At 39.2% G+C, this 288,358-nt stretch overlaps 3 protein-coding genes and 1 long non-coding RNA gene across 11 annotated transcripts; 2 read left to right on the top strand and 2 right to left on the bottom strand.

Moving 5' to 3' along the window:
* Nucleotides 1-6,293: 6,293 nt before the first annotated feature.
* Nucleotides 6,294-18,971, bottom strand: pomgnt2 (protein O-linked mannose N-acetylglucosaminyltransferase 2 (beta 1,4-)). Of its 6 annotated transcripts, XM_012964596.3 has the most exons (5): nucleotides 18,862-18,971; nucleotides 14,168-14,273; nucleotides 13,091-13,152; nucleotides 12,955-13,010; nucleotides 6,294-8,705 (listed from the first exon to the last, which is right to left on the bottom strand). In XM_012964596.3, the coding sequence occupies exon 5, from the start codon at nucleotides 8,617-8,619 to the stop codon at nucleotides 6,889-6,891; it is 1,731 nt and encodes a 576-aa protein (XP_012820050.1). In that variant the 5' UTR covers nucleotides 8,620-8,705; nucleotides 12,955-13,010; nucleotides 13,091-13,152; nucleotides 14,168-14,273; nucleotides 18,862-18,971; the 3' UTR covers nucleotides 6,294-6,888.
* Nucleotides 18,737-22,319, top strand: LOC108647908. Its single transcript, XR_001924775.2, has 2 exons — nucleotides 18,737-18,816; nucleotides 21,297-22,319. It is a non-coding gene; the product is annotated as an uncharacterized LOC108647908 (long non-coding RNA).
* Nucleotides 22,320-99,731: 77,412 nt separating this feature from the next.
* snrk (SNF related kinase) lies at nucleotides 99,732-145,584 on the top strand. Its single transcript, NM_001130352.1, is given in 6 exon segments — nucleotides 99,732-100,025; nucleotides 123,188-123,882; nucleotides 137,496-137,637; nucleotides 138,548-138,760; nucleotides 140,052-140,186; nucleotides 141,644-145,584. Coding segments are annotated over 5 exon segments (2,295 nt in total). The 5' UTR covers nucleotides 99,732-100,025; nucleotides 123,188-123,293; the 3' UTR covers nucleotides 142,860-145,584.
* Nucleotides 145,585-152,501: 6,917 nt separating this feature from the next.
* ano10 (anoctamin 10) lies at nucleotides 152,502-269,408 on the bottom strand. 3 transcript variants are annotated; one of them, XR_001924777.2, is made up of 15 exons: nucleotides 269,262-269,406; nucleotides 268,566-268,761; nucleotides 265,704-265,855; nucleotides 262,672-262,854; nucleotides 262,148-262,282; nucleotides 256,135-256,254; nucleotides 253,632-254,201; nucleotides 251,754-251,809; nucleotides 251,159-251,233; nucleotides 243,316-243,498; nucleotides 241,014-241,205; nucleotides 240,450-240,578; nucleotides 185,987-186,106; nucleotides 164,359-164,486; nucleotides 152,502-153,957 (listed from the first exon to the last, which is right to left on the bottom strand). XR_001924777.2 is itself a non-coding variant. In XM_002937850.5 (14 exons), exons 3-14 carry the CDS (start codon nucleotides 265,840-265,842, stop codon nucleotides 153,904-153,906), a joined length of 1,956 nt encoding a protein of 651 aa, XP_002937896.1. In that variant the 5' UTR covers nucleotides 265,843-265,855; nucleotides 268,566-268,761; nucleotides 269,262-269,405; the 3' UTR covers nucleotides 152,502-153,903. The 3 variants fall into 3 exon arrangements, 2 of the variants coding, with proteins under 2 accessions (XP_002937896.1, XP_012820995.1); XM_002937850.5 differs by lacking the exon at nucleotides 164,359-164,486 and having other exon boundaries at nucleotides 269,262-269,405; XM_012965541.3 differs by lacking the exons at nucleotides 152,502-153,957; nucleotides 164,359-164,486; nucleotides 185,987-186,106 and adding an exon at nucleotides 232,707-233,531 and having other exon boundaries at nucleotides 269,262-269,408.
* Between the last annotated feature and the right edge of the window lie 18,950 nt (nucleotides 269,409-288,358).

Genomic DNA, 288,358 nt, shown 5'->3' with positions numbered 1-288,358 from the left:
ATTGCGCATGCTATATGAGTAGTAATACATGAGATATTACTTTGATGAATCGGTACTTAATTAACGAACACTTTTTAACACAAACGACCTTTAGTGAATCGGCCCCAATATGTATAAAATATACACAGAATGAATGTTCTGGGCACACAATAAGCCTCATTTTGTACTGTCTAAGGCAGGGGTCCCCAACCTTTCTTACTTGTGAGCCACAGTCAAATGTAAAAAGACTGGGAGAGCAACAATAACATCATAAAAGTTCATGGAGGAGCCAAATAAGGGCTAAGATTGGCTATTAGGAAGCCTCTATGCACACTATTAGCTTACTGGAGGCTTTATTTGGTAGTAAGTCTTATTTTTATTCAACCAATAACTATCTGGTTTGGGGGCACTGACAGCAACATCCAAGGAGTTGGTGAGCAACTGGTCTAAGGGGAACAAAATGGCACTTATGTCCCATCTTGCACTCTTTTACTAGTCCCGATTACATGTATTTTTTAAACAATGTAGCAGTATGCAGTATCCACGTGCCAAGACTCCAATTACCACAATGCCACAATACCAGTAAGTTGAAGGAGAAAAAGAGATGCATGTAAGGCATTGTGGAAACTGGAGTCTTGGCATATGACATTTACATGGTTTGTATTTCTCTGGCAGCCCATGAAGCAGTATGACACCAGGGACAAAGAGAGAAGTAAGTGACATAATTCAAGAATGTGCCCAGTAAATCTGGGGGGCAGTTTGCGGCCTTATTTCTTCATTTCTTATTATACCCAATTTCCATACAGTTTCAGGATAGCCTAGATGTAAAACATTTAGGTTATTATGTATTCCATATACATGAACATGAAGTCTCAACAGCTGACAACAGCACAACACAACCCTCTGTCATCAGACTGTTAAAATCTTTAAATACACCAATTGTTTCTTCTTGTGTTTTAATAGTGCTGTGTTTTAGTGTCACATTAAGTTTTGTTATTTTCTAGCAGTTGATTTTTCTTGGCAGTAATATGGGCAAGGGCACACATTACCTTTACCTTTTCACAAAGGTGAAAGAAAAAGAAACCAGTTTCATGCATTCACCCCTGTAGCCCTACTGATCCAGCAGTACAAAGGAAAGCACAACTGAATCATGGGCTGGGAATAATGAGGATCTTTTTCTAAAGCTATAGAAATAAATTAGTACCCTGCAGCATTAGTACGGGTTTTTTTTTCTCCAATCTTTCCCCATTTGCCCATGCAATCAGAACACTATTTCTGAATTCCACCGGGTAGCCAGGTTAGAATCAATATGGCTGCTAAAAGCTTGTTTCAGCTGGTAAATCTCTTTGAGGTTGAATGAAATGCTAGAGAACATCAGAGGGACGGATCCCGAGGGCATATTCTCCGACATCTGCTTCCCGACACAGTCTGGGTGAGTGCTGGAAGAGCTCCTGCTGTCAGGTGCCACTATAATGAACAAAAAGTCTTTATGGTGCTAATTAGACAATTGCCTGCTAGGAAAATATTAAAATTTCATATTTAGGTTGAATGTTAATGATTCATCTGTTTTTCTGAGAACATATTGCTCCATTAGTTTCATATTTTTGTTTCTCTATACATAATTATTGATGATAATTTCCTTTTTCATCATATATAAAAAAAACCCAAACCATCTGGCTTTTGCCTTCCATAATTCCTATTAATATATCCTGCTCCCTTTATTGAACCCCCCAAGTGCTCATCTGCACTTGGGGGGTTTTCTCTGATCTGTCACGCACCCGTCCTGTATGTGTAGGGGCAGAAATGAGATCCGCCTGTCACTGTGCACACAAGGTGGATCGCACCCCTCAGAAGCCATGTTCCAATATCTTGCACCAAAGAGATCTATCAAGATCAAAACAAGCTGTCTGCAAGTTTGGATCTATGGTTCTGAATTATTAGGCTGTATCTGTGCTATTAAACTAAACGTTCTGAATGTATAGTTGACCACAGGGACATTAAGGAGTCATTTGCATGTCTCTTTAATTCCTTAAGTAAGCATTAAGAAGAGTCAGGCATCTAGAAACCTGTTTTGAGAAGACTTTCAATGCTTTATGCAAACCTGAAACACTGTTAAAAAACACACATATTACAATGCTTTACACATATTGTCTTCAGAGAGAAAGTTTTGCTCAGAACTGTGATCGTTAGCAAGTTATGGTGTCAGCTGCCTACACATCATTATTTCTACACCTTCTCACAAATACTGAATAAAACATTTCCACTTGTGTAAATTAACTGCTGTTAAAATAACTTAGAACTATATCTGTTTTTTTTTGTTTCTTTTTAACTGAAGTTAGAAATTCAGTATTAATTTGCAGGTTTAAAACCAGCTAATGGCCAGTAGGCAACAAGGGAAGGGAAGCTATAATAGTCATTTACTTTTGGGAAAAATGCCAAAAAAGTTGCAAATTTTTTATTTTTTTTTTGCACTTAGGACACTGCCTTCCTTTGTCACTGAATGTCACATACATAGACCTGTGGCATCCCCCCAAAAGCCCTCTAATCTGTGTGTCATTCAGAGGTGCAAGTTATGGAGCTGCAGAGAACGCTGGCAGCAATGGGGCCTCATAATTATTGCCTATGTGTTTTGCACAAATGATCAGGACTGATATTATCATGAGACAGATATTGATCATTTCTGTGTTCAGACAGGTTTAAATTTTGTTTGTGTCCCCTCACAAACAATATGTGTACTGACAATCTGTTGATAACAGTGCAGGTATGGGATGGCTATTAGATCAAAATACTTGGTGCCTGGAGGGCCATACCATAAGGCTACTAAAGAACAAACACTAAAAACCCCTACAGGATTGTTTGCTACCAACAAGGATTTATGCTAGCATTGCTATCATCAAGTACCAAATAGTAGCCAGGGGAGTAGTTTTTGCATATCTGCTATAATTTTAATTTATTAGGGTCTAAAAGTTTCAGCGGAATAACATATTCATGTGCATGTTGTTTGGTGTACTGTTCAGTCTTGCCTCTGTGCACTTAAAATTTCCTCTGGACCTTGAATGGATTATTACCCTGTGGATCAGCTATGTGTCTCTGTTTTCTATATTTCCCTAGAAGTCAGCCCAATCTAACCCCCTGTATGCCTATCAATGCATGGGTCTCTGCCAGAGTTTCCTATTTGGTGCCATCCCAACAGGGCAAAAGTCCAGGGCCTGAACACCATCATTTCTTGCTTCAGTTCCTGTCTGCCCATTATAATCCAAAATGTAATATGAGCAAAGCAATATGTTCTGTTTATAAACTTCGGTATTACCTGCATGCTCAGTATTTACTAGAAGGGGTGTCCCCAGCATCAAAATAGCAGCTGTGATCTTAAAACACAAGAGACTTAATTTTTTTTTTACCTAATTTGACAACTACCTTCTTTCAGGCATAAAACAACTTGCAAATACACAATGAATAAGGACCTTTCCAAACACATTCACATGCCCAATCCATCACTTAGGGGGCCATTTACAAACAGTCAGATATTTTTTTTTCGCTGATGTAGATTTTTAGCTCTGTTGCAGAAAAAAAAAGTTGTGACTTTTCAAAATTTACTATGCGTCAAAACGGCTAAAAATCTGAATCTGACAATTCTTCAGCTAAAACTTGCTGAGATCATGTAGAAGTCAAAGGCAGATGTCCATTCCGTTTCCTGACAGATCCTTCTGTTGCTTCTAAACTTTAGAGGTTTTGGATTCTTGACACTGTTTTTTGTGCAACAATTTGAAAAAGTCACAGTTTTATTCTGAATTTTCATGACTTTTACTTCCACGAATGTCGGTCATTTATCAAAAAGCCAAAAGCACATGCGGGGAAAGTCTCAGAAAAGCGAGACTTTTTCTTCTTCTTGCACAATAACCGCAACTTTTCTGACTTGTCACACATAAATTGCATTACCGGTGATGTTACTCATAGAAGCCAATCAGATGCTTTGCTTTGATTTTCTAACTGTTGAAATCTAATTGCTGATTGGTTGCTCTGGGCAACATCACTGGTAATGCTTCAATCCACTTTTTACACAGCATGATAAATATACCCCATAGAAAGGTAATGTTTTTACCAAATCCTGTAAATAAAAATCCAAATACTCTGCCAGTGGGTGAGTGTAGGGCAGTGCCACACAAAGAGACTAGTTGTTCATGATTAACCTCTTTTACAATGGGCAAGTAATCGTCAAATGCTTTACCACTGGCCAGAATGTAAATCACTGGTGAGAAAACATTTCATTACTCTGCGAAGCAGTCTGAAGTCCCCTGGCGAGGCCTAATCCGATAAGTAGCTAAACCATTTGCATTTAAGCAAGGAAGGAAACAAGAGTCTGTCACCCGTGGAAGCAACTATCTCCTCATGTGTCAGTGCCCTTAGGTAACCTGTATGTAATGGGATACAATTAAAGACTCCTCCTCTGTGACTTACCTCTACTGAAGCCCAAACCGCACCAGAGATGTCAGTTCTGAAAAAAACTTTGGAAGCAGGATCAATACAAGTGGTTTATAAACTGCGCAATCTGCTTAGCCCTAGCTGCTTAGCCCTAGCTGCTTAGCCCTAGCTAAGTCTGTCTGGTTGACAAAACCTCTTTCCTTCTGGTTGTGTTTATGAGTTTTCCAGACATCGACATGCTGTATTCCTGAGAGAATTGAGACATTTTATCACTTCGAGAAAAATGTACTAGTCTTGCCCTTTACGGTCACAGTCTTCATTGTCATAGTACGATGCCAGGGCCTGTAAAGGCCAAACAACACTGGGTGTACTGAAGATGTTTCATATTACTTACACACTCTTCTATTTATCTCCCTTAAACTGAACGTGAACTTACACTCAATCAGCTGTTTCCATCCATTCCTTCTGTATTAACCAGTAGCTGGTTAATTCAGATTATTTCACTTTCCACATTATTCATTAGTTTAGGATTACCAGATTACTTGAAAATTCAGGGACACTTAAAAATGCATGTTAAAAGGCCACACTGATTTCATTTAATTTATACTACAATAAGTGCAGCCCTTCCAGCTGGATTTTCAAGTAAACCTACAGTTATTTTCTTCTTTGTGTTGTAAATTAAGGGGCAGGGGCACAGCTGGGTTTGTTTATAAACACTGTGCAAATTTGTACCTGGGCAGTAACCCATGGCAACCAATCCGATTTTCAATTTCTTTGCTATGCCTGCAGCTGGCTGAAAAAAGCTACTCACTGAATGGTTGCTATGGGTTACTGCAATGGTGCAAATTTGCCCAGTGTTTATAAATAAGCCAAGTTGTCCCCCAAATGTGAAAAGCATTATGTCAGGGAAGGGATAATGCAAGAGCTGACACAACAAATGCCCATGGAATGGACTGCTGCTGAGGGTAAGCAGACAAAACCAGCACAGTAACCCCAAAGGAAAGAATAAACAATAGATGCCAACAGAAGCTATACATACAAGTTAATGCGAAAAATTGTGTCTGCTGAATTTTGTATTTTTAAGGATTTAGACTGGGTTCTTCAGAGACCATTTTGTGGGAGAATCTACTAAGCAATCCTAATTAAGTGGCTGTTCCTGATATTTTTAGAGTGTTATACATTGAGGATATTTAGGTAGCTAAAGCTTACTATGGCAAGTGCTGCTTTTAGTAGTCATGTGGTGCTCATATACTAAGAATATGGCTTCAGTGCAAAGGTAGCAGTAACGTCTGCTTGTGGTCTAGACTGCACTAGCCGTTTAAGATTTCCAGAAGTTACTGCTTAGTGAGCTACCAGTACTAACAAACAGGTGTGGAACCTGAAGTTACCCACAATGCTCGGGACCTGGTGATTTCTGAATAAGGGATCTTTTTCCCAATTTGGATCTCCAAACCTTATGTATACTAAAAAATCATTTAAACATAACCAATAGGATTGTTTTGCCAAAGGGTTAATCATATCTTATGGATCAATTACAAGATACTGTTTTATTTTGTACACAGAAAAAAATGAATAATTTTAAAAAATTTGAATTATTTAATTAAAGTTGAGTCTAAAGGAGATGTCCACCATTGTGCGCACATTTTGCTAAGCGAACACTTCACCCCCCCCCCTTTTACTTCATTCTGCACATGTGCAATTTTTATTTGTCCCGCTGACCCCTGAATCCTAAAAACACATGCACACAGCTAGGTATTTACCAAGCATGTGGCTGGCAGGAATAAAAAACGGAAGTCTGTTTACGTAGACCGAGTCTAAGCTATATATAAAGGGAATGCTGGGATTCAAAAGACAAAGCAGATAATAAAGCACCACATAATAAAGCACCACGGTAAGTTTTACAAAGTCAAATCTTTATGATAAAGTTGGTTCATACATTTCTTTGCCCTTAAAAAAATAAAATAAAGCTTTGAGAAATGTAGTAGCACAAACTGTTACTGAACCGGAAAAAAAATAAGCACAAATTATTCAAGAAAAAAAAAAAAAAAAAGATCTGTAATAAAACTTGGCACACAGTAAATCAAAGCTACTGAGAGACAATCATTACAAGTACATCTTCGTGACTTTTACAACAAGTAAAAGAGCTAAAGCTATGATCAGTAGTTCACATTAGCCACATTGTAATATAAATAACCTGGAAACCTTTCTACATATAAAAGCTTTAAATTACAATATATACACATTATGTACATCCAGCAATTCATCAACATGACACCCAATTTTAGATAAATACAGCAACATCTACAATAAGTTACTAAAATTAAACTAATACACATTTGAAGCAGTTGAGTGAACTGCATTATTAATTTGACATGGCTGAAATGACCTGGAAAAACCTGCACTCCCTGGGTACCTCCTGTTTTCAGTGAGCCCACCCAGAGCCAGTTCTCAGAGGGAAATGTAATAAACAAGGCTTGGCTTTGGAGCTTATGTATTGCACACTAAAACCTCTGCAAAGGGTCCAAGAAGGGTTTTATTGAAAATGCATCTGATCCACACTAAATAAGTTGTTAAAGGTTTAATATTCTCAGAAAAAGTGTAGTTCTGCTGAGATAAGATATAAGGCATGTAAGAGTTTTCACCTTGTTCTTGTATCCATACTTCATATTTTACATCTCTTACTTTCAGGAACTTGAGGTTCCAGGGGATCTGCCAAGACACAAACAGCTTGGCCTCACCTGTACCCTGGGCAGAAGCTTGGCATTTTGATTCCCTCACTTTCCCAGGATACAGTCCTTGTGTCCACTTTTGTCTCCTAGATCCAAGTTTTGTTTTACTTTTGATAACTTGAATCAGAGAAGAAATGTTGACTTTTGTGTCCTGATAAATACGAAAAAGCCACTCAGGGTTGCGGCAACAGAGGTGACGTGGTACTTCCTTGCTCTTCTTTATACGTTCCTGCTCTGTTTTGTCTAGGTGCACAATCCCCCCCTGTTCCCATGGTCGGTTAGGATAAGCGATTGTATTTTCCTCTTCAGTATTCTGCCAGGCAACATATTGGAGTTCCATACCAGGTAGTGTTGACAGTGTTTTGTATGGAGTGTAGTGTTCAGGGTTTACACCATATGGGAAAAGCTCTACCACAATGGCACCTTTTGGTAGGAAGAGAGACGTGATTAATTGTGCACCATGCATGCTGACAAGCATGGTTGCATTGCTAATAAGCCGTACAATATCTGCAAATGAATGGTCTTCAAGGGAAACCGTTATCGTTTTCATCTGAAACTCCTGAGCAAGAGCCAAGAGCAGCTCTGCCTCATTTACAATTAGTCGGTTCATTGATCGGCTAAATAAGACAATATATGCTTCTGCAGCATTTTGATCTTTAGTTATGTTTAATTTTCCCATCATGAATTTTGCAAAGTGTCTAATTTCATTTCCTGAAACCAGTATGTTTGCTTTTGGACCTTGTGGCTGAACAAAACCATACTGATACCATGTTGTGATCTTTGATAGCCCCACATAAGATTTAGTGAAACAAAGAAGTCTGCCTAGTGTTTTCAGTTGTTCTTTTAACAGGGGCTGCTTATTGCTCATGAACTTATAAAGTTCAAAATGCAAGCCCTCATTCCATCCTTCCATAAAGAAGAGTCTAGATTCAAAGTCTAGGTCTGCAAACTGTTGTATAGTATAGAAAATAGGGATAAGGTCATCGTGGAAAACGTGCATTAAATTATCAGGATTAAATCTGTTCATGATCAGTGCAACGTCTGGTACAAAGACAGGCTTAGGCATGAATTTTAAAGCAGCAGCTGGAAGCTCTATAAAGTTAAAATACTGTGTGTTGTGGTCATCAACTGAAGACAAATCTAGCAATGCAGGCTGAAAACGTCTTGGGCCCAAATTAGGCAACATAATTGAGGAGTTACTATGGAAGAAGACAAACTCTTCAGCCTCTGTAGAGTAGCAAAGTGACTCAAAGCGACAAACACGGTCTGTATGCATCCTACCAGAACATACCATTCTGGTGCCATCTTCCACTAGCGCTTGCAATGCTGCCTGATAATCAATGCGCACTTGCGACAACTCTTGAGACTGCCGAGTCAGTTCCAGCTCCTCCTCAATCACATAAAACTGCTCTAATAACTTCACATGTTTCCACAACACTGCAGCCATGATGGATACGAGCAGCGCATTGAACACTGCTGATATATTCATTTTGCAGCTGGACTCGATTAAAACAGTTGCAAAGGGACCACAAGAACAGGTCTGTCATTATCTGCCCAGCTCAGGGAAATACGTATCTGGAATAAAAAAAACAAGCATTATATAGTGGGTTAAAAACCCGTGGAAAACAGTTTGCAATATAAGCATGCAGGTATCCACTGGAAATCAAACAGATCATATTTTGTGATGGGATTGTATAATGAACATCTTAGAGATAGACTAATTACATGTGAATTAAACTGGCACCTAGAATGATAAGCAGGATGTTTAAGCCAGCTATATGCTGCTTGTCTGTTGGAGAAAAACACTGGCAAAGAGTTTAGGTGTATGAAGTAACTTAACATGAGGTAAGGAAGGGGAAGAGGCCATGTGCTGAAAAGTATACACACAACTGGGGTTTTCATTGCATTTCAGCATCCATCAAGTTCAACCCTTCCAAATAAACCCAGCACACACTGTTTAATTTTCTGACCAAAAAAACAACATTAAAAACTTATATATGCTTCTAAAAATCCCATTGGAATGAATAGAACATAGGTGAGTTTTTATATATTAAACTCTAAACTCACATTTTGATAAATCTGCCCCTAAAAGTGTGCAAAAGAAGGCATGTTCTAAGTACAAATATATTTATTGCAGAAAATAAATTGTATCTTTAGCCTGACACATTTTGTGGTAACCTCAGGACAGTCACAGGCTTGATGCCTTTACCACTCCCATAGCTGAAGGCTAGAAATAAATAAAACGTAGATGAGTTTTAATGTATTAAGCTCTAAAATCACATTTTGATAAATCTGCCCCTTACTGTTCGATGGCCGTACAGCCAGTGTAAGGAATAGTACTACATAACCTGAAGGACACAAGGCTGATTTGCTGGCTTTCCGTGGTAGACAGTTTATAAACACTGCTGTACTGTAGTCTCACAGAAACTCTGAAAGGGAACCTTGATCTGAGAGACAGCTTAATCCCAGCAGCACTTCCCTTTCATTTAAACTCAATGAAAACTAGCAGCTCAAAATGAAACAGAGAATGAGTGGCAATGTATTATGGCCTGTAAAAGTATTTACTCTGCTGCTTTGTACAAATGATACACACTTCTTTGTCCACAAAAGGATTTTAATTGTTATTACTATTTAAACAGTTATTATTCTGAGACTCAGGAAAAAGTGATTGCTGGCAGTGACTGTTCATTATGCAGAGAGGCTTACTCCCAATGGAAGATTAATCCTCTGCCTTTTCAACCTGCCTTCAGGCTCCCAACCCTACACCCCAATCAGATACCCTGACAGGAACACATGGAACAGGCGGATTTGTCAGAATTACCATTAGTGAGCTGCCTGTGCTTCTAAGGGGGTGTTATAAATACAACACCTACTGACAAGTTTATTAACCTTTTGCAAGCAATGTAACAGATAGTACATTCTGCGACACTGACACTAAAGTACAAGCATTTTCTAGTTTTCCTTCTGGTCTATGCAATGCCATGTGTTTACTGAGCAAAAAAAAAAAAAATAGAATATGTTTTTATAAAAAGAACTGCAGTACATAAGATTATAATGAAAACCAAATGGTTTCATTTTTAACCTAATTACACAACATTCAGAGGATAATGTTGCAAACGTATGCACTGTAACACATCTTATAGAGCACTGAGCCTTTATTAAATGTCACCTATCATACAAATTGATTTTTCCCTACTGGAGATTTGAGCTAATAGAAGCCATACTCTGGGAAACAATAGTATTTTGTCAAGAAAACCATCCACGCAAGCTCTATGCCAACAATACTGGGAGTCAATGTGTCCCCAGATCCTACATCACATGAACGTGCATTGTGAGTGACCAATGGGCAATCGACCGCTATTGGCACGTGTGCCCCAACATGGGGCATTTTTGATTCTGAGCTTTAACACCACATAAATGAGAAAGCTGGACACATTCTGACAAACTAACACTAGTATCTTCTTTGATAAATTGATAAATTGTTTGAAAAAAAAAAAAAATTCTGGCAGTTACAAAAGTGTTGATAAACAGGGAAAATGATTGGCAACTGGCCTTAAGTTTTAAGCAGCTAAAAATATGAAAGACAATGAAGAAGAGACGTCACACAAACATTTTTTGGTTGCTGCCTTCAGTGACTGTGGCAACATTTTATATTACAAAGTAAGGCAAATTATTGAAAGCAAAAAATAATCAATGGAAAAGGTGCACTATACTAAAAGTTCATTATTTAAGAGTTGAAATAGAATAAATCAATTAAAAGCCACCAAAATAAAATATCAGCTTAAACAATACTGTCTAAAGGTGCCCATACACCTTCAGATCCGCTCGCTTGGCAATGTCGCCAAGCGAGCAGATCTTCTCCTGATATCCCCCACCTACGGGTGGGTGTTATCAGGAGAATCCAGGCTAATTCGATTGTTTGGCCCTGGGGCCAAACGATCGAATTATAACAACAGGTATAGGCAAAGTCGGTCCGGGGACCACATCAACGAGCAGATGCAGTCCCTGAACCGACTAGATTTTTTAATCAATAGATATCTGCCCGATTTAAGGCCAGATATCGGTCGGACAGGCCCGTCGGTAGTGCCCGTACACGGCCGATTAGCTGCCGAATTGGTATAAGGGACCGATATCGGCAGCTAGAGTCGGCCCATGTATGGGACCTTTAGTCATGTATAAAAAAGCTCTCTGAGCAGATGTCACCTTTAATTAATAATGATACCCTATAAGATCTGGCCTATAGCTTTAGGAATGAACTGTAGCTCTGCAACACAAGATTGCTCTGTGTGGGTCATAACCCACAGGCTGACTTTTTAGTCTAATGCAAAAGGTGCTGTAGGCCAGCTATTAACCATTGAAACTCTGAATCTCAGCCAAATAATGTTCTAGTTTGGTGTAAATCTAGGATATTATTGACACAATGTGTTGTCATAGTCAAATGCTTGAATTTGATAAAATATTTTTGTCAAGTCTAGAACTAAAGAGGTGTGGGGCTAGTGGAATGGAGTATGGGGCTATTTTTGTTTCCCCCATGCAGATTTCAGCCCGTTTTCCCTGCCTGAGGTGCGTGCTAACAAAATGTTGTGTTGGTGTCTGTTAAGCCCCAGTCTATGCTTACATTAGTTACTTAGAAGACAGTGCTGCCCACACTAGATAAATATTAAATAAATCACCACCTTACAGCCAAAACAATTGATTCAAAGCTTCTTTCGCTAAAGGTGGCCATACATGGGCAGATTTCAGCTTGCGATTCGAGTTCTTCAGACTGATTTGGCAGTTAAAATTGGCCAGATCATGATCGGGCAGGTTTGATTTTCCGTCAGATTGGGGGCCACAGTGGCTCATTGATGTGGTCCTCTGTGTTGTAATTCAATCGCTTGGCCCTAGAGGCCTCCCTTCCTAATTTAACTGAAGGCCATAAAAGTGAATTTTAGCACATTTACTTAAACTGCAGGAGCTCTTTAAGGGTTCCCAGTTCAAATGTTGGTAATTCTGTCACTCTATAGGTGGATCTATCCTGCAACACAATAATTCATGCAAAAAATAAATTCTGCATTACTGCTGATACACATTAACTGAATATGGAATGCATAATTTATGACACATAGTAACGTACAGCTATACCCTTCATTTCTAAATAAGATCTGTGCACACCCAATATTAAAAGCTTCTCTCTTACTTATGCCTTCTATATCTCAGTAAAACATATGCAAATACACAGAGAAATCAAACTGCAGCCCACCCTTCCTTAATAAAGCAAGGAATGCGCATAAGAGTCTGCACTAACTGATTTATGAACACCTCCACATGGATATTTATAGCCATACCTGAATGTCACCTGAAAGACCCAGCCAACCTAATTAGGTTTGTAAAGCTATGTATGGGCTCACAAGCTAGCTACATTGTCACAATGAGAGATTAGTTTGCTCACAAAGCAATCAATAGCTATAGGGGACATTAACCCACCTATCATATGTGCTGAATCTACAGCAAAAACAGTTGTATTCCCCCAGGACTTCCAATGACTTTGCAAGGTTAGTTATGCTTTGTCTGGAATAGGCAGTGTATTACCGCACCACTGTAACAGGCCTTAGATTTCAGTAGCACACTAGGAATGTTCCAACTTGTCAACAATACAAAAATACACCAGTGGCATAACATACAAATCAAGATACAGACACAAATCAGGTGTTTATAATATAATTTCGCTACAGTCTACCTCCTGCTTTGTATTACAGGAGACTTTAAAGAATAAGAAAAGGTTCATTTACTGGGGAGTGCCAAATGTTAGGAACCCCCAGTGATTGTTAACAAAAAACAGTACCGGCCCGGGGTACGTGCCAGCAAGCGATCTGCTTCCCTTCTTCTTTCTTTAAAATCCTGGGGACAAAACATAGACAGCAGAGTGAAAATCCAGCTTTTTTGTTAAAGTTTGGCTTTTCACTTTACTGTGCACACACCTGCATGAAGAAAGAAGGAGCAGGACAAGGAGCACCATCTCGGGATATCAGGTAAGTGTTTACTATAGGAATACATTAAGTATCAGACAAATGCAGTGTTAAACACCAGGCATAGTACTTCAGACTTAAGATTCCTTGCAATGGTAGCACAAAAACTCCTCCTCACTTTATAAAAAAAGTTATATTATTATATTATATTTATATTATTATATATACACTTATATGTCTTACTGAATGCTATTAGAAATCTGGCTATAACACATTATTAGATGTCAGCCAGCCTGGTCTGAAATTCATCTGCTTTTTCATAGTCTAGCACAGTAAATGAAAACAGACATCTGGGTGGTTGCTATGAGTTACTAGATCTGAGCAAACTTTCTCCCACATTTGTGCAAAATTCTGGTCTAGCTGAAGAGTTTTCTGCAAAATTAAATGGTGATAATAATAATTTCCATCTTATAGGAATGAAAGACTATGAGAAAGTAATAATTTGAGAATATACAATACAACACTCTACTGAGGATCCCTTGTGGACCAATAAACTTCATTATTCCTTCTATATTGCCCTTATTATCAGAGGAAACTGGGATACAGAAGAGGTACAAATAGAGGAAACTGCCATACAGCTTTTGAGAAATGTTACTGCTATCACTACATCTTACATTCAACCCTATCAACTCATGCATCCAGATTAAGAAAAACTCTAACATTCAAAATGTTTCATTACATAGAACATAAATGGTATTTAAGCTTCTGGGGCTCTCAGTGCCTGCAGTACATCCAATGGGCTAAACAATGACCCAGACATTTATAAAATACTTTTTTGAAAAAAAAATAAGCAAAATAAAGCCCTGTTACACATGACCCGATTATACCAGTGGACAGACAATGACCTTTGCTGAAGCTCAGCAGACTATTGCATTATAGTATGCTATCTTATTGTGCAAGAACACAATGGACACAATGAAAGCAGAAATAATCTGATATAACACTTGCCAGCAGAGAAATAATTAGGAGAAATGATTTGGAAACTGAGATGTGAGCATAGCAACTTAAAGCAGTCAGATTATTACTCACCAGAAAAGCAGGCTGCACATGACTCCTGCACATCTGTAGAGCAGTGATTCCGAGGCTGAGGGCTGGAAGGCTACCGCTTCAGTACCAATGTATATGGCTCATATTGCTAAAAAAAAAAAGACACGGTGTTATTAGTGCTTTCTTCTCTGTCCCTCGGTTGAGCAGAAATGGGGAAAGGCGTCTCCTATTGTCTCGTGCCTTACTGAGGCATTATAAACACAGCTTGGGCAGCCTGTTTCATTCAAATGATAATAGCTGCTGCCACAGCACCATCTGTACACTGAGCTGTCATTCGCTGCTCCCCATTTCAGCTCTCTGAGCATGCTCTGTCTGACACGAATGCCCTATCATTCTAGCTGGCTCACCTCAATTTGTTATCTGCCCAGAGGTCAATGTTCCATGCAAGATGATTTGCTGCAGTGCCTCTGAATATCCCCTCAGGGCATGAAAACGCCAAAAATAAACAGGAGAGGATGGGATTTCACACAAGGTGTTTGAATGAGAAATGCTAGGGTGGATTTTCTTTTCCACTGACAAAGCCAAGGAAGGTCACAGCCTGCAGTACAGGCATATCTGTATGGATGAAGCTGCATAACAAAGACATGAACGCTCACACTCCCACACTCAGATCCTCTGGATTCACATGGCAAAGCTACCAGGCTGCACAGTGGTCCAAAAAAGGCAAATGACTCCTTACAGCTACATCCACAGGGAATGAGTTCAGATATTCTATATGTAGTGTATTTGCTATTGGAAATACACCGAAATCAAATCAGAATACAAAACTACCCTAGCATATACAGAAAGTCATACTGATTTAAAAGAGACAAACAACAGAGAAGATCATATCTATAAATAACACAAAGGTTTGAGTTAGATTTAGGGGCACATTTACTAATCCACGAATCCGAATCACGAATGGGAAAAAAACGTATTGGAAACGAAAATTTCGTAAGATTGCAAATATCACGAAAATGCTTACGAAAAAATCGTATTAGTCACAATAATATTGTATTGGCGATCCGAAAGTCACGAAATTTTCGTACCGAACAATTGTAAACAGCGGTAAAACCTTTCCGAATTTTTCGTGCAAACGTCCGAAAAAGTTGTGTGCCGTACGAAAATGTCGTGCGGACGCCCGAAAAAATCAGCGAAAATACACTCGGAGCGTTCGCATGAACGCTCGAGCGTTCGTGCTTTTGTAAATGTGCCCCTTAGTCTTATAAAGGGATATTCATCTCAATTAAGTTTTAGTATGACACAGACATTGATATTTTGATACAATTTGCAACAGCTTTTTATTCTTTAAGGATAATAAGTCTTGGCTGTGTGTGGAAATACTTATTGATCTGCGAGTATTAGACAAGTTCACAATTATATATTAATCGCTTTTATATCACATGGCTGCTGAAGGATGAAAGCATCTTATGTCCCAAATATCATGAGGTACCAAGATAAAACATCCTACATATGAATGCCAGGGGCCCACTGAACAGTTTGATGCCCAATGTACATAGTTTTATCAAAATATATGGTATGCAGAGACTTGTGCATACTAATTTCATGGCTGTTTGTTTTCTGTGTGGTAAAAGCTGCATAAAAGTACACTGGCCTGAGAAACCATATATTTTTTTGAAAGTACAGGTATGGGACACCTTATCCGGAAACCCATTATCCAGAAAGTTCCAAATTACGGAAAGGCCATCTCCCATAGACTCCATTTTAATCAAATAATTCACATTTTTTCTCTGTAATAACAAAACCGTACCTTGTACTTGATCCCAACTAAGATATAATGAATCCTTATTGGAGGTAAAACAAGCCTATTGAGTTTAATTATTGTTTAAATAATTTTATTAGCAGACTTATGGTAGGAGATCCAAATTACGGAAAGACCCCTTATCTGGAAAACCCCAGGTCACGAGCATTTTGAATAATGGGTCCCATACCTGTACATATTCTCAAAAATGTGCAAATGTCCTTTCACTCCAACTACCAATTTGCAAAGCTTTGCTTTGATGACATTTCTAAAAATCACCTTAAAGCTTTTATTTTACAGCACCTTATCTCCCCCAAATCCGTATGTACAAAGGTCAAACAATCTATATAGGAATGCCAGGGTTCTACTCAGCCAACATACACAGATTTACCCAAGTATATGGCATGTAGAGGTCCCAAAATGAATATATAATGCACACAAACCATTTTATGTGCATACTCAATGGTCCCCAAGAGTATGCAGGGCCCTTAAAACCATACATTTTTGGAAAGTACATATTTTGCCAAATCCAAAATTGGTAAATATATTCAACCCTTTCATAAATTTAGCATTTTGCATTTATATTGCACAATTTCTTACACACACAGTAACACAGGCTTAAAAAAGACACACGTCTATCAAGTTAGGGTGATTTTATTTTTTACACAGATATAACTTGATGGATGTGTGTCTTTTTTCAGCCTAACTTATTATGTTACTATGTGTGTAAGAAATTAAGTAAAAAAAAACAAAACAGTAAGTAAAAGGTCAGTAAAATGTGTGTTATGTATATATAAAAGCGTGTAAGCATGTAAATATGGGCCATTTACCTTTGCCTTGGCCACTGCCACCGGCAGGCAAAAGCCACCAGGGCAGAGGGCATTTCTTTGAGAACAGATGTTGTTGCAAGATGGCAATTCTTGGGGAGGGACTCACAAAAAGTGACGTAAAACATAATTTGAAGACAGACATATTTTTGAAGCTTAAAGAAGTTGATGTTTTTTGCTAAAGTTAATAACATCAGATTCAGAAATATGTGAATTAAAATAGCCGGACTGCTTCAACTTTTTCCACATTAAAAAACCATCATCTTGAGGAGTGGAATTTAAAAAAAAAAAAGCATTAAGATGATTGCAAATTTGTCATGGATTTATTGGTGTAAATGAACATTTGATTTCAGTTGAACTCCAAGATGTTTTAATGGCACTTTGGTGAATTCCCCCTTTGGAAAAAACAAGGTAACACAACGGCGATAGGGTTAAACCACTGATAAAAGCCAAAGTCAAGTAAGACTACAGTGAGGCCCAATGACAGACAGGATATTTTGTTGACAGCAACTGATCTCAGCTACAGCAGGCAACAAAACATCCCTTGTTTGCTCTCCACCTGCTCATCCACTACTGGATGGTTCATAGTTTTTACATTGTTTTAAATGTCTTTTTATGGTTTGTTTTATTATCACTAACCATACTAACTAACTGATTTTTTAAGCAGATTGTTTTAAGTAGGTTATTCATGACGCACTTTCCTGGGAGGAATTGAGGAAGCATTTAGGTTTAAATTCTCTTGAGAAAGCGCAGTGCTCCATTCAGGGCTGGAACCAGCTGTAGGCAGCTGCCTATGGCACAGTGAGCTGGGGTGCAGCCTGGAGAGGGGCACTGAGTTCAGAGACGTCAAACAATCCCACATCATGGGGTCATAACGATCCATGGGTTTTTTTTAGACTTTATCTTGACACTTTAGGCAGAGAGGATAGAAGGGATGGTTGAACACCGGACCTTGGGCTCCAATAGAATTTGACCCAAGACTGCCTCTACTACCAGCCCCGAATGCTGCAGATTTGCACCTCACCTACATTCAGCATTGCCCTGTGAGAGCACACAACACAGAAAAGAACACATGCATTCTAGTGCAGTGGGAAGCATGAATAAAGCCACCACGCAAATAATATTAAAGGAGAAAGAAAGGTAAAAACTAAGTAAGCTTTATCAGAAAGGTCTATGTAAATACAGCCATAAGCACTCACAGAAACACTGCACTGACTTCTCTGTCAAAAGATTTCTCTATGTCTGTAATTAATGTGCCAGAGACACGCAGCTTTATCCCCTCTCCTTCTCCCCCCTCCCTCAAGAATGCTCAGAACTCACTCCCCCCCCTTAGGAATGTGGATCTGAGCCAATCAGCAGGAAGCTAACTCATAGTCTTACTAACTGGGCATGTTCACTTGGTCTGGGTGTCTGTGCAGGAGTGAGGCATTATGGGAACTTTCTTTACACAGCTCAGTGTTTTTTCTTCCTGTTTGGCTTCTGATCATCTGAATGGGAGAAATATGGGGAGACTTAAGGGCACTATTGAGAGAACTGAAGGTATGCCTGCAGCTTGAGATTAACTCTTTATTAGCCTTTCCTTCACCTTTAATATGCCCATGTGTTAGAGCCCATGTAGAAACCCCTCTAAATATTGCTAATTCAGGGTGTCAGTAAGATCACAGCAAAAAAGGCATGACCCCAGACATGAAAGTACAGATCACTGGGGAAAAATGGACAATTGGCACATTAATCCCTGGCATGCCACAGCAATCAAAGACTAGTGAGAACATTAACTCATTAATAACTCTGCAAAAAGAGGAAAATTAGCAGTACATTTACCCATATAATCTGATCGCTGCACACAATGTACAGGTTTAATGCAACAGCTCATTTACACAAGCAGATTGGCACAGACTTTTATTTCCTCACATGCTGCTTGCCCTTGTCTTACTCCCTCTGCTCACTTGAAACTCCCACAAAAATACTGTCACGCGTTCCACTCTGGAACGCATCTCCATCTTTATTCCTGTGCGCAGATGTCCCACAGCACAAACACATATTTGGGCAGCTGGCCGTGGCAGGTAGGACGACTACAACATCGGGCTTAAAGAAACAGTATGGCTCACCCTGCTCTCCAGCTCGCCCTGTGCTTTACCGTGTAGCTTCTGTCCCAATCGGCTTTCCCCGGCCTTGAGTCTGTAATATTTAGAACGCCACCCCCTTCCCAGAAGGCCTAGCGTGTATTTAAGGTAGCGCGGTTAGAATTTAAGGTAGACTTCCGCTTTCGGTTCTTTCATTAGTTCTAGTTTAGTTTATAAAATGCAATTGTGTCCCTGTTTATGAGCAGATAATTACCCAAGGATAGCGAACAAAGTATAGGATTGCCACTAGAATGGACACCAGTGTTACACTTTCCAGAGATACAACTTTCTTGTATTCAAAAAAGCAACTTCAAGGTTACAGCTCTCTTGTATTCACTCCTCTGTGTAGAACAGGTTGTATGGATTCACTTTACAGAGGTTGTTCACCTTTCAATTAACTTTTTAGTTTGATGTGGACAGTGATATTCTGGGACAGATTCTAAGACAGGAACTATAAAGAATAAACAGTGAAGACCAGTTACAAAATTGCTAGGAATAGGCCATTCTGTAACACACTAAAAAAATAACTTAATAGTGAACCTCCCCTTTAGATACATGATAAACAAACATGGCTTTGTAGTTTGTCAGATAATGCAGAGATACGCCTTGTGCCAGGAAGATACCAATAGGCATCTGTGCATTCAGCAAACTACATCAAGGGTACATAAAGATTTATGTATATATATATATATTTACGACTGCACAAAACTAATAACAAAAATTAATAATAATAAAAATTATTTAAAGGACATGTCAACCTGAATTATAATTTATTCCCTAATAAATTTGTAAATGTAATTTCTGAAAGCTGCTCACAACTTTTAATAGATTGAAAGCAGCATTTACTTAACTCCTGGTTGTTACTTTTTAATCAATATTGGAAATGTCAGTCTCCTCCCTTCTTTTACAGTAATTATATATATATATATATATATATAATAATTTAAATACCATCACAAATGTGTAATGAATGTAATAAATGTATACAGTATATATAGTTGCTTAGAATTATGTTTTCTTTTAATAGGCAAAAAAATGATTATATGCAGATTGTCCATTTCCTGTACTAACTACACTGGCATGTCTGGGATTAAAGGGATCCCACTGTCACATAATTCCCCCTTTAATAATAATACTGTTAAATAATAATAATAATAATAAATCCTTTTACATAAGATGCATTCTCAGCAATCAAGTGCCTAACACCACCTCATCCACTTTCTATACACTTGAATTGTAAACACATGACAGTGCCCAAAACAATGTTGTTTAAGAGCTCTTCCGCACAGGTGGTTTTATATGTGCTTCAGCTTTATGTGTTCCATGCTATGGGCATACATGAGTTAGGGCTCATACACACAAGCGTTCCTTCCTGCGTTTCCCTGCAGTGAATTCCTCCTGCGTTTGGTGCTACATTCTCTTGTGTTAGTACAGGCACATGCGAAGCAGGGCATGAGTTCCTTCCTGCGTTTCCCTGTGGTTGAAAGCACCGCAGGGAAATGCAGAAAGGAACTTTCATGTGTTAAGAGAGCCAATTTCCTGCCACTAGATCCTACCTGTGTGTAAGTTGTTTTCTCACTTCAAACCCTTTAAAGGCCCTGTGGAATCTGGGTTCCCTGACAGTTCAAAAGGCCCAAATGGAAGTTGGGTTCCATGGTAATTGCACTTGCAATTTTTTTCACTAACTCTGTTAATTGCCTTATTGCTTTGAAAATTCACACATCAAAGTGCTGATTGTGAGATGCCTTTTATAGTAAGCACTGCTAATTGGCATCCTGCATCTTACTGGCATATCTGTGTTATCATGACTGCAAGGGATTGCCAAAGGAACATACCCTTCCTGCAGTGTCATTTTTGGGGTATTTAAATGACATGTACTTTAGCCCCATATATTGTTGAGAAGGTCCTGCAGGGCTGTTAATTGATTTTTTTTTTATGACATAAGTGTAAAAAATGCTAGACTCACACAAACCATAACATCATTAATATGGGTTAGATAATGATCATGTCTTGTTCTGTCCCGCAGTCGCGTAACTAGACATCCCTGGGCCCAGGTTCAGGGCATGCAGCTGCCCCCCCCAACAAATGTTTGTGGCAAATTCACACTGGTGGGAGCGTCCAGCGGGCCCCGAAGGGGTGCAGGCCCCTGGTAGTTCTGTCACTGCTGTCCCATCATGTAATGTCACAAAACAGCACGGTATGCAAGTATGGGGAATACAAAAAGTACCAAGCACAATGCAATTTGCATGATATGATATTCTTGAGATTTCTCGGTGTATGACACCCAAAGAGGGGTTACTGTGGCAACTGGCAATATTGTAAAACAAAAGTCCTTGGTATAGCTTAGACAAAGTTTGACAAATATTTAGGTACAAAGCAGCTGTTGTTAAAAAAAATGACCCACTTATCTTTTTCTCCAGGACACAACTGTCATCTTCATCCAGCCAATCAGGCATACTAAAGAAACAGAGAAGAATAGAGACTACTTTGTGGAAGTGATCTGCCCACAGAGACTAAAACCACAAACTGTTGATGAACTCTTCTTATATAAAATACTTTTTGCAAACCAAGCTTATTTCTAGATAATTTTAAAAAATTGTGTGACAAAACACCTTTCAGGAAATCAACTGGCATCAAACTGTGTGGGTGTAGATGTTGATCAACCCACTACATTTTTTAGTCTATTTTCATATCTACCACTAGAGGGCAGTAGAGTATAACACAATTGTTCTATTGCTGCATATAATACTGAATATCATTTAAATATGGCTGTGTTAGAAATCCATTACTTTATATTGAACACCAAAATGCTCTGGATATGTATAAATATTGTCGTAGATACAGGCCTGGACTGGCAATCTGTGGATTTTCCCCAATCAAAGAGAGGCTGCTGCAAGATGTCATAGACAGTGACATTTTATTGGGCCCGTGGAAGCTGTTTGGGCCTCTGTGTACTTAAAAATGCTAGTCCAGGCCTGCATGCATATAATTGTATGGGTCTTCTGGCTCTTGCAGAAATATAAGTGAAACAGTTTATGCCTAAAGCACCCAGTTTAGGGCTGAAACCTTGATCAACAATTCAATACTGACATTGCATTATCTGGATTGTTGCAGTTTTTAGTATTTAAGTCTGTGGGAGGACCAAGCAAGTGTGTTGTGTTTGCTTGTCAGTTCTTCCACGGCAGAGTAAGTGCTTGAGACTCCAGTTCTGAGCACAATTATGCACAAGATTTTCCCACATATTCTGCATTCTGTTAAGAACAATATGAAAAACCTCAAATCCTAAAATCCTTTATAAATATCATAAATGAGGAGTGTAGCAACATACATATGGACTTATGATGATACTTATCCCCACTGACGTTCCAGAATGCCAGTGCAAGAGATTCTACAGTTCTAGGTTCTTGTTTGTTCAGCGTTGGTAAATATGTTACTGGCGCATATGGGGTTTGCTGCAGATACTTCAATTAAGCCTTGTTCACCTGTATATAAAATATTCCTAAGGGAAGGGCATTTAATCCAGCATTTCTCTGAGGTGAATCCAGAGAACCTGCAAAAGGTAACACTTACAAAAAAGATTCTCTTGTGACTTCATCATTCATTTATGTGAAATAAGCTGATATGGCCACAAGAAACATGCTAATCAGGGTGATTCCAATAAATACTTACTAGTTCTGCTCTGTACATTCTGTAGGGAGCAGTTTGCTGCCCCTGTAGGGGTGTCACCTTATCACATGGCATAAAGACTGCTGCATATGGCCTGGGAAAATAATTGGTGCTATTTTACTGCTAATTAGCTGGGCAGATTGTTGACTCTTTTACACTGAAATTTCTTACTACCATGATGTTCTATAGTTATGAACTGGGATACAGCCTGGATAATTAGTCATATTTAGGAATGCAATGTAATTTTTTTTAATACCGGCCACGTATTGAATCCACATCCTCGATTCAGTCTGCAGCATGCATCTACATTAATTGTAAATTAGCCATGTAGCATGTGGATTCTATATGTGGCCAATATTAAATGATTGAGGTGGCAATCCTAGTCATAGTAAAATTGCATCTAACCCTATCAGAGTAGCTGTATTTATATACAGCCGTCTCTATTGGCTCTATTGGGCTTGTGTCTATGGTGGCAGATTTAGGGGGGTTGGTCCATAGGTGCCTATATAAAAAAAGAAATGCGGGGGGTATGATTGTTGCATGCGCAGTACACAAACTGTACTGCACGTGTGCTAATATCCAAAACTTATGTCTGAGTTCCAATGGCATAACGATCCCTGCACTGGGCCCCCCCTGCAAAAAAGTGTCTTTGGAAGGGCCTGGTGCATCCCTTGCCGGGATGCAGGGCAAACAGTGCCTTATAGGTGTAAGAATTTATAGGTTCATCGTTGGTAAAATTATTTTTGCTGCTTGGCTTAAAAAATTAAAGGCTGAGTAAGCATAAGAAAGAGTAAAAGACAAGGACGATAACATTGTGGGAGACAGAGGAAGGAGTGAGGAAAAGCATCTTAACATCACACTACTTGATTTCTTCTACCCTTTCCTTCCAAACTAGTTATTGTTAGTATCATATAGGTACCTCATATATACTCACAAACAAAAAAAAACATTTTACCTTACCTTTACATTTGGTTTATATAATTTAATATAGGCTACATTTGAGAAGATCTCTTAAAATAATGTAGACGGAGGGCCTAATCTAGGGCTGTAGGTAGCATGGGACTGTAGCTGGGGGGAGCAGCAGTGGCAGGGTTAATGATAACACACCTGGTGGGTAATGGGGTTCCTGATGAAAATTAAGCAGCAGCTGGGCAAGGGGTCATGGCAAGTTTAGGGGCTGACAGAACATTGGCTACAAGGAGTCACATGTACAGGGTACGGGGGGTATAAAAGGGCAAGCTCTTGGGCACAGGCTCACCTTCCATCAGGAGCGGTCTTAAGACGTTCCCACCATGATGTCCCAGCTGGTCTCCGCCGCTTCTGCTAGGGAGCTGTCGTCTGAAGAGCTACTCCGCTGGATAAGCAGCGATACCGGCCGAGACGCTATTTGGAAAGCCTTTCAGCAGCAAAAGCACCTGGAAGTCGGGGAGATGGAAGCCTGCCCATCCGAAGAAGCGGAGGAATCGGCGGATTCGGGAGCTCCAGAACCACCGCCGCCGGTTGCAGCAGCATCTGTGCCTTCTCGCAGCACTGGAGCAGGGAGGAAGCGGAAGCCGGCTACGAGAGCACGCACAGCAGGGGCGCGCACAGCAGGGGCGCGCACGACAGGAGCACGCCCAGCCAGGAGTGACGCGAAGAGGCGGGCTTTAGCGACGACGCCGGGTCCCAACAAGCAGCCAGCCAGCACAGCAGCAGCTAGCCCCGCCCATTGCCCGCCCTGGCCTTCCATGTCACCGCCGATGGCTCCGCCCACCAGCAGCTCAGCAGAACAGCAGCAGCACGGGCTTCACAGCGCGGACTCCCAGGCTGTTAACCCCTTCAGCGCTGGGGTTGCGCAAGTCAGCTTCACACCTGCCGGCAGCACTGGGGTCTTCCAACATCTGGCGTCCGGCAGACCAGCAGCAGGTTCAAATAGCTGGGAAGCAGCATCTCCACTGCCAGGAAGCAGCAGCACTGCTCAACCAACACCCAGTACAAGCAGCTGCCTTCACTCCGGTCCTACCCAACTGCCTCAAGACGGAGTACCTCAAGCATCGCCCTCAAGCCACCCATCTGATTCAGCTATCCTGCAGGATATTGGTAAGTTAGACAGTTTTTTGCCTGGTTTCAAATCCTGCTTACTATCTTTCCTATCCAACAGCTCTCCTGGCGCAGCGGCAAGTAATTCAAGCGCAGGGGTATCAGAGCTGAGCTTTAAAGATGCTTTTATATGTGAAGTTACTCCGTTAGGTCTGCATCTGTCTAGCACGGTTAGGGATAAGATAGTAAAAGGTGATTATATCGATCTTTTGTCATTACTTCCATCTTCTAAGGAGTTTTTAAAAAATGAGAAGAAGGGAGATAATGAGGAAGATCGCAGAAGGCCTGTGGCTAGAACTTTCTCTAACTGGCTACAGGCTTTCTGTATTTATGCTAACATTTTGACAGAGAAGCAGCCTGGTTTAGCACCTGGGTTATTTAAGCATGTTGACACAATATTGGAGGCTTACAAAAGCTACGGCGGGGTGGCGTGGTTTATTTACGACGATAAATTTCGTCAGAAAATGTCTATCCATAGAACATTGAAATGGGGTGTAAAAGATATTGATTTATGGATGGGCATGTTAGTTCCCAGGCCTCAAACCCCTTCAGTAGGTCATAAGACTCCAACTGGTCAGCAAAAATACAATTGCTGCTGGGCATATAATGAAAGTGTTTGTAAGTTCCAAAATAATTGCAGATTCAAACATGAGTGTGCAGTTTGCACGGGACAGCATCCTGCTTTTCGTTGTATTAAAAGATTTCTTTCCAATACAGGAAAAGCAAGAGAGCAGCCCACAAAAAGTGACAACTCCAGTGAAGGTGGCAAAAATGCTGCCTTTCCTAAGATTATACCCAAACCAGCAGAGAGCGCAGCTGCTATTTGAAGGTTTTTCTAATGGGTTTTGGATTCCTTCAGATGATAATAAGTTTTCGCCAGTTATATTTAATAATTTAAAATCTGCAAATGAGAGGCCAGACATAGTGCAAGCTAAAATTCAAAAAGAAATCAACCTAAATAGAGTGGAGGGACCTTTCATGGAACCACCATTTTTAAATTTTAGGGTCTCCCCGCTGGGTTTAGTCCCCAAAAAAGTGCCGGGATCGTTTCGCTTAATACAGCATTTGTCATACCCACAGGGTTTCTCTATAAATGATGGCATAGACCCCGAATTGTGTACGGTGTCATATGCTTCATTTGACAAAGCGATCCAGATTATAAGGGAATGTGGCTGTGGAGCATGGCTGGCCAAGACTGACATTGAGGCAGCTTTCAGGCTATTACCTATAAATCCAGAGTGTTATCACTTGTTAGGTTTTCATTTTTTGGAGCGGTTTTATTTTGATAAATGTTTACCCATGGGCTGTTCGTTATCATGCTTCTATTTTGAGGCATTTGCCACTTTTCTACAATGGTCGGTATCATTTATAACGAAATCTGATTACATTACTCATTACTTAGACGATTTCTTGTTTGTTGGCCCGTCTCGTACTACAACATGTCAAGTACTGTTAAATACTTTCATTAATTTAGCCAACGAATTTGGTATCCCTTTAGCTCAAGATAAGACTATTTATCCAACCCAGGTTATTCAATTTTTAGGTATAGAAATAGACACAAATCTTATGCAGTTTCGCCTGCCAGAAGATAAATTGATTAAATTACGTAGTTTAGTGGCATCAACGTTAAAAGTTAAAAAGTTAAAACTTAAACACCTTCAGTCATTAATTGGTCACTTAAATTTTGCTACAAAGATTATCCCAATGGGCAGAATTTTTAATAAGAGGTTGACAGCCTTAACGGCAGGCATAAAAAACCCGAACTGGCATATACGGGTACCAACTCCAGTAAAAGAGGATTTATTAATATGGCAGGCATTTCTAGAAACTTTTAATGGTAGGTCCTGTTGGCAAGAGGAATTTAGGGATAATTCTGCTATTAACCTCTTTACCGATGCTGCTGCATCCACAGGGTTTGGTATTTTCTTTAATGGTCAGTGGTGTGGTGAGCCTTGGCCATCATCCTGGTTACAAGTTGGGTTTACTAAAAACATGGTTCTTTTGGAGATTTTCCCAGTGCTTGTAACTTTATATATTTGGGGCCAACAATTGGCCAATAAGAGAATCCTGCTACATTGTGATAATATGGGTGTGGTGGAAGTGATCAATAAATTATCAGCAAAATCTCCACCAGTAATTGCCATACTCAGGCAAATAGTACTTAAAACTTTAGAATTAAACGTTTGGCTCAAAGCTAAACATATTCCGGGTTGTAAAAACAAAGTGGCTGATTCTCTTTCACGTTTTCAGCTAGATATCTTCAAACGTTTGGTACCTCATGCAGAGGAGACCGGGATTGGCTGCCCAACTCATCTCTGGGGCTTGATCTGAACAGATTAGGAGTTATAATTGCTAATTCCATATCAGTTAATTCATGGTCAGCATATGTAAGCAGTTGGAGCTTGTGGAATCAGCAGTTAAAGCAAAACACTAAAAACTCTGATTTGGACAATTTGATTAAGTTCATATTGCAGTTACAACAGCAGGAAAAATCTCCTAATACCATTAAAAAATACATGGCTGGAATTTCTTTCTTTTTCAAGCTTTTTGATAGGCCAGATCTTACGAAAAAGACGATTGTAAAACAACTTCTTAAAGGCTATCAAAAAGGAAAACCACTATGTGACAAACGAAAACCTATTACTTTGAATTTGTTACTATTGATACTGAAAGAATTGAAACAAATATGTCTTTCAGTTTACGAGTATGTCCTGTTTAAATTGTTATACATTGTTGCATTCTTTGGTGCTTTGAGAGTTGGTGAAATAGTATCTCCTAGTAAAAATAGGCCAGGGGGTTTGAATTTAGCTGACACTGCTGTTATCGCAAATAAATTGCAAATTAAGATAAAACAGTCAAAAACTGATATAGAAGGAAAAGGGGAACTGATATGGTTAGGTTGTTTTTCCCACCAAGCTTGCCCAGTGAAGGCATATGTGGAGTTTGCCAATATTAGAGGCCCAAAGCCTGGTCCACTCTTCATACACCAAAATGGGGAATTTGTATCTAAATTTCAATTTTCTAAAGTGCTGAGGAATACTATTGCCAAAATTGGCTTGGATCAGGAGTGCTATGGCACTCACTCCTTTAGAATTGGTGCTGCTACACAATTGTCTTTATATGGTTCCAATGAAGAGGTGATTAAGAAGTTAGGTAGATGGAAATCTGATAGGTTCAAACTCTACATACGTCCAGAGTTAGTGGATAATTGTTAATTTCTTTTTCAGAATCGAATATGGTGTCAGTCTTCATAATAGGACATTCCTACATACACAGGGCACAGAGAAGAGCAGTACATCGTTCTTATGGAGCTAATCTTAACTTCAAGGAGAAGGAGGTTAGAATAAATTGGTTAGGTAAAGGGGGGGCCAGTTGGCATGACTGGTTCCCTTTGTTATCTCAAATGATTTCTAAATGGGGTACACCAGACGTTGTAATTCTCCACCTAGGGGGTAATGATATTGGTAAGGAGAAGTCTATTGAACTTATTCGTTATATAAGGCGGGATTTAGCACAAATGCATTTCTTTTTTCCTGGGGTTGTTTTTCTATGGTCTGAGATTGTGGCACGGATTGTTTGGCTACAGTCTCCCACCACAAAACCTTTAGAAAAGTGTCGTAAGAAAATTAATAATGCTGTTTCTAAATTTACTGCAAAGTTAAAACTACTCACATATAGACACACAGACCTGGAGCTGGGTGGTAATGGCCTTTACCTAAATGACGGTGTTCATTTATCTGACATAGGTTTAGATATCTTCAATTTGGGGCTACAGAATGCAATTGAGTTAGCCATATTAAAATGGAAGGGTGCCAAAGCAAATCGCTAGGGCGATGCTTTGGCGTGGAGGTGTTTATGTTGGTCTAAAATTAATGGGAGAGTTAAAACAAATTTGATATGCTCCTGGCCTGGCATTAAGGCGGAGTCAAAAGATTTAAAATAAGGCAGCTGGAAGAGTTATTATTCTGGCGTGCTTGGTTCATTTTGTGTTTATTTTGGTGAGATTTAATAAATAAGCTGCGGCCATTATATTCCACCCAGCTCTGGTCTCCGAGTGGTTCTTTATTATTTTAAGTAAACAATATTACATCCAGCGTACAAGTCCCATGTAGACGGAGGGCCTAATCTAGGGCTGTAGGTAGCATGGGACTGTAGCTGGGGGGAGCAGCAGTGGCAGGGTTAATGATAACACACCTGGTGGGTAATGGGGTTCCTGATGAAAATTAAGCAGCAGCTGGGCAAGGGGTCATGGCAAGTTTAGGGGCTGACAGAACATTGGCTACAAGGAGTCACATGTACAGGGTACGGGGGGTATAAAAGGGCAAGCTCTTGGGCACAGGCTCACCTTCCATCAGGAGCGGTCTTAAGACGTTCCCACCCACCCACCCCATGTTAGTGTTTACTTTGTAATGATTGTAATTCAGTAGTTGTATTATAAAAAAAAAAAAAAAAAAAATATATATATATATTGTCGCAGCTTGGAGGTGTTTATGTTGGTCTAAAATTAATGGGAGAGTTAAAACAAATTTGATATGCTCCTGGCCTGGCATTAAGGCGGAGTCAAAAGATTTAAAATAAGGCAGCTGGAAGAGTTATTATTCTGGCGTGCTTGGTTCATTTTGTGTTTATTTTGGTGAGATTTAATAAATAAGCTGCGGCCATTATATTCCACCCAGCTCTGGTCTCCGAGTGGTTCTTTATTATTTTAAGTAAACAATATTACATCCAGCGTACAAGTCCCATGCTTCTGTAACAGGAATTATAATGATCTATCTTACCTATATCCCTTCAAGGCTTTCAATAGAAAAGGAAATGAGAGCAGTTAACTCTATACATAACTTGCTAGTGCTATATAAATAAATGATTATACATCCGCATGGATCATTATACAGAGATAATTATAGAATTTGAAAAGCATCTCCCCCTACTGCAGTACTTCATTTGGACAGCTTTTCCATACAATATGGCTAGCGATGAGCGAAATTTTGTGCCAGGCATGGATTCGCAGCAAAAAGTCACGGTCACGTCAAACTGGGCGCGGTCATGCCAAAATGGGTGCAGTCGCTCAAAATAGGCATGGTTGTGTCACGTGTTTCGTGACACATTTGCACGGGACACATTCGCTCACCACTAAATATAGCTTATAATATAGACAATTTTAGTGATAGTCTGAGATACTTTGCAATTGGTTGTTGTTTTTGAACTATGTAGTTTCTTGTTCAAAAGCTAAATATACATATATATATACCGGTATATATACGTATATATATATATGAACTATTACTTTTCTATTACATGAAATACAGCTAGTGTGTGGATCTTTTTTTAATTGATTTAGAAAGGAATTATCTTGTTCAATCTGGCCCTGAACAGGAAATTAAAAGTAATGCTTCTGCCAGATGCAGGCTTTGGAGATAATCACTGAAATAAGAGTCTCTTTTCTATGGGCATATCCCCAGCTGATCTGCTATTTTATCATTTAATATGTAGAATTGCTTGGAAAATGAATGATATCTCTAGGAAAATCATTGTCATTTCTGCATGCGATTAAGCATTCTGTACATTACACTACTGTATGTCATGTTGCATTAGTCAGGCAGTGTGGCTAAGAACAGCCATGAAACGTAACAAAAGGGAAGGCTTTTTCTAAAAACAGCTAGGCAACTATTGTCATTACTGAATACACATAATAAACTATTATTTATTTTTATGACCCAGTGTACAGAACAGTTACATTATCTCTGGGTAAGAATAAACTTTGGCACAAAGTACATGGCAAATAAAAACATGCATTAAATGTAAAATAATTTGCTGTTGAGTAATATATATCAGCTTGAAATGTTTGATAGCCCTGTTGTCCTATGGGACTAGAAAACATATTTGGTTGACCTTTTGCTGGTTCCAAATCATCTCAGTTAAAGTCCTAAAACAGAAATAAAGGAACACTAGCAGCCTACACAAATTATTTGTAACTGTTGCATAATAATATATTTACACAGTTTATCGACAGTGGGGATTTAGTATTTAACCTGCATGGGATATGATCTAGGGAGCTGTAGCAGCACTGCCACAGTAATGTTTATTTCACCTGAGTACAATAAAGACCATTTATAGGTAGTACAACATTATATTGTAGTTACAGTTCCTTCCAGTGAACCTTTCAGCATGTCATGAATGCTAAACTTAAAAGAATAAACCAACCTATCAACTAATTCAACCCAATTTATAATGTGTGCTGTTTCCTGGCCTGTGTGGTGGGGGTGGTTAAGGGATAGGAGGGCTAGAGGCTTGTGTAGATACAGCAGAAGTAATCATTGCAGGATCCAGTATCCATGGGGACTATACCTTATCAAGCCTCTTTAAAAATATCCAAGCTGGCATCAAAAATAGTATTATGAACAATATGTATTTTTGGGGGAATATACTGACTTGCACTTCAATATAAGGAGGGTTTGTTGCAATGATGGGGGTTGTCCTACCATCTGATTCTGTAGTAGTGTTGCAGGGTCTACAGAGATGATAAGGGCCAGAATTAAGCTAGCCATACACGCACTGATAATGTCGTACGAAACCCCGTTTGTGTATGGCAAGTCGGCGAGTCGACCGATATCGCAGGAGGCTGCTGATATCGGTTGACTCGCCGATCGACCAGGTTAAAAGATTTTGATCGGGCGCCATAGAAGGCACCTGATCAAAATCTGCCTTTAGGGCTGAATCGGCAGAAGGAGGTAGAAATCCTATTGTTTCTACCTCCTTATCTGCTGTTTCAGCCCTGAAGGTTAGTGGCGGATTTGACGATCTTTCGCAAATCGCCACCTGAAGTCCAATTTCTTCCACAACTTGTGTCCAGAACTTGTGGATTACAGGGCAGTGCCAGACTAGATGTATACATTCAGATGGTAAATGGGAACACACTGGGAACATTTGGGGCAAACCTTGGGCATATAGGAGTTTATTACATGAAGTCTATTAAAGGTTAAGTGTGTTCTATGATGGTATCAAAATTGAATCATTTTGTCCTAGGAACTAATAAGCAATGCACTATGTGCTTCCAGTATATCATTCCACAATTCTGAAGTAAGATCTGTCTTGTAACCATCTACTGTATCTTATAGTTTTTTCCAGCACTGACAGCACTTTACAGAGAATACCCAAGGAAACCCACAAAACACAGGGAGATTATGCAAACTCCTTAAACATACTGTGAATACTAGACACACATACAGTACATGCAAACTCCCAGCTACAAGGCAGAAGTGCTAAATACTGCACCACCTGTCTTAAAGTCAACCCCCCAAAAAAGTTTTTCCTGATAAAACATAATTCTAAGCAACTTTTTAATATTAATTTATTACAAATTTTCAGTGCTTTAAAAGTTGTATGTAAATGTAATTGCTATTGAAAGCAGCATTTGCTGAACTCCTGGTTGTTACTTTTTAAATAATAAACAAGACAAGTCTGTCAGTCTGCTGCCTTGTGTTACATTGTTTCAAATGCCAGAGCCATCAGGGAATAAAAAAGGACAGAAAAATAACTCAAATAACTAAAAAAAAATTACAAATTTGTATTGAATGTATATGTTGCTTAGAATTGTGTTTTCTTTTATTAGGCAAACTATTATATTCTGGGTTGACTTATCCTTTAAAATAAGTTAATCTAAGTAAAAGTAATATTATCCACTAGAATTGCCCCAAGTATGTTAAAAGACCACATTCTCTAAATGGGGAGGCTGTTCAGGGAAAGCTTCCAGACCTTTCTCAGGATTTAGCATTTGTTTCCTTGAATTAAATTATTGTTTTCTTAAATCAAATCTGAAATGCTTAACAATGAACTGATTTTATATAGGGAAGGTACAGAAAGCATTAAGCATGTAGAGATTTATTCCATCTTACTTTCAATCCTATGCATTTTTACATGGTATTACCTGGGGTGACATCACCCAAATGTTTTGTAACTCTGAGGAAATTAATTGAAATTACCTGCAAACACATGGTCATGTCAAATGATAGGCACACATTACTAAAACAAAATACTACTCTGTGAGTCCCATTAACTTTGAAAGGAGTGTTTTTAACCATTTTGTTCCCTTCCATAAAGATCCAAAAAATCAGATGAAAAATCTCTTGAAATCACCCTGTCTGCCATTACCTTTAGTGTGTGCCCTGGAACCGAGAATGAGACCTATTATGTGTTTTTTATTGAATGGGCAGAAAAGGGGCCTACAATGTCAGACTGGGACAACAAGAGCCCACCAAAGAACCTGATATAAAGGTCCCACCTGCCAGAGCCCTGAAAATCCCTTGTGTTCTTATGTTTTAGAGGTTTATTGTGCTAATGTTACTTATTAATATAGCCTAGAAGGCAGTTTTTTCCAGTTCATTGAAGTCTATGGGAAACATTTTATACATAGAGCTATCACAACATCGAGAGTAGCAGCTTCCAATAAGACACATTCAGGACTAACTCTGTGTGAGCAGTTTGTTCTCTCCTGTGTGTTTGTTGCATTATTATTGTGTGAGAGCACAGAGAAATAGAATACAGAGAGACTGCAGAGCATAGCACAGGCAGAAAGACAGTGTGCAGCGGAACATCTGTGTCCCCATGTTATTTACAGCCCAGATTACATGGTGGTTTAATGGGATACTGTTGTGATTTTTATGGTGTACTTTTTATTTCTAAATGACACTGTTTACATAGCAAATAATTCACTTTACCATTAAAATGGTTTTCTTAAACCAACAAATTTGGTTTTTGTAGCCAGCACTACACATTAGAACTGCTTTCCGGTGAACTATTGTTTCTCCTACTCCTGTGTAACTGGAGGAGTCCCAAGCCAGACTTTAATTTCTTACTATCGACTGCTATTCTAATATCTACTGGGAGCTGCTATCTTGCTATCTTCCAATTGTTCTGCTGATCGGCTGCTGGGAGGGAAGAGGGTGATGTCACTCCAAGTTGCAGCGCAGCAGTAAAGTGTGACTGAAGTTTATCAGAGTACAGGTTACATGGCTGTGGCACCCTGGGAGATTAAGAATATGGCTAGCCACAAGTGAAATTGAAAAATTTAATATAAAAAAAATTATTTGTTTTTTTTGAAAAATGGATTTCAATGCAGGATTGTCCTGGAGAAGCTCTATTTCCAATTACATTGTTCCTTTACTAAATATATTAGCTCTTGCATTTACACTGTGCAATTTTTTCCTGAGAAGCTCCCCCTGCCAGTTCTATGTAATTAACAACCTCCCTGGATTCTCCTGCTTATCTGTGGGAATAAATTTGACTTCAGTCATTTGTTTGACCCTATCACAGACTCCTAAACGGAATCTTTGTTAATGAAACACAAGCATAACCTGGAAAAAGTAAAAATGAGTTCATACTCTGTGCTTCAGAAAGGGCAAAGGCCCACCAGTAAAAGTCCTAGGTTCCCAGCAGGCCAGTCCAACACTGAGGTCTTACAGTAGGCCTGTCTCTACATACCAGGTCTGATGCATAATTCTGCAAATGCGTTGTCCTGCACATTTGCTCTGTGCTTCAATCTATAAGGTACAAGGGCAATGTGCTAGCCATGCCATGTGGAATTACCGCCAAATTGCTTCAGAAAAGGGGCATAGGGCAGTCTCTTATGCAGTGGTAAAGTGTAAAGTGAACAAGTTACTAAACTGTATTTGTCTGAGCCTGAAGTTTAGCAACTTCGTCATGAAACCAGATAATGGTTAATGATAACCGTCATGCCCATCTCAACTATGCTTCAATCCTTTGGTTAATTAAAAAATGTAAAAAAAGTGTACAATTAGATGTGATGTTTCAGCTTCTAAATCTATGAAGAACAAACGCACATATTATAAAATTAACATTTTTTTGTATTGTACAAATGATAAAATATGAATAACTAAACACACCTGGAGAGAATCTGCAAACAGAAGATGTGTCCTGAAATCTGTCATCGGCTTTTGATCTTACATGTCATAAAAAATGACACAGAACAGAAGTAAGTCAGCACAGCGAAGCATGAAAAGAGAATTAATATGTTTAAAAGGATTAGGAAGATTCTTATTTCATGCTCAAGAATTAAATTACTGTGAACAGTTTTGCCACTGCTTTTAAATCTGTGTGTGAATGGAACAACAAGTATGACAATACGTCCAATTAGCTTCAACTAGGCCCTAGGCAAATGGTGGCACACAAAGGGGATAAACTCTTACCCACTGCAGTGCAACAAAACCAACTTATGAATGATTTTTGATCAATATGACGAACATCAGCCTAATTCTAATGAAATCCTGCTTCATTGTACACAGCACTCTCTGAGTTAAAGGAACAGTAACATCAAAAAATTAAAGTGTTTTAAAGTAATTAAAATATAATGTGCTGTTGCTCTGCAAAAAAACTGGTGTTTTTGCTACAGAAAAGCTACTATATAAATAAGCTGCTGTGTAGCCATGGGGGCAGCCATTCAAGCTGGAAAAAAGGAGAAAAGGCACAGGTTACATAGCAGATAACCAGTAGATAAGCCCCATATAATGGGGGTTTATCTGTTATCTGCTAAGTAACCTGTGCCTTTTCTCCTTTGAATGGCTGCCCCCATGGCTACACAGCAGCTTACTTATATAAACTATAGTAGTCTTTCTGAGGCAAACACACCAGTTGTAGCAATGCAGGGCAACAGTACATTATATTGTAATTACTTTTATACACTTTCATTGTCTGGTGTTACTGTTCCTTTAAGGTCAATGTCATTACTCCTTGCATGTATGATAAGGACCCCTGGCCAACTTTCAGATTCTCCATTCATGATCAGACTTGCAGGCCCGGATTTGCGGCAAGGCCACAAAGGCCCAGGCCTTTAGGGGCAGCATGCTGCCCAGCTGCAACTGCACTGGGTACAAAGCACTGGAGAAGTTCTGCCCTACCTAATGCTCCATACCCAAAAACAGAAGTTTATGGATGCACATGGAGGAAGGGGAGGGGTTGACGCACAGAGATAAGGGCTCTACTGTGGACAAAATATGAACGACTGAATAGCCATACTGGGTATCGTTATATTAAGCAGTCGTAAACGAACTAACTTTTGTCTGTAAACAGCGTTGAACAATAATGCTGTGATCTGTCACCTTGACAACATTGATGTCACAGGTAAAACCTCCTATAATGCTCATGGCTAAGGGGACATATTATGGATAGCCCCTGGCAAAGTCATGTGACGAAATGCCTAGGGCAAAGTTCACGCAGATGGACAGGGAAGCCGTACAAATCGCAGCTTAGCCGCAGTTCTTTATTCCGAATCACACCGTTTGTGATTTCTACAGCATTCCCTCAGTGGAATAGATGTTACCTCATATAGCTTACTACTGAAGGTTTGCTATGACACACTGTGATTATTAAAGCGATATTTACTTCACTAATTTGTTGGTTACTTCATTGGTACAGAATTGTGAACAACGGCCCCAGTTGGGAAATTATGAATAGGTCTATACAGCACGTACGTCTATGACACCAGGTAACAGGTTGGCAACTCTCAAGAATATTAATAAAGATACATAAATTAATTTACCCCGATATGTTGCATTGGCTTACTATAACCTGCAAATATCCTCAAACTTTTTGTATTTACCTATTTCCATTGGTTTTTTTTCTTAGGTTTACTAATCTGTTTTTTTAATTACACAATAAATAAAAGTTAAGTTTTAGGTAAATGCACAAAACCCTGTGTGACTAAATATTTTCAATCAGACAATAGCTTTCATTATTACAACTTTACTAGTGGCTTTTTGTGTATTCTTGTTTAGGGCCATGGTTGCGGGTAACTAATCTCCCCAATATGCCATCCCACTGGCTTGAATGTAAATCACCGGTGGGATGGCATATGTGGCGCCACGATTTCCCGTGATTTGCCACGCCCCTTAAGCATTATTTGGGGACTAACAACGCAGTGCGGGAAACATTATATTAGATGGTTTAGTATTTAGCTTATAGTTTGCTATAGAATACTGATCTAGTACAAATCTGGACTGAAATTCTATTTTAGCAAATAAAAAACGGATACAGGGAGAGCAGTGGACCAGAGTAGAACACTCCGATGGCAAAGATGAATTGTAGGAAGCATTAACAATAATTAGTTGTAGCATAACTGCCCAAGCATTGCTAGGTCTGCTAAGCAAACATTAGTACTTTTACCATATTACTTCCCAATATAGATAATGGAATTTCCTAAATTGATCACACCCATTAGCCTCTATTGTCCAAAAACTAATGACCTCTACATTTAAGTTTTTTTAATAGTTCATGGGTGCCATAAGCTCAATGATCTAATTTAAGAAAAAGTATGGATACAAAATACCATGTGTGCCATTAGCCATGTGCCAAGAGTGTCACTGTAAATTATGAAAAAGGTAAGGTTCATTAACAGATTACTGTGCATCTAATCTAAATGAATGAATTGCAGTAGTTAGTTCTCCTGTAATGGATGCATATATCCCTAACTGCCATTAACTATATGGATGGTTAGTTGTAGCTATTTATCGCAAGCTCGGTGCATCTCCCTATTTATCTTTATTGAACAACTGTCACTTAAATATTTAAGAAATAATAAATAGATGGAGTCTTCCAATTAACTAATCTTTAGGACAAATGTTTTTTGTTTGTGCACACTAATTTGAAAATAAACGGAAAATGTTTTGAATAGACTATATAAGAAACAGAAACTTTTTTTTTTGCTCGTGAATGCATGCACATCTTATTTTGGTTTGCAAGGGACACTTGAAAAAGTCATTCTTGAAAAGAAAGATCTCAGATAGCTGGAAAGTAGCAAATGAATCACTATTTAACACAAAATTGCAGTCGAGAAACTTATAGGAATTATAAAAAAAAGTCATTGTTGAAAGGTAAGCATCCTAATGTTAAAGGGATACTGTACTTTTTACTATACGCAAGTTAAACTCCATCCCATAGTGACCCATAGGTATAAATGTATTTATGTACATATGCGCATAGCTAAAGAATAGGAGACAGTGGGGGTAACTTACAGAGAATGGTGGAAAAAGATGCATTATTAACAAAAGGAGCTTATGCTGCCACTTTATAGGATCATTTATTAAACCTCAAGTTGAATATTGTACTCATTTCTAAAGAAACTGTTTTTAGAAAACCCACTGATATCCCACTTATTACAAATGTTCACATGGGGAGGCTAGGATACACTGTATATTTAGAGTCACCACAGCTGCATGGACTTTAAATAAAGTTAATATTTCAGATTTCCTTTATTAAAATAAATAATAATAATCTTTATTAACAAGCATGCATTAATTTACACACCATTTTATACAAATGCTTTCTGCCAGAGGGCAGTATTGTGCTATTTATACAGCATCATGGTGCAAAATCCATGTCAACAAGTATGGGCTTATTTATCAATTTTCGAGTTAGAATTCTAGATTGTTTTTCTAAACCAATTAAAGTCAGATATTGAATACTCGCTTAAAAATGTGTTAAACTCGTTCGATTACCTCAAATACAACTTGAAAACTCAAATATCCCAAAGTGAAAATATGGCCTAACTTTGCCTAGGACAACTCCCACTGACTTCTGTACAAACTTTTAAATGCCGAATAAAGACATTTGAGTCTTTAGGTTTTTTGCACGTAATAAATACCAGACATGTGAGTTTGAATTCAAGGTTTTTTTTTGTGCTAAAAAAACTTGAATGCAAACTCAACCTTTGAAAATCTCCACATAGTGTATCAACTATTTAGACTGTTTAAAGGGGAAGCAGGAATACAACACAGGACAAATCTTGGATAGGAAAGAGCCACTCATTTTATCATGGCACCCAGTATATTGCTTTATGCCAGAAAAAGTTGTCCAAATAGCTTTGACAACCAAGGGAAGAGGGTCTGTGTACATATACTTTCCCCCTTTTAGTCCCATCATATTTTTACCTTGTGCATAGAAGAGTTAATAGCCCATTTTGCTATTGGGTGCAGGCAAATGTAGGACTATATGTCCTTTTTTTGAAGTCACTAGTATGCATTTTTTGAATCCTATGGCCTGTATGAAAGCCTAAGGTCAAGTGCCAAATGGTAATTTAACTTCACACAGACTCTGTTAATTGTTTTATCCTCATTACATTAGTCAGTGCATAGCCCAATATGTATAAAAAAGATCTCCCTGCAAACACTTTGGCCAGGCACAAGTCTGGTGAGCTGGAATTATGCTCTCACTGTGGAGACTGCACAATGTTTCAGCAGTATTAGCTGTAGATTTATTATATAATAGATTTATTCTTGTTCTATAGATAAAAAAGGACTAAGGACAAATATAAATCAGCTAGCAGGATCTAGACATATTTAATCATATCCCACAACTTTCTGCAATTCACCAACTGGAGGAAGCAAGTGTCAGTGAGTGCATTAACTGGATGAAAGTGAAATAGCATGAAACATTGTGCCAAGACTACCTCCATTAACAGTTGTACTGCCAAAAATACACGTCATTATTCAATAAATATAATTCAAGAATATGAATGGCTTTTAAGAAAAGTGTTATTTTTGAGAAGTTGTGCTCCTATTTACATTTATTTAACTTAGTTTGAATGTCTTTTTGTAAGGCATAATCTACCACTACTGTGAATAATATAGTGAATATCCCCTATTGTAAAATATAAGTATATTATAAGTCACTAAGGAGCTCCATGACTATATAAAAGCACAAGGCCTTTGGCCTTCTCCTCATGAAACTCTGAGGTGACTTCTAATATCCATATTTTCACAACGGGGGTACATTATCTATTATAATACACATGTTTCAGTGAGTTGTGACAGAAATGACATCACTAAGCATCGATTATAACTGATGACAACACAAAACACTGTTTATAAGGATATAATATACAGCAACATTTTACAGCATGTTCTTCAGTGCCCTGACAAGGACTCCCTTTGGCTTTCCATGCCATTCTTGATGTGTGTCTGGATTTAGAGGAGGACAGAGAGGGCATAGATCCCAAAGAGGGGAAGAGATGTGAAACATATAAAAGACATATTTGTTTTTCATTGTTTTCAGTACATATACCTGTCATGTCAAATCTCTGGCTCACAGTTTAGGAAGCTCTTGTTTAGAAGGTATAACAAATAGTACTGATATATAACTATCCCAGTGCCTTTTTTTGCAAAATACATTTGTGGTTTATTTTACATTTTAAGATTAAAACAATTCCAGGCCTAAATTTGCTAATACAAGAAATCATTAACAGGGTACATGATAAGAACATATGAGAATTGTATTTCAGTGCGCTGCATCCTGTAGGGAAAGAATTAGTATGACATCAGAAAGTCACACACTAAGAGGACTATAGGAAGGCTGATGGAGTACATAAAGAAGACTGTGGCCTGTGAGCCTGAGAAAATGGTAGCTCAGCAGGGTACAATTTAGGACACAAATCGCCATGTTTTTTACCCATAAGGCAGTGATTTCCGCCAAAATGTTAGGCACCCCCAAGTGACTTAAATCGCCTAGCTTTTACCCCGGTGCCCCTGTACGACGAAAACAGCACCAGCCAGGGGTAGCTGCGATCGCTTCCTCCTTCCTGGTTCCCTGCGCGCACATGCGCAGTAGAGTGAAAAAGCCGAACTTTAACAGAGAAGTCGGCTTTTCACTCTACTGCACATGCGCCGACCGCTGGCGTTTTAGGAAAAGGAAGGAGGAAGCGGTTAAAGTCACTTGGGGGTGCCTAACATTTTGGCACCCCCAAGTGACTTTGCCTTTCCTTCTCCTTTAGTGCAACTGTGTCAAAGGCATTAAAATGCATGCATTGCACTTCTACCTTTGCACACAGCGACAGACCAGTGTCTTCACCTGATTTTTTAGGCACAAAAGTCCTGTGTCTGTTAATACAGGCTGCTGTGGGAACCCTGGGACTACTGCCTACAAGGTGTGGTAGCTCCAGGTTTCGCCTATGTTATAGGTGCAGTGTGTGCGACTCACCTAATCAGACTGGTGGGTTTCATTGGCAGTTCACGCCAAAAAATGCAAATGCAAAGAGCAGCAAATTGTATTGCATATTTTTTGTGCCTACGTTATGTATCACACCTCTGCAAACTGACCGGGGGCAAATAAGACATATAGGGGCTGATTTACTAAGACACGATTTCGAATCCGAATTGGAAAAATTCCGATTGGAAACGAACATTTTGCGACTTTTTCGTATTTTTTGCGATTTTTTCGGCGTCTTTACGATTTTTGTGTAAAAACGCGAGTTTTTCGGCGTCTTTACGATTTTTGCGTAAAAACGCGAGTTTTTCGTAGCCATTACGAAAGTTGCGCAAAGACGCGATTTTTTCGTAGCGTTAAAACTTGCGCGAAACGTCACGCCTTTTAAGTTTTAACACTACGAAAAAGGCGCGACTTTGCGCGCAAGTGTTAACGCTACGGAAAAATCGCGTCTTTGCGCAACTTTCGTAATGGCTACGAAAAACTCGCGTTTTTACGCAAAAATCGTAAAGACGCCGGAAAACTCGCGTTTTTATGCAAAAATCGTAAAGACGCCGAAAAACTCGCGTTTTTACGCAAAAATCGTAAAGACGCCGAAAAAATCGCAAAATTACCGATCATTACGAAAAAAACGCAATCGGACGCATTCGGCCCGTTCGTGGGTTAGTAAATGTGCCCCTTAGTCTACCCGTATTGTAACAACTGGTCAAACAAGTGTACTTTGTGCTTGCACACACACCAAGATAAGTGAGTTATGCAAACCATAACAACCAATGAGGCATTTGCTTTTAAACAGGGATGACCAGTACATGCTCCTGCTGATTGGTTGCTGTAAGTGACTAGATCTGCTGCAAATTTTGCACCTTTGAGGTCCCTTTAAAAAATGACAAAGTATAATTAAAATAATACTTTCTGTTTAATAACTAATAGTTATAAAGTCAGTGAGGTTTTTAAAAAACTTGTTAAGAAAAAATGCATTACAGAGCACAGACACAATCCCACCATGAGGAGCTGCCCTTCTGCATGAGGGTCACGAGGAATAAAGAAAAAAAAGCCGGGTGGTGTTTGTATTTCATCATAAATGTTTCAGGTCTGTGTGTTAATAAGAGGCTCTTGTGATCCCTGGAATGATTAACTGTACTCTTTTCCTGGTAAAAGAACACTCAATTATCTGTCAGCATACCAGAAGGCTTAAAACTACCAAAGGCGCTTGAATTATTGTGACTCATAACATTCCAGGCTGAATGTGTGCAATCTCATTGTTACCTGTGTTTTCACAATTTCTAAAATACATATTTTCTGATCCCTTTACAAAAGAGGCTTTGGGCTTACCAAGCGCAACAGATTTCTAGTATATTATTAATCCCACAAATGAGTCTGATGGAAAAGCAAACCCTGCAGTCAGAGGTATTAGGGAAAATTGGATTCCCTGTACATAGATACAATTCTGTAGAACATTATATGAATTTTAAGGGGCAAGGAATATATTTTCTATTAAAGAAAACAAGATTACCTGTTATATTGTGTATGTTTGTTATGTCTCCAAAGTAACCCCTGGGGTATGGTATAGCAACAATGAAAGCTGCAACGAGAGAGAGATGAGAGATGAGATTAAGATAAAGGCTGTGAGACAGTCAGAAAAGTCTATCATATATTTTTACTCTTACTGTTACATAAATAATCAGCTTGGATTTCCACTAAAACCTACAGTTGCCACTATACCCCTTTAAAACCTGACACCCATACTACAGGTATGGGATCCATTATCTGGAAACCCGTCATCTAGAAAGCTCTGAATTACAGGAATGTCATCTCCCATAGGCTCAATTTTAATCAAATAATTCACATTTTTACAAATGATTTCCTTTTTACTGTGTAATAATAAAACAGCACCAGATATAGTATAAGCTTGGTTAACTGAGTATAAGCTTGGTTTACTAACTCAGAAGCTGTACAGGTATCCTTTAAACCAGTGTTTTTCAACCTTTTTTGGGCAAAGGCACACTTGTTTCATGAAAAAAATCACGAGGCACACCACCATTAGAAAATGTTAAAAAATTTAACTCTGTGCCCAGCAGAAGTGCCCCCCTAGTACACTGGTGCCCAGCAGCAGTGCCCCCCTAGTACATTGGTGCCAAGAGCAGTGCCCCCCTAGTACATTGGTGCCCAGCAGCAGTGCCCCCCTAGTACACTGGTGCCCAGCAGCAGTGCCCCCCTAGTACATTGGTGCCAAGAGCAGTGCCCCCCTAGTACATTGGTGCCCAGCAGCAGTGCCCCCCTAGTACATTGGTGCCAAGAGCAGTGCCCCCCAGTACATTGGTGCCAAGAGCCAGCCCCCCTAGTACATTGGTGCCAAGAGCCAGCCCCCCTAGTACATTGGTGCCCAGCAGCAGTGCCTCCATAAGTCAGTGTGCCCCGTGGCCCCCCCCTAATACATTGGTGCCCAGCAGCATTTTACTTCTGCTCTTCGGCGGCTTCAGCAGCATCTTCCCCTCACGCGCGCGGCCTCTGCACTTCTGCCTACACGCGACCGCACACAGGCCCTTTTATAACGTTGCGCCCCGTGCGTACTGACGTCACCCGTACACACGGGGCGCAACCAATGACAGGGCCCGGATTTTATTAAAGGGGGCCCGAGCTACTAAGAAAAACTGTAGCATCGCCGGGCCCCCTTTGAAAGTAAAAATTGCGGCCCTGCCTACGGCACACCAGGCAACATCTCGCGGCACACTAGTGTGCCGCGGAACAGCGGTTGAAAAACGCTGCTTTAAACAATAAACAGCTGCTGCATTTCATAATAAGTTTGCAAACACTTGCATAACCTTTTGGGTGACCAGAGGCAAAACTATGATACTACTTTGTACAGTCCTAAAGGCATGTGTTAGCAGTTGTGGCCTCCTGAAAAATGATAAAAAGTTTACTAGGGATATTGTTTTAGTAGACATAGATTTTCTCATTAGGAAATAAGAAACAACAGGGGAATTGCAGTATTGCTCTGCATTTGTACATATATATATCATCGAGGACCTTGAGAAAGTTCCAAATATGTGACCAAAACGTTGATATTGCACAATAAAGATTTGTTTTTATTTTTCTATCTAGTCCTGTGCAGTGCTGAGTCCTTTTGGTTTTCTATACTGTACAACTCCGCACCCGGCACCCAGGCACCCAGGCACCCAGGCATTTTTTTGTTTTTCAGTGTGTACCCTCCTGCTATTATATGTATAAACTGTATATATATATATATATATATATATATATATATATATATATATATATATATAAATATATATATATATATATACACACACACATAATCTATAGTTCGCCATTTCCCCATGGGCCACTGGGCCATACTGTAAATCATATCCTTGCAACTGTACCCATTCCGCCACCTGCCTGCCTATCGTCCCCACCATGCCTGTGTGGAAGTGACCACTGGAGTTATGTGAACTGTATATGGTCTTATAATGACTTTTAATATCCTTATAAATTACAATAGGGAGTACATTATTCACTATACAAATTAAAAATATATTGCTATTGTAATTATTAATGTTTTGTCCATTGAACAATTAATGGATAAAACTAAGTTAACATTCAAAAACCAGATCAAAATTTGTCAGCTATTTGGAACTATAAAACTTAAGGGAGCTTTAACTTACAGTGGCCAGTGTGCACAGTGCCAAAAGTGTTCGCAATCATCCATTTTTTTGGACTTTGCACCTTGCGTTGATACAGGTCTCTGTGCTCTATTTCAGAATGCAGAGACTTGCACTTGTCTCAATTAATACAGTTCTGGCTGCATTGGGCTGGGCTGTATTCATGAATAGCAGGAGGGGGAAAAATGTAGGCAGCCCCCCTGTCACCTGTCTTCTAACTTGCACGTCATTCAGAAGCACAAGTTATAGAAGATGTTGTAGATTTTTTATGAGGTGTGAGGTGTAAAGCGCAGCCAGAAAGAAAACTAATGAGTGCTAATGAACACACATTTGGTCTTGGTTACTGACACTCACAATGTAATTTACATATTGTTTGTGCAAGGGATGGGGATGAAGAAATTTTCACTACATGAAGTATCAATATCCCTATATTTTGTAATAGTTGTGGCAAACTGCAACGCTATAAAGAGACAATGTCATCACAACTGAGGAGCCTGCTAATCAAAGCTTCAACTTTCTCTGGCATGGTGCCGAGAGACTGGAGAATTGCTAATGTGGTGCCGTTATTCAAAAAAGGATCCCGTTCTAAGCCTGAAAATTATAGGCCTGTTAGTCTGACATTAGTGGTAGGAAAGCTTTTAAAAGGGGTATTAAGGGATAAAATACTTGAATACACTGAAAATCGCAATACTATAAGTTAATGCCAGCGTGGTTTTATGCGTAACAGATCTTGCCAGACTACCGGTAATTTAATTGCCTTTTATGTGGAGGTGAGCAGGAACCTCAGCACTGGAATGGCAGTGGATGTCATCTACTTGGGCTTTGTGAAAGAATTTGATACAGTAATGCACGAAAGTTAATGATAAAATTGAGGAATATTGGCCTAAAACAAAATATTTGTACTTGGGCAGAAAACTGGCTGAAGGATATATTACAAAGAGTGGTGGTAAATGGAACATTTTCTAATTGGGTCAGTGTTTGTAGTGGAGTAATGCAGGGGTCTGTCCTTGGTCCTTTGCTTTTGCACTTGTTTATCAATGACCTGGAGGTGGGCATAGAAAGTATTGTTTCTATTTTTGCTGATGATACTAAATTGTGCAAGTTCCATGCAGGATACTGCCACTATGCAGAGCAATTTGACAAAATTGCAAACTGGGCAGCAAAATTAAAAATGAGGTTCAATATTGAAAAGCAAAGTTATGCACTTTGTTAGAAATAATACAGGGTAACCCTTTTGAAATAAAAAATTACAAAAGTGGTATAAAGATGATACCTTTATTGGCTAACTAAGATAACCATAGCAAGCTTTCAGAACATTTTAGTTCCTTTTTCAAGCTGATTCCTTGATCAAGTATCACATTTATACCACTTTTGTTATTTTTTATTACAAAAGGGTTACCCTGTACCCATATTAATGAGGTGGAGAGAGTGCAGAGACGTGCAACTAAACTGGTAAAGGGGATGGAAGATTTAAGCTATGAGGTTAGACTGTCAAGGTTGGGGTTGTTTTCGCTGGAAAAAAGGCACTTGTGAGGGGACATGATAACTCTGTACAAGTACAATAGAGGGGATTATAGGCAGATAGAGGTTTTCTTTTTTCACATAAAAACCATCAGCGTGCCAGAGGCCACCCCTTTAGATTAGAGGAAAGGAACATTCATTTGAAGCAGCGTAAGGAGCTTGGATTAGTTCTTGAACAAGTATAATATCTAAGGCTATTGTGTTACTAATATCTGCAGTTAGTATTGATGTTACTATATAGGGTTTATGTATGTGAGTGTATATCTAGGTCAGTATAGGTTTGTGTGTGCTGGGTTCACTTCGAAGGACTGAACTTGATGAAATTTTTTCAACCCTATGTAGTTATGTAACTATGTAACTATTCATAACAGCCTGTTGATAACCACTGAATATAATATTTGAATGCATTTGAGGACTATTTTGACAGCTACAAACCCAGTGTTTAAGTACCCTTTGATGTAGACGTGTTTACCAGGAGTACTGCTGCCACGAGACAAGTGGATAAACTTGCCTCAGGCAGCAGTGCCCCTCATGTTACCAAGGTCAGCAACAAGCCACTGCTGCAAAAGTCAACACAAAATTCCAATTTTAAAATCACAATTTTATCTCTTCTAGTGCAAATTAGGATAAGGAATTGCTTAAGACAACCCCGCCTGTGGTGAAAATTTTCCATGTTTATATGACAAAAAATCACGTGATTTTAAGGATACGAATTTGGTTCAGCCAGAGGCATGGATTCGGCCAAATCCGAATCCTGATGAAAAAGGCGACGCGGCTGAATCTTGAACCGAATACTGGATTTTGTGCATCCATAATATTTGTTCCAATGTCCCTGCTATCTTGTACATATAGGAAAAATAAAAATGTCTTTAAATATATTCTCTACGCAAGTCCCATTTCAGAATTTAATATATAATATTAATCCTGTAGATAGTGATCCTGTAGAATGGATGTAGACCAAGCGTATATGTCCACAGAATGCAATCACATGGAGACTTACTAGTTTCAGACACTGGACAGTGTGCAGTCTCGGGCTTGAACACTTCTCCCCCTTTTTATTTTTTGTAAACTAGATATGTGTTTATGGAATTCAGAATGTACAAATAAACGTGTGCAGTAGCTACAATATGTATATATCAATGCCTTGGCATTAATGGTGTTTCTTTGTCCTAAGGAAAATACCACTCAGCTGTATAGAAAGCATATTTTTTTGCATTAAGACCAATATGCTTGGTACATCTGTATGTATGATAATGTTTTAAAACTTCATAGCTCATTTGGTTAATGTTCCATTTAATATAACATGTAAGAGCTGAAGGCCAAGTTTAAAAGCAGATGTATTATGGGCTGCAAAAAATTGCCTCTTAAAGTCATACTGCCCCTTGGTGTTGCTTCTGATAGGGATCCCTGTACTTAATGTACTTGCATCCTATGATGCCCCCTTCATTGTTTGTTCTGCGGGATGTGCCTGTACATCTCATCACCACATATGTAAATTCAAGGTTTTTTATCATTGTAAATCCAACGTTGTTTCTTTAATCAGATAAAGAGTTGAATAATAAAAATCCCTCACATTTTTGTCAGCATACTGTACAGGCAATATCTTTAATTACTAAGATAGCAAACTTGGCTTGGAGAATTACATATGATGCACTTATTAATCACCTCTAAGTATCATAATTAGCTCCTATGATTCTTGCCAGGAAAAACCGAGCGGGCCATGCGTACTGAAATTGATAGTAAAATCAAGTCTTGCAGCAGAGCAATTAAAATAATTGTATTGCATACAGAGTACTTGCTGATGCTGCTAAATCTCTCGCAGCATTAAAAAGCATGCATAAATTTTATCATAGGGAATAGGGAAGGCAGCGCATTTATTCCATCAGCATATTGGATTTTTCTCCTTTGCTTGCCATAGCAGAGCATGGAAACTTTTGTGCCTAAATGATGTGACATTCGCAGTGTTCTGGATATAGCATACAGAAAGTCTCTGACAAGGAATATTTCATCTGTTTCTGTTATTTAAGAAAAAGTCCTGCTTGCACAGAGCACTGTAATTGTTAAACTGAGCTCAGGAGAGGGGGTTAGGAGAAAAAACATGTTTCTCCAGCAGAATGCACAGCAAGAGCAGAGTTTCTATGGAAACCAGCAGTGCCATGTCTTCATTGGCTGCTAGAGTGGAGGGCGTGTAACCTGAGCTCAATAGAACTGAGCATGCTCAATAAGCCAAGAGCCAAATTCAGGGAGGCGGCTGAGTAGGTTACAGGAGGAGAAGGAATACTAAGTGATTTAAGGGGATTCTGCAGCCTTCCTATTAACCTTTGAACAACTGGTAAATATGCTCTTAGTGCTTTTCTGAGCACTTTTGCAAATGGTAAATTAGACTAGCAGATAAGAGGGGCCCTTTGACCAATATATGTTTTTTTTGTCAGGAGAGTTTATTTTCCTGTATGGGAAAAGGAATTTCTCTATAAACTGTAGAGACTATTTAGAGAGTGATCTGACTATTGTACAATGTACTGCATTTTCCTTTTATATATAAAAAAGTTGAAATGGTTAGATGTATATGAGGTAAAAAACAAAGTAAATAAAACCATCAGAGCAAACAAAACAAAAAAATAAAGACTTCATATCTGAAGGAAGGCTTCATCACAGTAATTACACCTCTGTGCCCCTCAAATGCAGAAAAATAGGCCTCTCAATTATATAACCAAGATGACACCATAAAACAATATCACAATAATTATTTAGTCACGCCATAAAAAATCTCAGCTCTGCACAATATAATGAGGAAGGAATCTTTGTTAATAGGATTGGTGTGTTGTGGGAAATGACAGGGCAGAGGCTCAGCTGCAGCAATCCAACCTGTGGATTTAGAGCTTAATGAAAACTGAACGGTATTTAGCCCAGTCTAGAAATAGCAACGGCAGTACTAGGCCATTTCAATGCATCAGTTACAAATCACAGAGTGAGGGCGATTATTCCATGCTGAGCTTGTGCCGCTGTGCTATGTCATCAGTGACAGATTTAATGACAGAATACTTCCTGACATGCTGTTCCACTAGCTACCAGTAATATTAATTGTTGTCTTTGGCTGTAGAGTCTCAGCATGTGCACTAAGAAGGGTGTGATAAACCATTTCCAATTCTAAATGTATAAGCGATGTGCAAAAGGGAATTTCTTTGTTCAAGGACAAAAACGCCTCTTGAACAGAATGTTTAATTAACACTTGCTGGGACAAGAAAGCTTTGCTGGCTGCCATGGCCCATGAGGGGGTGGATCATTTCTCTTATGCATGAAAATGAAGTAGCAGCACAAGGCAGTACTAATGTCCTGTAACCATGATCATGGCTTAATATACACTGATTAGATATAAACTGATGTACTATAAAATATTTACAGTATATATATATATATATATATATGTAGCCCACTTTATCTTTAACTATGGCACTACCTGCTGATCTCTCACTATACTTGGCGCTTTCAGGAGTCCTGAGCCCCGCTTACTTTGGGGAACAGCTATTACTTTGTACTTTGGCGTGCCTCCACCCAGGATAGGGATAGACTGAACTATAACTCCCCTCCTGAGACTTAATATACTGCTCCTTTGTGGGGACTCCCAGCACTCCTGGCACCTTGCCCCCTCCCTGGGGTAGTTGCTTACCAGGCAGGTGGATCCTCCAGGAGAGATACACACACACTGATGTAATGCTGAACAAAGTGTTGTGTTTATTTGCAGAGTGGTAGACAGCTTTGGCATACAGGATACACAGGATATGTCAGGATACTTTCTCTTTCCCTCAGGAGTCCCTCTCTCCTGGGATACCGGTAACACTCCAGCCAAATGACCCTCCCTTTGGGGTTCCCTCCGGTACTTCTCGCCAGAAGCCCCTCTCTAGGGCACTTCCCGGTACTCCCGCCAAGCGGACACCCCTTGGAGACCTCACTCCGGAAATATCACCCGGCTATCCCCCGGATTAGGCAAACTCCTATTCCTAACTCTTGTATCCCTGACTCCAGCTATCAGTGCTGGGAGATCTTAATCTCATCTGTCTCCTGGTGGGGCCAAGCTGCCCAGCTAAATAATTCTGTCTACCACTCCTAGAATGGTCTATAACACACATCTAACTCACTAGACCCAGCCTGTCACTATCCTCTAGCCAGAGGGGTCCCAGGCATAAGACCTGCAGGCACATGGCTGCACAACCTTATATACTGTGTGCACCCTGTGGCCTAACTATTGAACTGCAGGGAAGCTAAATCCCTGTTAACCCTTATAGTGCCAAACCACCCAAGGTGTCCCACTACTAAAGTGTTACCCTCCCTTGGGGTCTTTCCTGGGGGCAACCAACCTAGGGGACCCAGATTTTGGGGAACCCTACATTCTCCCCTTTGACGGAAAATGTCACCTCCTGGCTGACATACCTTTAACCAAAACATATACATTTTACCCATTGCATTTCTTATACCAAATCACTTCTTCCACAGTCCCTCACGATGTCTGCGCAGAAACCTGCATACCTAGGGAAGGAAACAGTAAATACAATTTTACCTTTCCCACCACCCCAAAGTCTTGGTATAAGTCCCAAAAGTCCTTGTCCCTGTAAGGAATTGCACACATAACTCAGAAATGCTCAGGACAATTATCTCTCAACAACAAAAGAAATTTTTATTAACTGCTCCTGTACTCCCCCCTCCTCCTTGAGGGAGTCCTTACCCCCGGGTGATCAGCACCTCCTGGGGTCTTCCACCAACGGGTGGGGATGTGCAACTCAAGTGGCAACTCCTGCCGGCAGCTGCTGCGCCCGTCCTGGGCAATAACCTGGAAGGGGATTTCCCTTTTTCAACTGAAGAACTGCTCCCCTTTTTGGGAGAAGTGGCAGGCAGTCCAGGCCCCCACTAAGTAACAGCAAGATGAACTTGACCCCTCTGGAGCATCCACCTCACACGAGGTAAGTGAACCTGCTCTTCACATCTGCATATGAGGTGTAGTAGCGGGGGTGAGGTTTCTCCACCTTCCCACCATCAGGCATAGTGTATTCCACACTAAAGAAACGTGGCTTGGGGTTTCGCTTCCCACAACTCTGGACAGCATGCTTGAGCACGGTGCGGCCCCACCACCACTCCTTCTCCCTGGAGCGCACATGCTTCCAGGCCTGTAATCTTTTGGCCCGGTCAGGGGACTGCAAGATGTTAAGGGGCATCTTTTCCTTCCTCTGTATCTCCTCCACCACCCATTCCTCCATCATATGCTCAATTTTATCGTACACCCAGAGGGGTGCATAGGGAAGAAAATATCCCCACATCATGTGGACTTTAAAGTTCAGCACCCTCTGTATCCTGGATACAGAACGAAAAACTGCAGGGTCTGCCTGGCCAGGCAGTACCCAGAAGTACTTCTCCTCTTCTGGGCTCACTTTGGGGGGGGCCGCAAAACTTTGGGGAGATCTTAGTACCGCCACCATGCCCCCTTCAGCCTCCTCCGCTGAATCCTCTGCCCCAGTGGTGTACTCACCCTGAGAGCAGGCCCTCTCAGGACCGTAGGGTGGGGGTGCTCGGGCAGTTGGACCCTCTCTTAATGATTGTAAATAGGAAGGGGGAGCCAGAACCTCATCCAGCCCAGACTCAGACGGTACTGGTGATGGGGGTCCCATCGCTGCAGCCCAGGCCTGATCCCTTTCTCCCTGGTAAGTGCCCCTCCTGGGTCCTCCCCTTTGCCTACGGGCTCTGGGTAGATTGTCTCGGGTAACATTCCCTTCTAGGGGTGGGTCAGGATTAGGCCGGGTATTACTTTGGGCACTCTGTTCACTCACCCCTTCAGCCGCAGCTTCCACCGCCAGTGGAGTACAAGAGGCGGTATAGGCGGGAGCGCAGGCCCCATCCGGTTCGACCTCCCTTTCTATAGGATCCCCCTCCTGGGTTGGAATGGCAGGCACTTCCTCTGTCTCCTCCAGCTCTTCCTCCTCACTGATGGTAAGGCCCTCGCAGGCATCGGTTATGTCCCCCACCTCGAGTACTTGCGCCCCACGGGGGCCCACTCCAAGTGGTCCGCACCAATAGGGTCGATCACAGGTGGGGCAGTTGGACTCCGGGTGTTTTAGGGACCCGAACGACTCGGTCTCACACCCGCCACATAGCGGTACCATCCAGTGTAGCGAGTCATTCACTCGCATCTCCGCGAAGCTGCCAGACCAGATAAATCTGCGGCCGGTGTCCTCCATCCGCACGGCTCCCCGTCCGGGCATCCTGGCAGGAGGTGGAAGTCCCTGCCCAGGTGGTAGGGGTTTACTCATATGAGGCATTCCGAAACTTTTTCAGTGATGCTCCGCAGCTCCACTCCCTAGCTCAGTCAGGCACACTCTGGCGACGGTCCAAAATGGCCGCGGTGACGTCACCGACCAAGTTGCGCCCACTTCACTTTGGCGCACTTTTTCTGCCACACGGTTGGCTAAACACTCTAAGGGGCGGCCCCCCGCAATCAAGAAGGTTCTGCCTCCTCCCCCTCCTGGGAATTTCCAGGTCTGTTTGGCGCCACAGTCCTGCAATCTGATTGGCCCAAAGCAACTCCTCAGCTCTTTTGGCGCCAATTTTCCCTCACTGGATACCGATTCAGGGTGCCCAAAAATTTAATCCAATCGGAGGTCAGGCTTCCAGATTCACACTAGGCCCAAACTTTGTTATGGCCTTTCTGCACTGCACTTGCTGTTCTTTTTCTGCTGTTTCGAAAACTCTCAGCAGTGCCTCCAAATGTAGCCCACTTTATCTTTAACTATGGCACTACCTGCTGATCTCTCACTATACTTGGCGCTTTCAGGAGTCCTGAGCCCCGCTTACTTTGGGGAACAGCTATTACTTTGTACTTTGGCGTGCCTCCACCCAGGATAGGGATAGACTGAACTATAACTCCCCTCCTGAGACTTAATATACTGCTCCTTTGTGGGGACTCCCAGCACTCCTGGCACCTTGCCCCCTCCCTGGGGTAGTTGCTTACCAGGCAGGTGGATCCTCCAGGAGAGATACACACACACTGATGTAATGCTGAACAAAGTGTTGTGTTTATTTGCAGAGTGGTAGACAGCTTTGGCATACAGGATACACAGGATATGTCAGGATACTTTCTCTTTCCCTCAGGAGTCCCTCTCTCCTGGGATACCGGTAACACTCCAGCCAAATGACCCTCCCTTTGGGGTTCCCTCCGGTACTTCTCGCCAGAAGCCCCTCTCTAGGGCACTTCCCGGTACTCCCGCCAAGCGGACACCCCTTGGAGACCTCACTCCGGAAATATCACCCGGCTATCCCCCGGATTAGGCAAACTCCTATTCCTAACTCTTGTATCCCTGACTCCAGCTATCAGTGCTGGGAGATCTTAATCTCATCTGTCTCCTGGTGGGGCCAAGCTGCCCAGCTAAATAATTCTGTCTACCACTCCTAGAATGGTCTATAACACACATCTAACTCACTAGACCCAGCCTGTCACTATCCTCTAGCCAGAGGGGTCCCAGGCATAAGACCTGCAGGCACATGGCTGCACAACCTTATATACTGTGTGCACCCTGTGGCCTAACTATTGAACTGCAGGGAAGCTAAATCCCTGTTAACCCTTATAGTGCCAAACCACCCAAGGTGTCCCACTACTAAAGTGTTACCCTCCCTTGGGGTCTTTCCTGGGGGCAACCAACCTAGGGGACCCAGATTTTGGGGAACCCTACATATATATATACAGTGGTGTGAAAAACTATTTGCCCCCTTCCTGATTTCTTATTCTTTTGCATGTTTGTCACACAAAATGTTTCTGATCATCAAACACATTTAACTATTAGTCAAAGATAACACAAGTAAACACAAAATGCAGTTTTTAAATGAGGGTTTTTATTATTTAGGGAGAAAAAAAATCCAAACCTACATGGCCCTGTGTGAAAAAGTAATTGCCCCCTGAACCTAATAACTGGTTGGGCCACCCTTAGCAGCAATAACTGCAATCAAGCATTTGCGATAACTTGCAACGAGTCTTTTACAGCGCTCTGGAGGAATTTTGGCCCACTCATCTTTGCAGAATTGTTGTAATTCAGCTTTATTTGAGGGTTTTCTAGCATGAACCGCCTTTTTAAGGTCATGCCACAACATCTCAATAGGATTCAGGTCAGGACTTTGACTAGGCCACTCCAAAGTCTTCATTTTGTTTTTCTTCAGCCATTCAGAGGTGGATTTGCTGGTGTGTTTTGGGTCATTGTCCTGCTGCAGCACCCAATATCGCTTCAGCTTGAGTTGACGAACAGATGGCCGGACATTCTCCTTCAGGATTTTTTGGTAGACAGTAGAATTCATGGTTCCATCTATCACAGCAAGCCTTCCAGGTCCTGAAGCAGCAAAACAACCCCAGACCATCACACTACCACCACCATATTTTACTGTTGGTATGATGTTCTTTTTCTGAAATGCTGTGTTACTTTTACACCAGATGTAACGGGACACGCACCTTCCAAAAAGTTCAACTTTTGTCTCGTCGGTCCACAAGGTATTTTCCCAAAAGTCTTGGCAATCATTGAGATGTTTTTTAGCAAAATTGAGACGAGCCTTAATGTTCTTTTTGCTTAAAAGTGGTTTGCGCCTTGGAAATCTGCCATGCAGGCCGTTTTTGCCCAGTCTCTTTCTTATGGTGGAGTCGTGAACACTGACCTTAATTGAGGCAAGTGAGGCCTGCAGTTCTTTAGATGTTGCCCTGGGGTCTTTTGTGGCCTCTCAGATGAGTTGTTTCTACGCTCTTGGGGTAATTTTGGTCGGCCGGCCACTCCTGGGAAGGTTCACCACTGTTCCATGTTTTTGCCATTTGTGGATAATGGCTCTCACTGTGGTTCGCTGGAGTCCAAAAGCTTTAGAAATGGCTTTATAACCTTTACCAGACTGATAGATCTCAATTACTTTTGTTCTCATTTGTTCCTCAATTTCTTTGGATCTTGGCATGATGTCTAGCTTTTGAGGTGCTTTTGGTCTACTTCTCTGTGTCAGGTAGCTCCTATTAAAGTGATTTCTTGATTGAAACAGGTGTGGCAGTAATCAGGCCTGGGGGTGACTACAGAAATTGAACTCAGGTGTGATAAACCACAGTTAAGTTATTTTTTAACAAGGGGGGCAATCACTTTTTCACACAGGGCCATGTAGATTTGGAGTTTTTTTTGTCCCTTAATAACGTAAACCTTCATTTAAAAACTGCATTTTGTGTTCAATTATGTTATCTTTGACTAATAGTTAACAGTTTTTGATGAGCAGAAACATTTAAGTGTGACAAACATGCAAAAGAATAAGAAAGGGGGCAAATAGTTTTTTACACCACTGTATATATACATACATGTATATACATACAGTGCACTTATGGGACATCCTATTTCTTGAAAGGCACAGGCTTAGGGTACTTGTACCCATTGTACCCATTTCCTCATTTCCTGTTGGAACAATGGTATTAGATGTCACCTTAAAGTGCCATGACCATTCTAAAAACATCCAGTCTCCTGCTTGTACCTTTTAAATGCTAATTGAGCTTATGATATCTTTTCATATTATACATTGAAATGTGAAGTCTACTCTATGTATTTCTGTGTGCATAGTAGTATAGTAGGTGGGCTTGAGCAAGTACTGTTTATTTTTCTGTAATACTGGCCTTTGGGTCAGGGGAGTAGGCAGGGGTGTAATATCGGGTGGGGAAAAAATATTGCTAGGTGGGGAAATGGTTGGAGAAGGTAGAGAAATAGGCGGAGTATAAGTAGTGATGAGCGAATCCGTCCTGTTTCCCTTCACCAAAAAATGTTTTAGTGGGCAACAATTTATTTTGTACCACGCAACTTTTTTGTCACCCATTGGAGTCTACGGGAAAAACCTGCTGAAATTTTTTTTCTCATCACTACTTATAAGAAGAAATCTTTCAGTGGAGAGGGTCAGGAAAGGGAGGGATTTGTAGGATATTACAAATTTGTAATTCCAGCCCAGGCCCCAGCTGGTGACTTACTGGCTGGGCTGGTCCAATACCCTCCGGGTGGTAACCATACAGTAAGTACTGAGTTATGTGTGTACTGGTATTTTTTGTGAAATAGTGCACAATTTAGAGCAGGAGTGCCCAGACTTTGCCCAGGTTTGTAGTAGTTTTTACTTCCCTTCTTCATGGCCCACTTTGTAGTCTGCACACAGAAACATATATAAAATGGGAACAAATATATACAGTGGCCGGTGGGGACAATCTTCTATACTGGGATGAAACTACAAAGACGGATGGCTTGAGCAGCCGCGCTCAAAAGCTCCATTATGTTGGCAGGAAAAAAGAAGTGGCGGGATGTCATCCCACTGCATTTCACCTTGAGGTCTACCAGAAACTTTAAAGTGATCTACCTTTTGGGCACCCATGATTTAGAGCAAATATTTAAACTGTTAGAAGTTAAGGATTTATGATTGTGATGCCACAATAATATTTTGTATGAGCTAAAACGAACAGTCAGAGTCCAAAGAATATATTACTTCATTCAGTCAAAAATCTTTAAGTAATAAAGGACAGTAAGTTTGCCGAGGGGTATTAACCCGTAGCAACCACCGAGCAAGTAGCATTCATGTATTAATAAGCTAACATCTTATTGGCTGCTGCACCTAGGAAAACTTAGTTTTAGTACATAAGGATAAAGGAAAATGGAATTTTTATGAAGAGGGCTCAGAGGGACATGTTTTCTGGCACACAAGTCTGCATCACATTTTGTAATTTGAACTAGGGTAATAAGCAGTTGGAGAGAGTTGTGAGGGTGGGCATTTCATTGGGGGAACACCCACCACTCTTGCTAAAAGAGTAAAAGTAACCCTGAAACTACCATGTGCTTTTAGGCCTGGTGGTAGTTGCAGAGTGGTAGTGGATGGCAGCTTTCTCTAGCCAGGGGCAATTTTTGGTAACTTCTTAACAGGTTCTATGGGGGTAAATTGTGTTAGGTTTACATGATGAACATATACAAAATGTAATTATTTAATATCCCTGCCCATGGAGCCAGCAGTTTACCCATACATCATTCAGTGTTTATCAGGAGCCAATAAACCTGCCTATATGTGTGCCTAGTATGTAAAACTAGAGTCCTCAAAATTGCTAAGGTATGTTTTTTACACAAGACCAAGTTATGTTTGTAAACTAGATTTTGAAAGGGCTTTACAGGGTGAAATCCAGTTCTTTCTTGCTGGGGTTTCCTGATATTTCAAGGATATTACCTGTGCAGCAATCATGCTACTAAACTGACTTGCGCAGATGTTAAAAGTCATCATGTAGAAGATTTCTTCTTTTTAGACCAGATGGCAGCACTTACAGAGAGCTGCAATCATGTGTCATAATAAGTATAAAAATAAGAAATACAATATCAATAATGAGAGCACGCTAGATTTATTATACAGTACATCAAAAGATGCCCTAGTACAAATAATTTGCAGGTTCTCAACCATGCAATGAAGTGTGGGTATTTAGGATTCAGTCAACATTCTTGTGCAATGAAAAATGGCATATTTATTTCTGTAAAAAAGGTTTTATCTTACAGGGGGACATCTGGAGACTTGGACAGAGCCAATTCATAATTATTATGTTGATAGTTTTAATGCAAAGATCATTTACAATAGAAAGCCAAATGTGGGCCCCCCTTGCCAAATGAAATATTTAGTTATAAGTGAAAACTAATAAACAGCTACTGCAGGAATCAGTGTATTAAGTAAACAACATATTTTCAAATGTTATTGCACAATTACATTGTATGTCATAAACTTTAAAACATTGGAACAAAAATATAGTAATTGTGATATATGCAAAAGTTTGGATACCCCAGTAAGTAGTTATTAGCATCCCCTTCGCACAGATCACAGATTGTAAATACCTTTTGTATCCAGCGTAAAGAGTCTTTCAGTTCATGCATTGAATGTTGCCCACTCTTCCTTGCAGATCACTTCAAATTCCAAGATCTTCTTGGGCCATCTTACATGTTTAAGGCCTACACACAAATTTCAATGATATTTAAGTCAAGAGACTTTGAGGGTCATTCCAAAAACTCCAGCTGGCGTTTCTTCAGGTAGCTCATGGTGGCTTTTGAGGTCTATGTAGGAGCCATCATCTTTCCAACTTTCAGTCTGTTTCACTTCCCTCAATACACAATATACAGTGTTTCATGTGCCACTGGCTGCTACACAACCCTTGGTCCAGTATAATGGGTCCACAGCACTTGTTTTGGAAAGGCCCCTGGTTTTCCTAGATGATGTTTTGCATACTTCAGATGTTGCTGTTTATGATGAGGTCAGAGTGTAAAAGTGCCCAGCCTGCTACCTAGCTTTTTTATGGGCATTTTACTCTGTTGACTTCTAAAAACTTTATAAGTTACAGTAGTGGTTACATTGATATTTACACTATATAATACAGAGCAATTCATTTCCTTTAAAAATATCATTATCATTATAGTGCTGTCATCAGTTATAATTTATTATATATATTTTAATTATGGTATATATTAAATTGTAATTATATTATAATATTATTTATTATAATATTTATATAATGTACCCTCTGTTGTAAAATATGAGGATATTTGAAGTCACTGTGACCTGTATAAAAGCACTTGGCCTTTAGAATTGTGTGATATATATGGTCAAGGAACTTCTTGGTGACTTGTAATATTATATTATTAATAGAACTACTCTGACATGTGAACGAGACAAAGAAAATAGCATTAAAAGCTGACTGATTATATTAATAAGATTATACAGGATACATAAAAGAAGAAGAATTCTTAAATGTGCCTAAATGTGGGACATTATTATACCACCGGGAGAAATCCCGGCCCAAGTGGGCCCCGACTACCCAGATCCGATCCCCGATCCCCAGGGCGCTCTTGTGATCTGCCGTCTCCCTCCCCCAATGTGCTGTAGGTAAGTTTCTTTTATGAATGAGCGCTCAGGGGAGGGGGTCGGAGGGTGTTGGGGGGCCTCTGCGGGGGGGGGGGTGCAGGGGCCCCTGAGGCAGAAGCCCTGGTGGGCCCTGCACTTCCCAGTCCGACCCTGTATTTAGGGGTGAACCAGTCATACTGGCTGATACATTATATAGCTTCAAGAAGGGGTTGAATGGCTTTTTAGCAGGTGAGAGAATACAGGGATATGGAAGATAGCTCTTAGTACAAGGTGATCTAGGGACTGGTCCGATTGCCATCTTGGAGTCAGGAAGAAACATTTTCCCCCTCTCCTGCAAATTAGAGAGGCTTCAGATGGGTTTTTTGCCTTCCTCTGGATCAACTTGCAGTTAGGCAGGTTATATATGGGCATTAAGGTTGAACTTGATGAACGTGTGCCTTTTTTCAACCTAATTTACTATGTAACTATGTTAACTACTGGGTGTGGTGGGGTGGATAATGCAAACCAACCTGGATGTGATTATTCCCACGATGACATCTGTTAATACCACACCTTCTTTATTGCTACATTAACATTCCCTTTACTGTAATATAAAGAAAAGAAGGCTTACAGTAAGGTCACCATAGGTGCACTTCTGATTTTACCCAGCAGCATCCAGGGGGCTTCAATAAACAGAGGCCATATAAGAATGCACATTGTTTAAAATCCCTCTCTGACCACTAAATAGGAATAATACTGGATCAATGTATTTTTTTTTTAATCTGTGGAGATCTCCTTTTTATTCTATCTCTGCAACAATTAACAGGCAAGGTAGAGTTGAGGGAACATCTATAAAGGTATTACTTCCATAAAAAATACATATTGTATTAGTTGTGGTTTTACATGGCCAGATTTGGCCTATTTTATCCATATTGCACTATTGTCTTGGACTTATGACGCTTTTATGGGCAGTGTTAAAAGACCATCCTACAATCCTACTGTATCACTCTTGGCCTGTGCAAACTTATAGCTGATGCCCTTCCTAGGTGCGTGAATGGGGTATTGGCAGGAGCTTGAGCTGTCTTCTGGCCATTGACTATGATGAATGAAACTATGCTATTTAACATCCACATTGATGACCATATTGTACAGTGTATTTATGAACACAGAAACTGCATGATTGTTATGAGAGTGGAACTGTGCCCTGAAAGAAGCTCTAAGCACTATTTTGCAGCACTGCAGTAACACGTAACAACAAATCAGACACTTTATTTTATTGTTCTACTTGAACTAGGCTAACCAGATAATTGTTGACTGTATGTTATAGTTTAATGCCCTCTATTAATTAAGAATCATAAGGCAACATACATTATGAGTGTAAGCGTATATGGTAATTGTACAATAGCTCCAGGATTCCCAGGAAGAAGAGTTAGAAAACTGGGTGTGGGTTTAATTGTTCTGGCAGCATGTTGTTTTAAAGTGTTAGCTTTTCTGGCCATGATCTAGATGCAAACTAGTAGTTACTATGCTGAAACTCAAGACTCAAGTCTACTCTCCAAACGGGAAGAAATAGAAATGGGAACTGGCCATGGTATAAGCATACAAGGCCATTGGTTTGTTGTCCAGCAGGGCCCAAGAGTAGTTTTCCTGGTACTCTGGTGTCCAACACTGATTCTATAATGTTCATGTGGAGTATAAATTGACTAAAAGCTCAGTTGGTCAATTTATAGAAGGTGTACCCAAGAGGTAGATCGCAGTCTACCAGTAGACTCTTAGCTGGTGGCCAGTACATTTCATCAACCCCACAATTTGCACACAGGACCATTAGACTACTCTTCTGGTTTCCCTTTGTTCAGATTTTTATAACAATGGCTTGAAATATTTGTATAGTAAAGTTAAGGAGAAAGTCCCCTAAGAGATAACCTCATAGAAGACCTTATATCGCTAAAGTGTGGGCTTTATAAGCTGTAACCAAGCTGCTGGTCATTCTTTAGCAGTATTCCACAATTAACAGAGTGCTAGTACCTTGCTTCACTGTGCCATGTTTTGCTGTTTAGCAAGGTATTTCATACTATACAGTAAAGAAACTATAATACAAGAAAGTTGCAATGTGCATATTGACTGAGTGCTTTGACTGTATATGATCTTCAGTATGTTTGTATGTATGTATGTGTGGTCCCTGAGCAACTATGGAGCAGCCATGATTAAAAATCCAATCTGGCAATGCACACATCTCCAGTGCCTGCTGGATACCTTCAAACATTGGCCTGTGCACAGCCAACCTTAATCTGCCAATGCGTATATGCGTTCTTATTGTTCAGGCTGTCAGTATATGGTCCCTTGCGTCATATTATATCAGTTGGATACCTACAAAATCAGCCTGTGTGTTAGATTTACATGCTGTGAATTCCCTACCTCTCAGATGCATTGATGAAACTGCTTGGATGAGTTGTTTAATGTTTTCAAGATTTCCCAGCAAGTTACAATCCCCTCTGTTTGGTATACTTACTGTTCCCAGGTGAAATTTCTCTTGGCTTAAAGAGGGGTTTCAGTGGAAAATTCACTAACAGAATTTGTTCTGGGACTTTGTCTTGACAACTGAGGCCTAGAATCCTACGTGGAAAATTGACATTTGAATCACATTAGAAAGGTGAGCATAATCCTATAAAACTAGCACATTCTGATATTATTAGCCTCTCAGATAATGGTGAGATTATTTAATCAGTAAAGGTCTGAAAGCAAATAAAGGCATATGCACAAAAGGCAGGCAATAAAAATAACAATCTGCCAAAGAAGAATGCGCTCACTCATGCAAGCAGGTATTGACAGCATAATATAATCTTATATATGCGCTGGCTGACATGTGCTTGGTATAAAATATATATCATTTATAACAAGTGTCATTTTTACAGCAGCCAAATAACAGACAGTTATTGTATCAGCATTAAGCAGAGGAAACTGAAGATGTCATATTGGGTTCTCCTCTGAGGTGATGAAAAACTAATTTTTACACTGATTAATGAGAGATGTGGAATATCTGACACTATTGTAATATAGCTTAAGCAACACCATCTTGTATTACTAAATCAATAGCTGAAATAGTTTGCTTCAAGGGTGGAACTGATGGTTGCAGGGCTGCCAAAGGAAACCCATTTTTTTCTGTTTGGCGCCAATACTAGTGTAACATTTAAGGTACTTGTTCCATAATAAATATTGGTTTTCAAAGCATCAGCAATGTCTGGGGCCCCAACAATCGTACTACTTGTAACCCTCAGATTGCTGACCTGGTGGGTTGGACAGGAGAGGATATATTACCTATTATGGGTCATTCATAAATGCAGTTGTGCTAAAATTTGTGCTAAAATTTACTTAAAGGGGTTGTTCACCTATAAGCTAACTCTTGGTATATTATAGAATGGCTTATTGTAAGCAACTTTTCAAGTGGTTTTCATTTTTTCTTTTGTATATTTGTGTGCAGCCTCTCTGAACATGTGATTTTGCCACTAAAAGTCTGGTGTGATTGCACTACAAAAAAAAAAAAAAAAAGGGGTAAATCTAAACTAATTGCAGATCTCCACTAGTGTGTGAGTGTTTGGGGGAGATGTATAAACAGTCAAATTGTGATTCCTAACGAGACCCTGGTCAATTCCCAGCAGTTAAAAATGTTATATTCATTAATTTTTCCCTGACATTTTGAAAATGATCAGACACTTTTTGCAAGCATTTTTATTAAAAATGTTTCCTTACTGGCTTTTTCGCTAGGATACAGGAGTTTCAATTTTGCAAGACGGTGCAGAATTTTGTCAGGAAACTGATTTGTAATATCCTTTGAAAAGAGTAAATCTGAATCAAACCATTCTTTCTTATACACTGGTAACCATTATTACCAAAAAACCTAATTTGTAAAGGTGCTGGCCAGCTATGATTAGTGCTTTAAGATATCTGTTCAATTGGAACAAAGACTGATGATTTAGTTCAGTGCAGTGAACCTATCCACAGCTGGCCATATTATTGAACATCTAATTTATCCGCGTGCCAGCTTCTCAGCTAGACATGCTAAAAATCTGTCCAATGGTGGCCATAATTACTCCAGTTAAGCTCTTATTAGCCATCAAAACACTTACAAACTGTAATGCCCATGGAACAGGCATAGAAACCTCTTCTTTACAACTAGAGTTCTGTGGATTTGCTCATTTTTCTTTATAAAAAATCCCTAATACAGCTTAATAAGTGAGAACTAGTAAGGTTACGAAGCATACAAACAGATAGTAGCCAACTGCACACTGAGGATAACACAAAATCTGACCAACAGAAGGGTGTACCATTACCATTGCATCAGATATATCTGTACAACTAGGGATCCAACCAGGATAGTGTAACCCCTATAGGTTTGTAAACCTCATTGTGAGTTGTAGTTACTGTATTAGCTGCTTTGCTGAGAAACCGATACATGAGCTAAGATGCACCTTTGGTACAGCCATCTCCCAAGTGGAGTACAGTTTGGCATATCAGGAGCAGAGGCAGTACTAAAAAACAGATTAAATGAACTGAATATCAAAGTAGCGAGAGACCTATATGATGACTGGTGAGAAGTTATAATTCATCAGCAGCAGTATGTTGCATACAGAAAGTTACAGAAATAAGAAATCTGATTGGTTGGTATGGGTTTGTGTTTCAGAACCAATATTCAATGCTGTAAGGGCAATGCCAATGGCACATTGGGCAAGTCAGGACACTTTGTTGTCTGAGCAGTTTCCAACTCAACAGGCAGGTGATAGAATTCCTCTTGTTTCTTGACTGAAAAATTTTTTTTGAGTGGAACTCACCTTCACCTACAGGTACTGGTGATTGCCACTGACATGAATGAGAAGTGTTAAATGCCTGCTGATCTGGAAACTGATTGGGCAACAAACCACCATGAATCACCTAGTGAGCCATTGCCCTAAAAGTAATGTGCTTTTCTCTATATAAAGATACCAAAATAGTTTAAAGGAATAAACATTACATTGCAGGCAAAGCATATCATATATAACTTCCGACTCCTTGCAAAATCTACACCTGAATAAAACAATGCATATTTAACTAACGCACCTCTCACTGTCTTTATTACAGTACGAATGCCTAATATTTTAACAACCTTTCAGTGAATTACCATTTCCTTGTCCAGTGAGTGCATTCAGTGGAAGGCCATGTAAGTTATCCTGTGCTTGTGTCATCTAATTAGAAAATTACATAGTGTCATAGCATAAATTATTCTATCTATATCTAGTTCAGGTCACACTTTAATTATATATTGGCCCCATAATGTATCAGCAACATTAATCCACACTATAAGACACCATAAGACACCTGAACCCTCAACTGCTTATCTGTACATGCTGTACCATTCCCTCTCTCCACATAAGCAACTACATATACAGATACTGAAAAAATGAACATTCCATTACTAACATGTCCAACAGTATATTTAGGTGAGTCATTCATTGGAAGATCTGTTGGTGTGAATTGAAAAGTACTTATTAAATATGCTTCCTATTATAATAATCAGTAGGGTGATTATACAGGGTGTTCAAACAATAACAATGGCAAATTACCCAATCACATATTTAATATTTTATAACTCCTTACAACAACTAATACTGCCCAGTGGAAAACATTCTAGGAAAAGAACTTTATGACAAAGTATCCATAATATCGAATTCTAATGATTACATCTATTAAAATGTATTATTTTTTCTCCTTCATGCTGGTCTGATAATAAACCTGAGCCAGAGCAGGCTAAAAAGGGAATTTGACCATTGCAATTCTTCCTGGTAGTACTGGTGGTCAATACACTGCTCTTTTTTTATTTGTTTGGGTTTTTAAGGACATCTATTTCAAAGGGCAAAAGTTAATGAACAGGGAATGGTGGAATTTTCACTCAGTCACTCTGGTTATCTGTGACAGGTTCTGTTAGTTTGCTCCACTGTAAAAACACCTAATATATATATACATGATGAACATTAATTGACTTTAAAAACTTTGCACTCAGCATGTGCGTTTGCATAATTCAATTTGACAAGTTATTGCAAACAACAGAATCCAGATAATTGAATCCTTAATCTTGTTCTGTGTTCTGGTGCATAAAAGCAGTTTGGTAATATAACATATAACCTGACTGGTCTTTGACCAGATGCTCAAATTTTGCCTCATCTTTGAAGGAGAAAGAAAGGTAAAAATTAAGTAAGCTTTATGTAAATACAGCCATAAGCACTCACAGTTCTCTGTCAAAAGATTTGTTGTGTCTGTTTTCCTGTGCCAGAGACATGCAGCTCTCTCTTCTCTCCCCTCTCCTGCTCCTCCCTCCCTCAAGAATGCTAAGAACTCACTTCCCCCCTTAGAAATGTGAATCTGAGCCAATCAAGCTTCCTCATAGTCTTACAAACCAAGCATGTACACCGGTCTTGCTCTTGATGCAGGAGCAAGGCATTATGGGAACTTTCTTTACACAGCTCAGCGTTTTTTCTTCCTATTTGGCTGTTTGATCATCTGAACGGGAGAAATATGGGGAGACTTAAGGGCACTATTGAGACAACTGAAGGTATGCCTGCAGCTTGAGATTAACTCTTTATTAGCCTTTCCTTCTCCTTTAAGCATTACCCAGGAATTGTGCCCTTAATGTTATTGGTGAGCAGTATCATGATTTAAAACCAGTAAGGACTAAATCATTTCCTGTTACCCAGATACATTCTTTTTAAATCAAGCATACCAGTCATTGTTCCTATGTAAGTCTTTCTGGAGTGAATGGTGCCTTGAAATTTGCATTTGCCTAGTCATTTAAACTCTCCTGGAGAAATCATTCTTACTTATAAATTAAATGTATTACGAACAGTCAGCTTTAAATATAAAGTGAACATTTGTTAAAAGGAATACATTTGAAAACAGATTCAGTGTACCTAAAATAATATATCATACTTACATCTATTTATTCTCTGTTGTTATATCACAGTGTGGTTTGGCAACAGTTCAGCTGCTGAACAAAAGCTTTTACAGAGGATAGTGAGAACAGCTGAGAGGATTATAGGGACTCCACTCCTGTATATATCAGAATTGTACAGGAAGCACATAATCTGTTGTCCACATAGTATCCATTATCCAGAAACCTCTTAAGGGAAGGCCATCTCCCATAGGCTCCATTTTAAACAAATAATACTCATTTTTAAAAAACATTTCCTTTTTCTCTCTAATAATAAAACAGTACCTCGTACTTGATCCCAATTAAGATATAATTAATCCTTATTTGATGCAAAACAAAGTTATTGAGTTTATTTAAAGTTTAAAAGATTTTTTAGTAAACTTAGGGGCTCATTTATCAACCATCAATTTATTTCAAAATCGATTTCCCAGATTTACTATGCGTTTAAACCTCTAAAAATCCGAATTAAACAATTCGCCAAATTAGACTTGCCGAGCTCATGTAGAAGTCAATTGCAACTTCCCTTTCTCTTCTTTTGTCTCAAAACTTTTGAGGTTTTGCAGTTTTTTCTCAGTGAAAATTCGATAAAGTTGGGATTTTTTGCGGCAACAATTCAAAAAAATCGAGTTTTTTACGACTTTTCTCGGAGTGTCTTTTCCTTGAGATTTTTTTTAGTTAATATCATACTTTAGGGAAAACAAATTTAGTTGAATTTGAAAATAAAAAAAAGTATGGAGAACCCCAACTTCAGATCCTTATCCGGAAAACCCCAAGTTCCAAGCATTCTGGATAACAGGTCTAGAAATAAAAAGTATACAATAAAAATCATGACAGTATCCCTTTAAGCAAAGAATAGCTTACAGACAGGCCCAGATTTGCACTCCAAATGCCAGTTGCTCTGGGACCAGACCAAAAGCGGAAGCAATGAGCAGGAAGCAGTGGGGGGGCATGCACAGGGGCTGGGGCACGAGTGACCTAGGGGTACACCAAATATAAATACAGGGCTGCTTACAGACTTCTTATTACTTTCAAAAACCTCACTACATCTTATCTCTTGTGTCTCCATACATTCCTGGCCAACTTCACAGTTCCTTTCAGAGCCCCCACCTGGCCACCTGCTGCTACCATAACCCTTTCTCTCTTGATAAATGCTATCCCCAAATTCTTCCATTGAGAATTCTTTTTCAGTTTCTTCAGAACTAAACCCAAAGACTATATCATGGAGTCATAACATCTAACTCAACCTTAGCACTTTTATGGGAATGCCTCAACCACTATAAACTACAGCATTTGTTGTCTTTGTATTTTCTATTGTACTGATTCCCATCTATCCTACTATTGTATTATTTTTACATACAGCACGGTGTAAATAGCACTAAGTAAATAAAGATGTACTTTGCACATCAAACATGTAATTAGTAGTATTAGTAGAATTAAATATGTAATATTTTTTTTAGTGATGTGAGGGAATATATTTCTGCCGCTTTGCAGTCACTAGAGCCAAGCAATCTATATAGATATGATGAGTGACTCTTATCTGAATAAATAATAGTAGACAAAAATGAAAGTATAATATAATTATGTGATATAGTTTGTTTTCTTAAAGTATCTTCTCTACTTTTCCCACGTAAACAAATGCCTAAAACTTGGCATGTGACAATTTCTCTGTCCAGATGAAGCACCTAAAGCTGGATGTGCCTCCTGTCACTGACTGAATATCTGCCTGACACCACAGGTACAAGTAATTTTTTGTCAGAAAATGCTCAAATGTGTCCTACTGCTTGCTTGAGAGGGGCATTGTGAATACTGTTGCTTCTACTTGTTGGCAGCGGTGGTCAAAATGTCATATGTGACATTAGCCATTCATTTTGAAGCAATATTCTCATTCATTAAAGCATAAACAACACTTTTTTTTCTAATAGTGTCCCACTCTTTAGGTTCCATTTTTTTTAGCAAATTCTCTATCCTGTGCAAGTATATAATTTGTGAACTATCTGGAATTTTACAGAAGGATTCAGTTGTCACATGAGATAAATAGTAAATGCAATGTGCAATAGGTCCCACCAACAATAGAGCCTTATAACTGCATTACAGGTTTTAAGTTTCCTGTCTTCTATATTCTAATTTAGAACATTTGACTCTTCAGGCTATGAAAGCTTTGTGCTATTAATATAAACTGTTTTTCCACGTGGCTTCCTCTCTGCATATCTGGCAGAATTATAGTGAGATGTTGCATGCATTACAGAGTCTGGCTTTTCTACTTTTGGAGTGGGATATTAACTGGGCCATGGTTTTCTGGCCCTGTCCCCTTATACAGTTGTAACTTTAGAGAATAACAGAATCCTACATACACAATCTAATGCACCTGTCTACATAGTATTTTAAATATACTGAGTCCAGGTTCCATAGATCATACAATCCTTTCTTGCCTGATACACAAGGAAATAGAGCTGCCCCAAGTTGCAAGTAGTGTAACAGGAATTAAATCTATGCTACTCTGAATCAGAATTCAGTGTTGTAGCCAGACACTCTGGGGTCGGTTTACTAAAATAAGTGCTAAATTGCACCACTGCAGTTAGCATAGAAACCAATCAGATATTTGCTTTTATTTTCGAACTCATCAGAAGGATTACTGATTGGTAGATATGGGCAATCATACTTTGGTACCTAAATTTTGTCTTTCTTTCCCTAATTACTAGTGAGAGTGGGAATCTCAGCAAGGCAGGAATCTCAGCTGGGGTTTTACCTGTACTTCAGCCCTAGAGGTGCCAAGATCATGTGTATGAAATTATTTACACTATTTACACTATTTGCACAGACATCATTCACTGTATTAGTCTCAAGAGAATGAAATACAGTATGTTGCCTGCTTTCTAAACATTCTAGCCACACTAACTGGTTTCTTCATAACAAGAAAACTAGGTCTTGCTCTATTATTGGTTGATTCTCAACATCTTTACATGAAGTATAATCCATATAACTGTTAAATGGATGAAACACAGTTTAGGAAATGCACATTCCATCAATCCAGAAGCATTATGGTAGTTAAGTATTTACTCTTTAAAACAGTGTTGAGTTCCGAAACATGCCTATATACAAGAAATGCTTTATTCATATATTCTATTACCATCCTCTGTCACACAGGTGACATACAGTATTGGCTTTAGTTGAGTTGCCAGTAAAAGAAAGGCTTATGTTCTGCTGTGTGTCTAGATACAATATATATATTTACTGCATGATAAAGCATTAACGACAACTATTACCACCAGGGCCAATTATCTATGCTAAAACCCAAACATCTGCATGTATCAAATATTCATGAAGCTTGTCTGTGATTTATTTGCCTGCAGCCTTTTACATAGCCTTTTAAGTGAAATAACTTGTTAAATCTTCAGATTGTCCCAGCCTTGTGAACGCTGTGCTAACTGGTGCCCTTTATTCCTAGCATCCATAGGACTTTTTTTGGCAACAAATGGTTAACAAAACATTAATAAATCAGGAATTATGGGAGATATTGTCGAAGAAGACATTATCAAGAAACATTATCAAGAAAAATTGAGTACTGGCAAAAACCCATTTGTAGATCTCAAACATATCTAGAAGTAAAATAAAATTATTTTTTTTTAAAATTGCTTAGTAACTGTTTTTAGAAAAAAAAAATTCTGCTACGCGGCAGTGACGTCACATATGGAACCACACTCCCAAAAGTTATGTCATGTGCAAAGGGTGCACCAAAGGTGATAGTTCCTACCCGTGCATGTGAAATTCGCTCAGGTGACATAGCTGAATGCTAACTACGCACGCTGGAATTCGCCACAAGATTTCGACTAAAAAATTAGGAGAATGCTATTTGGGGATGGGAGTCTTGGGGAGAGCCACCAAAATCAGGTAACTCCCGATAAAACAGGAGGGTTGACAGCTCGGAATGATTACATACAAGAAAACAATACAAGAGGGCCTTGCCCACAAGAGCTTACAATGTGATGATCATAGGCAGATTTTCAACATGTCTAGGGAAGGCTAAGCCTTCCCAAACCTACTTAGCACCTTATAAAAACTCACTGTAATGGTACTTTTATCAGTGGAAAGCTTCTTGCATTTCAGCAAGCTCTGGTTGTAATCAGTGGCAGAGATTGGATCTTTGTTATTGTGGTTTCTCCAATCAGAGTACAGTTCTCTTGACAGATAGTACAATTAGCCAATCAAGCCACAGATGTAGGTGGGGCTGGGGAGGTACTACAAACTAAAGGCACTGAAGAAATGAAGACTGATCCAAGCTGTAACCTTTAGGATCCTCACTAACTCTGAACATTTACTGCAGATTTTATCCCACTCCCACAGGTACTATACTGCATAATATGTTCTAAAGGCTGGCTCATTGAATTGAATTGTTTTTATTTTAGTTTTTGCACTTGTAGTTTTTTTTTTTTTGGTTTTTTTACTTTTGTCATTGTTTTTTTAGTTAGTTAATCCTTGTAAGACTACATGGCTGGGAGAATTTTTTTTATGTTGAAATGGCAATGTTACAGTGTGGGGACATGCATGAATATATGGCATCAGTGCCAACTGATCCTCACTGCAATGTGCTTGTTTCGTAAATACGGACTGCATCTTATTGCCTGAAATGTGACTAGGGTGCCAGTACCCACCGCATCTCACTGCTAAAACTAATTGGAATGCATTGAACTCTTCTTTGTTTGTAAGGGACACGCCCTCATTGCAACATGTCTGTAGGCTTTTTAGCCTTTTTTCCCTGCCAAACAAAATCTCCACCCTGTAAAGGCAGAATGTTGCTATAACTTGGATTTGAATGCTAGATTTTTTATTGTTTACTGGTAGAGTGCCAATATGTCTTCCCTCCTACATGCCTTACAGCATGGAGTACAATGCAGGCACTATATTCATAATTACAACAGTTAACAATTAAAAACATTACAGCAAATTCCAAGAACAACAGAAACAAAGGCCTTGCTGCAATAGCCAAAATATTAAAAAAAAAAAAGCCTGCATTTGTACTCAAAGATATACAGCCCCAGGTGCACAGCTAAGGTAGGTTAGAACTACTGCATGGAAAAGCCAGCACTTTAGTAGTAGTTAAGGTCATTTATTTAGCTAAATTGCCAAATCCTAACATATCTTACAATTCAAAACTTGTTGGATTAGATAGCTATGCTAATTAAAAGCACCTTTCCTACTTTGATCAGTTATCTTCTTACAATATCTTGCTGATAAAAATATAGAAGGGCTCATTTACTTGACCAGTGCAATGTGCAAAAGATAGTTGCTGTTTGCCATGCAAAATGCTGCCCCAGAATTCTAATACATACCACAGTTAGTTTCTTAATTTTGCACCAGATACTAGGTTCTCACCTTGCCTCATGGCAGGAGCACCCCTGACTAATGTTGAAACAGGGCACTTAAGGAAGAGTTGCGTAGTACCTCAGCCAGAATATTCAGTGTATTTCTCTTTACAATCTTAAAGGAACAGCTCACTGTAAAAATGAAACTGGGTAAAATAAAAAATGTTTCCAAGTTAGCAAGTCAAAAATGTAATCTATAAAGGCTGGCGTGAACAGATGTCTAACATAATAGCCAGAACACTACTTCCTCCTTTACAGCTCTTCCCATTGTTTTTCCTGACACCAGTGGTAGATATCAGAATAGCACTCAATACTAAAAAATCCAAGTCTGGTTTTTGGGCTCAGAATCAGGCACAATTCACTGAGATGACTGCCTTCATACCAATATTACAACTAAAAAAAATACATTTGTTGGTTTAAGAACAACATTTTAAATGGTAGAGTGAATTATTTGCTATGTAAACAGTGCAATTTATAAATATAAAGTACACCATAAAAATCATGTCAGAATCCCTTTATGTCTCTGCTTTCACATTAGGACTAACAATGAAACTCCAGCATTCATTCAAACTACTCTTTACTGTTTTGCTTGTCTGATCCACATAGCGTAACCCATAGGCATACAATATAAATTGCATTCTTCATATTATATGATGCTGAAATGAACAGTATGTTTGGCTCAACCTGTCATCTCATATGTACTCTGGTCAAACTGTATTATGGCCAAAGTGTTAGCAATAAACATACAGACAATCCTCAAACACCTGTATACAAGCAGAAGTCTGTTAAATGTATTTTTTATTATAGCCAACTTTGTGAAGCCCCTAAGGGTATATTGTTGTGAGACAAATGTGCATGTCACATTATCTCTATATATGCTATCATTAGTTGCTGTGAATTTTCCAACAATCAAATTACCATTTAGCAAAACTAGTAATTATCAATGTCATTTTAATTAACTTTTTTCTCAGAAAGTCTTTCATGCAAATTGCATCAGGATTTAAGTATTTGAAGCAATGTTAGAGTATGGTGCTACTGCTGAGCTCTAACACCCTTCTGAACTCACCTGTCATACACCTTTTGAAACACTGACACATATATTATCTTTGCTAATCTCTGATACATTATTGACTGTCAAGAAAGTGTTCTATAAATGTGTCATTCAAACTGCTGGAATTTTTTTTAGGCCACCTCCTTGTAAGTGTTATGCCAACTGTTAATACAAATGGACCAAACCAATGCTAGCCAAAGCATATGTTAGAAGTGCAATAAAACCACTCCTTTAATGTTCTGCTTTTTAAATTAGCTAATGGAAATGTGGAAAGATTTTTCTATTATTAAAAATTAAAGGAGAGCAGTCACTATTAAAAAAAAAAATCAGTAAACATGTCACAATGTCACAATGTAAGAGCTTGTTAATGAAAGCAAGCACAGTTTGCAGTTTCTTACACAATTCACCATATTTTACCTATAATGCAGCATTTTCCCACCGCAATTGTTTTAGAGTAGGTATTGCCGGAATTTCTAGAGCTAATTGTTAAAACAATATCTGAGCATGATTTGAAATGGGATTTCGCTAGCAAACAAATTAGAGTCAAATGTTGCCTGTCTTGAGCAGGCATTATTAATTCCAGGGTCCCAACACCCTGGAAAGCTGCATGCTTTAGTAAGCCCACAATAGATATGTTGCAGCTAGCAATAGATTTACTAAATGTACTTGAGTTTTTACTCAGGTATATATTTTCAACCAAAGACTGTTGAGCAAAGGACATGGTGCCAAGAAAATGGAAAGAGTGTTTCAGATTGCTAGTAAGAAGGAAACTCTAAAGGTTGCTTTCATTTTCATAAATCTAAAGGGATGCAAACAGTATGTAAAATGTACATTTATTTGGCAAAATAAGGTAGTTACGAAGGATAAGGCATCACATACAATAAATTAGTTTATACTGTCAATCAAAACATGTAATATATATGGTAGAATGCCAGTGCAAGCTTAGATACATAGGCAAAACTGATGAGGCACCGACAGTGAGAACTGGTGAGAATGGGGGGCAGTTTTAGCCAATCGCTACAAGCAGTGGAACACGTGTGAGTGTTTATAACACAGAGGCATAGGAGAGAAGAGACTCCTTGCAGATACACGGAGGTAATAGAGTTTGAAAAAGCGGAACCATTGCAGCTGAGCTGTAAATGGTATAAATCTAACTGATCTGGAATTAGGTGAGATCTGTTTTTCAAAAACTGCTATACAGCAATAAAGGCTAAGGGTATGTCTACTTCACAGACTTTATGGTTTTTTACAAGGCGCCTACCTGGTACAGCTCTATTAGCGAACCAGCGTCCAAATCTGGTAGTATAAAGGATAGACACATAAGAAAAACCCCAATAATAATTACTTAACTGTGTTTTTGGCTGGTGATGTACAATATATTGCAACATGGCTCTTTTTTACCTATGGGACAGAGGGCACTGTGAGATATGGGGACTTGTGCAAAATCTACGAAACAACTAGTGTCCCAGCTCTAGTTATTAGGTTCCCAGCAATAATTTTAATGTATAATAAGTTTAATTTATTTTTATTATGTACAGTCACCAATGAATTGTCTTTTGTGATTGCTGTATATGGATTAAAGAGGGGTTACATTTTTATATTTGTAAGGCATAGTGTTAGGTACAGAACTGTGCCTATAAAGACGCCATACACAAAGCATTTGTAGCAGAACGTCATACCATGTTAGCTATAAACATAAAACCAGAAAACAAGGGGAAAGTTATACCTTTCATTGGCTAATTTAGTAGATTATAAAATGCAGGTTTTTAGGGCAATTTAGCTGTTTTCAGGCATGGTGCCTACTTGCATATCCTCTACCAGTTTGCAAATTGTGTCTACTTTGGTGCATAAAGTGCAAGGGGCAGCATACTGGGGTGAAAGGGAACCCAGGCAAACTTGCACCTGTTTTGCAGAATAGGGAGCAAGGTGCAAGGTGCTACTTTTGTTACACCAAAGCAGTCACATAGCATTTTAAGAGCTCTGTCATTATCATCCCTTGACAAATGCAGTGAGCACTTTAAATTCTTGATTGGTTTATTTGAACAACAGCTGCTATTTCAGATGAGCCATCCATGGTGTGTGGCAAAGCCATTTTCCATTATGTAAAGAGTTCATCAATCTTTTAGTAAGCCTTGTGGTACTGACATTTTAATTGGCTTTGGCTCATCAATTAAAGGGATGCTAACTATTCTAAATCTGTATGTGCTAGTGTCCCCAATCTGTATGCATGAAGCAGGGCTTTATATTGCAGTGTGCCCTATACATTGGTACTGAGGTAGCCAAATGTTGAGCCCCTTACTGCTCATGCAGTGCTTTCAGGTAATAATAATTTTGCCCTATTTTCCTTTCCTTTCCTTTTCCTTTTCATCAGTAATTCAGAACACATATGCCTTGTGTTGCATATATAAAATAATAATTAAAATGCTTAGTTGTATCATAGATTATCATCATAGATTCAATTCTGTTTTGGTTCCAAAAAGTTATTTCCGAAAACACAATTGTATACACTTTTCATGCAATTAAATTATTATAAGACTTTTATTACAAATCACTCCACTGGTTTAACACTCAAAAGAGGTAATAATAAATAAAAAGGACCTAACCTCTTGGCTTTAATATTAATTTGGGACAAGTAGTTTTAAGAAAATTGGCAAGAAGAGCTGCTGATCAGCACTAAGTAGGGGCGATTCTGGACATATCGCCGCCTGAGGCGGCTCCTGGATGCCGCCCCCCCCCCTCCCCAGCGCTTACCTTCTGAGCGCAGGAGCGGGTCCGGGGGCGGTGAGATCGCTAGTGCAGAGAGTGCAATTGCGCTCTCTGCACTAGAAGAGCCGAATTTCCGGTTTAAAAACCGGAAATTCGGCTCTTAAAGTTACCAGGAGCTTGCTTTTTGCCACCCCTGGTAACTGGGGCGCTTCTGCCGCCTGAGGCGAGTTTCTCAACTCGCCTAATGGCAGAAGCGCCCCTGGCACTAAGCAGTCATAAGAATATGATCATGTATGGGATTACTTGCTAATGACACTCTGTATATATCTGAATTGTAACAGTATAAAGGAAATCATGTCTGCTGCCTGGCAACAGTTCTCAGCAACAGATTGAATTAATATTGTCCTAATATTTGTACTGTCAAAAGAGACATTTTTAACAGATTATGGGATCAGAACGGACTGGTGCACCAGCAGAATATTTAGGATACCTGCTTTTTTTTCCAAGGTGTCACACTCAGGGCTATAAAGGAGCACTGTTAAATTCATTATATAATACTAATGATCCAGGACTTTAAAGTTAAACACAGGAGCGCCTCATCTTTTCAGTGTCAGTGACACTACACATGCTCACTGTGCTCTGGGCTGCTATTGAGGGGTCATCAGGATCATCCACACATTAGCATAAAGCAAGGTTAAATGTATCATAGAAGTAAATGCTACTGGACTTAATCAGTTCTTATGCACAATGCACGTATTCCTGTGCTGTCAGGTAATCTGAACTTATTCATTATTAATCAGCCTTACATTGTGAAGTTTATATTGAACATATATATATATATATATATATATTAGGGATGCACTGAATTTGCATAACCTAATTAGGATTCGGAAAGGGGTAAATGGTCAGAGGAAATTTTTTTTAACCCCTTCCGATCCTAATTAGCATATGTTAATTAGGATTCAGGGTGGGTTCGGCCGAACCCAAAAAAGTGAGTTCAGTGCATCCCTAAAATACAGTATTTTTTAAATAGGTCTCAAAACTCAGGTATGTGACAGCAGCACAGAGCATGCGCAGTAAATGAGCAGGAAAGTAGACAAGGAGCTACTGGGGGCATTGTCAGAAGCACAGGTCTTGTCAGGTATAACATTTATCAGTTTAGCCCTACTTTAAATTACAGTTCATTCAGGTTTGTAATATTCATATATCATACATATTTAACTGAATGTGGCTCGTGATAATCCACACAGAGCTGCTATCTACCTACTTGGCACACTATGCACACTGTTTAAAGCTACACAGATTGAGATGACCTGGCCACCACCTAGTAAGCGTGCAGCAGAAGGGAGTGGGAGACCCAAATTTAGGGGCGGCATGCTGCCCTGTCGCAATGAAATTGTGAAATTTTGCTCCCATACGGAGCAATGGGGACTTCTCCCCTGATCAGTATCGGAGTTTAAATGGTCGGACAACAACTAATGTGTATGGCCAGCCTTATTCTGCATCTGTAAATCCAGCTACTCCTCCCAGTGATACAGTCTATCAAAATATAATCTCACCTTATTACAACTGCAGAATCCCATATCTATAGGTTAAAAGTACAGGTATGGGATCCATTATTTGGAAACCCGTTATCCAGAAAGCTCTGAATGACAGAAAATTCATAAGACTCTAATTGTGTTTGGGTAGAGTTGGAGGTCCAAATTACACAAAGATGCCATATCTGGACTTTATCTCACTTTTTAAATTTATTTTAATAAAGAACCTGTAGTCTTAAAGTTTTAGGTTGGATTCTGCAATTGTGGATAATGATCTGTTTAAAAATTAAATATTGAAGCTAAATGTAGCATTAGATTCCTTTCGCCTGTCCATTATCTCATGTGCAAATCTACTGTTATGTCCATCTCTGTTACAGGCCATCTGCTAGGGCATTAATTCCTTTCAGAGATTATGGTTTTTGGCTGTCACATTAATCACCATGATTGGTCACAGACACACACTCTAAACAGTTGCTGCCACTAGTTTGAAGCAAAATCCTTCAGTCACTTTTGAAGTTCAGTGAATATAGTTCAGTGAATTTTTGGTGTCAGAGCTTGATGAAAATTATTTCAGTTCTGCAGTTGTAACAGGGACATAAGGGTATGTAATCAGAAGTGATGTTATGTCAAGCAGAAAAGATGATATGTGTAGCTCACCACAGGGTACCACATTGTGATTATAGAGAGAAAAGTAAAGAGTGATAAATAGATTGATTGATTGATGGATAGAAAGATAACAGATGGATAGAAATATAGATACATGGTAGATGGATAGATACCTGTGGATAAATAGATAGATAGATGATAGATAGATAGATATTAAACAATGCCCTACACAATGGGCAAACTGCAAAAAAATTGCCAATTGCAGCCTTTTTTTTGCACTTTGCAAACTGCTTGGGACATTGTGAATGTGCCTTGCAAGAACCAAACATAGAGTAGTTCAGTTTCCCTGTTTGCCTTGTTTAGTGCAAGAAATAACAAAACCCATAGATATTTTTGTGATTAATACAATAGGCAAAACGTATATATATGGCACAAGCCCTTTTCATTGAATCATGTTGAACAAGGGGGTGTTCTGCTACCTTTTACTGTGTTTCATGTTGGGCTTTTGAATGGGTGGCTCCATTTGGGAACTCTTGACTTATAATGTATAATTATGCTGTTAGCTGAAGTTCGTCAGTAATTTAAAGTGCCATGCTCACCTTTACTGATATATAAACAGTGCAGATTTGTACGTGATTGGAATGTTTGCTACGTGTGGCACCTCCCAAAGTCACTTTACAATGTATTAGGTGGGGGCTGATCATTTTACACCTCAACATCTCCAGCTGTCATCGCCCAAACCTTGCATTTGCCTTTTCCTTTCTTTTACGTTAAGCAAAGCTGGTAATTAGTCACACAAAGCCTACTATACATTTTACAACACACATGAATCCCTGTTTAGCAAAGCTGCAAGTCATAGTAATGCCCTGAGCCTAACAATAGTAACCAGGGTAAATGGCAACAGTGGAGGCTTCAGTGTACATAGCAATATACGCTTTGTAATCAAGCCACCAGTGAAACACACAGAAGCATTAATGTCATTGTTAAAGGACAACAATGTTGAATGCAAAAAAAGTGCTTCTAAAAAAAAAAAAAATCTTCTTAACCATTTGTAAGTGGTGTAACATGGGATATTACACTAAGCCAGTGTTTTTCAACCTTTTTTGGGCAAAGGCACACTTGTTTCATGAAAAAAATCACGAGGCACACCACCATTAGAAAATGTTAAAAAATTTAACTCTGTGCCCAGCAGCAGTGCCCCCCTAGTACACTGGTGCCCAGCAGCAGTGCCCCCTTAGTACATTGGTGCCAAGAGCAGTGCCCCCCTAGTACATGGGTGCCCAGCAGCAGTGCCCCCCAGTACATTGGTGCCAAGAGCCAGCCCCCCTAGTACATTGGTGCCCAGCAGCAGTGCCCCCATAAGTCAGTGTGCCCCGTGGCCCCCCCTAATACATTGGTGCCCAGCAGCATTTTACTTCTGCTCTTCGGCGGCTTCAGCAGCATCTTCCCCTCACGGTTGAAAAACGCTGCACTAAGCAACAAAACAATAAATATTTTGTTTGATTTTTCTTAAGGAGTGACACAAAAATATGATTGGATCAAACATTATTGCCAGGTAAAAGTTAAAAAAGGTGTAAGGTCACTGGAAGTCACTGTTTTGTAAAAGTCTTTAGGGTCATTTATGTTGTGGCAGGGGGCAAAGTGCAAAACTCATTTTGTTCTAACTCCAGTGCAACTGTATAACACAGATGGGCGACACTAGTAACCTCATTACTGTACTGTGGACCTCGATGTAACGGTGGGGGGGTTAGTTAGACCCAAGAGAAGTGAGAACATTACATACTTGTGTTAGTAATGCATATGTACTGTACATTATTTCCATTTGAATAGTATGTCACTAATACATATCTAAAGGATCTTTTATGCACAAGAGAGGAGCTCTCACATGAAATTTAAAAGCAAAAGCTGGATCAATCTTGGGTAATTTGACTCTCCTGCACCTGGAGCATATTTACTAAGAAGCGTATTTTATTCTAAGATGTTGTGATTAGATTGAATAGTAAGCCAAAGTCCTGAAGACAGTATATAAGCCACAGAGAAGCAAAAGTAACCAATGTTGGCTTGCTATAAATCCTGCTGTTCCCTTGGAAACCAAAATAATAAACTTTAAACATTGTACTGAAGAGCAAGAGACACAGCTGCCTTGGTGATCTTGCTCTGAATTAACAAAAGCAGTGTGTCAGCATCAAATTATACCCAATACATTTATATTCATAAATATATATCTTTTAGCAGCCCTAAACACTGAACCAGTGTGTAATTATCAGAAAAAGCAGTACAGGTATGGGATCCGTTATCTGGAAATCTGTTACACAGAAAGTTCCGAATTATAGGAAGGTCATCTCCCATAGACTCCACTTTAATAAAATAATTCACATTTTTTAAAAAGTACCTTGTTTTTGGGTTTTTATCCCTTCCTCTTGAACATTTTAAATCTACCCAGAAATGAGATAAGTAAATAATTGCAAATGGTTGCCTTGATCTCTACAGCATTATTATTATATATCTGATTATTTGTGGACTGATATCTTGTGATTGCATGGGGGAATATGTTGTATTTTGCGTAGGAAAAGCCTCTTGCCTAAGTTACAAAATACAATGGATCCGGCACTGATATTGTGATATAGAACAGAAGGAAAGTATAAACCAAAGTGAACAGATCTCTGTTAAGTTTTCCTTGAATAAACAGCTTTGCACTTGGTTTCTGCCCAAAACCTGTCCCCACGCCCCATGGGGGGCAGCAAATCCCACATTCTGCTCCATTAGAAACCTGCAAGCTGCTTTTTTTTGCATGGGCACAAACAGAAATGTCAGATTTCTAAAATGGGCAACAGCAGTTCTGTTAGAGCAACGGTTCTGCTCTAGATTTAGAGGTAATTGATTTTCCACCATTTGCTATTCCCGGACTCCAACAGGCTGGAGTCATTTGCAGCTGCCACTGAGAAGCCTTATTAAAAAGATAAGGCTTTACAGACCCCTGCCAGGGCTGTTTAACCCTTTGGTAACCTAAGTAGGTGTACAAAAAATAACAATTAAAATAGGTTGGCCTACTACTGAATGTTCCATTTTTTCCCGTCTGCACTGCAGAGGTAGAACTAGAGATTGAGCAGACCTTGTGACTGCTGGGGGGACCTTGAGGTATGGGGGCACTATGGAGCACTGAGAATAAACAGTTTTATGAAAAATGTCTCATTCCAAAGATTAGAGGCCCTAAATGATTTTGCTGCAGCTACACCTTTTGCTTGTCCCATCTCTCTGTACCGATAGCAATTATAAAAACTACACTGGATTGGTAACAGTTCCTTTTTTCAGTCATACACATCTGTATACATAAACTTACAGTGTTCATATTTTTCAGAATATGTTGCACAAAATCTAAAATAAATTCAGAACCAATCTTCTGTTTTTCCACAGTGCGCTTCTGAGTAGTTCTCTGACATTACGGAATAGTGTGCTCAGATGGGTAGGCATGTGATTTTGGGGTAAACGGATGGCAAACTGGAACTTATCTTCTTTAGGCACATGTTTAATCCTTTGGCACAATGTGCTGCCAAGAAGTTCTATGATACTATGGCACAATCTACTTGGTCATATAGGAGGTATGTGATTTTGGAGTATGTTGTCTGCTTTATGCCCAGTCTTTGCCCATGCTACATTTTGGGGCTCTGCCTCTGCCTTATTCTAGGAAACATGTAAAATATTTCACATTGGGTCCAGGGTGCTAGGTGGGCCCTAAGAGACCCAGTCTGGCACTGGTCCAGGTTGTCAGATAAACAGATTGGATTCTTATGTAGAACTCTTTGTGTGGATTACATCCCCAGCCTGGTATATTCCTTGGCTTATGCGATTTTCCACTATGCCCAAACTTATAAGCCTAATATAAAGATACTAATTAGAAAGACTGTTGTTTTAACCCCAATCACGGAATTTCCTTTGGTCAAGGATAATGGATTAACTGCCATGGTCTGTCTGTGTATAGGCTCTGTACCTGCTCTGCTCTCTAAAGCTTACTTTGTTGTCATATAAATGATCATGCATTTACAAAGTTATATGCAAAAGAAAAATCTAATCTATGTATAATAAAGGCAACAATAGGAAAACATATATTCAAACAACCTTTATGACCATATTAACACATTAGCATCACAAGACAGATCAGAAGCTTTCCTTCTGGCCATAACACAGAGAACATCTTTTGTGCTATTTTTATAACTGATGCCAGCAGACCACTCTACTCAGCTGAACAGTTATGTCTTCTTAGAGCACACAAAGCAGACTGGCATGTCTTGTATTGATCCATGGTAAGTGCTCATTACAGGTATTGTTGCACGGCAGTTGCCAAATACACAGCATGTTTTTCTTTTTGTTTAGGTGTCTTGCAATCAATATCCCTCCTCCTTTCTTGCTTTGCAAGCATTCCTGAAAAGAGAGGGGTCATGCCTATAACATCTAATGCTGAGGGAGTTTAATAAGCAGCTTGCCTGTGTCCCTGCACTGTACCAGGGAGCCAACCTCTATATAGGCTTATTGGTAAGCATTACACATATAGGAGAGTAAAGGTTTGGTATGGGCCTCACAGGTGGTAGGGAGAGCAGTTTGCAATTTCAGATCAAAGAGTTTCCCTGGTAGTTCTCTAGTTGGCCAGGGGTGTCAGGTTTCCCTAATCTTTAAAAATGAAAGTTGTTGTGTGCTCGCTCTTTTTGGAGCCTGGTACGGTGGTTGGTGGTTGAGAGCCTGGAGTGGAGATTGGCCTTAGTAGGAAAAGCCAATGTAAGGAAATATCTGTAGTAACTCACTTTAGAACTCAGAGATAGGATCAAGGCAATTAGTAGTATAGAAGCCAGAGGCTCCAATGTGGAGACCAGGTGAGTTAATACCCCGTGGTGTCATTCACCAGTATAGGTACTCAAGCAATTGGGTTAGTTATCTATTACAAGAACCACTGGCCCCCAAGTTATTGAGAGATTTGTGCATTTGTGCATTAGTCGCATAACCCTTTCTCCACCAATGCAGAAAGGGCCCATATGAGAAAGCAAGTCCCATGGCATGTGGTATATTTATCATGCTGTGTAAAAAGTGGAGTAAAACATTACTGGTGATGTTGCTCATAGCAGCCAATCAGACCTTTGCTTTGGTTTTCTAACTGTTGAAATCTAATTGTTGATTGGTTGCCCTGGGTAACATCACCGGTAATGCTCCACTTTTTACACAGCATAATAAATAGGCCCCTAAGTGTTGTGATCTGTCAGGCCAATTCTGCAGTAAGCTATCATGAGGTGATACAGAGTAGGGGGTATCCCATTGGTCAAAATGGCGTTACACCCACTAAATGTAATGGATGGTTCATATGTGCAAGAGTATGGGGTAGTTAAGAATGGACTGGCAGGGCCAAAGACAGAGAAGAGAGGGTCCAAGCAGTGCAGAAAGGCTTGCACTGCTTAGAGCAGACTGTGAATGTACCCTCCCTTGTTAGTAACTAAAGAGGAAACAGATCCTGCAGGGGTGCCCAGGAAGTATACTAACCCTGGTGGAACATTGGCTGATATGCAGTTTCAATATAAGATATATAAAGGTGGGCCTTAAAATGATTTTGAGCAACCTGTGTCTTTCTGTTTGCTGCCACTGGATGCACCACCTCTCTCGCTAGGTAAAATGCCCCTTGGCATAAACGTTACCCATTTATGAAAAGGTACTGTCTTGGCAGCAGTTAGGGTTGCTATTTGTCCAGTTTTGATCCGGAGTTCGGTTTCCGGTAGGGCTGTCAGAGTCAAAACTACCTGCCTGTTTTTTTCAGTTTGGAAAACTGAGCAGGATTCTTGCAGATTAATGCAGCGATTGTGCAATCGCCAGTTGCTGCATCATAGCCCCATCCCGTGATGGATGACGTCACATCCCTCCCCACCTTGATGTTACTCCCCGCCTCCCTGCCGGAGTTCCTGGCCAGGAGAGGTGACAACCATAGCTGTAAAAAAAATATTTTCAGACACCCTCCACTATGTGTGATCTGAGATTCAACTGCTATCACACACAACTGCTGCCCCCACCCATCCCCCGTGGGTTACACCACTGCTGACTACAACTTTATTGCATCAACAAAGCCACCCATATTAATGAACCAAGCAAGACAAAAGTCAGCAAGAAAAAGTTAGTAATTGAAATGTTTCACAATAAAAAAGAATGACAGCAGGCTGAAAACCTGTAAAGTTCTTCTGCCCTTCCCTTTTGTGCATTATGAGTATCAGACACAAGTCAGGACTGCTCCTTTAAGGAGGAAGTTGAAAGGCAAGTCTGTTGTCTATAGATGCCTGGCAGCCATATGAATGCGATCAGAAAAAAATGTATGCAGATGTGAGAAATCTAATTAAAAGACATTATTTAATTTGATTTTGAACAAGATATTACATATAGGCCATCTGCTAACTAGGTGCAATCCTACATCAAAGTATGAACCAAGTGTCAGAGTTGGTGTAAATAGGAACATACTATATTTGTCTATAGATTTGATAGGTAAGGAGGATTTTGCAGTAAAATGTATGTTACCTTTAAGTATTTTTGAAGTTCTTGAGTACTTGAGTGGAGCATAGGCTATACCAGTGTTTTTCAACCTTTTTTGGGCAAAGGCACACTTGTTTCATGAAAAAAATCACGAGGCACACCACCATTAGAAAATGTTAAAAAATTTAACTCTGTGCCTATATTGACTATATATAAAGTAATTCTCTTGAATAGGAATCAAATAAACACAAAGAAAGTATTTTCCGGGACATTTTCTCCACAAACCCACCCCCCCACTGATTTTTTTTTTTTTTTTTATACACACAAAAATTTTATATTATATATATATTAATATTAATTGTTTTCTTACATGTCAGGCTGCGGCATCCAGGGGTGTCCCGGGATTGTCCTCCGGTGGGGAGTAGGGCGGCTGTGCATGGGCCTGGCCCCTGGTGGATCTGGTCTGTCGGGGCAGGGCCTGGGCAGTTGCTCCCCCCGGTCGGGTTGTGCCAGGGCAGGATAGTGCTGCCTCTCCTCTCTGGTTGCTCCGCCCTCCTGGATCCGATGCCGGATGACGTCACAGGCAGTGACGATTTCCGGGCATCATGGAGCCAGGAAGTGGAAGGTGTCCCAGAGGGGACCGGGGGAGTCTTGTCTTCACCTACGGCACACCAGGCAACATCTCGCGGCACACTAGTGTGCCACGGAACAGCGGTTGAAAAACGCTGGGCTATACAAACATTATTTAGGACCCAGAGGCACAGTCCTGGGGGACAACTGCTTGTCCTCTCTTCCTGCTACCTTGCGGTGCTGTTTGCAAATGCAAACTAACCCACATTGCTTATCAATAACAGGCAAGTGTAGATGTCTTACTAGCTCATTTACTGCTCAACCTATTCATTCTTATTTTAGTCTTAATTTTCTGCCAGTAGGACAGATTGTGATCATTTAACATGGTTGCATATCTTAAGAAGATAGTCTGGTTTCCATCATTTAGCGACATCTATGACAGCAAACAATAAAATCCACAATCTGTACTGCTTGTCAGACAGATAGTGATTTGGCAAAAAGGTGTGCCTAGCTATAGAGATGGGCAAAGCCAGATTTAACCTGAAGGAATAAGGAGATAGGCTTCTTAAGCATGGCTAGACCTATAAGAGAGGCAAAGAAGAATACATGGTATTGCGTGATAATCTGTCTGTTTAGGACTTTACCCCATTCTAAACAAGGGATGAGATCTTGCTGTTTCTATCTGCACAGTGCATACCTAATAGTGCCCCCTTAGCATCACGTTCTGCAGCTCAATGCAGTAGCTTACATTCTCTGACATAGACAACTTTATTTTGGACTATTGATAAAACAGAAGGATACAGTTTATAAACCACATCTACTCCATCACTGACGGAGTAGGGAATAAGCAGGGCCAGCTGTAAAGTTATACAATCATGTTTTTTATAGTCCTGCCAAACCAGTTTCATTTGTTGTCAAATTCCCTTTGGGATTTATCAGTGTGAGCAGTGGTAGATGAGCCTATCACTTGAAAACCATATTTTGATGATGTTTGCTTGATCTAGAGCCTATGGATTAAGGAGTAGCTACTTAATGCCACAAAAAGCTGCAAAATGTTCCTCTTGATCAGCTTATATTAAGAAGTAAATCCAAATGTCTCAGAGTAGGATAGCAAGTACTTATACTTAAATGTTGTTATTTAAAAACATACACCTTCAGCAAAAATGCATGTATTTGCGCTTGAAAATACTGGGTAGTACTAAAAATAGTATAGTGCTGGAAGATATGAAGGAATGGGATCTATTGTGTCTGAACAGGTTATCCAGAATATTATGAAATACAGCAATGCCATTTGCCCTTTTTTTATAAAATCAGTTCTTCATTTTTGGCTAGTTCGCATTTTGTCTGTAATAATTTCCCTCAGTACACATGGAAAACAAGTGAATTGGGTGTTTTTAAAGTAAAAGCAAAGAAATGCTACAGTACACATGCATTAGGGCAAGCACACACTGGTAGCGTTTAAATACAGGAAACCCCAGGTCCCAAGCACTCTGGATAACAGGTCTTATACCTGTACCATTTTAGACTGTAAGCTTTATAGAACTGTGTGCAGGGGTGTAATATTGCATCTCCATTCTCCATCTCCAATGTTTATTTCTTGAACCACATTTGCATTTGACCAAATGGGAGATGGTTAATCATGGAACCTTACTGGGTTTGGATTAAATTTGCTTTCAGCTTGCAATGCACCTTGCACTTTCATCTCTCTTTATCTCTTCAGATAAAAGAGGAACAAAAAGGGTTTTTGGTCTCCCTACTTTTAAAAGCTATTCTAATCAATTATGAAAAATTAAGAAACAATAAAAAGTAACAATGCAAAATGGTACTTAAAAAAGACTCTTTAACGAAACACAAAAGTTCAACAACATATTACGATAGAATTGCTACACCTTATGTTTTGGGCTTCTTTTCCAGCCAAAGGCAGCCTCAGCGTTGTTGTAAGCCTGGAACTAGGGGTTGGTGATACTACAAACTATAAAATCCTTATATAAATATAAGCCATATATACAGTGGTGTGAAAAACTATTTGCCTATTTCCTGATTTCTTATTCTTTTGCATGTTTGTCACACAAAATGTTTCTGATCATCAAACACATTTAACTATTAGTCAAAGATAACACAAGTAAACACAAAATGCAGTTTTTAAATTAGGGTTTTTATTATTTAGGGAGAAAAAAAATCCAAACCTACATGGCCCTGTGTGAAAAAGTAATTGCCCCCTGAACCAAATAACTGATTGGGCCACCCTTAGCAGCAATAACTGCAATCAAGCGTTTGCGATAACTTGCAACGAGTCTTTTACAGCGCTCTGGAGGAATTTTGGCCCACTCATCTTTGCAGAATTGTTCTAATTCAGCTTTATTTGAGGGTTTTCTAGCATGAACCGCCTTTTTAAGGTCATGCCACAACATCTCAATAGGATTCAGGTCAGGACTTTGACTAGGCCACTCCAAAGTCTTCATTTTGTTTTTCTTCAGCCATTCAGAGGTGGATTTGCTGGTGTGTTTTGGGTCATTGTCCTGCTGCAGCACCCAAGATCGCTTCAGCTTGAGTTGACGAACAGATGGCCGGACATTCTCCTTCAGGATTTTTTGGTAGACAGTAGAATTCATGGTTCCATCTATCACAGCAAGCCTTCCAGGTCCTGAAGCAGCAAAACAACCCCAGACCATCACACTACCACCACCATATTTTACTGTTGGTATGATGTTCTTTTTCTGAAATGCTGTGTTACTTTTACGCCAGATGTAACGGGACACGCACTTTCCAAAAAGTTCAACTTTTGTCTCGTCGGTCCACAAGGTATTTTCCCAAAAGTCTTGGCAATCATTGAGATGTTTTTTAGCAAAATTGAGACGAGCCTTAATGTTCTTTTTGCTTAAAAGTGGTTTGCGCCTTGGAAATCTGCCATGCAGGCCGTTTTTGCCCAGTCTCTTTCTTATGGTGGTCATGAACACTGACCTTAATTGAGGCAAATGAGGCCTGCAGGTCTTTAGATGTTTCCTGGGGTCTTTTGTGGCCTCTCGGATGAGTTGTCTCTGCGCTCTTGGGGTAATTTTGGTCGGCCGGCCACTCCTGGGAAGGTTCACCACTGTTCCATGTTTTTGCCATTTGTGGATAATGGCTCTCACTGTGGTTCGCTGGAGTCCCAAAGCTTTAGAAATGGCTTTATAACCTTTACCAGACTGATAGATCTCAATTACTTTTGTTCTCATTTGTTCCTCAATTTCTTTGGATCTTGGCATGATGTCTAGCTTTTGAGGTGCTTTTGGTCTACTTCTCTGTGTCAGGTAGCTCCTATTTAAGTGATTTCTTGATTGAAACAGGTGTGGCAGTAATCAGACCTGGGGGTGACTACAGAAATTGAACTCAGGTGTGATAAACCACAGTTAAGTTATTTTTTAACAAGGGGGGCAATCACTTTTTCTACACATGTAGATTTGGAGTTTTTTTTCTCCTTTAATAACGTAAACCTTCATTTAAAAACTGCATTTTGTGTTCAATTATGTTATCTTTGACTAATAGTTAACGGTTTTTGATGAGCAGAAACATTTAAGTGTGACAAACATGCAAAAGAATAAGAAATCATAAAAAAAAAATCATAGTTTTTCACACCACTGTATATGGCTGATGCAGAGGCTGCAGACATCCTTTTTGGTGAGACCGCTGATGACATTGCACCTGGCCTATCTAACACTGACCTATACCATCAACTATTGTGGCTGAAAGAGAGAGAGATTGACCTCAAACTACACAGTATTTATCTATCAGATTTCTACAAGAAACAACACATCCCGCGGGATTGGTCGCAGCAACATTGATTTCTGCAAACGGTGGTGCCAGATCCTCAACAAATGTTCCATGGACTTGATGCTTCTAGTCATTGAGGAGGTGAGCAAGAATCTCAAGAACATACATATTGATATTGCAGCCTTTGAGACAGCACATTCACAGACACTATCCCGCGACAGGGAACATAAGTGGCTTGAGAAACTACAAAATCAACTTACACAGTACACTTCTGATTTACACAAATTTAAAAAACAGAAGGTTAGTACAGTCACAGGTGAATACCAAAACAGAAGGGTATATAGGTGGTTGACGGGGGGTGACACTAGAATACTAAGTAGAACTACCCGTGCCCAGGCTCCTTACCGTTTTTACCGTATTGATTCGTCTCCATACTCTTCTTCAACCGATTCGGACACCCCTGTTAGAGGGCGGGCTTTCAGAAGGGGGGGGTCGACACATCCGCCGAGGAACACCCCTGCTTCCCACACCCCCGCTGCTTCCCAACCCCATTTTTTAGGGGCTCGGGGAGGGGGCGCCCCCACAAGCGAAGAGGGGGGAATCAACATCTGTTCCACCAGAAACAGAAAGCTTTGGAACAAGTAGTGTTTAATCTCAGCACACATACCTTGACTGACTGACAAGGTGACTGATACCTATGTTAGGGACACTGGCGACCTGTTACATAAATTACATCAACTCTATCCCCTCCCTCCTGACATAAAATTGGCCACCATGGATGTCTCATCTTTGTACACTGTCATACCTATAAATTAAGGCATTGCCAACATCAGGGAATATCTGGTACGATACCCCGTTGATGACAGACCACCCACCGAATTCCTCATCGAACTTCTTACACATTGTCTCACCATGAACTACTTTAAATTCGAAATCTCATACTATCAACAGATCAGTGGGGTCAAATGTCGCCCCTTCATTTGCGAACCTTTACATGTCTAATTACGAACAAACTCACATTTTTCCTAAATATGGCAACCACATCCACAAACTGTTTCGGTATATCGATGATCTGTTCATCCTCTGGACTGGCTCAGCCGATCAATTCTTGACTATGGTCAATGAACTCAACCTTTAACCCTCCACTATTCGGTTCACAGCACAGATTGACACTAAATCCATCTCCTTTTTGGATCTAATGATCTCAATCAATGATTCTTCACTTACCACCACGACTTTCAGGAAAGACACCGATAGAAACACTTTATTACATCGGGCCTCCTGCCACCCTCCACAGACCTTACGTAGCATCCCCTACTCACAAATGATTAGAATGGTGCGTAACAACTCTGACCCTGTCACACTTCAACTCCAATTGGAAGATTTGAAGAAACGCTTTATACAAAGGGGCTATGATGCTAATACCCTGGATTCCTCCATACAAGAGGTATTAACGATGACACAGGCCAGTGCCCTCACCCCTCGGGTAGTACCACAAGGGATTCCACCAGTTGACAGACTCACCTTTACAACCACCTACACCCCAGACAAAAAACCACTAATTGATGCTATTTTTTATCACTGGACTGTGCTGGAAAAAGACAGGACCCTGCCATCTATTTTTCACCACCCTCCACGTGTTGCATATAAGCGAGGAAGAAACCTCAGAGACTTACTAGTAAAGACCGATCCAGTTCATTGTTACCAAACTTTCAAACCTAATACCTGGCTCCCCACAACCCGATTGGGCTGTTATAGATGCCCCAATTGCACCACGTGCAATTCCCTTATTACTGGACCCACATTTCACCACCCACACACAGGAAAAGCAATACAGATCTCGCATCGATTGACTTGTACCTCAAAATTTATCATCTACATTATTAAATGCCCGTGTGGACTGCTATACGTGGGCAAGACTGTAACCACTTTCAGGGACAGAATGGCTAACCATAGATCTGCCATAGGCACAGCATTGACATCAGGGGAAGCGGGTACTCCAGTGGCTGCACATTTTTTACTCCAGAAACACACCCTAGCGAGCCTAAAGGTCCCCATACACGGCCCGACTATAGCTGCCGATATCGGTCCCTTGGACCGATTCGGCAGCTAATCGGCCCGTGTATGGGGAGAGCAGAGCGGCCTGGCCGACCGATATCTGGCCTGAAATTGGCCAGATCTCAATCGGCCAGGTTAGAAAATCCGGTCGGATCGGGGACCGCATCGGCTCTGTTCCTGGGTGTGATTTCGTGTTGTTCTGCCGTGTTTTGACCTTAGCCTGTACCTGACTTCTCTTGTTTGCTGCCTGTATCGACCTTGCCTGTTCCTGACCATTCTTGCCTGCTGCCTGGACCGATCTTTGCCTGACTGACTACTCTCTTGGATCCTGACTCTGTGCTGCATTGCCCGATAGTTGCTGACCCCGGCCTGTCCTGACTATTCTGAAGTGTTCCCTGCCTTCCTGCCCTCCGACTGGTTCCCGTGCCTGCTCAGAACTCTCTCCTTGGGTCTCTCACAATAAGTCCTGGCGGCATCCGAGTAGCGAAGGGCTCCTCCCGACGTGAAAGGCGGCGGTTATAGGCAGAAGCGTGAGCCGAGACCGGACCCTTGGAGTCTGTTCTGAGTTTTGGGATACCGATCGTGACAAAGGCGAACCCTAGAGATTGAAAGACATGCCTGGCAAATTTCCAATCTGATTTGCCATTGCCACATACAGAGCCCTTTGGCTGCCCTGGCAATAATTTTATAAGTTAATGATATGAAATTCTTCTACTAGAGCAACCTTTGCTGCCTTTCTGAGCCTTCTGCTCCCACTTTTTCTCCTTTTATTTGTCTTATTTTATGTTTTTGCCTTTCATCTAACCTGCTCTACCATGGTTCTTCTTATATTTTAAGTGTTAATTGATTTGTATTATTTTTTTGAAAATGAAATTTAATTACAAAAATGAAAAATAAAATGTTGAATGAGCCCAATCATATACTGGTCGCAGTAGTGGATGTTTTTGGTTTATATAGGAGGGACAATTGGTAAATTGGAAACCCCTTTTCAATAACTAGGATCTTTGCTGGACATGCCTTTTGTCTATGATTTAATCACAGAAAACTATGGTTTCTACTATTTCTTACAATACTATTTCTTGAAGAAGAAGAAAAAGTAAAATCACTGAGGGGCGATCCTCTTCCTCATGTCTTCTTTCTTTGCAATCTCGGGACCAATGCATGCGCAGAAGAGTAAAAAAGCTGGCTTTTTTTTTTTTGTTCAACTTTCACTTTACACGTACTGTGCATGCACAAGAGGCGCAAAGACAGAATGAGGAAGAGGAGCACTCTCTCGCAGCTACCCCAGGCTGGTGCGGTTTTCTCCAAACAGGAACACCAGGCCCGTGTATAAAGTAAGCGATTGCAATTACTGGGGGGTGCCTAACATTTTGGCACCACCCAGTGATTTTACCTTTCCTTCTCCTTTAAAAGAATAGACAAAATACATTTTAACACCTACAGTACATATTAACCTATGAATTACATTTTATTTATTGTGCTCATTCTAAGCACAGGTGTATATACTGTTGTTGTACACACTAAACTGTGCCAGCAAGTTCCATCACCACAAGTAGATAAGATACTTAGTGCTGTGCCATTTGTTTCCTCATACCACTTCCCCAATGCTTTTTTTGTAGTGTAGTGCAGTATTGTCAGGTTACCTTCCTATTATACACTTCCCATTATCCTTTATTTGCATATTGGCCATTATCACACCCAGTAATTCAGTTGTTATTCACTGTCTGACAAAATTCTGCCTTATAACCTAATAGATTCAAATGCATTGTGACTTGTGCAGCCAGCAAAAATGTTGATGTTGTCTGCGTAACAGGCAAGTTTAGGCTGATACAGCTGGGGGTGGGAGAATGTGGGCTAGCCTCTGAAAGCATTTCTCAGAAAAATACATATGTGACGTACACAGGAAGGTAGATGCGGCATCCTCTCTGTGGATTGTGAATACTCACTAGTTTTATATATAAATGTTATCATTTATTAAATAGATTGGTGGCAAGTAAAGTTATCCACCCAATGAGTTAATGCATAACTATTAAAGAGCATTAAATATTTTCGGGACATAGTATTAAAAAATACAAAATGTTATGAGAACATATGATGTCTGTAGCAATGAATAACAGTCTACCAATGACAACTATGTAGTGTTTTTAGCATTCACTTTTAGTGGACACCTTTGGGAACTCAATTTGAAGGTCAACGATAGTCATTTTTTGGGGGGTAAATACTGATTTACTGTCCTAGATATTCTTGGACTTCGAGCTGAATGTCTGCCGCTACAGTGTTTTCATCTGTCTGTGAACTAGTGATCATCAATATTCAGAGGCAAACAACTGATGTGGAATATTTATTTAAATTGGTGTTGTCACAAAACAGGATATCTATCTAAAACTAAAACCTATCCCCCATATCCCCCCAGGTTAATTTTGCATGTTGCCAGCTACACCTCTTTAGTTATGGCTGCTGCATGAATTATATCAGGTTTGAGGCTATGGCAAAGACACTATAGACTGGAGCCCTGTTTACAAGTCTTCCGGTGTGGATGAGTTAATTGTTGTGATGCTATAATTTGATAGGGAATGCTGGCCAGTGTAGTTGTGGCTCTAGCCAGTGGTGTAAATATATATATATATATACAGCATACCCCACAGTCACGATCACCCAGCAGGGAGGCTTAGACCACAGGGTCTGCTGTACCTTAGTTCCCCCTCCCTGGCCCCTCTCCTACCTTAAATATAGCAGTGCGGTCAGGGCCGGGAGGTACAGCGCGATCAGGCCGGGATGGAGACAGGGAGGAGGGACAGGGTCACTATACTCACTAGTTCAACATTAGTTCAATGAACAGGACTTAAAAAACAAACAGTTTGCCTATTACTTAGAAATAAACATCTATTTTTTTTCTTGCCCCAGCAAGAGCAATTCTGAGCTTCCAGCTATTCTGAGCAATTTTGTAAAGAGGTGAAGGCAGTTAATCAAATTATCATTCAACAGAAACAGGGTCGGACTGGGCCGCCGGGGAACCGGGAAAAAAGACCAGACCCAATGCACACAGGGTGCTCCAACCATCCGGTTTGGTCTCCCTCCCTGACACGCTGCAGGTAAGCTCGGGGAGCGGGGATGGACAGGTGGTGGGGGCCCTGTAGGGGGGGGGCATTGGGGGTGCAGGGGCTCCTGAGGTAGAAGCCTTGGTGGGCCCTGCACCCCCCCCCCCAGTCTGACCCTGAACAGAAAACTCCCTCTATACTTATCTCTACCTTATCTGTAAACATGAGACACCAGTTCCAGCTGGTGAAAGGTGGGGTTTGCTTATACAGTAAATAAAATGTGGGTTTTTTAATTACAAAAATAGGCAAAATACAAGGGGAGGCAAAGCAGACCGGGCAAAGGCAACCCTAATTCCATCCCTGCAAAATATATTCCACAAAATTTTGGCTTAATATTCTTATACAGAACAAAGGTTACAGTCTATCATACCAGAACAGCAGCACTCTAGTCTTGAAAGGGTTAACCTGTGCACATTTGGTCCCAAGACACAGAGAGAACCTTAATTTGTGATTCCAGCAGGAGGTTGTGTAAGTAGTTGCATTTGCCTTGCAAGAAGACTGGCTGGAGTCGGATCATTAGGAAGCTGAAAGGGATAACAGTTTGTCTCCCTTTGAACTAATGATCAAAGGTAAGGGCTTGTGGACCAAGAATGCAGGGCAACAGTATACTCCTAACAAGGATTTACAGTCCTTTAGCGCAATTGTTGCTCATGAGTACTGTACATGTTGAATTACCCAAGCACGGCCTTCAGCAAGTAAAATAATCATCCTGCTCATTCAAATTAGGGGAATAATATGAATAAGCCCAGATGTGAGACCCACATGTAAAACCTTTTTGATAACAGCAAATTTACTTTTCAGGCAATCCTTTACCTGTAGTAAAGTTATCAGCTGCTGATGGAACATAGTGTTAACATTTTACAAGGGGAGGTGGCAAGAGTATGACAACAAGCTACATGTAAAGATCTCATTGGTGGTCCCTAATGGTCACCCCATGAAATCTGAGAAAGCACTAACCTCAGAAACTTAACTTAAATACAATAAGGCAGGCAATAAAGAAATGGTTTGTGCTAACTGAAGTCACACATCATGTGAGGGCCTTCCTATATATACTAAGGATTTATGAGAATGTTAGTGTTTAAGTACATAAAGAGCTATCATAAATAAATCATTTTATTTTACTTGCAGGAGGATAGATAATATCTAAGAGGATACAACTGAGCTAAGTATTGCATACTAAGGAGAACATTTCACTGTACTCAGCACATCTTTTTTTGAGTTCTTGGGCTATACACATCACCCTGTAAACTAAACATGCACTAAATAGGTATCTCACTATCATCTGACGTTCATCTTATTGCATTCTGGAATGCTGCTTAATATGCTGATCCTTCAAAAAACAACATTGTTTTTTGTAGAAAACCTCTAATTGCCTTCACTTTAGAGCAGTAACAAACAGATTCAATGTTTGAATTTAATGGCTCATGTTTTTTTACTAAAAAATCTTTACCTCTTTAAGGTGGTATAATGCTTTATATCCTATGGCACAATTGTAGCGTTCAATTAAGTGTTCAGTCATTTTATTAAAAATTCTAAAGGAGAAATAAATTAATATGGCTACAAATACTATATTTTATTTACTGAACTTACTGCACCAGCCTAAAGTTAAAGCATCTTAAAACCTGCTACGATCCAGGAATTCAAACTTGTCATAGGGGCTTACAATCGTGAAAAGTATGTGTGACACTTGGTGTTCAGTGGGCTCTGAGCAGCTGTTGAGAACCTAAGGTTAGGGGTTGTAGCAAATTATCAAGCCAAAATGAGGTTGGCCTGCCATATAAGCTGATGCTACAGGGCTATTAAAGGGAATGTATATTAAAAATTCACTACCATTTTTTAATTAGAAGCCTTTGTATTTTGTATCTCATGCTATTGCCCTGGCATGAACTCAGATTGCTGCTCCTGGAAACCTACAGGGCCAGTGGTTATCCTGATGAGAAAAAAAGTAGGGGACTGCTCTGTACCAGACTTGGAAAAAAAACATAAGCAGAGACTGTCCTATACCAGACCTTAAAGGAACAGTAACACCAAAAAATGAAAGTGTATAAAAGTAACTAAAATATAATGTGCTGCTGCCCTGCACTGGTAAAAGTTGTGTGTTTACTTCAGAAAGTCTACTATAATTTATATAAATAAGCTGCTGTGTAGCCATGGAGGCAGCCATTCAAAGGAGAAAAGGCACAGGCACATAGCAGATAACAGATAAAACACTATTGTATTCTACAGAACTTATCTGTTATCTGCTATGTAACCTGTGCCTTTCCTCCTTTTTTCCAGCTTGAATGGCTGCCCCCGTGGCTACACAGCAGCTTATTATATAAATTATAGTAGTGTTACTGTAGCAAACACACCAGTTTTACCAGTGCAGGGCAACAGTGCAGTATATTTTTATTACTTTAAAGCACTTTTATTTTTTGGTGTTACTGTTCCTTTAAAAAAATCACAAGCGTTTGTTTACTGGATTGTGATTGGCCAGTTGTTGATAAGAGCTTGCTCAGCACAGATAGGGAAGTGAAACATGAGCAGAGAATGAAACACGCCCACTCATCAATTCACTGCAGTAAAAACTTTGCATGGGTCCTGTCCACATTAAAAATAAGGCACCCCCCCACTGGTTCTAATGCATATGGTTTTGATGCAAATCTGAATATCTATGAAGCTGTCATGTCATTTTAGTCTATTACTATTTCTAAAAATCCCCATTACATTTATGCTGCGGACTCAACAGTCTGGTACAGAACCAGCCTGGCAGGTTTCAGATTACACTTTTGAAGACATAAAGGGCACTTATCACAAAAAAGTTGCTTTATCACAGCTATACCAGCAGTAGCTATTCAAAGATGCACCCAGTACTGGGTACTGGGATGGCTTGCATCAGGTTCCTACTTCCATACTGGGGCACATGGCTGAATGAGTATCCCAGAAGCCAGGACACTCATGAATCAGATCAGATGATGCAGATACACATATTGAGCAAGTTTCCTGGCTCTGGGACACTTGTTCAGTCTGGGCATGTGTGTGCCCCAGTTTGGCCACCTACATCGGAAGTAGGTACCAGTGCGAACCAATACAGCACTCCTTAGGAGTGGGGTGTATCTTTGAAGTAGTACTGATCTTTGGGCTCTGTTAAGCTGTGGTGGGGGAAACAAATGGAAGTCTGTGCTATAACTTTCTCAGCAGTATTTTGTAATTTACACATACTGTATTTCCATTGTTCCTCACTTTACTACAACTGAGGTTAATGGCATATGAGGTGTTTTTCAGGAGTCTCAACATGCAATAGCTGGCACATTTCCTTGTGAGTAGCAGCGATGAGGGACATGTCCTCCAACCCCAGTTGGGAAACTACTTCTGTGGTCCAGATAAATGCCTCGCAAACATGAAAGTATTTTTCCTTAATGGAAATCCAAATCAGAAAGATATGGGAATTCAGATTTCTTAAAATGTTTGTTACATATACATGTTACATATTTGATGCTTATTTGAAATATATACAGTAATTGGCATAGAACTGTGAGGGCTCAGGTACAAAATTTGTACACGCATGTGTACACTCATTCCTGCCATGCTCACTCCCTAGGTAGTTACTGTTAGTACCACTGTTATGATGACTCCCCTTTTCAGTGTTGTAACAATGAGATACATGTAAAGGTTTCTGTATACTTATACATATCACCAGCATTTTCAGCTAAAATTTTAGCTTGAAGAATGGACCTCCGAGTCCAGAAAGCTTAATTTTAATATTTATTTAGAGTTAGCCACTGAAAGTATAACATTTATGCCAATAAAAATAACATAGAAAACTTTTTAAAGTCTGTCACAAAGTGTTCTTTCATGCCCTATACCCAGCGTGGGACAATGCCCCTAAACTTAGGTTCCACCTCATGTCCAGACACTCGAGCACTGCTTATTGTAGGGATCCCCAACCTTTCTTACTAGTGAGCCACAGTCAAATGTAAAAAAACAACACAAGCAACACAAATGTAAAAAGACAAAAAAAGCAACACAAGCATCATAAAAGTTCATGGAGGTACCAAACAAGGGCTACGATTGGCTATCAGCACTATCAGCTTACAGGGGGCTTTATTTGGTAGTAAATCTTGTTTTTATTCAACCTAAACTTGCCACCAAGTCAGGAAAAATAACTACCTGGTTTGGGGACACTGAGACAAACATTCAAGGGGTTGGGCTCACGAGCCACTGGTTGGGGACCACTGCCTTATTGCAAGGTCAACAAGTGTATTTTGGTGAAAGAACAGGAAACGTTTTGGTCCTTCTCTTGCTCTTCTTCAAGCCAGCCTGGTCACACATAATACCAACTATTTCCACCCTCAGAGAGAGAAAAAAGAACTCTGTATTAGATTTGTGTGTAATATGGATATATACAGTATATATGGATTGTGTGATGGGATTAATTATGACTTGATATGGGTGTCCTGGTGTTTTAAATAATTTGTAATACAGGTATGGGATCTGTTTTCCAGAAACCTGTTATTCAGAAAGCTCTGAATAATGGGAAGGTAAAACAATACTATAGGGTTTATTTAATGTTGAAATTATTTTTTTATAGACTTAAGGTACTGACATCCAAATAACAGAAAGATCCCTTGTCACTTTATACTTTTTAACAATGCAATAAGGATTGTTGGGTCTAATTTAAAGCAGACTGAGGGGAAAACAATCCCCCACAGAAAGTTCTGGTCTGTCAGTTTACATCGATTGCCAGACTAACAAGATTCAGATCAGTTCCACATTATTATTATCCGTTATTTATATAGGACCAAGTCTAGACTGGAATTCAGAATTTGCCACAGAATTTCAAGTGCAGAGGGGCCAGAACAGCCTCCCACAAGACCAAAAAAATAATGATTGTCTATGGCATCTTACAGCAGCTACTCTGGCACCTGCCATACCTACAGATTGCTAGTTTGGGCCTGGTAATAGGAAAGAAGTGTAAAGGTGGCCATACACGGGCACATTTAAGCTGCAGATTCAGGTCCTTCAGAACAATTCAGCAGCTTATATATCTGGGCAAAAATCGGCTAATAGGCCGCATTGTCATTGATACCATATGGCCCTCACTCTGATTTTTCGTATCCCCTTCATTGTACTGCAATTGTTTGGCCCTAGGGCAACCCGAATCTTAAGGTGTATGGCAACCTGAAGGACTGTTCATTCTCATCATCTCCTGCCCCACTGGAACTTATAGAGTAGGTTTTCCATACAAAAACACATGTAACCCCTATGATTAACCCTATGGGTCCCTACACACATTAGCATACCCCCCAACCGTCCCGCTTTTTGCGGGACTGTCCCGGATTTAATAGCGCATCCCGCTGTCCCGGATAGTTTAAGGAATGTCCCGCATTTCCGGGACAGCGGGATGCGCTGACTCGTTCTTGTGCGGCTCTGCTTCGTTTTTGGCTGCGACAGGCCCTTTTATAAGGTTGCGCCTGACGTCGCACGTACGCACCGGGCGCAACCTTATAAAAGGGCATGTCACCGCCTCAGAAGAGGCGCCGGAGCGGCAGCGGTGGTGGTCGTGAGTCAACGGGGGCTACTGTCAACGGGGGCTACTGTCAACGGGGGCTACTGTCAACTGGGGCTACTGTCAACGGGGGGCAATTGGGGGCTCTGTGTATAGGGGCTACTGTCAACGGGGGCAATTGGGGGCTCTGTGTATGGGGGCTACTGTAGATGGGGGCAATTGGGGGCTCTGTGTATGGGGGCTACTGTCAACGGGGGCAATTGGGGGCACTGTGTATGGGGGCTACTGTCAACAGGGGCAATTGGGGGCTCTGTGTATGGGGGCTACTGTCAATGGGGGCAATTGGGGGCTCTGTCTATGGGGGCACTGTGTATGGGGGCTACTGTCAACAGGGGCAATTGGGGGCTCTGTCTATGGGGGCTACTGTCAACGGGGGCAATTGGGGGCTCTGTCTATGGGGGCACTGTGTATGGGGGGTACTGTCAACGGGGGCAATTGGGGGCACTGTGTATGGGGGCTACTTTCTATAGGGGCAATTGGGGGCACTTTATATGGGGGCACTGTGTATGGGGGCTACTGTCTGTGGGGCAATTGGGGGCACTGATATGGGGTCAATTGGGGGCACTGTGGGGGGGGTAAAACTGGTACATAGTTTTTCCTTAGCTAGTACAGTATGAAGGTATAACACATTTTGCGTCTGATCCCACCATTTGAACTATATAAAAGGAATATTTTTTGGGAAAAAATGGGGTGCGGCAATTAGGGCGTGGCTACAAAAGTGGGTGTGGCCAAAAATTTGCCGTGCTACGCGCACTAAATCTTTTTGTCCCTCCTTTTATTTTTCAAATGTTGGGAGGTATGCATTAGATCCCACTGAAGCCCTCCCTGGATGCAGAATGAAGCCAGTTATTAGCAGACATCGCCAATAAGATACTGTGGCACACCTCCCCGTTACCCACTAGGGGGCATTAATAGATTTCTTAGTAGTTATCAATTTAACAAAATCCCCATGCAGAGTCAAACATCGAAAATGCACAGCCTGCTACGGGGAACATATAAAAAAATATTGCTTGGTTAAGCCCTGTAGGCATTTTTACGAGTCACGACTGGTGAGTGCCAACTCATAAGCACTCATTGTCAATATTGGTTTAGTAGCTTTCTTTTGGGAACATTATACCCCGCTCTAATTATCGATACAAGCGATAAGAACTGGACTCCCTCCTTTTTCTGATATAACTACATTACAGTACAGTAATTTCACCACCTCCTATATCAAAACACACTCCTTAGCAACCCTTGATTGACTAGCTAGCAGCCACGCCCATGAGCGTGACGACGCCTGTCATCACTCAGCCCCTCCCATCGGCCGGACGTCAGGGAAGGGCGGGGCGGTGCGCCAGTGCGAATGCGCGGCGTTTTGGCTCGTTCCCCTGCAGCGGCGGATAATAACAGCAAGCCCCATCATGTTGCTGTGCAGTGTCAATGCAGCTGCAAGAAGAGCTTCATGCTGCGCAATGGGGGAGCTGCAATATTAAAAGGGGGACCACAGGCGACCAAAGTATATCGACTTAGTAACCTATTACTAGAAGTTCTAGCCACGGATTTGCCGCTGGATTCTTAGCAGCCATCTCCCGGAGAGCCTGCATCGCCTCCCTTCCTTCCCTCTACTGCATGGATGTAAGTTATTCACCTACTGTATTCACTCTTGCAATGAGCTACTGGGGCAGGCTTTCCTAAAGCTACGGCCGATATGTACTACAACTCCCAGTGTTCCCCGGCGACCATTTAAGGCGAGATCTGTAGTTTACCAACTGCACCAGAGCCTAGAAATGTATGATCCATACGCCAATGTGTACATTATTTCCTATTGCTTTGGCCTCGGTTTTCATGGCTGTGAACAGAATAAAGGGCACAGGATTGATATTTATAGATTATATATGTATATATGAAAAATATTGTTTGGTTTTCCATATGTAACAAGGCTTCTTTTGCTCATCAGTCATTCCCAGCCTTTGTATCCTTGTTGTTGTTGACCAACTGCAACACGCACACAGCCTGCTTCAACACAGAACCCTTGCATACATATAGTGCTATCCTTTCATTATAAATGTTCAAGGTTCCTGGGAGTTGTAGTCCATCCATAATCTCCATGATCCATAACTGGGGGCACTTGCTAAGAAATTGTACAGACATAAATGTTTTGTCTGCAATTACAGCCTCGCTGCTAATTTGGAAGCTGATTTCCTCTTTTTAGTTGCAAGTCTGTTGTGTATCTTGGCTGCCTACTTGAATGGGACTAAAAAAAGTGGAAAATATTTATTACCCCCCTTCCTCTTTCCAACACTGGGAGGACTTCACCAGTGTGGTGATGGGGGCTTGTTTTGTGTCGTTGGTAGTAGTGGTTTGTTTTCCTGTGTTTGGCCTCCCAGCAGAATGCATTATGCTCTAAACCAATGGTTCTCAACCTGTGGGTCGGAACCCCTTTGGGGGTCAAACAACCCTTTCACAGGGGTCGCCTAAGACCATCGGAAAACACATATTTCCGATGGTTTTAGGAATAATTTTATGGTTGGGGGTCACCACAACATGAGGAACTGTATTAAAGGGTTGCGGCATTAGGAAGGTTGAGAAGCACTGCTCTAAACTGACAGTTTGTGCTTGGACCCAATTACCAAAGGGACGTTGTGTACATTTTTGTTCAAAAGTGCCATATTTTACCTAGCAATCTGTTTTTTTTTTTTTTCCTGCTATGCCAAGCTAATTACTATACATGGTCTAGTTGGCACATATACAGTGGTAGTGGGAGGGTTCATGGGGTTTGTTATTGATGCACATCTGGCTGGCACAAGATGCAAGCACTATGGTCTTAACAACACTGAGTGTGCCCTTTTCTTTATACCTGCTTTAGAATAAGTGGGGGCAATAGGGCCCTGTGGGTGACTTCATTGGCTGCCATGTTAGAGCAGGTTTGGCAGTCCATGGTTATCAGGGCCTCCTGTACCCCCTGTTATTTAGTTCTCATTGTATCCTCTGTGTGTGAATAGTATAAACTGGACTGATCCCTGGAAACTTTTTGGCAGCATATATGATAGAAAATGAAGCTGTGTGTGTAACTAAGAATAGCATATGCTAATAAGTCATGAATTCTTAGTCTGCATATCTGAAATTGCTCCAAGATCTACCCCTAGTACAGGTATATGACCAATTATCCAGAATGCTTGGGACCTGGAGCTTTCTGGATAAGAGATCTTTCTGTAATTTGAATCTCCACATCTTAAGTCTACAAAAAAATAGTTTAAACATAAATTAAACCCAATAGAAATGTTTGCCTCCGTTAAGGATTATTTATATCTTAGTTGGGATCAAATACAGGCTACTGTTTTATTACTACAGAGAAAAGGGAAATTGTTTTTAAAAATTTGAATAATTGATTAAAAAGAAGTCTATGGGATACGGCCTTGCTGTAATTCGGAGCTTTCTGAATAACAACTTTCCAGATTACAGGTCCCATACCTGTACCATATATATTTGTAAGACTTTGCATTAATATGGACATAGAAACTGTTCCATGCACAAGGGATGCCCAGATACTATGGGTAATTCGGGCTCAGGAGCAGAAATAATGAAATAGATAACCGTGGCAACCCCTGTACACACCTACACCAATGTCGAGGCATAGTATATCCATGAAATGCATGACTCCAGTACCTCTGCTCATGCAAAGGAAATTGTAAACATAAGTCATTTGGATAAGGGGGCAATGCTATGCCAGACTTGGAAGAAGGAAGCCTACCTGAACAGTTTTGGTGTTCCTAAGTAGTGCCCATGTCTAACTGCCACAGGCAGAATGTTTCACTTTTGATCACTTGTTTAGGTTGTGCCATAGTCCTAACTGTGCATGTGTTGAGGATGGCAGTTGCTCCCTGCACATAGTACATAAGAAATACTATGAGAGTGACCCCTGTACACCTCCCTGACCCCCCCTTCTGTGATGTCACTGGCAGACTTTGGGTAAGGAATATGGCCGCAGTCTGTGGCTTAGCAAGAGAAGTGGGTTAAGTTAGTGTTTGGTTAATTCCCCCCATGACCCACTTAGCACTAGAGCAATTTTTTTTAACTTGTCAGATGGTTTTGTTTTTGCTAACAGACTAAATGATTCATTTATTACTGTTTTATGAATGAATAATCCTGCGCTGTCTGTTTCTCTTGCCTCTAACTTTTTATGGAATGAGACATTTATTGGTATATTTCCTTAGGGCTGTGCCAGCAGGACATGGCACTGACTTTTTTTTTTTTGTGCCACTGGAAGTGTGGTTGGTACGGAGGGGGGGGGAAGGGGGGTGGAATATTCTATTCATTTGTACTTTACATTAGCTCAGAGGCAGGCTGGCTGAACATGGGACTTGGGCCAGGCAAAATAAAGAACAGAGCTCAGCTGGTGCTGGCATTTTCCAAAACTGCTCTCAAAAGTGAAAAGGATATCCTGTACGCTAGCCACCTGCTCAGCATCAGATGGGCACGGAAAAAATTATTCAGGATGGTAAGACGTGCTGCAGGGCAAAGTACCTGTATAGCTGAGCCCTTTAAGCTGTTGCCTCTCATATCTTGGTCTATTTATATGGTACAAATAAATTATAATCTTTGGGGTTTTTTTTTTAAGAGAAAGTATTTAAAATGACATAGAACGCTGGTCTCATGGGTACTGCGAATTGCACTTCAGCGTGAGCTTGGGCTTCATTGCTTTGTGTTGCACCTCACTAACAAGCAGATTGTACACTGGTTAAAGCAGATATCAGGCCTGTCATCAATAGCCTTTCACCCAGGTATAGTCAACATTTTACATTTCAGCTGTTGCAGAACTCCCACAAGTATTTGCTTATGCCAGCTGATCATATACTGAAGGCTTGACTAAACAGTTACTGCATTGTACTTTGTAATGGTGCTTTGCATTTTGGTCATTCCTAAGGCTGATGGGCCACAGAGCGAGTCATTTGCCCAGGATAGGTTGTGCTACTGTGGGCAACTAACCGCTGCAAAATGCCTTTCCGCCGGCAACAATGGGAGCCGCCAGCGGAAAGACCTGTGCATCGCTTTGGTGTTCCAATCTATCGCAGGCAACTAACTTGCTCAGTCAGTGAGCCATCAGCCTAAATGCTTAGTGGCTGTTATTAGTATCAGTATTTACTTCTAAATGTATATCTGTTGCCTTCAGTGTTAATGGCCTCTACTGTGATGACATAAAAGTATTTATTTGCATTTATTTACCATCATGTAGTTCAGATTGAGAAATCATGCCATGAGTAAAGCTCAATTCCCTCAATGGGAATTTTAAACCTGCCCAATCGACATCTGTTCGTTTTTAGCCAGATATTGGTTGGGCCACCTTAATGGCAAAGACACGCCGATTTAAAAGTTGTGGCGACTGATTGGCACAACACAAAGGGCACATGGTTATTCCCAGTGACTAATTGCCCTGTGTGTCTTCACCCTAAGGTTTAGCTTCCGTTATGATTTAATATAAAGCATATGGGCATAGCTTGTTGTGTGTGCAGAATACCAGTGCATCACTGCCTATGTGGTCACTGCCAATGCATAAAGAGAGGTTTCTTTTCTTTGGAAGTCTGTCCATTGAAACTTGCCATTAGCCTTAGAGAAATGCTGATACCTCACCGTACTGCCTGTCATTTAGATGAATGAAATCCACCTTTTGTTTCCAACAGGCCCAAAAATAAATGCACATTGATCTAGGTTTTCATTGATCTAAATGACATGGCACAGAGTGGTGTGGAGTTTTTATTCCAGAGAAACATTGCATAGGCCAAAGGCTCACTTTTGCATCTATTTTAGTGCTTTGCACTTAGTTTCCACTTGGACAGTATTCACAAAGGTTCTTTTCTCCTGTACATTCTCCTTACAACTTGCACATTGTGCCAGTGCCACAGCTATGATGATTTTCTTATTGTGTTGTGCCTACACACACATTGTAGTTGCCTTTATGTACAGTTGAAAATACAAAGTATATTTTGTGATTCATACCCTCTTTAACTTTTTAGATTGTAAGCTCCAATGAGCAGGGCACTTTTCTGTATTGGTCAGTATTTTTATGGAACCTGTATGTTGATATATACTCCCTGTATGTTGATATATATAATATGTTGGTGCTTTATACATTATATATATATATATGTGTATATATATAATATGTATATATATAATATATATAATATATATATACTATGTATGTATATATATAATATGTATGTATGTATAACGTTTACAAATATTATTAGTGATTCAAGCTGTCCATGTTTAAAAATAATTGGACACCATTACATGTTTTATACCTGTACTACTTTCCTGGGAAGACTTGTGACACTGACATATTTCCTGCAATTGTCAGAGTGTAACTTTGATGGCAGAATTCAGTTAACAAGAGGGAAGTATCAAACAGTATTGGTAGGAGGGAATGGATTAATTCTGTGTAGTTGTTCCTCCTAATTCAAGGTACCCATTTTTCCTTACGCTGGTGTGCTTAAATTAATACACAGATTTATTAGGAATAGTATGAGAGACATACAACACATTAGTTGAGCTGTTTTCCCCCCAATAATCAGAACAAGAACATGCAAAAATTCACATTTGTTTTTCAAACACTCCTCCCTTATTTACACATACAGTTGTGTTTGGAGTTTAATGGCAGCTTGTGATGAGCTCTAGCAGCATGTGTTACAGTCACAAAAGACTGAGAGTATATATAGCTTGCTAATGGCATACATTGTGTTTTTTTCTGCTATCTGGAAAAAAATACAGATTTATCCCTTTCCACCCTGTATGTGTGAACACTTTTTTTGGGTCCCAAGCCATAGGTTAAGTACTGCAGATGTAGGTTATACTCTGGACACTCAGTCACGTACCTGTGCGTACAGTTGTAGCTGTACCTGTTTCATTGCACGCTGCACCTACCACACAGGCTGCAATATGCCATGTAGCTATAATCTGAAAGCAAAGGGCCTGATTTATAAACATGGGTGATAAATACACAAATGCAGTTTCCAGTAGCGGCTAATCAACAGTTAGTTTGGAATTGTCGGAACGTTAGAAAGCAAAGAACAGATTGGTTTCTATTTGCAGCTGCACTTGAGTAAATTAGTACCTATGTTTGTAAATAAGCTGAATACTTAACTAACAATAGTTTATATTATGTTAAGTGACCTATTAAAGAATCTTGACAAAATGGAATACATATATCAGTAAATATTGCCCTTTTACATCCTATCCCTTAATCCACCATTTAGTGATGGGCTGTGTGCTCCCTCAGAGATCACATGACCAGAAATAATGCAGCTCTAAAGGTGGCCATACACGAGCAGATCCGCTCGCTTGGCGATGTCGCCAAGCGAGCGGATCTTCCCCCGATATCCCCACCTACGGGTGGGCGATATCGGGGACCATTTAGGTAAAAAAAATAATAATCCGATCGTTTGGCCCTGGGGCCAGACGATCGGATTATGTGGGCGGCAATGGGGCAGTCGGATCGGGGACCGCATCAACGAGCCGATGCGGTCCCCGATCCGACCAGATTTTCTAACCTGGCCGATCGAGATCTGGCCAATTTCAGGCCAGATATCGGTCGGCCAGGCCGATCTGCTCTCCCCATACACGGGCCGATTAGCTGCCGAATCGGTCCAAGGGACCGATATCGGCAGCTATAGTCGGCCCATGTATGGCCACCTTAACTGTAACAGGAGGAAGTGTGGGAGCAAAAGGCAGGACTCTGTCCATTCATTGGCTGATTTGGCTTAAGGTGGCCACACACGTGGCAATCTGACGATGTTTCGTGCGACCGATGGTCGCACGAAACATCGTCAGATCCGCCACACACCGTTCAGGGCTGAAACAGCAGATAAGGAGGTAGAAACAATAGAATTTCTACCTCCTTCTGCCGATTCAGCCCTGAGGGCAGATTTTGGTCAGGCGCCTTCTATCAAAATTTTCTAACCTGGCCGATCGGCGAGTTGACCTGCGACCTACTTCCTGCGATATCGGTCGACTCGTTAACATGCCATACACGCACCGAATATCGTACAAAACGAGGTTTCGTACGATATTATCGGTGCGTGTATGGCCAGCTTTAGAATGTTTGTGTGCACTGTGAATCCTATGATCCCAGGAGGTGGCCCTTAATTCTTAATCATGGCACATACTTCTAAATTATGACTACTATTATATGAAAATGGTTTATTTAAATGAAGCAGGGTTTTACATATGAGATGGTTTATGCAATATATTTTTATAGAGGCCTATGTTGTTTGGGGGTATAGTTTTCCTTTAAGCCTGTGGTTTCCAGACTGCGTGGGGGGGCTCAGCCTCAGTGTCATTTAGGGTGAGATTTGGAGTTAAGGTTCATTTGCTCTTCTAGATATTCCATGAAAGCCCAGTTAGTCAGTCAGTTAGGGTGACACATTGGAATGTTGATAAAGGGCTTATACCACCAATGTTTTTCTAAATTTGAAACCTTGTTAAGGTAAATGGGCTCTGAGTATAGGGGTTTTCCTTCAAGAGACTGGTTTTTATGTGTCAACACTGCATTTTAATAGAATCGGTTAAGATGTGCTACACAGTGAAAATAGCTTCTTGTAGCCCCAGGTGCACGCTGTACCCTCTGCCCAGGTAAATAAGGACAAAAATAATGAAAACAGCAGCACACCGGTTAAAAGTGATAGCTTTACTTCAAGTGCCAAAGGCAATATTTCGGGCTTCAATCCAGCCCTTTATCAGGCCTTGATAAAGGGCTGGATTGAAAACCGTAGTGTGTGTGTGTGTGTGTGTGTGTGTATATATATGCACACCCGCTATAGATATGAGCAGCACACAATCAAGACTAAATGGTACATTTTTTTCTCACATTGTACTTCCTCACTTTGAAAGAGAAGAGCTTGTGCTGTTCACAGCTCATCTGTAAAGGTGTAAAGCAGCATTATTTTTGCAGAGCTGCTAAACAAGCTAAGATTCATCTATATAGCTGTCCCTGCCTATGAGCCTCACCCTTCAGGTTGAGCCTAGTTTCATTCTTTGGTATATCCTGGGCAAGAGAGTTCATTGTTATCCACATTGCTTTAAAACAAGACTCATGGCCTTGACTTCAACCAAAAAATCTTGGTCTCTACACAAAAAAAAGCTGTCTAAAAATAAATGTCATGATTTAGGTTCCTGTGTGCAGCTGAAGGGAGTGGCCCAGTTAGAGCTTATGTAAGATCTTGTCAGACCTAACAAGGAACTCACTTGTGATTAGCCAGTGTTTATAGTTAATAGCCATTTTTTTTTGCAGTTTTGCCTGATCAGTGAGAGGTAAATCCATTCTCTTCACACCCAGAAAGTTCTTACCAAATATAAATCTTCAGTTACTTTCTGGGTAATATTTTCAGTTTCAGTGTGTCAGCTTCTATCTGTTGGGATTGTTTTCAGTCTGTTGCAGAAACTTGCAAGGTTGTATACTGTCTGCCTAGGGATGTAATAACTCACTGTGTTTTTACCCCAAAGGCATCATGGTCTGCACTGGTCTTTAGAGGTGGGTGTGTGACTGTGAATCCCACTTACAATACTCTCTGCATCCTTCTGCTTTGCTTGGCTACCTTCAAGGCATCTGAATTAATGACCCCGAGCAGTAAATCCATGTTGTGTCTGATCTCAACTGTCTCATCCCTTAAAGGAGAATGAAGCCTAGAAATGCATATGGCTAGAAATGCCATATTTTATATACTAAACTTAATGCACTGGCGAAAAGTTTTAGAATCCCTATAGTAGTAGTAATAATATAGGTCTTTACAGTTGACACAGGAGCTCCCCATCTTGGGGAGCAGCTGTTGAGAAGCTAAGCTTAGGGGTAGTAGCAAATTCTGGAATAGCAGAAAATTAGGCTGGCCTTATGCTACAGGTCTGATTATTACATTTTTATTCTAATTGCACTGGTTTCAAAGCTGGTTTCAAAGCTGCCATATAATGTGAATCTAAATGAATTCTATATAGCAAATATATTGTGAGTCAGTCCCTAACCTCAGACCATGGCAGTGAATCAGCAGAAAAGAATATGGGGAGGTACTGGAGCATCTATAAAGACACCGATCTTCCCTGCTAAAGGACTGTGGTTGCCTTGGGCTGGTACAGAAGCCTAAAACATCATGTACTACATTTCCAGCCTATTGGTTAATAGTTAAATGGGCTAATGTCCCACGGAGAGATTAGTTGCCTGCGGTAAATATCTGCTACACTGACAACTAATGTCTCCGAAATGCCTTTCCATCGGCAACAAAGGGAATGGGTAGTGAAAAAGGCCCACTCATTGCTTTAGTTTTCTGAAGTCGTGTGAATTCTATTCATGCAGGCAATGTTGCGTGACTTCGGAAAACCGAAGCTGTGCGTAGGCATTTCCATTGGTTAAAAAATTTCACAGTGGGAGCGGCTTGCACATCCGGATGGGCTTATAATACCAATTTACAATAAGCTTTCAATACCAATTTACACATAACACTTTTGTATGAATTATTTTTATTCATGGTTCCCTTTGTTGCCAGTGGAAAGACATTTTGAAGAGATTAGTTGCCTGCAGAAGCAGAGATCTATCATGGGCAGCTAATCTCTTCATTACCCTAAAAATATATGGTAGCATTTACCATTGTTCATTTATTTTTAGTTGTTTGCTTTTCTGATTATAAACAGTGGTGAAGTTCATAGATCTGAATTGATCTGAAATGCATGTAAAGCTTTGGATAAGTTGCTCTTAGTGGATTTATTTTTTTTTACACAAAGTCACAAAGTGGTGCGATAGTCCAAACCTAGATATCTAAACAAAGTCATTAATCACAGCACACGGCCTCTAGAAAAAACACATTTTTAATTTATGACCATCCAAGCATTGCATGCTAGAAACTAGTATAAAATAAACTATAAATAGTACTATGCTGACAGAAATTTTGTCAGGCTGGCAAACAAAAGACCCTAGGAAGTCTATGCTGGGGTCCTGTAAGACTCGTATCAATGAATTACAAGTAGCTGCTCAATTTATTGTCACATTGTACTTTCTGGGTATTACAAGCTGTCAGCTTGATGATAATAAGTTTATGATAATAATATCCTGCTACATTCATAAGTGAAAAGTACATCTGACTCTAGTCTTCTGTGCGTCTCACCTTCTAGTGAACAACTTTTTTTTAAACTTATAAGTGAGTTTTTTCAGCATTTAATTTTTACACAAAAGTCAGCCTGTGGGGGCTGTTGGTGCTACACAAGGCATACCATGCACTTAAATGCCTGCTATACTTTTTGGCTGGAAACATACACCTGCTAATGTAGGATAAAGTCAGTCAGCCGAATAAAATATTTTTAAAAGGTGACTAAAGCCATGTGGCCTACTTATAACTAATGCACCATATTTGGATTAGTTCATTTACATACTTCAAGTTTTTTTTATTTTTGAAGGTTACCCAAACATACAGAATACATTTTTGTACATGCCCATCCCTATGTATTATTATCTAATTATTATTTACCTAGATGTAATATATAGATAGTGTTCTAGAACAGATGCAGAAGTTTTTGAAATGTAGGTTGAGGCATTTTTATTAAAGAGACAGAATAAAGTTTTCCACATAATTCTAAAAAGGCCCTGTGATCCTGTGTGGTTGATTTTTTTTTTTTTTATTTGGGGGCACTCCTAGTGGGGAGTGCACTAAACTGCTGCAAATAGGGTCTTTGTTTGCTTTGATTCTTTTCTTTGAATGTTAAAATTAAGAAATTTACTTGCTGTTTGCACTTGTACTTCTGCATTTCTGTGGTAAAGGTTTATAGTGTAACTTGTTATTATGTAGGTATGTTTGCTTTTTGTGCAACCATATGTTTTGAACATGTACAACCAGATGTAATGTGCCTTGCTGTCTCACCCAACAGAAATGAGTAGGTGTTAAAATTCTATCAATGGTGTGTGAGAATTTAGTTGAGTGGTTTGAGAGCAAGAGATCACTTTACGAAGAAGCATTATTCACTGTACACATGTTCAGCACAAGCAGAATAAATAGTGTTCTGTAGAAAATGTTTGTGCCCATTCACTCGTAGCAGTGGCATAAATAGAGTTTTGGGGTCCCCAACTTAACTGTCAGCAGAAGCACTTCCATGGCAGATGGGACTGATTGGGTAGGTGTGCCTGGGTAAGGTCCTGATCAGGTAAGACTTGATGTGGCATGGGCCCCTCAAAACCCCAGAGCACCCTAGGTCAGCGGGTCCTTTATTATGCCACTGCTTCTTGGGTATTTCTGGGGGTATAGGCTCCAGATGTTTGTAGCCTTTGGTGTGCCCTGCAAAGAATATTTGGCAACTTTTTTGTGTTTTTTTGTGTTTTTTTGTGTTCTGGCCCTGTTACCCAAACACTTAAAATCATTACTGCATTCAGTGCTAGTAAGTATTATGTAGGTTTTCCCTGTGTTTCTGTGGGTATCCTCTTACACTTCAAAACCCATACAGGCATGCTAACAAATACATTGTTTGCAACCATCTTTTATTTCTTTTGACAGCATCTATATTTAGTTTGTTTTGTTGAATACATTTTATGTATATTCACAAAACAATGATAACATTATATACACCAGACAAACTTAATAATGTCTAGATTTTATTACAGAACATATTATTGGTGTTATTGACTAATTTTACAGTTCTTTCTTGCAATTTTATGCAATCAAACTTGCCTCCTAACCAGAAATTCAAAAATAAGCACCTGTGGACACTCTGGATAAAGGACACTGGTATATCTTGTTCTATTTTGTAGAACAAATTTTGTGTAAAATATAGGGATGAGCCGAATCCAGTTTTTTGGATTCGGCCCCCCGAATCTGCCATCAGGGATTCAACCAAATACCAAACCGAATCCAGATCCTACTCCTGGTCGAATTCTGAACCGAATCCTGGATTTGGTGCATCCCTAGTAAAATACCTAAGTGCAGCAAGCAGTTATCTACAGTCCCTGGCTTTTTTGGATAAACATTGAATATCCTTTCCATACAATTAATATGCATGCTTATATGAACTGGAAAATCTGAGCTGTGGCAGTAGATAGCAGCTGACCAAAACAATATTTACTGTACTACTTCCAGGTTTTTCTCATTAGAGTGACAATCAAATAAGAGGAATGTGCATAGAAATAATCTGTTTTTTATTGTTACTCCAATATTCAGGCCAGATTCTTAATAATCTAGTCTGCTGTTGGATTATTTGCTGTTTATTAGTCTCTGCACAACAATGAGAACAAATGACTGCTTGTGTGGTATTATTGCAACAATGTCCCTAAACTGGTTATTTTTGAATACAGAGATGGATCAGTTCCTTGTAGCCTTGCTCCTATGAATATAGAAACCCCTTATATTTCTTCCCACGATGCAGAGCCCGTGGAGTTGGCTCTCAGTGTTTTCTGCTGGTGTAGAGTAAATAGGGCATTCATACTGCAAAGCTGTACTAAATGGAAACGTTTGCCAGATAATACAAAATATTGCTCTGTGAAAGATAGATTGCTTTGGTGGTTGTTTATATAAGCTGCTTAAAAGCATCTCCAATCCAATTAAACACCATGCAACCTTGATGCTTTCGACAGTGTATTTGGGTTAAAGCTAATCATATGTCTTGTGTTTATTTTCCTTCTGTTAACGTTGGTTATGATTGATAAGAGAAGGGTTATTAGGGAGCTTCTAACGTAACCCCTCTTGCTATGATAATATACTGTGGCTAATATAGTTGTAATATAGTTTAACAGTTTGTTAAAGTGACAGGGAAGATTTAACAGCATAATGCAAACTAGCTGTCCTGTATTTATCCCTATATGCAAAATCACACCTTTTATCCTTCACCAGTCTTTTAGTTCACTTTACTGTGCTAGCTAAAATGTCCCCAGTTAATCACATGCTGGGCAACACTGTGACCTAAGTGAGTAGCGCTGGTGCCTTGCACTTTGTGTCCTGTTTCTATCTGAATTCAGCTAGGGCACTATCTGCAAGTAGTTTCCATGTTCTCCCCATGTCTGTGTGGGTTTCCAAAAACATACAGGAAGGTTATTTGGCACCTGACAAAATTAAGCCTACAGTATATGTGTGTCTAATGGCAATTAAAGCTTTTTGACCTAAACATTGGTATAGATCCATTATTTTTCTTGTTTTTGTTACTATTAAAAATAGTGGCAAGTGGTTTTACTGTATTCAGGGGAGAATGGGGTCCCACCCATAGGGTAAGAATCCCTGGTTTAAACACACACTACAACTATCATGAAAATATTGGAAGCGAAGCAAGGTTTCTCTCTTCAGCTCCCAGCAGGCTTAGATTCCTGGGGCATTCTGGGTATTAGTGCTCGGTGACATTTCAGTTGCTATGTAGTCAAGAGTCCCACAGGAAGGAGTAAAAAAAAAAAAAAAATTGTGTTATCCTGTTTGTATCACTGAGCTGTGCAAGTTTAGTATATAGCAGCCTGTGATACTCTTGAGTGAGCTTAGAGCCTAAACAGCCATGAAAGGTCACAAGTGACTCCTGGGGATCCTGTTCGATAGCCTTGATGCAGGAAAAGATGTAATCTGTTGGACTGTTTTCTCTAAAGGCTTTCCTAAAATAAACTTTTATACTTTAATAGGACCTGAGGAACACACTGTCAAAATGCAAGCAGGGCTCAGACCCAAATATGTCAAGTGAAGCTAATCTGTTGCTCAACACCAACAAATGCCTGACGAGTTTCTAGGAATTTACTGTTCACTTATATTAACTGGTTAAGGAGTAAGTGAAAAAGGACATATAAAGGGGACATTTACAATGCCCCTTGCAGTGTGCAAAGTGTGAAAATAGCCTCAATTGGCCATTTATGTTTGCACTTTGCCCATTGTGAGGGGCAGTGTGCAAATAGTTTCAGGCCTCTGCGCTCCATGCCTAGAATCAAGTGCAGCCATGCTCGATTCTAACGGCGTGGGCTTAGGGTGGCACAAAAAAAGCATCCCCCCCATCTGCCATGGACTTTGTTTTTCAGATGCGCATGGTATTGGCTGCTCTAGGGTAGATGGTAAGGATAAGATTGGCATGTGCCTCCTCAGGCTGCTTTTTGCAGGGATTTTTGATTTGGTGCTCTCTGCAAAGAGCATCATATCCCTGTGAGAAAGTATAATTGAATGCGCAAGGGGCAAGCCCAGGGGTTTAAGGAATGATCTCCATAATGTAGAGTTCTTCTTACCCATTTAACCCTACAGTAGATGTAAAAAGGTTTTTTGGTGAACCCTTATGCATAGCCATGGTTGATTAAAATAGGCAAATCAGTATCTGTCTGGCTGTTTACATTCTCTGCACTCCTGGCCCTGACTCCTGAAACAGTGTTGCCACCAGCCTATAAAAAATAGGCCTAGAGCAGGGGTCCCCAATCCCCGGTCCGCGGGTTGCTTTGTAGTGGGCCGCCTCTGTTCATGGTCGCGCTGAATATGCGCGTATAAAAGCGCACGCGTAACCCCGCCCACCCACCCTCCGGTCCGTAGAAAATTTTACCCGCTTGGCACAAAGAAGGTTGGGGACCACTGGCCTAGAGCCTAACTGACATTTGACTGCAGAGAAACAAAGGTATAACCAGACACTGCTCTTAGTAGCCTTACAAATAACTTTAAAACCAGTGACACATTTTAAACATTTTACACGTATGTGTATTTAATAGTTGCTTAGAATTAAATCTAACACTCTACAAAAGATTGTTTTTGGATTGAGGGCCCCCTTTAAAATTCTGTGGAATGACTTTTGACTAGCTTTAAATACATACAAAGGAAATTAGAACAGGAATCAAATTCTATTTAACATGCATTTATATCCTGTGTTGGTATAAGTAGTAGGACAGTAATGTATACACTGTAACTCTGCTTTGCAAGATTGCATTTATGTAAATTTAGGTACACAGTCTGTCAAACTACAATTCAGCAATATATATGTTAAAAACAGGGACACATTTCTGCTGTAAACTCTTAGGGGCACATTTACTTATCCACGAACGCTCTGAACGTTTGGTCCAATCATATTTTTCGTGACTTTTTCGACGCTTGCGCCACTTTTTCATATTTTAAGTGCGGAAAAATCGGATCAGTTTTGTCGCTGTTTACAATCGTTCGGTACGAAAATTTTGGGACTTTCGGATCGCCAATACGATATTATCGGGACTAATACGATTTTTTCCATAAGCATTTTCATGATATTTGCGATCTTCAGAAATTTTCGTTTCCAATCCGAATTTTTCCCATTCGGGATTCAAACTCGTGTTTTGATAAATCTGCCCCTTAGAAAAAAAAAACACATTCACACAAAAAGGTGTAAAATATAAAAAGTAAATTCAGGGGTTTAATTTATTTGTTTGAGTCTTCAAGACACCCAGTTGTGGGCCTACACATAGCAGTGGTTGGCCAGCACTTTTGGAAGCAAAGTGTGAAGGTGTAGGTTCTTCCTGTAATTTGGAGTGTCAGGTCTGAAATCTGTTTAAATAACCAATTCAGTTGATTTCTATCAGCACAGATCTATTGCATAGTTCAGTTACCTGAAGTTGTCTTATTCCAAAGGGAAAGAAGAATTGTTAATTTAAATTAAGGAGACCGGATTTGGTTTATAATTCAGCCAAATCCCAGAACCTTTTGTAGTATTCAGCCAGGCAGGCTCCAAACCCCTTATCACCACAGAACTTTAAATGTCTGGGTGACTGAAAGTGACAATATTTTGTTCACAGTTGATACAGTCTTTTGGTTATCTCACATTTTAATATCCAAATTAGGGTCTAGATCTGGTTTGTTTTGGCTAAATCTATTGTAGAGGATTTGAAAATTGTCTAAATACAAAGTTATCCTGATTTAACCACACCACAAACAACAATAGTTTTCTAAGCACGTTCAAGTTTTTGTGTAACGCATCCCATACTATTCAAAATTTACTGCGCAATGCAATAGCCTGTAACGTGTTGTTTGTAAAGAAAGGATTTAATGGTGATGGCAAGTGGGGTGCTTTTGTCACCTGTGGGAAATCATCTTTCCTGTGGGTAACGGAACACTCGAAAATACCTTTCTGTCTGGATCAATAGAAATTGCCACATGTAATGCAAAAATGGCTTCTCAATTTTCAATCAGTTGCGTTGCATTAAAATTGTTTTACGTGCAGCGATCCCCATGAATCCTGACAGGAAGGTATTTATGGGAGCAGTGCAAGAAAGCATACCATCTTATATAGCTCTAAATGCTGTCGAGCATATCCCAATTCTATAGTGATGGGTAATTCTGCAGCTTTTGCCATCTCTTTTATTTCCCATGTCTGGTTAGATTATGTGATACTGTATATGCACACTTACAGCTTCTGTGGTGCAGTCACTGTTTTTTTTTTTGTTATATACTGACCTGTTCCTGTAGGGACGTATTCTTGGGCAATTTTTGTGTTTAATGCACTAATGCACTGCACAGTGATAAGCAAAGCTCAGACATACACAGCTCTGGACTAAATGCACTTTCCACTAACCAAGCGTATAGAAAGATTGTTGCTTAGGCAAGATTATACCGAGAGCTGAGCTATAAAGTTGCACTGTATATTTTCTATACAGTTCAGCTCGCCTTGCACTTGCTTTACATAGGAACTCGGGTTTAAACTAACTTCCAGCTTTTCTCATTAATTGTAGTCAGATGGTAGATTATAGTATAAACCGTATTCACAGCAGAAAGCTGCTTAAAGCTCATACAGTGCTTATACTGTTTCATGAGAATATATGTGGTGTGGTAAACAAGGGCCTTGCATTCTCTCTTTTGGGCAAAAAAAGCCTTTCTTGCTATTACTTGAACAAATCCTTTTAAATCCAGCATTTGGAATCACCATTACCCCATTTATCTAATTGAAAGTTGGCTTGGTTCAATGGCATTTGACCTTTTTTCTCAACAGAACCTTTATGAATATATGAAAATTAAACTCTGAATATTATATTATTATTATTATTCCTTATTTTATATCAACTAACAGATATAAATAGTGCAAACTTTGTTTTGGCATCGACCGGGTCACTTGGTGCAGACAACAGCTATAACAGCATTTCAAAGGAAAAGGTCTTTTTAAAATGAGGGCCATACCCATTTAAACCAAATATACTCCATCTTTATATGCTCTTTAGCAGAAAATGTTATACGGGTAATTTTTTTTTTTTTTTTTTTTTTTAAGCATAGGAAACCTTTGGAATACCAGCTTGTGGGCAGATACTAAAAGTTGCATGCTTTACACTGCTGGAATACCAAAGGTTGCCTGTCCCTGGTTTACATAGATCATATCAGGAAAAAATAAAATTACTTCATCATAGTGGGGACTATGCAGCTCTATATTTATTGCCAGTCTGGATCTCTGTGCGCAGAAACCTGGTCATCCCCTTAATTTTAAGGGGATATTATTATATACAGGTATGGAGACCTTTATCAAGAAACCTGTTATCCAAAAAACCCAAAGTTACAGGAAGTCCATCTCCTATAGATTCTCTTTTAATCAACTAATTCAAAGTTTTAAAAATGATTTCCTTATTCTCTGTACTAATAAACAGTAGCTTCTACTTTATCCCAACTAAGATATAATTAATCCTTATTGGAGGCAAAACAATCCTATTGGGTTTATTTAATATTTAAATTATTTTTTAGCAGATTTAATGTATAGAGATCCAAATTACTGAAAGACCTCTTATCTAGAACACCCCAGGTCCCAAGCATTTTGAATAACAGGTCCTATACCTGTGTTATATTATTAATTCCATGTTATTGAGGGCATAACCTTTTGTGGTTCATACTTGTTAAATCAAAGTAACCTAATAACTGACACTATATATCTCACTCACAAATTGTGGGTCAAAAAAGTGAAAATGGCCATCCATGCAAACTCACATTTAGCCTTCTCACTGTCTGAAAGCTTTTCATATTTGCTATTAAATGGCCTTACTTATTATTTGCTATTTTAGATATATTCTATATATTCAGTGGAGACCACCCGCTAACTGTTTGTTTCTCTGTGCAATTTGAAGACACTTGTAGTACAAATAAATAGCACATTATTAAGTTTCTTTAATTTGTTCCCAAGGACTGGTTTTCAGGGCATTGGTATAATGTCTCAGTAGCAATTTTCACAATCCGTCTGTTGCTGGGATATTCCAGAAACACTTCTATTATGTCTGAAGCCCATCTTTACATTTTGCACTTGCAGTGGCTGATGAAGAAGGACCTATAGGGAATGATGAGACCCAATTCCATACATTTTCATTTAGAGATCCAGTATCATATCAAAACTGCAATGGTGGCTAAGTGGCCTATTTAGCAAACTCTCTGAGAAAATCATCTTACAGCCCAGAAACACATTCTCCACACATTCATGCCTTCACTGTTAATATCTCCTAACAAATTTGGAACTGGCCAAGTGTCAAATATGTATTGCTCAACATAAAACACATCCTTCCTGTGAATGCTTTGTTTATGTAGGCTTTATTGCCTGTAGGAACCCAATGAAAGTGTTACTTTAAACACCCATTTTCTTTCTTTTTTATTATTTTCATTCTTTTTTATTTTACTGTTTTATAAAGTAATCCATTATCTGCAAAGCTTGGGAAATTGAGTTTTTCAGATAAGGGGGTCTGGATCACCAGAAAAAAATAAAAAAGGCCCAATTGGACTGTTTTGCCACCAGTAGCAAGTTGTCCTAGTTTAGTTACCATCAGCGTTAGCCAGAATGCTTCAAATAACAGGATGGCCAAGCCTAATAGGTACTTTTTTTATTGCAAAGAAAAAGCAAATTAGTCAAAAAATAAAAATAGGACTCTCTGGAAAATGGCATTCCTGTAATTCAGAGCTTTCTAGATAATGAATGCCATCAGGGCTGTGGAGTCGATACATAAATAACTCCTACTCCGACAACTGTTTTTAATACTTTAATATTAATGTATTTACTATGTTGATTGAAAGAATACAACATACAATGCGCTGCATCACTGCCAATGCTCAGAAATTTTAAAACTATATGAAGATGGTGTTTGCTTTTGGGAACAACCCAAAGAAGCTACTGGCTAGGAAGCCGACGCACTACCCATTATTATGAGTATTATCTGTGAAATAGTACATTGTAACATACTGTATATTTTTTTCATTACAATTTAAATTTATTACTATTATGAGTAGTAGGTAGTGACTCCACAGCTCTGAATCCTGCATCCATAGATTCCTATCTTTTATGCAGGTTACTGTTACTTATTCGGCAGAAATTGAAATACTATGCATACATTGCATGTGTGGATTTGTTATTTAAAGGGAAACGAAAGTCAAAGTCACTTGGGGGTGCCAAAATGTTAGGCACCCCCAAGTGACTTTAACCGCTTACCTCGTACCCCGGGCTGGTGCCCCTGTTAGGAGAAAACAGCACCAGCCCGGGGCACCTGGAGCGCAGCGCTTCCGTCTTCCTCGCTTCCTTTTCCTGAGTGCCAGCGGTGGGCGCATGCGCAGTAGAGTGAAAAGCCGACTTTAACATTTAAAGTTCGGCTTTTCACTCTACTGCGCATGCGCGCGCAGCGAATCAGGAAAAGGAAGCGCCGGCAGCTACCCCGGGCTGGTGCTGTTCCTTCCTCACAGGGGCACCAGCCCGGGGTAAAAGGTAGGCGGTCAAAGTCACTTGGGGGTGCCTAACATTTTGGCACCCCCAAGTGACTTTGACTTTATTTTTCCTTTAAGAGGTATGTATGTGTGATTCTGTTATTTTCAGGGTCCCTATATTACATTTGCTGTTCCTAAGACATGGTATGATAGGATTTGTCAGCCAGACATGCATGGGATTGTGGGGGATATACAATACATACTGGTTATACCTGGAAGGCAAGACACATGAACTGAAACAGGGTTCACAGACACTGAAGGTTTTAGTGTAAAGCTGTTTATCTCTTCTTGCATGTCTCTTGCTAATCATTATATCCGGGATAGTTCTAAATATGCTAAAAAAAACTGCATTTATCATTTTGATCAAGTAAAAGAGCTGAAATGACCCTGCTAACTGCAGATTAACAAGGGCCAGAGAGCTTGTCATGTGGTTCTAAGATCTGGGGAGCTGTCATTCAGTGCTTAGCACCTTTCTAAGGCATTCTCATCCCAAGTGGAACTTTGCTGCCCTGTTGCCAGGGTCAATGACCCTAGCTGTCTGATTGTGAGATTAGGCTTTTGCTGTTCTCTTTATCTTTCATATCAGGCCCTCTTCTATTCCTACTCCAGTCAGTCAGTCACACAAGGGGCTTCTTGCTAGTGTCAGTGCATGTTGTGACCATTTGTTTTTTCCCCTCTCAAGCTTTAATAGTGTTCTGTTTTTTTCAGTCAAATTAAAGCTTCAGAATTCTTATATTTTTAACATTTATATGTTTGTTGGGTTGAATCACAAGCATTTCATGCAGCAGTGATTTAAATTTAGTATTTGATCCTGCTTTGTCTCATTTCACAATCCTGTATACTATACAGACATGGGACCTGTTTTCCATAATGCTTGGGTTTTCCAAATAAGGGGTCTTTCTGTAATTAGGGTAACCATAACTTAAGTTTATAAAGAAATCATTCAAGCATTAAATTTAAACATTGATCTTAGCATCAAGTACAAGGTACTGTTTTATTACAAACAAAAATATGGGTTTCCAGATGACAGATCCTGTACCTGTATATCTAGAATCACTTTAATGAAGCAAGATAAGCTTATGTTAGGAATTAATGATTTCTTTAAAATAATCCTTTTCTGTGGATAAAAATCAGTTCCCAGCATCCCCTGTCACGATACTTCTATGACACATACAGTAGGAGCAAATACTTGGAAATCCCTGTGATAACCTTTGGAGCTCCACTGCTGAATGAATGTTAACTATGTACCTGTATGGAACAAAGTGCATAAATATACAATGGATTGGGAAATCTTGTGTGTCTCTTATCTCAGTATCTACATTCATAAAAGGAACGCCTGAATATACACACAGAGTAGGACTATGAGTGTTACAATCACCCATGTTCAGAGAAGGGAGATGAAATGACTCTCAAAGAATGACATGAATGTAAAAATAGCAGTTAAACAGGATGATATGAATTCTTAAGTCAATTGCATATCTATGTGTCAGCAATTGGCAAACATTCTTCCCATGTCAAAGATCAATTCAGCTGCATGCTTTTCTGTTCTAATGTTGAGTTCAGCACAGAGTAACTATCTTAAGCTATTGCTGTTTGTGCGGTTAATCTTCTGTATAAAGGGGTATTTTACTTCATGTGACATATTTAGAAAGTGGAACTACCTGTTTGGTACATACATTTCTGCAGATTATTCATATATTTTTATAAAAACACTGGGATGCGTATTAAAAAGGACATGTCGCTGTTACAGGTATGGAATCATTATTTGGAAACCCATTTTACAGAAAGCTCCAAAATACAGTAATGCAAGTTCCCAATGGTGTTAATCCTTAAAGGAAAAGTAACACAAACATTTTTTAAGTAAAAAAATCTATTCTACCCTGCCCCAATAATTGCCCTATCCTGCAAACCATTTATTATTTTGAATGCTGTAGTACAAAATACCTGTTAAAAGTTGGCTTCCGGGCATTTTGAGAAAGGCGATACAGCGATGCAGGTGAATTATCAGGGGAAGTGTCCACTATGCGGCGATCGATTGATCGAGCCTAGCCTGACTCCTTCCTATACAGAAGGAAGGCTAGGCTTGATCAATCGATCGCCGCATAGTGGACGCTTCCCCTGATAATTCACCTGCATCGCTGTATCGCCTTTCTTCAAATGACCGGAAGCCAACTTTTAACAGGTATTTTGTACTACAGCATTCAAAATAATAAATGGTTTGCAGGATAGGGCAATTATTGGTGCAGGGTAGAATAGATTTTTTTACTTAAAAATTTTTTGTGTTACTTTTCCTTTTAATGCATGAAAAAGTCCCTTATCCAGAAAATCCCAGGTCTAAAGCATTTTGGATAATAAACCCATGCTTGTACAGTATAAAGGCGGCCATACACAGGCAGATTTAAGCTACCATAGCAGAGTTTATAAAAGAGAGGGCTAAGTAGGGATGATTGGGGACATAACTTGATAGACTGAGGGCATGGTCACAAATGTCCCAAAATATACCAAATGGGAAAGTTGGTTGGTGCTCCCTCTCAGTGATTTCTCTGCCCCCTGTAGCTCTGTTCTGCCAAAGATCTTCCCTTAAAGCTTCCCATTTGGTGTGCAGTGGTTCTGCTTTAAAAATTATTTATATTTTCTGTTGTACTGTAGTCAGGTGTATTATTATTATTATTAACAATGTAGCTGCACTCTGGTGCTAGCAGCAAGACAACATTTTAGAAGTCAGAATGAATTGGAGAGCACTGTAATGTTAAGCAATAAGAATATGTAATGGAAGCCTGGCAGTCTGCTGGGGTCAGATTTTTTGTCTACATTTCATGGAAAGCCATACGTTTTCAGCTATGGGACACAGTTCAGCATCAGCTATGATACTTTTGTGAACACTAACATGCATGTATTTCTTTCACCATTGTAGCCAGTGGGCTCACAAGCTATATTGTCAAATGGCATGTTTTTGTTCCTGTCAACAATAAGCTGGCCAGGGGGTCAATAAGCACATCCGGGGGTGGTTTGTCTGTCAGCTGCCCGCCTGCCTTGGTACAGCCCCAAGCTGTGCTTCAGATGAAGACATTTCAGCTGCTTTTTCGTAGCAGGACTGAGCAACTGCTGCAGAAAGCCATCTTGTGCTTTTCTACCCAGAGACCTTTTGCCAACAATAGAAACAGCAGATTGAATTGACTGCTCTGGCAGGAATGTAAGATCCCTTAGTGGCTGACAGGATTGCTAATTTTTTTTGACAGGATGGAAGTGAATAGCCACAAACATAAGCAAAGGACCATAAGGATAAAATCTAGTTACCATGACATTTTTTTTTTTTTTTTTTTGTAAGAAGGGTATATGACTTTACAAGGAAATACCAGAACTAATGCTTTCGATGCCAGCCTGAAAACCACTTTGTAGACCACTAGCCTAAGTCACAAGTTGCTAAAAATCCAATTCCAGGTGGTGGGCACAAGCACAGGTACACAGGAGACTCACTGGTTTTCTTTGTCTCCATCAAGGCTGGATATTTCCCCCACATTAGTATGCATAACATTTCAATAAATTGGCTTTGGTATTGGCAGCTCAAACTTTCATCCCCGATCAAAAAGGCGCTGGGGGCAATCTTTGTAAGTCCCTGGCCCCCCCCATGGTTGACCTGCACATTACAATCCATGATCAATTTTAAGCATTTTACCACAAAGACAACCATTTTTGTCAGGTTATGTAAGTATATATTTAGATTTGTAACTTTTATATGGCATTAAATCTAGCAGCTGTAGTGAGAATAGGCTAGCCTGCTGAAGGGCTGCATGTAGCCCCTGACATAACCTGACCATTTTACCTATGTAAAAGACCACCAAAACAGCTCTTCAAAAATGTTCTTTCACAAAAAATATTGATTTATATTTTCACATAAATATTGTTTTGCATATCTTAAATATTTGTATAAGAAATAGAGTACTATTAAAAATATACAATACAAAGTACTATACCTGTGTGTGGTGAAAAGAAAGCTGCTTTGTATACATAATAAAATGTATATCTCTATGCATTATTATACATTAGGAAATTACTTGTCTTATTTGATCGATCTATATTTCTTTGTTTTGCTTTTATAAATGGCAGATGTAAAATCAATCTCAGTGTAAGCCTAATCTATTGATTCTTGTTCCACAGATGTCTTTGGTGCCAGTGAAAATGTGCTGTTTACTTGCAATGGATATTTTGTTATGAGGACAACTATAGGCTAAGGCTACAGTAATCTTCTCTTACCTGGAGCAGCATGGCAGGTTTCAAGCGTGGATATGATGGGAAAATAGCTGGACTTTATGATCTTGATAAAACCTTGGGCAGAGGACACTTTGCTGTGGTCAAGCTTGCCCGCCATGTCTTCACTGGTGAGAAGGTAGCTGTTAAAGTAATTGACAAGACCAAATTAGACTCTTTGGCAACAGGACACCTTTTTCAAGAAGTTAGATGTATGAAACTCGTACAGCACCCTAACATAGTCCGTCTGTATGAAGTCATCGATACACAGACCAAATTATATCTCATTCTGGAACTTGGTGATGGAGGTGATATGTATGACTACATAATGAAGCATGAAGAAGGTCTTAGTGAGGAACTGGCCAAGAAGTACTTTGCCCAAATAGTTCATGCAATATCGTACTGCCACAAGCTGCACGTGGTGCACAGGGATCTAAAGCCAGAGAATGTGGTCTTCTTCGAAAAGCAGGGGCTTGTAAAATTAACAGATTTTGGCTTCAGCAACAAGTTCCAGCCTGGGAAAAAGCTGACAACAAGCTGTGGATCATTGGCTTATTCTGCTCCAGAGATTTTGCTTGGAGATGAATACGATGCTCCTGCAGTGGGTGGGTATCGTTTTAATACCTTGTCAAAAATCCATTCTATTCTTAATAATACTGTTTTGTGGCTACCTAAAAAATATTTTTTTTTAAAAATGTAGTTCATAGCAACTTAACATATAGTAATTACATTGAATTGCTATTGAAAGCAGTATGTGTTCTCCTTTGCTATTTTCTTTACTACTTTCCTGACTTCTGGTTCTACTAAAACAAAGTATTGGTAGTCAACTATTTTCCTGCCAGATCCCACAATGCTCTGCAGATCTAGGAAGAAGGGAAATAACAAGCATAAATGGCATTTTGGTAACTGGAGCTTTGGCTGGAGGAGAGCTGATTTTTGCAACATTGTTTCAGTAGTTAGATACAACATAGCAGAAAAAAAGCACTTTTTAAATAAATAATGGAAAGTTGCTTAGAATTACTTTTTTTTTTTTCGTTATACCCCCACAAAAAAAACTAAAACTCCTCCAGAACTGCCCTGCAGATTTACCTATGACTGTAACTGCATCTATATCATTAAAGTGTCAGCTGAGAGTCACCAGGGAATACTGAAGGCAGAGTTTCCCCAGCGACACTAGGTAATTGCTGTATGTGTATTGCTGACTGTAGATGGCATTGCAGGTATTATCAGATCAGAGTAGGTAGCAGTGGAATGATTTGCAGTCTTTCTGGTCTTTTGGACCCTCTCAATAACATGAGGAGTGATGTTGAGGGGGCTGTCTTACTGGCACACAAGCCAAGCCATAGAGCACTGTTCTGAATGCTGCAGTGTGCAGGTAACACCGCATTAAGTTTGGCAGCTACAGATGTGTTCTTGCTGGGCAGTTTTGTCATTTGATAGGGGTTGGGATTTATAGTTCTGCTTTGAAACTATTAGTGCTATGTGTATGATTTAGATGCAATGATCCTGTACAACCTGAATCATCAATGATTTGATTTTGTATAATGCTAGTTTTCATGCGCTGTTAATTTTGTTTCACTTTTCATTTGGAAAGAGGCAGGCACTTAAGTCCTGCATCAAATGCAGCTTTGAAAGTTTTGTGCTTTAACTGAAATCTGCTTTAAATTATACCAAATCTGTAACTGTGACCAAAACATTTAATTGTTTTATAATAAATAACTTTTTGCATGGCCTGGTAGATGTGGCACTATGTGCTTTTGTGCTTCATACTTTACCTGCTACTAGCCAAGCTGCTTTCTTAATTAAGGGGGTGCTGCTCTTTGTGTTATATATAATTATAGTAGCAATGCATTCATGTCCCATCAGGGATATGTTTTAAGGAACTTGGACATTTTGTCTCAAATGCTGGAGGAGATTGAGTGTCATAGCCCTTACAATCATTTCTCTAACAATTCCTGGTTTTATGACTTTAAGGGGTTGTTCACCTTTGAGTTAACTTCTTTGAGTTAACTTTCAGTATGATGTAGAGAGTAATATTCTGAGTTAATTTGCAATCAGTCTTCATTTATTATTTGTGGTTTTTTAGATTATTCATGCAGAGTGACAGGAGAAAAAGAATTCCATATCCCCTGTAACTTTATGTACATAGAAATGTTGTCACCTCTTCTAGTGCTTTATCTGACGTGCTTGCTGGCACTGATCTCATACCCTCCCTGTGCTAGAGAACTTCCCTGGGTTCTCCAGCCCCTGCTTGCTAGCATGGAATACAGTAGGCTTGTCACTTTTAGATTATTATTTACATGCAGTTTTAAAGTGCCATTATATTTTGCAGCACTTTCAAAGGGTGTATTCATGGAACATATTAATACTGACAGATACAGGAGGCAAAAAAGGGCTCAGTAGAACTTAAAATCTTGCTTTTCGCCTTGCCATGTTTTATGTATTCATATACATTTTGTATTCCACTTTGATATTTTTACATTTTGCAGGTAAGTTTTAAATGCCTTTATTGAAGCACAAGAAGACAAGGAGGTTCTTGTAAAACAAAAGATCTTATGTATGATGAAGTATGGATTGGATTCTTTGGTGAACTTGCTCCTTTGATGCTCTGTCAAAGTACTTGCAGACCTTGCCTTCTCATGCTGAATCCATATCCCTCATTGACTGAGCTTTAATAATATCAAAACCATCTTTGACATCTTTACTTTTGTGTTCTGTTATAACTGCAGGGTAAAGGATATTTAAATATCACTACACAGAATTCCTTTCTGCAGGTTAAAGGAACAGTAACACCAAAAAATTAAAGAACTTTAAAGTAATAAAAATATAATGCACTGTTGCCCTGCACTGGTAAAACTGGTGTGTTTGCTACAGTAACACTACTATAATTTATATAATAATCTGCTGTGTAGCCACGGGGTAAGCTGGAAAAAAGGAGAAAAGGCACAGGTTACATAGCAGATAACAGATAAGTTCTGTAGAATACAATAGTGTTTTATCTGTTATCTGCTATGTGCCTGTGCCTTTTCTCCTTTGAATGGCTGCCCCCATACTACACAGCAGCTTATTTATATAAATTATAGTAGACTTTCTGAAGTAAACACACAACTTTTACCAGTGCAGGACAGCAGCACATTATATTTTAGTTACTTTTATACACTTTCATTTTTTGGTGTTACTGTTCCTTTAAAGACCAGTATTCCCTTTGCATGCTTGGAAATGGCTGGGCTGCCTACAAGTTTGCACAAAACTTTTATTTTGAAAGAAACATTATACAGATATTGTGTATGATTCTGTTAGAGATGCAGCCTCTCTCCCTTTGTATCTGGAATACGTAGCAGAAATGTTTTTCTGTATTTAGCATGCATGTATATCTATGGCTATGTTTTCCTTTGCCTTTATCGGATATAAGAACCACATTAGTGTTTATCAGGGATAAGTATATTTCAGCAACAAAATGTTAGTGTATATTTGTGTATAGGGGTTTATTTAAAAGCTGTTTGCCATTTGGCTTGATCCTGTATTTCCCCTCTAACTGGAACACATTTGTTAAACTGATCCCATGTTCCCCATGGGTCTGTACTCACACAGATATCACGTTTGAGCACAAAGTTGAGCAAGATCAATTTTTAAGTAGAAGGTATTGTTTAGCATTTCAGAGAAAAAAGAAAATGGTTTTGATGGGAGATGGCCTTCCTGTTATTCGGACCTTTCTGGATAACGCATCCCATACCTGTACAAACAATCATATTGTACAGAAAATACATTTAACAAAGTACTTTTGTTCCCTAAACTCAAATCACCCAAAAGGAGGGTGTATATTTAATATATATTCTCAAAGAGATAATAGAGGAGGATAGAATAAGGACAGATGTCATTTTAGGCCTTTGCTTTTCACCCCCAAGCCCAATTTCAACCCCTGTGATGGAGAGGGCAGGAGCTGAGACCTACAGTAAGTCTGTAATATGGGTCTGTGGGTAGGGAAGAGAATTATTCACTTGGAAGGCATTAACTCTGTGGTTTAGTGTTGCATGACTGTTGTGTTCTACTCTAATAGGACTTGGACCACCTGTAGAAATAAGAAAAATAAATTGGTCGTCCCATGCTAGTATAGGAATTGGAACAGTATTTTTGCCATACCATTGTTTAAATCTGTATTCAGATGCTCCTATTTTGTGTGATGCATTTATTCATTCCAGCTGGGAGTAATATGTGGGATCTGGAGTGAAACCAGGTTTTTTTTCTTGCCTAATTTGTTCTTAATGTTTTAAAAATATAGTTTTGTCACATTAATATGTCTCTGTCGTAGAATTTAGTTTGTTCTTAGCATAGTATCAGCCGTGTTTTATTTATTAAAATGTATTAAGATATGTGTTTATCTCTAATAAACCGTTTTGTTGCCCTTTTTATATTATGTAGAGATTCAGTGTATATGTGGATATAATTGTGTAAACTGACTTTTCATTGGGGGAAAAAAAACATAATATAGTTGTTGTGTGTATGGGTCAGTTACTTTATCTGCTAGTTAAACCATAGACAGGCAGTGGACAGCAGAACCTCTGTATTCCTTCAGTGCCAGCTAACTGATTGTCAGGACATACTGACCACACTGTCACCCAGATACACTGGGACCCTGATACTCCCCTTCTCTTGAAGTTTATTGATTTGTTCAGAGGCAGGCTCTGTTTCTGGTGTTTTATAAAGGGGCCCTGTCACTTTAAGAAATAATTCCAAAACCATTTCTATTGTGCTAGTCAGGCAAAATAAACTTTACTAACATTATATAAATTGTTGAAATCTTGTTTTGTTCAGTCTTGGAATTTACATTCACATTAAGCAGTCTGGCACAGTTTTGTGTGCCCATGTTACACAGCTATAGGCGGTAAGGAGGGATGGGTAATAAGAGGAGTGCAGTGACATCTAGGAAGCATCAAATGTAAAGTGAAAGTAACTGCCTGCCCTGCGTTTATGCCTAAAACAGAGAGGAGGGGCAGGCAATATATGATTCACAGCTGAGACTTTGAAATACATTTATAACAAATATGGATGTTTTCATTAAAAAAATGAAATTTGGTTTCATATCTAATTTGAAAAAGACTTTTTTATTATATAGCTTTTTGTGTCTGGGTCCCCTGTAATATGCTTTCAGGAAAAATGAAGGCAGAGATGTAAGTCAATATAAGATTTAATTTAAATTGAATTAATTTTGTGCCATTGTTTTTTGTAATGATTGCTGCTCGCAGGTGCCAGTCAATACTGCAGTCAAGGGTATAGAATTTGTGTGAGATTCATTCCACTCCTACGCCATCACTGTTTGATTTTATTTAATTTCAGAGTTATTAGGTTTGATTCTTCCACATGGTTGCAGTCTCTTCTCTAAAAGTCATGCAATTATTTGTCAGTGGATGAATGTTTCATTTAAGGCTAAACCGGTTCTAGAAAAGGAGCGGTGAATGCATTTCTATTCTGTAGATTTTTATTGCTCGTGCTGCGAGTGGCTTTTATTTTACCATGGCAGGAAAATGGTGACGCACATTGTTACTATGACAGCAGATGTTGCTTAAGGAGGTTGTGTGTGCACTGGTTTCTTGGGCAAGAAAAAAACATCCTATCTGTTTGTATATAAAAAGAAAAGTGCCATCCATGTTTATAGCTATAGTAAAAGAAAAGTGTACATGATCCTGGAGCTTCATAAAAGCATGATTCTTGGAGCAAAAGAACATTTGCATCTTTGTTAAATGGTGGAGAGGGTATCATTAGATCACTTTATAGCAAATATATTTTTTAAAATGTGAACCATTTTTCTTATCTAGGTGTGTTCCTTTTTACCTATCTTTGGCAACGCATACAGTTAAAGGAGACATTTCATATCACCTTCATATTCAGTTATATGATTCATCTTTCTTCAATCTATGTGCATTTTACCTGCTAAAATCGTTTTTATATCAGAGCTGCAGAGAGATCTTCACTCCTCTGAAGCTAAACTGAAATGAGAGGTGGGAGTGTCTCTTCATTCTCCCACAGGAAATGGTCACAGCACTGACTGACAGGCTGAACTCTGCTGTAGCAGAGAAACCCCTTCCACCTTCCTGTCTGTGTATCTGTTACCAGTCTGCACATAGCTGTCCTGTGCTGCTGCCTGATCTTTACAAGTTGCAGGGAGTTGTTGCAGGAGAAAATACCAAAAAAAACCCAGCTTAGGTATCAAAGTACAAGTTACAGGGAGTTGTTGCAGGAGAAAATGCAAAAAAAAGCCAGTTTAGGTGTAAAAGTACAAGCTGCAGTGAGTTGTTGCAGGAGAAAATACCAAAAAAAAAGCCAGTTTAGGTGTAAAAGTACAAGTTGCAGGGAGTTGTTGCAGGAGAAAATGCAAAAAAAAGCCAGTTTAGGTGTCAAAGTACAAGTTGCAGTGAGTTGTTGCAGGAGAAAATACCCAAAAAAAAGCCAGTTTAGGTGTAAAAGTACAAGTTGCAGGGAGTTGTTGCAGGAGAAAATGCAAAAAAAAGCCAGTTTAGGTGTCAAAGTACAAGTTACAGGGAGTTGCATGTAAAAAACCCTCATAGCGATTGCAGCACATAATACTGATGGGCAGGGACACTGTAGGATTGGGTGCAGGGAGTTGTTGCAGGAGAAAATACCAAAAAACAGCCAGTTGAGGTGTCAAAGGTGCAGGGAGTTGCATGTAAAAAAAAAAACACATTTCTTTTCATTAGGTGCAGTCTATAGAATAAACAGATTTGACTCCTTTAGTATGAATGTTTTGTTTTTATTTGGCAAAATATTATTTTTCAATAAAGAGATTCAAGATGCTTACTTAGCAGGATCGTGTCACAGACGCTGCCTGCGAAGTGAACAGCTTTTCAGGAGGGCTGGGCGGGCCAGGAGCAGCACAAGAGAGCAGGACCCCAGCGTGACTGACGTGGGCGGGGAAATGATGTCACCAAAGTCCCCGCCCACGTCTCACGCCCACCCCTCTCTCAGTGGCTGCAGCATTTCAATGGGAAAGAAGCTAGGGCCGGCGGCCCTAGCTGAAGACAGAGACTTTCTTCTGGCTGGAAGCCCTGTGGATGGGAGGGGCTTCAGCGTTTCAGCAAGGATTTAACAGCCTTCTTGAAGAGTAGGTAGAAAATAAACTTTATTGTATTCAATTTTACTGTGTTAGCTGCTTTTTAAGATAAAGTGAAAAATTATTGTATATGTCTCCTTTAAGAATGATGTGTAAATAAGCAGAGATTGATCCCGAGAGCCTATGGACACTTGGAGTGAAGGTTTATGTTAAGTCTGTGTTGCCCATCATTTCCCATGCCATGGGCCAATTATCTGCTATTTCACATGGAAAGATGTCTATGGAGATGCATGGGGACTGTAGAAATCTCCAAAAAACAAGATAAGATGATTCAGTCTCACATTATCTCTCTCTTGTGTATTATAGTGCGGTTCAAAGTTTTGGTCACCTACTGTGATAAACAAAACAACCAGTGATATATTGGGGCTGAAAATATTGAACTGTGCAATAAACCACTTCTGTGTGGTCCTGACACTGCAATATCCTCCTTTCTAAAGTAAGCCTAGTTTACCATGGCCTTTCACTCAAGTGAAAGTTTGTTGGATGTGTGGTGTTACTTTCCCAGGGAAATGTAGCTTGTGCTTCACCCACACATTTGCTGTGGTTTTTATTGAGCCCCTATTACAAAAAGAAAACAAAGGAAATCCTATTAGCTATTGTATCTGAACTGGGGGTTTGAGTAAATGGGTAAATATAGCTGTAATAAGGGAATTACGGGGAAAGTTTTTTCTAACTCCTTGCAGCTTCTAAATGGGGGCAGCCCAGCAGCCAGAAAACTATTCTTGTGTAAGGCTACAGTTTTATTGTTATTGTTACTTTTTATAAGTTGTAATTCATGTCCTCTCTTATTCGTATACCAGTCTCTCATTCAAACCACTCCCTGGTTGCTAAGGTAACTTGGACCCTAGCAACCAGATAGCTGCTAAACAAAATTTGAAATAGTTAAAACTACAAATAATAAAAAATGAAAACAAGTTGCAAACTGGAATATTACTCTTGACATCATACTAAAGGTAACTTGGAGGTGAACAGCCCCTTTAAATATAGGGCAGATCATTCAAACCACTCTCTTCTGGCTGAGTTAATTTGGACCCTAGCAACCAGATAGCTACTGAAACTCCAAACCAAAAAGCTGCTAAACAATAAGTGAAATAACTAAAGAAATAAAATAATAAAAAATGAGGACAAATTGCATATGGTCTTAGAATGTTACTCTCTACATCATACTAAAAGTCAACTCAAAAGTGAACAACCCCTTTAAATGAGTTAATGGCACCCAGTCTGTGTTTCAGTCAAAGGAAAAGCCATTCTGTTCTCATCTGCTCCTTGCTGCTAATGCGCTGACAGGCACAGTGTCATCCTGTGTGCACACAAAGGATTTTAGCGTGAAAACTTGCATACTTTACCTGTTTTGGCTACTACCTCTGGTCCATGTGCGCACCCAAGGCCGACGCAGCGCCTGTCAGCCCACCTACAGCAAGGAGCGGGTTAGAGCAGATCTAATAGAAATGTCTTTTTCCAGCCCCTTGTGCTGTTGGCATTATGTGAATTACCTGCTGTGAATAAAAAAATCTAATTAATGCTCCTGGCACCTCCCATAACTAGGGAATACCTTTATTGCTTATTGGTCAGGTATTTTCTTTTCTGCCAGTTATGGCTATTGTCAGTTTAAAAGTGTACTGGTACCTTTAAAAGTCTCCTGCTTTCTCCATAGTCTTTATCTAAAGTGCATTTTGTGCATTCTAAGAACAGATGTGAAGAATTAGTGTCTATATTTAGAACTGGAGGATTAAGCCTATAACTTAAATGCTGAGTCCTAAAGTCTTTCCTTGGAATAGACAAAATGAGGTCTTGTTTCTATTACACACATGGTATGGTTAGTTTTATCAGGGGCCACTTAACCTGCCTGCCAGTGAAGCCACCCAAACACTGGGAGAACATACAAACTTCTTTCAGATACATTATTAACCACTGTGCAACTGTGGAAAATTGATGACTGTTCCTTTAATCAGCAAGGGCCGCACTCCTTTGGAGCTGGAGAAGCAACAATGCCGTATTGTAGACGCGACAGAAGAGGTGGTTGTGCGCATGTCTTGAGTAGAGGGGACGCACATCCCTACACCTGCGCTTGGATGATGCTAGTTACTACACAGATTCCTATCTTGTAGATATAAGACATTTGTTTTTTTATTGCCATTGTAGTACATTAGCTTATTTCGGGAATAAGATTAGCCCTGCCCTATAGTGATCGAGTCTTTGATACATACCTCTTTAGGCCTAAGCCACACGGGGCTAATTCTCAGCCTGTAAATAAACGCAGGCCACAAATCAGACCCTACGCTTCATTTGTAGATTGTAAGCTCTTTTGGGCAGGGCCCTCTTCACCTCTTGTATCGGTTATTGATTGCTTTATATGTTACTCTGTATGTCCAATGTATGAAACCCACTTATTGTACAGTGCTGCAGAATATGTTGGCGCTTTATAAATAAATGTTAATGTAATGTAATGTGCCTGCACCCAGAGCCAAAGAGCTGAGTTTGGCACCAAAATGTGTGAGTATGCACATGGAAAGGCTGTTCAGAGCAGAGGGGCTGATTCTCAGCTTGTGTTTAGCTGCATACTGAGCTGTAGGCTGAACCCACAGGCAGAGTTAGTCACCCGTGATAGATCTCTGCTACTGCGGGCGATTAACCACTCCAAAATCCCTTTCCACCAACAGGGCGAAGCTTTGCGCAACTTTGGAAAGCCGAAGCGATGCGTAGGCCTTTCCACCAGCGACTCTTATTGTTGCCGGTGGAAAGGCATCTCAGAGTGCTCAGTCCCCTGCGGTAGCAGAGATCTATGGGGCGTCACTAGTCTTACTCATTTACTTGTTTTCTTGTACTGTTACTGTAGAATAGGTGTCTCTTCACTAGCTTTGCAGCCAATAAATGATATTCACACTCTCCTCAGTGCAGGGCACACAGTGGGATAAAACTTGTCTGTAAGCAAATTCATGCCTTTAGTTTGCCTGAGCAGGAGTGTGCATGCGCTAGTACCTTATTGCTTTGCCTATGGTAATGGCATGAACAGTTACAGAACAGGTGTCACATAGCCCTAATGTTACACAAGTATGAACTTAAGTCAGAGTTACTAAAGAGACTCACATTTCTGACTTCTGGTTTTGCTTCTCTGTCAGTCGAGCCACCCCATAGCTACTGGGGATTTGACCAATAATAACTGGTACAATGTTTGCCTCAAACTATTTTGAAAACAAAAGAATAGAACAAGCTACCTAAAGCTGGCCATACACGTGGCGATCCGACGATGTTTCGTACGACCATCGGTCGCACGAAACATCATCAGATCCGCCACACACCATTCAGGGCTGAATCGGCAGGTAAGGAGGTAGAAACAATAGGATTTCTACCTCCTTCTGCCGATTCAGCTCTGAAGGGAGAATTTTGGTCAGGCGCCTTCTATGGCGCCCGATCAAAATTTTCTAACCTGGCCGATCGACGAGCCGACCGATTTCAGCAGCTTCCTGCGACATCGGTCGGCTCGCTGACATACCATACACGCACCGATTATCGTACGAAACGAGGTTTCGTACAATAATATCGGTGCGTGTATGGCCACCTTAAGCCATGTGAAATATCTGTAACACATCTGTGCACTGATGTGCCTCTTGTTTGCCTTCCCTGTAGAGAACTATTGTTTGCCATACAGATATTGTAATGTGGTATGTAACATACCGGTCCTACATAAATATGCATAATTAGAGAAGTAAGAAGGATTATATAGATTTTACTCCATTGGTACATTCATACGTGTAAAGTCAAAATCTACAAACACTGTTTCTGATTTGATTAAAAGCTGTAGTTCTACTCGTTTCTCCCAATCATCATAGTGCACTTGTTCCTTTATGCAGCCAGGACTGTAGGGAATTTTAGATATTGTTTTTTTTTTCTTTAATAAAGAGGCTTTAAGCTTACAGGTTAAAGCAGAAATCCAAAAAAATGGCAAATTCAGCTAATGGAAGAGACGTGAGTGGCAGCCATCAGTCATTTTCACTGCCATTCGGGGTAGCATGCACCTTCCTACTAATAGTTCTCAGTGAAAATTGTCTGCCGTGATACCACTGAATCATAAAATTTTTTTTTTTTTCTTATTTGTTGAGCTAAACAAGAAAATTTAAGCTACTCCGTATTTGGTCCTTGAGAGGTAGATTTGCCCAATGCCCAATAATCCACGTGCATAATGGACTTATGTTTATCTGTGCATTGAGAATCTATTGATCGAGTAGCCTCATCAGCTCAAATAGGAAAAACCATACACTGTTTTCCATATTGCACATATTCTTATTGACTTTTAAAGCCTTTTTTTTTTTTTTTTTTTTTTACTATGTCACACATAAAGGTTAAAGCATAGACTGAAGTTTTTTTTGCCATTTGCTTTGACTATACAGTAGAATATAAAGTAAAAGTGGTAAAACAAGCTGCTATTTATTTGTGTATGTATTTGCTGCTTTTCCTGTAGGCTTATCGTATGTTCATCAGTAGAACACCCTCTTTGCAAAGGAAATGCTCAGCTGTTGCTAGAGGCGTGCAGATCTATATCTCCCAAGCCTTTCTACAAATGGAACCTTCTTAAATATAAAGCAAATGTATTTTTGTGATTCAATAACCCTGTCGTGTTCAGATGATTTTGTATATGATTGTTTCTTGGCATGCGTTTGGTTTTAATAGGCTCAAAAGTCCCTTTGTGTGGCAGATTGATCAGCTCCCATAGATTTGTAATATGCTGAAGGCCTATCTGATGCCCAATTGGAATTTACTTTCTACAGTGTCACACAATAAAACCCATTATTGCAATAACAGTTATTGTGAAGATCCTATTATTTAGATCAATTCTAAATTGCTATTTACTTTTGTTGATTTCTTTGTTAAAGCTCTGCATGATTTCTTTTTATGCAACTGGAAATGGTGAATTTATTTCAAATAAATTCAGTAGCAGAATAGTGCTTGAGTATTTACTGACCTGAACTATAGGCAGATATGCACAAGCAATGAAATAACTTACAGTAGTGCAATAAGGGCTCTGGCACACGGGGAGATTAATCGCCCGCGACAAATCTCCCTGTTTGCGGGCGACTAATCTCCCCGAAATGCCATCCCACCGGCGAAAATGTAAACCGCCGGTGGGATGGCATACGCGGCAACGCGATTTCCCTGAAATCGCTGAAGTTTCCTCTCAAGGCAACTTAGGCGCCACGTATGCCATCCAACCGCCGATTTACATTTTCGCAGGTGGGATGGCATTTCGGGGAGATTAGTCGCCCGCGAATAGGGAGATTTCAATTCTCAGTATTGTTTATGGCAGGGTATTTTCTGGGGTTTAGAAGCCGTGAAAAAGTAGCTGCTGCTAAGTAGCTCAGTTTGCCCTCACCCTAAAGGAGAATGGAAGTTACTATCACTGGGGATGCCAAAATGTTAGGAATCCCCCAGTTGTAATTGTTTACCTGAAACCCCGGCTGGTACTCCTGCTGAACTTTAACAAGAAAGCCAGCCTTTTCGCTCAGCTGCACATGCGTGGGCCCTGGTATAGTTGCCAAAGGAGAGGGAAGAGCATCGCCTGCCTGCATTTACCCCGGGCTGGTGCAATTTTCTCACAGGAGCACTGGCCGGGGGTATCAGGTTAGCGATTACAATCACTGGGGGTGTCTGATATCTGGCATCCCCTAGTGATTTAGCCATTAATTCTCCTTTAAGTCTTCTGTGGACTAACGATGTGAGTCCCTCAATGACACCACCAATCTAAAGAAGGAAGTCTGTCTTGGAGATACCTTTTAATATAAGGTAGGCTTTTGTGTTCTAAGCCAGATGGCAGTTGGTCTTGTCTGTGCTGTCTGTCCTGTTTTTCTTTCAGTCTGCCATTCAAACATTGGTCAGTAGACCAGATAACAGTTGAAATGTCATGCTGGAGAGCTGCAGACCAAAGGAGTAATGTATAAAACCCTAACAATTGGCAGTTGTATTGGAATATTGCTGCCTACAGCATACTGATGGTTGGTTCCAGTGCCAAGATCACATGTAAATGAAAGAGACTGATTGTAGTTTTTGTGCATGAGAATTTCTGTGCAGTAACGTGGTGTTTTCACATATTAGTGAGCAGTTGTGAGCAACAAGAGGTGGAGCCAGGGTTACCACTCTTTGTACAGCTCTGACCCAGGAGCCTTTCTTATGGGGTTCTTGCAGTTTGTTCTGCTGTGCATAGTGATACGGAACAAATGTACAGAGCTTGGCATCTGCTTTTAAACTCTGTCAGCTGCCATGTCCAAGTGGCCAGGCCCCCTGACACCACCCCCCAAATCTTTCCCACAGTCCATTCATTTCCCTAAATTCAACAGCCTGATTTGTATTGTGTCAGCTACTTTTCTGCCTTTCTTACTGAATGTCACACTGACTGGCCTCCTAACCACCATCTGAAAAAGTGCAGTTACAAATAAAATTTATGGGGGTGCTAGTTTGCTGTAGTCCTTGCTTTTTTGCAAATCTGTGTTTTGAGGATTAGTTTATAGAAAAAAACGGTTTTGCACCCTAGTCCTTTGTGCTTTCTACTGCCTTCCATCTGATTCTAGCCGGAATATGAAACATGGTGGGTTAAAGCCTGAATTCAGATTCATGATCCAAGACTTGGTTTACAGTCAATTATGCACCTAATCTTAACTTTTTTTAAGAGGATAAAATTACCGTGAACAGAATGGGGCCAATAAGAAATCCTGAATTACAGTAAAGGTACTGAAATATGCTTGGCAGTTGTATTGGGATATCACTGCCTACAACATACTTATAGTTGATGCCAATGTCAAGATCCCCTGTAAATGGGAATCTAGCGCTGTGGTGATAAAAATAACCTTCCTGATCTACAGCTGCTGCCCATTTGTTTGAATGGGAACCAAACTGCCTATGCAGAGAAGGACATACACTAGACATAGAAATGGAAAGTGGTTGTAGCCAGAAATTGCCATTTTGACCACCATGTTGTTCCCAGAGAGTACAGCTGTAGTCAGAATGAACATGTACCATAGTCCTTCAGGTAATTTGAGGATATGGCTTAAATACATTAAGAAAGCAGATCTGATGAATAATACATTTTTATCCTTCTTTCAGATATTTGGAGCCTTGGCGTAATCCTTTTCATGTTAGTATGTGGAACTCCACCATTCCAAGAAGCAAATGACAGTGAAACACTGACCATGATAATGGATTGCAAATACACAGTCCCTAAACATGTATCAAAAGACTGCAAAGAGTAAGTAGGCACCAGCTTTCACACATTTCCCACTAATAGCCCCATACAGAATTAGATGAAATCATTCAAGAAAGTACTCAAGGTTATATTATTTGCTCTGAAACCCCCAGAGCTAAGCTGCAACCATTGCCTGCTGCTGGGAAGCTGAGAGTAATAGTGATTTTTAGTCACCTAATAATATTTTGCTTTAATCTTCCAGCAATGCTCAGGGGCATTAAAGCTATTTCTGCGCCAGTTTAGGCCCAGCTTACATGGAGTTTTTCCTTTCTGCCAAAGGAGAAGATACCATTTTTGCCACTACCCGTACCGCTGATAGTTTGCCTGTAGCTGCAGTCTGTTGCTATTGTGTCACACGGATCTATAGAGTCTGCCTGAAAGGATTGTATGGATTTGCAGCCTCGTTCTAGCCAGCCTGTCACACGGGGAATCATACCACAGTGGAAATCAGATGCCACTCATGTTTTTGTCTCTCTCAGGCTAGTGCCACACGGGGCTGATTGTCAAAGGTGCTTAGCTGTAAATAGGTTATCCAGAGGCTGTGTTGCAGGTCAATAAATAACTCCATGTGTAGTTGACCCTGCAATAAGCACTCATATAAATGCACCATCATATTGGCTGCTCTAATAAGTATGCAGTTTAGTTGGAAACTAAAAATTACTAAAACCCATTATTTGTGTGAACAGATTTAGTATCACACAGTCTGCTTGAGTTTTCCTCAGATTCCTGTTTAATTTGATGACCATGGCCTTTTTCCCCTCTATTATAGTAGGTTGGAGAGAATTCAGTTGTGGTTTTTACTTTTGAGAATACCCCGGCCAGAAGCCTTGCCTGAATTTGTAACATGACATTTTCTAATCTGTTGGTTATTTATTATTCTTCTCTCCCCCCCTCCCTCATTCTTCCCCATTAGTCTCATCACTCGCATGCTACAGAGAGATCCTAAACGAAGGGCATCTTTGGAAGAGATTGAAAACCATCCATGGCTTCAAGGAGTTGATCCATCTCCAGCCACAAAATATAACATCCCACTTGTTTCCTACAAAAACCTGTCTGAGGAAGAACATAACAGCATCATACAGAGAATGGTCCTGGGAGACATTGCCGACAGAGATGCAATTGTGGAGTAAGAATGTTTGTATACATTTGTTACCAGTCTAGCCCCCCATTATAAGTATTTATTTTTACACATGGAGCTACGTGTCGCGGATACAAAATAGACAAAATTGATAATTGTCTGTACGTGTGTATTAACAATTCAAAGTACTGTCTATGGGAAGGTATTTTGTGCTTTTTGTAGCTGCAACAACTAGCTGTGTGTGTCATAGCCCATAAATCAATGAGATTTCATTGGTGCTCTACACTGTGTTACATGGCAATTACACAAGAGATCCCCACCCCTGACATTTGCAGGGCATAGAAAAAAAAAAAGCAGGTTTGTGTGTAGAGGTTATGTTGTTCATGTCACTGTTTTTGTTTGTTCTACAAGGCCTCTGTGATTGTTGTACTTGTCAGGAAGACATTTAGCAGCCCCAGTGCTCAGAGTCATGGGTGATGGTTCAGTGAAAGGCGCACAGATTGCTGCTCCAGCACATCATTGGTTGGAGAGCCTGGTGCAGACATTTTGGCCGGTGCTGCATAGCAACTAAACTTGGCTGGTATCCTACATACCTCAGCATGTACTTCAAATACACACCAGCCTTTCCTTTCAATTCTAAGCAGATCATTATGATCTTATTCTCTCATCCCTTTATATAGGTGTTTAGCAGGTATTTTGTTTAATAGCAGTGTGGGAGAATGGGTGTCATTATACTGCCTTTGCAATAAACACTATTCATTTGTGGGCTGCCTCATTTAGTTCATAAACATTTTCCTATAAAATACAAACCTATAAAGTGCTATTGGCAGTATTTTCCCTGACAGAGAAGTTTCTCGCTGAGGGGAGTCTAATTTTCTACGGACAATTAATTCTCAGCTTGTGTTCTAACAGGAAGCTGAAGTGAGACACTCCATAGCAGGGAGCCATCAGTACTGGAAAATTCCATAGGAAATAGCTATATATATATTTATATATAATATTGTCCTACCTGGCCACCTGTTCCATTTATCCCTATGATATAGTTTCATCTTATTAAGCTCATAGGAACAGCCAATTAGGTGCCTTACTTTCCCAGTTGGTCTCTGTATTTCAATGTTTCTTTGCAAGAAGGCAGTAAAAAACAAATAAGAATTTTACCTCTCAGAAGTCAAAGGCTTAAAACCACACTTTGTACACTCACTGTGAAATTGCCTGCGTCCAAATACACTCTTTGTTTTATAATGGTGAGGGAAAGCAAAAAGCTGCCGTCAATACGGCTGATAGTACCAACCAGAAGTCATGCATTTTATACATAAAATTGGGTTTCTGCTCTTTACAGTGCCTTGGAAACAAACAAATACAACCACATCACAGCCACTTATTTCCTTCTGGCTGAAAGAATTCTGCGGGAGAAGCAAGAGAAAGAGACACAGACCAGATCGGCCAGTCCCAGTAACATCAAGGCTCAGTTCAGGTACAGATTTGCCTATTTACATTCCAATTCACATGTAGTTATCAGACAATGTTTCATTTGTCCCATCCGTTTTTCTGTGTAATACTATTGCTCTGTCTGCCCTAACTCTCCCTTCTTTGTGTTAGCAGAGCATTTCTGCCCCTATTTTCACTGCGGTAGGGTTACTGTTTTTACTTGTCATCAGTGTCTTCATTTGTCTTTAACATCTCTGAAGAATTGCTGAACTTTTACCTTGCCCTAGGTAGTCTCCCAATTTACTAACATTCTCACCTTGGTTGACCAGAGTTGTCCATCACCTTATCATTATATGTGGCAGTGAAAAAAGTCTATCCGCTGCCCTCTGCCCTCTCTGGGTGTTTGCTGACAAGCACGGGATCATCCATCTATCTAAATTGATCATGCCACCCCCCCTGCAGTCTGTTTAATGTGTTCCTCCAGCGTTTGCTCTTCTTATTCCCACTTGTATATGAGATACAATAACTGATTGGATCCTTCTAGTTTTTCCACCGGAGCAGATCCCTCCTGTCCCAGTGAAAGAGCCCTACAGTATTTGCTTTATAATCCCATGAATTGTGATCAGCAGCAATTGTACTGCCTAATGTACATTAGTAAGGCAATTTCCCCCTTTTATCGTTTGTTGCAAGGGCCAAATGTTTATAATGCAAATATTTAACTGCTTGTCCTTTCACTTTACTGCTTATTTGTATCATAGCAACTGTGCATGTCAACGTTAAAGTGTGACATCCAATAACAAGTCAGGCTTTTAGGGCTGTTCACTTAATTAGAACACAGTAACAGTCTATTCAAACATCTTTCTCTTGCCGTAGCCTATGTGCTCTGTATTGGACTTGGTTCGGTTCAGATCATTTTGGAGAAAATGTCTTTAAAAAATCAGGAATTGCTTTATTTTCTGCCTCACCAGTCCTGATTGAAAGTTTTTTAAGACTTAAAAGTTTTAAAGGGGTTGTTCATCTTAAGTTAACTTTTAGTATGTTACAGAATGTCCTATTCCTAGCAACTTTTCAGTTGATCTTCATTTTTTTTTGTCTGTTGCTTTCCAGCTGTCAAATGGTTCACTGACCCAGCAGCCAAAAAAACCATTGCTTTGCAGGGCTACAATTTTCTTGTTACTTCTTATTTCTTATCTTTCTATTCAGTCCCTCTCATATTCATAATCCAGCCTCGCATTCAAACCACTGCCTGGTTGCTAGGCTAATTTGGGCCCTAGCAACCAGATTGCTGCTGAAATTCCAAACTGAAGAGCTGCTGAACTAAAAGTTAATAATTACAAAAAAAAATAAACCACACATAATAATGAAGGGCAATTGCTAATGGTCTCAGAGTGGCACTCTATAAACATAAGTCTAAAAGTTTTAAAGATGAACAACCCTTTTAAGTTTTAAAAAGTTCTGGCAACACTTACTAATCCTTTCATTTATTTATTTCCTTACTTGTAGGCAGTCTTGGCCAACAAAGATTGATGTACCACAGGACTTAGAAGATGATTTAACTGCTTCTCCTATAGCCCATGTTGCTGTCCAACCGACTCCAGCTCGGAGTACAGAGAATGTTTTGAATGGACACAGAAACAAAGGCTTTATGGAGCCTCTAAAGAAGGAGGATGTCCCTGATTTCTCTAGCCCTGCTGTATCTGGGCTGCCTCCTGTGAACCTGAATCCAACAACAAGTGGAAGGAAATGTCTCTTTAGGGTGGAGGAGGATGAAGAGGAAGACGAAGAAGATAAGAAACCTATCCCTCTCTCTACACAAGTTGTCCTTCGGCGCAAACCTTCTGTTACAAACCGCCTTACCTCAAGAAAGAGCGCTCCGGTGCTCAACCAGATCTTTGAGGAAGGAGAATCAGATGATGAGTTTGATATGGATGAAAATCTTCCCCCGAAACTGAGCAGATTAAAAATGAATATTGCATCGCCTGGGACTGTGCACAAGAGATATCATCGAAGGAAAAGCCAAGGGCGAGGATCCAGCTGCAGTAGCTCCGAAACTAGCGATGACGATTCTGAGAGCAGGCGCAGGCTGGATAAAGATAGCGGATTCACCTATTCCTGGCATAGACGTGATAGCAGTGAAGGCCCCCCTGGCAATCAAGGTGACGGTGGAGGGCAAAGCAAACCAAGCAACGGAAGCGCTGGTGTTGACAAAACAAACCCAAGTGATAACAAAGGCGGTGGAAGTCCCTCTAACACATCAGGTGGCAACACCAACAACCAGTCTGGAAACACCCGCAACTGCACCGGATCTGGAAATTCTGTACAGCAGTCGCCCAGAAGTGCCGGAGAGTTGGTGGAAAGTCTAAAACTAATGAGCCTCTGTTTGGGCACACAGCTACATAACGGAGCTAAGTATATCATTGACCCTCAGAATAATCTATCTTTTTCTAGTGTTAAAGTCCAGGAGAAATCCAGTTGGAAGATGTGCATCAGCTCTAACGGCATCGCCAGTAAAACTGCGCCTGCAGGAAGTGTAAAATTATTCTCTGACCAAATGTCGGACACCGTTAAAGACAAAGAACTTCTAAAGAACAAGAACTTTAGAAATAATGTGTTACAGCTACCTCTTTGTGAAAAAACGATATCTGTGAATATCCAGCGAACGCCCAAGGAGGGACTTCTATGTACCGCTAGCCAGACCAGCTGCTGCCATGTCATTTAAAGCTGGTTTGCCACCATTGTTTATCTTGATGGCTGTGAATACTTCCTTTGTGTTTATTCCATTTTGTTGTCTTAAGTTTTTCCACCCTCACCTTTCTTTTAAGTGAACTTTTTGGCAATTATTTATTACCATTTTAGTTTGTGTTTGCCATATAGGACAGTGGTGCATTTTATTTGTGCATGTGCTAGGGAAGAATTCACTCTTCAGCTCATCTAGAATGTTTTATTGTGTAAATTCTGTGTTTTTAATAGAAAAAAAGTCAATTTGGCTTCTCATTGAGCAGTACCTAGGGCATACTTTGTGAAGAGCACTTAGAAGTCTCATGTTTAGCACTTATAAAGAGAAATCCTTGTTGTTTTCTCACATTCTCTTGATTCCAGTCCTGAGTTCTCTTATTTTGATGTTCCTAAGTGTGTCTGTGATAGAACCAAAGCAATAATGTTTTTATGTTGGCATCATCCCAAGGGGCTTTCTGATATCACAAGCTCTTCTCTGCATTAGATGCAGTGTTTCAGAGCGGCCTGTCTCACAGCAGTGTTTAAGCTCGCCTAGAATGCCTCTCAATTCCTACAGTAGTGACAATCCTTTCTCCCTTTGATGTGATAGTTACATCTTTGGACTTTATTCTTTAGAGAGATCGATGACAAAATGTATTACTTGGCTTATATTTTCCATTGTCCATACAATTCTGTTCCTTCCTCCCAAACCTTGTGTTGCCGCCTGTTGGTCAGACTGAACCACATCTACCTGTGCTGTTTACATTGTTGCTTTCCAGATTCCTTAGTACTTGTATGTGTGAAGATCAAGCTCCGATATTTTATCTTGTACCATAAGAAAGTGACATTTCTATATTCAAGAAAATTGCATATGTATAATAAAGTCACCTGACCTTGTTAGAAACATTTAGCATATACTACTATATCTCTGGATCGCATGTAAGCTAACAAAGCGCAGTGTATGCATTTCAGAGGCAATTTGGGGATATTCCCATTGCTGGTGTCCAGTATGTATTTTCACTCGACAAGTCATGGTTGTATATCTGCCAATATGGCTGGGTGTTTGTCTTTGTTTGAAGAACAATTCCTGCTACAGATCCCACCGTTCTTCTTTGCGTCTTCGTTTACTGCCGAGAGGGTGAAACAAATAAGCTGTATCTTCTAACTGTACGTTTTGACCAAACCATTGCTTACCCTTTAGTTTTGAGTTTATCCACTTCCTTTGTAGCATTCAGATGTGCCAAATAAAAACAGGTGCACCCTCAGCAACAATAAAAACTGAACTTCTAGCTAATTACTATCTGGTTTTGTGTTCTGCCACTGAGCATTTGTAAAAAAAAAAAAGCAGCAATTCAGCTTCAGTGGTTGGAATACAATGTTCCATCTGTGTGTGTGTATGGTGCCACTATAGGGTCAAGTGACCACACTGGCTGTGCCCTGTCACCATAACCCCCTCCCCCCCATTGTTTGGCATTGATTTTTTTTTTTTTAATGCAGATGCACAGACATCGGGGGACTACTGAGTTATGACCCCATAAGTGGCATGCACCTAAATGTTGTATCCTTAAAATACTACCAAAGGAATTATGTAGTTACACACTGGTTTGCAGAAACTACATCTTAAATAAGCTTTTTTGTGTGTGTACGTTTATTTCCTGTCTATAACCGGGGCAAGCAGACTCACACGTCGTTCTATTTAAGGTGAACGAATCCGATAATATTTGTATCGCAGCGTATTCGCACGTCATTGCCACCTATTTATAATTGCGTAGTGCAATACCCACGTAGAGATGGCGAAGCCACGGAACGGGTTTTGCTTAAACTCTCTAAGCAGGGAACTTGTATATTATCTGAGAAGTTCTAATAGTGAATTGACCTGCAGTGTACAAAGTGAGAATGACTTTTCCATGAATCCCTAAGGGCATTGGCAATACTTTATGTTGCAGGTATTGTTTTTGTATTTGGCTTATTTTGTTTCTTCTGAGCTTTGTAAATACTTTTATGATGTGCATCCTTGGAATGGCACTTTGTAATTATTCCAATGTGTCTGCTGTTTCCAAATGTTTATATATAAATATATACATATGTATATACGGTGCTCAGTTATGACTGGCTGTGTGGACAGTTAACGCTGCATATAGATGTATAATAATAGCCTTATTAGACGTGTATGACTGATACTGGGTGTACAGATATTGATCTGTTTTTGTCCATAAGTGAATGATGGTGCATGTGATGTCTGTCAACTTGTCCAGTAAATAAGGGATGTACAGTCTCGGCATTTAGCTGACTGAGGATGCTGGGAATTGTAGTACAGCAACAGAGGGAGGACTTTAGCTTGGACATCCCGACCCTAAATGGAAGGGTAAGACAAACCACTACATTATAATATTGGACCAAACAATAATTGTGCTCTAATCCTTTCTTGTACCCACATTTCCTGTCCTGAGAAGTTGCTTCTATAGTTACATTTAGTGTACAAAAATGAATATTGTGAAAATCAAAAGTCTTGTATTTTTCTGTATGATATGATGTAACTGGCAACATTATGTAGCTGAAGATCGTATATAGATGTAAGGATAGGAAATTCTAACCGTGTACCTAAAATCTTCTGTGTGTACGGAGGTCAATACAGTAGAATCAAAAATTCAGATCTTGCAAATGTGTTATATGGAACCCTTATTAACTGAAAAATGCAAATAAAGCTGTGGAAAGAAAGGAAATTCTTATATATGTCTTTGTTTCTTGTGTCTCAACTGAAACCTGCTTCTGGGGTTCCCCCTTTGTCCCCCAGTTTGGCTTCATATAGCAATGTGCACGGAACCGCACTCACAGGTCTGCGAACAGCGTGTTGTGCCAAGCTAGAACATTTTCTTCCTAGTGGCATTTAACCCCAGACTAGGGAATGACTGGAAGCGTGGAAGTGTGTCCATAATTGTGAGTAACGCCCCTGGTGGTTTCTCCCCTCTAAATTTAAGGGGTTGCTATACCCTCGAGGAAGCCTCAGTTGTCTTCCTGTCAGGTGTCGCCTTTGCATGTTGCAACAGTTGTATGTAAGTGTGTATATATATATATATATATATATATACAAACACACACACAATAGCCAAAAGTACCTGTAATGCCATCCAAGCTGTCCCTGAAATAAATGTTAGCACAGGAACTATAGATATAAAGATCTGTTATCTGGAAACCTGTTATCCAGAAAGCTTTGCATTATGGGAAAGCCATCTCCCATAGACTTCATTTTAAGTAAATAATTCACATTTTTACAAACAATTTCCTTTTTTTCCCCCTGTATTAATACAACAGTTCCTTGTCCTTGATCTCAACTAAGATGTAATTAATCCTTATTGGCTAAACAATCCTATTGGGTTTATTTAATGGTTTTTTAGGAGACAAAGTATGAAGATTCAAATGAAAGAAACCCACAGGTCCCAAGCATTGTGGATATCAGGTCCCCCATACCTGTACGGAGTGTGGGTTTTATAGTAAAATAGAGGCAAACAAACGGTACATCCCAATGTGCAGCGCCAAGCTGGAGGGCAAATGGACCTTGGAACAGTGCAAACACTTCCTCTGGAGTGAAAAATGGCATCTCCCCATCTGGCTGCAAAGTTTGGTGGAGGAGAAAATAATGGCTGGGGCTGGGGTTCTTGGTTCCATAAAGAAGACAGTTCTGTGCTGTGGATTTTTTTTCCTGGTTCCATCACAATAATACCCCTACACACAGCAAGATCCATAGAGAATGGGTTTGCGATAATGAGACTGGAAGAACCTGACTGGCCTCCTCGGAGCCCTCACCTCAACCTGACTGAACACCAACTGCGAGATATGCCTGATCCCCAACATCAGTACCCAAACTCACTAATGCTATTGGGGCTTAATGGAATCAAATCCATTGGAAATCCATGGAATCAAATCCTTCCACTACATCTAGTGGAAATCTTCCCAGAAGGGAATAGGCCGGTGCAGCAGCAAAGGGAGGACCAACTTTATATTAATGCCCTTGGTTTGGGAACAGTGGCTTGTGGGACCGGCAAAAGTGTCCATATATTTTTGGCCATATAATGTGCGTGGCTCTGTTTAAAAGCTGATCTCGCTGATGTAGGTGGGTTTTCAACCTGCTTTTTCCATTACTCCAGTTGTCTGAGCAATGGAACCACAAGTATTAATGGGGCAGCAGTATGAATGATCCAGGTAATGCCCTGCTGGGCTTCTGGCACCGACCCAAATAACCATTTAATAAAAGGTTGTGCTTTGAGTAGCAAAGTGTTACTTCTTCCTCAGAATTTCGACTTGTTTCTCTTGCATAGCAACGAGGATAATAAACACAGATGTGCGGTCATTGCGTCTCGTTTTTTTCCCAGGCTGTTTAATGCTGTTGGTTTATTTTTTTCTCGAATGGAAAAATAACCCTCTATAAATAGGCTGTAATGTCCATTTACTTATTAAATAGATCAGGACTGTGCAACGTTGTACGTGTAGTTTTAGTGCTCATTTATATCAAATTATATGATTTAAAGCAAACTTTAACATTGGGGCCATATATATCCCTTGGAGGGGGTCACATCCTGCTTGTGTTTGTCAAGTAGCATAACCCTGAAATAGACTGGAAAGAGCAGAGTTTTAGTAGTTCAGTATGAGATCCCTTATCTGTAAACCTGTTTTGCAGAAAACTCAATTACAGAGTATGGCTCCATAGACTCCCATCTCCCATAGACTTAACGATAAGGAAATAATTCAAATTTTTAAAACTGATTTCCTTTTTCTCTGTAATAATTAAACAGTACCATGTAATTAATCCCAACAAAGATATAATTAATCCTTATTGGAGCCAAAACTATTTGGAACACAAAACTATTGGGTTTATTTCAAGTTTAAATGATTTTTTAGCAGACACTGTATTGAGTTCCAATAATAGAAAGAGCCCTAATCCAGTAAACCACAGGCCTTAATCATTTGAGACAATAGATCATAAACCTCTATATCAGTGATCCCCAACCAGTGGCTCAGGGGCAACATGTTGCTCCCCAACCCCTTGGGTGTTGCTCTCAGTGCCCCCAAACCAGGGAGTTATTTTTGAATTTCTGACTTGGGGGCAAGTTTTGGTTGAATAAAAACAAGATTTACTCCCAAATAAAGCCCCTGTGAGCTGATAGTGTGCATAGAGGCTTCCTAATAGCCAATCTTAGCCCTTATTTGGTACCTCCATGAACTTTTATGATGCTTGTGTTTCTCCCAAGTCTTTTTACATTTGACTGTGGCTCATGAGTAAGAAAGGTTAGGGACCCCTGCTCTATAGTAATATTTGTATTTAGGAAGAGATGGGAAGCTGATATATTGGAAGAGCAGCTAGCTTTCCCCTGTACTGTTAGTATGAGGATCAGGACAGTTGGTAGAGGAAGATGTACTTTCTCTTTACTCAAGAAAAAAAAAAATTGGGTGTTCCCCTACCCCGGCAAATGGTATTTTTCACGGACTAAAATGGTTGCCTGCTTTGGAAGCAAAATGTGTGCGTAAATCCATGACCTCTCAGCATAACATTCAGTCAGCTACTCAATGTCTGCAGAGCCACATCTCAGGGGAAGGTTATTTTGCTTGGCAGATAAATGCTGGGACGGAAAGGCTCACTAAGCTGTGGAAGGCCTGTGCTGTTGGACCGAGCGAGGAAGGAAGATGAGCTAATAGATATTGTACTGAGAGGCGACTGCATCCTGGCTCTAACGCACAGTCCCATTGACAGTCATTTCCCTTATGTATGTTGCTAAAAAAAAAAAAATGAACATTAAGGAGACCCTGCTGTGTAGAGATGGAACCCTGCTGGCCTGCGTATGCCCTGCATTGTATTTATTCTTTAAGGTGGCCATACACATATTTCGTACAATATTCGGTGCGTGTATGGTAGGAGGCAAGGCAACCGATATTGGAAAAAGCCTTGGATATTGGTCGCCTCGTTGATTGGCCAGGCCTGACCAATGGTCATGGGAAAGATCCTAATTGTAGTGTGTATGGCCACCTTTAGTCTTCCAGATAACATGGGATGTGAATATTGCCTCAGTAATAAGCTGATACTGATCATTATGAGCAAATTGGTCTTTATTTAACAGTCTGTCCATAGGGCACTGAACTTAGAGAAGGCCCAGCTCATTATATATACACGGAACTCCCCGTCACTTCTTAAACTGGGAGGAAAAGTGTGACTATAGAACTAGGCCCTGGGAAGAAATGAATATAAATCAGTGTTTCAAATATAAAAATAACTGATCTTTTCACAAAGGAAATAAGAATAGTCTATTTTATAGCAAAGATTATCTCTGTGCCGATAGCAACTTTTCAGACGTCGGTCTTAATCACTCTAACTGCTGATCTGTAACATCTGTAGATCAGGAGACTAAACCCCCGTATGTAGTACAGTGTACCATGAGTTCATTTGCCCTACTCCAGCATTATGTTCCACTTTTAAATAAAAACAAATTCTTTCTACTGATGTTCACTTCCTAATCTCTGGGCAGTGTATATAGGCCAGGCAATAGCTTGTAGGCATGACTTTTCCCTTCAGCAAATGTTTATTCTTATATTCTTGTATTGGTCCAATTTTGTCCTTAGTTTTTAGGACCCTTTACCGGAACCATTTCATTTAAATTGATAATGAGCCATCCCTATCCAGTGTCTGCTTATCTATCTATAAGAATTCAGGCAGCGGGCAGTAATTCCACACACCAACCACTTCTTCAGTTTCCCTAATTTCAATGCTTCACCAGTGTGCCCAGAAGAGCCTTAGAGTTGTGAGTGTCCAGTTATTAAAAAGAAAAAAAAGCAATAGGTTTCACAAAATAAGATGGTGGTGTTGAGAGTCCAGCTGGTGTCACCCCCGACCAGTCCCAACATAAGGCTGAAGCAATCACGGAAACATCCCCAAAACCCAGAATGTGGGGGAAAATGACACCTGCTATGACATTAGGGAATATGGGTGGCATAAGAAAAGTGGTTTTCTACACTGCTCCAGCTCTCGGAAAACTAAAGAGGGCACCAGGGGTTCTGGAGCTGGGTAGTTACTGGGCCCGTATGAAAATCCTCTGATGTGGCGGGTAACACCAGTTATGTGTACACAGAGTTAGTAACGTGACCTCACAGTGTGGCGTATAACTTGGCCAAGATATTTTGCACCGCTCCACTGTCGGAATTGTTAGAGAACCATGGAAAATTAAACTTTATTGCATTGCACTGAGCACAAAAGTTATCCTTAAAGGCACATATTTGGCCTAGAAAATAATAAATCTGTTCCAACCCCTAAAGGGGACAAAAACTTCCAATATTAACAGAGCAGACAGAATTGATCGCTAATTTTTACAGTATTAATGATACATCGTTAACTAGGGAACCCCTGTGTTGCTTGGGACCCAATATAGCAACCATACTTACAAATAACAGTAATAAAAAGATGTGGAGTTCTTTAGAGTTACTAGGAACAATTTTATTTTAATACATATTGGTGGGGGAATGTGAGTAAATAATAGTAAGGCTGCCGGCCACCTTTACACAATTATTTCAGATAAACTCTAAATATTTCCTATTAGCAACTAAAAATGCTAATAGTTTCAGGATCAATAAAAGTCTGGTAACTTGCAGCCAGCAACTCTCACTTGTTTTACCCAGTAATATACAGTGTGTACAGTATATTGTATTCTGTACATTTGGAAATGATATTAAGACAGAACAGACTGGAATTATTTCTAGTTCAGCTGCACAGAAAATGGCAGAGGCTTAGAGCATTTCGGACTAAGAACCAGGGAGACGTCTCGGCAGCTGTGGGTATTGTTGAAAAGACGACAGATGTCCCATTTGGCACGGTAGTGTTCCAGGGCATTATGGGAGAGACAAATTGCCTATCTCTAGGAAAACACAGTGACAAGCATGCTCTCAAACAGCACATTTCTATGGGTAGATCTTCTCACAGTCCCAGCTAATTGCACAAAGTGCCAGGAATCACTCAGTGCCAAGTAATGTGGTGCCCGTTCTTTCCTTATGCAACGGATGCACGGCGCTGGCAGGCTAACGGAAGAATTCAGAGAATTGCGGCCATAGGATCACTTGTACCACCATCTGTTGCTGAGGTGCAGATTTGCTTTGACATTTAGGGATTCTCCATACACACACAAAGCAGAGACATGAAATAGTAAGTGTAATTAAAGTGTGAAAAACAATATTGTGCCAATGAATTGGACTCATATAAATAGGAAGGTGTTTTTAAAAGTAGTGTTTCAGGCTGATTTTTTGAAAGTTTCTGTTCCACTGCCTCCTTTGCCAGGCTCTGCAGGGGGGCTGGCGGCTCTCAGCTCTCAGCACTGTAGGATAGGAACCAATCAGCAGCTAGGCCGAGCTGATAGGGAACTGATGCCTGTGTGACTGCAGGGCTGTGATTGGCTAGTTCCTTCCTATTGTGCTTCTGACAGGGACAGTAAGGACACGCCCACCCCTTATTTGAAACAGACAGGGACCTGAGAGGATCTATAGGGAGCTCCAATAAAGGAGCAATTTTTATAGACAATATTAAATTTTTGACCTAAGTGAAAACAGCACCAAATATTACTCAAAACTACCTACAAGATTAGAGGTTTTTTTGTTTATCCTATGTCTCCTTTAATTGCTGGTATTGTGTTAATCGCCTCTAATATGGAAGTGACACTGACAGTGGAGTTCTCCATATTTTTAATTGCCATTGTCTATGTGTGTGTATTTATATATATATATATATATATATATATATCCACTAAACATTGTGATGCAATGAGAGTGTGAGACCACATAATTCAGGCATCATTTAATATACTGGAAGGTCCAGAACATGATCCTGTTTAGAGATAGTTTTGAGAGAGTATCCTGCACCCAGTGCATCACAGTTAATGTCTAGTCAAAAATCTGGCCTGCTGATGTCTCCCTCCAGCATATGGCTGCCATGGGAAAGGGTCAAGTTCCTAACTTCTTCCATTCTAACCCACTCCATACTGTAATTTTCTATGTGGTACTTGAAAAGCCAAAATGTGTATAGCTTACATGCAAATCAGTTGCACAATGATGCCCTTATATAACTCCGTCAGGTGGCCCCAAATATGTGACCAAATGATGTCCTGTATCCAGGCCCAGACTGGCAATCTGTGGATTCTGGCAAATGCCAGAGGGGTTGCTGTAAGATGCAATAGACAGTCACTATTAAATTTGGGTCTCTGTGTACTTTATTGAATCCCAGTCCAGACCTGCCCACATCTCAATCCTTGGTGTTTTTCTTATACCAATCCAAAATGTGTATTTTCAAGTAGGCAGTGTCATGGTGCTGCAGGTAACTCCCCCCCATCCTGTCCAACCACAGAGGGATGCACTGAAGCCATGCACTTAAAATGATGGCAGGTGTATGCTGACTCCTATTTAACATTTTGAATGTGATTGCTTAATCCCTCAACCTAAAAGATTTCAGTTTGTTTTTCAATTGAGTGGTACAGTTTATAGGTCACATTAAAGGTGGAAAAAGTTCTAAAATGATTTATCTTTGTCTCATTTTTGTACAGCAGAGAAACCTGACATTTTACCAGGGGTGTGTAAACTTTTTATATCCACTGTATTTTATAATATCAAATCACACAAAATCTCAGCCATTGATGTGTGACATTTATTTAACATGCAGATACAATAAATCTGTATTGATTTGCCCCTCCCACTTATTCACATTGGTTTGTATTAGATAATTGTAATTAAGGAAACACTGATTAATAATACAGTTTAAAAAAAAGAAGAAAAAATAAGTAGCTAATTAAGAGTTGGTGGTGAAAAAATGAAGGATTTGTGCCCATCAGGGACCCCTCCCCCCCCGCTCCACCCTGGGGACCCAGATTTATACTGGGGCTCAGCTTTGTGGCATGAAATGAATAACTGTGCACTTTATGTTCATTCCTTTTGATTTTAAGGAGGAATTTTATGGGATTCTAGAGACCAACCTTATACAGAATATAGTACAGGTATAGGACCCGTTATCCAGAATGCTCGGGACCAAGGGTATTCCTGATAAGGGGTCTTTCTGTAATTTGGATCTCCATACCTTAAGTCTACTAAGAAATCAATAAAACATTAATTAAACCCAATAGGATTATTTTACATCCAGTAAGGATTAATTATATCTTAGTTGGGATCAAATACAAAGCACTGTTTTATTTTTACAGAGAAAAAGGAAATCAATTTTAAAAATCTGAATTATTTGATTAAAATGGGGTCTATGGGAGACAGGCTTTCCGTAATTCAGAGCTTTCTGGATATCGGGTTTCTGGATAACGGATCCCATACCTGTAGTAGTCCCCTAGGATAAAGGGCACTATGGCAGCTCTTGTTATACAGCAGTTTAAAAGCAAGACTGTTATAAGGTAATTATTGAAATAAAAATATGACAATGAAAGCACTGAACAGGTTCTGCCTAAGTTGTAATCTGACATAATATACTGCCGGCACATAGCTCTGGGTGAAAAGAAGTGAGAGTGACCTTGTTGCCTTTGTACCCAGGATTATAGCTTAAACTGGGCCAAGGCAAATCAATGTGCTTGTTCTTTGTCAACAGAAAATAAATATGTATGGAGTGGTTCCTAATGATAAATGAGGGCCTTATAAGGGGTTTACAAAATCTGAACCTCAGAAAATACAGAATTAAAGATGGAAATAAATAATACTGGGTTATGAAACAGGATGATTAATGTATCGAATTAACAAGTCCTAAATAATATGACCCCCGGCCAAATAATCCTGTATCTTTGCTGGCAGAGTACTGTGGTCTCAGTATATATTTACAGCTAAATGCAAAGCATTAAAAATAGGGTTTCTACACAAAATATAAATAGTAAGCAGTAATAAAATGCAAACACAATGTGTAAATCCTTCAGAGGGACAGAAATGAAGACAAGTAACTGCCACCCTGAGAAGTGCAGTGGTGCCCCAAATAGGCTCAAGCTTTAATTAAGGACAAATTCTTTGGAGAAGATAACGAGTCCAATGTACAACCATTTCCTTTAAGAATCCATGGCTTCATCGTCTGTAAGTGACTCAGAGGAAAGCTTCATTTGCTGTAAAATACAGATACATGGTTTAGATAAATAAGGAATATGAAGGATAACATTCTTTGCTAAAATAGAAAAATGGGCAGAGTTCCAGAGCTTTCTGTATAATAGGTTTCCGCGTAATAGGTCCCATACCTTTACTAATATTCCAATTGTATATTCTCAACTAGAAAGCAACGTGCCAGTTACACCACCTTTCTAACTGTGCGGAATGTGCTGGCGCAGGGAGAGCCATTATTCATATTCTGTGCATTCAGCTTGCAGGTTTGTTGATATTTAACCAGTGAGTGTGGATTTGTTGTGGTCAGCACGGATACAAGTTATTCATTCGCTAGCACTCAATCACCTGGGGGTAAGACCGGATTTCTCTCAGTCTAACAAGGTTAAAGCAAATGTTCAGCTGAATACACTATATTAACACATAAAAGGACAAGTCTGTTGTTTCCAGATTCTACTGAGCCAGATCTGCAGAGATCCATTTCTATTACAGATATAGGTTATTGGCAAAACCAGGGAAATACAATTATTTTATTATTATATACGTCTACTCTTTCCTGCAATGCATATATAGAAGATATGGGGCTCAGCACAAAACTGCTAAATCTTTTTTTAACAAACCCTACACTTTGGTAATAAAACTTATATTATCAATATGCTTATCAGTTAGTGTCTACCTGGGTTCCCTGTACCTCTTTAGGGCAAGAGCACATGGGGTGGAATGTCAGCCAGTGGATAAGTACAGGTGGACAATCCCCCCTACACTTAAAAAATCTTCTAGTTGGGCGCACAGCCGGTATCCGCCAACAGCCACAAGACTTTGCATTAGTTGGCAGATATCAGTTGTATGTGCCGGCACCTGGGCAGATTCAGCGCTTCCAGTGCAGGCAAAATGAAAAGATTTTTGAAGCATAGGGCTAGATTGTCAGCCCGCGCTCATCCACTCTGCCATGTGTTCCCTTGCTCTAAGCCACAGAGTCTGTTTCTTCTAACTTGTAGTTAATTCCCTGACCCACACCATTTTATCTATGGAAACCCAGGCTCAGAGACATGGTTCTCAAAGGAACAATTAACACAAACACAGGACTTGATAAAACATCTAAAATATCAATCTATTTCATGCACATAATAAAATGTATGAAGGACAGATCTCAAGGCTCATTGGAGGTGGAGAAGGAGCCAGGGACACACCAGTACTGAAATGTTTTTAGGTAGCTTTAATTCATGCTATTCCAAGTTCTGGACCCCTGGCAAACCCTGAGACCCAAGCATTTTGTATAATAGATCCCATTCATGTAGTTGAACTTTACCAATAACTGCGCAAGAGAAATGGCAGAAATCAGAGTTTTGTGCCTACATAAGTTCTAATCTGCCCAGAATCTACCAAATCATGTTACTGTATACAAATACAATTTGAAATGTTTCTTGCATTTTACAAAACAGCCAGGAGAAGAAGCAAACTGTTCAGGGCCACAGGAACCCAGCAGTGAGATATAAATCTTGGTTTCCATCTTATAATAGCCTATAATGGACCCTCTTCACCTTGTATCGGATCACGGCTATTTTTGTATGTCTTCTCTATGTTCAATGTATATAGCCATTTATTGTTCAGCACTGCGGAATTAGTCGGTGCTTACAAATCAACCCTTCACCCTGTACAGGGGGAATGTGTACTGTATACATGTATTTATGGTATTTGTTGCTGCATTGCTTATCATTCCTCATGGCTAGCCGATTAAGCTTGCAACTTCCCTGACACAGCAGCCCAAGCAAGAGAAAATATTTCACCTGCACATTGATTTTTACATCATGTTCCTTCAGCAAACTGCAGTAGCCAGCTGATTTACAGCAGACAGTTATGTATAATCCAGCCATTTCCCCACATTACCCATAAATAACTGGGTTACCTTCCATCCTTAGGGTGGCACTGGCACAAGAAAGCTCTAAGTCAGCATAAGGAACCTTTTCAGAGTGGAGAGGTTGCTCAACTTCAACAACATTATAGGACTAATAACCCACTATACCATGTGTCCAAGGGCCTGTTATACTAAAATTATTTTAGTAGGCTCAGGGACAGAAAAAAACCTGGAGATTGGCATTGGGACCATAAGTGTCCAGTTAGACTGGGTAGGGGCCCACCGGGATTTTTCCCGGTTTCCTGGCGGCAGAGTCCGACCCTGAGGGGCGGCCTCCTCTATGAGGGGGCTGCCATATTTGTGCAGCAGTAGGGTCAGGTTGGCAAAACAGTCAGGTTTAGGAACGTCAAGTAACAATTACTTACAAAAGCAGCCCTATCAGAAAAAAACAATCATAATGACCAAAAGGCAACTTTTAATATAAATTCATATTTTGAAGAGCAGTTTTTGTGTCAGTATCACTTTAAGAAACTTTCACTGTAAATGTTTTACTTTTGTTCTGCGTGGGCATTCAATTCCATTTAAAATAAGAGAATTCTTACTAAAACACAAGGGAGCACTACCAGGTATTGTGTTTACTGGGATGTAAGAATTCCATTTATAGAAAGGCTACAGGAAGTCACAGATTGCAGCAGCAGTCTGAAATAGTCTGCGTAAAGCACCAACTGTTTCAAGGCAGAAACCGCATTAATTCCCCTTTCTATATTTTCTTTCAGTGCCTCTCTGAAGTGTAATTTTAAACCAAGCAAAAATGAAAATGCAGAGAACATGCTGGACATGAGAGAAGTATGTAGATGGAAGCACCTGCTTGCAGAAATAGAAACGGTGACGTGCAAACTGGCTGTCTAGGTTACCATTAATTGTACTTATTCGCAGGCAGGAATTTCCTGAGCTTGTGTTCATTGTCTTGGGCCTCTATGGGAAACTTGTTCCAGAATCTCCTTCCTAAATTCTTAGATGTTTCCTGTACATCAGACACATTGTACTAACACATACAGTGATAACTACCAGTCATTACTTACATGGGAAACTGACGATTTGACAAAGGACATTATGGAAAAAAAAAAAAAATCTATAGAAATGTAAGATGTAACAGTGTTATCAAAGTACAAAACAAAATATACACAGTGAAAGCATACATGAAATATAAGGTATATGTGGCTATTTTTATAAATTGTAAAATCCCAAATAAACGCTGTGTGAGATGGATTTAATAAAGCCAGACAGTGGCTGTAACCTGTAGGTGAGCTATGGGATTTTGGACAATGAAACTGAGTTACAGTCATGAATATCCCAAACACCCCCATTTGCAACAATGGCTATACCAGATGGTGGCAATTTCACTCCATAGGATGAATGCACAAATGAAAGTGTGTCCCCTGCCTATTGACACTGCACAGGGAACGCCATTGTGCCCTGCCCTCCTCTCATTACTGTTTTGCTTCTCTCCCCCACTATTTTATGCTGTCCCCTTCACACTGCTGCTTTTTACCATAAACACATTTCTTCCTTTCTTTTGCCACATCGACTGCACCTCCTCTCTCTTTTGCTCTGTCCCCACTCTCACTCCCCCTCTTTTATGATCTCTGTCAAGTTTTATTCTCTTGCTTTCCCCATCTCTGCACTTCTACCCTCTTATCATGGTCAGCCTATACTTTATGATATTGAGGGGCAGCAGGTTAAGCTTGTTTGTTGCCCATGGGAGGTTATAAATATTGTATATAGAATTATAGTGCTGCTGCAGATGTAAACTTCCAGCTAAATGGCCTCCTCATTAATACAATACACATTTGGCCCTATATGTAAGGAAAGGCACAGAGTTTGGTACAGTAGAACAAAGCAACCAATAAGTACTCTTTTAAACAAGTGACCAGTTAATGTTACCTGCCTATAATTAGACCAATAGCAATCTTTGCACATTTTATAACACTTCCCCAATATATATTTGAAACAGTTTTATACTAATTTTATATAGGGATACCAGCGATAAATCTCTGCTATTGCAGGAAACTAATCTCCCCAAAATTCCTTCCCATCGGCAATGAAGAGAACCCACCGGAGGGGAGGCATACACATCACTAAGTTGCCCTAAGTTTCCTCATGAAACTTAAAATAAATACATTATTGAATGGTCTTTTTAGCAGTTTTTTAATTATTGCCCCTTGCAATGCATGCAAATAAACTGCCTACATTTGATCAGTGGCCTAAACCACCTGTACATATTGGCAGGTAGAAAGAACACTTAGAGGTGTTACATTATTAGAATTATTACAAATGTTTTGCTTCCATTTTTCAATACAACTGCTAAACAAAAGGATTTAAGAAAGAAGCTTTCTCTTCAGAACTGAAGGAGGCAAATCACATTGTATACCTGTAACATGTTAAATGAAAAAGTAAATCATATTGTCGATCTAAAAAGAAAGCAACGTGTTGTTCATTTTATAAAAGAAATAGGCAAAGCCTGCAATCTGATCTGCAAAGATCACATTTGATCAACTAAATTTTCAGACAAAGCCCAGTATTGCCAATTACCATTATTGGAAGCCCAGCTGGAGGGCAGAAAATCAATGTTTGTGTGCTCGGGCCATGTCATGGATTGCATCGGATAAATCTGAGCTGACAAGATTAAGGGAGCCTTAAAAACATTAGACTTTAACGTGGCTAAACCTGCATGTTGTGCAAACAGGAGCCGGTAAATAGTGGTACAGAGAGTTACTGACGTGCTTACTGTGCCCACTTTCTTGTGAAATACAATAGCAATGTAAAGGGGCACTTATTTCAGAATTTCCCAACTTGTTTAAAATTAATTGCAACATTTTTATTTTTCATAATGCCAAATGATTTTCCTTTCCATAAGACTTCAGTTTTTTAAACAATGACATATAAATTCTACCATAGACTTTGCTTTGGCCTTGTGTAGCACTTTTATTCTCTCAGATGACTCTTTTGTGTACTTTTAGGGGCACATTTACTAACCCACGAATCCGAATTGGAAAAATTCCGATTGGAAAACGAACATTTTGCGACTTTTTCGTATTTTTTGCGATTTTTTCGGTGCCTTTACGACTTTTCGGAAATTGTCGCGACTTTTTTGTTACCAATACGATTTGCGCGAAAAAACGCGAGTTTTTTTATTGGAGAATAATTTTGCCTTCCCTAGAATCATACCTAGAAATTTCAGGCAACAAAAGGTCCAAATTTATGTCAGAGCAACTTTTGGAGGGTCTGTAGAATGAACAAAAGATGTTGCTGAGGAGTTGATACTGAACTTTCTTTCAGGGTACGACAGAAGCTTTAATAGGATGGTGTCGGATCAAGAAAACACATCCTACAAATTGGATTATGGTTGCATGGGTTCAAATATCATGGGACTGATTCAAAAATCTGATGTGTAAACTGCATGAAAGAATTACCATACGACACAACACGCCTGCCAGAAGGGAACACTACCTGCGGTGTCTAGATGCAGGAACAAAACCCACCATCTGGCTGCCTGATCCAACTTTACATGATAGCCTATGGAGATCAGATTTTTGTAGGATCCTGCATCGTGTGCTGTTGCATTACAAGATCAGATAAAATCTGACGCACAAAATCTGATAAAAATCTCCCCTGGGGTTTAGCAAAGTCTTGTGGTTTTATGCGGATAATGGCTACATGTGCCTGCACCCGAGCATATTCCATTCGTTTAGGTGCAGGCACAGGTAGGAGGCGTATGGCGGTAGCCTAAGACGAGTATCACAACTAGCCTCGTGCCAGCAGATCACCTGATAATGCTACTGCACATCTGTGAAATTCAGTATTTGCCTTAAACTTAAAATACCTTAAGGGCTCTGGCACACGGGGGAGATTAGTCGCCCGCGAACAGGGAGTTAATCGCGGGCGACTAATCTCCCCCGTGTGCCAGAGCCCTAAAAATACTGTATAAAGCAAAGAACAATGTTATGTGAAACACTCATCACAGTTAATCTGGCAAAGTGTCCTTTAGTAAGAAAATAATCAGCGACTTTCCATTTAGTGTAAGCAGAGCTATAAAGCTTAATGTGAATCTGCTAAAACCACAATTCAACATCTTTGCATTTTTTATTCCTTCCATTACAGTTAATTTGCTTGATTGTGCTTAGCACTCGGAAATTTCTCTTTCATCTTGGCTGTCTATTCACCGACTATACGCAAACAGGGGGGATTGGTTGTGTTGGGCATGTAAGCCTATTCCCCTTGGCAAAACAAAACAGAAAACAAACAGACATAATAATGTACTGCCGATGCCGTTGTAGAATAAGCACATAATGTGATAAGGAAATGTCAGATAGAACATATATGAATGATATTTGCTCTAAAGCTGGCCATACACGTGGCGATCTCACAATGTTTCGTACGACCGTCGGTCGCACGAAACATCGTCAGATCCGCCACACACCATTCAGGGCTGAATCGGCAGGTAAGGAGGTAGAAACAATAGGATTTCTACCTCCTTCTGCCGATTCAGCTCTGAAGGGAGAATTTTGGTCAGGCGCCTTCTATGGCGCCCGATCAAAATTTTCTAACTTGGCCGATCGGCGAGCCGACCGATTTCAGCAGCTTCCTGCGATATCGGTCGGCTCGCTGACATGCCATACACGCACCGATTATCGTACGAAACGAGGTTTCGTACGATAATATCGGTGCGTGTATGGCCACCTTAACCCATTTGTGCACTGGCTCTGGGTTCCATTTGATAAGAAAAACACACATAAAAGACTAACTATATTCCAAACCTTACTTGGCCACAAGCAACTCCAGTTTTATCAACTCACAAAGAGATGTGTTAGAATAAATTAACAATGTTCTGTGCCGCTGTTGCTAATTTTACATAACAGATACAAAAGCTTAAACACAAATTTATCTTTGTCACAGAGACAGAAAACCTCACATATAAAATAGCTGTACACAGTGATTTAATATTATTTATAATTTCACAGATCATTTTTCTCTTTATGTGCTATGTACAGGTATGTGACCTGTTATCCAGAATGCTCGGGACCTGGGGTTTTCTGGATAAGGGGTCTTTCTGTAAGTACAAGGTACTGTTTTATTATTACAGAGAAAAAGAAAATCATTTTCAAAAATTAAAAAAAAAATGCTTATAATGGAGTCTATTGGAGATGGCCTTTTCTGTAATTCAGAACGTTCTAGATAACAGGTTTCTGGATAACGGATCCCATACATGTATTTACTTTTTTTAATAAGGGCAGAACAATTGTAAAATACAATAAGGGCAGATTGTACAATCAGACGCTTAGGCAGCTATTATGTAAGCGTTTCCCATAAATGAGCAACCCCTACATCCCTCACTGCCCGCATCTTCTACATTTTCAGCAGGCAGCAACATTTAAGGCAGGACCCCACAGCCCAGGCCCCCCTGTCCCAAGTACCCCCATGACCACAGGGTCTGCTGTATTTTAGTTTCACTACTGAATGTCACAGTGGAATTGTTCAGCAACTGCAGGAGCACAATTCAGTTAAGCACTTTATTTTATCACTTTGCAAGATTATGACCCAACAAGCAAGTTCCACCTTAAAAGATACCAGCAACAAAATATAATAACAATCAGACACACAGGGCATACACCAACAGGTTCTTTAAGCTGCACGGCCATTCTGTGGAATAGTGGTACAGGCCCAACAGGGCAGAGAAATGAATTAACACTTGATTTGCCATGAGGCAAAATGAATAAAAAGACAACATAGAACCAACAACTTTGAATACCTAATGGATAGACACTGCTACAGAATGGTTACTCTAAACTGCAGCAAATCACAAAGGAGACACACACAACAGTCTCTTAAAGAGAATATTTACCTGCTGATGTTTCTCTTAGAGGAAATAGGATACATGACTTTTCATTTGAAGCCTCGACAACTAAATGGATATATTGAATATTTATTTATTTATAAGTACCCGTAGAACTATTTGCTACACAACATGACTGTTGCCAGCCAAGAGCACGCACCTGTTTAAAAGAGCACTATTATTTATAATTTATTGTAAGGAGATGCCGTGAAACAATGTTTAGCACGCAAATGCTTTTAGTGCTCCCTCTTGGTAAATCAAACATATGGGATTGCAGAGAACAAATAGGGAAAGGCTGTTATCACTTTAATGTAAATATTAATAGTGGATGCTGAAGATCAGCCACAGATTTCCTGGCAAGCATCCGTTTCAAAACTGAAATGATCTTGTACTTTCTAATAAAACATTTACAGTGACCACATATTCATATTTATGAATGTGCAGTTTGCTCCAGGTCCTGTAACCTATGGCAACCAATAACATATTTGCTTTGAAACAGTGAAGAGAAATGCTGCTCACTGGTGGTTGTCTATGTGTTACTACACCTAAAAAAAGTCAACCTTTGAGTCTTTTAACTTTAAGGTGTAATGGGGGTAGAAAGCAAATGTGTCCACATTCCTTGTAGCAACCACAGCCCTTTAGCAGGGAAGATCTGTGCCTCCAAAGATGCCCCAGTAGATTCCCATCTTCTTTTCTGCTGATTCCCTGCACATGCTCTGTGCTACTCTCATTTACCTGATCGACTCACTAGAATACTATAAAATTATACTACAGGATACTATAAATGTCACTAAACTAAAATACATGAATGTCAAGATGCAATGCTGATTAGTACTTTATTCAAATTTTTTATTACGTGGCAGCCCCAAAAACCAGTGCAATCAGCTTTGTAGCATCAACTGACATGACAGACGAACTTCATACTCTGCTGGATAATTTGCTACGACCCATAACTTAGATTCCCAACAGCTGCCCAGAGCCCCCTGAACATGTGAGTGTCACTGACTGATTGACAGAAGATGGGGAGCTCCTGTTACAACTTTGCAGGCCTGGGCCATTACTACTATAAAAATGCTGGACCTTTTGGATGCTTCAATAAGTTCAGTATATAAAATATGGAATTTCTAGTCATATTCGTTTCTAGTGCTTACTTCTTCTCTAATGGTAAAAGAGCTGCTGGTCCTAAGATTTTCACTGGATGAAAATATAACTGGCTCTTGAGCTTGTTCTCCCATATTTCATACTTGTCAAAGGGTGGGTATACATAGCCACTTGAATATACTGCTGCAAGGCCAGTGAGTTCCGCAACTATTAGTGAAACATGGTGTTTGTTGTACATTAAAAAATGTTTATATATATATATATATATATATATATATATACAGTATATAATTTGTTTTTTTTTTCCACAAAAGACCTGTGTGTGCACTCAAATAGATAGTAAGAATATGTTCTGTAAACACTTTTGCTTTACCTATTTAGCAGTTACCCTACTTCCCTGTCCCAGTTGCTTAGCCTATTTCTCTCTGATTTTATGTATTAGCCACTGCATCTCTTCCCCAGCCAGACACTAATAAGATCTCTGACTAAATTAAACTACTGTATATTAAGCTGAAAGAACAGCTAACATTATCCCATGAACCAGAAGCACCAATCATCTGGCTGCTATGGCTTAATAAGTAAGTGTTGCCTGGATCCCACTGCCTCTCTTTATAGTTCAGATCAGGGTACAAGCACAAGTTACCATAGAATTAATGGCGTTGGGCACTATGTTACTTTTATGCCCGTGCCATGGGGCACTACAAGGGATAAAGTCTTATGACTGATATTATAATCTCTCATACAGTTATTTCGGCTAAAGCTGTGTTCATGTATGTTGCCTATCTGTGCCTCCCTGCTGAGCAGCATTATATCTGTAAATAATACATTAACAGTTAAATACAATATTTAGAAAATTCAATTAGGTAAAGTCAGACACAATAACTGGGAACAGGCTAATAAAGAGTTGAAATATTAGTCAGAAAATGAACTGTTCATTATTATAGGGAAAGAGTTACATTGATCTACAGGATATTAAATATTCCTTACTGCACTCTGGCTGTATGTGGTTCCTAAGGCGTTATCCCCTGGTTTTCTCTTGTTAGGAAGCTGAGAATGCAACTAGAAAGGAAGAGGAGGATTTCCTCCCTTCCAGCTAACTTCTGAGTTCTCTTTGTAATCATCTCTACAATTAACAATGACAAAAAAAAATCTGACTTAACCTTTTCTTCTTAATATAGTCCTACTGTAGCATGAAAGCCAGTTCATGCACTGCATGCTTTGTTCTTTAATTCATATTCTTATATACAAGTATATGACACTACCTTTGGAGAGTCAGACATTGAAGATCAAGGCACCTAGAAAATATAATTAATGCCAGTGATGTTCATAGTTCTTCAGCTGTTGCGGGGTCCTAATTCCCAATATCTCTTATTATGTATTGAAAAATACAGCAAAAGCTGTAGAACTGCACGATGGGCACCTATGGGTGAAGGGATCCATACAGGCTCTTGTGCAGTTTATGACTCCACTATAAAGAATACAATAACCATTTCAAGTAATTTGAAGAATCAGAACCAACTCCTGTTTCTCATGGATCCACAGCTAGCTAAATTTCCATACCTCATAAAAGTGGGTTGGGTTCCTCTGTGTGATTGGGATTGTGGTAGAGCAGAGCTGTGCTAGGCTTTGGTTATCAGGGATGTGGCCTAAATGTCCACTTCAATCTAAAATATATGTAAGAATTTGATCTGAAAAGAAACGTCAATTAATATGTTAAATGACCTTTAAATGTTTACCCTTAATATTTTTTCTCTTTTTACATAATGTATTGTTTGCTTAAAAACACTATCCAATTAACAATTTTTATTGTTACATTCTATCAGATATTCTACCATTCAATCCATTTATCTCATTGTTTACAAATTAAGGCTCATTTACATCCACGAGTGCAGTTGTGGCCCCCGTAATTTCCCCACTGTCAGTCGCACATAAAACCATTCTCATTAAAGGTATGAGTGTCAAAATTTGATAGTGAATCATGCTAGGCACCCTCAGTGCTCCCAGTTAGTGTCATTTCCAGTGTTCAGGTCGGGAGTGACCTGTATGTCTGATTCTTTAGATGCAATTGTGACACTGGTGCAAATGGAACCCTGGAGCTACTGCCTGGTCTGGAGGTAGCTCCAGGGTTCCTCTGTGTCAATAGGTGCAACTGCGCTTGATTCAGAATGAAAGGCAGATACCATACAAATGCTGTCTCCTTTTATTGCACTTTAACATGAACTGGCTGCTAAATACTATTTGAGGGCAAAGAGTTAGCATTTGTCTAAGGGTGGCCACACACGTGGCGATCTGACCGATGGTCGCACGAAAGATTGTCAGATCCGCCACTAACGTTCAGGGCTGAAACGTCAGATAAGGAGGTAGAAACAATAGGATTTCTACCTCCTTCTGCCGATTCAGCGCTGAAGGCAGATTTTGGTCAGACGCCTTCTATGGCGCCTGATCAAAATCTTTTAACTGGCCCGATCGGCGAGTCGACTCGCCATATACGCACCGAATATCGTACGAAACGAGGTTTTGTACGATATTATCGGTGCGTGTATGGCCAGCTTAATACTTTGACTGAACGGAAATTTGTCCCCCTCACCCCCCTTGGTTCAAAATGATCATTGCCGAAGGTATAAAGCAGCACAGGCAGAGTGCCATGGATTACTTTGTGTCTCACCCAAACAGCTGTTGGTTTGTTTCGAGAGTCACATGGGGCAATCTCCTAGAGCTTCAGTTATAGATTAAATGTCCTGCCACCTGTTCCCATATTTAAAGTTTCCATACTAGCAATACTCACTAAAAGTGGCTTATTTTTTGCAATATCCTCTGTACCTTTCATTACATACACCTATGAATTCAATGTGTAAGTAAGCCTCAAAATAAATATCAAATGCTCACTCCTGGCACTTCTGTGTGGCATCCATGCTTCAGGCAAGATGACCTTTAACTGTCAGGATTATACTATCTATATTCTAGAGTGCCACTGCAAACCTGCACATTAGCAAATTCTCACTTACCCATCATTCATACATTCCATTCCATCTGTGCATGGATCAGCATTACATAATGGCACAGCTACTTTTCAAGTACATTTAACTGCTGCTGTTACCATTCCCTATGCTGGATGCTACAATGCTTATGCCAGGTTATACAATGACATAATCCATCCATAATCCATATTTATATGACGGCTAACAGGTAAAAATGTAGAGGGTACAGCCCCTGGTGGTCTGGGTCCAACGGCATATTGGTCCATCAAATCACTTTATTCCAGTTGGATAGCTTCACCTGTTTGTGCATACTGTATCTAGGATAGATAGCTAGACCATGTGTTGAACTGATATAACACAAAAGCAACAAGACTTCCATAAGTGATTGACTGCAATGTAATATTACTAGTGATGAGCGAATCTGTCCTGGCGAAAAATTTGCGAAACGCATTTGTCACGTGCTTGTTTTTTGTCGCCCGTGTCTTTTATTTGTCGCCTGCACAATTTTCCAGCAACCACCCCCAAATTTTTTACGTGACCGCGCCCAATTTGACATGCAGCAAAAAAAAAATTCTGCGCAACGAATTTTTCTGCTGCAAATATTCACGGAAGTATTGCAAAAAAATTTGTCAATGGCGAAATGTGGAAATTCGCTGCAAATCCATGCCTGGTGATCAATTTGCTCATCGCTAAATATTACCAGTTTCCAGATGTAAGACTAAGGGCTCTGGCACACGGGGGAGATTAGTCGCCCGCGATTAACTCCCTGTTCGCGGGCGACTAATCTCCCCGAGTTGCCTACCCCTGCCATCCCACCGGTGAACATGTAAGTCGCCGGCGGGATGGCAGACGCGGCGGCGCGATTTCGCGCAAATCGCCGAAAAAGACTCGCGAACAGGGAGTTTTATCGTGGGCGACTAATCTCCCCCGTGTGCCAGAGCCCTAAAAGAACAAATGAAATAAAATAGCTAGCAAACAAAAGTAGAGGACTGGTACAGGCCAAATTTTAAGGGCTGTGGCACACGGGGAGATTAGTCTGGGCTGGCGACTAATCTCCCCGAAATGCCATCCCACCGGCGAGAATGTAAATCGCCGGTGGTATGGCATACGTGGCGCCGAAATTGCGTAAGTTTCCTCTCAAGGCAACTTCTGCGATTTCGGGGAAATCGCAGTGCCACGTAAGCCATCCCACCGGCAATTTACATTTTCGCCAGTGGGATGGCATTTCGGGGAGATTAGTCGCTCGCAACACGGGAGATTTGTCGCGGGTGACTAATCTCCCTGTGTGCCACAGCCCTAAAGCAGAGGCCAAACAAACATATACTATACTACTTTCTCCTAATGGTATAAGTTGCTTTGGAAAAAAAAAAAAACAAAATCATTATTCATCTTCATTGGTTGACAAAACTACAGTGAAATACAGCACCCTTATTATCAGAGACAGGAGATACTGTTTAAGGAAGACAAAGTGATAAAAGAAATATATTTTCATGTTAGCAGTTAGATATAAAAGAAATAATATGTGCCCCTGTGTATAAGCTGTGGATTCAACATAGAGCTAGGATACAGCAGGCAAACAAACTAATAAATACAAGCCAGCATCAGCTTCCAGACATCCAACTCAGGTCCTTGCCTACACCCAAAGGAATCACTGAATTTATAATCTAGGCATTGACAGAATATGCTCAACAAAACAGCTGTGGAACCTTGCTGCCATACTTTTTCCATCACAGCCATATAATATCCAGAGTGTTTGGGAGAAGGAGTCGTTACATATTTTAGATCTTAATACCTTAATTCTACAAACACTTTTATAGATTAAAAGTTTGTAATGATCTGCCAACAAACTAAAGGATAGAAAAAAATGTTCACAATGTCAGCCATTACTTCTGCAGATGAAATGTTAGCTAAACAATTTTTGATAAATCTTCCCCTGAGCATTTGAACTATTTTTCAGAAAGTTTTGGGTAGCAGAGATATCTCTTCACCCTTTGACAATCAGCTTTAAGTTACTAATCATGCACTGTGCATTCTACACAACAAGAACTCTATGGTTTTGTTTTCATCAGACTTTGGCAAGTTTAGTTTGTTTGGAAACTTGTTTGTAATACCATTTCATTTGCTGATTCATTTCTGACAAAAAAACTTCATAAATGATATGAAATCAAGAAAGCAAGTTCCTGTATTGTGCCAAACCCTAACAGCTTTGAATAGGGATAGTTTAGTAGCATCTTACAGAAGGCCTTACAGACCTGAAATATTAATTTCTACATGCTTACAGAATAACGTGCATGCTCTTAAACAAATCATAATAGAACCAGCAATCCTGTGTAAAGTGTAAAAAAAAACCAAAACAAAACCATATTGCTATAAGTTTAAAAGATACACCATTCAGCTCCTGACTGCAGCCATTAATAGGCAAAATTAGCACTCTACAATGCCCAATTAGAAACTACAGTAACACCTGGCAGAACCCCTACCCCATGCATATGACAACAATTGCATGTAAACTGCCTTTCCCTATCTAGCAAATGCTCGCTGGAAGCCATTACTGGCTAAGGTGGTCATTAACTGTGCTGAAGGGAACATCTACATTACAATGAAGCACCTGAGTGGAAGGGGGCTATAGAAGGTAAGTGCTTGCTTTGCATAGACTGATATATGGTTCAAAAGCATAAAGCAGCTCTGTTTAATCAGTTCTATACTTGGTAGTATACCACATTCCTCTGGCGTAAACCTTATCTTATTCTACTGAGCAAGCATTTTTCTATATACAATGTCAATTATATGGCACATTCTTTAAAAAAAAAAAAAAATATCCAGCTGGCTGATTGTTGGATAAGTAACAGCTCAATTTGCTATGCCTCTTATTCTGCCATCTGTATTTTAATTTGCCATGCAGAGGATGCTAGTGCAGCTATGGAGACAGATTGAAGCGATCAACGCTTCTACAAGCTGCAGTTGTAGTGATAAAGCAAACAGAAAATGCTTAGCTCTGGCTGAACATCCATGTTTCAGTTTGGCAGCTATATTTTTAGATGCTTAGCAAACAACTAGGGCAAGCAAGCAGACTGAGTATGTAAACAGACAATGTGTAGTATCACAGAGACAATCAGTTCCCGTGCCCTATGCCAGTGTGTGGGTTCAGAAATACTCTATAAACACATGACCTCTGCAGGAATAAGGTGACCCCAGCATGAGCTGTCAAAACAGTGAGAGGTCCTACATGGGTTATGTGAGGTGCCAGAGGCCATATACATTACCACTGATCACATATCCTCTTTAAAGGGATATAAACACCACACAAAGCAATGGCTTCTTATAGATAACTAACGTTAACAGGGAAGAAGCAATTTGCGAAAAAGGTGTAATTTGTACTCTGGAGTAGTATATCAGAGCAGACTATCAGCATTTTGTTTTCAATAGCCTTACTAAAGTTAACCACCTTTATAAGGGCGCATTAACGCACTTAGTACAATTTCAGGCAGAATCACCATGTTTTTTTCCCCTACAATGCAATGTTTTGCCCTTGTATTCCAGCCTCATTGCAAACACAAAGAGGCGATTATCTTGACACAACTGCACTGCATTTAATGCAGTTGTGTCCGACTGATGCAACTAGGCACATTATTTTCTACATTTGCCTGGCATCATTTCCAGTGTTCATGCCAGTACTCCACATGGGGCTACAAAATGCCCGAGTGGCCCCACAACACTTTGGGGATCCCTATCCTATACCACGACAGCAATGACAGAAGTGATATGCTCATTCTAACCTATTTGTGTGCAGTATAAATTTCCGTCAGTTTGTGGAATAATGAGTTACGTTACTGGGAAAGTCTAGAAATGGAAGTTGCCTGTTTACACAGCAAAAAGAGGAATATTAAGAAAGTAACATCTCCTTAAGTACAGGTATCCACGAAAATCTGTTATCCAGAAAGCTTCGAATTACGGAAAGCCCATCTCCCATAGATTCCATTTTAATCAAATAATGCAGAATTTTCAAACTGATTACTTTTTTTTCTGTAGTAATAAAACAGTACCTTGTAATTGATCCAAACTAAGATATAAATAATCCTTATTGGATGCAAAACAATCCTATTGGGGTTAATTAATGTTTTATTGATTTTTTGGTAGACTTAAGGTATGGAGATCCAAATTATGGAAAGACCCCTTATCCGGAATACCCTTGGTCCTGAGCATTCTGGATGAGTCCTATACCTGTACTTGGTACTTTGTTTTTCAAAGATAATTTGCCCTCAGTTAATTACTTAGAAGAACAAAAAAGTCTGTATCAGTACAAGCATTTATTTTTTTAAGATAGGCATATGAAGAGCTGATACTACAGACATTTGTTAACATTTTTTAATTCCCTCTCCCAATAATGAGAAAAAAATAAATAGCTCTATGGATTCCATGTTAAAAATGCAAAAACACAATCTGGTGTGCCAAGTGAGAAATTTCAGCTACTATCAAACTACAGCTTGTTACCATGATAAAGTAGAAAACATTCACAGTTTATAGAATTGTAGCTCTCTAGAGAGCACGGAGCAGAATACCTACCATGGCAACCAATCAAATCTGCTTTCTGGCACATTCTCATTGAGTGTTAAGAAGCAGATTAATTCAGTGCACATAACCAAGAAAAGGGCTCTTGAGATCCATAACTGTCTCTGACAAATTACGCTTATTGTGTAGCTGGGTGTTTGAAACAGACTGTGCATTATCTTTTCTGAGTCAAATAATTTACAGCACCTTTACAGAAATGAAGGAAAGAAACAAGGTGAGGGTTCAAGAAGTAGAAGCTGACATGGAAATGCAGCTCAACACCTGGATATGGAGTTTTTCCTCCTGTCACTAAGTCTAGAGTCTTCCAATGGGTGGATTATATTGAAGGCAAGCAGAGGATAAGCCTTTCCATAGCAAGAATCAGTTAAAGGAGTGGAAAAGGTGAAATCACTGGTAGAAGCAAAATATTAAACCAAAAAATCACCTGATGAAGGGGTACACCCCAGAAATGTGTTACCTTGTTTGACTCATTAAACACGAGGGGCTAGTCCCCTACTTGCATTGCCTTCAGTGCCAGTAACTATTTTTGGTTTTCCGAGGTAGGGGAGTGCCCTCTCCCCAGGGGCTGTGCCCCGGGCACTAATTGCAGCATTAGGGGTCGCTTTACTTGGAGCAAAATTTAGGATCATTTATAGCATGTATACACCCCAAAATGTTTTACATTTTCCAGAATTATGGAATTATACTATCACAGCATTGACTTTTAAAGGAAAAGGAAAGGCTAAGTAACTTGGGGGTGCCAAAATGTTAGGCACCCCCAAGTGACTTAAATCGCTTACCTTGTACCCCGGGCTGGTGCCCCTGTTAAGATAGAACCACACCAGCCCGGGGTAGCAGCGAGCAATTCCTTATTCCGTGATGGCGCGCTTGCGCAGTAGAGTGAAAAGCCGAACTTTAACAAAGAAGTTGGCTTTTCTCACTACTGTGAATGCACCGGCCCAGGGATTTTGCTGGCAGAAGGAACACGGAAGAAGGAAGCGCTTGCTGCAGCTGGGGGTATATGTTTGGAAGTCACATAACCACTGAAAAAGTGCTCAGAGTACTACAGAATTCTTTATTGCAGTAAAATAGCTATAAAATTACCGACTCAAGATCAAACTTTACCAGCCCCCGCCCATGAACATCTCTATCCTCTATCTCCTTCTGGATCAGCACTGCAGCTTCTCTGATGGAGATAGACTGCAGTATATGTTACATAAAATGAGGCTTTTACATTTGGATAAGTATTGATCATTATTCAGACTTCCTCTGTGTTTTCATGTGATAAACAATCAGTTACATTTTCTCACTGATTTTATTTTATGGTGATATTATGTATTCATTTATCCAGTGCTGTACCCATTGCTTTCACTAATGAATATACTCCTGGTCATACACAACATGTAAGACTATTGTACTCTGCTCTATTGTACTTTACTGCAAAACATATAAAACAGATTCTGCTCAGTGCTAGCAGCAGATTGGCATATTTTTGTTGGTAAAGAAAATGTCAGGTGTGAAATTATTACATCACAGAGTAAATTGTCCATAAAGACATCTTAAGGTCAGAATTAGACCAATATGGGGCAGAGAACAGCAGAAAACAGTGGCAGCCAACATCCCCTCTTTATCTGTCAAGGTTATCAATTTTATTATTTAAATTTTATTAAATCAGCCACTGTCTATAGAGATAGCTATGCTACTGCCACTGTCATTGAATCAACCCTCTTAATATTTATAATTGATTGCACAGTCGTGAAATGGGAGTAACTGGTCATACTGCAGTTTATAAAATATTAAACAAGTGCATTTAACGATAACTAGCAATATGTCATATGTATTTTTAAAACTACTAGGTTTTACAAATAAAACATACTCATGCTAGTGGTTAAAACTTTTCAATATCAGAAACAGAAAATATGGGCATCAGTAACCTGAAAGTTCATACATTTATATTTACAGAAAGGAATAGAATCACGCAGATGCACTCTCTAGTTCAGACTGCTTTTATCATGCAATATCACACCACATTTAGCATTGTATCACTGCACAACAGATATACACTAAAAATTGAGGTTTCACTGTATAATTCATTTCATGATTTGATCCAGGAAGCTTTAATATACTCTAAATACTTCAGCAATGATGTCATAAAGCCCACTCAAGTGGTTGCATTAGTTAGTACAAGCATAAATTATCTAAAATTATCTAAAATATAATAGGTATGGTATATGTATATAAATATAATAGGTATGGGATCCCTTATCCGGAAACCCGATATCCAGAAAGCTCCAAATTACGGAAAGCCTGCCTCCCATAGACTCCATTTTAATCAAATAATTCAGATTTTTAAAATTGATGTCCTTTTTCTCTGTAAAAATAAAACAGTACTTTGTATTTGATCACAACTAAGATATAATTAATCCTTACTGGATGCAAAATAATCCTATTGGGTTTATTTACAGTTTTATTGATTTCTTAGTAGCCTTAAGTATGAAGATCTAAATTACGGAAAGACCCCTTATCTGGAATACCCTTGGTTCCCGAGCATTCTGGATATACCTGTACAGGCTTTCCTATATCAGGAGCCACATGACCCAGTGAAGTCACAATTGCTGCCGATGTCTCTGTTTGTTTATCAAATAAAGAACATCTTTGCTTTATTTTTATTTAATATTAATCAAGGATTTCCACTTGTAGCTTTGAAAGGTAAGACTTTCTACATAATTATTTGCTTCTGTTATTCAGCACAAGGACTTGATATTAAATTAACTAATAAGAAATGCTAACATTGCTTTAGTTGTTGGTAAATCAAAGATGGGCAAAACAATCCATAACAACGATATACAGAACTGATTCCTGTACTTTTATTTACTGTATTTTCATCACAGCAACTGAAAGTATTGCTTGTTGATAATGCTATAATAGTTATATTTAATTTTTCCTTTACTTTTCCAGAATCTGAATATAATTATACTTATCCTACAACTTCTGAACATGTAGACCCCCAGACTGAGTTAAATGAGACTGGTAAGCTGGTTACTGTATTTATTTTTACTGCTTCTAAGACATTGCATGAAAATGTTGCAAATAATATTGATGACACAATATAAGAGAGTAGCAATTGGAACTTCAATTGCTTCCGGCATCCCTATAGCTGTATAGAATACTGTAATACCAACTACTAATATGTTTTGTCTTTGCTTTGCAGCTGCAATCATCCAGACCAGAACCACTGTGCAGTCTGCACTTGCAGTAATAGTAATACTTACATTTGTCTACATTATATGGTGAGTTATTGACATTAACACAAGCTTTTATATTTCAACCACTTGTCTCTAGAAATACATCCCATCACAAATTACCACGACTGGTGTGTTAACTTTTAACAGCTTTGTATTGTTTGTGAGGTTTTACATTACCTTTATTTCCTCTATGGCTTCCTAGCTTGGCATTTAAACATCTGATTAGAAGGGTCACCAGCCCACGTAACCACAGAGAATTAAAATTCCAGGCTGGAAGCAGGCAGAATAGGAACTCTATTCAATGTTGATTTAATGTTGATTTTTAGGACATTCTTTACTCTGATGAAGTCTGATCTTTATTTTTGTTTTCTAACCAACAGTAAAGTAATACTACGAGCATCAGAAAAAACGGATGAGGAAAAACTAATTGAGATGGGATTTTCAGGTTAGTTGTTGGTATCAAGGACAAATAAACTTCACTGCAAACAAAAATCACATTGTAAAAAATGTGATTTTCACACTTAAATAATGCAACTAAAATTTTCTGTTCAAAGAACAGGACATAGTACAGAACGTTAGTAATTCGTACTTACAACACATATCCCATTTTCTACATGGAGGCCTACTGCAGATGGCTCTTTTTGCCAAAGGCAGTATTATTAAGAACATTTTATGAAACTAACACCATTCTTTTTTTTGTAGTAAAGTGTGAGGCAAATATAGTTCTACAATACCCACAAATACATATTGGCAAAAAGATATCAGATGTGGGTCAAGATCAGAAAGTAGTGACTCCCAAGGATAAAAAGGAACCAGAAAAAAAGAAAGAGACAATAGTTGAAGATCATACAGTAGAGCAGACGATTTCTGAAGATAAAAAGACAACAAATGAGAAACAGCCAACAAGGGAGGACTCTGAGCATAATAAGGATAGTGCTAAAGAAGAAAAAGACAAGGAGCTTTCTAATGAAGAGGAAAAGGCAGAAACAGCAGAAACATGTGCAAATTATGTTGACATAAAGAAGAAGAAAAGAAGGTGGTTTGCATTTCCTAAGAGGAAAAAGGAGACAACAGGAGGCAAAAAAGAGAAAAAGAAAGGAAAGAAAAATGGAAAGTAAGGTATGTGAGTGCCCCTTGCTTAAAAAAACAAAAGCTAAGAAAAAAGAAAAGTAAAGACTGCAGAAATGGGAAGTGGATGGGAAGGATTTCATAAAGCAAGGGAAAGCAGCTGTATTTAAACAATCCCACACAGATTTAAACTGAGAAAGCAGAGTATGTCATTTTTAAGGACAAAAAAATATGGCTTAGGGATATTTTAAGTTAGAAACCGAAACATCAAGCCAGTCAATGGCTTAAAGGACAATGAAAGGTTAATATAAATTTAAAGTAAGTCTAAAGGCATTCTTTTTAAGTACTTACTGCATATTTAAATTCCCAGATCCCTGCTTGCTTCTCTGAGATATGGTGCTGGCAGCCTACAGCAGTGTGAAGACTACAGTGACATCACTGATATCTCTCTCCCCATCCTGTAGGTGCCAGCGGCAGTAGCCTTCATATTCTCTGAGCATGTGTGTAACTTGATCCTGTCTCCTGTTCTGAGCTACACATGCCCACCAGCCAATCAGAAGCGGATCTGGCAGAGGGGAGGGGGGGGAGGGAATGAAACACATGTGCAGTATGAAGCAAGGAGGGAAAGGAAGGGAGAATACCTTTTTAGAGATGGCTGCCTGTTCTAGAAAATGTGAAGTAAGTGTGACTGAGTAAACATTTGATTAGATGAGCCAAAAGTGTGGCGTTTGTACTAAACAATAGGAAGACTATTGGGCAGTATGCTTTTTAAATTTTGACTTGCATTCTCCTTTAAGGACTATGACACAAAGCTTTGATATTGCTTTAAAGTGCATCAACAGGAGCTGTAGTGCTTCCCATTTTTTGTGATTGGGAAACAGTCCAAGCCAATTATCAGCATTCGTATTAATGGATACAGTTTTTTTTTCAATTAAAGTCATTATTATATATATATATTATATATAGTGGGCCTATTCTTCACTCTTTATATACTGCATCAATGTCTGGTCTATTAATTCAGATTGTATAAAGTGACTAAGGGATCACTGTCAGACAGTAATGAGCATCTCATTTACTATAGCATTAGATGATATACACTTCTAAGGCAACAATGCATTTGATAGAAACATGTTTTCTACCCAGAACCTTAAACTTATGTTTGTTGTTTGCTCTTTAAACCCCAAGCAACTAGTGGGACCCTTTTAATGAGGATTTGCTGAGATACACTAATGCAGACCAGCCATGGTCATCAACATAAACTATTTGTTTGTCCTGGCAGGTTGTTGGTAAATTGGTCATGATAAGAGGATTTACTCACACACAATGGGACATATTTATCAAGCTGTGCAAAAAAAGTGGAGTAACAATAGAACACATATAACTTATAAATCCATGCTTTACTGTATAAAATGTAAATTTGATAAATCTGCCCATTATACAAGAGGAAACTAAATATACATTCACCTCCTGACAACTCAATTACGTGTCCCAATTGTACCTATTTAGGCAACAAATGTGGACCATACAACATGGAAGGCTTAGGAGAATGTGGGTGGGTAGGTGAATTAAAGGTATATCTGTGTATAACTGGGTCCAGCCAAGGAAAATCAGAGTATGCATGGTCTAAATTGTCCTGATATTGTAATTTTAAAAATTTAGAGAAATACAAAAGAAAAATGAATAGTTATAATAAGTTATAGAGCTCCCTAAAATACACTTTTCAACATAAATTCACATAATACGGATTGTGCTAAATATACTTTTTGCTTTTAAATCGATTTCTATAGTTTATTTGAAAGAGGGAAACTGAAGCTACTGCCTTCTAGGTCTTTGCTAGGTAGATAATTAGACAGGTTCTACTTATCCTGTGCAGTGACTCTAAGCATGTGATATGAAGACTAGTGTGCCACCACTGCAGAGGTGATGGATACCAGCAGAGGGTGACACTGCAGGGATTGTGAACACATGGGCCAGAATAACTTGGCCTTTTACTACAAAAGAAAATAAACTTGTGTTTTTGAAGAGACCAACACACAATGGCCAAAACAGGTGTAAATGGATAGGGGTAATGGGATGACAAATCTAATGAAGTTGGCCAGTGCAATAATAACTATTCAGCAGAAGTACTTAATGCAAAATAACACAGTTTTCAATAAAATGAAGATACCCACACTTTTTGTGCAGATTTTTAGAACAACTGTTGTCTAACCTACATCCTGGAGCTTCCCAGCTGCTGAAGGCAATGTATAGCAAAAAAAAAAATATATATATTTCCATGTTCCATTCTGTATTTATTCTCTTGTACTGGAGAGATAGAAACCAGTAGAATGAATGACTGGGATTGGTGTTTATGTTGGTAACAGTGCTTTACTGGATACAGATACCATGACTAAGTAAGTCAAGACACAGAACACAAGTTAGTGCAGCAAAATAGTTGTGGAATACACAAGGTCAATTCCCTTTAATATCGAAATGATGTAGCCTGACGGGGCGTGAAAGAAAAATAACGCAAATAAGCAATATTTCCCGCACAAAAAATTAGGCCACAGCTTACCATCTAAGGCATGTAATACTTGCTCAAAAAATTAACAAGTTATGGGAGAAATTCAACTTGTGGTCCTCTAGTTATTAAATTATTATTAAATTATCAAGCACACCCTTCAACTGTTAAAGTGATGTGGAAGCAGTTCAATAACTACTTTATAGCCTCATGACGAGTACCTTTGCTTTACTACTAAATATCTAATAGCTACTGTACTACACTGCACATGCAATTTGCACTTTTACCAAGAGTAACTTTAAAGTAAGAAGCCCCATTTGAGGTTGGGAACCCAAAGCAAATGTCCAAAACCTAAACTTGAACCACTTTGACCACTTTGACCACTTTAAGTGGACAAAGTTTCAACATATCAAGTGCGTCTCTGCTGAATGTTTCCCTTGCTATTTATTACAGTGACAGTACATTAATTCATTATCATATAACTATAACTCTTCTTAAATTAACATTTACAGTGCAAGAGCAATGCTGACTATAGCCTAGATATGTCAGCTATGTTCATCCTAAATCTCAGCTTAAGCTCTAGGGTGGAGGTTAAAGTAGAGGTTACAAAGCTTTAATCAAGAGAGCTAATGGGGAGGAAGAATATTGTATTAAACAGCAACGGGCATTATATTAGCTTTGTGTTTCAGCCATTTGTTTAGTTCCAGAGATGCCATCTAACTGGAAGGAAGCTGAGAGATAATTAAACAGCTTTTATATTTAAAGACTTCAAAGAAGTGAAAGTGCCCTGAAAAAATGATGGTTAGATTATTGTTTCATTGGTGCCATAGAACACGCTGACAATTTTTATTTTTTGAACGTGTGTTCAATTTTTATTTTTTGAACGTTGATGTAATGTAGCTGCATTAATATATTTTTCATATAAGGTACTGGTGCTGCCTTTCTTCCCCTCCAAGGTTCAAACGTGCAGCTTTCTGTGATCTTTGGTTTGAAAAGATTCTTATAGACATCAAGGAGCAGCAATGGGAAAGATGGTCTTTCCCCTCAACAAATCCTGCCTGGCAGCTGCTGAATGGTTCAGGTGCACTTCTCATGCTTACAGTGAACCAAGTGTAAAAAACAAAGACTTTGAAAGCTGAAAGTACCCTTAACATTTGCTGCTTTAACACACTGAGCCCATTTCTAGCATTATAGGAGAAAGAGGGAATATAAAAAATACAGAGGGCTCAACACTACAGTCATGTAACATGTGAAGCTATGTACAGTAAAATATTACATAATGTATCACACTGCTCAATATAAGTCCCAGCATTCATTTAATGCACAAGTGTGGGATAATGTACTATATTGCACATTTACGAGTGAAGGCTTCTCCTTTTGTAGTTCATCTTTTTAAGAGGTGGAAGTCAATAAAAATTGTTTCTCGGTTTTTATTTCTCATACCATACAGTTAAGCTACTAGACGCCATAAGTACTTTAGCTTACCCTAAACAGACAAATTCTGTCCATGAGATATATCAGTCAGCGCACCCCCTGATTCCATGCCACACACACACTTGCATAATGAGGCAGCATAATGGGGGGGACCCTTACTGGTGTACATAGAAGGGAATTCTTTCCTAATGCTAAATCTAGAACTAGGATAACTCCCTGCATTGAAGATGTTACTTAATTACAGCACTTTTGCTATATGTGGTCAATTTGGCCTTCAAGATCCTGCTGGCCCATTTGCTCTGTAGATTTTGCCTGAAACTTAACACTTTTTAAAGCTTCATCTTGCTAATACTAATGCTCATGCTAATGAAAACCCTGTGTGGGCTATATCGTCTTCAATCCGTTATTGTTTTAGCTTTTAGCCCTGGTGGAAAAGCTATGAAAGGCATCCACCACCTGTTCAATAAAGTTCCTACTAAAATACTTCCTTAGTCATTTGGGAAATCTCTCACCCCCACAGATTCAGTGTTTTCCCATGGAGTTCTATGGCACAATTCAGCCTCTAAAGAAAGAAAAACAATAACTGGTCTGGTTGACTTCTGATTAACCCCTCAGGACCATGACAAGGCATAACATACCAACAGTTGATGATATCTGGCTTCTGAGCTCTCACCCAAACAACTACTGACTTTGTATACCAATGGTGCACATAATCTGCTAAAACCTGTCTTGCAAAGCTTTAGCTGGCTCACAGGATTTTCCTTGCTGTCCAAATGACAGCACAACAGAGAGGACAATATTAGAAACATATTAAGTTGAATTGCTGCAGAGAGAAAGCTACCAAGGAAGCTGGGTTCCATTTGATCTATACACTTGTTCTCCACATGGGCTATGAAATGACAAAACTAAGAATAGAATACACCTTGGCACACTCCCTTCATGAGATTCAGCTGAGAAGAAAAAGAGATTGTGCCTTTGATGCACTTTCACAGCTGGAGGTTGCAATTTGCCGTCTATGCCCTCAGCCTAAACTGAGATAAATACAGACACAACACCAAAATAGAGCAAGCATAATAGAAAAGTCTTATAATGGAATGCATTATTCAAAGCTATGATAAAGAAAATATAAATGATATGATCACCACAGTAAACACCTTACTTTAGACAGAAAAAGTTTAAATTAACTTTACAATTCACTTAACATATATCTGATGCCCTAGTGTCATTACGCCTAAAAATGGGCCCAATTAAGGTAGAATCTAACATTTTAATTCGAGAGAAATTTTTAGTGAACTAACCTTATCACTATAATGTATATCAGTGTATATTATTTTACTTTGTGTTGTACAGGCATGGGACCCATTATCCAGAATGCTGGGGACTTGGGGATTTTCCAGATAAGGGACCTTAAAATCATTTAAACATTAAATAAACCCAATAGAATTGTTTTGCCTCCAGTAAGGATTAATTATATCTTAGCTAGTGTCAACTATAAGGTACTGTTTTATTATTACAGAGAAAAAGGATATAATTTTTAAAAATCTGAATTATTTGATTAAAATGGAGTCCATGGGAGATGGCCTTCCTGTAATTCGGAGCTTTTCTGGATAACAGGTTTCCGGATAACTGATCCCGTACCCATATTACCTTTAGGGTCATTCTGGATTTTATATAAAGACATTATAATATGGTAATCATAACAAACACACATTTTTTCATTACAGGCTTATAAAAATCAAGTACAGACAATCAAGAAAAAAGAAACGCTGAGCATGAAAAAAAATCAGTCAACCTCAATGGGGACTTATATACGCTGTTCCTAACCAGTTCGGTGTTGACCACAGGATCACCAAGACTTGTGAGGCCACCACACTACTTCACTCACACAAAGCCTGCAAATGTCTCTAATTATTAAATGTCTCTAAATATTCATCTTGGACGACAGCTTTTGTGTCATTTACAAGCATTGTTTTACTGGTATTTACAAACAGAGAAATAATGTCTGAGGAATTCACACTACAAAGAGCATCGAGAGTTTCTGCACAATAAACTGTAACTCTTATGAATAAGATTTCTAATACAAGTCCCAGGATGCAGCTTGATAAAAAACAATCAATGCAGTATAAAATGTTGCTTCTTCTCTCACTAGCTCTTTAATCATCCCTCTTCTAGGAATTCTACAATACATTAAAATGCAATGTGTTTCAGGCTCCTGTGGTAGCAAACTTCAATTCTGCTTAGGCAGCCTTTTTGTTAGTAAAGGCATTTAGCATACGTACACACAGATATGCTCATTTCCCACAAAATGTTTGCTTTGGTCCTTGCAAGGGAAATATTTGATTTTTTTTTTTTTTTTTTTTAAATGGTGAAAAGCTTCTAAATGTACTGGAATTTAAGCAAAATTGTATTAAAGGTTAATTTGTTACAGAAAAAAACTGACCATAATGTGTGTCAGTGATTGTAAGCATCAATGGGGAAGGAACCTAAAGGGGTTGTTCACTTTACAATGAACTTTTAGTATGATGTAGAGAATGATATTTTAAAACAACCTGCAAGTGGTCTTCCTTTTGTTTTCTGTGGTTTTTAAATTATTTAGGTTTTTGCGCAGCAGCTCTACCGTTTAAAATTTTAGCAGCTATCTGGTTGAAAGACTCCAAATTACCCTAACAACCAGGCAGTGATTTGAATGAGAGACTGTAGTATGAATAGAGGAGGGTCCGAGTAGAAAATGAGTAATATAAAATAGCAATAACCTTGAATCTGTAGTCTCTCAGAGCATCATTTTTTTTTTGGCTGCTGGTGTCAGTGACCCCCCCAACTGAAAGCTAGAAAGAGTCAAAAGGAAAAGGCAAATAATTCAAAAACTATAAGAAATAAAAACTAAAGTCCAATAGAAAAGTTACTAAGAGTGGCCATTTTATACCATAATAAAAAGGTGAACTACCCCTTTAAGTGAATATTGTATAATCTCAGTAAAGCACTGCTGAATATTTTGCCACTACACAGTATCAATAAAGATACCTTTACTGATTGATAAACATACAAATTCCTTGCAGATAGTGCCCTGCTTGGCATTGAACTCTGGATCCCAGATATCATCACTAAATACAAGAAAATATAAATAACATACAAAAGCCAGTAATTCGAGAAAAAAAAAACCTCTTGAGTTTCCCTACATAGTGCAACTTGCTCTATTCCTTGATTCAGCTCTGCAGTGCAGCCACACATGCACACATTAAAACTGCAATAAAGGAAAAGCATTTCTCCCCATTACACTTGGAGATTTACTGAGCCGTGGAATAACCAACAAGCTTGCAGTTTACTTGTCTCCATCAATAAAATGACTTTGCATAATGATACTAGATAAAATCTTCAAACTTGCTGCCTGCAATTCATTTATTTATTGCAATGCGGAATTTCCGATCTTAAAAGAAAAAAGATAGAAAAGTTCAAAGTCATACTGTAATCCATCATGATCTCTGCAGAAGTGTGGGGATGGAATAATCAATATTGTTGGAAGGTAGAACAGCAGTGCAGACAAAAGTATTTGCTAAAGAGGGAAAATGCATTTATTTATCACAGTGATAGTAGAATTGGGGTTCTCCAGCTGCTATTACTGTGGTTTAAGATAATGTGATTTTAGCAAGTGCTGCACACAGACACCTACAGAATTGTTAATGTGCAGTGGTTAGTGTGTGGTCGCTTGCTCTAGATTAAAAACCTAGTGAAAGGTGCATAGAGAATTGCTAAAGGGTGCAAGACAACCCTGGCCTCACAACCTGTCATAGGGTTTGCGGTACATACAGGACTTTGTGGTGGTCTGTGCCCACTGGTACTTCTAACATGGGCATCCGAATGACAAACAACAAGATGAGTAATATCAGGAAGGATATAGATATCTGCACTGTTTTGGAGAGCAGAAACCTGCAGCAGATAATCTACATGTATGGCTGGTCATGGATTGCACCCATTTTTTATACTTTGCTACGCATGTATTAAATTACCCCCAAATGTCCTAATTATCAAAGGGTAAAATGGCAATGCAGATTTTTAAATGTAATTTAATTTAAAGAAATGCCCTGTCATGCCAAAATAAGGCATTCATTTGGCATTAAATTCAAAGACAAGAATTGCATACATTGCATATTACTCTGTTATGTTTATGAAAAGGGTTATTCAACCAGAATTTAGTGCTTGTTTAAAGGGGTTTACATTAACTTTTAGTATGACACAGACAGTGAAATCCTGAGACAATTTGAAGTTCTCCAGTTTGAAATTTCAGCAGCTGGTTACTAAGGTCTTTAACTAAGCAACCAAGAAGTGGTTTGAATGAGAGACAGGAAAGGAATATAAATAGACTAAATAAAAAAATAAATAATAAAAAGTAACAACAACAGAGCAGAAAAATCTTTTTCATTTGTGGGGAAACTAGTGTTTGTTTAAGAGTTTTTTAAATAGTCAATAGCTTATTAATTCACTTCATCAACTTCTTATCCCACTGCAAAAAAACAAAATCCTGCTGGTCAGAACCTGGGAACTGCAAATAGCTGACTCAATTCAGATTTAGTCTTTTAGCCAAGGAAGTAACTAACGGGCATCAGGAAGAAGATTGAGGGAGCTTACTAACAAAACATTTCATATTACAAAAACAATAAGGAAATCAACCTCACGTCTATTAGAGTTTGCTGGGCTCCATTACCATTATAGCTCTCCTTTTAAGTCACGTAGTAATAAAAGTACACAACACATATCGTCCTTGGAGAAAATGCTGGATATGATCAGTGATAAGAGTCCTGGCTTTAAGACTTTTAGATTTAATTTAATGTGATCTGGGTTTACTCTCAGAATCTAATTTAGTCACACTAATTACAGGGCTCTTTTTTAATTTAATTTTCAGAATCTTGGACAGTAGATTGATAACTGAATAAACATTTTGATAATACACAGGGCAAAGTAAAGAGGATCTGTTATGATACTTATTTGAAAATGTGTGGGTTAAATAGATCTGCTATAACAAAGGATGAATGCTGACAGAATGCAAAAATAAAGCATGTAAGCAAAAGATGCAGAGCGACACTGTAAGAGAGGCAACCAAAATGGAGGTCAAAAAATTCTAACAAAGCCCAGCATAATTTTTACCATTATATTAATGGATAAATGCAGCAGGTCTAAGACAGAAGTAGGAAGAATGAAATTATATTACATTATACAACATACTAAAATTTTATTTAAAGGTGAACAAACCTTTTAATTAAACAATACATAAGGAAACACAGAAAAGCTACAAAGCTACTCATAGCAGTGTCTACAAGACAATAAATTTTGATTTCTAGGAGAATGTTCCCTTTAAGACTTCTAGGCAATACTAAATACCCCATCCTAAAGATAGTGTCATTGTTTGGTCCTTATTTTTATCTTTTAACCAACAGTATTCTTAAAGTGGACCTGTCACCCAGACATGAAAATCTGTATAATAAAAGTCCTGTTCAAATTAAACATGAAACCCAAATTCATTTTTATATTAACACATCCAAACCCATTATAAAGGCATTTAAAAATCACAGCTGTCAATCATATATTGCTTGCCCCACCTCTATGCCTTAGGATTTATATTATTTATTTAGAGTAAGTAAAGTTTATTTTGCTCAACTAACAATATAGAAAATAATTTGGACTTATTTCTTAGGGTGACAGGTCCGCTTTAAAGCAATACTGCACAACAAAATGTTTCCAAGACTTTTCCCCAAATCTCCACAGGCAGCTACTGCTTTAAAGGAGAAGGAAAGGCTAAGTCACTTGGGGGTGCCAAAACATTAGGCCCCAAGTGCCCCTGTTCGGAGAGAACAGCACCAGCCCGGGGAAGCTGCGAGCGCTTCCTCCTTCCTGCTTCTTGTGCGCGCATGCGCAGTAGAGTGAAAAAGCCGAAATTAAACTATAAAGTCGGCTTTTCCCCTCTACTGCACATGCAATTGTCCCGCATTTGCCGGCAGCGCCAATACGGAAGGAGGAAGCGCTCACTACAGGTACCCCGGGCTGGTGCTCTTTTCTCCTAACAGGGGCACCAGCCCAGGGTACAAGGTAAGAGATTAAAGTTACTTGGGGGTGCCTAACATTTTGGCACCCCCAAGTGACTTAGCCTTTCCTTGTCCTTTAAATTGCGAAATATCCTCCAACGAGAATCCTAGTTGATGTGTATAAATCTGGCTCCATGTTCTTTGTTCCTGCAACTGGAATTGCAATTGGAGCGCATTAAGCACAGTTTCCCAGCACTAAACAAGTCTGTCCTTTATCCCCATGTCTGATTCCTGTGTCATATAATGAAGGGAAACAGCATAATTGTCTCTATATGTAAGATACCAGCAAGATGCCTGACATAGTAACATAGTAGTAACATAGTAAGTTAGCTTGAAAAAAGACATGTCCATCAAGTTCAACCATAATGCCTATATATACCTGCCTAACTGTTAGTTGATCCAAAGGAAGGAAAAAACCCCATCTGAAGCCTCTCTAATTTGCCGCAGAGGGGAAAAAATTATTTCCTGACTCCAAGATCGGACCAGTCCCTGGATCAACTAGTACTAAGAGCTATCTCCCATAACCCTGTATTCCCTCACTAGCTAAAAAGCCATCCAACCCCTTCTTAAAGCTATATTATGTATCAGGCAGTACGACTGGTTCAGGGAGGGAATTCCACAACTGTCACAGTAAAAAATCTTTTCTGAATATTTAAATGGAACCTCCTTTCTTCTAAACGGAGTGGGTGCCCTGGGAATCAGCACTCACATCAGTCAGTTCTTTTGCATTTATAATGAGGATTTCGGTCAGTAGAATTCTCACTGGTGATTTTTCTTGCATCCTATGTTTTTCAGCAACTTATAAAGCAAAGTTGTGGGACAGCAGTGGGACAGATTTACGGTTGGGTTTACAACTCCTTTAAGGCTAATGGCAGATGGGTTTCTTTTTTTTTTTTTACCAGTGGAGAAAAGTTGATTTCCTGCCTTCTGCTCCTTGAATCTATATTCACTGACATTCATGGATTAAGAACTTTAGCCCAAAGTGCAGGTTTTGGCATGAAAAAACATATTTTTAGCATTTTCATGACAAAATCCACTTATACGTATGTGCTGAGGGGCTTCTCTAGTGCCTGACAGTGCAGATACATTCAAGGTGGGGAAGGCAGCAGATCAGTTTTTCTCCGTTGTCTTATATACTCCAGAAGACAAAACAACCTGTCTGCCATTAGCTTTAGGGATTACACCAGCTATTAATCTATTTGCTTCAAAAACCAAACATGATACATGATGCTTCTCATCCAAGTTAATCACAAAATTTGCTGCACGCACCAAATCTTTTTGTCCCTCTTTTCATTTTTCAAATGTTGGGAGGTATGCCATTACAATGAATGCTTGACATACCTGGTTTTTCTTCAGAGCTTCCATAGACTCAAATTCCAACCTGGCTAATTTTACTTGGATGTCATATGGTTTGTCAGGGATCACAAATGCCAAAATAAACTTCAGGGCTAGCAGTGCATGCTGGAAGAGAATAAAGTTAGAGTTGGTAATAGCAGGCAAAGTACAGTAAGAAAATATAAAACACTGAGCATTACAAAAAGTCAGACTTTGAATAACAATTTTTGATTTAAGTTTGGTATAGTGTATGAATAAACAAATTACCTGGACAAAATAAACAAAGTTTAAAATATCTAGTGCAAAACAATCCAGACCTGAAAGAAATACTGCCATGGGAAAACATATTTTATTTTTCAAAACCCATCAGTTAATAGAGCTTCTCCAGCAGAATCCTGCATAGAAATATGTTATTCAAAAAAACAAACAGATTTTTTTTTATATTTAATTTTGAAATTTCACATGGGACTAGCCATATTCTTCATTTCCCAGGGTGCCACAACCATGTGACTTGTGCTCTGATAAACTTCAGCTTAGCAGTAAAGTTTGAGTGACATTACCCCCCTCTCAGCAGAACAATGGAAAGGCAGCAAGATAGCAACTCCCAGTATATATCAGAATAGCAGTTAGTAGTAAGAAATCCAAGTCCAGCATGGGACTTCTTCGGTTACATGGGAGTAGGAGAAACAATATGTTACCTGGAAGAAGTTCTAATGTGTAGTGCTGGCTTAATGCACTGAGATGGCTGCCTACACACCAATATTACTAGATTCATTAAACTAAAATAAATACATTTGTTGGTTCATGAATAACATTTTAAATGGTAGAGTGAATTATTTGCTATGTAAACAGTGTAATTTAGAAATAAAAGTATACCATAAAAATCCTTTACTAATCTACTACTGCCATGGACATATTTATGTAAACTTTTCTTTGTCTGAAAGACAATATGACCCCATTCTGTTTACATAGTCTACATACTTCTAGCCATTTTCTAGGGCATTTTGGTAAATAAATCCACAATATTTTACATTTGTAGCTTCTATAGTTCAGTCACCATTGCTTCAGTTTTTATTCTTGATCCTGCCTGTACAGTATACATTACATTATATATTTAATTATAGCAAAAATATACTCTGCAGTGATTTTTCGATCCTTTTGCATTCTCACACACTATATTCAGGTGCCAATTAACCTACCTGTAAGTTATATTAGCCAGTGCTGGACTCAGGCCCATCTACCTATCTGACAAATTATATTACAGCATTCCATAGCATTGGACAACTTCTCATCAGCACAAATGCTTTTCAAAGCAGAGTGGTTTTTTATAAGAATGTAAAAAGTGTAAAGTCAGATTTTCTGGCCAACACTAGGTACATCAGTAGTATCTATATGAAAAGAGAAGTATACTTATGCTGAGTAACTGGTATGCATTTAGCAGAAGGTATGCATAGAATTTAGTCCTACAGGAATAATGCAATCCTTAACTTTTGCATATAATAACTATTGGTGTATCTCTGGCCCCCTCATACCATATCTTACAACAATGAATAAAAAACCTCTAAGGGGTATATTTATCATGCTATGTAAAGAGTGGAGTAAAACATTACTGGTGATTTTGCTCATAGCAGCCAATCAGATATATGCTTTAGTTTTCTAACTGTTGAAATCTAATTGTTGATTGGTTGCCCTGGGCAACATCACCGGTAACGCTTCACTCCACTTTTTACACAGCATAATAAACATACCCCTTAGTGACCAAAGAAAACAAGGAACTCCCTAGTTCCTCATTTTTCCATCTGTGGTGAAATTTTGGTTTCCTCCTGACACTTTCCCTGCACACAAGTAAGGTTCTTATGCATTGTCATCGACATAAATATATAAATTATAATCACAAAAAGCTCCTTCTCAGTCTCTTCCCCAAAATCCACTTTAGAACATTACACAGCCAATTGTTAAAAACATACCAGCAAGGGAGGTAGGGTATTTCATTTTATTTTACTTTCTGTTATTTGGAGGATTCTATTTTTGAGGCATAGCACAGGCAATATAAAAGACTGTTACTAACTCTGCTTCTCGAGCATGTGGAAATAGTCACTTAGAACTGAAAGTTACAGGGAAATCAGTTGCTTAAGCAAGAGGATGGCGCCTTTGTGATGTAAAAGCCCATCAAGTCAGTAAATGTTGACCACAATCTTCTGCCAACAAAGACGTTAATTCCAAGCATGCCATCTGCCAAGCTTTTAAACTCTTTTAGATGCCCCCCATCATCATAAGGAAGGACTCAGTTCCCATGACAGCTGCACACATGGCATGCCATGGCCTTCTGTTTGAGGCAGCAAGAACAGACTTAGCTCTCGCAGAAGCAGCTTTGATTTGCTTCTCTCTTTCCATCCTTGTTTCTGCACTACTGATAATAAATGCATCTTAGATTTGTAGCCTTAGAAAGTAGTGATGTGCAGGTCAAGTTTTTCTTGACCTGCACCCGACCCTAACCTGCCAGCTCCCAGCCCGAACCCTACCTGACCCAGATAGGCCGCTCCAAAGTCTAAGCAACATTCAAATACACCTTTGTAACTGTAACTAAAAGTAGTATTCATCTTTCCTTTTTTGCCCACTTTGTCCCAAGACTCCATTTATCACAATGCCTTGCATGTTTCTTCACAAGTCAATTTATCAGTTAGCTTCCACTACATAGTACTTAGTACCACTACACAGTACCACCAGTGGAAAGAATAGCACAGGACAGACAGACACAACAGCAATAACACTAAGTAATGCTAAAACTAAGTAATGCTGCACTGAGTCCTCTATCAAAAGAAAGACAGGATTTCTTGTCTCTTTTTTTGTAAACACGATGTTCCAGTGTCTGACTTCCTCTCTCAGAAACAGCCTTAATTCCCGGGCCAGAGTCTGCCCAGTTCTCTCCTCTCTCCCTTCTTGACATACGGGAACAATTCCTGGTCAAGAGAAATAAAGCTGACCATACAAGTTCAGATTTTAGTCTCTCTGTAACAATAGGACAGTACCTTGTACTTGATGCTAACTAAGCAGCATGAATCCATATTGGTGCCAAAACAACCCTACCGGGTTTATTTAGCAGACTTATGGATTTATGTAATAAAAGACATTAAGTTTGCCCAGGAGCAGTAGCCCATATCACCTAATCAGCAGGTAGAATTTAGTGCTGACCTGTTATTGATTGCGATGGGTTACTGCTACTAGGCAAACTTAGTGCCTTTTATTACATATGGGGGTTAAGGTGTTGTGATCCATATTATATTCCTTATCCAGAAAACCCCAGTTCACAAGTATTCTGCATAATAGATCCTATACTTATGAACACACTTCTGATTAAACTTAGATTTTACCTAAAATAAAGCCGCACCTGTGTTTTCATGCTCACCCAATTAAACACTATAGCAGTGGAGTCTTTTCAGAGGCATGTTTCATTTCAGTACTGGCACAATTTTAGAACTGTTACTTAGCTGATTACAGTGATTAGTCAACAATGCTACATTATCCCAGCAGAAGGACATTAATAACAGGCTGAGCTGTTTCCCATATGTTTGATCTCTGTGACTTTTTATTGTGTGTAGGCTATATAAATATAATAGTGGTATGATGCCATACAATTTTTCCTAATCACTCCTTTCAATATCAGTTACCTAAATACACTTACAAAGATTTCAGCAGTCAAGTGAAATTGAAACGTTTAACTAAAAAACACAAGTGAATGAATATCATGTAAATGATACGCATTACCCTACTGTAGTTATCCCAATAATCCTCTCATTCACCTCCATACAGTAGTATAATGTGGGGTGAGATATATTATTTCTGAAAGAAACTAGATTAGCCCCTATATGTAATAGAAAGTACTAAGTTGGCACAGGAACAGTAATCCATAGCAACCAATAAGATGTTTGCTTTTAAACAGGTTAACAGTAAATGCAACCTGCTGTGGGTTATAGCTCCTGGGCAAACTTAGTGCCTTATATTACATAACCCCATAAGTGTGTACAAACATGAGTACCGTTTGTCTATATAACAAACCAGGCGGCTTATAACATGTCTGACTGGAAAACTGGGACATTTCAATCAGTGTTCCATTTTATCCTGACCTTGTGCAGTTATGTGCATACATGCACTGATCGGCTCACCCTGCATATAAGTGTAGCCCCTTTACAGATCCATAAACAAAGTCTGTCCAGCCTAAATACAGACAGGTAGATGGTATGGACAAAACATTTTAGATTTTTTTTTAAAACAAATCTTATCTTTCGTGTCCTTTGAATCCTCTCTTTAAGGCGGTGTATATAAAAGCCACAAAGGCTCAATGAGTTACACATACAGATTTAGCACATCAGTAAGTTAACTTGGGCCTGCTGGAAGTGTGATTATAGTTCCTGATCATGATCACAATGCAAGTAACTTCTGGTACCTCTGTGTTTGACCAGTCCCACACTATTTACAAACCAGCTCCTGTAGTTCAATTGTCTCCGCTTTCACATGTGGCTGAAGAAAGTAAAGGCCAGCCAAAGCATTTAAGCACTAAAGTCATATTTCGGCCTAGGTTCTAGGTTCTACAGTGTAGAACACGCTGGGATTCTGTACTCAGTGGTTCCCAAGTAGTAGAGGTGACCCCCTTAGCCAGTTACTAGGGGATCTGGATGTCAAATTGATATCTGCCTAAAAGCTTTTTGTTTGATGTCCCGTTATCCAGAAAGTTTCGAATTATGGAAATGCAATCTCTCATAGACTCCATTATAAGAAAATAATTCTACTTTTTAAAAATGATTTCCTTTTCCTCTGTAATAATAAAACAGTACCTTGTACTTGATCCCAACTAAGATATAATTAATCCTCATTGGAGGCAAAACAAGCCTATTGGGTTTATTCAATATTTAAATTATTTTTAGCAGACTTAATTTATAAAGATCCAAATTACAGTAAGATCCCTTATCTGGAAAACCGCAGGTCCCAAGTATTCTGGATAACAGGTCCCATACATGTACAAGTATGGGATCCATTATCTGAAAACCAGTTATACAGAATTATGAAAAGGCCATCTCCCGTAGACTCCATTTTAAATAATCCTTTTTTTCTGTAATAATAAAACAGTACCTTGTACTTGATCCCAACTAAGATATAATCAATCCTTATTGGAGGAAAAACAATCCCATTGGGTTTAATTAATGTTTACATTATTCTTTAAAACACAATGTATGGAGACCCAAATTAAAGAAAGATCCCTTTATTTGGAAAACCCCAGGTCCCAAGCATTTTGTTTAACAGATTACTGTATATACTCGAGTATAAGCCTAGTTTTTCAGCACCCAAAATGTGCTGAAAAAGTCACCCTCGGCTTATACTCGAGTCGGGTGCCATGGGTCCCTCTAGACTAGCAGCCTCTCTCCTTTGTGTGCAAATTAGGCCACCTGCAACCAGACCCTCCAGTGCCCTGGCCTAGGCTCCCACTAGCAATACTTATTTCCCCTTACATCTCCTCCGGGACCGGGTCTGCTGCCAGTTTGCCAATGTGCAATGAGCGCGGGGTAGTACTCATATTGTTTTTGTTGACCCTCTTCTCCACTTACAGAGCAAGTTTACTGTTTTTCTTTGAAATAAATATTGAAAAACATATACCCCACTGATGCCTCAATTAATGTAATTTTATTGGTATTTATTTTGATTATTAAAACTTAGCAGTAGCTTATACTCGAGTCAATAAGTTTTTCCTGTTTCCTTAGGTAAAATTAGGTACCTCGGCTTATATTCGGATCGGCTTATACTCGAGTATATACGGGTATATATATTATATAAATCCAAGCAGGCACACAGGAAAGAGAAATGAAAATTTTATGATTATGGGCTTGTACTCGCAAGCATTTTTGAGTGCAAAAAACTGCATATATTTTATAACACAGCTACATGTGTTTTTGTCAGTTCTAAACGCAATCCTCTATTATACTGAACTATGAACATGGGTCAAGCAAAAGCAAATGCAGCATGTCGTATCTAAAAAACATGATAAAATGCGAATGGAGTAAAACGCAACTCTGAATGCTCGTCGGTATAATAAGGCAGAATATAATGGAATCAATTAGCAAATGTGTTTATGTGCACTCAAACATTCGTCCGAAACGCGTGTCAAACACATAAAAAAACCCTAATTAGTATGAGCCTTACCACTAGGGATGCACAGAATCCTTCACCGAAGATTTGTCCAAATACCTAACTAAATAAGAAATAAAATATATCTAAAAATAAATCTGCATATTCATATTTAGGAAAGATACAAGGATAGCAAAGACAGCACCATGGCAGCAATGGCCACACAGGCCTGCTTCTGTCTGCCTGTCTACAAAAGGAATTCGTAAAGAAATGGACAGCAGCTAAAATTACACCAGGGGTATTTAATAAAGGGTGTATTGTGTGTCTGAGCCATGTTATATCCTGCTGCTGTTTCTGCTAAAATATATGTACCATATGCAGCACACGTGCACAAAAAGACCCCATATTATAGTAAATACACAGATAAAGCCAATGTATGTCTCATGATCCAAAAGGCACATTGATAAACATATGTAAATACATATAGATTGTTGCCTTATTATCCATATTGATTAAGCCACTGTGTATACTTGTTAGGGTTTGTACTGCTCTACATAAGCTTGTGCTTATATAAATGAAGCAATTCAACACAAGAATAAATACAGTATGTTTACAGGGTGGATACTCTGAAATGGCCATCAGCTCAACTGCAATATTCCATATTATAGATAGAGAAGTCTATAAGAAACAATATTGAATAAATAAAAGCTATATATGCAACGCTCAGAAGCAACTTTTCAGAGTTACAGTTTACAAAACCTGGAGTTGGCAGGTTGGACTTTCTTGATATTTGTATGCTTTAGCTTCCTTAGTAATAATAAGCACAAGCCCCTGAAACAGGAGACCTGAAGCAAAATGCCCTGGCCTCTTTGCTGTCACTGCAGATTTTCTATGATGGGCTGATTTGTTCACATGTATAATACACATTGATTGACTTCTTGATTCCCATAGCAGGCAACAGCCAAGCCCAGATTCACTCTTACAGGAATAGGAGCATCTAAGATAATGATCTTGCACTGGAGAATGTCAGTCCCTTGTTACAAGATGAAATATATCTGCCTAACAAGATTCTAAATGACTGACATCTCAGGCTCCTGAAGTCTTGTTTAGTTTTATAATGTATAAAAAGAAAAATAAGTTAAATATTCAGGTGTAGAAAAGCTGCAAAAAGTATAAACATGTATATTTAAACGTTTTACAGGGAAACCTGGTAAGAAATGTGTGACATGCCTGAAATTTTTATTAGGGTCATCTTTGTGTTTACTGTATGTAAACATTCACTGCTGCTGAGCAAGTGCTGCCAACTGTGCTGCACATGCTCCCTTAAAAAATTAAATCTGCTTAAAGTAGAGGGCCAGATAATTAAATTCTTACCATGGCTTTAAATCAGATACTGCCTTTAATGCTTATCAACAATTGAATGGAAAATTAAACTGGTACAATGCCTGCACATATAAAACATGTAAAAACATCTATGTAGTAATCACTGTGGCTAACATGTCTAATATACCAGTAAACTGTCCATTATTCTGGTCTTACTGAGAAAGCTAAGCAATAATAAGGAATACTTTAAGGTTTAGTTTATGGCATATGGGATGTCTTAATTCTTAGGGGCACATTTACAAAAGCACGAACGCTCGAGTGTTCATGCGAATGCTCCGAGCGTATTTTTGCCGTTTTTTTCGGGAGTCCGCACGACTTTTTCGTACGGCGCACAACTTTTTCGGACGTTTGTACGAAAAAATCGGAAAGGTTTTACCGCTGTTTACAATTGTTCGGTACGAAAATTTCGTGATTTTCGGATCGCCAATACGATATTATCGTGGCTAATACGTTTTTTTCGTAAGCATTTTCGTGATATTTGTGATCTTCCGAAATTTTCGTTTCCAATACGATTTTTTCCCATTCGTGATTCGGATTCATGGATTAGTAAATGTGCCCCTTAGTCTATTGCAAATATGCTACATAGGTCAGTATTTGATTAATAAGGAAAAGAGCACCACATCTTGACAGTATAATTGCAACCCTGCAGTACAAGACTAGGATTTCTTATAACAATTCTTGCTAGCTGCTATATACATCCAAATAAATAGTATATGTTGAAGAATTATGTGGTATCACTTAATATCATCGTCTATGTATAAAATGAGCATCCAATGATTTCATACAGCCCAACTCAGCAATTTGGAAAAGGTGATAGGGGGCATTTACTCAACTGGCAGAAGTGATAGAGCACACCCATTACAGCTTATTTAGCAAGTGAATCAGGGACCCAGTGCAGAGCGCAGCGTTGGGGTATGATTTTCTATTCTCCTGTAGTATAGATGGTTTCATAGATGCTATACTGTTATTAACACTGTAATTATTCATTGTTTGCCTTATACCAGTTAGTATGTTTTTTTTTCTCTTTTCTTAAATGATTACAACTGGGCAGTTACTCACTACATGCATACATGTGCTTCAACATGTATGCAGGTGTGGGGGGCAGAGTGCTCACTAGGGTGCTTTTATTTATAATATACTTTTGTTTCCCCCATATGGAGTGAAGGTTCCAGTCGGGAAAATCATTTTTATGTGATAGCTGCAGTTTAACCCCAAAGCAGCAAATATATGACTATTATGTTTTCTGCTGTAAATGAAGAAGTGTTAAGAACCACCCTATGCAGCTTAATTCGGAAGTAAATAAGTTAATAGTGAAAAAAAGGGACAGAAGATGCATTTAGTCAATATAAACACTATAACAAGTGTTGTTAAACAGCAATCCAGAAGACAAATATAGAAAATGAGGAAAGCATTGTGGCAGAGGCTAAAACTAACCCCAAAAAGTTTTTTTTAAGTAAATTAATAGTAAAAAGATGCAGGTTGAAAGTGTGACCCCATTGATTTATACTAACAATATGGTTACAGCGGATATAGAAAAGGCAAATGTGCTAAACCAGTTATTTTCTTTAGTGTACACAGTGGAGGAGCCAGAGTGCCAAGATCCACCCAATAGCTGCACTGTTGGCTCAGCTCAAATTACGCAGTGGTTGATGCAGGATATTGTGCTTCAAGGTTTACTCAAAATGAATATGAACAAGGTACCAGGGCCAGGCTTGTTAAGGGATTACATACAAAATTATGTTCTAGAGAATGGCATTATGAGCAGTAATCAGCATGGATTTATGAGCAACAGGTCATATCAGACAAATGTAATTGCGTTTTATGATGAGGTTAGTAAGAAGCTGGACAGTGGGGGTGCAGTAGATGTGCAGGTATCTATAAGAACAAGTAAGTGAATTATGTATGCTTGTGCGTGGGGCACAGAGGAGGCAGCCGGAAAGAGTGAGCAAATGATGTGTGCATGCGTTGCAGGGGGGTAGGAGGTAGCTGGCCATGGGGCATCATTAAAAAATCTGCTACAGTCCATCTGTAACATACTAGAAAGCAATTTCAAAGTGAAATACCATATATATAAGAAGATATATGCACAGAAAGCACCTCCCTTCTGCATGCCTTTCTTTGGAATTCCTTTTTGCAAGACAATCATTGAGTGATGAAAGGGCCCTTAGTTATAAATAGCAATTATCATTGTATTATAAAAAATAGAGTTTTTACTGCAGTCTAGCTTTAATAATATTCGGTACAATCCACACACCAATGTAAATCCTAATATACATCAGACAATCTTTATACGGAGCTTGATGGATACTGACGGATGATCTAGAAGCTTGACAAATCATTGAATAACTTGTCATTTCCCCCACTGCACAATCAATGATCTAAATGAAATGCACAGAATGATGATTGATAATCATCTATATGTAGAATACCTGACAAGATTACAAATTCTAATCTTCTAAATGGTCACTGGCAAGACTAAAGGAAACTGGAAATGAATTAATGCAGCAAAGAGCAGAACAGTCTGATTTTGAAATTGTCTTTGGCTGTAACATTCCCGTCATTTGCTGCAGATTCTCTACCCTTTCTAATGATTAAGCTCTCCCCAGATCGTTTGCACGGAGGCTTCTTTTCTCCCTTAGGCATGGAAATACATCAAAGTTTAGAGGTTTTACTATTGGAAAAATAAATACACATATCATTGACATCACTTAACTAGGTAAATGACAATCATAGATTAAATCTATACAATTCAGACTGACTCCACTCATGTGGGTACATAGTTTTCATGTTTGTCTTTTTGAAGATGTAAAGGATATTAACATTTGGATAAGAGAGTCAGTAATGGGAGGAAATGGAGCATAAGGAAGGAGGGAGAGAGTAAAGTACAAGGATAAAAGTAATAGGATGATGGGAAAAAATGCTGAACAGAACAGAGGTTGTTTAGTAGAAAGAAATAGTACATGGGGTTTAAATGAGGCTTTTCAGGCTAAAGGCATGTGGGGCATTTAGTAGGAGCTGCTGCCTCATTTTGACTGGGCTGAGAACTGGTAGTACAGGACTTAAGGCTGATGCCACACATAGGGGCTGATTTACTAAAAAACATACTAAAACATTTTGCGACTTTTTCGTATTTTTTGCGATTTTTTTCGTTGACTTTTCCGAAATTGTCGCGACTTTTTCGTAACCATTACGACTTGCGCAAAAGGTCGCGACTCTTTCGTAGCCATTACGATTCGCTCGTATCTTGTCGCGACTTTTTCGTATTGAGCGCTCGTAAGCGGCGGGCGAAACTTTCAGACTTGATTTTGGAAGCCTCCCATAGGACTCAATGGCACCCTGCAGCTCCAACCTGGCCCAAGAAAAGTCACCATACTGAAGTTTGCATGAATCCGAATCTTTCGTACTCGGCGCGAAAGCTGCGAAAAAGTCGCGACTTTTCGCGCAAGTCGTAACGCTATGAAACAGTCGCAACATTTTGCGAAACATTCGCAATGGCTACGAAAAAGTCGCAACATTTTGCGAAACATTCGGAATGGCTACGAAAAAGTCGCGGTTAGTAAATGTGCCCCATAGTGTTTGGCATCAGTCTTGCGTTTTTATGCGTATTACGGCTACATGTGCCTGCACCCGAGCGTATCTCATTCATTCCGGTGCAGGCACAGGTAGGAGCGTATGGCGATACGCCATACATTCGATGTGGCATTAGCCTAAAAGTGGTGAAAGATTCTCTTGCAGATCTACATTAGAGTGGGCAGACATGCAGGTGTGCCGCCTTTGGTGTACCTTTTGGAGAAACTGGTTAGATGTAGAGGTAAAGAGGTTAGATGTGCTGGAGACTGCAGAGGAAAGCCATAATGGACCTGCTGGACAGAAGGAAGATGACTTTCATGTTTACTTTTATGTTATGGTTGTTGGTAACTATAATGTAGACTATGCATGTTATCTTTTAGTTTAATAATTAACTATTGTAACAATTACTTTATTATTACTCAATATATATATATATTCATTTAAATATACACTTGGTGTGGATTCTTTGTCTGCTTTCTGAAAGGAACCGTAACCTTAGTAAGAGGGGTCAATAATATTGTTAATATTATATCAAATCTTAAACTGATCACAGGGAAACACATAGCCTGTCATGGTTCACAGCTGCACCCATAAAAAAAGCCCATGCTTAGAAAAATATAAAAGGGGAAGAAACTGACATGTATGTCAAAGACTACAAATCTGGGCAAACTGGCACAATTAGCCTTGTAACCTCAGCAAAAACCCTATTGTCATACCACACTTAAACTCTGCTAAAGAAAAAAAAGATCAATATTTACTTATCAATGTTCCTCTGCAGTTATGTAACCTTTATAACAAGAGGGGTTTAGCTACAAAAGAGCTAGAATCTGTTCAGTAGGTAACTGAGCTAATGTACACTTTAATGATTAACAATATTAAACAAGACCAACACACAAGGACAAAAATGAGTATGTAACCACTACATATATGTATACACAAGAGAAAGCTTATCAAATCTAACCAAAGTACAACAGCACAGTGCAGAAAAAAGGCCTGGGGGTATTTTTGTCACAGCTCACCATTCCCTTGTTTGGGTTTATAGGGGCTTAATAAATGAAAAAATCTAAAAATCACATAAAAATGTACAGTTCTTTGCAGACCTTCGCAGATTAAATGTTTTTTTTTACCCTGACATGTTTTGGCCTCTATTTTCCTTGGATTTCTACTTTGATGGTTTGAATCTGTACTTTATTGAAGTGCAAAGTGCAATTACAGATCCTATGAAATCATACACCTATGATTTTTACCCACAATGCAGCATTTTCCCCATAAATTCCAGCATAATTGCAGTCACCATGGGGAGTTGCGACCGATGCATTTGTAGCCAATTGTGGTTGATTGCTTCAGTATGCTTGGAACCGAGTGGCAGGAGCACAAGTGCAAGGAGTGCTTTTTTATGCGTTTACCTGATGCTGTAAACATGCTAGGTCAACAACTGGGAAATAACCACGTGTGCTAACAATAGGAACAATAGGAATAGAAGGGGCACAGACCTGCACCTTCTTATATGATGTGGTTGACTTGCATCCTAATAAGTGTTGCAAAATAATTCCTTTGTAACAGCAAGTAATATGGCTGCCCTCATTCTTGTTTACAAATGAATATATCCTGGGACTATATACAGTATATAAAACAATATCTGCTAAAAAAAACTATAGTGTCTAAGTTGACAGCCAGCAAATGTATGGGCTAAACTACACAGGAAATATTGATCTGATTTTGTGAGTCTGATTTTTCAAAATTTTGTCATGCAACAGCACTAAATTTTGTAAGAACCTACAAAATCTGATCCCCCACAGCTGTAACTTAAGTCGGATCAGATAAAGTCAGATGGTGGGTTTTGTTCCTGCATCTACATCCCACAATCAATGTATTTCAATGAGAAGAAAATTCGCCATGAGCCATTAGACGCCATCAGCTTTTATCTTGTCAGATGCAGAATGCAGCGTTCCCTTCCAACAGGTATGTTGCATCGGATGGCAAATCTTTCACATAGTTTACACGTCAGATTTTTCTTAGTCCCATTATATTTTGACCCATTCTACTATATCCGATCTGTTGATACAGCAACTTCCTACAAAATCTCCCATGTATTTTAGCTCTGTACTAGCAATACAATCATTCCAGCCATTACACATATGATGAGCGAAACAATAGCCCTGAGGATATCTAGAAAAAACATGAATCACTGCTATTACTTGGTATTTTTTAATCTAACTATATAGCTAATTTATTATATCACAATTACTTTTAATCATGTCCCTACTCCCACTGAAGATTGAAAAGCTCTATATTTAATGATTTCTCATTAATTGTCCAGTGTGACAAATATTTGACAAGAGGATAAAATCATTTTATGAAATTCAAGATAATAGCAACCCTCAGGCCTTGGTTAATACTGCTCAAGAAGATATTGTTTTTTGTGTTTTTTCTTTTCCCCTTGGCCATCTATTATTTGCCAGATTTGATTACAAGATATGCTGGTGCCTCCCATATATATAATGCATTTTTTTTTGCTATTACATTAGATCAATTCAGGATCATGGGGGCTGATTTGAATCCATGCACTAATAAATCATACGTCTGACATAGACAACAGCAGATAGTCAATGAGCCATTAGATTTTACTACCCAGACGTTACAGAGGGTACTTTATGGTTTTTATTATTTGCAAAACAAAGGAGTTTCAATTAAAGAAAGCATAGTTAATTTACTTTGCCATTTTAGCCATCAGCATGTAAAGAAAAATGAATCCCTAATGTACAATTGATAGAAGCTAATTAAATGGGACTGTGTTTTCCTATGAAAACTGAGGGCTCATTTACATCTTATGAAAGTCGAAGTAATTTTAGAAAACTAATACAACAGCTTTTTACAAGTGGAATTTTATTATGTTGACTTGGAATAGTAGTCTAATTTGAATCTGGACAGCACTGCCTTATAGAATAAACTGTTTCCAAAAGGCTTTCAGACTAATTTGGGGATGGATTATTTCTAAGCAGTCAACACATTCCACTTATGATATTTATGAAATTCAGATGTTTTGCTGCTCATAATCGAAGGTCCCTTTGAAGATTAAATTAGAAAAATTCTCTCATAAAAAAAGAACATGTGCCTTTGTTTTAAACTGAAACTTGTTTCCTAAAGTGAACCAAGACAATTAGCCATGGAATCTTGACATACTGAGGCTGATTTACAATCACAGGTGCTAAAATGTAGCATAGGCAGTAAGTGCATTTACCAATAGCAACCAATCAGCAATTAGATTTGAACAGTCTACTACAAGTAGGAAAGTTAAAGCAGAGACTTGAAGCAACTGCACATATTTGAGCATCTATGTTCATATAAATCAAACCTTTTACACTTTATTCACATAGCACAAGCATATTTTGTAAAGTAGCCCATCAAGGAATTAAATATTAAAGGGGAACGCTACATAAACAAAATTTCAAGCAACTTTGTAATATAGATCAATTAAAAATATGCAGCCTTTTCACGATTTATAATGTAATAATATGGTTTGAAACAGTTACCTAAGCCTGGCCCCCTGTTCTACTGCTGATCTGGCTGACTACTTGGAGACTCAAAAAGACAGTAGTCCTCAGCCTGCATCCTACAAATCCCACAATCGCCTGCACACTTTATTTCAATAAGGAAAAGAACATCACAGAGCAATGCATTGTAGGTCATATGGTTCCTGCATGCTGTCTGTGAAGAAGTTGTTACAATGTTTTAGACCCCCTCCCGCGCCAGGATATCAAATGATGCAGAAAGAGAACTGTTTTGCCGCTGGATTTCATCATATAAAAATAGTATTTATTCATACTATTTGAAGGAACAGATTACAATGATTGATATATTAGGGATTTCTGTGTTGTTTGGGGCTCTTTAACAAATTTTGGTTTACAGGCTAAGTGAAAAAGAAATAAAGTTCTTCTTAACTGACCACAGCACAAAACTATTCTAATTTATCACATCAAAAATAAAAAAGCAGAAAATAATTTATGCTGATTTAATGATACTACTAGACCTGTACATAATACAGGTGTTGGATTCAAAATCCTAAGTATCCATGGCTTGCTACCTAATGCCTCCTCTGCATTCTCCAGCCTTCAGTTCTGGGTCATAAGGGAGGAAGCCAGCAACTCCCTCCCAAATCTGGTTAAATCCCAGCTTTGGTAGTAATTTAGCCACAATTTAGAGCAGTCTGCAGGCTTCCCAGCATGACAAACAATGGAACACTGGGTAAAAGGGTTCAATGCATTACATACATTATAGCGGGTAGACACCAAATAAACTAAAGAGACATTACTCCTTGATTTTATTACTAAGTGAAATTGTGAAAGGTATAATTAAAAGTAAAATCTATTAATACAAACTGCTGTACTTGAAAACAATTTATTTCAGGGACAAACAGCGGAGCTGCTGCCATGAGGTGAGTTTCGAATTCTGCTTTAGGAAGTAGTGACCTGCAGGTAAAAAAATGCTCTTGGTCACTTTAAGAGCTGAAATTCCAGTTTTAAAATCAGAAGTTCAGCTCTCTGCACTAGCGATGCAGCCCCCGACCCACTCCAATGCTATAATTAAGAGCTTGGGGGTGGCAGCGAGAAGACTGCCAAAGAGCCATGGGGCCATCAAGTGTGCTGTGACCTCGACATTCAGAGGGGCTGAACTAAGAGAAGGCAGACAGAATAGGTACGCACCCAATGCCCTGTTTTGCACCCCAGGCACGTGCCTCTTCTGCTTACCCCTCGTACCGGCCTTGCAATACAACCAACTAGCTTGGTTATAGCTACTAAGCACAGTTCAGAGTGGCTCTTTTAATGCTACTAAGATTCAGTAGGATTACAGCAAACATAATAAAGCCCTATACAAGGAAACAGTATTTCATACTCCTACTGTGTTTTATTAATAGAATTGTATGATGTGAAATTTCATGTGTTGCTTTACACAAGCAAAATTTCTAAACACAAATGTACACACAAATAAAGTTTGGTTGATGTTACCCAATTGAATAAAAACAATGGTTAACAGGTTAAAATCAGGGATGCAAAAAAAAGCCTTATGCTTGGGATTTGGCCAAATCCTGAATTTGTAACACAGGATTTGGGCGAATGCTGAACAAATCTAAACCGAAACCCCCTAAACTCTCTACATATACATTGCATTAGCATATTAGCATCCAGAACGGAGAAATAATAAAAAAAAACCTTTAGGTTTTAGATTCTTTTTGGACAGGCACTTGGATTTGTTAACTCATGAAAAAATCTCACATTGTGCCAAATCCCAAACCAAATATTGGATTTGTTGCATCCCTATTTAGAATAAATACAAAATTATGCATTTTCACACAAATTAGCAAGCTCATGTGAACTCAGTAAAGAAAAAACACTTTGTTACTTTGTTACTTTTAATAAAATGATGAGATTATTATTGTCTATAATTCTAACAGGGTTAAAAATATCCTCTATGGGCAGCTACAAGCAGATAAAAAAACTTGGGTCAGAAAGTGGCAGGCCCCATATCAATTACAATTGTTTTATTACAATGTCAAACTGCAAACTACATTGTTGATGAAGACTCAATATAATTATTGGCCCAGCTCTAAAGCTGCCAGGATTTAAGTGAGCAACCTCTTATTTATACCCCGGTGCACAATTACTGCTGTGTTAGTAACTGGTGCAGAGCAATCCATCAATTTCATAATGGGATTGAAGGCAGGAATGATAATGATTATCTGTTCTCTGCTTAACATTGTCAGCAAGAGAGGAATAGGTCTGCCTTAGTCACGTACACCAGATTCCATAAATTAACCCCTTTTAAACAGATTTCATTGCAAAAGGCAATAATGATTATAAAGATAATGAAAAGGAAGCCTTGGCTGGCAGCAACTGCCATCAGGACTAGCCCATTCAAAACTGGAACCACTATTTAGTAACAATGTAAATGTCTTTCTGGGCCAGAGTTAAAGAAATGTTATGAGTGGACAATTGCTTGCAATATACATAACTACCAAGATTCATTGTTAGCAATCTAATAATCAGCAACTGCAACCATAAATGCCTGGCCATGGTACTATATTTTATCACAAACATTTTGGCTACAACAAGTGAAGAGTTGTAAACAAGTCAAACACTGCTAGTGTTTTTTTTTTCTTTAACAGAAAATAATGCAGCTGACTATATAGCTATTTAAAAGGTCAGAGAAATATCACAGAAACAGCAATTTTAGGGGCAACAAAATTCACCACAGGCTTCACTGCATAAAACAGTGCGACTTCTGTCAGAAACAATGGTGTCAAATCTGGCATTTGGACTGCATAAAATAAAGCACACCTTGATAAATTTGCCTTTTAATTTACATAGTTTTTTCTGCGAATTTCATTTTACACATAATAAGCATAATAAATTGGCCCCTCCGTGTATGTGTTAAGGACAGTTAACCATTTTACTTCAGGCTCACTATGCTATTTATATGCTGCAGAGATTGACAGTTGACTATAACCTCACCAAGGACAGATCAGCACTAAGGCTGATGCCACACATAGCATATGGCGTATATTTTCGGCAAGTGGAAAAACACCTGCCGAAAATATCGACATACGCTCCTACCTGTGCCTGCACCCAAACGAAATACGCTCTGGTGCAGGCACATGCAGCCGATATCCGCCGAAGATTTTTGGCGCATATCGGCTACATATGCCTGCACCTGAGCGTATTTCATTCGTTCGGTGCAGGCAGAAGGTAGGGTAAATCTAGCGTAGCAGGGCGTATACTCTCCAAGCGTTTTTCACCTTGCCAAGAATAAGCTTGTGTGGCATCAGCCTAAATGCTTTGCAAAACAATATCTAAACAGTAATAAAACTAGTGTGTGTGGGATTAACTAATGGGTTAAATAAATTAGTTTTCTATGAAATACTACATGGCATAATGGCCTGCTCTCCTCCACTGGGGGATTTATTATCCTTCACCTCTAGAGCTAGACCAACTGCACTGGTTTGCTTGTTCCAAACCCAGCAGATGACACACAAAAACACCTTTACATCTGTGACATCATAGAATCAGGTTATGGGAATTAGTATTGAGTGGGCATACCTGAAACCTGATAAATCACACCTGTAAGATTAGCACGCTATCCAAGCAGCGTGACTGAGTTTGTGAAGTTTTGAAGACAGAAACCCAAAAAAAATATCCTTGCATGACTGGGTGAGACCCAAAAAGACACTGTTTCATCATTTAGAACCTTATGCAGTTTTTTAAAAATATAAAAAAAACAGCTTTAAAGAAACTATGGAGAATGCAGCAACAAAGGTTAGAAGATGAAAACATTAACAATGTGTGAAATGAAAAGCCAAAGCAGATTTTACTGCAAGACGCGTTTAATCACACAACATGTTTCGGGTACACAACCCTTTATCAAGTATTACACAGAAACATGTTGTTAAACATTGTTAAACACTCCTTGCAGTAATATCTGCTTTGACTTTTCCTTTCACACATTGTTAATGTTTTCATTGAAGTACATTCTGATGGGAGGAGAAGATAAAAAAAACTTGGCATAAGGTATTTGAGTATGGAAGTTAGCTGCCTCTGAAAGGTTAAAAGATGGCAGCTCACTCTCTTTCTCTTATGTATAATGGCTAGTATGTATTAGATTGGTGTTTTTCTGAATTGTCCTTCTGCAAGATAAACAGGGGACTGAATGGTAAAAAAACAAATAAAGAATAATAGCGAGAATGCATTTTCAAATTCAAAACTGCAGTCAAGTTAGACTAAAAGCAAACATAAAGAGATGGAATGTGTTCCCCTATATTCGGGCTCGAGCATTGGATACTAAAACCACGTGACAGTTCCCAAACTCACTCATGGTTTATTTATTCGAATACTGTGCTTCATGAAGATTGGGGGGGGGGAGGGCAAGTTAAAGGTGCCAAGATATTTATCTTCACAAAGCATGTTATTCGAATAAAAAAAAATATGCAAAATGCTCGAGCTCGAAGGCTTGCGCATTCCGAGAATTGGCCCCTAAATGTAAAGAAAAGCCTTTGTATACAGAGACAATATTTCCCCTTACAAACATATCAATGCAGAGTTGGACTGGGCTGACAGGACACTGGGAGATGTCCCCTTGGGGAAAAGTGGCTTGCCGCAGCCATAACTTTGCAATGCTAGACAGTGGCAGAAAGAGGAGATATGCAGTGGAGCAGCAGGGGGTTTTCAATGGGGAGGGTTGGGCTCTGCAGCTGGGGCTGTGGGCCCTTGAGTTGACAGCCCTTCACAGGATGGGTGAGAGTCCATCACAAGGCCCCAGATACCCCATTCTGAGATTGCATCAATGACACATATCTGCAAAAGCTATGGCTTTTGATACTACTCTATATCTGCTATCAGAAGAAACACCACAAAATACGTACTTTCCTAGTAAAGAAGCTTTTGTGTTCTAAAGGAGCAGAAACCTATGACAGTAACATATACTATCACTGAAGGTGCAAAAGATATATGACTTATTGTATAAGGCTAACAAGAGCCATGTACAAAGACATTGTCTTAATAACTTATTTTCCTTTATCTTTGTCATCAAATGTACCTGAACTGTCATGTGCACCTGTCAAACCCATGCAAACCTCAACATGAATAATTTGGTATAGGCTTGAAACATGAATCAAACAAGACAATGAATAACAATGAACTACTTGCTATGTGTGCTGGAAATGCATTGATTTGCTTATTCATATAGTAAGAAACAAATATAGTATAGTTTATTCAATACTGTTTCAGAAACACTTGTTTCCCCAGTGGTAATTTCTATTGTGTGTTCAGTGGTAGGGTATACACATCTTTTATAGATCACAGAAATAGAAACTACTATACATTCTGCCTTTTGCCTTAGGCTTCTGTCTATTGCACAAAGAAGGAGTGTGTTGAATAGGGACCATACATGACATGAGATCACTACAACATAAGCATGTTTTAAGCATGCACCATCTGAACTGCAGTGGAATCTGGAAAGACTGGCTTGTTTGATACTTTCCTAACAAGGAATGCAGAAACCTTTTCAATGAGAAAGCCAACCATAACGAGCTGTTACTAGCTAAATAATGCAAAAATATTTTTATTGGATATTTCAAATCACATAATTGTAAACCCTAAACAAACAGCATAAAGATTATTACTGTCAACAGACTATTATTACTTGGCTATCTTGGATTTAGAGTAGGTGAAAAATGCTAAAACTGATGCTATTTATAAATGCACTTGTGCCCCTGCATGCTGCTTAGCAACTTATTGCAAGTTCCCCACCCAGCCTGCTCTGATGAACTGCATGCATGCAACCTTGGATTACAGGCAATTTAGACAACTGATTTATGCTAGATATGTATAAAATGGCACACAGTTTGCTGGGTACACTAACCAACATCAAACCAACAAGATGTAACCAGGTGAAACAGGTGACTATGCTACTATGCTATGCTGAAATGCTACAAAGTGATTGGTTGCTATAGGTGTAGCAAACTGTGTACCTTTTATTACATAACTTCATAATGCCATTATTGATGGTGCATGGTAAAAGTGCAGCCATCTGCAAACAAATACAATAAAAAAAAATTGAAAACATGTTTGCAAGTTTGTTTTCTATATTGTAATAATAAAAAAACAACAAAACACAAATACAAGAGTATTGTAAAAATGATACCTATATTGGCTAACAATAAAAATACCTTGCAAGCTTTCGGAGCTCTAAGGCCCCTTCATCAGGCAAAATACCCTTAGAGCTCCGAAAGCTTGCAAGGTATTTTTATTGTTAGCCAATATAGGTATCATTTCTACAATACTCTTGTATTTGTGTTTTGTTGTTTTTTTATTATTATTTTTGACACTGGCTAACACGGTACTACAGTTTTTGTTTTCTATATTGAAAATTGTACAGTGCTGTGTATCCTATTAGCACTTTATAAATATAGTTATTCTTAGAAAGTTATACATACATACATACATACATGAGCTTAAAAGCATGGAAAACAGCATCAGAGAAGTATTCTTCCACAACCAAATATTACTGTGAGCATTATGTACTCATGTAAGTTATGCTGTCCTGGCATTTGCCAAATCCAGACTTTTCAATCAGACTGATAGATTGTGGAATGGCATTTTTAACAACAAAAGACGCATTTTGACTGTTTTAGAGCCCAGTGGAAATGACTCTGTATTTGCTACTGATTACCCATAAAAACCCCACACTCCCTACGTTAACAATCCTTAGGCTGAAACTGCTTTTGGAGACAGTTTGTTCCAACCAAGGGCATGTTATTTTAGATGGGACGTCTGGATACTTTTGGTCATATGGTGTATATTTACTGTAGTCCACTTTATGTATGTTTGTATATGAGGACACTGATACTAGATTGAATGCTGTGCATTTTAAGCATCCTCTCAGAAATCTGTATGCATTGCTTTGGGGAATTAAGCTTTCATAGGCTAATGAGCTGAATTTTCCCATGTGCCTAACTCCGTCCCTTCGTTCTGTAAACCAGTTTTGTAAAATACTTCCTCTATATTACAATGCATTTTATTACCTGAAACACAGGTCCTCTATATAGCCCACAAAGAAATAATGACATTGCAATTCTAATAAACATTTCCTATTAAAATTTAGGGATCATAATAGAACTGCTACTTTGCATTTTTGTAAGCCAAAAGTATCAATATAAACTCTTGACAAGGCATTTTTCCAGCAGTTTATTAATTATATTAATACTATATTAATATAATTAAAGCTTACAATAGTATATACATTATTCAATATATATAAGTGCTGTATTACACAGCATTATGGCTGGAGGAATGCAGCCAATCCATCTATAAATCAATGATTATACTAAGAAGGACTATCATTAAGATGTATGGTAACAGGCTGAGATTATCATTTTATCATTTATCATTTCAGGGGGAGGACAATAGTAGTAAAGGATTTTCATGAACATATAAAAGCACAAGACCTTGGAAGGTGCCTTCTTATATCCTCATATTTTACAACAGAGGCTACATTATTTTTTAAAATACACAAGCTTTAATTAGTCATTTATATCACCAAGCACTGCTTGTAACTGATCACTAGAATAACACAATTTATTTAGTGAATTATGTACCCCATATTGTAAAATATAAGGATATTATAAGTCACAGGGGAGTTCCATATAAAAGCAAACTTTTTTTATGGCTCTTACAGGTGACCCCTACAGTGAACACCAACTTTGCTATATATCTATAACACATGGTGTGCACTACCAACTACCATTTGTACTTCATATAAAAGCACAAGGCAGAAGGCCAAGTGCTTCTATACAGGTCATGGGACTGCAAGTGACTTCTAATTTCCTTGTATTTATTATAATAAACAAGTTTCAAGTTGTAATATAACAAGGCTGAAGGCAGAGTGCTTTTTTTACAGGTCATGGAACTCCAAGGTTATTTCATATATCTTCCTATTTTACAACAGGGGGTACATTATTTGAGTACTTTTATACAGGTCATGGAACTCCGGGTGACTTCAAATACCTTCATATTTTACAGCAGTGGGATATTTATTAGAAATTGTAAGAAATTACATCACTAAGCATTGATTATAACTGATGACATCACCAAGCACAGTTTATAAAAATAAAATTAACAGGATATTCATGGCTTGTCTATTAGAAGGATGTATTTTACAGGAAATTTAAGGCTTTGGTGTAGTCCTTCTACATATATTTTTTTTTTCAACTATTTTGAGGTACTATCACTAACCTCTTAAGTCATTCTGGATTAAAGAAGGACCTTTGTCTGGTTTTATACTGAAGCAAACGGAAAATGTACAATAAAAAAATAAGTGCTCTCGTGAGTAGTTAAAAAGACAGATGTCTAAAACACATTTAACAAGGTCAGGATTGATTGGATGTGCAAACAGAGTTTGTATCGGCTGGACAAGACATTAGTTAACTAGACACACAGCAGTGCAGGAGGCAGAAGCACAAAATACAATTGTGGATAGAACAAAAAAAGTGGCATCTGAAGGTCAGAGCAATGCTTTTAAAAGCCAGGGCATATCACCAGAGGGAAGGTAATGTTGTTTAGTTCAGCAGCCTAGAAGCATAAAATTCATAGTGCCTGCCGCATGTGATTGTTTCATTTATGTAATGTGACAGCTGAAAAAGATGGTGCTGAAAAAACTATGCAACCAGAATACACAAATGCAACGGAGAGCTCTGACAGTTATACCTTGAGTGAGGAGACAAAGAATATGAGCATGTAATTACAATAACCTCTGTCTAGAGGAAAAGGTGCCCATAGCGATGCTCTAAGAAAGAAAAGTCATTTTGAAGGCAGAACCAGAATTGCAGAATCTTTAAAGGCTCTAATTATTGGAAGATTTAGTGGTTAACAGATGTTTTTTAAAAAACATAAAAAGACACTTTTGTTTTATCAGGTGTCAAATAATTGAGCTAGGCATTTTTTTAATTCAGATTTTGGAATTTAAAATTCTTCAGTACACCATTTACAGAGCAGCTGGCTGGTAGGTGAGTTAGTGTTTTAGAGGGGCTGTTTACCCTGTTCTGCTGAACACTGTACAGGTATGGGATCCGTTATCCGGAAACCCGTTATCCAGAAAGATCCAAATTACAGAAAGCCTGTCTCCCATAAACTCCATTTTTAATCAAATAATTCATAATTCATTTTTAAAATTGATTTCCTTTTTTTCTGTAATAATAAAACAGAAGCTTGAATTTGATCCCAACTAATATATATTTAATCCTTATTGGATGCAAAAAAAATACTGTGGGTTTAATTAATGTTTTATTGATTTTTTAATAGACTTAAGTGTAACCTGCCCTAAGTTACACTGGCATCGATTACATAAAAAGTTAAAAAAGAAACCTAAAGTCAAAAAGAAAACATATCACTTGGTTACCTAACGTGTTAGGTTCTCGTGACCCTAAAGCTGGACATACACGGGCAGATTCGCTCACTTGGCGCGGATCTTCCCCCGATATCCCCACCTACGGGTGGGCGATATCGGGTAGTAAGTGCCGTAAAAAAAAGATAATCCGATCGTTTGGCCCTGGGGCCAAACGATCGGATTACATTTGCGGCCATGGAGCAGTAGGTTCGGGGACCGCATCAATGAGCCGATGCGGTCCCCGATCCGACTGGATTTTCTAACCTGCCCGATCGACATCTGGCCAATTTCAGGCCAGATATCGGTCGGCCAGCCCGCTCGTTTCTGCCCCTACATGGGCAGATAAGCTGCCGAGTCGGTCCAAGGGACCGATATCGGCAGCTTCTATCGGCCCGTGTATGGGGGCCTTAACTGTACCATGAGTAAGTCAACAGATCTGAAACACCAATATAAAGAACTGTACAGTCAGTAAAAAACAAAAATGATCATTCTATAAGCAGCATTGTACTGCTAAATAGCTGTATAACTTGCCATGCAGCTCTGCCAGCAAAATATAAGTAAGTAATACCATGGCAAATGCTTGTGTTTAGGTTGACTTGCAGATTCGCCTCTATCTTATAGCTGTTGAGTTTTTCTATTATCAATAGTGTACCTGCTACATCAATGTTAGATATACCTTGGCTGTGTTTTATACTTATAAGGAGAGGTTTCCTTGTTAAAGTAATACTGTCATGGGAAAACATGGGAAAACATTTTCAAAACGAATCAGATAATAGAGCTTCTCCAGCAGATCCTGCATTGAAATCAGTTTTTCAAAAACACCAACAGATTTTTGAATATTTAATTCTGAAATATCACATGGGGCTAGCCATATTCTTTATTTCCCAGGGTGCCACAACCATGTGACCTGTGCTCTGATAAACTTCAAACACACTTTACTGCTGCGCTGCAAGCTCAGACTAGGCACAATGCCCTAAGAAGGCTTCCTACACACCAATATTCCAACTAAAAAAAATACATTTGTTAGTTTAAGAACAATGAACGTCTTTACAGTCATCTGTTGTTTGGCCAACTGTAATTTCTATCCAGCATGATGAATATAGTCTAAATGAGTAGTGAACAAGAAAAAATTACCTTCTGATACAGTGCACAAAATATTACCATATATCACCTCTGAAGGCTGATAAGAAACAATTAATCGCAAACATATTATTTCTGGCTTATTTAAAACCATTTCAACCACCTCTTTTATTATGTTATTACAAACCTATTACTAACACTCATAAGCATAACAAGCCAACATCCATTTACATGGTTTTATGCTCCACAATGCAACCCAAAGTGGAGCGGTTTTTACTATAACATAAATTGTTGGGTTTAAGTCAGTGATTTTGTGATTAATAGTTATTACTGCTATCAAAGAAAATATCTACTCACAAAACTAATGGTGTCATCATCACTTGAAATAATGTTACTGAAAATAAGGTCTCTGAGAATAAATATACAACTTATCAAACATGTCTCAAATGAGAAAGCAAAAGCCCTAGAATCATTTTCTCTCTGTGTGTGCAAAGCACAATTTTGGACACAAATGATTTGTTTTTTACCCACAATTAGAGTTGCCACCCAGCCAGTATTTGATAGGACTAGGGGGTAAATCACTAGCTTGGGTGAGAGCTGGAATGACAAATAATACCCTATAAATCCTTCACTTCCCAGACCCTGTGCACAAGAAAAAAATACCTTCTGATACAGTGCACAAAATATTACCATATATCACCTCCACTTTTGGTTGCATTTTGGAGCATAAAACCATGTAAATGGATGTTGGCTTGTTATGCTTATGAGTGTTAGTAATAGGTTTGTAATAACATAATAAAAGAGGTGGTTGAAATGGTTTTACATAAGCCAGAAATAATATGTTTGCGCCTAATTGTTTCTTATCAGCCTTCAGAGGTGATATATGGTAATATTTCCCCAACCAGTCCACCCATTTCATGTGTTTTTTTTTCATGTGAATGAATTGGTGGTGTTCTGCTACTTTAATTGCTTCAGATTATTTTTGTAAAAAAACAAGTCTATTATGTAAGAATATATTCAAAATAAATTTTTGTCAGAAGGCAAAATAGTTGAAACACAAAATCACATGTTGGAGAACAAAGGGGGAAATATAATAAAAATCCTGATCAAAAAACTGCACACAAATAAGAATAAAAATTCATATTTTGCAATGTCATATTTTTTATTGGCGTAATTGTTAGAAGACTTTTTCATTAAGAAGTTTTATTACATATACTGCACACTGGCACAAGCTCTATTCTACTGTCACATAAGGCGTAAAGGGTTTGCAAAAGGTATTTTTAACTAGGGATGCACCAAACCCCCGAATCCATGTTAAGGGATTCGGCCAAATACCGAACCGAATCCTAATTAGCATATGCAAAACATTTTACACTTCCGTGTTTATGCGGCAACATTAACCCTTTCAAATCCTAATTATCATATGCTAATCAGGATTTGGTTTTGGCCAGGACCGTGGATTTAGCCGAATCCGAACCCCGCTGAAAAACCGAACCAAATCCTGGATTCGGTGCATTCCTATACTAAACGAAGGCAAAATTGTTCACAATGTGAACATTTATTACTAACGACCTGTATTACATTCCCCCAATAATAAAACAATTTCACAATAAACACAAAGAAGAGCCCATCTCTGAATTAGTACAGCCCAACAAATGTAAGAGGGAGATTTATCAATGTTTGAGTTTGATTTCTTTCATGATTCAAGTTTTGTTGCCCTAAAAAAAAATCAAATTCGAATGTTTCAAAAACTTGAATGTCTGGTATTTACTATTTATTCCTAAGGGATTTTAAGAAGTGTATTTATCACCCATTGATAAATACACTTCTAAAATTCCCATAGGAATAAACAGAACATGGGTGAGTTTTTATGTATTAAGTTCTAAACTCACATTTTTAAAAATGTGTCTATGTGTAAAAACCTGAAAGCTCAAATGTAAAAATTCACCATCTAAAAGCTTGTGAGTTTGTATAGAAGTCAACAGGAGTTGTCCTAGGCAAAGTCAAGCCATATTTTCAAACTCAAAGTTTTGCGTTTTTCAAGTTTGTAAACTCGAAAAATGAGGTATTTTTTATTTAAACACGTTTAAATAAGCGAGCATTCGATATGTGAGTTTATTTGATTTAGAAAAACAAACTCAAATTCACAGACTCAAAAATTGATATATAAGTCCATAACTTTCTTTACAGAAACATAAAGAAGTTTATTGTTCTAATTAACTAAAAGTTGAATAAATATATGGCTGTATACACTACTGTAATACTGCATACTGATGCACAGTATACTGTGTGCTTTCCTGGGTGACTGCCACTCAATATTTTACTTAAAACAAGTTAAGCTGCAAAACCTGCTAGAACATAACATATGATCATGTTTGTCTGCTGTTGGGTCTTCCATCCTACATAATTAGCAGTTTAGAATGTATGCACTTTCCAATATAAGTTCTAACTATAACTGGTTATTAGAAATATTCTACTACCTTGCAAGTAGGCGTGCATTAAATCAATAATTTTTGTGCTCGGGAAAATTCAGAAAACTGGAAAGATCTGGCCAAATACCCAAACAAACCATAGTTTGCAAATGCAGTATTGAGCATAATTCTTCCTATAGCTGTCCTAAGCTTTACAGTTACAAGACTTCTAACATGTCTCTGTATGAAATAAACTACAGAAACACAAGTTGATAAAGCCAATGAGCCAGCAGCACCTGTGTAGCACAGCAGAGAAAGAAGAATAGAAGAATTGTATATAAATAATGCCATACTGAATAGCTTACTAGATTTGATTACACAATAAAGGAAGCTTTCCCTGGAAAAGTTAAAACAATGTGCTGTGTTTCTAAACAAGTATGATGGTTTATGTGCTGAATAAGCAGTCTCAAAACACTAAACATTTTGTAAAGGGATACCTGTTGTGATTTTTATGCTTATGCTGTTATGATTTTTAATACTTTTTAGTTCTAAAATACACCATTTACATGGCAAATAAATTCACTCTACCATTAAAAATGTTGTTCTTCAACCAACAAATATATATATTTTTTTAGTTGTAATATTGGTGTGTAGGCAGCCATCTCAGTGCCTTGTGTCTAATTCTGAGCTTTCGGAAGGAGCCAGCGCCACAAATTAGAACTGTTTTCAGATAAACTATTGTTTCTCACTATTGAATCCCAAGCTGGATTTCTTACTATTGAGTGCTATTCTGATATCTTCTGGGAGCTGCTATCTTGCACCCTTCCCATAGTTCTGCTGATCGGCTGCTGGGAAGGGGGTGATATCACTCCAACTTGCAGCTCAGCAGTAAAGTGTGACTGAAGTTAATCAGAGCACAGGTCACATGGCTGTGGCACCCTGGGAAATGAAGACTATGGCTAGTCCCATGTGGAATTTCAAAATTAAATATTAAAAAAATGGATTTCAATGCAGGATTCTGCTGGAGAAGCTCTATTTACTGATGCATTTCAAAAAACCTGTATTCCTTTAACAACTTTTGAACATGCGTTTGTCTTTAAAGAAATAGTTTTGAATGCGGGGAGCAATACCAATTTGTTTTTGTTTTTTTATGGCACCCACCCAATAACATAAATGATAAGTTTGCCCTTAGAAAGGACAGGCTCATATATTTATTGATACCTGAAGAGTAGGTAAAAATGAGGCCGCTGTTTGTGGAATTTTTGTATAGGTAACTTTTTTATAGGTATAATATTTTGAGGCTATAAGGCTAAGCAGCTGTCAACCAATCATAATAGCATGCCTGTGCAGACTGTAAAAGGAATTTGGATGCAGAAAAATGTATTAGTGTTAAAATTCTAAGAATACATGAAACCCTTAAAAATCTATTTAGGGGTTCCATGGTTTAAAAAAAAAAGTTAGGAAATGTAATTTTGCAATTCATCTTTTTTTGTATATTCTTTATTTTCAATTTTGTTTACATGTAAAACATTTTAAAGCATGAGGAGTCTCACTAAAAGGCACATTAAACATTCTTCAGATCATAATGAATAAGACATATATATGCAGATTGCTTTCGTGTAGTGAGTTAGAGTTCCTTATCAGGCTTCATGAGGGCATCTAGGTCAGTTATAGCATTCGTTTATTATGCCTAATTATCATTCCACCTTGGTGTCTCCTGTTGTTGCCATTATTATTATAATAACTTCCAGCATGGATTTAGAAGAAAAGAAATACAGAAATAAAACTGGAAGGGTGGGGAGTAAAATAGTATTAGTAAGGAAATCAAAACCTTGATTTAGAAAGTAGGAAGTCGCTCCATTTGCAGTCGTTATATTAGTATATTCACTTGTTAGTACTTGACCTTTTTATTTTCCCAGTCTTTCAATATGAGTGCTCTTTGTCCAAGGAAATTTTGCAAGTCATCTTTTAATATATCATGAGAACTGGAATTAATTTCTACTGACCACCCACATGTAATCAAATAATTACAGTTTTCATTAGATTTAACAAATCTGCTTTAATTGCTGAATGTCTTCTCTATATAATGATACAAATTTTACTTAATATTTTCAGTTTCTCCCCTAAAAAAGCTGTATAAAGATTGGATTTTCAGATAATATGTTGACATTTAGCATTTAGGTATTTAGAACAGTCTGAGTGTAGCAATCCTTATGTATCTTTGCATAATGCCATGGTAAATGCTCTTGATCATTATACAAGCTTTTCTCTCAGGATCTAAGCTGGTTCATTATGTTTGAAATATGCCTGGCTGAAAGGCTTGACAGATAAAAAAAAGTTCAGGTCTCTCTTCTCATAAATCTTGGCTTATGAGGGCTCATTGAGATGCAAGGGAGTTATTATGCAGCTTCAGCTAATTGAAGCAGTTTATACTTTAAAAGAGACAGTCAGCTTTCAGCATACCTGCAAATAATCATATAAAAGTACTTTCTAATTACAATACCTAAATGGGGATTATTGCACTCAAACGACAGAGTGAGTCCAAAACAATGGAAACCCTAAAATATGCCTTTTTAAATCTTGTTAATTTTAAAACCTTTTTTTAATTTTGGTAATTCTTTCACCTTAATTTTAATTAAGGTTTAATACACAAATTTATGAAAAGTTAATAATGATAACAGTTTACACCAAAGTTTTACATTCGAGTTTTTACTTTTTTCGCTTTTTTGAAAATTCATTTTTTTTAAAACTATAATTCAAATTCATGCTTTTTAGTGCAAAATTCAAATGCTGATTAATAACCCCCTATGTGTTTTTTATATTACTAATGTATTCTTTGTATTGTCTTTTTTAATTTGTTTTTATGCAGTTACCCCTTGACTTTCCTGGCTGTCCTTGTCTGCCCCTGCTTCCCTTGCTGATATATTTTGCATATGTACATTGCTGATAACAAATAGCTCTTCAAGTTGCTTAATTTATTTTGTTGAGTCTTTTTTACTCTATTTCACAATTGGTATGTATGTTTAGATATGTTTAAGTTTTTTTTTTTTTCTAACATACAGGAGCAGATATTATACTACTAATAAAAAAGGGTGAAAAGAGATATTGAAGTACACCGACTAGGGAACAGCATTGGCAGCACAGAATGGTATTAAGTACTGTAATTTAAGGTTTCTTAATAAAAAATATTTTTATTTGAGTACTCTTGTTTCCGTCCATACTAAAAACAACATTCAGGTATATTACTTGGTTCCTTCTAAATTGACAATACTGTGTGTATATGGTGGGGACCTTAGATTGTAAGCTCCATTGTTGGTGCTACTGATGAATGATGAAATATCTCTGACAGGTGACAGAGCTATATAAATGAAGGAAATATAGAATAAGGATACCTTATATCAAAAAACACATCTACATTTTTTAATATGCCTACCTTAGGATCCTTTAATCACCCATCCAAGATGTCATATCCTACTAAAGAATCCTACTCAGTATTTAGAAAAAAAAACCTGCAGCGTCTGTATTCATGTCATTACCCAAAGGAATCTAATATGATATGGAATTTCAGAGAGCAGAAGAAATGATACTCTCATTATGCAGAGGATTTTAATATCATTAAAGGAGATTGTTTAAAGCTGTCAAAATAATATTTATCCCTGCTGACAGACAGTAAAACTTATTGGACTACTGAGACTAGTATCAACTATATTGATCTCTGCAATTATAACCTATATTTTAATTTATATTATGCTTGAGCAGTGTTAATCGTATACAAGGTAAAATACACCCACTTTACAAACAAAGGTTATTTTCCATTTCCATTTAAATACACAATGAAGTATGACAGTACAAAGGGCTATAGGCTTACAACATTTCTATACATACACGTATGGTATCTGTGACCCGGAAACCCGTTACCCAGAAAGCTCCGAATTACAGGAAGGCCATCTCCCATAGATTCCATTTTATTTAAATAATTCAGATTTTTAAAATTGATTTCCTTTTTCTTTATAATAATAAAACAGAACCTTGTACTTGATCCCAACTAAGGTATTATAAGAATTCATGACATCTTAGTTGGGATCAAGTACAAGGCACTGTTTTATTATTTCAGAGAAAAAAGAAATCAATTTTAAACATTTTAATTATTCCATTAAAAAGAAAATGACCCTCTCATAATTCAGAGCTTTCTGAATAACGGATAACGGATACCATACATATACTACACTAAAGAACATTTTATTTTAAACAATTATACAAAAAAAACATGATAAATGTGTATTTCTAGGTTTGGGTAGCATTGTAAATTGTATGTAAATTAATGTAAAGCATTACCGCACCCCGAATGCCCATGCAAATGACACATTCAATTCTTAAAATAGACACAATATAAACACACTATGTAGCCACATCAACATTTCATGGTAAATGGCTTAATTAATGCTACTTAGGAGATGAATCATGCCCACAAAATACAGGAACTTCTGTTAAAGTGTATTTGTAAAACAAGTACCAAAAAAATAATTACCTTCTTTTCTAGTGCCATACCTTTGTAGAACCTACATGTCCCTCTAGCTTGTGTGAATAGTCCTTAAGCTGGCCATTCGCATTCAGATTTTAGTCTTCTTCCGACAAACATTTGGATATTGATGGTACAGGTATGGGACCTGTTATCCAGAATGCTTGGGACCTGGTGTTTTCCAGATAAGGGATCTTTCTGTAATTTGGATCTCCATAACTTATTGTCTGCTAAAAATCACTTAAATACTGAATAAACCCAATAGGCTTGTATTGCCTCCAGTAAGGATTTGTTATACCTTAGTTGGGATCAAGTACAAGGAACTGTTTTATTATTACAGAGAAAAAGGGAATCATTTTTAAAAATTAAAATTATTTGCTTATAATGGAGTCTATGGGAGATGGCCTTTCCGTAATTTGGAACTTTCTGGATAACGGGTATCCGGATAAGGAATCCCATACCTGTACGTTTAAATGCAACAATCTAAAACTAACATTCAGACTAAAATTGTAGGATAAAGCCCTAAAAATAAAAAATCAGAGGATTTTCTGAACATGAAATAGTTGTCAGACACTGGTCGTACAAAAGTGACATCCTGGAAATGCATTGTAGGTCCCTCAAGGATATTGTCAGATAAACAATACATGCGCAGAATTTACCGTTATATGACCCGTACGATTGTACAAAACTATGTTTCATATATTTTGCTGCATGTATGACCAGCTTTATGTGCTTTGTCATAACATCAACATAAAAAGACACAGCCTTACGGGATTATAGGGGAGGTTAAAAACATACAGAATAACAGGGCATTGCTGCATGGACACAACATTACTGCATAATTATTGAGAGTCTCAGGAAGTGTTAGTTTGGCTTTCTCTGCTCAAGCATGGATGCTTCTCATTATAGAAAATCAGTAATTATAGTGTGGGGTATGAAGTCACTGAGGACTTTTACAAAGGATATCTGGATTTCCAGACATCTTGTATGAAGACTGCCCTTCCAAAAGAACCCCCCAATAAAAATAATAATACAGAGGTTTGTATAGCTTTCTGTTTCTAAAGGAATGGGCTTCAACGGGCAAATGCTTATTATGGTGTCCTTCTTGAGGTGCTACCTCTGAGGTAAACATTTTGTGCCGTTCTTACTACCACCAAAACCAGAAAAATATTCATGTCTAGAATATATGATTAATTCCGTACACTACATATTTTAATGGCACCTCCATTCTACTACTTCACTACCATTAGAAGGCCCACATGGAACAGTGACTCAGTGGTTGGCACTACTACCTAGCAGCACAGCAGTTCTGAATTTAATATTCAGATGGTTTCATCCAAAAAAACATAACCACCACAGGTTAACTGGATCCTTATGAAATTGTGCTGTGCAAATGTGCTACAAACTTTGGATTCTAAGGTCTAAGACAGGATGTGTAGTGTGAAGGATAAATGGTGTCTGTAAAATGCTGCATAGATATGTCAGCACTATATATAAAAAGGATAATACATTTTTGCCTATGATCTTCCTGTGCCGCTCTCAGCATAACAAAAAAAAGTATCCACAGTTAATGGTCTGTTTAATAGTATAGTTCAATGCATTTTGTGAAGAATTACAATTTATGACAGTACCAGAACAAGGAAGGGCAAATGGCTGATCTTGATGAAATAACAAATTCTTCTCAAATAACAATATCCAGCGCCCTCTAGCAGTCCACAGATGTCAAATACTTGGATTTGTAGTTCATCAAAATTGAAAGGGCCACATCATTACTGTCCTAAACTGAACAAATTGGACTCACCCTTGGTTATAAACAGTATATATTTTACTTTTATGTACACTCTTTCAATGTACAGATAAAATAATCCATTAGATTTGCAAAATGGGCACAGAAAACAGAAAATTAACTGGAACACAAGGAAAGTAAGTAATGCCAGTTTACAACACAAATGACACAGTCTCTGCTCTGATATTATGCTTCCTACTGAACTGGTAATGAGACACATTATTCTATACAACCGGCACACATTAAGAAATCAGAATAAGGATCTTTGAGTACTGTATACACAGAGCAAAGGAGCAGATTTCCCCTCACTGGTAATGAGGGGATGGCAGGACCAATATCACTGAATAATGTTTATGCTAATCAGACATTTGCCTGTTCTTGTCCCTGAGAGGTTCTGTGGTTTTCATTTCCGTACAAAGCAAATATATGCATGTTCTTGTCAGAAAACTCTGGATCATTCATGCATTCATTCCTCATCACACACCTTTAATACAGAGGCTACACTCTTTCTGTCTTTTTCCTCTTCAAATTACTTGACTTGCAGTCTTAAAGGTGACTCTGTATTCCACAGCATTTTATTAGGCTTCACTCTACATTCATTGTGCAGCCTGTTCATTTACTTTTTTCCTTTCCTATTCCACAGTACATTCTAACCTATATTGCCTGAAAAGTCCTTAATGCACTATTCAAACTTTTTCAGAATCTCTACAGGAGTGATGGAGGAGAGAAAAGGCATTCAGTTCCTACTATTAAAATACACTGAGCAGTGACTACCAAGACTTTGACATACAAGTAATCACCTGATATCTTAGAAGCCATTTATGGGGAAAATGTAAGAAAAAAAAAACTGAAAGGTACATTTAACAAGCAGAGGCTGCAGTTGGAATCACATTTAATAAAAGCCTACCTAAATAGATTAAACTGACCATGTACTAAAAGGTTTGCTGACCGTAAGGAAGGTGATATCAGATTGATCTGATTGGTGGGTTCTTGGGCCAAACAATTAGGTCACACTGATGGAATATAATAAAATGGAAGTGTTGATACCTCTCCAGATAGCTGGACACTGACATTACATTGGGGTTACTTTATAAGATCTGGAGAAGAGTAATATCTGTTGCAGATTTTTATTTTGTGTTTTGTTTCCAAATCGATCTGTGCTGACTGCCTACACATACACTATACTATGCACCTAAAGGCTTGGTATTACCAGTGCAAGAAATGAACCATGATATCCCTTTCTGAGAAGCTGTTGTCCAACTGTCTTAAAGGAGAAGGAAAGTTAAAATCACTGGTGGCTGCCAAGTATTAGGCCCCCCCAGTGATTAAACTTTTAGTATAATGTAGAGAGTGACATTCTGAAACAATTTGCAATTGTACAGTATCTAGTAGAATTAAGTCTAAAACAACTGGACTTTTCTGAGCTTTTCTTGAAAACGTTTCACCACTCATCCGAGTGGCTTCTTCAATTTGCAATTGGTTTTCATTTTTTATTATTTGTAGTTTTTAAATTATTTCTATTTTTGTTCAGCAACTCTAGCATGGAGTTTCAAAGGCTATTTTGTTGCTAGGATCCAAATTACCTTAGCAACCAGGGAGTGATTTGAATGAATGATATATGAATAGGAGAGACCCTTAAAAGGGACCTGTCACCTAGACATAAAAAGCTGTAAAACAAAAGTCCTTTTCAAATTAAACATCCAAACCCATTATAAAAGCATTTAAAAATCCCAGCTGTCATCATATATTGCCTGCCCCGCCTCTATGCCTAAGGCATAGGGGTGGGGCAGACAGTTACTTTTACTTTCAATTCAGAACTTCTTAGATGTTGCTGCTCTCCTCACATTTAAGCTCCCTCCCCACCTTCTAATTTTGTAACCAGTGCATGGGCATGAGCATCAGGCCCCCCCATACTGGCACAGAAACAAGATTTCGGCAAGATACAAAGCTTGCCTTAATAACAGTGTCCACAAAATGGCGACTGTCTTCAATGGCTGCAATTGTTAATTCCAAGGCTAAAGAAAATAAGATTAAAACCATTTTTATAGTGTAAGTGAAGTTTATTTAACTTCACAAACACAATAGAAAACCATTGGAATTATTTCATATGGTGACAGGTCCCCTTTAACAGAAAAATATGTTGTAAAAAGTAGCAATAACAAAAAAACTTTAGCCTTACCTGATACACTGGGTGCTCCTATTAGCAGAAAAACTGCACCAGCTTGGGGTACATGCAGGCAAGCTGAATTCTTTGTTAAAATGCAGCTGAAGAAAGAAGAGGATCGCTCGCTTGCATGTACCCCGGTCTGCTGCGGTTTTCTGCTAACAGGAGCACCAGCTAAGGGTATCGGGTAAGTGAATACAATCACTGGGGGGTGCCTAACATTTTGGTACCCCCTTAGTGATTCAACCTTTCCTTCTCCTTTAATGGCGCTGCCTGTTTATTCCCTAGAAACAGTCTAGATTCTACACTGATAATCAAATGACCGCTCACTAATGCTTCAACTAATGCTTCAAAGAAAATATTAATTCCATGTACAAGAAAGAAATAAGTGTTATTTCAATTCAACTGAATCTTTTGTTGTTTTTTGTCCTTTTAAATATTTCTCTAACATCTGTTATTGTTTGACAGTCTTTCATCCCCCCGTGTATGGCATAAAATTCTTTAGATCAAATGATATCTGCAGTTAACAGCTTAATGACTTCTCCAAATGAAATGGGTGAAGGACTGCAGGATTAACTTACACCACTTCCATCTGGCAAACTAATGTTAGGTGTTTCTTGGCGATGATCAATCTTACTAACACCAATACGGATTAAAGCTCTTCCACAATCAGCATCCAGAATCAAAACATAAAAGCCTGCAGTAAGCAGCAGGAGACACAAGTACAGACTTTGGAAAAGACATATAAAGTTAATTTGCTGCCAATACATTCTCATTGTTATATTTCTTCAAATGCTTAAAGGGGTAGTTCATTTCTACATAAACTTTTAGTGTGACACAGACATTTACATACATGACAAGGTATTGAAGATAGTTTATAGTTGGTATTTTTTATTTATTGTGTTTTTGGAATTATTTAGCATTTTGTTCAGCAGCTCTACAGTCTGGAATTTCAGCTTACTAGGGTCCAATTTACCCTAGCAACCAGGCAGCCTGAACAGAAAGATAAGTAATATAAAGCAAAAATAAAATTGTAGCCTCAGAAAGCAACATTTTTTTGATTGCCAGGGGTAGTGACCCCCCTTATAAAAGCTGGACAGAATAAAAAGAGAAAGGCAAATAACCTAACAAGAATAAGCTATTCTAAAACTAAATACAGGTATAGAATCCATTATCTGGAAACCCATTATCCAGAAAGCTCTGAATAACAGGATGACCATCTCCCATAGACTTCATTTTAATCAAGGGTATAAAAAAAACAGAAAATGATTTCCCTTGATTGATATGCTACAAAATCTGATTTTCTCATAAGTCACACTTGGATGATTTTGTAGGTCTACATTAACAATCATCCCCAGTGTACTGTATTGAGAAACTAAAATCAATTCAACTTTATTTTGTCAGAAGATTGTGAGCTCTTTCTGCAGGGCTCTCTGATACCATATCATATTCTGTAAGCCTTGTTTGTTATATATTAATATAAATATCATGAAAATGATGAGGAAAACATTACTTTCATGTATCACCTACATAATTTTTAGGATTATTATTTGTATAGGATGAAGTAGCAATGTTGTGTTGGGTGCAACAAAAACTAGGTGCAACTACATTTGTGTATAGCATTTTACAATGCTTGGCTTAGCTTCCACAATGGTAAATGAGGCATTATGTCAGGCCACCTAATTTTCTGTATGTGCATTGTAAACTAAGCAGGGAATTGTGCTGCATAGAACTAAACACTAAGGGGCACATTTACAAAAATGTGAGTTCACCCATTGATAAAAATGCTTCTAAAAATCGCATAGGAATGGATAGAAGATGGGTGAGTTTTTATGTATTAAGCTCTAAACTCACATTTTGATAAATCTGCCCCTAAGTTTAGAACACAATTTTCCATGAAATTTATGTTTCAACAACTGAGATAAATGTTCTCGCCATGTGTTGCTAGCACTACCCTTGAGACAAACGCAATTACTGCATTTGACCTTTGAGAAGCAAATGCTACAGACACAGTGTACCAAAATACAGCATCTACTTGCAGGTATAGCATTTAAAAATTGTGAATAGGTTTTTAAGCTAAAATTCCACTAGTTTTAGTTCTAGATGAGATTTCTTTTCTCTAAAGATAACCTGTAAATGCCACAGGGTTGAGGTAAGTTTAATTGCAACATTACGGCCCTTAGTTGCTCTGCTGCCCTATAAAGGAGATCATTTAAAAGGGCTAGGGAGACCAGGGTATGGTATCACCTTAAAGAATTAAATTATCCTCGTGAAATGAACTGATGTTTATAAAATACATAATTTTATATTGCCTCACATGGAGATCAATGGAGATAAGCAATCTTTACTTATTTCAGTTTGAGGTAATTTGCTGTAGTCTTTTGGTAGAGAATAAAGCAACACTAACTACTAAGGGTAATGGCATTAACACGTGTGGCTCATACCATCCACCCCCCATGGAATTAAATTGAAATCATCTAACAAGTACTTGTGCCAACACAGGTGACAGTTGTCTGTCTGTTCATATGATGTTCATAATATTCTGGTCGATTTGATGCTTCATGCTTTTGGCTGCTATAAAATAAGATTCCAAAATCTCCTAAAACAGCCTTGTAAGCCATTTGCTTAAAGTTAATTTGCAGTGCATTAAGGTGGGGGTGCACAGTTTGCCAGAAGGGAGAATTTATTTTTTATTTGACCGACAGTTTTGGCAAAACACAAAGCACAGACAGGCTGAAACAAGCTATACAGGAATAAAAAAAACGATTTGAATCATTTGTGTTGCTGATTAACCTTGTGAAAGATTTGGAATTCATAATGAACTATACTAAATTGCCATACTCAGACATCAGCGGGCCAAGTAATTGCTCTATTTCCATGACTACAGTCTTTTTAACTGCCAGTAATTTTTTCAGACAGCTAAAAACAATATCAGATCAGAATTCAACAGCTTGATTGGCAATATATACAAGTATATTCTACAAGGGCATGAAATAAAAATTGTATTTCTGTCCATGCCGCAGCTCGTGATTTTCCAGGAACAGTGCACAGAGATATAATTTCAAAATACATATAGGTTGGAGATAGCTCTTTTTAGATTAAAAGTGGAAATTTGCCTTAATTCTGACTCAACCGCCGCTTTACATTTTTTGGTGAAAGACAGTTTACAGACACTTTTGTGAATATGTTGTTAAAATGACATACAAATGGTGCAAAAACGATATTAGAAACAACATTTTTACCTGCCATTTTAAAATTGTAGTAAAGCTCAGTGAAACTTTTCCTCATGTGTCAAGTCATTTCTAAGCTCTTCTGCTCTGCTTTGTTTCCCCCAGTCCCCCAGTCTTCATCAGTCTTCATCACACCTTTTGTAGGTGCCCCATTTGGGGGTTCATTAGCATAGTAATAGGGATTTGCAGCCTACTGTCAGGTGACAAGTTTCTGTCTAACCCAGAACAACATGTCATGCCCCTACATGTCCCTCACACATGTCCTAACTTATCTGTGCCCCCACAGCGTGTCTAGAAGTACAGAGCTGCTAAGTAGCATTGACCAACACCTTTAGCTGTGTCACTTTTGCTCCCAGCAGCATTAGCTGTGTCACTTTTGCTCCCAGCAGCCATATTGCTGCTCAGCAAGCAACACATGCACATTGAAGGCTAAACTGTGAAATTGGGTTACTGCACATGTTCCATTTTGAAATCCTAGATGAGAACTGAAGTCACATGTCCAAAGATGGCTCCACAGTTCTGGATGTACAATGGCCTACAATTAAGTTGGTGCAAGTGTAACCGATGTGGTTGGGGAGGGAAGATAAAAGATCTATGCACTGGCATAAAAACTAAACATTTTCCAGGATGTTTTACTTTCTGTTTAACAGGGGGCCACACCTACTGAGTAGATCTCATGTGGTGCTTCATTTAGATGAGAAAGTACCTGAAATTTTAGCCGACAAAGAATGTGGTCTTTTATATTAGCCTTTTAAAGATGCAGGGAATCTCTTCTCTGAATGGCAAATTCAATAGTGCAAGGCACAGGTAAAGCTGAGAGTCACCTGATGGCAGACTGACAGGATCAGGAAAATTCACAATAAAATGTGCGGAAAATGTTGTCTAAAATGTTAATAAGGTGGTAAATCCTAAAAATGTATCTCCACTTTCATTTTGTCTCAATATAACCCCTTTTGTGAAATCCCTTATAGAGTTGTATCTGGAAAGCTGTGTAAAATAATTTACACACAAAAAAGTGTAAAATATGGTATAGAATAAAAATGCTATTTAGCAATCTGTGTTGTTCTGTTTTTTTACACAACCTCAGTTGTAGTGGGACTAAAGTTATTGTGTCTGTGGAGAAATACAAAGTTCTGTGAAAAGTGATGTAATTTATATTGCTGTTAAAGGGAGGTGTCAGGTGTATAGCCTATTAACAAGTTTCTGGTTATTTTTACTGTGAACATAATGGAAATGGCCTGTTTAATTTACAAAGTATTATTTGCTCCTCATTTATACATGCATTTCCAAACAGTGTATGTATGTATTTATACAGTGGCTTGCAAAAGTATTCGGCCCCCTTGAACTTTTCCACATTTTGTCACATTACAGCCACAAACATGAATCAATTTTATTGGAATTCCACGTGAAAGACCAATACAAAGTGGTGTACACGTGAGAAGTGGAACAAAAATCATACATGATTCCAAACATTTTTTACAAATAAATAACTGCAAAGTGGGGTGTGCGTAATTATTCAGCCCCCTGAGTCAATACTTTGTAGAACCACCTTTTGCTGCAATTCCAGCTGCCAGGCTTTTAGGGTATGTCTCTACCAGCTTTGCACATCTAGAGACTGAAATCCTTGCCCATTCTTCTTTGCAAAACAGCTCCAGCTCAGTCAGATTAGATGGACCGCGTTTGTGAACAGCAGTTTCTCGATTGGATTTAGATCTGGACTTTGACTGGGCCATTCTAACACATGGATATGTTTTGTTTTAAACCATTCCATTGTTGCCCTGGCTTTATGTTTAGGGTCGTTGTCCTGCTGGAAGGTGAACCTCCGCCCCAGTCTCAAGTCTTTTGCAGACTCCAAGAGGTTTTCTTCCAAGATTGCCCTGTATTTGGCTCCATCCATCTTCCCATCAACTCTGACCAGCTTCCCTGTCCCTGCTGAAGAGAAGCACCCCCAGAGCATGATGCTGCCACCACCATATTTGACAGTGGGGATGGTGTGTTCAGAGTGATGTGCAGTGTTAGTTTTCCGCCACACATTGCGTCTTGCATTTTGGCCAAAAAGTTCCATTTTGGCCTCATCTGACCAGAGCACCTTCTTCCACGTTTGCTGTGTCCCCCACATGGCTTGTGGCAAACTGCAAACGGGACTTCTTATGGTTTTCTGTTAACAATGGCTTTCTTCTTGCCACTCTTCCATAAAGGCCAACTTTGTGCAGTGCACGACTAATAGTTGTCCTATGGACAGATTCCCCCACCTGAGCTGTAGATCTCTGCAGCTCGTCCAGAGTCACCATGGGCCTCTTGGTTGCATTTCTGATCAGCGCTCTCCTTGTTCGGCCTGTGAGTTTAGGTGGACGGCCTTGTCTTGGTAGGTTTACAGTTGTGCCATACTCCTTCCATTTCTGAATGATCGCTTGAACAGTGCTCCGTGGAATGTTCAAGGCTTTGGAAATCTTTTTGTAGCCTAAGCCTGCTTTAAATTTCTCAATAACTTTATCCCTGACCTGTCTGGTGTGTTCTTTGGACTTCATGGTGTTGTTGCTCCCAATATTCTCTTAGACAACCTCTGAGGCCGTCACAGAGCAGCTGTATTTGTACTGACATTAGATTACACACACGTGCACTCTATTTAGTCATTAGCACTCATCAGGCAATGTCTATGGGCAACTGACTGCACTCAGACCAAAGGGGGCTGAATAATTACGCACACCCCACTTTGAAGTTATTTATTTGCAAAAAATGTTTGGAATCATGTATGATTTTCGTTCCACTTCTGACGTGTACACCACTTTGTATTGGTCTTTCACGTGGAATTCCAATAAAATTGATTTGTGTTTGTGGCTGTAATGTGACAAAATGTGGAAAAGTTCAAGGGGGCCGAATACTTTTGCAAGCCACTGTATGTAGGGGATCAGAGATGTTTCTCAGTCTGTGGCATCATCCCGCCCGGCTACAGACTGGGGAGAAACCAGATTGGCTGGATGCCCCAGTGCACTGTTGGGAAAGAAAGGTGTGCCTAGGTTTGGAGCCAAAAATCAGGGGCAGGCCCAGCAGCTTATAAAGGGAGCCCCACTTGTTTTGCCAGAGTTGAGACAGAGAGATCCAGTAAGTAGCGACTGTGACACTGATGGGAAGCTGTACCTAAATTTTTCAAAGTGATTTAATTCTAAAGTGAATGCAAGATCCAGTGCATTAGAACTGTTCCCGACATTCTAGATGTACAGTGAGGAATATAAGTATTCAAACACCCTGCGATTTTGCAAGTTCTCATGGAGGGGTCTGAAATTCACATTGTAGGTGCATTCCCACTGTGAGAGACAGCATTTAAAAATAAATTCAGAAATTCAAGAATTTATTTGTTTTGCACTGCTGCACATAAGTATTTGAACACCTGGCAATCAGCAAGAATTCTGTCTCTCAAAGACCTGTTACTCTGCCTTTAAAAAGTCCATCTCTACTCCACTCATTAATCTAAATTGGTAGCACCTGTCTGAGCTCTTTAAAGACACCTGTCCACCCCACAGTCAGTCCGACTCCAACTACTACCATGGGCAAGACCAAAGAGCTCTCAAAAGACACCAGAGACAAAATTGTGGACACAAGGCTGGAAAAGGCTATGGGGCAATTGCCAAGCAGCTTGGTGAAAATAGATCAACTGTTGGAGCAATTGTAATAGAAGAGGCTAAAGACGACTGTCAGTCTCCCTAGGACTGGGGCTCCATGCAAGATCTCACCTCGTGGGATATCACTGATGAGAAGAAAGGTGAGGAATCAGCCCAGAACTACAAGGGAGGAGCTGGTCAATGACCTGAAGAGAGCTGGGACCACAGTTTCAAAAGTCACTGTCGGTCATTCATTGCACGGAAGGTTCCCCTGCCCAAGTCATCAAATGTCCAGGCCCGTCTGAAGTTTGCCAATGACTATCTGGATGATCCAGAGGAGGCATGGCAGAAAGTCATGTGGTCAGATGAGACCAAAGTAGAACTTTTTGGTCTAAACTCACTCGCCGTGTTTGGAGGAAAAATAAGGATGAGTTGCATCCCAAGAACACCATCCATACTGTGAAGCATGGGGGAGGTAACGTCATGCTTTGGGGGTGCTTTTCTGAGAAGGGGACAGGACGACTGCACTGTATTAAGCAGAGAATGAATGGGACCATGTATTGTGAGATTTTGAGCAACAACCTTCCCTCAGTCAGAGCATAGAAGATGGGCCGTGGCTGGGTCTTCCAACATGACAATGACCCGAAGCGCACAGCTAGGATAATAAGGAGTGGCTCCATAAGAGGCATATCAAGGTTCTGGAGTGGCCGAGCCAGTCTCCAGACATAAATCCAATAGATTTATGTCTGGACAGCCCCGAAACCTAACAGATCTAGAGGAGATCTGTGTGGAGGAGTGGGACAAAATCCCTGTTGCAGTGTGTGCAAACCTGGTCAAGAACTACAGGAAATGTTTGACCTCTCTAATTGCAAACAAAGGTTTCTGTACCAAATATTAACACTGATTTCCTCATGTGTTCAAATACTTATGTGCAGCAGTGAAATACAAAAATATTCTTTAAAAATCATACAATGTGATTTCCTAAATTTTTTTTTTTTTTTTAAATGCTGTTTCTCACAGTGGCAATGCACCTACAATGTGAATTTCCGACCCCTCTATGATTTCTAAGTGGGAAAACTTGCAAAATCGCAAGGTGTTCAGATACTTATGTTCCTAACTGTATTCGGCCACACTATATATATTGTCATTGACAAGCAGAATATGTTGCTGCCTTATACACGGCTGATTCTGCTAAATTAATTTCAGAAACTAATTACAACCAAAAGTCCTACTATTACTGAGTTATACCAGGTGCCTTGTTACAGTGACATATTACTCAAGTACTTTATGCATCCTGTGGAAATATCTCTCTAGAGATTTTTCGTCTAAGACATTTATTCTAATATTTGGGTATTTTCCCTGCTTGATATTATGTTGCAGCATTCCCATCCAATTTATTTATAATTCCACATAGAATAGAAAAAAACTGCTGAAATAAATATAAAATACATTAGCTTAACAAAGTAGTAAAGTAAAAATGCTACACATTATGCTACATATTATTTTCTGGACTTCTTTATTAGCTCAAGGCAATGACAGCTTTTTAATATTGAATACTTGTGCCTTTGAAGATCCTCCAAGTAGCTTCCCATCTGTTTTTTCTGCTAATTCAAGGGGGGCTGGCGATGAGACTGGACTGTAATGGCACATGTTATTAGCGTCCCCTCAGGCACAGTTACATAAGGCTGAACTAGAGGTAGGCAGGCAGAAGAGGTAGCTGCCTAGTGCCCTACCACTGTTGAGCCCTAAGCACATGCCTCTTTTGCCTGCCTATCGCAAGTTCTGTCCCTAAGCTTAGCTTCTCAACAGCAATCCAGAGTACACTAAGGGGCACATTTACTAATCCACGAACGTCCGAAAAGCGTCCAAATGCGTTTTTTTCGTAATGATCGGTATTTTGCGTTTTTTTTTGTAAATTGTCGCAACTTTTTCGTAGCCGTTATGACTTTTTCGTAGCGTTACGACTTGCACAAATTGCCGCTACTTTTTCGTAGCCGTCGCGCCGAGTACGAAAGTTTCGGATTCATTCAAGCTTCAGTATCGTGACTTTCCTTGGGTCAGGTTGGAGCTGCAGAGTGCCATTGAGTCCTATGGGAGGCTTCCAAAATCATGCTAAGTCTGAAAGGTTTCCCGCCGTTTACGAGCGCTCAATACGAAAAAGTTGTGACAATATACGAGCAAATCGTAACGGCTAAGAAAAAGTTGCAACAATTTGCGCAAGTCGTAACGGCAACGAAAAAAAATCGCAAAAAATACGAAAAAGTCGCAAAGTGTAGTGTCACTGACACTCAAAAGATGGCCTAACAATATCCAAGACAGAGAGTTTCTGTGGACAACTTTGAAGACCTAGATCTTAACTGTTATAGAATTGCTAAATCTCTGGGCTGGTACAGGAAGTTCAACATATAAATTTCTATTCATAATCATTTTTAGGGTTTAATTTTCCTTTAGGGCAGGAGTTACCAGTCAGAGTGTTAGAGGAAAATGCATTGTATAAAAAAAGAACATAGACACCCACCCTAAACAACATCTGTAGGTTACATGTAACTGATTTCAGGGCTCATTTCAATTAGTAATTATTGCAAATTGTAACATTCATGCCAATTACTACCAGTACGGGATAGTGCTGTGCTGTGCTCCACCAGGAGCTTTTGGACCGAGGTGACTTTGCCACATTCTCTAGGAAAAAAAATACTGGCTTTCCAATATTTTTATCTTTCATTCCCATTAATAACATTAGCATTAAACATCATTTTATCAGGCCAGGCCGGCTCAGGAAGAACAGCCAACGTCGAGCACCCAAGGAGAACTCAAGCAGAGGTGCAGTGACAATCGCAAAATGGAGGGAACAACTCTGGGGATAGAAACTGGACTTCTTTGGAACTGGTGTTCTATAAGGGCTGATTCACATATGTTTATGAGTAAATTCATTGTTAGTTTAATAAAAACGTGTTGGTTTTAAACAAGGAGCCATTATTATAAAACCACAGTGAAAGGATAAAAGAAGTTTACATTTGGTGGAAGTAGAAAAAGTGCAGTCCAGCTAGAAGAGATACTCCTATATGTGAAAGAAAACACAACCTTTCTGAAAGTAGAAGCACAGGAGGAGTGTTTGGATCTGATCGACCTAGGGTGGTTTCATTCTAAACACGTTTGCAGGAAAAAAAAGTGGACTTTTAGTTATAAGCACCTTCTATTAGTTTATGAAAATAACACAATTGTTGGCACCTGCACTTTTTTATTGCACTAATAATTGCATGAAGCCAATGTATAATATGTATAATACATGTATAATAAATATACTGCACTATTTTTTTTTTCTCACTCACCGGCAAGATCCAGTCTGTTTAACCAGAAGGGGGTGCTCCAATCCTACAAAGAATCTAGTTGCACAATTCATTTGGAGTGGGTATTCTTTATTATTACTAACATTTATTTATAAAGCGCCAACATATTCCGCAGCGCTGTACAATAATTCATCACATAAGCACATATTTGGTTTGTCTGATAAAATTTTCAAGTATACCTCAGTATTTAAACAAATATATAAAAAAAAAAGTGCCAAAACTAGCAAATCGCCAATGATATGATAATATCTGGTTGTTTTCTTAAATCACTGATCATTTTAGGGCTGTTGCACACGGGGAGATTAGTCGCCCGCAACAAATCTCCCTGTTCGCGGGTGACTAATCTCCCCGAAATTCCATCCCACCGGCGAAAATGTAAATTGCCGGTGGGATGGCATACGCGGCAGCGTGATTTCAGTGAAATTGCGGAAGCTTCCTCTCAAGGCAACTTCCGCGATTTCACTGAAATCGCGCCGCCTCGTATGCCATCCCACCGGCGATTTACATTTTCGCAAGTGGGATGGCATTTCGAGGAGATTAGTTGCACACTAACAGGGAGATTTGTAGTGGGCGACTAATCTCCCCGTGTGCCAGAGCCCTTAAAGTATACCTGGGTATTTAGACAAAGTCAAGCAAACAAATTAACCCCACCAGAGTTTGCGAATTTTTTCCACTCCAGCCCATGATCCAAAATAAACCAGTTCAAGCAATCAGCAAAGGCTTGTTATGTATCTCTACTGGTTTCTGGACTCAGAGGGCTTTATTCCAAGCTACAGTGACATGTGAGACTTGAAAATATTATGTTTTTGGTTCAAGATTTAAATCTCCCTCCAGAAATTCCAGACAATTACTTTCCCTTCAGAACTTACTTTCCCCCTCCCTCCTCACCATCTAATTGTGAAGCCAGTGCATGGGCATGTGCATCAGGTCGCCCATTCTGGCACATACACAAGATTTTGGGAAGATACAGAGCAGGGGCACTGCTGCAATGAGTTGAGCTGAGGAAATCGCTTCAGGTGGCAGTGCCTGAGGTTTGCTCTTTTCACTAGTGATAAGGCCACCACTCGCCCAGTCAAAACTTTACTGCTAAAGGAATTGGCCCTAGTGCGTGAGTACCGCATCAACGGTGTCCTCCATTTGGTTGAAAAATGAAGCCAGGACGATTACTCAGGGATGCCTGTCGGAGGGCACCATACACCGGCAGATATCCAGCCATCCAATGCAGAAGATGAATATGTGGTATTGTTAGCCTCAGGTTAACTTCTGTGTGTGCTTTGACAGAGGTGTCTGTGTGTGATTTAGGTTTATTACAACAAGTGATGTTCCCAGGGATATTCAGGGTTTTAGTCTTAAAACATTATCTTTCCAGATGTTTCAAACGTGTCCCTCTTCTGTTGTAATGAATTGTGGTTCTAAGCAAAAGCCAAAAAAAGAATGTGGAGAAGAGATTTTTTGGACAGTTAATGAAACCAAGCCAATTCGTAAAAGAATAAGGGTGGTTTTTGGCATACAATAGCTTTATTGTTGTCAGTAATCTCAAATTTATATGAAGCAATTGCAACAAACTATTTTCAACAACTTGAGGCTTTACTTTAGTTTTAACTACCTTTAAAAAAATATATATATAATATATAATATAATTTAATGGGCAGTCATCCAACAGATTAAAAAAGGCTGTGGTAGAAAAATGCCAGTGTAAAGACCCACAAAAAGAAAACAAGTGCAAGAGGTACAAAAGGAGAGTTCTGTGATACTACAAAACACAGGTAAACTATGTACGTAAAACATGGGTGACATGTCAAATCCCCACCACCAGTAGCTTGGTACCACCTGTACTATGGCCCTAAGCTAGAAATTTCATTTACTCCCCATTCTGTAAACACAAATAAGATATGGACATGAGAGTGTATTTACAAGTTCTACTGAATTCCTACCTATCAACAATTGCTGTAATGAAAAAAAAGCTACCGGTGAAATGAGAAACTGTTTCTAATATTCTCCATTTTTTACAGAATAGATCATATTTAATTACCAAATTTATCTCCAGCACTAGTGTAGATTGTGCAGTGGAGAATTGGGCCCTAAATGAAATTTCAAAGATATTTGGAAAAACTGCAAGTCATGTCTATTTAAGTGGTGTAACATTTATAAGTAGGCTGTCCATGTCTGAAGTTTGTGGGATTTTTTGTGAACAATAGGGCCCCAAAGAAATTGTACTTTTTGCCACTTTTTTGAAATAAGAGCATATATTGCACTGTTGCTTCTCTTCCACCACCACAGATATTACTTATAAGAACATCTGAACTAACTGCTTTTCATGCAGATGCCTGGAATTGGTTAAAGAGTGGTAGATAAATGCACTGGTTAATGATATAGGGGTGGTCTCAAAATGTTAGTTTATTTTCAACATTATGGGCATCTGCAAATAGGGGCATTGGGGTGCACTTGCCCTCACCCCTAGAATTCTGCATACCTCGCAGCTCAAAGCCCACTGTTCCAGATCGCTTTTTAAATGTCACATGTTGCACTTTCTGTCCTCAATCCACTTTGAAATGCACAGTCATCTTGAATTTTTTACAGGACCCAGGCAGAGGGAGGCAGAGAGGGAAGAAGTGTGGATACTTTTCATGGGATTCTGCTTGTACAAGTGTAGGTAAGGGAATGTTTTCAATCTATCCATTTCTGCATTCTTACTGGCATCTGGAGTTTAATGGAGTATTCACTGGCCGCTTTTCAGGGATCTTACTGGCTTGTCTGCTCACTGGCAATTTCTACAGTGACTATACTGGCACATCTGTGGTATATATATACACTGCTCAAAAAAATAAAGGGAACACTTAAACAACACAATGTAACTCCAAGTCAATCACACTTCTGTGAAATCAAACTGTCCACTTAGGTAGCAATACTGATTAACAATCACCTTCACATACTGTTGTGCAAATGGAATAGATAACAGGTGGAAATTATAGGCAATTAGCAAGACATCCCCAATAAAGCAGTGGTTCTGCAGGTAGTGACCACAGACCACTTCTCAGTTCCCATGCTTTCTGGCTGATGTTTTGGTCACTTTTGAATGCTGGCGGTGCTTTCACTCTAGTGGTAGCATGAGACGGAGTCTACAACCCACACAAATGGCTCAGGTAGTGCAGCTCATCCAGGATGGTACATCTATGCGAGCTGTGGCAAGAGGGTTTGCTGTGTCTGTCAGCGTAGTGTCCAGAGCATGGAGGCGCTACCAGGAGACAGGCCAGTACATCAGGAGAAGTGGAAGAGGCCGTAGGAGGGCAACAACCCAGCAGCAGGACCGCTACCTCCGCCTTTGTGCAAGGAGGAACAGGAGGAGCACTGCCAGAGCCCTGCAAAATGACCTCCAGCGGGTCACAAACAGACTCCATGAGGGTGGTATGAGGGCCTGACGTTCACAGGTGGCATTTGCCAGAGAACACCAATATCGGCAAATTCGCCACTTGTGCCCTGTGCTCTTCACAGATGAAAGCAGGTTCCCACTGAGCACATGTGACAGACGTGACAGATTCTGGAGACGCCGTGGAGAACGTTCTGCTGCCTGCAACATCCTCCAGCATGACCGGTTTTGCAGTGGGTCAGTAATGGTGTGGGGTGGCATTTCTTTGGGGGGCCACACAGCCCTGCATGTGCTCGCCTGTGGTAGCCTGACTGCCATTAGGTACCGAGATGAGATCCTCAGACCCCTTGTGAGACCATATGCTGGTGCAGTTGGCCCTTGGTTCCTCCTAATGCAAGACAATGCTAGACCTCATGTGGCTGGAGTGTGTCAGCAGTTCCTGCAAGACAAAGGCATTGATGCTATGGACTGGCCCACCCGTTCCCCAGACCTGAATACAATTGAGCACATCTGGGAGATCATGTCTCGCTCCATCCACCAATGCCACGTTGCACCACAGACTGTCCAGGAGTTGGTGGATGCTTTAGTCCAGGTCTGGGAGGAGATCCCTAAGAAGACCATCCACCACCTCATCAGGAGCATGCCCAGGCGTTGTAGGGAGGTCATACAGGCACGTGGAGGCCACACACACTACTGAGCCTTATTTTGACTTGTTTTAAGGACATTGCATCAAAGTTGGATCAGCCTGTAGTGTTTTTTTCCACTTTAATTTTGAGTGTGACTCCAAATCCAGACCTCCATGGATTTCCATTGATCATTTTTGTGTGATTCTGTTGTCAGCACATTCAACTATGTAAAGAACAAAGTATTTAATAAGAATATTTCATTCATTCAGATATAGGATGTCTTATTTTTGTGTCCCCTTTATTTTTTTGAGCAATGTATATGCTGATTATCCATTTCCTGTGGTAATTACTATGAAATATCTCAGGTTAATATGCAGATTAGCTCTTTTCTATAGTAATTATACTGGCATGTCTGGGGTTAAAATGCCAATTATCTATTTTATTTAGTGATTATACTGGCTTGCCTGGGGTTAATATGCAGATAATTCATTATCTCTAGTAATTATACTGGCACATCTCAGGTTAATATGCTGATTATCACATGTCTGTAGGTATTATAGTGGTATGTTTCTTAGTAATTATAATAGCACATCTGGGGTTAAAATGCCCATTAACAATTAATATGATTGTTATCCATTCTCTGTAGTAATTATACAGGCACATCTGGGGTATGTTTTTGTAGAATGGGTGTGGCACTTAGGGGTGTAGTCACAAAGTACATGTGGCCAAAAAATATTTGCAGCACTGTGCGCAGAAGATTTTCACAATTTCTACTTAAACAGTTCCCCTTAGTTTTACAATGATATAAGTTGTAAGTGACTAACTTAGCACCTAGTTATTCTATACAGGCTTTATTTTTATTTTTTTTGCTTATTAACTTTCCCCCACCCCAGGAACATTTTCTGCAGATGCCCATGAGATTTTAAATGAATTAAAATAGAAAATAGACCAGGAGTATAGATCCACAGTTATCATGAAGAGTCTGTATATACCCATCTAAGATTGAGAAAGATAGACATGCATAAACCCCGTCCGGTCTGGGTGAGTCAAGGAGAGCACAACCTTAAACAGCTGCATAACCTGGATTTTGCCAAAGATTTTATTATCACAGTTTATAAGGGCGATTAGCCTATATGAGTCCATTGATTTTTAATTTATTTATTAATGAGCCCAATGTGGGCACTGTTCTGTTGATATTTCTGCTGATGTTACAAAATTGTGCAAAACTGTACAATTCATGCAGTATGCTGCACATTACAGAGAGATTTGACTAAACTGAAGAACTGGGCAGCAAATTGTCTAATGAGATTTAATGTTGAAAAATAGGCTATGCGCTTTTTTTTAGCAATAACATAAATTCTAGTTCCACACTAAATGGTAATGTGTTGGGAGTATCTTTAACAAAGAGGTTTTCAAAGGCATTTATGGATAACAAACTTTAGTTCTTGGAAGTGTCAGTCAGTGGCTACTAAAGCTAAGCATTGCAGAAAATAAAAAAAGAAATGTACTGAATTCAATCTGGAGCAAGAACACCTAAAGCAATTGTACACTGGTGGGATAAATCTGCTGTTTGGGTGTTCTCACAGGCCTGTCAGTTCTCACACATACAAACGACTTGTGAGCCATTAGCCTAAATTTTAGCCCAGCACAGTGGCTCCCAGCACTCCTCACAAAATGCATAATTTGCCAGGTAAAAATGCCTTCTATAGTAGTGGAAAGACTACAGAGCAGTGCAGCAAGTTCTAGGTGTACATATACAATTATTCACCTGGTAAGGTTGGATCTTGGCCTATTGCTGGTTAACTGTATATTACAGCAATAAAAAGTCTTTTTATACACAGTGAATCAGTAAAGTAATTGTACAGCGCTGTGGAATATGTTGGTGCTTCATAAATACATGTTAATAATAATAATAATGCTTATCATATGCTCAATGTTTCACTAAACATATGTAATAGGACTGCAGCATGTTAAGTCACAAATAATCTTCTAAACATCATACAGTGTTCAGTTGGGTTAAGGTCAGGTCTCTGTGCAGGCTGGTCAAGTTTTTCCACTCCCATCTATGCAAACCCATTCTGTACAGACCTTGCTTTGTGAATAAGGGCATTGTTGTGCTAAACCAGGAATAAGCCTTCCAAATCATTTAAAAATACAAATAATAGAACTGCTAAGAATGTCTTTGTATGATAAGGTGGCACCTGTTCCCACATTATTGGTATAAAAATCTAATTTAAATAGATAGAAGGGGGTGTCGATATTCTCTTGGCTATATATTTTATATTTGTAAGATAATTAAGTCATTCTGGGCTTGTTAGCATCAGTGATCAACAGTATGTACTGTAATGAATGTTGCACTAGCTGTATTTTAAGTAATCTAGTTATTTTGTTTCAGTTCACTCTTATTCTTAATCAGAGTCAATTTGTAAGCAGACATGCTAAAGAATGCAAATGTCCACCCAAATCCCCTGTTTTAATGCTCTCATAGGCCTGTTAGCACTCACACATATAAATGACCCATGTGCCATTAGCCTAAATTTTAGCCCAGTACATTGGCCCCCAGCACCCCTCACAAAATAAATAATTTGCCAGGTGAAATGCTGTTCTGTGTTGCGGTATCAGTGTATAAAAGTAATTACTATATAATGTAATGCTGCCCTGTACTGGTACAACTGGTGTGTTTTCCTTAGAAACACTACTATAGTTTATATCAGTGCTGTCCAACTGGCGGCCCGCGGGCCGACCCTCCTCTGTGTGGCCCCCCACCTGTCTGGCTGCTTTGATGGCTTACTCTTGTGTAAGCTTTAAATGGTATCAGTACTGTGATTAACTGCCCCCCCCCCTGCATGGTTCTCACCTCAGATTCAGGCTGTAATCCCCCTGTATTGTTTAAATATGTAATCCCCTGTGTTGTTCACACCTTTTAATCTCTGCATTGTTCACCCCCTGCAGTGTTCACACCTCAGGCTCAGGCTGTAATCACCCCCATTGTTCCCCTGTTCACACCTCAGGAGCAGTAGAAACCCACAAATAATCCCTGCATACTACAAAAAGAACATATACTGAGGTGGTACTGCAATTAAAAAGTTTTTTAATATATAGTTATTGTGCAGACTGTAGGAGCAGTGCCAGCATTGTGTCACTGTAGGCTGCCTGTGTGTGCCATACACACAGGCAGCATAGGGCAAGCAGAGTATGGCACACACAGGCCAAGTTTGGCACAAACCAGCCAAGAATGGAACACACAGTGAAAGTATGGCACACGCAGGCAGGGTAGGGAAGGCAGAGTATGGCACACACAGGCAGGGTAGGGAAGGCAGAGTATGGCACACACAGGCAGGGTAGGGCAGGCAGAGCATGGCACACACAGGCCAAGTTTGGCACAAACCAGCCAAGAATGGCACACACAGTAAAAGTATGGCACACGCAGGCAGAGTAGGGAAGGCAGAGTATGGCACACACAGGCAGGGTAGGGAAGGCAGAGTATGGCACACACAGGCAGGGTAGGGAAGGCAGAGTATGGCACACACAGGCAGGGAAGGGAAGGCAGAGTATGGCACACACAAAGGCAGGGTAGGGCAGGTAGAGTATGGCACACAGGCAGGGTAGGGCAGGCAGAGTATGGCAGGTTTTTGCTGTACTACAACTATTTATATGGGTATGGTCATGTGATAACATGGGTGTGGTTTCAAGTGGGTGTGGTTTCAAAAAGGGGAGTGGTCAAAACTGGCTTCCATTATCGGCCCTCCACCACGTAGGTCGGAAAAATTCCGGCCCTCGGTACAACAGAAGTTGGACAGCACTGGTTTATATAAATAAAGCTTCTGTGTAGCCACGGGGGGCATCCATTTACAGGAGAAAAGGCACAGGTTACTTAGCAGATAACAGATAAAACCCCATTATATTCTACAAAGCTTATCTATTATCTGCTATGTGCCTGTGCCTTTTCTCCTTTTTCCCAGCTTCAATGGCTGCCCCCGTGTTGACATAGCAGCTCATTTATATAAACTATAGTAGCATTTCTGTTGCAAACTTACCAGTTTTACCAGCGCAGGGCAACTGTACATTATATTTTAATTACTTTAAAACACTTTCATTTTTTGGTGTTACTGTTCCTTTAATGGTGACCCAAGCTTGTACACAGGAAACTGACTGTTTATATAGTCAGCAGCTACGGACCCTGTTGCAGAGCTCTGCATTCTTATTGCGTATACAGTGGCATAATAAGATATTTAACTGGACAATGATGAAGTTCAGAAAGGGTTTTTTTTTTTAAAAAAAACCAAGGAGAACCTAATGTTTCTTTAAATATTCTAAACAACACAAAAATTGCTTACCTCTATTGCTGCAACAGTTAAAATAAGGTCTCTCTTGGAATCTTGAAAAAGTGTAGAAACTTGTGAAGACATTCCAAGAAGAGTACAGTTGGTAACAACTGCTATAATGCCCATGGTTTCAAATGCCAGCTACAAGTCAATAAAATTACAGTGTAAACTTTAACCAATGGAAAATGCATCAGTTTCAGTAGCTCTGCCTGCCACTATAACTGTTGTGTTGGAATGCTCTAAATAGTTCTAACAGAGCCCACAGATTAGGCAGACAGCCTGTGTACCAAATATTCCAATATGTGTTAGTCCTAGCATATTGTCATATGCTTATTGTAAACACAAGCCCCAACTAAATGCAACTGATTCAGTGCTAAAGTTAATATTATACGGTGGTTTATAACAGTGATTACAATATTAATAAAATGAAACACTATCAGCAGCTGGGCCCAGAACTGGGGGGGCACACAGTGTAAGTATTATTGTGAAGAGAATTTCACAAAATCCTTGCAGTAGAATTCATTTTAATTTCATTACATTTACTGCCTTCCCCAAATGAAGATTAAAAACAATTACCATCCAAACTCCAATGTTGGCTGAAGGTTGCGAAAATGGTCGTTTGTAGACACGGCACATTTTTAATGCATCTGAGTACATCTCAGTGAGATTGTTAAGTACTGCAAATATAGCTGCCAGAGGATAAACGCAGGAGAACAAGCTCACATAGCCAAACAGTAAGAAGAGCTCCAAGTAGTCATCAAAAGTGCCCTAAATGCAAGCAAAAAACAGTTATCTAAAACACATCTAGAACATACAGTAGGAGTTGGAAAAACAGAAAACTATCACAGAATTCTTTAACCAGGACTAGATAAAGAGTTGTAGCCACATAAAATGATGCTACAAATAGCAGTTGTGCCTAGGAGGAACCTTTGTCAATTTTAGACCACGGCTAAAAAAGGTCTAAAATAGGAATGCTCCAAATCCAGGATTTGGTTCAGGTCAAATTGTGGCATTTTATTAGACACCACCTCCAGCAAACAATCGGCAATGTACTGATAGCATGAAAGCACAAATACATTTTTTGGATTACCAGCACCATAACCCATGCTGGCTTACTGTTATGGGAAACAGTGATCACACAACAAGATAGGTCCCTAGAATGGTAGGAATACAGCTATTGGACCTTTTATCTAGAATGCTTTCTGGATAAGGGATCTTCCTATATTTTGGATTTCCATAACTTAAGTCTGCTAAAAATCATTTAAACATTAAATAAACCCAATAGGATGGCTTTGCCCCCAATAAGTATTAATTATATCTTAGAATCAAGTACAAAGTACTGTTTTATTATTACAGAGAAAAAGGAAATCATTTTTTTAAATTAGAATTGTTTGTTTATAATGGAGTCTACGGGAGATGGCCATTCCGTAATTTGGAACTTTCTGGATAACGGGTTTCCGGATAAGTGATCCCATACCTGTATTAGAATACAAGTCTTTTAATAGAGGACAGCTAAGACAGCATTTCATGGATAGCCATAAAGGGTGCTAATTTACTAACATAGGTGCAAAGTTGTTCAAAAGTAGTTATGTCCAAGTGCAATATAACACCTATCTTTGTAAATCAGCTCCACTATTTTTCAGTACTTTTCAGGTATGGGATTTTAATATCCAGGAAACCCATTATCCAGAAAGTTCCAAATTTTTATTAATAATAAAACAGTACCATAATCAATCCTTATTGGAGGCAAAACAATCCTATTGGGTTTATTCAATATTTAAATGATTTTTTAGCAGACTCAAGGTATGGAGATCCAAATTACGGAAAACTCCAGGTCCCGAGCATTCTGGATAATAGGCCCATACCTGTATTGTGCAATGTGTATAATACAGGATATAGTAGTGCTTGAAGGTTTACAAATACTTTTGAATTTTTGGTCGACCAACAAATTCACACCAAGAGCAAAACGTGTAATTCTTCAGGAGGTTAAAAAAGGAACCCCAGGCTCATCATCTAAGAAACTAAAGGTCTCTCTTCCTGTTTTTCAATAGTAGGAAAACATTGAACCTGGTATGGAATTAGGGGTAGGTAGAAGAGGCACCTGTCTAGGGAGTAATCATGGGGGGTGCTAGGCAGGTACTTCTACTGCCTTCCCCTAGTCCGGGATCTCTTGCCCCTGCCACACACTTGTTGCCATGCACTGCCCCCCCCACCCATTAGCGCACATGCATGTGTGGGGGGTGAGGAGCAAGGTGGCCGCCCATGTTGCCTAGGCTGCCTCTGTACTGAACAACATTGGCATGAACTGTCAGGGTTGCCAGAGAAAGTTTCTACTATGCAAGTTCCTACTATGCTACCCTGTCACAGTTAAACGCCATGTGAATATGTCAGAAGGCTGCTGGAAGAAGTTTCTGGACTAATAAGCCCAAAATAGACTGCTTTGCTGTCTCTGAAGCAGGATGGCTTGATATTAGGGATGCACCAAATCTATTATTTTTGGGTTTGGTCGAACCCAGAATCCTTCATAAAAGATTTAGCCGTACACCAATCCGAAGAAAGCAGAAGAAAATCAATGTTTTGGAATGGCCAATCACATATTGCAGATGAAGCAGGCAGTTCATGCCCAAAAACATCCCTCAGTTAAAGCTGTTCTATAAGAAGGAATGGGCTAAAATTCCTCCAAGCCAACAGGCAGTGCTTAGATGAGTTATTGCTACCCAAATGTGTAGCCAAGTAAACAAGCATGATGTTTTCAACTTACTTGTTTAAGTTATATTTATGTAGAAATATTAAATTCAAGGGAACATTTCAAGCACCACTGTATAATGACTGCTCGCTTATTCAGAAGTACTGTGCAGCGCACTACAGTCATGCTCACCAAATAAGTATCCATGTCTTTCTCCAAGTGAATCTGTTCTAACAAGGTGTAATCTGTGTCCACGTTCAGTGATTTGACTTTCTTCTTTATTTTTCTGCTGGATCTCTTTTGTAACCAGTAAGGGAGCAAAGCTTCAACAAACTGATTAAGTATCTGAGAAGTGATGAGCAGCGTTGCCAAACTCTAAACAAAAGAACACAATATATAGTAAACACAATGATGGCATAGCTGACAAATGAATTACTCTAGAGGTTCTAAATGACCCCCATACCAAAACAGCAGTAATAAAACAGATATATTTCTACAGTGAAAGCAAACCAACGATGGCTGACAGCTAACAGAAACATCTAAAATAATACAGTGGCTTGCAAAAGTATTCGGCCCCCTTGAACTTTTCCACATTTTGTTACATTACAGCCACAAACATGAATCAGTTTTAATGGAATTCCACGTGAAAGACCAATACAAAGTGGTGTACACGTGAGAAGTGGAACGAAAATCATACATGATTCCAAACATTTTTTACAAATAAATAACTGCAAAGTGGGGCGTGCGTAATTATTCAGCCCCCTGAGTCAATACTTTGTAGAACCACCTTTTGCTGCAATTCCAGCTGCCAGTCTTTTAGGGTATGTCTCTACCAGCTTTGCACATCTACAGACTGAAATCCTTGCCCATTCTTCTTTGCAAAACAGCTCCAGCTCAGTCAGATTAGATGGACAGCAGTTTTCAGATCTTGCCACAGATTCTCGATTGGATTTAGATCTGGACTTTGACTGGGCCATTCTAACACATGGATATGTTTTGTTTTAAACCATTCCATTGTTGCCCTGGCTTTATGTTTAGGGTCGTTGTCCTGCTGGAAGGTGAACCTCCGCCCCAGTCTCAAGTCTTTTGCTGACTCCAAGAGGTTTTCTTCAGAGATTGCCTTGTATTTGGCTCCATCCATCTTCCCATCAACTCTGACCAGCTTCCCTGTCCCTGCTGAAGAGAAGCACCCCCAGAGTATGAAGCTGCCACCACCATATTTGACAGTGGGGATGGTGTGTTCAGAGTGAACACACCAGTGTTAGTTTTCCGCCACACATAGCGTTTTGCATTTTGGCCAAAAAGTTCCATTTTGGTCTCATCTGACCAGAGCACCTTCTTCCACATGTTTGCTGTGTCCCCCACATGGCTTGTGGCAAACTGCAAACGGGACTTCTTATGGTTTTCTGTTAGCAATGGCTTTTTTCTTGCCACTCTTCCATAAAGGCCAACTTTGTGTAGTGCATGACTAATAGTTGTCCTATGGACAGATTCCCCCACCTGAGCTGTAGATCTCTGCAGCTCGTCCAGAGTCACCATGGGCCTCTTGGCTGCATTTCTGATCAGTGCTCTCCTTGTTCGGCCTGTGAGTTAAGGTGGACGGCCTTGTCTTGGTAGGTTTACAGTTGTGCCTTACTCCTTCCATTTCTGAATGATCGCTTGAACAGTGCTCCGTGAGATGTTCAAGGCTTTGGAAATCTTATTGTAGCCTAAGCCTGCTTTAAATTCCTCAATAACTTTATCCCTGACCTGTCTGGTGTGTTCTTTGGACTTCATGGTGTTGTTGCTCCCAATATTCTCTTAGACAACCTCTAAAGCCGTCACAGAGCAGCTGTATTTGTACTGACATTAGATTACACACACGTGCACTCTATTTAGTCATTAGCACTCATCAGGCATTGTCTATGGGCAACTGACTGCACTCAGGCCAAAGGGGGCTGAATAATTACGCACACCCCACTTTGCAGTTATTTATTTGTATAAAATGTTTGGAATCATGTATGATTTTCATTCCACTTCTCACATGTACACCACTTTGTATTGGTCTTTCACGTGGAATTCCAATAAAATTGATTCATGTTTGTGGATGTAATGTGACAAAATTTGGAAAAGTTCAAGGGGGCCGAATACTTTTGCAAGCCACTGTAAATGTATGAAACTGCAAAAAATGTGATTTGTCCTTATTCATTCTTCTTGTGAAAATGCCTGTTGAAGGTTCAGACCCCAAGGAGTCGGCTGGGGGAAAGTTGCAGCTGGACAACCATGGTCTGAAAAAATGTACCACAAAAAGGGCCACAAAAAGTAAAGCAGAATCCAACTTTTGTATTCTGTAATCCAGGAGACCTTGTGGATGCTTAAGAACACCTTACTCACTCATATGTTTTAATGTCAGACATGTAGATTTGTCACCACTCCAGTTCTAAGCCAAGTTATAGTAGTAGTAGGTGCAAAATCTACATAAAAACCTCTGTTTAAGACAAAGCAGCATTTTGTATTCTAGTAGAATTGGGGTGCCCCGTGTAATGTTTGGTGACCATCTTTACTGTATACATTTTTCTAATTCAGTGTAATACAACTGCTGCCCTCAAAGGTTTAAAAAGTGCAGGCTCTAGGTCTGCCAACATATAATGGGGATATACAGCATTTTTTAGAAGATCACTGTCACAATGAAGAAAATAACAACATTTATTGTGTCTGATTTCAATCTTGGCTGAAAAAGTCTGTACACTTTAAAGATTACACCTTTATTTACTATCCTACAGAGAAAAAGTGCTGCAGGTTCTCCTGAACAGCCTAGGAAACCAGACAACATGAAGAGAAATGTACAGTACAAAAAGCATCTTTCAAAGGCACATGCCTTCTATTTTCAAGCTGTAAAGTTTAATGATTTAGTTTTGGATACATCTTTTCAAGATGTTTCATTGAAAATCACTAAGCCGTGTACAACCACAAAAATAATATAAACGCAGCTGAAGAATTATGTAAAAACTTACACAAAGGGGAAAACACATAATAAGATAATGCTATTATATGAGTACAGGAGCATTTAAGAAAATTAAAGTTGTAGAAGCATGCATAATTCCAGTTTTCCTAGCCAGAAGATGCCTGTATTCTTTTACAGGCTGCAAAAATGAGAAAAAAAACCCAGAAATAAAACAGAAAACAAGCTTAGATGTATATCACACCATAGTATCCTTGTAAAGGCCACATCACAGGTTTGTCTATGAAAAGGCTATTGTGGGAAGAAAGAAGATAGAACGTATATGCCCCCTACATTCATAAGTGATTCTCAATTCTCCCAGACCCTGGGATTTGTCTATCTCTATATCTATTGTTTATAGACATTTCCTATTAAAATATGTGCATTCCACGTAATCCTAATTTGCCCATATTTTATCAAAATTCACAACTGTGTCATACTCCATTCTGCATATATATCATACCCTATCTAAAAATTCCATCTCTGTGAGAGGTACTGTGGCCTTCCATGCTTTTGCTATTGCCCCCCTGGCTGCCGTAAACATGCTATTATGGACTGTTTAAGTTAGGTATTTCATTTCCCATAATGCAAATCATAGATTTTCATAGGATGTGTATAAAAGTCACTTTTCTCACCCATTGTCAGACTGCCTCCCAGAACGGGGTGATCCTGGGACAAGTCCAGAACATGTGAAGTAGGGTACCTGTATGTTACCTACATCTCCAGCAAACTGCTGAGGCTGTAGCTGGAAAAAGCTTAGTGAGTAAGGATGGAGTGTGGTACCACCCAAAAAGTATTATATAGTTAGTTTCCTTTAATACAGAGGGGAGTCTTTCCAGCATACAAGTCTCTATCAAATGATGAGGGGATGGAAGGGTTCCCTGTGGAAACAATGTTAATGCATAGTGCCCACGCTAAAGATACAAATATCTACAGATATGTTGTTTCTGTGTGTCCTTGATCATCTCCTCATACAAGATTAAATTGTTCTTCAGGTTGTGTAAAAGTGTATCTTAAATGCAAAACACTCTAAAAATATTAATGCACTATAAATATTATTGCACTGTAAAGTCTCGCCAAAATGGTCAGTGCCTGTGTAAAAAAGGAATCATATTCAGCAGGGTCAGCGTCCAAGTTCTTTTATTTATCTAATATTCTAGAATAATCCACTAACCTTCATAAATAACTGCCAACAAACTTACAGGTTTGAGTTAATTTACCCCTTTTAATACATGGTATTAATCTCCACATACCACCCACTGGCAGGTAACAGATTAAAAAATTTGAAATGCTTCCTCTTGAGAAAAGTCTAATGAGACACTGGGGTTCTCTCAAGCATCTCTGCCTCCATATTATCTTATGCTAAATCTACATATACACTCTATTTAGAAATTAAATAGCATAGTGCATTTTTAAGAAATTGATAATGTATACTCCCGTACATTCATTATAACAAGTTTCTCATGTGCATCCTATCCCCCACTTGAACGATTATAAGCACAGCAAGAAAATGATTTTAAACCACAAAAAGTCAGATATAGATGCCACTTTTTTAATTTAAGCAACGCTGCACCATATAAAACTACCAGTGTTGTTTAATCATATAAATTTTTAATATGTGTATGAACACAACATGTCATATACAGTCATTTCACTCTGATTGTAACACTGTTTCAATGACAATGTATGCATGAAGAAATGTACTGCAATGATTTAGAAAAGCTTTGGGTGTGTGCTAGGCTCAAGCCTGTGTGAGCAGCTCCCTCTAGTGGAAAGAAGTTGAGATAAAAAGGTGGACCATTTTAAAATGGATCATGCATGATATTGTAGAGGTGACTGATGTTACCATTGTCTTTTAAAACTCAAATCATATTAACCAGTTTTGATTTGCTTTAAAGCTAAAAGAAACAGTTTGTATAAACCACTCAGGAAAACACTGCATGAGAAATGTTACATTAAAATGTATATAGAGTATGTGTTATTTTTAATACATGGAAATCATTCTAGCTAAACACTAGCTATACAGCAAAGCAGGCACATTCTTTTCCTGATGAAATAAAGGTGGTACAGTGTGCATGCATAGCAAAAGCACTGGGAGTATTGTCTCTATCTGTGAGTGTGTGTCATCTTTATTTTTATTATTTGGTCATTTATTTGGGAAATTCCTATTTTGGTTTGCAGAGATACAATGACATTTTCTTTCTGTGCATTGTTTGTGCAAGCCACTTTAAACAAAAGTGATTCAGAGGAGATAAGAAAATCACAACAGTGCTTAGTGCAATCAATATGGAAGTGCAAGGAATGTGTTTGGACCAAAAGTAAAGGTAACTAACTAATCCAAGGTAATTGGATTTTTACTTATTTACTTAAATCCATAGTAATTCACTTGGTACATTTTTTACATTGCTCTTTTCTAAAATTATAGTAATTAATGGCACTAACTAATTATACAGACCATGATGCAGACAACATAATTAAAAACCTCAATTTAAGTCAAATTCCTTGTACTTCAGTATGTTGTGTATGCATGTTCTCAATATGTGTGCCATAATACATGCATATTTTCTACTCCCTTCCAACTGAAAATTCCTTTTCATAGGTCAAGTTTATCGAACAGATATTTGGCTTTGTGAAGTGACGGTAACAGTTTGTAACAGAAGTTACAAACCTGAGGGAGCACTGAATATCCACATGCTCACCCAAATTGTGGCACCCATTCTGCTACAAACCCTGCTTAAATAAAGACAAATGAGAGGTTTGATGAAGAAATCCTTAGATTATAGTATTTGGAGAACATTTCACCTTGAAATATTCCCACACAGAATTATGGAGCACAAAGCAAGTCATGCTCTGATCTCTAACTCTGCATTCAATAGAAAAAAAGGGATGAAACGAAGAAATGCTTTTAAACAGATCACATATATAGGTTGTACTCTTCATGTGTTCACATGAAGTGCAAAGCAAAATATGAATAGAGTACCAGAACAAGCACTGTCAATACAATCATGAAACTCAGCAACTCAATAGCTACAATTATATCCTGTTTCCCTAGCAATAACTTACATTTTGCTTACATGTACTGCAGGTATAAATAGTAAGGAATGGGGGAAGACAGAAACAGCCTCTAGCAAAAGTATCTATCCAGAATAAAAATAGCAGACAGTGCTTAAAAAGTAATCCCAGACAGCTACTGTATTTCAGGCAACATATTTCTGTTGTGCAAGCATTAAGTCAGCTGGAGTGGAATGAGCTACCAGAAGGGAAAACTCCAAAGGCTATTAATGGAAAGGGAAGAGAAAATAGTGATGTATATGGACTATCTGCTATATTTAGGAATTACGCACAGGCAATACATGACAAGCAGAAGTAAAACAATAATTGTAAAAAGAGGCCCTTAAAATTATTTTTGGGGCCCAGAAAATTTTTGTTGCACTGTTGTAACACTGGACAGCTAAACTCTAACTCTAATACTTTGTGCACTTTGTGTAGAAAGAAGTGGGCTATGCACAAGCTCATTAGCATCTTTAAATTCAATTTTAAAGTTTAAAATATTTTAAATTAAAACTTAAGAAAAATAGATTTAAGTGTTTTTAGTGTAAAGAAAATAAGATATTTATCTCCTTATGTTATATCTCTCTGTGGATCTCTCTATAGATAGGTCTGTCTCATCCAAACTACAGACTTTTTACATTATGCTGGACAACTGGCAACATAATAAAACTTTCTCAGCTATGATTTTCTTTTATTGTAAAAATCTTGCATCATATTAAGAATATAACAGCTTGATACATTTAATACATTTAACAACTTGATATATTTAATAAATTATTCTGACATATTACTTCATTATCAAGTGCGGATAAATATAGAGAACAAAATTACAAAAAGCCCCTTTTGCTTAAGCACAGATAATCTTTATGCATTTTTAAAATTTTCAATCTAAAAAAATGTAAGGTGATCAAGCTAAGGGGACAGTAGACACTATAGCTATATGTTGTGCCTAGTACAGCTAGTAACTAGTAGGTAGCTACATGCACCTTGTGTGACTCAGCCCTATAAAAAGAATCAGGCCATAAACCATACTTATACACAGGATATTGGCCAAAGGTGATCAAATCCTTATTTAATGGATATAGTATTTACACATATGATTGCAGTTGTTGGAACGTGCCCAGCTTGTCATTCAAGTTCACAAGCACCAAGCCTCAAAAGTAAATAGCAAGGAGATTCCTGAGGTAGGACAACAATTTAAAATAGTGATGCAAAATAATTCACATAGCCTGGGAAATTACCAGGTACCCCTGCAGTATATTTCTGCAATCCAGCATGGTATTACTGATTCTTTAGATGATCTGGAACCTATTACGTGTGCCCAGTAATAGCACTTATAATGGCTCTGCAATAATTACATTGGGACCGTGTCTAAGAAGGCTAACCAACCCAGAAATCATGTGTCCTAATGGGGCATTATAAGGTAAGGTATCCCCAGTGTCGGACTGGCCCACAGGAAGACCAGGAAAATTCCCGGTGGGTCCAGGTGTCAGTAGGCCCTCCTGCTTCTAGCCATTTGGCCTAATTCATGGTTATTACTTGTTTTTATATGGGAATAAAACAGCTATATATATAGAATAGATTACAGTATATAAAGATAAAAAAAAACTAGGAAAATATAGAGACTGAATAAGAAGTGGATGAAAAATAGTCTGGAGAGTGAGCCCATGGTCTAAGGTTTTCTGGTGGGCACCTGGCATCACAGTCTGACACTGGGTATCCCATACCTGTACTTGGAACTATAGCCTCTTGGATTGTTTCTACCTCTTTTAGGTTATTTACTAATGGAAACCAGTTGGGACATGCACAGTCATGTCAGAGGGGTCTAATATCATCATACGTTTAAGCATATAGGGCATGGTTCTGTATGAAGGTGTATGTGTTTTATATTAGTTTATTTAGACTTAACTCTAACAAAACTGAAGTGCAAACCCACAGCTTGCCATTCAAGTTAAAAGTTACCCCATCTCCTAAGTAAAAAGAGACTCCTGACATGGAACTTACCTGTCTTAACAGCTTCATATCACACATAACAAAGGCAATGTAGAATAGTGATGCAAAGCAATTCACTATGTTGAACTGTAATGAAAGAAAACGGGGTTTTAACGGCACAAATATGGTAAAACATGATTCATCCACAAGCACAAGCACTTTATGGACTATGTGTAAGTAAATATTTGTCATGTAACTATATATAATGTGTTGGAGAATGTAAGACTATTGTGAGACATACATGGGTTTCTTAGAAATTATTATATTTCATTTTCACACAAATATATTTTATGGCACAATTAAATCATAGCATGTGTCTTACTCTCTTTATGTTGCTGTCTTCAAGCTATCCTTCCCATAAAGTTCCACAGCATTCATTTTATTGAACCACACTGATGTTTTGCCCAGCAATTAACAGTATAAACCTTTCTCTACCAGGGGGTCATAAAACCAACCTGTTTCCCATGCATATGTGTTAAATATAATATGAATATTCTTATCCAGATACAACACACAATGATATAAGGGATTATGATAAGAGAGAGACAGACAGAAAAACACAGACAGATTTTAAAATTATTTTACATGAAATAAGGCTGGTACTTACCACCAAGACCTTCAGCACCAGGTGATTTTGATAGGAAGATTCTAACCTATGATTTTCTTCAGGATACAAATAAAAAAAACATTTCTGTAATAACCATCTTTAAAATTACAATGACTGATTTAGAGAAACGTAGAGGTATAAATTACTATGTCAATGCAGTTTATTACTGTAAAATGTCTAGATCCAGGTTTCTGATTGCAGCCTCCTGGATGACCTTTGCTAAACAACATTACTCCTTTCTTAGATATTCCACAAGATTCATAACCTGGATCAAATAGTCATATAAATATTTTGCCCATTTTAATAATAAACACCCCTTAGTACGGCAATTAAAAAGCTTAAAAGCTAAACCGGAGATGAAGTACATGACACAAGACTACAAGATCCCAGAAACATGGGAATAATGCTTTGTTCACAACCAGTTTCTCCATTGACCAAACAAAACCTATACAACACACCGGAGCCCTGGGGAACCTTTAATTCATATTAAAAATAAAGAGGCAGATATAAATCATGTGACAACGGTGTGGCTGCAGGGGCTATCAGCAGCACATACAAATCATATTTGTTTTTTGAAAAGAAAGTATATACTTTAATCATGCACCACTGCCTTCCAGAAAGCTGTTGCTCTTTGTCTCCCCGATGCTTAAGGACTCATTTACAACCGCAAGCACAGTTGCATTCTCACAAAATTCCTTGCAGTCATTTGTGAGTAAAACCCCATTGATAAAAAAAAAAAAAAGAAAAAACTGCATAAACAGGAAAAAACATGGCGATTGCACTCAAAATTGCACTTTACTCACTGCATTTGCGGCCATAAAAAAGCCCTTTTGTGTCACCTAAGGGGCATGACTAACTGTAATTAGAGACATAGTTAACTGAATGTGGCTGATCACGAAAAAAAGGGACTACAGGTATGGGATCTATAATCCAAAATGCTTGAGCCCTTTGGTTTTATGGACAGGGGACCCCTCTGCAATTTGGATCACCATACCATTTCCCCTGCACAGAAAACATTGGATTATTTTTTTTTTAACTTCAAGCTCCCCGATATCGCCCACCCGTAGGTGGGGATATCGGGGGAAGATCCGCTCGCTTGGCGATCTCGCCAACCGAGCAGATCTTACCGTGTATGGGGACCTTAACACCAATATTTAGCTGTGCCAGTAATCTCACAAAACAAAGCTTATTTCCAAGCTTGAACATTTATAATTGCCTTCCATAGTGTTTAATAGCAGGATTTATAATCATAATAATCAAATCTTGAAGCTTGGCTAAAGAGCCTTCACAGGCTATACAAGTCATCAACATTTACACATAATGTACATAAATAAAAATGTATATATACTATACAAAGACACATGTAACATATATGTTTAACTAGGGATGCATGAAATTCACAATTTTTTTTTATAACTTTATTTATTTTTGTTGCCCTAACTTAAAATGAAATGCATGCTGATTTGTGTATGTTTTCTAAAATCCTGCTTTTGTCACAGCAAAAGTTGAAAAGGTGAGTAGTTTGATCCTAAACTAGAACCAGATATTTAGGCTGATGCCACAAGGGTGTTGTGACTGCTGTTGCCACTCAATGGAAAACAGCCCATATCCACCTGTCACCTAATGTTATTCAATGGGAAGCAGTCTGAGGTACAGGGAGTGGTGAAAGGAGGGCCTCCACTCAATAATGCAATAAGAACTGTATTTTAAGGAGAGGTCAACCAGATCACTCCATGTACTTTAGACACAGAGCTTCCAATTAAATAAGCTGTGGCAAGAAGATAGGTTAATATTAACCACCAGTCCAAAACAACCTGTGTGCCATAGTGTTTACACCATACTACTAAATCCTCAGTCACAAGTTAAAAAAAAATTTACCCCATGATGTCAGGAATTCAGCTGCAATCTTGTAGATACGATTCAGGATCTCAATAACAACAGCATAAATGATGCTGGGAACATAAAGAAGGAGGTTGCTGAAAGTTGACTGTTGCTCTTGGTGGTATGCCAGGGCCCAGTGTTCCAAATCAAAATAGATCATCATCACATAAATGGCTAGGTAAAGGCAAACGCACACAAATGGCACAGAGACCAGATATATACGCAATTGTCTTTTGAAACTTGAGTAAATGGGTTCCTTTCTTCCTGTGACAGGATTAATACCCAGAACACCATGAAACCCCGGTCTGGGCTCCTCAAACTTTCTTTTCATTATCAGAGAGCCCCATCTGTATGTCATGGCTGAACTTAATCGCTTCCATACTTCAAGGATTACAGTTGACCACACCAAGTTGAAAGTAGCAAAAATCACATACTTGTCGTAGTCTTCCCAGTCAAAAAAATAGTAGGGAATACCAATGAGAGCCATTGGAATCAAGGCCATTGTAAAATATTCTAAGAAAGCGAAATACAAGCCTAGTGTGTCACCAAAGTAGTGTTGGATTTGATCTGCAAAAGTAATCAATGAATTACTAAAAAATAACCATTGTTTTAGGTACACATATCTTAACAAAAATGGTTGAATAGGAGGTTAACTACACATTTTGTTGGAATGTGATTCAATTAATTAAAATATAACAAAAAGGTTAAACAAGCTGTAATTTTACTTATGAGTAAAATCTACACATAGTGGCAGATTTATCGAAGTGTAAAAAAAAGAGCTCACTAGAGATTTTAATAAGCAAATTTATCAGTGGGTGAAAGTTCACTTTTTGATGAATATGCTCTTAAAAATCCCATTAAAATAAATAGAAAGTGGGTGAGTTTTTCTGTAGTGAGCTCTTATTTCACACTTAAATCTTCCCCTAATGCTAATGCCACTCAGGGCTGTTAATCCACAGGCCAAGAATTAGCCCCTATGCTGGCATCGGCCTTTTTCCTTGCCTGCACCAGGAACCATTGAGTCGCCCCGGTGCAGCCACATATCACTGACATAATGGTTTTGGGTACAAGCAAGGAAGAAACTTATTCCAGAATAGGGGTTGTTTTCCTTGTGTTTTTTTCCCACAGACTGAGAATCAGCCCCGTGTGGCATTAGCCATTATTAGCCCATGGACCTACCAACATATTGTGTTTATTACTGCTGCACTGTCAAGGAGAAATTCTGCAATCAAAATACCAGTCTCCACAGACAGCAGCTACCCATCTACATGAACAGGAGATGAATTGAAAGTGTAAGCATGTGGCATAAGTGGCAGCATATTTCCCATTCGAGTGAATGAGAGGCTGATATTTGCAGAGACAAGAATTTTGATCACTTGTGTTCTGTAACAATTTCTGCGTGCCATATGCCTTGATCAAATAAATTAGCAGAGTTGATTAAGCTGGCCATACACGCACCGATTCGTTTTGTACGATATTTGATGAATGTATGGCGGAATGTATGGCGGCTCCTGAACAAAATCTATGTTTAGGCATTTTGGAGGTAGAATTTCTATTGTTTCTACCTCCATATCTGAAGATTCAGCCCAGAACGTCAATGGAGGGTGGGAACGATCTTTCCTGCGTCCAATGGTTGCAGTAAAGATCATTATTGCTACGTGTATGGCCCCCTTTAAATACAATGCATTTATCGTTATCACATTTATCAAAGCTGAGAGTTGTGTCAACTCCTCAGAATGAGTTTAATTGATATGAGCAGTCTAAAATATTCTTTTCCTTTGGGGAATTAGGGTGAAGACACATGGAGCTACTAAAAGCAGCTATTTGTTACGGCTACTAAAATAGATAATGCTGATTATTTACTGATAGTTGTCTCTAGCAGAGGCAGTACTGTCTATGGCAGGGTAATTTCTAGCATTTAATAGCTGTGACAGTTGGCTGCTACTAGGTCTATGATTAAATGGATATCATAGTAAGAAATACATGTTATGCAGTGATCCACTTTAAAAGAAAGGAAATGTGAGTTATTACAGAATACCAATTTTAGTTTTTATTTGTATTTATTTTTTTTTTAGAAAAAGACCCAATTTTAGGGGTGGCCTGGAAGGATGTGTTAGTTCCAAATAACAGACTGCAAAATGGAAGGCTTAGCTAAATATGGGAGGGGTTTGAGAATTCAATCAATTGCCTTATCTAGGTGTGCTTTTCTTTTCTTTTTTTTTTTAAACATGGGTCACATAATACTTAGTTGGCAGGGCATATCTTCCATTGGGCACAGTCAGGCATAGAACCCCAGCCCTTTTTTAGGTGGCATCCCTGCCGACTAAACATTATGGAATCCCTATGATTTCTGATGGTGGCTCTGTGCCCTTGAAATTATGGCTACAAAAGAAGTTTTCGAAAGACATTCAAGAACTATATTTATCTATTAAATATAATTAGATGTAATGTCTCAACCTTTTGTTCCACACACAGCCAGACGTTTACAAAGTTTACATACCTATTGGCTGAAATGCAAGCTTGATTCTGAGGTACCACTGGTGCCTTAATCTTTTCAGCTCTTCCTTATCATGAAGTGGAAATACTTGAATCATTATTCCACTGGTTTTCAGTCTCCTAACTACAAATACAAAGAAGCACAAAACACACAAAAAAAATTACCTCTAATATTCATATCCATAGAAAATAGCAGTCAGTTTCCCACGAGTTCCCAGTACCTCTTTGCTAACTTAGTTGGTGGGAAAGATAAGCATTTGTTAACTCAACAGTTACACCCAGAGCTGTTGAATCACAAGGAATTTTGGAGTCAGAGTTGGCAAAAATGTACTGACTCCGATTCCTAATAAATTTAAATTGTAATAAAAAGAAACTCCAATATGTTACAATATCCTATTTCATAGATAACAGTTGTAGTAAAACCTAGTGCATAGCTGTTTCACTAGTATGAAGTCCAGCTGAGCTATCACAAGCTTGTTGTTTTCATTTTTGTCTTTTGTTCAAACTTTAGGTTTAAGGAATGTTTGTAGTTTCTTTAATAATTAAAATAGAAAGCCACAAGGACATAGGCTTAGTTTTGACCCTCATTCATGTTGGCAGTCACAGGCTTGGATGGTCAATAGGGTAGAGCATCAGCTTCCTAGCCAGTAGTTCTTTGGTTTGTTCCCAAAAGCAAACACCATCTTCATATAGCTTTAAAATTGCTGAGCTTTGGCTGCAATGAAACACCTTGTATGTTGTGTTCTTTCATCAACATGGAAAACACATTAGTATATTAAAGGAACAGTAACACCAAAAAATTAAATACCTTAGGCTCAGGCTGTAATCACCCACATTTTTCACCTGTTCACACCTCAGACAGACTGTAGGAGAACTGCCAGCATTGAGTCAGTGTATGCTGTCTGTGCGTGCCATACACACAGGCAGCATAGGGCAGACAGAGTATGACACACATAGGCAGGGTAGGGCAGGCAGAGTATGGCATACACAGGCAGCATAGAGAAGGCAGAGTACTGCCTGTGTGTGCCATACTCTCCCTGCCCTATGCGGCCTGTGTGTGCCATACTCTGCCTGCTCTACCCTGCCTGTGTGTGCCATACTCTCCCTGCCCTACCCTGCCTGTGTATGCCATACTCTGCCTGCTCTGCCCTACCTGTGTGTACCATACTCTGCCTGCTCTACCCTGCCTGTGTGTGCCATACTCTGCCTGCCCTATTCTGCCTGTGTGTGCCATACTCTGCCTGCCCTACCCTGCCAGTGTGTGCCATACTCTACCTGCCCTATGCTGCTTGTGTGTGCACCATACTTTGCCTGCCCTTTGCTGCCTGTGTGTACCATACTCTGCCTGTTCTACCCTGCCTGTGTGTGCCATACTCTGCCTGCCCTATTCTGCCTGTGTGTGCCATACTCTGCCTGCCCTTAGCTGCCTGTGTGTGCCATACTCTGCCTGCCCTATGCTACTTGTGTGTGCCATACTTTGCCTGCCCAATGCTGCTGTGGGAGGTGAACCTGGCAGGGGTTTGTTGTGGGAGTTTGTTTGCATTTGAAAATAGTCAATATATGGTCACTAAGATATGTAATTATGGGCTGGGGGTTGCTGAGCTATCCACAGGCGAAGTGGAGGCATAGGCATTTAAGGGTGTGTCATAATATGACATAGTATAATTCTTTCACATATGAATGAAGGGTGATATCCCTACAGTGAGCACCTAGGCCAGGTGGGTAAGTCTGGGTAACCCTGGCTTCGATTCGTTGGAACTTTTGTAAATATAATACTTTTTTGTCTGAGCATCTCCTGTGAGCTGCAACTTACAGTTTAGGGAATTGCTCCTCTTTGTTCTTATATACACTGATCAAAAAAATAAAGGGAACACAAAAATAAGACCTAGATCTGAATGAATGAAATATTCTTATTTAATACTTTGTTCTTTACATAGCTGAATGTGCTGACAACAAAATCACACAAAGTGTGATTGTGTCAGCAGTTCCTGCAAGACAAAGGCATTGCTATGGACTGGCTCGCCCGTTCCCCAGACCTGAATCAAATTGAGCACATCTGGGACATCATGTCTCGCTTCATCCACCAACGCCACATTGCACCACAGACTGTCCAGGAGTTGGTGGATGCTTTAGTGCAGGTCTGGGAGGAGATCCCTCAGGAGACCATCCACCAACTCATCAGGAGCATGCTCAGGTGTTGTAGGGAGGTCATACAGGCACATGGAGGCCACACACACTACTGAGCCTCATTTTGACTTGTTTTAAGGACATTGCATCAAAGTTGGATCAGCCTGTAGTGTAATAAATTTCCATTGATAATTTTTGTGGGATTTTGCTGTCAGCACATTCAACTATGTAAAGAACGGAGTATTTAAGGATGTCTTATTTTTGTGTTCCCTTTATTTTTTTGAGCAGTGTATTATATGTGTATGTACAAAGTATGTATGTAACACCAGGTGACATCAGCATAAAGCATGCAACTTATAAGTACAGGTATGGGACCTGTTATCCAGACCTTGGAGTTTTCCAGATAAGGGATCTTTCCGTAATTTGGATCTCCATAACTTAAGTCTCCTAAAAATAATTTAAATATTGAATAAACCCAATAGGCTTGTTTTGCCTCCAATAAGGATTAATGATAGCTTAGTTGGGATCATTCCGACACAAGGTACTATTTTCTTATTACAGAAAAAGGAAATCATTTCTAAAAATTAGAATTATTTGCTTATAATGGAGTCTATGGGAGATGGACTTCTGAACTTTCTGGATAATGGGTTTCCGGTTAAAGGATCCCATACCTGCACCACAATAAGTCCTTAAGGCTGATGCCACACGTGGCGTTTTTACGCTGCATTTTTTCTCAGCCTTAGGCTGATGCCACACGTGGCGTTTTTACACTGCATTTTTTCTCAGCCTAAAAACGCAGCAGAAGCCACACAACCCCTGACTATGGCGTTTTTCAGCCTAGTACTGGTGACGTAGCAAATCCCGTTTCCATGGTGCTAATAGTGCAAAATAGTAAAAAACGCTGCGTATTTCAGCTAGGTCTGGCAGCTGCCTTTGTGTATACATAGGAATAGCTTGCTTTGCAAAGACTGGCGTATTTCAGCCAACGCTTGAAAAATCCGTGCTAAGGCGTTTTCTAGCGTATTTCCGCATTGTGTGGTTTACTTCGAGTCTTTTCAAGTTATTTCTATGGATGATGATATCAGGCATTTTTCAGCCGCTGAGAGAATTAGAAAATACGCAGCGTAAAAACGCCACGTGTGGCATCAGCCTTATTAGATAATTAATTTATGTGATATAGGTATTCTAGCAGAGATATATGTCTGTATTCAGGAATAGTTTTTTCATACCAACAATGTTATAATATGTAATGCATCACCTTCAGCACAACAAGGTCCCAAGCAGTGAAATATTAGGTGCTGTCAGCAATTTGACATGGACTTGATGTGCTGACTGGAGAGTCAGCAAATCAGGTCTATGTCACATCACTAACAGGACACAATATTTCACTACAGGGAGACTTAACAAGCTGTGCTGAACTAGAAGAAATCAGATTTCATCCTGCTGTCACAGCTTTAAATCTACAGTGGACATAGAAGAAACAGTAAGGCGGTTATGGAGTGAGCTGCGCCTCCTGGCACCAATCTCTTCACTGGGTGCCATATTTTTCATTTGTGCAGAGAGCAGCAACCCCGAAAGCACAAGTGCTCAGTAAGTGAGCACTAAGAGGTGCACTCAGTGGTGAAACGCAAAGAATCTTTAGAGGGGCTCCGCACACACTGTAAACCACGCACTTCCCCCTCCGTGCCTGCTTGTGTGTGCACGTCTACCTGTGTGGGCAGCGGACGAGCAAATTTTCCCTAAAGAAATGTGGTTATAGAGGACGATGACTGTCCCTGCGACCATGGGGTCTGCATCCTCTATAGTTACACCACTGGGCACACTCTTGCACTTACACCCTAGAAGACTGGAAATTACCCCTTCTGTCTTCATCGTCCTAGCCAGTTTACCATGGCTGGGTGGCACAGAAGTTACGAATGAAAGTGCTTTTTAAATAAATTAATAATTGGTGGACATCTAAAATATACACAAATATGACTATAAATCAAACTATGACTTCTTCAGATATATTTTACTAGAATTTATTTTAAAGTCTACATATAAAGAGGATATTTTTTCCATTTAAAAATACTTCTTTTCCTATAAAACAAAGTCCACGTAACTGCACTTTGCTACACCAACAGCTTCCAATTATTGATTGCTAAAGGAAGCTTTAATCACTCAGTGCTTTAAAGTAATTTAAAATAATATGACTCATTAACCATGACTGCTGAATTGCAGAACAGAAATCAAAATAACTCCTGGACGAAATTCTGCAACGCCCCTTACAAAACAAGGTAGTTTAAAAGGAGAATTAAACCCATCAGCATTTTTTTGGAAAGTTACCATGCATAGTTAGAATTTGATTGCCCAACCTATATGGAAGTTACCTAAACCCCAACTTTATGCCTTATAAAGCATCATATCTCAAATTGGCAGCATAGAATGGCACCTTAGCAATGTTCTAAAACATTAACAAAACATTGGCATCCTGGATTGTCATAAAAGGCACCCCTGCAAAAGTGAATCTGTTGTCTGCAAAAATGGAATACCAAGATGAATTGAAGCTATTCTAAAAGTTGACCAATACCCTACCAATATCCTATGAAAAACTGTTACATGTACACATATATGCAAATCCACACACACATATGCCAAGCCTGAAAGTTTTATATAGGGTCAACAAAAATGGCAAAACTCACAAAACAGTGAGACCTTTAGCCTGCCAACTGACTAAAAGAAGAATACAATAAGCTTTGGCAAATTAACTTTGCATTAGTAATAATTCTCTTTGCATTGGTAAATATTCACATTTTTTCACCAGCTGTAATTTCTCCAGTGAATATTTCCAGTTTACTGAAAAGGGGAAAATATACTAACAATTTTTCACACAGAATTTATGCCAAGAAGAAATTTGGCACATTTCTCTCACAACAGCATACAGTACATATAATTTGTTAATAAATATGAGATATAGTAAGGGGATATGCCTGGTAAACTGAGGTGAACTTTGGCAGGGTTAGGTTAGTTTTATTTATTCTACCTGCAGCTAATCACTGATTGGTTGCTATGGGTTACTGCCCATGTGCTAATTTGCCCAGTGTTTATAAATGAGCCCCACAGTGTTTGAAGTCAGACTTGTAGAGAGCTACCTTACACCTTAGGGAACTGTGCCTTGCGCCTCTATCACAGTAAGCCTGATATTCAATGATAGAGATTTAGTCACCCACAACAAATCTCTGCTACTGTGGGCGACTAATCACTCAAAAATGCCTGGTGGAAAGGCCTACACATGTCTTTCAAAGTCATGTTAAATTTCCTCCTGCATTACAGGATTAATACAGATTTTTAAACCTAGCATTGGGCATGTTATACACTAAAAAAATGGGATCAATTTTGGATGGAAAAGAAAATAAGTTGTATCTGATATCAACTGATATCAATAATAGCTAATGGAATCGAACTGCACCACAAGCCGTTTGCCCACCATTTGTACAGTTATGGGATCTATTATCCAGAATGCTCAAAACCTGGGGTTTTGCAGATAAGGGATCTTTCTGTAATTTGGATCTCCATACCTTAAGTTTTCTAAAAATCATTTAAACATTACATAAACCCTATAGGATTGTTTTGCCTCCATCATAGATTCATGCAGCTTAGTTCTGATTAGTTCCAAGTACAAGCTACGGTTTGATTTTTACAGAGAAAAAGGAAATAGCTTGAAGAAATTGAAATTATTTACTTAAAATAGAGCCTATGGGAGTTGCCATTCTATAATTTGGAGCTTTCTGGATAACAGATTTCTGGCCAACAGATCCTATACCTATACTGAATTAAGCATTTTTATAATGTTTTTTTTTACTCTAGTAAAATAATATACTTGCTAAAATCACACAAAAAATATGACTTACAAATAGACTTCCCAGGATAAAGCTTTGAATTTGGGTAGCCAGGGATATTTTTCTCGTCTTGAGCTCGAAGATTATCCAGTTCATATTTTATTATATACTGACAATCTGCCATGCTAAGGAAATTCTCTCCATCTTCTGCGAAGCCGGAAAAGGAGAAAGTCATACAATTACTTTAACATTATTAGCTGTATCTAAAACAGGGGATAAAATATGGTTTACACTTACATGTGTGTTATCAATTGGCTTTAATTTAAATTAATGTTGTTCAAATGCTTTCACAGGTTTTACACAACACAAAAAAACATACAACATGGGTATGATAATTTTCTAATTTTACTGGGGGTGACAAAATGTGTGCCATCAATGCATTACTCCTTATTCTCTATTCATGGAAACATTTCTAGAATGTTTTAAAAAGTTGCTACTACAACATATGCCTTTCATGTATCATAACATATTACAACATATGTCTTTCAGGTTTGGAAACTGATTTTAAAATTGAAATGCTGAAAGCTGCATTTTACCTGTCCAATCTTTATATTCTTTACGATTACTGTAAATGAAAGGTTTCATTGAGCCATCAATACATTCCTTCACCATTCCCACAGATTCTGCCCCTAGAAGCAGGCGTTTTGTGGAACCACCAACAACGTAAATGTATTCTTCATCATTTGATATGACAAGCGGTTTGATCAGCAGTTGGGTACCTTTTATTAGAAAAAAATAATAATGCAATTTTTAGATTTAAAAATTGTTTTCCACCTACATAGGATGCAGGATGTATGAACCAGTTTTAACAGTTTAGAAAGCGGTTACCAACTTACATAGTTTATATGAGAGGGAGGATGAAACTGAATTATTTTTGGGAAAGTGATAACAAAAAAGAAAGCAACTAAAGTAATTAGTTGTGATATACTCTTCAAACATTATAAGGGTTATTTACAACAGCAAGTGCAGTGAGCACTCTTCAATTTCAAGCACAATCAGCAGTGGAACAGGAAGTAGAAGGAAGGCAGGAGCTGTGAGCACAACTATACATAAGAAATTTGCAGGAAATTTTGCTGTTCTGGTATGGTGATCAGCCACCGTAAGCTTACCAGTCCAGGACTTTTGCACTGCCTGTAGGTAGTGCTCAGCATACAAAAGCATACAGCAATGGTATACAGGGATTCAGTCACTGCAGTGGACAGACATCCTCTGATGTCAATTGCAACACAGGAGCTACCCGTTGCTGTGGATATTGTATTTTTATAATATGGTGTCATGTGTTTTCTACATTAAATGAAAGCTGCCCGTGAAAGCTGGGATACTTTCTATACTTTGTCAAAACACATGGACATAGGTTATTATGACCAGAGATTTGTAGTCACCTTCATATAATATCTGAACTAAGGATAAAATAAATACTGATTAAACGCGGGCCATGACAGCTTTCTGACACGATCTGCACACATAGTGGATTTGGTATGGAAATGATTGACTATGCATTTTGGCGCCAAAATCAGCTTTATAAACACAGCTCGAGCATCCACCAGTAATCAGTACATTTATTATTCAATTTGTGTGAACCTGTCTGCTTACCCCTTCTCAACTATCAATAAAGCAGGGGAGAGCCTTTTGTTTCTCAGAAAAAAATAAATATGTTTTGCAGTTTACAAAATAAATAAATAATATATACAGTGGTGTGAAAAACTATTTGCCCCCTTCCTGATTTCTTATTCTTTTGCATGTTTGTCACACAAAATGTTTCTGATCATCAAACACATTTAACTATTAGTCAAAGATAACACAAGTAAACACAAAATGCAGTTTTTAAATTAGGGTTTTTATTATTTAGGGAGAAAAAAAATCCAAACCTACATGGCCCTGTGTGAAAAAGTAATTGCCCCCTGAACCTAATAACTGGTTGGGCCACCCTTAGCAGCAATAACTGCAATCAAGCGTTTGCGATAACTTGCAACGAGTCTTTTACAGCGCTCTGGAGGAATTTTGGCCCACTCATTTTTGCAGAATTGTTGTAATTCAGCTTTATTTGAGGGTTTTCTAGCATGAACCGCCTTTTTAAGGTCATGCCACAACATCTCAATAGGATTCAGGTCAGGACTTTGACTAGGCCACTCCAAAGTCTTCATTTTGTTTTTCTTCAGCCATTCAGAGGTGGATTTGCTGGTGTGTTTTGGGTCATTGTCCTGCTGCAGCACCCAAGATCGCTTCAGCTTGAGTTGACGAACAGATGGCCGGATATTCTCCTTCAGGATTTTTTGGTAGACAGTAGAATTCATGGTTCCATCTATCACAGCAAGCCTTCCAGGTCCTGAAGCAGCAAAACAACCCCAGACCATCACACTACCACCACCATATTTTACTGTTGGTATGATGTTCTTTTTCTGAAACGCTGTGTTACTTTTACGCCAGATGTAACGGGACATGCACCTTCCAAAAAGTTCAACTTTTGTCTCGTCGGTCCACAAGGTATTTTCCCAAAAGTCTTGGCAATCATTGAGATGTTTTTAGCAAAATTGAGATGAGCCTTAATGTTCTTTTTGCTTAAAAGTGGTTTGCGCCTTGGAAATCTGCCATGCAGGCCGTTTTTGCCCAGTCTCTTTCTTATGGTGGAGTCGTGAACACTGACCTTAATTGAGGCAAGTGAGGCCAGCAGTTCTTTAGATGTTGTCCTGGGGTCTTTTGTGGCCTCTCGGATGAGTTGTCTCTGCGCTCTTGGGGTAATTTTGGCCTGGGAAGGTTCACCACTGTTCCATGTTTTTGCCATTTGTGGATAATGGCTCTCATTGTGGTTCGCTGGAGTCCCAAAGCTTTAGAAATGGCTTTATAACCTTTACCAGACTGATAGATCTCAATTACTTTTGTTCTCATTTGTTCCTGAATTTCTTTGGATCTTGGCATGATGTCTAGCTTTTGAGGTGCTTTTGGTCTACTTCTCTGTGTCAGGTAGCTCCTATTTAAGTGATTTCTTGATTGAAACAGGTGTGGCAGTAATCAGGCCTGGGGGTGACTACAGAAATTGAACTCAGGTGTGATAAACCACAGTTAAGGCTGATGCCACACACGGCGTAGGGCTGATTTTTTCGGCAAGTGGAAAAACGCTTGCCGAAAAATCAGCCCTACGCCTGCTACTTGTGCCTGCACCCGAATGAATGAGATACGCTCGGGTGCAGGCACATGTAGCCGATATACGCAAGAAAAGCGTTTATCCGCTTGCCGAAAATTTCAGCCCTACGCCTCGTGTGGCATCAGCCTAAGTTATTTTTTAACAAGGGGGGCAATCACTTTTTCACACAGGGCCATGTAGATTTGGAGTTTTTTTTCTCCCTTAATAACGTAAACCTTCATTTAAAAACTGCATTTTGTGTTCAATTATGTATCTTTGACTAATAGTTAACAGTTTTTGATGAGCAGAAACATTTAAGTGTGACAAACATGCAAAAGAATAAGAAATCAGGAAGTAACAAATAGTTTTTCACACCACTGTATATATATATTTTTTTTTTATATGTAATTATCCTTTCCTTTTATCCACTGTATGGCATGTAATTACCTCCATCTTTCTTCTTGTCCCTTATTTTCTTGACAAGCCATTCTCTAGTTTCCTCTTTTGCATCTTTGGCTAGCTCTATTACCACCAAAGGTTGGAACTCTAGGTCAGGAGGGTCAAGTTTTGATAGGTGTCTTTTCATTTTGGGATGTTACCTATACAGAAAAAGTTTTGTTAGAACATTATGCACACAGGCAATAACCTTGGTCGCAGCCATATGAGAATGAAGACACCAATGAGATATATCTGCATTGGTAACTGTGGAACACTTCATATACAAAATGAAATACAAAACTGCCCTTAATCAGACCCAGGGCATCTATAAGGGCAATGACACAGGGAGCTATTCCTAGCCAGCTACTTGTTGCGGCTACACAATAGACAATAATAATAATGGTCTCTACATGTATTTTAGCAGAGACAATTTTCAGTATTTTCTATGGCAGGGTATTTTCTGGCATTCTGTAGCTGCAACAAATAGCTGCTACGAAGTAGCACTGTGTGTCATATTTTTATATGAATGTGACTTAAAACATCATCTGATTTTCAAATAAGCTTTAAATAGTAGATGATGAAAACCTAGTTAAGCAAATGAAACAAAATTTATGATATTTTTACACAACATTGCTGTTCAGTTTTCTGATGGTGGACTCATGAACATCAACATTCGCCAACGTGAGACAGACCCTTAGATACTTAGAAGTTACCCTGTGTTCTGCCTTGCAGTTGGAGTTATCTTTCATGTTCAACAACTTCTGGGTAGGGTAACAATGGTCTTGAATTTCCTACATTTGTACACAATCTGACCAGATTAGTGGAGTCCAAACTCCTTAGAGAAAGTTTTGTAACCTTTTTCAGCTTTATGGGCATCAAAAACTCTTTTTCCTACACTTTTTCCTCTCTCTTGGATATATTTGTATATAGGGATTTTGAATCTCAAGCTGCAGGCATACCTTCAGTTCTCTCAATAGTGCCCTTAAGTCTCCCCATATTTCTCTCATTCAGATGATCAGAAGTCTCATAGGAAAAAAAAACCCTGAGACCTGTAAAGAAAGTTCCCATAATGCCTTACTCCTGCACTGAGAGCAAGACTGGTGTACATGCACAGTTAGTAAGACTATGAGGAAGCTTCCTGCTGATTGGCTCAGATCCACATTCCTAAGGGGGGGGGAGCTCTTAGCATTCTTGAGGGAGTGGGGAGCAGGAGAGGGAAGAGAACTACACAGACTCTGGCACAGGAAAACAAACAGACAAGAAATCCTGTTTCTTTTGAAAGAGAACTGAGTGCAGCTTTTCTGTGAGTGCTTATGGCTGTATTTACATAGACCTTTCTGATAAAGTTTCCTTAGTTTTTACCTTTCCTTCTCCTTTAACAAGAGTTGAAGGCCTGCAATAATTTTCCTTAGTTTTTACCTTTCCTTCTCCTTTAACAAGAGTTGAAGGCCTGCAAGACTGGTGTACATGCACAGTTAGTAAGACTATGAGGAAGCTTCCTGCTGATTGGCTCAGATCCACATTCCTAAGGGGGGGGGGAGCTCTTAGCATTCTTGAGGGAGTGGGGAGCAGGAGAGGGAAGAGAACTACACAGACTCTGGCACAGGAAAACAAACAGACAAGAAATCCTGTTTCTTTTGAAAGAGAACTGAGTGCAGCTTTTCTGTGAGTGCTTATGGCTGTATTTACATAGACCTTTCTGATAAAGTTTCCTTAGTTTTTACCTTTCCTTCTCCTTTAACAAGAGTTGAAGGCCTGCAAGTTGAGCACCAATAATTAAAAGTGTTAATATTGTCATCTTGCCTTACTTTTGCTATCTTATTGTACTACAACCCTTTCCAGTATGTACTACTTTCAAAGGTGCCTGTGTTTAAAGGTCAAGTAAAGGAAGGTCCACTGATTCAGTCATTATGTTTATTTCCCTGCAGTGGTGCTCCTTTTAGCAAAAAACTGCTAACGGCTGGGAAAATTTTATTTTCCTATCCTAAGCATCTCTAGCATTAACTGTCACTTGCGTAAAATTGTGAAACCTTTAATCGACTGTGTATGCCCAAGTCACGGACACTTAGGAATAAGGTAAGATGGTGAATGGCACTCTGTTAATAATTTCCCTGGGTTGGTACAATTTTTGCCTAAAAGAAAACACTGGATTTTACATTACATCTGCTTTATGGGATCCTAGGGGGTTGCTTACACTTTAAAGACACACAATTTGTGTTGCAGCAAAATGCGCTGACTCTGGTTCCAACATATTGCATGCTCTAAACATAATTAAATTAGGGTGTGGCATTATGCAGACCTAGTTTACTAGGGTGTATAAAAGCTCATTACATACTGTAAGGCTCATGTGCAAACTCAAAAGCAAAGTGTCAGTTTGGATGCAAAACTGAGCAGGGTTTGACACTTTTTTTTAAGTGCTAGTTTTGGAGAAAATGCTGAATTGTAGGTAACAAACCTCCCAATTTGCATCCAAGAACTTGACATTATCATGCCTTTATAAATAAAACTGGCATTTGTAGGTTTCTGTGTAGCAGCACTTTCCATGCTATGTGTACCTTTTATGTGCATTGCACACTTGTGTTTCTGGGCACCAGTAGCATTGCACACAAGCCAACACTGGGGTATATTTATCAAGCTGTGTAAAAAGTGCATTGAAGCATTACCAATGATGTTGCCCAGGGCAACCAATCAACAATTAAATTTCAACAGTTAGAAAACCAAAGCAAAGCATCTGATTGGCTGCCATGAGCAACATCATCAATAATGTTTTGCTCCACTTTTTACACAAAAACCCCCTTTAGGTGTCACTCTGTATGACAGCACACTTAAAATAAGGTGCCTTGTAAAAGAATAAGCGCACAATATACACACCTTACTTTGTGACTATCTTACACACACTGTACTGTTCAGTTTGGCCCCGTTCTGCTTCTCAGCATCTCATGTAGTCGCAAAACAGAAGAGCAGAAATTCTCATTTTTACACTGGGAAATGACTCCAGACAGGAACAGTCTGCTCTCAGGGCCGGGGCTGAGAGCCGCAGAGCAGGAAGTGAAGAGACAGTGATTGGCTAAACAGCAAAAGGGGCGGGGAGAAGAGGTGCAGAGTTAGGGTTCGTCTAAAAATGTACATTTATTAAGGGAATGTAAAATAAATACGACTGGCTAACACATATCGGTTTAAGCGTTCCAACTACAACCATGTAAAAAGTATTTGTTAAACACTGCTCGGATGAAGCCCACAGCTGTATAATTGTGCCTTATGCCTAAATATAATTCAGATTGTGTAGCTAACTATATAATTCATTTCCCACATTGCCACTACCCATGCAGAGTAAAACTGACTGTTAGCGGGGTGCACAACAGGTCCCAAAGAAAAACTACGAAGAAAAATTCCAAAAGAGCCTGCACTGACCAGAATAATAATTCATCATGTACTCTACAAAGCAGCTCTATTTCCTGATAAAGTAATACTGCCAGTTCTTATGGTATGTACTGCTTAGTTTCATCCAAACTGGCTATAAAGCAGAAAAGGCCGATTAAGAGCGAAATAAAGAAACCAGTTATTTACCAGTCAGCTGCCCCCAGTGCCCGGCAGTGCAGAAAGCTTGTGAGGGAGTCAGCTGCGGGCTGCGCTGTCAGCACCAATGGGTGTGGCTCTGCTAACAGAAGCCCAAATCAGAGAGGCTTCCTTCTCAGGCTTTGCCATGCTCTCTTAAACCCTTATAAACATCGCTGAGCCGTAACATAAAGTTATCAGGCTATACCATCATCTGGAAACAGCGTGATGCAAGTTAGCGAGGATTGTGTTGCCCAAGACCTGTATACTGAATTGAAAACCTCAGCATTCCTAGTTGTTCCCTTACTAAAGGCAGACTTGGGGGATTGTTTGATGAGGAAGGCAGCTGAAGGCACCTTTCTGTTCTGCTTGGATATACTAAACCGAACCCGAACCGTTGTCCCTTGACAAGGGAAAGTAGAATCACAAGGGTTGATATCCCCAAGGTGTGGTACTCACTAGCAGTACAGGGAACTACCTTCAAGCATGTGAACTTCAGAAGAGAAAGGAGAACAGTGAACCACCCTCGACAGACATGGGAGAGGATGAATTACAAAATGGGGACACCACAAGAAAAGCTATGTGGCCTATTACCCATTTATTAAAATGGTGGTATTTGTGTGGATGAATAAATCATTTATGATCTGCTTTTCAGCATTGAAATTGGTTTTATCCACAGATAAATGGTCTCTGTGTAGAGCCAAGCCTAGAAACCACTATGAATGAGAAACAGCCAGAGATAAGAAAAGGATTTTCTTATCTCCAAAGTTTTTTAAGTATGTTAATAGTAAAAAGATGCAGGTTGAGGGTGTGGCCCCACTGAGTTATAGTAACAATATGGTTACAGGGGATACAGAAAAGGCAGATGTGCTTAACCAGTTCTTTTCTTCTGTGTATACAGTAGAGGAGCCAGAGGGCCAAGTCCCACCCAATAGCTGCACTGTTGCCTCAGCTCCAACTACACAGTGGTTGATACAGGATATGGTGCTTAAAGGGTTACACAAGATAAATGTGAACAAGGCACCTGGGCCAGATGGAATACATCCTCGGGTACTGAGAGAGCTAGGGTCAGATCTACAGTGGCCTCTGTGTTCTCGGACTCGCTTTCATCAGGTATGGTACCTATGAATTAGGAGAAAGCTAATGTCATTCCTATATTTAAAAAGGGAGTAAGATCTCAGCCTGGCAATTATAGGCCTGTAAGTTTGACATCTGTGGTGGGCAAGTTGTTTGAAGGCTTGTTAAGGGATGACATTCAAAATTATGTACTGGAGAATGGCATTATGAGCAGTAATCAGCATGGCTTCATGAAGGACAGGTCATGTCAGAACAAGTCATTTGGCCCTGATTCACTAGGTACATTCAGTTGCATCTATAAATGCAATCCACAAAGTAGCCAGGTCAAGGCTGTCACAAATCCGGCGCTGCATGTATGGATGCAAGTACTTAGTGAATAGCCTTAATGTGCACTCTTGTAAATAAGAGTGCAAGCTCAGATTATTTAGAGAGCAGCACACTGCTTTCAAGGAAGTGTAAAATCAAGAAACAAAAGAGTTTTGAAGATAATTGAAATATAATGTCCTTTTGTCCTGCACTGGTAAAACTGGTTTGTGTGTTTCAGAAACACTACTATAGTTTACATAAATAAGTTGCTGTGTAGCAATTGTATTTTAATTACTTTTAAAACACTTTTATATTTGGTGTTGCTGGTCCCAGGGCTGTATTTAGTTCTGATGCCACTCTAACTGCGCCTGTTTTGCGTAAATGTCATCACAAGCACCGCAGATTGCTGTAGGAACCTTCAACCCCCCCCAGTTCCGCCATCGGATTTGGCCAGATAATGTCATGTCCCTATAAATAGATACAGTCCTAACTGGTCCTGTACCAAGGAGTAGTGTCTCACTGATAACAGTCCACCAGATTGTGAACTAAAAGTAGCATCTCTTTTACTAACCCCCCCCCCTCCAAATGTGATTGCTTTACACCCCACACAACCAACTGGGGACTGGCAAACAGGAGATTTTGAGAGCCACTTGAATCTCTCACCCATACCTTAGTGCAGGCTTAAGCTACATGGAGCTGATTCTCAGTCTGCGGAAAGATGCAGATCAAAAATTATCCCCCATGCTTCTATTAGCTTTCAGATGTGCCTGCACCTGGAACCAGCCTTAAAGTCTTGCCAACTCTAGAGAAGGTACTTTGTGGCCTTCCCATAAAACCTTGTCTAACTGCAGCAGTACTTGCCTCAAGATGTTTTAAAGTTTTTACATTTTGAAAGAATATATACAATATAAATACCTTATTTTCCTTCTTTAGAACTAGTGACTATGAATTGTACCAACAATGTGTAATGTAATTGCTGCACCTTTACCTTGAAATGCAGTTAGTTCACCCTTTGAAACCCAAAGGTTCACTTAGCATTTGATCCTACCCCGCCTACACTGACATTTCTGTTCTACTTCTTGTACGTATTTAGATGCTACCACTAGTTTTAAATGAATAAAAATATGCAGGCTCCTCTTAGTCTAGTAATATTGTTTCTGCACCCCCAGAATTTGAAGTGGATGGAAGATTAACAAAATGATTAATAAACATGAGACTCATGTTTCAAAACTTCAAGCCTTCAAAGCTTCAGTGCAAGTAAATCAAAGCAAGCATTTTACTGTAATGTTTACATTAGGGCTAACATTTTATAGTACTATATATGTTTTATATTTCTTTTTACTTGTACAAGTTAGCTATGATAAGAAATACAGATACAGGTGCATTGATAGTTTCCTTGTGCAGAATAATATACGGATATAATCTGTGAAAATACTTATAGAGCAGTGAAGTTAAATGAACTCCTTTTTATATAAAGGATGTAAGTTTTAGTTGCCAGCTCTAGCTCTTTCATCTGTCTACAAATTTATGGTCATTCTTGCATGTTTTGTTTCCCCGCAGCAGAACACTTTACTGTAGCTGGCAACACATGAAAGTAATAAAAGTAATTTTTAGGAACATTTTGTAACTAGGCCTTTGCATTATATAAGAGTTCTACAGCTCTGATTTAAAGTCTCCTTTTCAGTAGATAATACCATGAAAACTGACACAGAAGACTCAATTGTGGTCACAAGTTAATTAAAATACTTGAAACATAATATATTATATTGGTTTTACAAAAAGGACATTTCCAGGGACAGTAGTTCAAAAGCATGGGATGTCAGTGGAAATTAGGCACACTTGGAAACTACAGTTTCTTCTTTTAAATCATTTTGTTTAGCAGCTATCCAGTTTGGAATTTCAGCAGCATCTGGTTGCAGTTTACTCTAACAAGTAGGTAGTGGTTTGAATGACAGACTTAAGAGATTAGTCACAATAGTGCAAGCAAAAACACTATATTTATTCTGTAGACTGTCATTAAAGCTGTAGCTGCCGGTAGCTCAGATTACTCAGAGTTGGGAGGGGGGAGCGAATTGTTATGGGAGGGGAAGTGAACTGATGGGAGGGGAGGAGGACCAAACTGATCAGACTTATGCCCATGCCCTCGATGATTTTCTGACAGCAGGAAGTCTGACACAGAAGAACATGTGTACACAAAAGAAGGTAATAAATCATGTTCCTTTTGAAAGAGGACTCAGTGCAGCTTTTCTGTGCTTATGGTTGTATTTACATAGACCTTTCTGATAAAGCTTACTTAGTTTTTACCTTTCCTTCTCCTTTAAATATGAATATATGGAATAAAAAGATATGCAATAGAAAGTAGACATAATAACACAACTGTAGCCCAATATAGCAGTAGTTCTTTGGTGCCCGGGGTCTGTGACACCCATTCTAAAGCTGGAAAGAGACAATAAAAGAAAGGTAAATACTTTTTTTTTTAATGTAAAAACCAATTGAAAAATTAAAGATAAGAATTTGACATTCAACTAAACGTTAACGTTGGGACACGCCTATTTATGACTAAACACCTTGCCATACCTGTAAAGGGATTGGCAACATTTTAAACTATCTTTAGAGGTATGGACTCATGAAAGGAAAATGCAGTTTCTCTATTAGGTGCTAAAGATATAGCAGTTTCCCAATAAAGAATGGATGGCACAAAGGTCAATAAAGAAAAAATAAAATGTAGTCAATCACCATTATTGCCTGGCAAGCAAGTGACCTTCAGACTTCTGTAAAGAGAAAGCAAAAGTAGGGTGATACAGATTGGTTTTTACTTAACAACACCTACACTTTCTATCTTCATAATATGGTATACTTAATTTACTTACTTTAATAGCTGTTTATCCTGGCAACTCTTTACGGTTATAATCTGCTGCATCCGTCTTGAGAAGGAAATGATTTGTACACAATGGAATAACTGCAGCAAGCTTTTTATTATAGCTTTAACTTTCAAATGATTGCTGTCATTACATGCAGTGTTTGTAACATCTGTGTAGAGTATGTTGTTCCCCTCAGTGGAATCAACAGTTAAGTGGCTCATCTTACCCACTACTTTGTTATCAACATAATTGACAACATTAAAAATAAGTTGAAGGGAAACCCTAACTGCAGTACACGGAGGGTGACTTTTTCATTTGGGGAGGCTAAAGATGGGCCATACATAGACTGACCTAAAGTTAATGTGAGAATTTGTGGATTCACTGCTGGTGTGAGAATGAACCTCCCAACTACCTCTTGCAGTTCCCACTGACTTCCAGGGATACTGTGCAAAAGTGCGGGTGGGAGTGTTTTTTTTACCCTAAAATGCTTAGGATGTGAAAGTATTCATACATGCACTTCTGTGAGGGGTTCTCCATCCATTTGTGTTTGTAACACTGGCACTGAAACACAGTATTGGTTTGTTTCCCAGCTTTGCAGTCTCAAGAGGGCTCCACTGTAACTAACTAGAAATGAACAAAACAATGACAAAAGTTAAGAAAAAAAGTAAGTGCAAACAACAACAAAAAATAAAAAAAGCATAATTAGCTTGTTCAAGGGGGAAAGAGTTAATTTAGGACTGGAGCAAGGGTGATGGGGATATAACAGATGCCAGGTGACCAAAAAAGGAATTCATTTTAGCTAGTAATTCAGCCCTTGTATAGTACCTGTGGGAATGGGCTGATGATACAGTATACCTGTGGGAGTGGGATGATACAGTATAGTACCTGTGGGAGTGGGATGATGATACAGTATAGTACCTGTGGGAGTGGGATGATGATACAGTATAGTACCTGTGGGAGTGGGATGATGATACAGTATAGTACCTGTGGGAGTGGGATGATACAGTATAGTACATGTGGGAGTGGGATGATGATACAGTATAGTACCTGTGGGAGTGGGATGATACAGTATAGTACATGTGGGAGTGGGATGATGATACAGTATAGTAGCTGAGGGAGTCGGATGATGATACAGTATAATACCTGTGGGAGTGGGATGATACAGTATAGTACCTGTGGGAGTGGGATGATGATACAGTATAGTACCTGTGGGAGTGGGATGATGATCCAGTATAGTACCTGTGGGAGTGGGATGATGATACAGTATAGTACCTGTGGGAGTGGGATGATGATACAGTATAGTACCTGAGGGAGTGGGATGATGATACAGTATAGTACCTGTGGGAATGGGATGATGATAATACAGTGTAGTACCTGTGGGAGTGGGATGATGATACAGTATAGTACCTGTGGGAGTGGGATGATGATACAGTATAGTACCTGTGGGAGGATGATACAGTATAGTACCTGTGGGAGTGGGATGATACAGTATAGTACCTGTGGAAGTGGGATGCTACAGTATAGTACCTGTGGAAGTGGGATGATACAGTATAGTACCTGTGGGAGTGGGAGGATTATACAGTATAGTACCTGTGGGAGTGGGATGATGATACAGAATAGTACCTGTGGGAGTGGGATGATACAGTAAAGTACCTGTGGGAGTGGGATGCTACAGTATAGTACCTGTGGGAGTGGGATGCTACAGTATAGTACCTGTGGGAGTGGGATGAAACAGTATAGTACCTGTGGGAGTGGGATGATGATACAGTATAGTACCTGTGGGAGTGGGATGATGATAAAGTATAGTACCTGTGGGAGTGGGATGATACAGTATAGTACCTGTGGGAGTGGGATGATACAGTATAGTACCTGTGGGAGTGGGATGATGATACAGTATAGTACCTGTGGGAGTGGGATGATACAGTATAGTACCTGTGGGAGTGGGATGCTACAGTATAGTACCTGTGGAAGTGGGATGATACAGTATAGTACCTGTGGGAGTGGGATGATGATACAGTATAGTACCTGTGGGAGTGGGATGATGATACAGTATAGTACCTGTGGGAGTGGGATGATACAGTATAGTACCTGTGGGAGTGGGAGGATGATACAGTATAGTACCTGTGGGAGTGGGATGATGATACAGTATAGTACCTGTGGGAGTGGGATGATGATACAGTAAATCTGCAGCAAGAGTTGGTGAGGTTTTCAGGTAAAGTTTATGGTCTGTAAAGCCTGCTTAGTGCATAATCATGCCACCAAACTTTCAAGCACTGTACCAGGGTACTGGCTCAAACTATTCAAAACATGAGGTAATGTGGGATGCTACAGTATAGTACCTGGGATGCTACAGTATAGTACCTGTGGGAGTGGGATGCTACAGTATAGTACCTGTGGAAGTGGGATGATACAGTATAGTACCTGTGGGAGTGGGATGATGATACAGTATAGTACCTGTGGGAGTGGGATGATGATACAGTATAGTACCTGTGGGAGTGGGATGATACAGTATAGTACCTGTGGGAGTGGGAGGATGATACAGTATAGTACCTGTGGGAGTGGGATGATGATACAGTATAGTACCTGTGGGAGTGGGATGATGATACAGTAAATCTGCAGCAAGAGTTGGTGAGGTTTTCAGGTAAAGTTTATGGTCTGTAAAGCCTGCTTAGTGCATAATCATGCCACCAAACTTTCAAGCACTGTACCAGGGTACTGGCTCAAACTATTCAAAACATGAGGTAATGTGGGATGCTACAGTATAGTACCTGGGATGCTACAGTATAGTACCTGTGGGAGTGGGATGCTACAGTATAGTACCTGTGGAAGTGGGATGATACAGTATAGTACCTGTGGGAGTGGGATGATGATACAGTATAGTACCTGTGGGAGTGGGATGATGATACAGTATAGTACCTGTGGGAGTGGGATGATGATACAGTATAGTACCTGTGGGAGTGGGATGATGATACAGTATAGTACCTGTGGGAGTGGGATGATGATACAGTATAGTACCTGTGGGAGTGGGATGATACAGTATAGTACCTGTGGGAGTGGGATGATCATACAGTATAGTACCTGTGGGAGTGGGATGATGATACAGTATAGTACCTGTGGGAGTGGGATGATGATACAGTATAGTACCTGTGGGAGTGGGATGATACAGTATAGTACCTGTGGGAGTGGGAGGATGATACAGTATAGTACCTGTGGGAGTGGGATGATGATACAGTATAGTACCTGTGGGAGTGGGATGATGATACAGTATAGTACCTGTGGGAGTGGGATGATACAGTATAGTACCTGTGGGAGTGGGATGATGATACAGTATAGTACCTGTGGGAGTGGGATGATGATACAGTATAGTACCTGTGGGAGTGGGATGATGATACAGTATAGTACCTGTGGGAGTGGGATGATACAGTATAGTACCTGTGGGAGGATGATACAGTATAGTACCTGTGGGAGTGGAATGATGATACAGTATAATACCTGTGGGAGTGGGATGATACAGTATAGTACCTGTGGAAGTGGGATGCTACAGTATAGTACCTGTGGAAGTGGGATGATACAGTATAGTACCTGTGGGAGTGGGAGGATTATACAGTATAGTACCTGTGGGAGTGGGATGATGATACAGTATAGTACCTGTGGGAGTGGGATGATACAGTATAGTACCTGTGGGAGTGGGATGCTACAGTATAGTACCTGTGGGAGTGGGATGCTACAGTATAGTACCTGTGGGAGTGGGATGAAACAGTATAGTACCTGTGGGAGTGGGATGATGATACAGTATAGTACCTGTGGGAGTGGGATGATGATACAGTATTGTACCTGTGGGAGTGGGATGATGATACAGTATAGTACCTGTGGGAGTGGGGTGATGATACAGTATAGTACCTGTGGGAGTGGGATGATGATAAAGTATAGTACCTGTGGGAGTGGGATGATACAGTATAGTACCTGTGGGAGTGGGATGATACAGTATAGTACCTGTGGGAGTGGGAGGATGATACAGTATAGTACCTGTGGGAGTGGGATGATAATAAAAAAATAAAATAGTACCTGTGGGAGTTGGATGCTACAGTATAGTACCTGTGGAAGTGGGATGATACAGTATAGTACCTGTGGGAGTGGGATGATGATACAGTATAGTACCTGTGGGAGTGGGATGATGATACAGTATAGTACCTGTGGGAGTGGGATGATGATACAGTATAGTACCTGTGGGAGTGGGATGATACAGTATAGTACCTGTGGGAGTGGGAGGATGATACAGTATAGTACCTGTGGGAGTGGGATGATGATACAGTATAGTACCTGTGGGAGTGGGATGATGATACAGTATAGTACCTGTGGGAGTGGGATGATGATACAGTATAGTACCTGTGGGAGTGGGATGATGATACAGTATAGTACCTGTGGGAGTGGGATGATACAGTATAGTACCTGTGGGAGTGGGAGGATGATACAGTATAGTACCTGTGGGAGTGGGATGATGATACAGTATAGTACCTGTGGGAGTGGGATGATGATACAGTATAGTACCTGTGGGAGTGGGATGATGATACAGTATAGTACCTGTGGGAGTGGGATGATACAGTATAGTACCTGTGGGAGTGGGATGATACAGTATAGTACCTGTGGGAGTGGGATGCTACAGTATAGTACCTGTGGGAGTGGGATGCTACAGTATAGTACTTGTGGAAGTGGGATGATACAGTATAGTACCTGTGGGAGTTGGATGATGATACAGTATAGTACCTGTGGGAGTGGGATGATGATACAGTAAATCTGCAGCAAGAGTTGGTGAGGTTTTCAGGTAAAGTTTATGGTCTGTAAAGCCTGCTTAGTGCATAATCATGCCACCAAACTTTCAAGCACTGTACCAGGGTACTGGCTCAAACTATTCAAAACATGAGGTAATGTGGGATGCTACAGTATAGTACCTGGGATGCTACAGTATAGTACCTGGGATGCTACAGTATAGTACCTGTGGGAGTGGGATGCTACAGTATAGTACCTGTGGAAGTGGGATGATACAGTATAGTACCTGTGGGAGTGAGATGATGATACAGTATAGTACCTGTGGGAGTGGGATGATGATACAGTATAGTACCTGTGGGAGTGGGATGATGATACAGTAAATCTGCAGCAAGAGTTGGTGAGGTTTTCAGGTAAAGTTTATGGTCTGTAAAGCCTGCTTAGTGCATAATCATGCCACCAAACTTTCAAGCACTGTACCAGGGTACTGGCTCAAACTATTCAAAACATGAGGTAATGTGGGATGCTACAGTATAGTACCTGGGATGCTACAGTATAGTACCTGGGATGCTACAGTATAGTACCTGTGGGAGTGGGATGCTACAGTATAGTACCTGTGGAAGTGGGATGATACAGTATAGTACCTGTGGGAGTGAGATGATGATACAGTATAGTACCTGTGGGAGTGGGATGATGATACAGTATAGTACCTGTGGGAGTGGGATGATACAGTATAGTACCTGTGGGAGTGGGAGGATGATACAGTATAGTACCTGTGGGAGTGGGATGATGATACAGTATTGTACCTGTGGGAGTGGGAGGATGATACAGTATAGTACCTGTGGGAGTATGATACAGTATAGTACCTGTGGGAGTGGGATGATGATACAGTATAGTACCTGTGGGAGTGGGATGATACAGTATAGTACCTGTGGGAGTGGGATGATGATACAGTATAGTACCTGTGGGAGTGGGAGGATGATACAGTATAGTACCTGTGGGAGTGGGAGGATGATACAGTATAGTACCTGTGGGAGTGGGATGATGATACAGTATAGTACCTGTGGGAGTGGGATGATACAGTATAGTACCTGTGGGAGTGGGATGATACAGTATAGTACCTGTGGGAGTGGGATGATGATACAGTATAGTACCTGTGGGAGTGGGATGATGATACAGTATAGTACCTGTGGGAGTGGGATGATACAGTATAGTACCTGTGGGAGTGGGATGCTACAGTATAGTACCTGTGGGAGTGGGATGCTACAGTATAGTACCTGTGGGAGTGGGATGCTACAGTATAGTACTTGTGGAAGTGGGATGATACAGTATAGTACCTGTGGGAGTGGGATGATGATACAGTAAATCTGCAGCAAGAGTTGGTGAGGTTTTCAGGTAAAGTTTATGGTCTGTAAAGCCTGCTTAGTGCATAATCATGCCACCAAACTTTCAAGCACTGTACCAGGGTACTTGCTCAAACTATTCAAAACATGAGGTAAGTAACATTAAATAATATCAAGGAAGATATTTGCTGTGAAGAAAACAGGGTCAGATTGGGGGGGTTCTGGGGCCCCCGTCATGGCCTCCACACCTCCCCCCAGGGCCCCTTACCTGCAGCGTTTAGGGGGCGGGAGATCTATGGCCTGGGGGAGCGCTGGCTGGGATGGGGTCTGGCCACTCTGACCCTGGAAGAGTATATCAGATAGTTGCTTTAATTTAAATTATCTTTTATTATGCAAACAAACTATTCTTTTTTTGTAGAGGACCCCTTTAATGTTTCAAAGGAATGAAGAGTTACAAGGTTTATATTATATAGCCCGATTGCATGGAAGCACCAGAAGGTGTCACTGTGCCATAATTTTTGCTATATTTTCCAATACCATGTATATAACATGCTGTTTGCATGGTATATTTGAATACACTGGATGTCTAGCCTGTACACCTTTTCAGGCCTGGACTGGCAAACTGTGGGTTCTAGTAAATGCCAGAGGGGGCTGCTGTCTGCAGCTGCATTTATTGTCCTCAACTCCATAGGCATGCTTGAGTTGCTTCTTGCCATTTATTCTGTATATATTTTGTTCATAGTGAACTCTTGGCCAGCTTGCCATACTTGCCATTGACTTTACCTCCAGTGTCTGCTGTTAGTGTCTGCTACTGGACCCTCTGCAATTTTGTGGCTAATACAAAGCTGGAAAGGGACAATTATAGCATTCCACTGACAGAGCACACTTTGAACATTGTGTATTTCATCAACTGCTGCTATAGTCAGCATGTTACATTTATAGATACATTATATGTTAACTGTTTTTACATTATATATGCATGACTGCAATTAATGAAATAAAAGGAAAAATTAGGGATTGCTTAATAATCAAAGATTAACAACAACTGCAGTGAACAATGGACTGGGGTGCAATTTTCCTGACTGAATTCTAATATAAAGGCAATTAGGACCATACCAGGTTGTTTCCTAGCAACAAAGCACGATTGTCTCCACTAGCAGGTAGTAAACTGTGTAAATGTCAGTAGAAGCATTTCTTACTGTTTAACACCACAAGAGCTGTTGTTAAATACTGCTGCACACTTACACAGATATTGCTAGTTTTGAATGAAAAAAGGTTTTTTTATGTACAGATTAACCCTTTTACCCTTTAATGCCTGGTGATTGTATGATATTTGTTATGATCTTTTATGTGTGTCCTAATTCCTTAAAGGGGATCTAAACCCAAACAAGCTATTAATGAATACTTACACATTCTTCACAGTTCTTTTGTATTTAGATTCTTTTTTTTTCAGAGATATTCGCATTTTTTATACTGATAATACTAGGCTTTTGGCTTAACTGAGAGTCAGGAACCCAAGGGTTAAGTGAACGCAGGAGGTGCAGTTAATGCACTTGCAGTTAATGACACTCTGGGCCTTCAAAAAATATTTTGAGCTGAAAGCCTGCCTAGCAGTATAAAACTGTCTAAAACTGTCTAAAACTGAAACCACTGTCTAAAAACTCCCCTAGAAGATTCCCATTTTCTTTTTCTGCTGATTCACTGTACATGCTTACTGTGCTTAGGGACCAAATCACAATATAATGTATATCCAGAAAATAAATGTCACAATGTAAAGCTGATTAGCAAATAATCCAGATTATTAGTACACGGCAGCTACATGGTAGTTCTACTTTACAGGGGTTGTTCACTTTTAAATTAACTTTTAGTATTATTGTAGAGAGTGCTATTCTGGGACAATTCAAAAATGTTCCTCATTTTTTATTACTTGTATTTTTTCAATTATTTAGTATTTTGTTAAGCTTTTTATCTGGTGCCTGGAAATTTTGAAGATTGGGATTAAGCTATAAAAAAATGACCTTCACAAAATTGGACAGATAGAGCACACAATGCTTTTCAACACATGAATAATTCAATACTTGCTCAAATGTCCTATCCAAAGTGCACATATGTTGCACTCTGTTTAACTAAAATGTGTGTAAGAAAAAAATACAAAGTAACACAATGTTTTGGGGGCATGCCCATTCATCAGGTGAAAAAGCAAGGTTTGCATGTTAAATAGCTTAATATAGTACCTGCCCCTCATGAATAATAAGGGGCATAATGAGTCCAATGGTAAAGTGTAATTTTAGTCAAGTAAGCTTTATCAGAAAGGTCTATGTAAACACAGCCATAAGCACTCACAGAAATGTTCCTCTCTCAAAAGAAACACACGATTTTGTGTATCTTTTTTTGTAAACATGATCTTGATCTTGACATGATCAGACTTCCTCTCTCAGAAAAATCCATCATTCCAGTCTGCACAGCTCTCTCCTCTCTCCCTTCTCCTGCTCCCCAACTCCCCTAAGAATTCATAAAACTCACTCCCCCCTCCCCTGGCTTAAACTGCAGCAGGAAGCTATGAGGACCAAGATAAAATGTCAACTTCTATCTTAAATAAACAGAGGGAGCTTCTATGGCTGTTTACTCAGGTATGGTAAAGCATTCTGCAGAATAAAAATAGCATTCAAGGTGGCACTAATGTGGCAAATCTATTGGCAGTAAAATGCCAAATGACATTCCTTCTCCTTAGTCCATAGTAATTAAAGTCCATACTAAATAAAGTCCAATTCTCCACATATGTAGTCACCCACTTGCATTGCCGTAAGTGCCAGTACCTATTTTATTCTCTTTCAAGATCTGGGTGTGCTCGTGAAACTTATTGCTTTATCATAAGAAAAAAATTAGTCTGTAGTAATAAGTCAAATCCACTCGACTTGCTGTGTTTTTCTTGAAAGTGTTTCACCAGTCATCCAACTGGCTTTTTCAATTCAGAATGACTTGTACAAAGATCTTTGTGGAATATATACCCTGGAATGTTGCTTAAAGGAAAAGTAACACTAACATTTTTTAAGTTAAAAAATCTATTCTACCCTGCTCCAATAATTGCCCTATCCTTCCCAGCGTTTATTATTCTGAATTCTTTATTAGAAAATACCTTGTAAAATGTTGCATCTGGTCATTTCAAACACAGCGATACGGCGATCCAAAGAGATGCAGAATCCACTATGAGACGATTGACATCTCCTCCTAGCCTTCCTTCTGTACAGGCAAACAATTGACTTTGGACTTCTGGAGTCGGGCTAGGAGGAGATGTCGATCATCGCAAAGGATTCTGCATCTCTTTGGATTACCGTATCGCTGTATTTGAAATGACTGGATGCAACGTTTTACAAGGTATTTTCTAATAAAGTATTCAGAATAATAAATGCTGGGAGGGATAGGGCAATTATTGGAGCAGGGTAGAATAAATGTTTTACTTATATAGGGTAGAATAAATAGTCATTATATGGTTGCTAAGGTACGTAATTATATGCTGGAGGTTGCTGTGCTATCCATAGGGGAAGCATGTGGATTTAAGAGTATGTCTTAATATGACATAATATAATTCTTTCACAAATAAATAAAGGGTGGTGTCCCTACAGTGAGCACCAACCATTTGGGTTTTTGCTGCGGTATCACCAGTAGTATGGGTATGGTCTTAAAAGCTCTTGTGATAGCATGGGTGTGGTTTGTGGGTGGGTGCAGTTTAAAAAATGGGAGTGGTCAAAACTGGCTTCTATTATCAGCCCCCCACCGTGCAGGCCAGAAAAATTCAGGTCCTCGGTACCATAGAAGTTAGACAGCACTGTTCCAGGGTATATATTCCAAAAAGGCCCTTGTACAAGTCATTCTGAATTGAGAAAAACAGTTGGATGACTAGTGAAACATCTTCAAGAAAAACACAGTCCAGTTGATTTTACTTATTATTACAGATATATCATCACCTGGATGAATGAAAACCTTCACAGAAAAGAAAAATAACATTTTGCATACAGAGCCTGTCTATTTTTGAACTGCACATTTTATTTTGCCTCCAATATGTGATATCAAGATGCTGAGCCTTCACAATTCACTGATTTTCTTACCACTTCCTTCCTTACCACTTCAAATATGCCTCTCTATATGAAGTATGACCTAAAGGTCCAGGGGCTTACCAAAAAAATCATTTGTTGGTCACCATCCAAAAGTAGCCAGTAAAAGATGCATAATGCATGGTATTAGTATAAGCCCTTAGCATAGCCCCTAGGATTATTCATAGCCTGTACATAAGGATACCAAACATATGGCACCATATTAGGATTGCCACCTTTCCATGGCCATAGATCCAGGTTGTGGGCAGGGATGTAGCATCACTGGAGAGAGTTTTCCAAATTGGGAAAAGCAGGCAGGCAGTTTTTACAGCCCAGTTTTCTGAAGGGCTGTCCTGGCCAAAACTGGACGGGGGGCAACCCTACACCATATACATCTGGACTAAGCACCTAAATATTAGTTCATAGTGACACTTTCATTTTAAACAGAGTCTTGGAATGTCTCCAATCTAAAAACACCTTATCTTGCTTGCACAATCGGTATTTAATGAGTTCACTTATTTTTATGAGTAATCTCCAAATAAAGAAAGAGACTACATTAGTCAGGGCTATTATAGTCAATAAAGTTAGATGTGTCTTTCATAATACTGAACAATACAACATTGCAATCAATAATTATGAAACATTTCACATTTTTTAGAAATAGACCTGTAAGAGAAGTGAGTAACTGGTGGAACAGCTGCTTAAGAGAGAGGGAGGCTTCCTAAAGTTACTGTAAGGTGGTTGTGGTGTTGGGAATGGTCAATGAAGCACAAGACTACACAAGACTACCCTAATGTTAAATTAAACCCACAATTTATGTATGAGACTTGTTCCTCAGTAAAGGCAAGGTATTTAAGGGAACAGTGTTAGTAGCCAGAACAGATAAACACAGGGCTACAGATTTACAGTGACAATAAAAATCTGCTGTCCATGCAGTACAGTAATAAAAGACCGATTCTATCGCTAGGTAAGTCATTGAATCAGCATTATGACAATAGCAGACGTGGCATTTTGTAGTTTTCTTTCTTCTCAGGAAATATGTTGCAATATATATTAAAGGAATACTGTTATGGGAAAACTTGTTTTTTCAAAACACATCAGTTAAAAGAGCTTCTCTGGCAGAATCCTGCATTGAAATCTGTTTTTCAAAAACACAAACAGATTTTTTTTTTTTATATTTAATTTTGAAATTTCACATGGGGCTAACCATATTCTTCATTTCCCAGGGTGCTACAGCCATGTGACCTGTGTTCTAATGTGTAGTGCTGGTTATTTCTGAAAACTCAGAAACAGGCACATTGCAATGACAAAACTGCCTGCACACAGGGCTGGAACTAGCCGTGATTCTTTGTCATTGCCCCCTCCACTTTGTGGGCAGGCCACTTAGGGCGCTGATGATCTGGGGGCTGAAGCAGGAGCCTGGACTTCCAACTAGGTAAGGGAAGGGGTGCAATCGCATGGGGGGGGGGTAAGAGGGGGTGGTGGTTTCAAGCAGCCTAGGGCATCCCTGGATGGGATTCTGTTTGCCCCAACAAGCCTTTGTATGTGGTGAGCTGGGATAAATCAATAAATTAAGCTTTTAACTACGAAAAAGTTTTAAGAAAAAGACCTGCAATTAAAGAAAAGTCTGATTCCTTAAATTAAGGGGATTTGGTTAGGTGCTAAATAGGATGTCAGCAGTAGTTATTTCTCTGTGTCTGAAGGAATAAGCATGAAGTAAACATTTATTGTCACCTAAGGACTAATGCTGTAGTTTGAATGTAATTGCTTATGGCAGGTCATGCAAAGGCCATTTATTATAGAAGCTTTCTTCTGTGCAAGATGAAAATTACAGCTGCTACTGATTAGCTGTAAAGGAAAACTAAACTCGAATGGGGCTGATTTATTAACATTTAAACTTGATTTTTTTTCCGCAATTCAGATTATTTTGTGCAAAAAACTCTTAAATTTAAATGATATTTTTCACAACTAAAGGGGGCATTTACTATTGCTTGATTTTTTGGTTTAGGTTTTTATATTTCAGAAAAAAAGTGGATTTATTATGCAACAAAACCACGACATATACGAATGCAAAAATGTGCCATCTAAAATCTGTCGAGATCGTTGGTCAATGGCAGATGGCCCTTTTACATTTGGAAGAGCTTTCTTTGCTTTATGGTTTTAAAGGTTTTCAAGTATTTTTATGCTGACTTTTGTGCTACAATATGAAAAAGTTGTGTTGTGTGGCAAATTGAAAAAGTTGTGGGTTTTCCTGTTTTTTATTGTACTTTTTTTGTTTGTGCTATTTCAATTCGGATTGATAGAAATGAATTTAGTTGCGGTTTTAAAAATATAAAACCACTAAAATCCAAATATTAATAAATCCAAAATTAATTAAGCACAAAAAAGTGAGTTCATGTAGAAGTCAATGGGAGTTGCCATAGGTAAAATGTAAGCAGTTTTTCTTTGAGTATTTTGGATTATTCGAGAGTTTATAGACCTATTGAAAATGAGCAAAATACAAAGTTGAGGTTTTTTTTTTACAGTTTAATTTGATCAAGTTTCAATTCAAATTTTTATTAAATAAGCAAAATGAGGTGATATTTACCTTTTCATCAACAAATATAAAACCTGAGATAGTTTCATTAATTTGGGCATTTAGACTTGCTGGGACCAGTTTGGGAAAGGTGGCAGTTTGTCACAGAAAAGGAATAATACTGCCAGACAGGGCTGATTCTTAGGGGCTGATTTACTAATCCATGAATCCGAATCCCGAATGGGAAAAAATCGGATTGGAAACGAACATTTTGCGATTTTTCGTAAATTGTCGCAACTTTTTCGTAGCCATTACGACTTGCTCGTAAATTGTCGCGACTTTTTCATAGCCATTACGACTTGCTCGTAAATTGTCGCGACTCGTAAACGGCGGGCAAACCTTTGCGACTTTGCATGATTTTGGAAGCCTCCCATAGGACTCAATGGCACTCTGCAGCTCCAACCTGGCCCAAGGAAAGTCACGATACTGAAGCTTGAATGAATCCGAAACTTTCGTACTCGGCACGACGGCTACGAAAAAGTCGCTACAATTTACGAGCAAGTAGTAATGGCTACGAAAAAGTCGCGACAATTTACGAGCAAGTCGTAATGGCTATGAAAAAGTCGCTACAATTTACGAGCAAGTCATAATGGCTACGAAAAAGTCGCGACAATTTATGACAAAAATCGCAAAATACCGATCATTACGGAAAAAACGCATTTGGACGCTTTTCGGACGTTCGTGGATTAGTAAATGTGCCCCTTAGTCTGTATATCAGCCCTGCCTGCTTCCCTAGATAAATGCTAATGAAAACCACAATGTTAATTTTGTTGTAAAGTAGGTAAAAAAAAAAAAACTTAATTCCTGACTAAGCTTGAAAAGTACTAGTAATGTTTTACTTTCACATTAAGTAAAATCACAACAATCTGTCATAACTGTTGCTATTAATAGTGACCAGTTTCTATGTTTGACCAGTTATAGAATTCATTACTGGCCAGACAAATTCTACATTGTAATCTATCCTCATCCATTAGGCATAGGTGAGTTTAGGCTCCTAGTGTCTTCCTCATTCCCTAATGTGGCCATAAAATTTGCTTGTTTGGCGAGGTCGCCAAGTGAGGGGATCTTCTCCCGATTTGCCCACCTATGGGCCAAATGAACAAATTAAAACAGCAGGCATAGGAACTGTCGGATTGGTGACCACATCATTAGGCCGATGCGGTCCCCGATACGATGGAAAAATCAAACCTGGCCAATTGAAATCTGCCCGATTTCAGGCCAGATGTCAGTCAGGAAGGCCTGCCGGTGGTGCCCATATACGGGCTGATAAACTGCGATCAGTCTAAAGGTCTGATATCAGCAGCTGGAATATGCCCATGCATGGCCACCTTTAGACTTGAAACAAGGAAGTGGTGAAATGTCACCTATCACATATATGTGTTTTTATTATGCTTTACTCAACTAATCAGTTGTCTATAGCTTAATACAGGCAAGGGTTAGCATGCCTATATCTTTTCATTTTAGTTGCCCTTTAATTTGGGTATTTTGCGCAATAACATTGTATACATACAATATCCTACAGCAAGCAAGAAACAATACAGTATGACTTGATGGAAAAAATACACAAATTTTATTAAACTTATGGTATGGAGATCCAAACTGCAGAAATAACCTTTTTGCAAAAACCCCAAGTCCAGAGCAGTCTGGATAACAGGACCCATACTTGTATATCACTGAAAAGGGTGATTAGATGCAGAATAATATATGGATTAGATCTGAAATATATATGTGGAACAATGACTGATTAATAAAACAATGCAGTACATTAGAACAAAGTAGTTTGGGTTATTTTGGTAGATGTGTAATTGGTCAAAGTAATAGTGCTTATACTCAATGTACACAAGTAATTGTTCTTTTAGTATGCTGAATTCTTTAGCAGTGGGAATGCTTTCTTCAGCAGTTTCAACTAATTTAGAAAATATGAAATAAATTATAAAAAAATCTTTGCAAGCACAGGTCTGTAGCAGGAGATGAAGCATCTTATAAAATGATGGTGACAGACACTCAGATATCATACATGGTAATGAACCCTGGAAAAAGGCAATAAAAGAACATTTTTCTTTTTAAAAAAGCAGAAAAGAAAATTAAATTA

This window comes from Xenopus tropicalis, chromosome 6 (assembly GCF_000004195.4).
Source record: "Xenopus tropicalis strain Nigerian chromosome 6, UCB_Xtro_10.0, whole genome shotgun sequence".
Classification (NCBI taxonomy): domain Eukaryota; kingdom Metazoa; phylum Chordata; class Amphibia; order Anura; family Pipidae; genus Xenopus; species Xenopus tropicalis.
The sequence above is the reverse complement of the archived record's forward strand: the minus strand, read 5'-3'. Positions and strand labels throughout refer to the sequence as shown.

What these genes read in the sequence shown, in the direction of transcription:
- ano10 (XM_002937850.5), bottom strand. Translation starts at nt 265,842, where the DNA reads ATGAAAAGACACCTATCAAAACTTGACCCTCCTGACCTAGAGTTCCAA. An exon ending in TGAATTCCTGACATCATGGG is followed by an intron (nt 251,810 to 253,631) that starts GTAAATTTTTTT and finishes TGTATCCTGAAG; the next exon opens with AAAATCATAGGTTAGAATCT. An exon ending in ATATGAAGCTGTTAAGACAG is followed by an intron (nt 243,499 to 251,158) that starts GTAAGTTCCATG and finishes TCTTTTGTTTAG; the next exon opens with AGTTTGGCAACGCTGCTCAT.
- pomgnt2 (XM_012964596.3), bottom strand. Translation starts at nt 8,619, where the DNA reads ATGAATATATCAGCAGTGTTCAATGCGCTGCTCGTATCCATCATGGCT.